The 288,358-nt window shown below is 38.3% G+C and overlaps 6 protein-coding genes, 1 long non-coding RNA gene and 15 other non-coding genes across 34 annotated transcripts; 18 read left to right on the top strand and 4 right to left on the bottom strand.

The window, feature by feature from the left end:
• The first annotated feature begins 38,126 nt into the window (after positions 1-38,126).
• adcyap1r1a (adenylate cyclase activating polypeptide 1a (pituitary) receptor type I) lies at positions 38,127-113,794 on the top strand. 4 transcript variants are annotated; one of them, XM_022678723.2, is made up of 15 exons: positions 38,127-38,322; positions 54,201-54,388; positions 67,455-67,560; positions 88,314-88,421; positions 89,154-89,254; positions 91,523-91,620; positions 91,952-92,084; positions 96,457-96,610; positions 99,246-99,306; positions 99,497-99,566; positions 100,793-100,884; positions 102,757-102,840; positions 105,022-105,151; positions 107,989-108,030; positions 112,407-113,794. In XM_022678723.2, the coding sequence occupies exons 2-15, from the start codon at positions 54,323-54,325 to the stop codon at positions 112,608-112,610; spliced, it is 1,449 nt and encodes a 482-aa protein (XP_022534444.2). In that variant the 5' UTR covers positions 38,127-38,322; positions 54,201-54,322; the 3' UTR covers positions 112,611-113,794. The 4 variants fall into 4 exon arrangements, with proteins under 4 accessions (XP_022534444.2, XP_022534443.2, XP_022534446.2 ...); XM_022678722.2 differs by having other exon boundaries at positions 112,394-113,794; XM_022678725.2 differs by lacking the exon at positions 102,757-102,840 and having other exon boundaries at positions 112,407-113,793.
• Positions 113,795-134,078: 20,284 nt separating this feature from the next.
• ghrhra (growth hormone releasing hormone receptor a) lies at positions 134,079-187,180 on the bottom strand. Its single transcript, XM_022678726.2, has 13 exons — positions 186,815-187,180; positions 184,432-184,540; positions 165,805-165,912; positions 152,046-152,146; positions 151,703-151,800; positions 150,488-150,620; positions 146,306-146,459; positions 146,050-146,110; positions 145,479-145,548; positions 144,770-144,861; positions 135,667-135,796; positions 134,537-134,578; positions 134,079-134,423 (listed from the first exon to the last, which is right to left on the bottom strand). Exons 1-13 carry the CDS (start codon positions 186,857-186,859, stop codon positions 134,268-134,270), a joined length of 1,299 nt encoding a protein of 432 aa, XP_022534447.2. The 5' UTR covers positions 186,860-187,180; the 3' UTR covers positions 134,079-134,267.
• A 7,842-nt stretch (positions 187,181-195,022) lies between these two features.
• Positions 195,023-195,105, top strand: trnal-uaa (transfer RNA leucine (anticodon UAA)). Its single transcript has one exon. It is a non-coding gene; the product is annotated as a tRNA-Leu (tRNA).
• Positions 195,106-195,213: 108 nt separating this feature from the next.
• trnal-uaa (transfer RNA leucine (anticodon UAA)) lies at positions 195,214-195,296 on the top strand. The gene has a single exon. It is a non-coding gene; the product is annotated as a tRNA-Leu (tRNA).
• Positions 195,297-195,404: 108 nt separating this feature from the next.
• On the top strand, positions 195,405-195,487 carry trnal-uaa (transfer RNA leucine (anticodon UAA)). The gene has a single exon. It is a non-coding gene; the product is annotated as a tRNA-Leu (tRNA).
• A 108-nt stretch (positions 195,488-195,595) lies between these two features.
• trnal-uaa (transfer RNA leucine (anticodon UAA)) lies at positions 195,596-195,678 on the top strand. Its single transcript has one exon. It is a non-coding gene; the product is annotated as a tRNA-Leu (tRNA).
• A 108-nt stretch (positions 195,679-195,786) lies between these two features.
• Positions 195,787-195,869, top strand: trnal-uaa (transfer RNA leucine (anticodon UAA)). The gene has a single exon. It is a non-coding gene; the product is annotated as a tRNA-Leu (tRNA).
• Positions 195,870-195,977: 108 nt separating this feature from the next.
• Positions 195,978-196,060, top strand: trnal-uaa (transfer RNA leucine (anticodon UAA)). The gene has a single exon. It is a non-coding gene; the product is annotated as a tRNA-Leu (tRNA).
• A 108-nt stretch (positions 196,061-196,168) lies between these two features.
• Positions 196,169-196,251, top strand: trnal-uaa (transfer RNA leucine (anticodon UAA)). Its single transcript has one exon. It is a non-coding gene; the product is annotated as a tRNA-Leu (tRNA).
• Positions 196,252-196,359: 108 nt separating this feature from the next.
• On the top strand, positions 196,360-196,442 carry trnal-uaa (transfer RNA leucine (anticodon UAA)). The gene has a single exon. It is a non-coding gene; the product is annotated as a tRNA-Leu (tRNA).
• Positions 196,443-196,550: 108 nt separating this feature from the next.
• Positions 196,551-196,633, top strand: trnal-uaa (transfer RNA leucine (anticodon UAA)). Its single transcript has one exon. It is a non-coding gene; the product is annotated as a tRNA-Leu (tRNA).
• A 108-nt stretch (positions 196,634-196,741) lies between these two features.
• On the top strand, positions 196,742-196,824 carry trnal-uaa (transfer RNA leucine (anticodon UAA)). Its single transcript has one exon. It is a non-coding gene; the product is annotated as a tRNA-Leu (tRNA).
• Positions 196,825-196,932: 108 nt separating this feature from the next.
• Positions 196,933-197,015, top strand: trnal-uaa (transfer RNA leucine (anticodon UAA)). Its single transcript has one exon. It is a non-coding gene; the product is annotated as a tRNA-Leu (tRNA).
• Positions 197,016-197,123: 108 nt separating this feature from the next.
• trnal-uaa (transfer RNA leucine (anticodon UAA)) lies at positions 197,124-197,206 on the top strand. Its single transcript has one exon. It is a non-coding gene; the product is annotated as a tRNA-Leu (tRNA).
• A 678-nt stretch (positions 197,207-197,884) lies between these two features.
• trnal-uaa (transfer RNA leucine (anticodon UAA)) lies at positions 197,885-197,967 on the top strand. The gene has a single exon. It is a non-coding gene; the product is annotated as a tRNA-Leu (tRNA).
• Positions 197,968-198,440: 473 nt separating this feature from the next.
• On the top strand, positions 198,441-198,523 carry trnal-uaa (transfer RNA leucine (anticodon UAA)). Its single transcript has one exon. It is a non-coding gene; the product is annotated as a tRNA-Leu (tRNA).
• Positions 198,524-198,631: 108 nt separating this feature from the next.
• trnal-uaa (transfer RNA leucine (anticodon UAA)) lies at positions 198,632-198,714 on the top strand. Its single transcript has one exon. It is a non-coding gene; the product is annotated as a tRNA-Leu (tRNA).
• Positions 198,715-200,514: 1,800 nt separating this feature from the next.
• eef1da (eukaryotic translation elongation factor 1 delta a (guanine nucleotide exchange protein)) lies at positions 200,515-227,111 on the top strand. Of its 8 annotated transcripts, XM_022678735.2 has the most exons (11): positions 200,571-200,624; positions 205,475-205,524; positions 207,982-208,514; positions 210,933-211,053; positions 213,217-213,288; positions 218,618-218,683; positions 221,765-221,852; positions 222,014-222,114; positions 223,956-224,153; positions 225,889-226,083; positions 226,982-227,111. In XM_022678735.2, the coding sequence occupies exons 3-11, from the start codon at positions 207,982-207,984 to the stop codon at positions 227,018-227,020; spliced, it is 1,413 nt and encodes a 470-aa protein (XP_022534456.2). In that variant the 5' UTR covers positions 200,571-200,624; positions 205,475-205,524; the 3' UTR covers positions 227,021-227,111. The 8 variants fall into 8 exon arrangements, with proteins under 8 accessions (XP_022534457.1, XP_022534459.1, XP_022534454.1 ...); XM_022678733.2 differs by lacking the exon at positions 207,982-208,514 and having other exon boundaries at positions 200,549-200,624; XM_022678730.2 differs by lacking the exon at positions 218,618-218,683 and having other exon boundaries at positions 200,572-200,624.
• On the bottom strand, positions 227,101-259,274 carry LOC103027575 (E3 ubiquitin/ISG15 ligase TRIM25). Its single transcript, XM_049479011.1, has 14 exons — positions 258,562-259,274; positions 256,774-256,869; positions 255,210-255,443; positions 253,709-253,862; positions 253,416-253,475; positions 251,611-251,727; positions 249,111-249,162; positions 244,906-245,668; positions 239,182-239,268; positions 235,617-235,850; positions 235,151-235,310; positions 232,088-232,150; positions 231,903-231,968; positions 227,101-229,876 (listed from the first exon to the last, which is right to left on the bottom strand). The coding sequence occupies exons 1-14, from the start codon at positions 259,180-259,182 to the stop codon at positions 229,326-229,328; spliced, it is 3,258 nt and encodes a 1,085-aa protein (XP_049334968.1). The 5' UTR covers positions 259,183-259,274; the 3' UTR covers positions 227,101-229,325.
• LOC125801061 (uncharacterized) lies at positions 236,165-237,582 on the top strand. 3 transcript variants are annotated; one of them, XR_007438549.1, is made up of 3 exons: positions 236,165-236,515; positions 236,993-237,076; positions 237,554-237,582. It is a non-coding gene; the product is annotated as an uncharacterized LOC125801061 (long non-coding RNA). The 3 variants fall into 3 exon arrangements; XR_007438548.1 differs by lacking the exon at positions 237,554-237,582 and adding an exon at positions 237,386-237,452; XR_007438547.1 differs by lacking the exon at positions 237,554-237,582 and adding an exon at positions 237,386-237,452 and having other exon boundaries at positions 236,993-237,160.
• Positions 259,275-260,497: 1,223 nt separating the features above from the next.
• si:ch73-52e5.2 (protein THEM6) lies at positions 260,498-269,745 on the bottom strand. The gene is made up of 3 exons (XM_022678739.2): positions 269,704-269,745; positions 267,693-268,197; positions 260,498-264,729 (listed from the first exon to the last, which is right to left on the bottom strand). The coding sequence occupies exons 2-3, from the start codon at positions 268,188-268,190 to the stop codon at positions 264,622-264,624; spliced, it is 606 nt and encodes a 201-aa protein (XP_022534460.1). The 5' UTR covers positions 268,191-268,197; positions 269,704-269,745; the 3' UTR covers positions 260,498-264,621.
• A 4,548-nt stretch (positions 269,746-274,293) lies between these two features.
• Positions 274,294-286,636, bottom strand: them6 (thioesterase superfamily member 6). Its single transcript, XM_022678740.2, has 3 exons — positions 286,542-286,636; positions 278,050-278,554; positions 274,294-275,708 (listed from the first exon to the last, which is right to left on the bottom strand). Coding segments are annotated over exons 1-3 (618 nt in total). The 5' UTR covers positions 286,544-286,636; the 3' UTR covers positions 274,294-275,597.
• Between the last annotated feature and the right edge of the window lie 1,722 nt (positions 286,637-288,358).

Genomic DNA, 288,358 nt, shown 5'->3' with positions numbered 1-288,358 from the left:
CAACATCACAGTAGAAATCATGAGGGGAACGTGGGAAAAAGCACGACCACAAATTAAAACAGTATTAAATGTACAAACGCTTAATTTAAGTAAAGTATATCAATCTTCTAGATGTGTATTAATGTGTTTTTTTTTTATAAATCCTGAAAAATGTATTATTATGCAGTGCTTGTCTGATTTAACTCATGTTTTTGGCAGTTTTGAGACACGAAAACACAGAGTTTTCTGATAATGACCCACAAATATTTTATGGGTTAATTACAATAGAAAGGTTTAGTTGTTAAATATGGCATTTAGTGAATATGGCATTTTTGATGAATATATTACAGAGAGAGAGAAAGAGAGAGAGAGAGAGAGAGAGAGAGAGAGAGAGAGAGCAGGCTAGAGAGAAAGAGAACGTCAAAGCATATGAGAGACAGAAAGCGATATACAGAGAGAAAAAATAGACAGAGATAGAAACTGTGAAAGAAAGAAGGCAAGAGAGAAAGCTTGTCATAGCGAGAAAGCGATATACAAAAAAAGAAAGAGAAGAAAGCAACAGAGAAAAAGAGAAAGCGGAGAGTGAGAAAGCGAGAAAGAGAGAAAAAGAAAGACAGAGTGATAGAAAGCAAAAGAGAGAGTGTGCCAGGGGCAGAAAGCTACATACAGAGAGAAAAGTGAGAGAGACAGCAAAAGAGAAAAGGTGTCAAGAGACCTATAACAATAAACAGAGAGAAAGAGAGAGAGAAAGAAAGTGAGGGAAATAAAACAAGAAAGGTTGAGAGAAAGCAAAAGAGAGTGAACGTACACGAGAGACAGAAAACAATAAACAGAGAGAGAGAGAGAAAGATAGTTAATGAGAGAGAGAAAGCAAATGTGGAAGATAAAATGAAAAAGATTGAGAGAAAGCTAAAGAGAGAAAAAGTGTAAAACAAGGAGGGAAAGAGTGAGAGAACACAAATGAGAGAAAAGGATATAGATTGAAAGAAAGCAAAAGAGAATGTGTACGAGGGACAAAAGCAATAAACAGAGAGGAAGAGTGAGGGAATGCAAGTGTGATAAAGCAAGAAAGATTGAAAGAAAGCAAAAGAGAAAGTACACGAGAGACAAAAAAGTGATAAACAGAGAGAAAGAGAGAGAAAACAAAAGAGAGAAAGCAAGAGAGAGAGATAAAAACATATAGATTGAGAGAAAGCAAAAGAGAGATAAAGTGTACAAGAGACAGAAAGTGATATATAGAGAGAAAGCAAGTGAGAGAAAGTGAGTGAAAGCAAGTAAGGAAGCAAAAGAGAGAAAGTGTACATAAGAGAAAACAATAAACAGAGAGAAAGAGTGAAAGAAAACAAAAGAGAAAGCAATCAAGAGAGATAAAAGGATACAGATTGAGAGAAAGCGAAAGAGAGAGACTTTTACTTTTGACTTTTAACAGCATTTTATTATAACCCATGTTATAACATGTAAAAGTCACTTTCTGGCCATGTCAGAATTTAAAAACAGGAGATCATGTCACAAGAGATAAATAAGTAAATAGCGTGGCATTAAACCTTTTTTTTTTCATTGAAATTGAGGTATAAAGCAGAGCCAAAGAGAAAAAGAAAGTGTATGAGAGACAGAAAGTTATAAACAGAGAGAAAGCAAATAAGAGAGATAGAAAGCAAGCAAGAGAGATAAAAGGGTACAGAGTGAAAGAAAGCAAAATCGATATACAAAAAAAGAAAGAGAAGAAAGCAACAGAGAAAAAGAGAAAGCGGAGAGTGAGAAAGCGAGAAAGAGAGAAAAAGAAAGACAGAGTGATAGAAAGCAAAAGAGAGAGTGTGCCAGGGGCAGAAAGCTACATACAGAGAGAAAAGTGAGAGAGACAGCAAAAGAGAAAAGGTGTCAAGAGACCTATAACAATAAACAGAGAGAAAGAGAGAGAGAAAGAAAGTGAGGGAAATAAAACAAGAAAGGTTGAGAGAAAGCAAAAGAGAGTGAACGTACACGAGAGACAGAAAACAATAAACAGAGAGAGAGAGAGAAAGATAGTTAATGAGAGAGAGAAAGCAAATGTGGAAGATAAAATGAAAAAGATTGAGAGAAAGCTAAAGAGAGAAAAAGTGTAAAACAAGGAGGGAAAGAGTGAGAGAACACAAATGAGAGAAAAGGATATAGATTGAAAGAAAGCAAAAGAGAATGTGTACGAGGGACAAAAGCAATAAACAGAGAGGAAGAGTGAGGGAATGCAAGTGTGATAAAGCAAGAAAGATTGAAAGAAAGCAAAAGAGAAAGTACACGAGAGACAAAAAAGTGATAAACAGAGAGAAAGAGAGAGAAAACAAAAGAGAGAAAGCAAGAGAGAGAGATAAAAACATATAGATTGAGAGAAAGCAAAAGAGAGATAAAGTGTACAAGAGACAGAAAGTGATATATAGAGAGAAAGCAAGTGAGAGAAAGTGAGTGAAAGCAAGTAAGGAAGCAAAAGAGAGAAAGTGTACATAAGAGAAAACAATAAACAGAGAGAAAGAGTGAAAGAAAACAAAAGAGAAAGCAATCAAGAGAGATAAAAGGATACAGATTGAGAGAAAGCGAAAGAGAGAGACTTTTACTTTTGACTTTTAACAGCATTTTATTATAACCCATGTTATAACATGTAAAAGTCACTTTCTGGCCATGTCAGAATTTAAAAACAGGAGATCATGTCACAAGAGATAAATAAGTAAATAGCGTGGCATTAAACCTTTTTTTTTTCATTGAAATTGAGGTATAAAGCAGAGCCAAAGAGAAAAAGAAAGTGTATGAGAGACAGAAAGTTATAAACAGAGAGAAAGCAAATAAGAGAGATAGAAAGCAAGCAAGAGAGATAAAAGGGTACAGAGTGAAAGAAAGCAAAATCGAGAGAGAGAGAGATTGTATGCGAGACAGAAAGTGACAGAGAGAAAGAGTGAGAGAAAACGGAAGAGAGAAAGAGAAAGCAAGCTAGATAAAGCAAGAAATATTGAGAGAAAGCAAAAAAGAAAAAGTGTAAAACAAGGAGGGAAAGAGTGAGGGGAAAACAAAAGAGAGAAAGCAAGCAGGAGAGATAAAAGGATATAGGAAAACCAGAGAGAGACGAAAGCAATAAACAGATAGAAAGAGTGAGAGAAAGCCAATGAGAGAGAGAAAGTGTTCGAGAAACAGAAAGCAATAAACAGAGAGAAAGAGTGAAAGAAAGCAAATGAGAGAGAAAGTGTTCGAGAAACAGAAAGCAATAAACAGAGAGAAAGAGTGAAAGAAAGCAAATGAGAGAGAAAGTGTTCGAGAAACAGAAAGCAATAAACAGAGAGAAAGAGTGAGAGAAAGCAAATGAGAGAGAGAGAAAACAAGCAAGCGAGATAAAACAAAAAAGATTGAGAAAAAAACAAGAGAGTGATAGTTTACAAGAGGCAAAAGCAATAAACAGAGAGAAAGAGTGAGAGAAAGCAAGCAAGAGAGATAAAAGGATACAGATTGAGAGAAAGCAAAAGAAAGTGTACAAGTGTACACATGCAGCAGTGCTGCTGGGGTTTTTAAACACCTCATTGTCTCTCTGCTGATCTGAAAATAGTCCACCAACAGCATCTTGAGATCAGTGATGAAGGATTAGAGGATGAGCATCACACACTCACACAGTCTCTGAAATAGATAGATAGATAGAGGGAGAGAAAGAGAGAGAGAGAGAGAGAGAGTATGTGTGTATTCTCTGTCACTTGCTGAAGTTATAAATGAGCTGTGATTGCGTGTAAGGCCTTTACCCTCTGTCTCGCTCTTCTCTGGTTCAGACTGACATCAGGCGAGGGCGTGACTGTACCCAGATCTGCAGCAGTGTGTTCTACACGCCTCAGTCACGCCTGAGGAACACCATTCCTCTCCAGCACACGTGTGTGTGTGTGTGTGTGTTTCTATATAACAGGCTGCATAATTACCATGTAGCGCTGCAGGCCAGGCCATTCACTCGCTCTCCTCCACAGGTTTCCATGGATACTCCAATCTCTTATAAAAGACGGCCGAACGTATGTCATTGGCGTCCATTAGCGAGCAGAACGCCGTCCAGTCAGAACGTACATGAGGCAGATGAATGAGAGACCACAATTATCATTGCTAGCTAACACCCTGTTAACAGTCTATTTTCACGTCTTGTGCCCGCATCGTTAAAACAGCATCAGAGTTTAGAAATAAATCTACATGGCGTGGTGGTCTGGAATTGAGGTGAGTTCAGATAAATTTCTGGTGTGTTTCTATATATTTTGGTGGTGGAAAACACTGGAGCTCCACTGACTGATTAAAACCCCGACAACAGTCAATCATCCATTCCTTGTTAAACACACGTTTTTAACTCTATAATAACTAGAATAAATAAGTGCTGTGAAGATCTGAAACGTGTCAAAGTCAGAGCTCACCTGGCTCTTAAAGGGAATGATAACTAAAACACTGATTGGTTTATTTCACGTTACACCCAAAACACACCCATGATTAATTAAGATTAAGTCATTTTTGCGCCCTCACGCGTAAAGACACCAATACGCCCTAAATCCAGCTGTTTGCAATTAACCGGTGTGCTATAAGTCACTTAAATATGGCAGAGAGACCCCTCAACATTTTGATATAACACTATAGGACTATAGGACCCTGTGGCACACTTGGGCAGCATGATGGCTTAGTGGCTTAATGGTCGCCTCCCAGCACTTGGGTTCAAGTCCCTATCTGGGTGGAGTTTCCATGTTCTCCCCGAATCTGTCTGGGTTTCCTCCGGGGACTCCGGTTTCCTCCCACAGTCCAAAAACATGGAGATCAGGTGAATTGGATACTCTAAATTGATCTGGTGTGTATGTGAAAGTGTGTGGTATGAACAATAAAGGCCAAAAGTTTGGACACACCTTCTCATTTAATGTGTTTCCTTTATTTTCATGACTTTTTACATAGTAGATTCTCACTTAAGGCATCAAAACTATGAATAAACACATGTGGAGTTTTATGTACTTAACAAAAAATGACCTGGCCTTCACAGTCACCGGACCTGAACCCAATCCAGATGGTTTGGGGTGAGCTGGAGCACAGAGTGAAGAAGACAAAGGAGCAACAAGTGCTAATAAACACCTCTGGGAACTCCTTCCTTCAAGACTGTTGGAAAACCTTTAATTTCAGGTAGCCACCTCTTGAAGCTCATTGAGAGAATGATGCCAAGAGTGTGCAAAGCAGTAATCAGAGCAAAGGGGGCTATTTTGAAGAAACTAGATTATATATATTTTTTTAGTTATTTCACCTTTTTTTGTTAAGTACATAAAACTCCAGGTTTGTCCAAGGAGTGTGCAAACCTTTGGCCTGTACTGTATGTACGTTTGTGTATGTGTAAGTGTGTGTGTGTGTGTGTAAATGTATGTATGACTGATATGGATTGGCACTCTCTCCTGGGTAAATGATGCAGCCCTCCAGATGGACGGTTGTTTCCGGTTGAGAGTATGCTGTGCGCTATTGGCTGCCGCTTCTCACCGGTGTGTGGATGAGTGTTGATGTTTAATGTGCATTTTTTCCCCTTACATTACTTTTACTTTTATACTAAAAGTAGTTTTGAAAGCAGTACTTTTACACTTTTACTAAAAGAGTAAAACGCTTGATATTAGAGTTGATACTTGAACTTCTACAAAAGTATTTTAAACCCTAGTGTCTACAATATACTTCTACCCACAGAGTAATGAATGTAAATACTTTTCACACCTTAATAACCTTAAGTCTTTATAGACTTCCTTTTCTTTTTAGCCTCTTAGCTCCAGAGCAGAACTAGCTAAAGAAGCTAATCTTCAGACTCCAGACGCGTCCCTGTAATGATCCTGTTTAACGCTGTAAAGATGGGTCACCTCTTGTCCCGTCACATGTTCCCGCAATTTCCCCGGCGATCCCCAGAGTGTGTTGGAGTGAGTTTTACTTTAATTTGATTCAACTCTGACAGCGCCCCCCTCATCGCCTCCCCCCTCCCCCGCACTCCATCTAACACTCAATTAGCGGAACAGGTGCACCACTCCGCCTGGTCCAAATGGAGTTAAAATATCTAATTGAGAAATTACAGTGCAGATTAACCCCGATAATTACTCCCCTTAAATCCTCGCGGCAGCGGAGCGCCGCTGACCGCACGCCGCCGCCTGAGCCGAGGACTCTGTCGGGAACATTTGTAATCGTTTTCAGAAAGCTGTCAGGTATTTAATGATGATTTCGTTCTCTCTTTTTGCGTTATTTATCAGCCAGGCTGTTGCTTTCTCTGTGCTTCTGCACTTCGCTTTGCATATTCTTGATTGGGGACAGATCATAAACTGCAGGCAGGTCAGTCCTGTATCCATACCGTCCTCTCGTAGCCTTTGGAGTGCATGCAGCGTGTGGTTTTGAGTTGACTTGAATAAAAATGCATCTTGGCACCATACGGTAGAGCTTAGATCGAACCCGGCCCGAGCCTGTGCACGTTCTGCCCGAGCCCGCCCCGCCCCATACACTGTAATTATGAACCCGAACCTGATTTAAACCTGACATTTTTTCAGTAAGTAGAGCATTAAAATTGAGCTTTTAAAAACATTTCGGGCTGTTAGAATAAGCAAAATCTGTTCAGAATGATGTTAATTAACATTGCATCACTGAAGAGACCTAGTATAGACCTATTATTTAATGAAAATGTTGATTAAGATCTCCGAAAGATTAAAACATGAAAAATGTTAACAATGATTCACAGGGCTCAACGTCAGTAAGTTAGGCTACAAAAATGATGTCTGAATGACTTTCCTCTAATCTAATATAATTTAACATGGTTTAAGAATAGAAAATACTTTCTAAACAAACACATTTTTTTATTGAGCTTATAGTCTATGTGCATTTACCAACAAAACACAGCTTTCAACTTTAAATAAACCAAACTAAAACACAACCAAACTCAAAACTGTCTGAACACCGCTCAGTGCTCTCTTTATGCTCTCTTTTGAGATCTTTCCTTTTCTTTTCTTTTCTTTTCTTATACCCTCTGTTACCGGTCACCCCTCTGTAAAGGTGCAACAGTGAGGTCTGGTTTGACGGAGGTTTATATAGGGTAGTGCACAGGTGCAGCTGGTTGCTGCTGATCACCGCCGGGGATTCTGGGAGTTGGAGATTTGGGATCCCACTTTACCATTTCCTCCCCTATGTCAACCAGTCCTCCTGCTGGCAGTCCGCAGCGCAGCACTGCCCATTACAATACTGTGATTATCACACCATAGATTTATATAAAATAAAAATGGCATTAAAAAACAGACGCCAACGTCTCAGATTATTTTCTTGAGCCTGCCCCAACCCAGCCCTATGAAAAGCACTGATAACAGTCTGGATGGTCCTTTTCTTCTTTGGTCTGGAGCACACAGCATCCTTCTTTGAAAAAAAATGTCTCCAAGATCTGAAATACTGATTCATCCGAGATGCGTCCAAACCCAGAGAAGTTGACACCACTTCTGGACATGGTTAACATAAGGCTTTCCCTTTTTTTCACCATTTATCATTCAGGCTGTTGCTTTGCTTCTCCACTTCCTGTATCCTTTATAAGGTTTGCAGTATGTGGTTTTAAATTGTCTTGTTGAAACATGCATGGACTTTGATTTTTTCTCCCATTTTTCTCCCAGTTTATCTGGCCAATTGTTCCACCCATTCAGCTGCTGGCCAGCTGTATATCCCAGATCACTAGTGATGCCTCAACACCAGGAGGGTGAAGACTAGCACATGTCTCCTCTGACACATGTGAAGTCAGACTCCGCCTCTTTTCTGTTACATAAGCTCACAGACGCCTTAGGTGTGATGAGGGGAAAGAGCGCCACCTACCCACCCAGAGAAAGAGAAAGGCCAATTGTGCTCTCCCAGGACTCTGGCAACTGATGGCAAGCTAAATGACCGGGATTCTAATCAGCAATTTTCCGATCATAGTGGCAGTGCTTCAGACCACTGGACCAACTGGTGCCCCCCGAAAAGATGTAATTTTAAAGGCAGAATTTACAGTTTTTCCACGGTGTGATGGTCCTACCCAGATACATACAACTACATGCAAATGTATTGCCAGGTGTTAAATTATTATTTTATTCTCTCCTTTTTGTCCTTTTTGTCATTTATCAAGTATACAGTTGCTTTTTTATGCTTCACAACTTTCTATACCCATTGTAATATGTGCAGCATATGGTTTTGCATTGTTTATGTAAAAAAAATTGTGGTCTTTATTTGAAAATATATCATTGTAAAAGCATCATATACTGTATTTCCACTGTGTGATGGTCTATTCCAGATGCATCCGAGCCCAGATAAGTCGATACCGCTTCTGGACACGGTTAACATACATCCTTTTTTCTTTTTTCACTGTTTATTAACCAGGCGGTTGCTTTTCTATGCTTTACCACTTTCTGTAGCCTTTGTAATGCATGCAGCATGTGGTTTTGCATTGTTTATTTGAAAAATGCATGATCTTTACTTGAATATATGTCATTTTAAAGGCAGCATATAGAGTATTTTCCACTGTGTGAGGGTCTATTCCAGATGCATCCGAGCCCAGATAAGTCGATATCGCTTCTGGACACGGTTAAAATAAAGCTTTCTCTCTTTTTTTCACTATTTATCAGGCAGGCTGTTGCTTTTCTGCGCTTCTCCACTTCCCATCATCCTCTCTGTGTGGCGGCTGGTGGGTGTTAGACGGCGCTGAAGGTTTGGACAATGGCGTTTCTACTGTGGAATGGGTTATTTTCCTCCTTCAGCCCAACCGGGGTAAGATCTCATTACAGCAAAGCCGAGGACTGGCACATACAGGCCTGTGATCTTTTATTCATTCATCAAACTCTGCCTTCTTCTTCTTCTTCTTCTTCTTCTTCCTCACTCTCTCTCTCTCGCTCTCTGGCTTTCTCTCTCGCTCTGGCTCTCTCGCTCTCAGCTCCACAAGGATTCATTGAGTTCTGCTTATGACATCCATCATGCCTCAACCAGCTGGAGTGTTACAACAGAGAGTGCAAAAAAAAAGGAAAAGAGAGAGAGAGGAAAATAGAGAGAGAGAGAGCGATGGAACACAATAGGATCACTCTTTCCCACTTTAGTTTAATTAAATCTCAATTGGCATCGCAATTAAAAGTACCTCTAATTCCACAAAATGGCAAATGCCAAGTACCATTGAATCTGAATCACTGCATTTCCCATTTTCTCTCGCTCTATTTTTAGTCTCTCTTAAACAGAGAGCAGCACAGAATTACAGCTTTGATCTCTAAGCAGATCAAACATTAAGTCGTAACGTAGGTGTCGTCTTGGTTGCATTATAAATATGAATACCTAATGCAGCTATAGTTATTGTAGTGTAATAAAGTCAAATGTTATGAATGAGGTGGATGATAATGCTTTAGTCGATGAACCAATCAGGTAATCAGCATTTCCAAGCTTTACAAATATTTACATGCCTTTATAGTAGTATAGGTATAGGAAAAGCGGTGTTTCCTAAGTGCAAAACAACCAGACTCAGAAACAGCTTCATTCCGGAAGCTGTAAGACTCTTAAACTCCACTTAAGAACACACTGCACTGACACCAAGGACAAAATACTGTTTACAAACACTGTCACTTTAGCTGCACTGAGACACTTTATCTCCACTGCTCTATTTCCATATCATGCTGCTATAGCACACTTGCACTCTGGACTTCATGTTGCTGAACCTTTCTACTCTCTCTTATTATTTATTCTTTTGGGTATTTATCTATCTATTTTGTATATTCTATTTTTTATTGTACTCTTTTTTTATCTATATATCTATTTTAATAACAGCTCTTTGGGTGTAAAACTGGATCGTGAGATCACAATTTCGTTCCACCTCATGTACCACATGTGATGCGAATGACAATAAAATCTCCTTGAATCATTGAATCCTTGAATTTCTGTTGACTTTTATTTAACCCTTTCAGACCCTGCATTGCAATGCAATGGACATGGTGTTTTCTTTTCTAATTTCCTGTGTATCCTTTCGCTTCACACAAATACAGACCTATTTTTCATCAGAATAGACATTTATCACCCAATGCACTAGAGAAATAAAACTTTGCACACTGTAACGTAAAGCATGGTAGCATGGCATTTGTCCACAAGTGCCCATCTCTACTCGTCTGCAATCCATGTATATAGACGCACATGCCATCAGATCAGTGTTTGACACATGGCATTGACAGATGAAGTGCAGTGTGGTGTGTGGGAGCTCGGCAGGTGTGTTTGGTGTTGTGTGGGCGAGATTGCGGGTGATAGATCTCTCCAAAGCTCTTCACACACCTCTTGTGTGAAGTCCTTTCCCACTTCATCCTCCTCTCACAATCCGAGAGAGCCCAGAGCAGCTCCTTCTGCCCTCAGCCCGACACCACCTTCAGCTCCTCTCTCTCCACCCAGCCCAGAGGAAGTTACACAAAATACACTAAAATATCATAAAAAAGGTACTTACACTATAACAATGAGGAAAAGTCAGGATATCTTAAAGAAAATGTTTGTTAAAAATACTATAAGGTACCATTGCTCACTTATACTACCCTGAACTATACATACCTTCCTATGTCACTCTATACTACTCTACACTCTCTATACTACCCTAAATTATTCTATACTACTCTGTATTACCTATACTACACTATATTAACTTTAGCTACTTGATAGTTCTTATACTCCCCTGTCCTATACTATCCTACCCTATAATACTCTTTACTATCCTATATCACTCTATACTACTATATACTACCCTATACTACTCTATACTTCCCTAAGTTACTTTACGGTACCCTATACTACCCTTTACTACTCTGTTATCCTATACTACTCTATACTACCCTATGCTACTCTATAGTACCCTAAACTACCCTTTACTACTCTGTTATCCTATACTACTCTATATTATCTATACTACTCTATATTAACTTTAGCTGCTTGATACTTCTTATACTACCCTATACCCTATATTCTTCTACCCTATAATACTTTATGCTGTCCTATTTTACTCTATACTACCCTATACTATCCTATATTACTCTATACTACTATATACTACCCCATACTACTCTATACTACCCTATGCTACTCTATAGTACCCTATACTACCCTTTACTACTCTGTTATCCTATACTACTCTATACTACCCTATGCTACTCTATAGTACCCTATACTACCCTTTACTACTCTGTTATCCTATACTACTCTACACTCTTTACCCTAAATTATTCTATACTACTCTATGTTACCTATACTACACTATATTAACTTTAGCTACTTGATACTTCTTATACTACCCTATACCCTATATTCGTCTACCCTATACTGCTCTATGCTGTCCTATGTTACTCTATACTACCCTATACTATCCTATATTACTCTATACTACTATATACTACCCCATACTACTCTATACTACCCTATGCTACTCTATAATATCCTAATCTACCCTTTACTACTCTGTTATCCTATACTACTCTATACTACCCTATGCTACTCTATAGTACCCTATACTACTCTGTTATCCTATACTACTCTATACTACCCTATGCTAATTAGCACAATCCTATGATACTCTAGACTATTCTTTACTACACTATACTCCCCTATGCTACTCTGCACAATCCTATGACACTCTATACTACCCTATACTACCCTTTACTTCTCTATGCTATCATGTGCTACACTATACTTCCCTATACAACTCTATACTACTCTATACAATCCTATACCTAAACTCAGTATAATATACTACCCTATTCCACTACACTACCCTATACTACTCTATCGTGCCATATACTACCCTGTACAACCCTATTGTCTCTATACCCCCCTATACTCACTTTACTAACTTATACTATATGTTTTCTATATTCTTCTGTACAGTATTCTATACTAGCCTATACTCCTTATAATACCATACACTGCATATACTAACCAATGTATTCTTTAAGTATTTAGAATTACCCTATATTACCTTATACTACCCTATAATCTCCAATACTCAATACCCAATAATCGCCATGCTACTGTCTACTCCTCATACTTTCCATACCACCCTATACTCCATATAATATCCTATACTACCCTATAGTACTATATATCATTGCATCCTTTATACTCCTCCCTACTTTCCTATACTCCCCTATGTTTGTACAGTCTACAGGTAAGGCGTAAGGTATATAACAGAACCCAGCAGCAGCAGAAGATGCTGGACGATGCAGTTCTGACCCAGAGCCAGGAGCTATTTCTGAACGTCTCAGCGCTGTGAAGACTACAGTAATGACTTGGTCAAAGTTGCCATGGAAATGGTAACTATGAGAGATTTGGGACGGAGCCGTGAGGATGTGTGGAGCGCGCTCTGTGGCTCAGGCTGTGCCCGATGCCAGGCGGAGGAGAGCCGGGACGCGATTGGCCTTTGGTCCGAGTGTAGTGTCGGACATTTGGAGAGGACACTCCAACGTTCAGCCGCAGCTCAGCAGAGTCTCATTAGATCACATGATCTTCAGAGTGAGATCAGACTGCACTCCTTCCTCAGAGGAGAGCAGCAGATGGAGGGAGATGAATATCTGGGCACTGGGGTTTAAGGGTCAGAGCTTTTACTCACGGCTGCTCCTGCCACAGCCTGAGCCATTTTGATTGGTGTTGTGTTTTAATGGTTTGCATTCATATTTGCAAATAACGTATAGGATTTATTATGATTAATTGCATTATTTTGTGCAGTCAGCAATTTGCAATAACAATGAATGGATTTAGTTTTTCTTCCTAAGATTAATCACATGAATTGGTGGGTCTAGTTACACTCAAAATGATGTGGTTATCACGATTAATTACATTAATTGTTTGTAGTTAATTATTTTTAATTAGTGTTTAATAATCACATCAAGTTATTTTCTGTCCTCAATTATTATCATTTTCTTTCCCTTCCATTCCTGTCTCATCTCGTCTCTTTTCAATTATACCCTATACTACTTTATACTACCCTACACTACTCTAAACTACCCTATATGGTCCTATACCTCCCTATACAGCCCTATACTACCCATTACTACTTTGCACTATCCTATGATACCCTATACTATTCTATACTTCCCTACACACCCCTATACTATCATATGCTATCCTATGCTACTCTGTACTATCCTATACTACCCTATATTACTCTCCACTATCCTAACATACTCTATAGTATACTATACTACTCTATACTATCCTATACTACTTTGCACTCTCATGTGATACACTACATTATGCTATTCTTCCCTGTACAGCCCAATACTACTCTATAATATCCTATACTACCCTATACTATCCTATGCTACTCTATACTATCCTATTATTTCCTATACAGCCCCATACTACTCTATACTACCCTATATTACCCTCCACTATCCTAACATACTCTATACTATCCTGTACTACTCTATACTATCCTGTACTATCCTATACTACTCTGCACTATCCTATGATACTTTATACTATCCTATTTTTTTCCTATACAGCCCCATACTCTTCTATAGTATCCTATGCTACCCTATACTATCCTGCACTATCCTATGCTACTCTATACTATCATATTCTTTCCTATACAGCCCATACTACTCTATATTACCCTGCACTATCCTATGATACTCTATACTATCCTGTACTATCCTATACTACTCTGCACTGTCCTATGATACTCTATATTATGCTATTCTTCCCTATACAGCCCAATACTACTCTATAATATCCTATACCACCCTATACTACCTTGCATTTTCCTATGATACTCTATATTATGCTAGCCTATACAGCCCTATACTACTCTATACTAACCTGCACTATGAACCTATGATACTCTACACTATCCTGTAGTAGCCTATACTGTTCTATACTACCCTATACTAGCCAATACTATGCTGCACTATCCTATGACGCTCTATACTGTCCTGTATGACCCTATACTTCTCTTAGTCTGTAATGTTGTCATGTGACCACTAGATAGTACGGCCAGTGTCTCCGTGTGAGGCTAAATGGTCTCAAGAGGATAATGGACAATCTATGTAAAGTCATACTAAAATAATGTAGTGTTTGGTAAAAAGTGTTGAATCATGCAACAGTGTAATGATGTCACAGATCATCACTGCAGGAAGGGGAGTGTTCATGCTACATAACGTTTCTCCTTCAGCTACAGTGATAGTGATGTGATGGTGAAGGTCACTCTGGGTTCATCGTGTCGTTCCTGTTCTTTGGTGGTTTGGACAGCAGTGTGAACACTGAACCTGCAGTCTGTCCGGTGGGACTGGTTCTCTGTCATAGTAAAACATCTCTGTGACGCTGAGCTCCAGAGAAGCTACGTTTACACATCTATCGCCAGAACGTCAGACTGAATCACACAGAATCCAGGAGGACTGTACACCATCCTGACAAGCTGCTATTCCAGACTGTGGATCCGTGTCTGAACCATGTCTGTCTGCAGTATTAGCACACGTTCAGATGATCTTAGGCCTAGTGGAGGACGACTAAGCAGAGAGGTAGGATGTCCTGGTCAGATTTTATTTTATTTTTATCCAAAATTATTTTGGATTATTTTGCTATTTGGAAGGAAGATACTGTTAATTTATTACAATAAACAATAAATGGGTACCACTATAAAATACAATAAGGCTCCTTCATAAAGGGTTCATAAATAGTTTGTAAATAAGTGTATTAATGTTAATAATTATGTTGTAAACACTTAATAAACCATTAATAGCAGTGGTGGTTGCCAAATAGTGATTCCACATACATTTATACTTTTAAACCTCAGATCTTTCTGGAAGCTTTATCTTACTTGGTCTGTTATTAACTTTAACTATACTCCTTATAATACCTTTCACTGAGTATACTAACCAATATATTCTTTATATATCCTTCCTATGTTCTCTATACTACTATATACTGTCCTATTCTATTATACTACTTTATACTCCCCTATACTACTCCACACCATCCTTTACATTTCTATACTACACTATACTACCATATACTTTCTATACTATTCTATACTACTTATACTACCCTATACATTTTATACTTTGCAATTTTACCCAATGTTACTCTATACCACCCTATACTCACCATGCTACTGTATACTCATTATACTTTCCATACCACCCTGTACTCCATATACTATACTATACCATCCGTTAGCACTATATAATACCATTACATTTTTCATACTCCCCTCCTACTACTCTGTACTACCCTATACTACTCTATAATACCCTATCCTACTCTGTTCTACCCTATACTACCCTATAGTACCATACACTACTTTATAATAGCCTATCCTACTCTGTGCTACCCTATACTACTCTATACTCCCATCCTACTACTCCATACTACCCAATACTACTCTATTATACCCTATCCTACTCAACTACTCCATGCTACCATATACTATTCTATATTCCCCTATACTACTCTATAATACCCTATACTATCCTATACTCCCCTATACTACTCTATAATACCCTATCCTACTCTGTGCTACCTTATACTACTCCATACTACTATATACTTCCCTATACTCCCCTATGTTTGTATATTCTACAGGTTTCTAGATGCTGCTTGTCTTTTCCATCAGTCAGCATTAACATATCTGCTATTAACTTTAACTACCCAGATTAATCAGATTTATCCAATAATCATAACATGGTGTAAATTAACATACATTAACCTATATATCCCATATCATCCTTTAGCACTATATAATACCGTTGCATTTTTATACTCCCCTCCTACTACTCCATACTACCCTATACTACTCTGTTCTACCCTATACTACTCTATAATACCCTATCCTACGCTGTACTACCCTTTACTCCCCTATACTCCTCTATAATACCCTATTCTACTCTATACTACCTTCTACTACTCCATAGTGCCATATACTCCCCTATGTTTGTACAGTCTATATCTTACTTGTCTTTTCCATCAGTCAATATTAACATATCTGTTATTAACTTTAACTTACCAGATTAATCAGATTTATCCAATAATCATAACGTGGTGTATCTTAACATGAAATAACCTTAAATAACTAAACTGACTTTCTATTTTATTTTATTAAATATGTTAATGCTGACTGATGGAAAAAACGTAGATATGTTTTATGTGTTCTAACTACTTATTAATGTTTTTTAAAGTCTTTACAACCTAATTATTTATCATTAATCTATTACTAAGAACAAGCAACCAGTGATTTTGCCGATCCTAAAAGACCAATCCTGGCACCACTACATCCCCATCAACCCCCATCAGAAGCCCCACCCACTAGATACGTTGAAGATCTGTCATTATGATCTGCTGTTTGTGAACCTCAGACATCTCAGAGTGTACAGCAGGATTAGCCAGCAGACTTTGTCTGAGGGAGGGATCTGTACCTAAGGTACACTGAAAATCCTTTAATTTTTTTTCCAAAAATCGTCAGTATAATAATCTGATGCGCCATATGTTTGAATTCTACCAGGTCAGGTATAAAGCAAAGTCACTCCACTGAATTAGATCTATATGATTATAAGGGTGAGTTTTTTTTTTTGTAAAGTTTCTCCAGCACTAAGGCTTGGTGCAGCAGCATTAGCATTAGCTGCTAACCACAGAGATCACATGACATTCATAGTGCTCTTTCAGTACTGTTTGAATATGGAGGAGCTATTGGATAAAGCAGCTATTGGCCAAAGGTTGGGACACACCGCATGTCCAAAGCAACCTAGCCTCCATAGGCATGCCATGTGTTTGTGCATTATCTTGATTTATGCAAATACGTTACGTTGAGTGAAGTTTCTCCAGTACTAAGGCTTGGTGCAGCAGCATTAGCATTAGCTGCTAACTACAGAGATCACATGGCATCCATAGACATTTTAAAATGAATGAAAAAACAATGGACTACAGCCTTTAAACAAGCCTTCGACACTAAATACTAACTACTAACTAAATTGAATTTATCCAGAAAAAAAGACATTGTTTTTCATACTTTCCCAGCATTCTTTGCTCGATCACCCTCTCTTTCCTTATTTTCCACACACTAGCCAACTGGGCTGCATCCTGTTCGTCTCTCAGGGCCGGCAGATGTGTGTGCATACATAAGCACGTAAGTGTGTGTGTGCATGTAATGAAGCACGTACACCACCGCCGATCCCCCGCCGCATTCACTCCAATCAGCAAACACAACACTCTGATTGGTCCACAATTAGCTATCAACTTCTTCTGCCAAAATCCTGAGGAGCATCGCAGAATTCCTCCGAGCGGCGCGGCGTTCGATTTGATGCGGCGCCGGCCCTGTTTATTGTGATATCAGCTCACCGAGGGGCTAAACGCTCACCAATTACTCCCTCCTGCTCTGCTTTATGTACATCAGCCACAGAGAAAACACACACAGCTGATCACCAGGAGCTCTACACGTCACCAAACACCGCACAGACCTGGATCTGATCCAGACCCAGACTCCACAACCCCCCATCAGATCTACATTAACTTCTGGATGACTAGCAGAGAGGAACGCTGCATGAACATATGGCCCTTGATAACAGAGAACGTTTAAAAAACATTTAGCCTGTAACATTACAAAAAATATATATTTAAGGCAGCAGGAAATTTTTGTAAACATGTGACATGATCACAATGTTATTAGATAATTTTTCACTTAACGTTCCCACCTAGACAAAAACTAACATTATGGAAACGTTAAAAGTAAGGTTAAAAGTGGCGTTTCAGCATTGCATCCAGAGTTTTAAAAAATGTTAAATAAAAACTTAACTCAAAGAACTTAAAGCAAGAGTTCCCTGTGTTGTACAGGATAGGTTCACCAGAGTTACCTCAGCTCCCCAGATAAGAGCAACTAAATGCAACTAAACAATTTTAAGTTACTACATGATTCATTGTGTGCTTTTTCATAGTCTTGATGTCTTCAGTATTCATTGAAAGAGAAAGTCTGTCCAAACTTTCTACTTACATCTCCGTCACCTGCTGACTTGCTGCTGGCAGTAGGTACAGATCCCTCCGTCAGACGAAGTCTGCTGACCATTCTATCACAATGATATGTGATATATGTGTGTAGGGTCACGATCATTACCACTCACTGCACTCTGCTGTCTGTTCACTGTGGGTGGTAATAATAGCCTTCGATGATGTATTCCTCATTTACACGATACTGTAGATTGTACAACTTCGGAAATGGACTCTCCTATCTTCTGGCGCTCACTATAAGACCTCTCCACATGTCTAAACTCTTCACTCTGGCTCTGATCCAGACTCCAGGGCCTGGGATCAGATCTACATTAGCCCCTGGCTGACTAGCAGAGGGGAACGCTGCCAGAACACACGGTAGCCGTGGCAAGAAGCCAGCCTCGGGTCTGGATCCAACACCCCGAGAAGGACTTGGCCAGCAGCTGAAGATCAGATTGGAAGTCTCAGTTCACTCAGTTCACTCCGTTTTTACCCAAACGGTTCAGCTCCTCCATTGATTGGCTGATTGGCTGCCCTATGAGATGGGTGGATGATAGAGTGATCTCCAGCAAAGAGCGTTGATCCTTCTAATATCATAGATGTTCAATCAAAAGCTTGTAATCTTGTTTTTTCCTGCCATATTTTGGCACCATTTGAAACTTCATCGATACCACTTTAAAATAAGACTGGCTTAATAAAGGATTTATAAATGGTTTGTAAATTAGATTATTACTTATTATTGATTAGGTTGTAAATGCCTTAAAAACCATTGATAAGCAGTTAAAACACATCAATTAAAAAAGCAACTTAATCATTTAATTTATGGTAAATAGTTATACATACTTAGAAATATATTATTTATGGCAGGTTTAATGATGCTGATTGATGGAAAACACAAAGTAAAATCAGTGTCTAGAAAGATCTGAGGTTTGACAGTATAAATGAGTGTGGAATTAATATTTTGCTCATTTTTAGCTCACTGTTGCCATTCCTATTTATGTGTTATATATTAATTAACTGCTTATTAATGAGTTTTAAAGTATTTGCATAAACTCCTTTATAAACTATTCATAAACTCTTTATAAAGGTAGTCTTATTTTAAAGTGTTACCCTATCATCAACCTGTGACGTATTGTTGCTGTCCGATGAAAAACGAGTATCTCCATTTCTGTAGATTTTTAGTTTACTACATAATTTGAACAGACAAACTGTCTCTTACACTGTGGCAAAATTTCTTAAGGAATGGACCAATAGAAACTCTTCAAATTGACCTGAAATTTTACTTTTTTTTTTTTACATTGACTTTCATTGAAAGTTTAGAAGTTTTCTCTCTCCTGTAAAGTTGCTGTTTTGGAGATACTTGTTTTTCATTGGACAGCAACGATATACAGAAATGCTCAAAGGTTTTAGAACATCCCCATTATTGTCACTTATTTAGTTTTTTTTTTAGGTCTAGTCAATAATCGGAAATGGTTAATTGTTATGTTGTTAAAGTATTGAAAGTTACTTTATTTCAGTAATTCAGTTTAAAATGTGAAACTCTACTATTATAGATGTAATACACACGGAGTGATCTATTTTAAGCATTTATTTCTTCTTTTATTGTTGATGATTTTGGCTTACAGCCAATGAAAACCCAAAAATCAGTGTCTCAGAAAATTAGAATATTATAAAACACCAATTGGTACTTTTAGCAGTGTGGGAAGTGTGCCAAGTCCTGCTGGAAAATGAAATCTGCATCTCCATAAAAGTTGAAGTATGAAGTATGAAGTGCTGTAAGATTTTGTGGGAAAACAAAATTGCACTGACTTTAGAGTTGATAATAAAACACAGTGGACCAACACCAGCAGATGACATGTCTCTTTATCCAAACCATCACTGATTGGTGGAAACTTCACACTAGACCTCAAGCAGTTTGAACTGTGTCTCTCCACTCTTCCTCTGTAAAATCTGTGAGAAAGCATTTTTTCTGGTAAGTAAAGACATTTACTCCAACAAAAGCAGGATCAATTCTTTTGCATACTCTTGATTTTGGTGTCCCAATATGTTTGACCATATAGTGAAAATAGAACATCAATACAAATAACGGTTGAAAATCGTTGAACTGCATTTACTAATCCCCTGAAGTCTGGCTCAGCGTCTTCAATCCTAGGAGAAAATATAGATTTTATAGATTTTTAAACATGCAACATGGTAAAGTGAGCTCAATAAAGGCTCAAACAGGAAGTTAATTATTTGTGAAAAATCTGTTTCCTCCCATACAAAGGTCAAAACGAGCAACAATTTTAGAAGGTATCTCCTTTTTATTGATTTGATAACCTGCTGCTAGTATTTATAGCTATAAAAATAGAGGTTGTTCTAAAAACCCCTGCTCATCATTTGTGCTTAACTGGCTTTATATTACCATATGAATCCGTCTGGTAGACAGAACCCAAGTGGAAACACAAAAGCAAACAAAAAGTAAGTTTTACATAATTACAGCTCTGAGACAAAATGAAGAGAGCACTTCAGTTTCTGAATCAGTTTCTCTGATTTTGCTATTTATCGGTTTATGTTTGAGTAAAATGAACATTGTTGTTTTATTCTATAAACTACAGACAACATTTCTCCCAAATTCCAAAAAAAAATATTGTTATTTAGAGCATTTATTTGCAGAAAATGAGAAATGTCTGAAATAACAAAAATATGCACACTGTAAACTCATATGTTGTTTGAACTCAATTGATTTAAGTCTGTTTTACATCAAATTAGATATTTTTAAACAATAATCAACTATTTTGAGTTAGTTAAACATTTGTGGGCACATATACTGTACTATTCAAACTGAGATCTTTGAGTTGAACCAACTTATAATAAATAACTGAGTTTAGTCTGTTTTGCCATTAACAGCTTCTTTTCCATTGGCTTCTGTCACAATCATTATATTTGCATACTGGGTGTGTCCAACAGTTTCTGACAGAGACCCACCATCAGTGTGTAGTGATTCCCCCCTGGGCTACCTTACAAATAAATCAACTTCCCTTTTAGTTGTAATAACTTGATGTTTTAGTTTATGCTAACTCAAGTTTTTATTCCCCATTACAAAATTGAGCAAACTGGCTGCCTTAAAAAAGTTAAGTAAACTCAACTTATCTGGTCTTACAGCATGAAAAAAGATAAAAAAAGTTAAACTTCCCCTTTAGTTGTAATAATTTGATGTTTTAAGTTATGCTAACTTAAGTGTTCATTACCCATTACTTAACTTTTTTAAGGCAACCGGTTTCCTCAAAACGTATCAGGGCTTATAGTGTAGAACTTTTCAGACCTCAAATAATGCAAAGAAAACAAGTTCATATTCATAAAGTTTTAAGAGTTCAGAAATCAATATTTGGTGGAAAAACCCTGGTGGTTTTTAATCACAGTTTTTTTCATGCATCTTGGCATCATGTTCTCCTCCACCAGTCTTACACACTGCTTTTGGATAACTTTATGCTGCTTTACTCCTGGTGCAAAAATTCAAGCAGTTCAGTTTGGCTTGATGGCTTCTGATCATCCATCTTTCTCTTGATTATATTCCAGAGGATTTCATATTGTTTTTTTTTTTTTCAGAACTGTATATTCCAATTAAAAGAGGGTAATTTTATTGGCAAGACTGTTTTACTCTTAGAAAAGGAATTGAATGTGAATTTTATTTCTAATATTTTGCCGCTTATTTATTATTTTTTTTGCATGAAAAATTCCAGCCAGAGGCCACCGGTCACAATCATCATTACCACGTATTACCATCATTGCACTGTGTTTTCACTGTGGGTGGTAATATTAGCCTTCTTTGATGTATTCCCATGTAATGGACATGTGATGCTGAGAACTGAGGAATTTAAATGATTTTTAACACACACAACTTCAGAAATGGAAACCCCACTCACAAGATATAACCTCACAACATATACAGGTGTAGGCATTCTCAGTGCATGTTTTGAGGTAACTCTTGGCGTGTCTAGTCCTCTACGTTCTGAATTGGTCATGGTGGTCTGTGGTGTAACGACAGCAGTGAAGAGTCCATAAACCACAGTCTCCAGTCTGTGGCCGTCATCATCATCATCTCAGCTGGGTGCTCTTATAGAAACACTCCTGGCTCCTGAACCCCCACCATCTCTAAACGGCTCTCCGTCGCTGAACGGATGCCTGCTGGAGATCTCAGAGCACTCTCTGCATCTCACTCAGCTACCTGCGGGTCTCCGGAGGACCTGAAGACTCCCGAAGACGACGCGTCAATCCAGCCCACCGTGCAGAAATGAGGGGCTGTTGGGCTGAGTTTATGTGAAAGAGAAAATTAGATCATGTCTGGATGAAGCAACACCCCCTCTGGTCCTGCCCTCAGCAGCTGAGGAGGGCAAACGCTTTCATTATCCACTTGGTCAGATGACACCATGCTTCCGTATCATGAGCAGAGAGAGAGAGATAAGAGTATATTACAGCAAATACACTGAAAAAAATGATGAGTAAATTTTACTTTACTAGTTTCGCAACTTTCTGCATTCGCTTTTTTTAAGTAAATTTAATTTCAGGTAAGTTTAAGTAACTTCAACTCGGTTTCAAGACTTAAATATTACATAGAGTAAATAAGTGAACTCAACTTCAGTCAATCCTTTCTTTAAGTAAACTTTACTTCATTTATTTTTACTGAATCAATCCTTTCTTTTAGTAAACTTTACTTACTTTCTGCATACAATGTTACCTAATTACACTTACTTATACAATATTACTCAAATAATGTATGATACATACTATATTATAATTCCTGAAATTTAAAAATTATTAGTTAAAACACGCATTCAAATATTTACATAATCTCAAAGATTTATTTTGTAAACAGACCAAGTCTTACTGTCTCAATGTCAGGTCTTTAGTCTGTCTGCTTCTTATGTCTGTGTTATTCTCAGGTCTGTGTTTCATTCCCAGTGTTTTTCCACTCACCTGTGTTCATTTGTAGCTCCGCCCCTTCGTCCCAGGTGTTTCCTGTTCCCTGTTTGTGTGCACCTCTATTTAAGGTCCGTGTTCCATTTCCCCGGTGTCGATCCTTGTACGTTTATCGTCTGTCAGTGCTCCATGTTTTCCCCAGTTCCCTCAGTCCTGTTTTCGGTAAATCCCTGTGTATTTTTGTATTTGTTTCGTTAATAAATCCCTTTTTGTTTGCATTTGCGTCCACCTCCGCGTCCTCCCTGCACCCGCACCTGGCAGAAGGATCGACCTCAATATGGACGCAGCAAACAAGTGGACCGGCTCCAGGTTGGCGATCCGCCATGCACCATGCGGGACCCCGGCGTTGGAATCCCCGAGGCCTAAAGGACGCCACAGGCCTCGGGGTAGACGTTCTAAGGGGTCCCGCCAGCATGAAGAGGATCCCTTTACGGGGGAGGATTTTCTTGGGGGGGCGCTAAGGGTTGGTGCGTTGTGCCTCGGGTCTCATCCCGTGTTTGGCAGTAGCCATGAGTACCCGAGGCAAGTGGCGCGCAGCCCGTGGGACTACCTGGGATGTGCGCCCAGTAGCTCCGAGGAGGAGGAGGAGCTCTACCCCGCACCAGCCCGTACTCCATTGCCGTTTCCCCCAGGGGCTGTACTCTACCCGCGCTCAGTGACTTTCGCGGCCGAGATGCCGCGCTCCGAGAATCCCGCGACCGAGACGCCACGCTCCGTGAAGCCAGCGGATGGGACGCCACGCTCTGTGACCCCAATGGCACATCCGCGCTCCGAGAATCCCGCGGCCGAGACGCCGCGCTCCGAGAATCCCGCGGCCGAGACGCCGCGCTCCGAGTATCTCGCGGCCGAGATGCCGCGCTCCGAGAATCACGCGACCAAGATGCCCGCGGCTCCGGCCGCCTCTGTATCAGCGCTGCCCGCGGCTCCGGCCGCCTCTGACCCTGTTCCCGCGGCTCCGGCCGCCTCTGACTCTGTGCCCGCGGCTCCGGCCGCCTCTGACTCTGTACCCGCGGCACCCGCCGCGCCTGCCCAAGCTGCACCCGCCGCGCCTGCCCAAGCTGCACCCGCCGCGCCTGCCCAAGCTGCACCCGCCGCGCCTGCCCAAGTTGCAGTGCCTGCCGCCCACGTGGTGCCCACTGCTTCGGCTCCAGTGCCAGCGGTGCCCGCCGCTCCTGTGTCTGCAGTTCCCTCAGTCCTGTTTTCGGTAAATCCCTGTGTATTTTTGTATTTGTTTCGTTAATAAATCCCTTTTTGTTTGCATTTGCGTCCACCTCCGCGTCCTCCCTGCACCCGCACCTGACACTCAACACATGTATGGCATGTAATACATTATTATACTAAAAAGAATATATTACATGCCATCCATGTACATCCGTGTGTTGAGACAGTGTAATATGTGTGTTTCAACTAAAAATATTTACATTTCACGAATTATAATATATTATGTATCATAAATTATTTGAGTAATATTGTATAAATTAAGTAATTGTAATTAGGTAATATTGTATGCAGAAATGAAGTAAAGTTTACTAAAAGAAAGGATCGACTGAAGTTCAGTTCACTTATTTACTCTATGTAACATTTAAGTCTTAAAACTGAGTTGAAAATACTTAAATTTATCTAAAATTAAATTTACTTAAATAAAGCAAATGCAGAAAGTTCTTTAAGTAAATTTTACTCAGCATTTTTCAGTGTGTGATAAGATGCTAATAATATATACAATTAGATCCAAAATATTTGGAAACACAGCGATGCTATCTTCATGCGTTGGGTTCTGCATGCCGCCATATTAGTGGTCTAAAGTGCTGCTGCTATGATCCGGAGATTCGATCGCCAGTTCGAATCCTGTTCATGCAGCTTGCCATCAGCTGCAGCCAGAGCCCTAAGAGAACACAATTGGCTTTGCCTTCACTGGGTGGGTACAGTAGGTGCTGCTCTTTTCCCTCATTACCCCCAAAGGGTGATGTCGATCAGCACAAGACTGCGTCTGTGAGCTGATGTATCGGAATCGAGTCGCTGCACTTTAATCCGAGTGCACTGTGATGCTACTCAGCAATGCTGCATCAGCAGCAGTTCAAAAAGAGGCGGAGTCTGACTTCACATGTATCGGAGGAGGCATGTGCTAGTCTTAACCCTCCTCCTGGTGTTGGGGCATCACTAGTGATAGGTTAGAGTCATAATGAGTGGGTTGGGTAACTGACCTTGCAAACTGGGGGGAAAATGGGCAAATTATCTCTAAAGCTATTTCATGGACTTGATGGGCTTTCCCCTCGTTAATACATCATCAGTTAGGCAGATAAAAGGTCTGCTTGCATTTTGAGGAAAGATGGTTGCAATTCTAAAACATTTTATAGCATATTATGGTTCACATATGTTTTGTCCATCGCTATCTCTGCATACTCAAACTTTTAACAGTGTATTTATTATATCTTGCACTATTTTGCTCATGCAACTTTGCACCACCAATCTAGTATTGTTGCTATTATTTTTATTATACTTAAGAGCTGCTATATACAGTATCTATGTTTTATCTAAAATTATATTATTATTATTTTTTATATGGTTTTAAAAATTTGTTGATTTTTCTATGGATATACAGCTCTGAAGAAAATTAAGAGACCATTTAGAGCATTTATTTGCAGAAAATGAGAAATGGCTGAAACAACAAAAAAGACGCAGAGCTTTCAGACCTCAAATAATGCAAAGAAAACAAGTTTTTCTCCACCACTCTTACACACTGCTTTTGGATAACTTTATGCCGCTCACTTCTGGTGCACAAATTCAAGCAGTTCAGTTTGGTTTGATGGCTTGTGATCATTCATCTTCCTCTTGATTATATTCCAGAGGTTTGAAACATGAAATGGTGAAAAACAGATATTGGCTGTGCTATTACTGTGCTAGCATAGTTGGAAAGAACCTATAGCCAGCGTGCTAACACTGCAGAAGTGATGTGGCTTGAAGCTGATAGCCACCATGCTAATGCCACATTAACAATCTTGTACAAGGCCAGTAGTGATGAGAAATGAGGACCATGGCTGACATGCTAATGCCAGAGTAGCAAGTGAAATCATTTGTGTGTCACAGTGAAGAAGAGCTAAAAGCAGACTGACACATGTCACTCCCATGCCTGTGTCTTGTCCCTGCGCTCAGACGCTCTGTAATTACACAGGAACAGTGGCGTTTAACACAGTCATCCTCAGAGAGCGTTTCCCTCCATCAGACAGCTCCTGAATGAGCTCTTCAGAAAGAAATGGAAAGAAATGAAAATGACAAATTGCAGTGGGAGTGGATGGAGGTCTGATTCTGATTCTGATTTTCAGACTGTTAATAACCATTTCTAAGAATTGACTGGACCACGCTTTGTCCAAAAATGTGTTTGTTTGTAGAACTTTGTTGCGAGGTTGGAATAGACACATCTAAATTCAATGTTTTTTTCATTATAATAAAATGTTCTGGATTGTAGATTAATACTAAACTCATCCAAACTATGAAGAAAAACATATGGAATTATTTAATAAACATAAAAAGTGTCAAACAAACCAGAATATGTTTTATAATATTTTAGATTTGATATTATAGAGCTATTTTAGAGCATAGATAGAGACAGTTTCACACATCTTGGCTGGATTTTCCATTGGCTGGAGCTTTATGAGTCACCTGGAATTCAGGCTTTCAGTTAACAGCTGTGCTGAACTCATCAAGAGTTAATTACTTGAATTTTTTGTCTCTTAATAAAGTGTTTGAGAGCATCAGTTGTAAAGTAGTGAAGAGGTAGAGTTACAGGTATACAGTGAATAGTGAATATTTGAGTCAAATCGAAACCGAATCAGTCAAACCGAAGCATTTCAAGAATGTTGAAAGTATCCTCAAGTACAGTCACAAAGACCATCAAAATCTTTATGATGGAACTGGCACTCATCAGAACTGCCCCAAGAAAGGAAGAGCAAGAGTTCATCAGAGTTACCAGCATCAGAATTTGTTACACAATACTACATGCTACAATACTACACAGTACTGCATAGTATAATACTACACAATGCTACAATACTACACAATACTAAACAATACTACATACTACAATACTGCACAGTTCTGCATAGAATAATACTTCACAATACTGCACAATACTGCATACTACAAAATACAACACAATACTACATTCTTTAATACTACACAGTACTGCATAATATATTACTACACAATACTACACAGTACTGCATAGTATAATACTACACTATACTACACAGTACTGCATAATATAATACTACACAATACTACAATTCTACACAATACTGCAATACTACAAAATACTACAATCCTACACAATACTGCACAATAGTACATATTACAATACTACATACTACAATACTACATACTACAATATCACACAATACTACTTATTAGAATACTACACAATACTACATACTACAGTACTACACAATACAGCAATACTACAAAATACTACATACTACAATACTACACAATGATATGTACTCCAATACTACATACTACAGTAATACACTAGACCATGTATTACTCTACTACACAATACTGCATACTACAATACTACATACTACACAATACTACAATAGTACATACTACAATGCTACACAATACTACACAATGCTACACAATACTTTGAACTTTAATACTACACCATACTACACACTAGAATACTACAAACTACAATACTACACAATACTTCAAACTTCAATACTACACAATACTACACACTACAATACTATAAACCACAATACTACACACTACTGTACTACATAATACTACATATTACAACACAACACAATAGTTCAAACTTTAATACTACACCATACTACACACTACAATACTATAAACCACAATACTACACACCACAATACTACATACTACAATACTAAACAACACTACACAATACTGCACACTACAATACTACAATACTACACAATACTACATACTATAATTCTACACAATACTTCAATACTACACACTACAATACTATAAACCACAATACTTCACAACCCTACACTACATTGCTACAATACTACACAATACCACAATACTACACACTACAATACTACACAATACTACACACTACAATACTACAATACTACACAATACTACATACTATAATTCTACACAATACTTCAATACTACACACTACAATACTATAAACCACAATACTTCACAACCCTACACTACATTGCTACAATACTACACAATACCACAATACTACACACTACAATACTACACAATACTACACACTACAATACTACACACTACAATACTACACAAGGCTGCATATGTAAGTTATATAAAATAACACCAGGTTTTTATTATAAATACAGCTCATTTGTAAAGGGCTCTACAAGCTGACTGACTCATATTGACGTTCACTCATATCGGGGATGGATGATGCTCGACGCTTGGCTGACCACCCCCACCCCCACCCCTCCTGCTTTAATGAGGGTGGGGGTTAATGGGCTGTTGCGAGAGCCCCCCACGACTCGTTCCAGGCGGGGGCCGCCGGCTCCTGCTCTACAACACTTCAAGACTCCGCCCCCGCCTGCACGGCAGCCTCATCTCCATGGCGATGCCGGCCGCTCGGGGCCCTAATTGAAGCGCTCGCTCAGCTGGACGCGTCTGAGGAGCTGAGGGGCCGCCGATCATCTGCAGACCGAGGGGGCTGCGGAGTAACAGCCAGACATTAAAGCAGCATCATCTGCATTTCAATTTAGATTTGCTTTATTTGTTTTGTAGCTTTATGCAATGAACATAGTCATATTTACATGTTTATGAAGTTTTTATACACTGTTATAAGCCTTTATAGACTGTTATAAGCCTTTTAACCATGCTCTACCTTTATCTTCAGGATCAACTCGCCAACCAATCAGCTCACAGTAGCAGTAATGCTAATGTGTTTACAGTGTAGAGATATGAAATATACTGAAATATAAACTGAAATATACAGGCACACTTTCACTTCTTTTATAGTAAAATACATGATTCTACTTTCTAAAATTAAAGAAATATTCAATTCATAATTATTTTTGTTTAATTTAATTTTTTTAACTTTTATCTCCATGCACCCCATTCATAGAGCACTCATTCATTGGGCTCCTTCTAGAGTTTAATAGTCGTTTCATGAGCAGGGGGAACGTAAACTGCTCAAACTCTCCAAAAACAGCTCTGGTAAATCAGTTGATGTGTTTTGGACCGGTGGTTCTCTTTCTACGGTATCTAGTTGGCTGTAGGTAGCTGCTGCTCCTGACTCCCAGTCGACGACTGGGTCAGATATCTAGCATGCCAAATATTGCCAGGCATCTGTTGACTGGTCGGCAATCAGTCGGTGATGGCTCGGCGAGCGTCTTTCAGTAGTTCACAGTACACGACTCTTCGAGCAGCAAGAGATCCCCGATTTGCTTCAGAGTAGAGTTCTTATCAGTGGTCAACGAAAAACTGTTGGCAACTGAAAAACTGTGCTAAAATAATGTAGTTTGAACTTTCGGGTAGTGCACCTCTTGGTGAGAGATCTCTTGAATGCTTGACAAGCTCCTATGATGCTCTTGAAGAAATTTAGCTTCTGAGTTGACAGACTTTGAGAGGTGGTGCATCAATGGACTAAGTGTAACTGCCCATTATCTAGGTTGTCCATCAGCCAGCTACTTAATCTTACCTTCATTTCGAGTGATATCATCTTTAGGGTAATAAATACAGGATTTGTTTGTTTGGGAGCAACACACTTATCCAAACTGCTGGTGTGATGATCTAGGAAGCCATCATCTACAACAATCAGTCACCCCTAGTAGTAAAACGACACTAACAGCTCACTGTTCACACATGTGCTTCCAATTGTCTTCCAACTTTTTAACAGGATAATGCTCGCCCACAATGAGAAAGAGTTTACCATACATCCTTCGCAAGGTACCTCACAATGCTCATTGCTATCTTACATCCTGCCAACACTCTATTTTCACACCTTACATCTTCATCGTTAAATAGCAACTGTGCTTATATATATATATATATATATATATATATATATATATATCTACACTAATGGGTGTGGTGGTCTGGAAGTGAGGTGTGTTCAGGTACATTTCTGGCAAATTGCTATCTTGGCAGCGGAAAAAACAGGTGCTGCACTGAATGAACAGACAACTGCTTACCTAGACAACAGTCAACAGTCAGACAATCATTGCATTCATGGCAATGCAGGTGCGCCATGTATGCTTAACATATGCACAACCCTGCTAATGACACATATATGGACCCGCAGCAGTGCACAAACCCTGGCTCTTAAAGAGAATGGCAAGCGACACGCTGATTGGTTTATTTTGTTATGCCCAAAACATACCCATTATTAATTAAGAGAATTAGTACCTGCCTTTTATGCCTGTTTCGAGGCAAGAAAGTTGTACTTTTCCCGTCGTTATGATAGCAAAGATGATAGCACTGACACGCTCTAATCAAGCTGCACAGTTTGTGGTTGATGGTTAATTAAGAGAATTAGTACATGCAGAGGCAAGCAAGTTGTACTTTTCCCGTTGTTACGATAGCAAAGACGATAGCATTGACACGTTCTAAATCAAGTTGCACAGTGTGTGGTTAATGGTTAATTAAGAGAATTAGTACATGGCTTTTATGCTTGTTTCGAGCTGAACAAGGTGTACTTTTCATGTGGTTACGATAGCAAAGACACCCCGGCATGCCCTAAATCAAGCTGCACAGTTTGTGGTTGATGGTTAATTAAGAGAATTAGTACATGGCTTTTATGCTTGTTTCGAGCTTAACAAGGTGTACTTTTCTCGTTGTTTTGATAGCAAAGTCGATAGCACTGACACGCCCTAAATCAAGCTGCACAGTTTGAGGTTGATGGTTAATTAAGAGAATTAGTACATGCCTTTTATGCCTTTCGAGCCGAGCAAGATGTACTTTTCCTGTCATTAGGATAGCAAAGACGATAGCACTGACACGCTCTAAATCAAGCTGCACAGTTTGTGGATGATGGTTAATTATGAGAATTAGTACATGCCTTTTATGCCTTTCGAGCCGAGCAAGATGTACTTTTCCTGTCATTAGGATAGCAAAGACGATAGCACTGACACGCCCTAAATCAAGCTGCACAGTTTGTGGTTGATGGTTAATTAAGATAATTAGTCCATGCCTTTTATGCCTGTTTCGAGGTGAGAAATTTGTACTTTTCCCATTGTTACGATAGCAAAGATGATAGCACTGACATGCTCTAAATCAAGCTGCACAGTGTGCGGTTAATGGCTCACCTTATCTTTTAAAATGTTATGATATAGGCCCTTTAAAATGTAACTTCAGCCCCGGTCCTCATCGTGAATTCAGGGCTGATCTGGATCTGACGTGTGTTTGTGTATTTTCTCCGGACGGCTCGACTCGGAGTGCTCTTTACTGCGCTGTGATAGGCTCTGGCTCTTTGATAGAGTGTGAGGACGCTGTGCTCGGTGGTCCGGGCTGGTTATTAGTGAGGAGTGGTCCGCTCTCCTGCGGTTTGAGGGCTGCCGGCTGCTCCGGCTGCTCTGCGGAAAAGGCTAGAAATAGCCGCGGAATTGTTTTTTCCATGGAAACAATTCAGCAGCTATTGATTTGAGTTTTTTTTTTTTCTTTTTTATCATGAGTGCACATCACACGCTCTGATCATCAAGTGTTTGGACACTTCAAGCTTTCCAATCAGTTTTTGATATAAATTAGCCTGTTTAATTATTCATCAGTTTACGTACTGATGAAGAGTAAACAGGTTTATTTTGAGTAAATGCTGTATAATATTGAGCGTGTAAAATAAAATTAAAGACAACAATACTGTGGGAATATACCTTATTTTTCACACTATTAGGCTGTAAGGAATACCAGGACCAGGGGAGACAAACGCTGGTTAGAAAACACAGGTTTATTAACAGGGTTTGGCAAACAGTGTTGCCAACTTAGCGACGTTGTCGCTATATTTAGCGACGTTTCAGACCCTTTAGCGACTTTTTTTGTAAAAAAAAAAAGCGACTAGCGACAAATGTAGCGAGTTTTTGTGGTGTTATTGGAGACTTTTGGCGACTCTGAGATAAACACACACACTCTTCAGTCACTGTCCGCAGTGAGCAGCGGGTGCTGCCGTGAGCCCCGCCCACAACACTCATAGTGACCCCGCCCCATATTTACAAAGCAGGATATAAATATAACTGTGACTTCAGTGTGACAAGAAAAAAATCACTGAATTTAACTCAGTCAGTCAGTCACCTCCTCCACAGTGTCTGACTCTTTGTAAAAAGCTAAATATCTATTGAAGCATTGAACAATTTGTCTATAATAGGTTTAAAAATAAAGAAAACTTAAGAAAAAAAGCTAAAATAAAATAAAACAAACAAACAAACAAAAAAAACTAAAAAAAAATGTGGTTAATGAAGTTATTGTAAAAAGACGACTGCCTGTTTAAAAAGGAACAGAAGTTGTTCATTTGTTAGAGTTCATTTGTAACATTTCTAACATATTTAGGATGTTTTTTACTCACTTTTTTCTCTCCCACAACCTTAACATGTATTATGCAAATTGGGTGATGATGTCATTTAGCGATTTCTAGCGACTTTTAGAACAGCCAATAGCTACTTTACTTACTGAGGAGTTGGCAACACTATTGGCAAATAAGGATAGTCAAAAACAGGCAGAGTAAATACCAGAAGAGCAGCAGTGAATAATAACATAACTAAGAGTAGTCAAACAGCAAGCAGAGTCTGGTACATAGAATATTCAGATAGCAGGTAGCAGACAAGAGAGTAGTCAAAGAGAAAAAAAATAGGTCGATAACAGTAAATCCAACAAACTAGAGGGATAATGTTAAAGAGTAAATGAAGCAAATGAGGCAAAACAAGGTAAAAAAAAAGGAGGATCAAAGACAGGAAAGAACGCTTTGTACAGAGCTAGAAATCTAGGTGTATTTATACTAGCCAGACCAGGTGGAATCAGTCAGTAGCTGGGTGATGTAGAACGCTTGAGAGTCACGTAATCCTCACTGTAGTTCTGAGAGCCTGAGGCTGCTGGGAAACTGAGTCAGGCGTGACGTTATATGGCTCACAGGATTATAAGGCGCACTATTAATAAATGTCAATTTACAAATGTATTTACATACACAGGGAGACCTACCTGCATTATAAGCTGCATTTAAGTGACACTAGTAAGGAACAGGGGTGTCGCCATGTTTCCCTTCTACTGTAATTCAGCAGGTCTCGCTGCTTGGTGGTAACTTTCTTTTAAATTTAAACGAGTGCTGGATGTTAATCTACACAGATTTCTCTTCTGAAAACTGTTTATTTGGGAGAGCAAAGCACTTCCATTTATTTACAGTAAGCTTAGATTTCCGAATTTCTCCAGCACTGTTAGCATGTTAGCAGTTAGCAGATAATGCCACCCAATAGCACTACACTGAGGAACCCTGAGTGTTCCTGTAGGCCAGGGCGATATTAGCTAGCAGTTCATCCCATGGAGGTTGTTTTAACACGGCAAACATGCAGACTACAGTCCGATAATACTCACCTCTGAACAGGGAAAGAGCTAACTAGCGCTTAGCACGATTATTGGTTAATGCTAATGCTGAAAACCACAGGTGTTATGCCATGGTCGATCACATCGCCAGACCTATCCCTGCATCATAAGGTAGATACAGCTCTGGAAAAAATGAAGAGACCACTTCAGTTTCTGAATCAGTTTCTCTGATTTTGCTATTTATAGGTTTATGTTTGAGTAAAATGAACATTGTTGTTTTATTCTATAAACTACAGACAACATTTCTCCCAAATTCCAAAAAAATATATATTGTCATTCAGAGCATTTATTTAGAGCAGAAAATGAGAAATGGCTGAAATAACAAAAAAGATGCAGAGCTTTCAGACCTCAAACAATTCAAAGAAAAATGAAGTTCGAATATAAATTTCAATAGAAGTTTTATATTCATAACGTTTTAGTTCAGAAATCAATATTTGGTGGAATAACCCTGGTTTTTAATCACAGTTTTATTCATCTTGGCATCATGTTCTCCTCCACCAGTCTTACACACTGCTTTTGGATAACTTTATACTACTCACTCCTGGTGCAGAAATTAAAAAAGTTCAGTTTGGTTTGATGGCTTGTGATCATCCATCTTCCTCTTGATAATATTCCAGAGGTTTTAAATTTGGTCAAATCAAAGAAAAACACCATCATTAAGTGGTCTCTTATTTTTTTTCAGAGCTGTATGTAAATGATCACACTGTAGTCTGATCACAAAGAGCACAAAGTAAAATAAAGTAAAGTAAATTTAGCTTCAGAGTTGACAGACTTTGCTTGTTACTTACTCTTGGTGTAGGTGTACGCTTCTAGTCTCCAGATGTTCTGCTTGTTGCTGGATCTCCTGGATGCTGGACGCTGTAAATAGGTAAGCTGGGGGCAACTAACAGCCCCCCGTGATCCCAGCAGCCCCGGGGGGGTAAACACTGCACCCTCTCAGCTTGTTGAGGATGTGAAGTAAAAAGGCGCCAAATGCAGCTCATCTCTCTCTGTGTTTAATGGCCTGCGGGCCGAGCGGCTGTAGTAAAGCTATTAGTTTTATGTATTATGTATTCTACACAGTACAGGAGTGATTTATCATTCACCTATTCTCTCTCTCTTTCTTTCTCTCTCTCTCTCTCTCTCTCTCTCTCTCTCTCTCTCCGTACCTTTCTCTCTATCTCCTTTTATCTATAACCCTACCTCTCTCTCTCTCTCCATACCTCTCCTTCTCTACTTCTACCTGTCTTTCTCTCTTTCTGCCTCTCTACCTCTCTTTCTTACTTACCTTCTTTCTTTCTCTACCTCTCTTTCGTTACTTCTTTCTTTCTTCTTCCTTTTTCTACCTCTCTTTTCACTTCTCTTTTTCTCGTTCTCTAACTCTCCCTATCTCTCTACTTTCTTTCTCTCTTTATCTCTCTCTTTCTACCTCTCTAACTCTCTTTCTATCTCTTCACAATCCTTTTCTCTCTTTCTACCTCTTTACATCTTTCTTTCTTTCTTTCTTTCTTTCTTTCTTTCTCTACCTCTCTTTCTAACTCTCTTTTTCTCATTCTCTACCTCTCTCTACCTCTCTTTCTCTCTTTCTACCTCTCTCTCTATCTTTCTTACTCTTTGTCTTTTTCTCTCTTACTCTCTCTCTCATTCTTTTATTGTCTTTTCTTTATTTTGTCTACTTAAATCTCTTGTCTCTCATTCATTTATTTATTCTTTCATTCATGAATTCATTCATTCTCTCTCTTTCTACCTCTCTTTCTCTTTTTCTAGCTCTATTTACCTTTCTCTCTCTTAATGTTTGTTTCTTGTCTGTTCTTCTATCCTTCTCTTTCTCTCTCATTCCTTTCATCATGCTTCATTTGTCTCTATGTAAATATCTTGTCTCGCTTTCTTTCCCTCTCTCATTCATTCATTAATTAATTCATTCATTCATTCATTCTCTCTCTCTCTCTCTCCCTCTCCCTCCCTCTCTCCTCTACCTGCTGCAGTGGGGATTTCTCTGTCCGTGGTGCTGAATGATCTCTGTACAAATAAACCACATTACAGCTACAGGTGGATTTCACACACACACACACACACACAGCTCATTCACAAGATAACACCTCACAACCTATAAATGTATGGGTATTTCCAAATGACATATATGTCCAGATATATATTTGCAAATAGCAAATACAATTTTAATCCTTTTGTATTGTATATTTTCAGTGTTGCCTTAGTCCTCAATTAGTATTTACTCTAAAAGTTTCATTCATCAGAAGTGAACCGTTTCTTTTATTTTCAGTTTTAGACATTTAGACATAATATGGATCAATAGAAATGTTCTGAAATGACTGAAATAAATGGATTTAACCATTATAATAAAATCATCATATGTAATCCTTGGAGTCCTCATGTGATGTGAAAATCATAGTTTTTGCCTTGGGTAGAAATGAGATCCTTACTGAAGTATACATATAGGTTTTGTGAATGATCAGACATGCAGATGGGTGGCATTTTCTTTTTGTCAAAAACTTTACCTGACAATTTTTTTTTTTCACTGTGTCAAAAAGGTGTGATTCTAAAATGACTTTTTACATTGTTTTTGGTTAAAAGCTAAAATGTTTTTGCTGCTCATGTTTCAAAATGGTACACATTAAAATTAAAAAGCCAATAATCCATCAATATTTCATTCAGTCTTTTTAATCAATCCAATCTCTGACTCAAAAGACATATTCTCATTAAACTGTTTACTCAACTCTGATATGTACTGATTGTATTACTTAAAATAACACCATTCCTTAGGGTACAATAAAAGCTAGCATGCACACATTAATACGAAATTAGGTTTTAACTCAAATTTCAGTTTTGTGGTTTACAGTGCTCTAGAATTCTTTCTAGACATTTAGGAACAGTTTTATTGAAAAATGCACAATAAACTGTGTATTTTCTCTTTGATCTTGAGATTAAAAGAAAAAAATAGTTAAGATCCCAAAATAATAATAATTAAAAATGCTGGACTCCCATAATTATTATCATTAGCAGTAATAGTATTATTTGTAGGTTCTAATCATTTTATTTCTTTAAATATGTATTTGTGATTAATTTTATTTTTACACATGATTAAATGTAAAGAAAAATAAAAAAAATGATTAAAGAAATTAGTCAATGTAAGTGTTATTTAATTGTAGTGACTAATAGTTGTTTACAAAATGTTAACAAATGTTTTTTTGGGGGGATCAGGAAATATTTTTTCTTGTGGTCTGGGGAAAACAAGTTGTTTTGTAGAGATAAATGTTTGTTTTTGCAAGGAAACTACATATTTATCATACAAAAAAAAATACTCTTGCTTTGCTGAATTATTATTACTGAATTATCTTAAACAGTACCTGTAAAATGGTGTAACCCTTTCACGTATTTTTGTAACACCTTTTGTTATTTTATTCATAAAAAACATTATTTGTTTTTGCTTAAAGTAACAGCATCTTAAGCAGTAATGGTGTAACTGTGTAACAGTGTTGATGCTTTCATTTCACATATTTTTTTTGTAACATTTCTTATTGTAACACTTACATTATTACATTATTATTACTTAAGCAGTTACGATGTAACTGTGTAACAGTGTTGATGTTGTTTATGTATTTTTGTAAAACGTCTTATTGTAACACTTATTATTATGTTGTTCATTATAAAAACACTATTTTGTTGTTTAAAGTATCAACATCTTAAGCTGTAATGGTGTAAAGTGATGTGTAAAGGGTAGCTATGTTTATGTTTACAGTGTACCACTTTCTTGCATTTTTGTAACACTTATTTTATTAATTATAAAAACACTATTTTGTTGCTTAGTAACAGCATCTTAAGCAGGAATGGTGTAACGTTGTAATGGTGTTGATATTCTCAGTGTAACAATTGCATGTATGTTTGTAACACATTGTATCATTTTATTAATTATAAATACACTATTTTTACTTATAGTAAAAGCATTTTAAGCAGTAATGGTGTAACGTTGTAATAATGTTGATATTCTTTTTGTATACACTTTTATGTATGTTTGAAACACATTTTATAATTTTAATCATTATAAATACACTATTTTTGCATGAAGTAACAGCATCTTAAGCAGTAATGGTGTAACGGTAACACTTCTTATTGTAACACTAAATCACATTACACTACATTTGGCAGACGCTTTTGTCCAAAGCGACTTACAACAATAAATAAATGCGTAACATTTATTATTACTACTTCTTTTTATCATATCAAGCAGTAAAGCGTAACTGTATTGATGTTTTTACTGTAAAACTTTCACCTATTATTTGTAATGTTTCTTATTATTTCATGCATTTTAATTCCTCTATTTTCTTGCTTTTAGTAGCGTCATCTTAAGCAGTAACGCAGTAAAGATGTAAGGCTGTTAATGTTTTTATTGTAACACTTTGACCGGGGTGCAGCGGCAGCAGCAGCGTTACCCCGCTCGCGCATCATCACTCTCTGCAGTGTGATCTGATTGGCTGCTGGGCGGGAGGTGAAGCGTTACTGTGCGGTCGTGTGCTGCTGCTGTTGTTACTTGGCCGCGCGATCTTACCTACCTACCTACTCCCCGTTACAGTAACGCTGGTGGCTCGCGCGCGGTAATACCGTTGAGCTCGTGCTTGGATTTCTTTTTTTTTTTTCTTTTTCTAGAAAGAAGTTAAAATCGTAGGAGGAACATCCACTTTACACCCCCCCCCCCCTCATAGTCTCTCTTTCTCTCTCTCTCTCTCTCTCTCTCCCGCGCTCTCTCCGGTCCGCTCGAGCCTCCCACGTCCAGTGCGCACGCGGCGGCGCGTTGCGGAGACGTTTCCAGTCCAGTCCGCGTTCATGAGTCCCGGAGACGCGCGAGCGGCGCGGGGATTGTAGCAGCGCGTGCGGGTCGGAAGCATGGTGAGTACCGCACTCAACCTTTTTATCTCTCCGCTCGGGTCTATATTGAAGAGGTTCAGAGCGCGCGCATACCGGTATGTGTATGTGGGGAGTGCACGCACGCGCGCTCGCTCGCGCGGCGATGCACGGCGCTACTGCATTCATGCAAAATCATAAAGCATGCTTTTGCATTCAGAACAAAACACACTGAGTCAAACAAATAGAGGGGCGCGTGCACTGGCTGGGGGTTCATATGGTTGCAATCAATTCAATCACTGATAAGCGCTAGTGCTGCCGATTGGGATGTAGCCCACGTCTGTGGTGGAGCAGCCCGTCTGTGCACGAGCTGGTGGAGCTCGAGGTCTGTGTATATGTACAGTATATGTTAGATAGTGTATTAGTGTAGATATGCATATCTATCTATCTATCTATCTATCTATCTATCTATCTATCTATCTATCTATCTATCTATCTATAAATATTAACATCTGTTTCTGAATCAGTTTCTCTGATTTTGCTATTTATAGGTTTATGTTTGAGTAAAATGATCTTTGTTGTTTTATTCAATAAACTACAGACAACATTTCTCCCAAATTCCAAATAAAAATATTGTCTATTAGCTTTCAGACCTCAAATCATGCTAAGAAAACAAATTTATATTAATTTAGTTTTAAGAGTTCAGAAATCAATATTTGGTGCAGTAACCCTGTTTTTTAATTACAGTTTTCATGTATCTTGACTCCTCCACCAGTCTTACACACTGCTTTTGTATAACTTTATGCCTTTACTCCTGGTGCAAAAATACAAGCAGTTCAGTTTGGTTTGATGGCTTGTGATCATCCATCTTCCTCTTAATTATATTTTCAATTTGGTAAAATCAAAGAAACTCATAATTTATAAGTACTTTCTGAGATTAGAATAGAATTAGTTTAGACACTGTAATGCCGAAGACATAACACAATTACAACACAATATCCAAAAACTACACCTAACTAATTGATCTAAAGTGTAACTATTGTGACAGGCCTGTTTATATGTATACAGTGTATAAAGTGTGTTATATTGTATGTTTGTGATGGTGCTGCATTATATGAAAGCATAAGAATTCAATTACACTGTATTATAAAACAACAACCATTTATTATTATTAAGAGACTTAAGACAGATTATTATTAAATATACTAAATAAAAGCACTGTTTTTAAACAGTAAACTAAATAAAATGGGTTGTTAAAGTAAATGGCCTTTCCTGGCTTAGAAAAACAGAATGGACAAAATTAAGATTATGAAAAATTATTGGAATCATGTTCATGTATTAAATGATAAATCAATAATACAATTATCTTGACAGGCCTGTATATGTACATAAGTATAAATGAAATGCATCCACAGCATACTGAGTACATTACCATCAAAATCAGTGTATACATACACTTCATACACAATATACTGTATATATAAGACACTACATACAAACATACATTTCATATATGCGATTACGATAACAATTTTTGTTTGGAGGATATATTGTCTATTTACAGGCCATTTTATAAAACTGATATAATGCTAAGATAAAAAGTTAATACTGTAATTACACCCTTTACAAGAGCAGTACACATTTATTTTTTTATTGATTAAATAAAATCATTCAAACATTGTATTTGAAAAATACATATATATATTTTTAATACCCTAAATAATGCATCAAAATGTAAATAGAATTACATCACTGTTGTTTGCTACAGGCTTGTTTATGTAAATGTTAAAAGTTTTGATTAAAATTATGTTAATGTATTTTTAGTATGATAAATTTATAATAAAATGATAAATGATCATGACGAGCCTATGTATGTACAGTATATGCTTTGAGGGAGGGATCTGTACCTAATGTCTGTGGCAAGTCAAGCAGAGATGTCATTCTTCTTGTGTCATTTTTATATTTTTCTACCATTTTTTATAAGCTTTTCTCACAACCTCAGTTATCAGATTGTCCTGTGGTGTGAAATTACATTATAGTACATTCCATTACATTACATTACATTACATTACATACAAGCATCTTATTAATAGGCATCCGATCATTTGCCCACCCTCTAGTAAACAGCAGGATCAGCCAGCAGACTTTGTCTGAGGGAGGGATCTGTACCTAATTTCTGGGGCAAGTCAGCAGATGAGGGAGATGTAATTGTTTTTGTGTTATTCTTATATTTTTCTACCATTTTATAAGCTTTTTAATTGTTCACAATCTCAGATTTTAGATTGTTCTGTGGCGTGACATTAGATTACATTATGTTACATTGCATTACATACAAGCATCTTCTTAATAGGCATGCAATCATTTGCCCACCCACTAGATCAGTTCAAGAAACACTACTGAGTACACAGTAGACAGCAGGTTTAGCCAGCAGACTTTGTCTGAGGGAGGGATCTGTACCTAATGTCTGTGGCACTTGAGAAGATGAGGGGATGTCATTTTTCTTGTGTCATTCTTTTATTTTTCTACCATTTTCTAAGCTTTTCTCACAATCTCGGATATCATATTGTCATGTGGTGTGACATTACATTATGTACAAGCATCTTATTAATAGACATCCAATCATTTGCCCACTCACTAGATCAGTTGAAGAAACACTATTAACACACGGTCATTTTGCTTGAGAACCTCAGTACACAGTAGACAGCAGGATCAGCCAGTAGACTTTGTTTGAGGGAGGGATCTGTACCTTATGTCTGTGGCAAGTCAAGCAAATGAGAGAGATGTCATTCTTCTTGTGTCATTTTTTTTATTTTTCAACCATTTTATAAGCTTTTCCTCACAATCTTAGATATCAGATTGTCCTGTGGTATAACGTTACATTATTTTACATCTAAGCATCTTGCTAATAGGCAGCCAATCATAGATTCTTGTCTTGTTGCTGTCTTCCCATTTGCTTCCATCCTACACATGATGTGTTCCCAGCCTACACGCTGTATCTCCAGCAGCAGACGGGATTAAAGCTGTCTCACAGCAGAATATGGCAGCATAAGCCGGGATAAAAACAGAGCCATTGATCAGAATACGTGATTATCTGTTTTTTAAAAGAGAGAGAAGAGCCTCGGCTGTGAGAGAAAAATAGAGAGAGAGAGAGAGATAGAGCGTTTATATTCGTCTCTTTTAGCTGTGAGGTTTTTTAGAAATAAAATTAGCTAATATACAGTGCTATACTGGCTGTGTTTACTGTGCTATTGATCAGTGAGGAATATATTCTTAATTATTTTAGCTGTAGATCAGATTATTAGCTATTAGCTTTTGCTAAATATAGTCTCGGTTCTGACATATTTGCAGTTACACAAAAGGTAATAAATCTCAAATAAAGCATTTGCATATATGTTTTAGAAGGTGTGAGATGTTCCATAACCATCAGCATGACCATTATCATCATAATCATCATCATAATCATTATCATCATTATTATCACTACTGTATGGTCCCTGTCTAGACCAGACGCTGCACTAGTGCATTGATGCAACAGTGAGTCACCACACCAGCTTCATGCTACAGCGCTACAAAAACATTATACTGAATGGAGAAAAAAAAGTCTTCATTAAATATTCTTTTATTATTCATTTAAGGTCTCAGATTTTTAATTTACCCTATATTAAACATATTAAACCCAAACAGGGGTTGTTTGATGATGTTTGATAGTGATCTGATCAATGCTAAGGCTACAAATTCTCTTATTTCTCTGAAATTGTAATTTTGTTGCATGTGTTGCTCTTGATAAAGCTTGGAAACCTGTATAAATATATTCTTTTAAAGGGAATATATTGTGTGGAATTCTTTTTTTTTTTTTTTTTACTTTTTTTGCATTTCCTATAAACACCTATAAACACTCCAAACAATTTCTATTAATCAGTTGAAAGTACACAGCAGGATTAGCAAGCAGACTTCGTCGGAGGGAGGGATCTGTACCTAAAAGTAAATCACAAAAGAATCATGTGCTTCTATGAGCTGTTTTTGATTAATACACTGTCTAAACAAAGATAATGAGTTTTTCAAGGGTTCTTTAAAATAAAGCAGCATTTGCGTTTAAAACTGCAATAAAATGCAATAACTATAACTACACTGGATTGTCCATTTGCGTGCATAACATCTGTGTTCACTTTACTAGACCGAAGGGACTCAAATAATAATCATTTTTTGGCTTAATTTGACACAGATCAGATTTTTTTCATGGCTATGTGGATGTAAACAGTCAATACACAGTATTGATTTGGTGATTATTGATTATATATTTGTTCTTTCTGGCAGGATCCATACATATTGCTTGTTACACATAGCTATTAAGTTTTAACAGCTTCTTGCTAGGATAATTGCTAGGTTGGAGGTAGTGATATATGATATTGCTCAGCCAATCACATCGCAATGTTGGACCAAACTGTGGTGTAAAACCTAAGAATAATGTTCAATTAAAATATCTAATTAAATATCTTTCTTACTCAAGGATGCTATAGTTCTAAAGCCCAGATTTAGCGTTGTTCCAGTGTTGGGCTGTGGACGCATCCAAATGGAAATGTACAGTAGAGTCACTGTGGTGGTGGACAGTGGAAACATTTAAGCTATGATGCGGATTCACTGTCTATGTTGGAAATCTGGTTGCAGATCACAGAAACATTTAAACATTTTCACGGTACGGCAATTGGAAATCATTTAGACTGGAAATTCAGTTGGTAGGGCAAATCAGGCTAAAAATTACATTACGTTTACAGATAGATCCTTGCCTTGTATAGTTAGCCTTATATATTTTCTATTCTTCTGTGTTTTGATTTGTCTGAGTATGTTTCTTATTGTATTGTGTTGTTGCTGCTGGATGCCTAAATTTCCTTCGGGATAAATAAAGTATCCATCCATCCATCCATCCATCCATCCATCCATCTATCTATCTATAAGCCAGCACCAGTTCTATAGCTGGAATCATCCATCCTCCATCTTTAAAATCGTGCAGTTTACCATGTGTACAGTCCCCTCTAAAATGATTGGAACAGTGAGGTCAACCCCATTATTTCTACTGCAGACTGGAAACATTTGACATTGACATTAAAAGACGAATATTAGACAAAAGATCAACATTTTAGGTTTTATTTCCCAGTAGTCACATCTGGATCTGATACACAGTTCAGAAGATAGAACCTTCTGTCTGAACCCACCCAATTCTCTTATGAGTAGGGGTGTGACGAGACACTAATCTCATGAGACGAGACGAGACACGATATTGGGTTCACGAGAACGAGATGAGACGAGATTTAAAAATAAAGTTTTAAAGAAAACGTCACAAATGAAAAATGGCTTGAAAACTAGAGTTTTATTTGACAAAATCATATAACGCAAACTTAACAGACTGGTTTCTCTCCCACATTGATTTTTATAAGAAAAAGAAAAATTAAAAAAACGTTTCTAGGTCTTATATAGTGCAAACAACAAGTGCAAACCACAACCAGTCATATTAAGCCCATGGTTTGTGTTATTTACTCCTAAATCTCTTGTAATTTATCTATGCATAACCATAGCCAGTCATATTAAGACTATGCTTGAAGTGAAACAGAGACAGAACATGTTTTAAATACAGTACAGAGCTTAAGGGATTAGTACAGCTGCCTATGAAACAGTCACGTGTAGGATTTACTTATTGTATTTATATATGGTTTGTGTCTTGTTGGTCACTCTGTTACCGTTTATTGTTTCCACTGGAGCCAAAATGCAGCCAGACATACAACTTAAAAGTAGCAGAAGCATCTTCTATACAAATACCTGAATTTTCCTCTGCTGCTGAGAGCTGCTCTCCACCATACTCTATCACTATCGCAACTGGGTTGCCAGATCCCTCTTAAAAAGTCCACACTTAACTGTTTTTTTTGCCCCGCGAGACGAGAAATATCGTCCATTTTAATCTCTTTTAGTCACACCCCTACTTATGAGCAAATTTCTGTGACCTACTGACATCACTAAACTTCTCTATTCTTCTTCTGTGATGCTTTTCCAGGCTGCAGTGGGTTTTGGGTCATTATGTTGCTGCATGATAAAGGACCTCCTGATTGGTTTGGGTTCATCTTTATTTAAATTCTGTAAACTTAAATTGTTTCTGTAGACTTTGCATCCATTAACCCATCCCAGAATAAAAGATATGCACGCTTAAGCCATAGTACTACATCCAATGTGTTTCACAGATGAGCTGGTACACACTAAGAAAAGTAAGTACAGATTTGTACTTAGTACAAAGCTTGTCGCTGGGGCTGTACCTTATATTGAGGTACAAAAAAGTACCTTTCAGTAAAAGTCCTTTTTTTGTACCCATGGTTTTTGTGCCAGTAAAGATTATAAACATTATCATCAACTAAATATGTGTCAAAAACTTGATGATCGAAAATTGTCTGGCTTTCAAATTAAAATTGTGCAATTAAAATATATATTGTTTGTTAGTACAGTGATACAGAATACTGAATGTACCTTTTGGCTGCAGGTTAAATGGTACAAATTTGTACTTATTGCTGTTAGAAATTACTTTGTGCTTCAAAGGGAACAAATCTGACCCTGTAAAGACCAGTATTGTACTTTTGAGGGTACAATTATGAAGAGTGTACCTTTGAGTAAAAAAAAAAGTCCTCATATCGTACCTCTGTTTTTTAGAGTGTATGATTGGGATCATGAGCAGATCCTTACTTTCTCCAAACTTTTGCCTTTCGTCTCATTGGTAAATCTTTATCCGTGTCTTTATCTTTATCACTCTCGAATCAGCAATAAAACACACCTGACAGTCCACATGTTTCATCACTTTTGCTCATAAATATCTGGAAATAAAAGCTGAAATGTTGATCTTTTGACTCATATTTGTCATTTGAAATCAAAGCCATGTGTTTTCAGTCTACAGTAGAAATAATGGATTGACCTCACTGTGTCAATACTTTTTGGAGGGGACTGTATTTTTGGTTGGACAGAGTAGGAAACACACGTACATGGGGACAACACCAATCTCCTCATAGAATTGAACCCACAACCCCAGGCCCCTGAAGCTGTAAACCCCCCCATAAATGGAACTATGTAGGATTTGGGTCCTTTAAGGAAGCTGTTTTTTGTGTGGATAATAGCTTGGAAGATTTTTTTAAAGATTTACTTTGCATCTAGAAAAAAAGGAAAATGTTTTGACATTGGTGTGTCAGTTTACAGAGTCGCGCTAAATGGTGCGAGAAGCAGAATTCGGCAGAGGTGAAAACAGCTCAGCAATCAGCAAAATAGCGGCGAATGGAAGCGACAGTAACAACTGGTGCTTTCAGACGTGCCTGGTTGTTGACCTTGCTGCAGTTTCCAGGGAAAGCTGGCACAGTGAGGAACACTGCTGAACCAACGCCAGAGCTCTGCACAATGTATCGCTTCAGCTTCCTCATCAATTTCATTACAAAAACATGACAAACTGTCATGAAATGACAATTCGATGCCTCGCTTCACATCTTCAAATGATAAGGTTTGATTCAGTGTCTTAATTACAGTTAATATTACAGCCCAACCTTACTTTAATGAAGGTCCTGCAACCAGTGGTCCTACTTATTTGTACAGGACAATGCTTGTCCACATACTGCTGTCAGGATGCACTGCCAGATCACCTTTGCTTTTCATTAACGCACCTAATTAAATGAAAGAGGTCCTGCAACCAGTGTAACTTGTGTCACAATGCTATAATAGCGTTTTCACACCTGTAGGTGGTTTCTATGGTCCAGATCAGTCCTCGCCACAATTGAACCGTGGGTAATGCGTATGCTGCTCCAGCAGTGCTAGCCGAGATTAGCAGAAGGCTACAGTCAGATATACTCTGACACCTCTGATAGATAGATAGATAGATAGATAGATAGATAGATAGATAGATAGATAGATAGATAGATAGATAGATAGATAGATAGATAGATAGATAAACTATAGAACAAAACCCTAGCGCTGTACTTCAGCGGAGTAGCTTTACTGCTCCTTACAACCTGACTGGTAAAATTTTCATACTTAAGGCGCATTGATGATTTTTAGGAAAATTAAAGGAGAACTCTGGTATAAAATGGTGTACTTTTTGGTCTTTTGGTGTACTTCAACATGATAGTGTAAGAAAGTAGCATGTGCCGCCGACCACCACCACAGGGCCTGGACACTGCAGTGGAAGATCTGGTGGATCTGGGGCAAAAAACTCCAAGTCCCAGAATCCCCAGCAGTAATAAGTGCAAATCAAGCTCAGCTGTGAACACAGCTTAAAAACCCCAGCCAAACCTCAGTTCAGCATCACACCTTTGTGGGTAAAGAAGAAAGAGATTAGAAACAAAAAAAAAGAGAGCTTAAAGATGCCACAACAAAAAAGGGAGAGAAAAGATCAGTGTTTTTCTCAGTTTCGGTTTTCAAGAAGCCTTTCCTAAGTTTCTTTAAGTTTGATTTCATTTCCTTTGTTTGGGCCATGCCATGTGGCAGCAGATTCTTTTCCCGTCCTTTTTTTTTACACTGACACACAAGTAATATCAAGTATATTGATAAATAATAAAACTAATAAATAAATAAATACATAAATAAAACAACTCTGCATTTGAGTCCCCCCCCCCCTCACTAGTTCTTACATTTGATGAAAAGCACACCTCCGTTCTCCCACAGCGTTCTGAGATCCAGAAATTTTAACAGTTTGTCGAAACACCCTTCAGACTGGGTGATACAGGGAAAATTATAATTTTCCCCAATAAATCGCTTCTTCCACTGTTACCCAGCCTCAAAGTAGCTCCACTGCTAGAATCCAGAGAGCTCTGACATTTAAAGCGAGGCATTGACATAGACATATATATATACAGTATATACATTGACTTCATAGAATCTATATATATGTCTGTCATTATCAGTACAGTGATGGCGGTGCTCAGAGCTGAAGCTAGCCTTATAGGATGTAAACAGTGGTTTTTAATAAGCTTCTTGTGCACTTTTTTAACAAGTTATTAATGCCTTGTTTTAAATGTCAGGGCTCTCCGGATTGGCGGATTCTAGCAAGAAGGTGTAGAGAAGCTTTGAGCTGGATAACGGTGGAAAAAGCGTTAAATTTATCAGGGAAAATTATGCCCCGTATCACCCAGTCTGAAGTGGTGTTTGGACAAACTGTTAAAATTTCTGGATCTCTTAACACTGTGGGAGAACGGAGGTGTGCTATTCATCAAATATAAGAACTTTTTATCATGTTTTACTACAACTAGTAAAAGTCCATTTTATACCAGAGTTCTCCTTTAAATGATTTTAAGTGTTCTTTATAGGATATATAAAGGATTTTGAGCTGGAGTAGCAACTCTATGAGCGTCTTAGCTTCTTTTTACGGGGCTGTTTGTGAAGTTTACTGAGATTTTCCTCCCGGTTTGTTATGAGAAATGAAGGTAAAGTAGGCGAGCCTGACGTGAGGTGATTGTGGGTAATGTGCTCAGGCTGTGCTGGTTGTGCTCGGGGCTGTAGCAGAGAGAGAACACAGTCTGCTCTGAAGCCGAGCTGCAGTGTGAAACACATTGCGCATCATCTCCGTCCTGTTGCTCCTGATTTAGATTGTTATCAGGGGGGCGGCGAGCGCTCGGCTTCCAGAAAAAGCTCGACTGCTGTTTGAGTGACAGCTGCTGTCGGAGAACTGCTGACGACTTCGGAACCGCTCACTAAAAGCAGCACACACACACTCACATACACACACACACACACACACACACTGCTGCATTCACTTTATCTGATTCCCTGCCGACTCTCTCTCTCTGGGTGTTTACCTGTCTACACAATATGACTCTCACACCCCGTGTCAGAAGTCATGGGACAGTGTTATTATGTAAGTTGTTCATTAATTAGAGTAATTAAGAGTTTTCTCTGGAGATGGCTGACTTGGGACAGCCCACGCCTGTATACGTTGTGAGGTGTTATCTTGTGTGTAAGTGAGGTTGAACACTTTTGGCCAGCATGCTCATAGCAAGGCAAGGCAAGAGGAATTATGGGAGTTGGAGTCTAATAGCCTGAGAGTGGGTGTCAGATCAACAGATGAATAATGGGATATTCCATTTGCAATGTTCACAATGGACAGCAGAGCAGTGGATGTAATGATTGTAACCAGTGGCATCTGGCTAGAACTGTCCATACCAACAGGCAAGCACCAATTCCTAATTCTTGCATAATGCTGATTTGCATTAAAGCCTACATGTGATTAGGATTGTAGATACAGTACCAGTCAAAAGTTGGGAGATGCCTTAAATTCTTTGTGTTTTTTCATTATTTTATTTAAAATGTCCTGCATTGAAAAGTAATTCTAAAGATATGTAATTATTTAGTAAATTAAAAGTGTTAAACAAATCAGAATATGTTTTATATGTTAGATTCTTCAAACTAGCATCTCTTGGGTTACTCTTGGATGACAGCTTTGCACATCTCTGCTGGATTTTCTCAGTCCGTTTTATGAAGTAGAGTCACCTGTAATTTCAGGCTTTCAGTTAACAGCTGTGCGGAACTCATCAAGAGTTAATTACTTGAATTTCTTGTCTCTTAATAAAGTGTTTGAGAGCATCAGTTGTAAAGTAGTGAAGAGGTAGAGTTACAGGTATACAGTGAATAGTGAATATTTAAATAATGTTCTAATCCAGATGTGGATGACTTCATCATAAATTGAATAAAAAGTGTGTCCAAATTTTAACTTACATCTCCCTCACCTGCTAACTTGTTACTGACAATAGGCACGGATCCCTCCTTCAGACGAGGTCTGCTGGCTGATCCTGTTATGTACTGCTTGAGGTTTTTAAACCAAACCCTCATGAAATTATATTTCTTCAGGTAATAAAGTTGGTGGGGCTTGGTTAGAAGTGAGAAGGGGAGAACAGGAGAGATTTTCTTATGATTGTCTAAGACCCATGTTGTATTTGGATTCCACATAAACTGTATTTGTTAAATTACTTTTATATGTTTTTTTTATTAATACATTTTTTTTATTAATTAATACTTAAACAAGATTTTAGACAAGATTTCTATATCTGCACCCTCACACCACTGTTAGGTGAATTTAAAATGTAATTCTGTATTAAATTACGGCTTTTAGCTCTGCAATAACTGTATAGCTGTATAACACTGGATAGATCTGCATCTGTAGACAGTGATGATGTATCTGCTCTTCAGTCTGCAGAAGAAAAGGACCTGAAGGGAAACAGTGAAAAACACTGCTGTCATTTCCTGATATCTTCTTCTTTTTCTTCTTCTTCCATTTCCTGTTGATTGTGGAAGTGGTGGGGTGTGTGTGGTAGAGACACCCAGCTCACTCTGAGGGTCTGTATCATTATTTGATAGAGTGTACGAGTGCTGGGCTGGATGTAATTGGATTTAGGACCACAGGGTTAAGATGAAAGGATAGCAGAGTGTGTGGATGTTCGATTCATACACTATCTGTCCAAATGTTTGGAGAGATAATGGACTGGACACTCCTTCAAATAAATTTGTAAAAATTAATTAATTAATTAATTAATAAATACTGTAACTGTACCCATTGCTGACACAAATGTGCAAATGCACATCAGAATAGAACTGGACACAGTCTATGTGCTGCCACTATGGTCGGGATATCGCTGATTTCAATCCCTGTCATGCAGCTTGCCATCAGCTGCCGGAGCCCCGAGAGAGCACAGTTGGTCTTGCTTCTCTGGGTGGGTAGATGGCGCTCTTTCACCTCATCATTTCTAGGGTGGTGTGATGATACAATTTAGGAGCTTTAGTAGGCTACATGTGTTTTGCAGGATCTACAGGTCCAGCTGCAGCAACATCTGTATGTAAATGTGCTGCAGGATGCTATATGGAACCTGTATACCTCCATACCCACATGTATCTCATCTTGTATCCAGACTAGAGACTCCATCAGGGTCTAAACTAGAGCTTCCTTGGAAATGAAGAGAGCACTTCAGTTTCTGAATCAGTTTCTCGGATTTTGCTATTTATAGGTTTATGTTTCATTAAAATTAACTGTGTTGTTTTATCCTATAAACTACAGACAACATTTCTCCCAAATTCCAAATACAAATATCATCATTTAGAGCATTTATTTGCAGAAAATGAGAAATGGCTGAATTAACAAAAAAGATGCAGAGCTTTCAGACCTCAAATAATGCAAAGAAAACAAGTTTATATTCATAAAGTTTTAAGAGTTCAGAAACCAATATTTGGTGGAATAACCCTGGTTTTTAATCGCAGTTTTCTTGCATATTGGCATCATGTTCTCCTCCACCAGTCTTACACACTGCTTTTGGATAACTTTATGCTGCTTTACTCCTGGTGCAAAAATTCAAGCAGTTCAGTTTGGTTTGATGGCTTGTGATCATCAATATTTCTCTTGATTATATTACAGAGGTTTTCAATTTGGTTTCTCATTTTTTTCCAGAGCTGTGTATATATATATATATATATATATATATATATATATATATATATATATATATATGTGTGTTTTTGCGTAGTGTTATGTACATTTGCGTTCATTCTGTATGCCCATCTGTATATCAGGCAGATGTCCTATTCTGCGATTCGTTTCCCTGCAGCCTCTGTTTTTACGGGAAATAGCGTGAATGAGTCAAGAAGGAGTGACGACAGGAGGTGGTATAAATCCTCTGCTTTGTTTTGTCCTACACTCGTTACTGACGAAGGTCTTTACAGCCTCCTCAGATCATTAAATCTTCCCTTCTTCACAGATTCCAGTAAACACACTCTCCCTGCAGCTTCTCTACACACTCTGCTGATTGCGTCACTCCAGCTGTTCCGAAATGATTGGAATGCGTTTTTTCCTCGCAGCGCTCCGAACCAAATATTAAAATCCTCAAAAATAACGAAAAACAGCTTCGAATTTAGATGAGGGCACAATGTCATGGAGAAGGTCATGGGAATGTAGTGTAGTACATGCATTACATTGCATATGTATTGAAAGTTTGAGGATGATATGTATATGACATATACTATACACACCCAGCCATAACATTAGCACCGCTAACAGGTTATTTTATATTCTAGTTTATATTCTAGTTTCTTTAAAATATCCACCCTTTGCTCTGATTACTGATTTGCACACTCTTGTCATTATTCTCTCAATGAGCTTCAAGAGGTGGCCACCTGAAATGGCTTTCCAACAGTCTTGAAGGAAGGAGTTCCCAGAGGTGTTTATTAGCACTTGTTGGCTCTTTGCCTTCTTCACTCTGTGCTCCAGCTCACCCCAAACCATCTGGATTGGGTTCAGGTCCGGTGACTGTGGAGGTCGGGTCATTTTTGTTAAGTACATTAAACTCCACATGTGTTCATTCATAGTTTTGATGCCTTCAGTGAGAATCTACAATGTAAATAGTCATGAAAATAAAGAAAATGCATTGAAAAAGAGAAGGTGTGTCCAAACTTTTGGCCTGTACTATATATCGTTTAAGCATCGTCATGGAGATGTGCGCTTGCGCAATAGTCACATCGCAGGACGTGTGATGTCACATGTTGCAATGTTTCGATTCTTGGCACAAGAAGCAGATACACAGCGCTGTCTCTGTGTCTGTGTGAGTGACAGGCTGCAGCTGCCTGAGAAGCATGAGGGGGAGGGGGAGGAGTAAACACGAGGTAACTACACACATGCCCTCCATCCACATGGTTGGGCACGTGCTTGTAAACGTGGACACGTGTGGAAAGCTGTGCACCTCAGTCCAGCACAGTTTTTCAGTGCGAATATTTCCAGTTACAGCTGAATTCACGCATTTAATCCCAGAAATACAAACGCTCTTATTAACCTTTTAAAAAATCATTTAAATGCCATATTAAAGGCCGATTACTGTTGTTTTGCTGTTTTACTCAGGTTTTGAGAGCTTGGAACTGACTCAGCTCTTGATTGGTCCGGATGCGAGACAGCAAGCGGGTGGGGACAGGGCTGGTGACGTCAAGAGTCTGCATTGTTTAATATTGCAATATGAATATTGTAGAAAAAAGTACATTTGCAATGTAATTTTTTTTTTATATTGTGCAGCCCTAGTATAAAACATTAAATATATTTATCTACAGTAGCATCTGTCAAAAGGTGGGATCTACATATTAGGCAGTGAGTGAACAGTCTTATTGTTTAATAAATTTATATCAAAGTTTTCCCATTTTCTCCCAATTTAGCTATAGGCCAACTGTCCCACCCATTCAGCTGCTACTCAGCTGTATATCCCCAATCATTAGTGATGCCACAACACAAGGAGGGTGAAGACTAGCACATGCCTCCTCCGATAAATGTGAAGTCAGACTCCGCCTCTTTTTGATGCAACATTGCTGAGTGGCATCATCACAGCGCACTCGGAGGAAAGCCCAGCGACTCGGTTCGGATACATCAGCTCACAGATGCAGCCTTGTGCTGATCAACATCACCCTAGGAGTGATGAGGGAAGAGAGAGCGCCATCTACTGCACCCAGAGAGAGCAAGGCCAGTTGTGCTCTCTCGGGGATCTGGCAGCTGATGGCAAGCCGTATGACCTGGATTCGGGTCATGAGCATCTAAGGCTTACTGCCGCACAGCTTTAACTTATCTGCCACTTATATTAGATCATATGGCTCAAATCTAGACAAAGCTGGGACCTAGCCCATGTAATACTTGGCAAGTAGTACTAATATTATATATACACACTATTTATACACTATATGTGTGCAACTGTATATTGTATCATACACACTATGCACTACAGGTGCATCTCAAAATATTTAGAATATCATTGAAAAGTTACTTTATGTCAGTAATTCAGTTCAAAATGTGAAACGCATATATTATATAGATGTATTAAAAACAGAGTGATCTATTTTAAGTGTTTATTTCTTTACTGTTGATGATTATGGCTTACAGCCAATGAAAACTGCCAAAAAACAGTGTCTCAGAAAAGACAAATTGGTACTTTTGGCAGTGTGGGCAGTGTGCCAAGTCCTGCTGGAAAATGAAATCTGCATCTCCATAAAAGTTGTCAGTAGCAGAGGGAAGCATGAAGTGCTGTAAGATTTTGTGGGAAAACAAAACTGCACTGACTTTAGACTTGATAATAAAACACAGTGGATCAACACCAGCAGATGACATGTCTCTCCAAACCATCACTGATTGGTGGAAACTTCACTCCAGACCTCAAGCAGTTTGGACTGTGTGTCTCTCCAGTCTTCCTCCAGACTCTGCTCCCTAGATTTACACATGAAATGTAAAATTTACTGATGATCAGTGATGGTTTGAAGAGACATGTCATCTGCTGGTGTTGATCCACTGTGTTTTATCAAGTATGTAAGTATCATTTTTTTACAAGGTGATCCTGAAACCCCATTAAGAGTGTATAACTCAGCCTAGTATGAATGGTAGAACACTAACTGGATACCCCTCTTGAGAGTTCATCACTCCACACCCAGTACAGCAAGTGTTACACCCATAAATTTGCCCTTATTTATATGTAGATGTGTTTGGACTGATATTGGAACATAGCCCAGCCTGAGTGTGTTGGCTGATGAATAATATTGTAATCAATTATAATTAATTGTAACATAATACAAGGATTGGAAACTTTAATGTGCAGTAAGAGATGTACTCATTAAGCTAAAGTAATATGGTTAACTGGATTCCCCTCTTGAGAGTTCATCACCCAGCCCAGTACAGCAAGTGTTACACCCATAAATGTCACCTTATTTATATGTAGATGTGTTTGGACTGATATTGGAACGTAGCCCATCTTTTTTTTTTATTGTGGCCAGAAATTGAGTGCGTAGGCTGATAAATAATATTGCAATCAATTATGATTAATTGTAACATAATATATTTATTGAAAAATTGAATGTTCATTAATCGATGAGCTTATTAAACTTAAGTTAATATGTATATGTTTTTTTTCCAGGTTGTTTTAGGCTGAGTGAGCGGAGAGCGGAGGCAGTGCCGAGGCCCTGACCGCTCTGTCCACTTCTTCTGAGACCACTCAGCTCTCTGTGACTGATCGCTCCCCACGGCACAGGCAGCAGAATGAAGCGTCCGGCGGCCATCTTCCTCCCCGTCCTCCCCTTCCTCACCCTCCTCTTCATCTCTCTGGTGAGGGCACGCACAGTACACCATCACCCCGCAGTCCAGATATTGTGTGTGTGTGTTTTCGGACTGATTTAACTTCATTAATCAGAAGAAAATTCACTTTTCCCCAAACTTTTCACCTCTAGTGCATCTGTACAGACATGAGTGTTAGTGTGCTAGCGTTCAGTGGCTTGCAAAAGTATTCATACCCTTTGAACACACAAAGTGGTCCCCTTTTCTCTGAGTGCAACCAGTTGCATTCAGAAGTTGCCTGATGACTGCTAATGACTAAAAAGAGTCCACCCGTGTGTAATCTAATCTCAGTACAAACACAGCTGCTCCGGACTCAGAGGTTGGTTATTAAGTGAATATTGGGGAGTAATCATGAAGCATCATGAAGTCCAAAGAACAAAGAACACACCAGACAAGTCAGGAATAAGCAGAGGTGGAAAGTAATGAATTACATTTACTCAAGTTACTGTAATTGAGTAGATTTTATGAGTAATTTGTAATTGTTAAAGTAGCTTTTAAAATAGGTATAGCATAGCAATTGCAAGTTAAAAAATAACAATGAACTGTAAAACTGTAAAAATACAGTTTATAGTCACATATATGACCATAAGAAAAGTTATGGTCATATAGGTGACTATAAACCATATTTTTTCAAGGTAAAAAAAATTGGATCATTGGATCAAAAAATTGGAAAAAATATCATGTGAGATAATAGTTCATTAAAAGCCATTTAACTTATGATTTGTTGTAATTTTTACATCAAATAACTATGTAACTTTTACTCAAAGTACATTTTAAATTGAGTACTTTTTTACTTTTACTGGAGTAGATTTTTAGATGAGTACTTTTACTTTTACTTGAGTAGAATTTTAGCAAAGTAAAGGTACTTTTACTTTATTACAATTTTTCTGTACTTTTTGTAAACCTACCAAGACAAGGCGGTCTACCTAAAAACGTACAGACCGAACAAGGAGAGCACTGATCAGAGATGCAGCCAAGAGGCCCATGGTGACTCTGGACGAAATGCAGAGATCCACAGCTCAGTTGGGGAATCTGTCCACAGGACAACTATTAGTCGTGCACTGCATAAGTTAGGTCTTTATGAAAGAATGCCATTGTTAAAAGAAAACCATTAAAGTCCCATTTACAGTTTGCCAAAAGCCATGTTGGGGATACAGCTAATATGTGGAATAAATATGCTTTGGTCAGATGAGACCAAAATTGAACTTTTTGGCCAAAAATGCAAAATGTGGCTATGTGCGGCAGAGACTTAAAACCGCACACCACTCTGAACACACCATCCCCACTGTGAAATATGGTGGTGGTGGCATCATGCTCTGAGGATGCTTCTCTTCAGCAGGGACAGGGCAGTTGGTCAGATACAGGTCAATCTTAGAAGAAAACCAGTTGGAATCTGCAAACAACCTGAGAATGGGGCGGAGGTTCACCTTCCAGCAGGACAATGACCCTAAACATAAAGCCAGGGCTACAATGGAATGGTTTAAATCAAGACATACAGTATTCATGTTTTAGAATGACCCAGTCAAAGTCTAGACCTAAACCCAATCGAGAATTTGTGGTAAGATCTGAAAACGGCTCTCTTTCAAATCTGACTGAGCTTGAGCTGTTTTGCAAAGAAGAATGGGCAAACATTTCAGTCACTAGATGTGCAAAGCTGGTGGAGACATACCCTGTAATCGCAGCAAAAGGTGGTTCCACAAAGTATTGACTCAGGGGGCATAAATACCTTTGCACATTAAATTCCAGTGAAATATATTTATTTTAATTGTTGTAATGTGACAAAATATGGAAAAGTTCAAGGGGTATGAATACTTGACACTGACAATTTGCCTTAGCGCTGATGTTCTCCAGGGTCTCCAGAGTCAATGCAGATGTGGATATGTAGAGTGTGTGTGTGTGTGTGTGTGTGGGCGGACAGAGCTCCGTATGCAGCAGTACAGCAGAGGAGAGCAGGGGCTGCTGGGAGATGGAGCCGGTCCTCACACAGCAGATGGCTCTGCTGACAGCCCATCTGCAGGGACCCTGCAGGCCCACCGGTGCCAGTTTCAGATCCACACAGGCTTTGGATGATAAACGTTAAGCAGGATGGTCTCAGAGCTTCCCTCTGGGGAATGAAAGCAGTATAGTGATAGTATAGCGATAGTTTAGTGATAGTATAGCGATAGTTTAGTGATAGTATAGCGATAGTTTAGTGATAGTATTGTCTGGATTTAAAAATCTCTGCTGCTGTTTTTAACAGGCACATGTCACCCCGCTGCTCATTGAGCTCCATTGGCTACCATTTGCTGCTTGTATCAAATTCAAAGCTCTTACAATCGCCTACAAGGTGATGACAGAACAGGCTCCTTCCTACCTGCACTCACTCCTGAAGACAGAGCTCTTCAAAGAGCACTTACTCTCCTAACACCTCTAACTAACTAACTACCTTCTACTACCAGATCAGGAGAATCTCTCACTATCTTTAATAAACTCCTGAAGACTGAGCTCTTCAAAGAGTACTTACTCTCCTAACACCTCTAACTAACTACCTTCTACTACCAGATCAGGAGAATCTCTCACTATCTTTAATAAACTCCTGAAGACTGAGCTCTTCAAAGAGCTCTTACTCTCCTAACACCTCTAACTAACTACCTTCTACTACCAGATCAGGAGAATCTCTCATTATCTTTAATAGACTCCTGAAGACTGAGCTCTTCAAAGAGCACTTACTCTCCTAACACCTCTAACTAACTACCTTCTACTACCAGATCAGGAGAATCTCTCACTATCTTTAATAAACTCCTGAAGACTGAGCTCTTCAAAGAGCTCTTACTCTCCTAACACCTCTAACTAACTACCTTCTACTACCAGATCAGGAGAATCTCTCATTATCTTTAATAGACTCCTGAAGACTGAGCTCTTCAAAGAGCACTTACTCTCCTAACACCTCTAACTAACTACCTTCTACTACCAGATCAGGAGAATCTCTCATTATCTTTAATAAACTCCTGAAGACTGAGCTCTTCAAAGAGCTCTTACTCTCCTAACACCTCCAACACACTAACTACTTCTAACCTCATTTCCTTCTTCCCCTCCTTCACTCCTCTATCCCATTATTTCCCTTTGTCTTCCTTTAGGCCCTGTCTAAAGATGTTTTTACCTTTAACTTCTATTACTTTTGTACCAAATGTAACGTAATGTAATGGTCTTAATGATAAGACCTAAACATCAAGAAGGAGGACGGTTTTGGGGTTTTTGGAGCTTGGAGGTTGGAGATGTTTAGTGTGCTGGTGAAATGTGTGAAAAGTAAAGATGCGTCAGATATTCGGAAACTGAAATTATTCATCTGAAAATGACAAAAATGTACTTTTGTGTTTTGCTGTAAATGGTAAAAAGACTAAGGACCCTATGCAGCTAGATTTAGGGCATGTCGATCGGTGTGTCTTTGGTATCATGAGGGATACCAAAGCTCGAAACATGCAAAATGCATATAGTACTAATTTTCTTAATTAATCATGGGTGTTTTGGGCATAATGTGAAATAAACCAATCAGTGTGTTACTTTTCACTCCTATTAAGTACCAGGTGAGCTCTGACCTTGGCACATTCGTATTTTAACAGCCCGGCGCTTTTGCCTCTCTCAGCAGAGGATACTGATCTGCTCGTTCACACTGTGAAGATACACCAGCAGCTCATTTAAGGGAACAGCAATGTTATTTTATTCTTTATTCTGTTTATTGTTGAGTTAAAAGTTGGGTTTGTGCTGAGATGGACTCTGGGATGGACTCTGTTGATTGACTGTTGTCAGGGTTTTAATCAGTCAGTGGCGTACCTGTGTTTTCGCTGCCAAGATAGAAACATGCTAGAAATTTACCTGAACACACCTCACTTCTAGATCACCACTCCCATCAGTCTAGATTTATTCCTAAACTCTGACGCTATTTTAACAGTACGGGCGCAAGGCGTGAAAATAGACTGTTGATGGGTGTATGATAGGGCCCTATGTTTAATTCTGTTCAATGTAAGTTTCAGGCAAACTTTCATTATATTGCATCCCTAGTAAAAATTCAATAAAAACCCAGAACTTTTACAGTTTTTAAAGAAATTTCTCACAATCTCTAAATGTTTCCTATTCTTAAAAGTAAAGGTTCCTTCTTTGATTGCATAAAATACCATGATTTTGATGAAGGTTTTAAGCTTTCATTTATTTTTTTTAGGAAAAATTAAATAAAAAAATCCAACGATTTTCACATTTGGTAAATTTAATAAATTAGGTCAGATTTGAGAAGCATTGCTTTTGAGTTTTATTTATTGCCCAAGTGGTTTAACTGTAAAATGTTGCACGCTTACACTATTTTACAAAACAATATTTGTCTTTAAACAGCCATATATTTATTGATTTATGTATTTCTATATGTATTTATTCATTTATACATTAATTAAATTTTTGAGGAAAAAAAAATAAAAAAACGGTTTAACTGTAAAATGTTGCACTCTTACACTATTTTAAAAAGTAGATAAAATGTAAACAGCCATATACAGTATTTATTGTTTGATTTATTTCTACATGCATTTATTTATTTCTGCATTTATTTATTCATTCATTTTTTTATTTCAACATTTCCACATTTCTTCATGTATTTATTTATTTCTTTATTTCCATGATTCTTCATTTATTTATTTCTGTATTTCTGCATTTGTATGTTAATTAGGGAGGTGGTCCTTTCCTAGTTTTAAACCAATAAATATATAAGCTATTTCAAACTAGAGCTAAACTTACAAACCTAAAAGGAAACACAGGCTTGTTTTCTGAATAGTAAAGCTTGAGAAAACCAAACTAGAGATGCATGTGAGGGTTAAGCTAAATGCTAACCTGGCTACAATCAACACACTGCACATTATTTTCTTTAGTTCTTCCTGTTTTTCTGTGGGTTTTCTGTGTTTTTTTTGTGGTTTTTCTGTGGTTTGACTTCAAAGTGAGGACATTTTTAGCTTAGAAATGTATGAAAACACACACACACACACACACATGCTCAAACACACACTCTCTCACACACACACACTCATGCACACACACACAATCAGTCATGCTTAATTTGCTTTCCTGGAAGCCTGATTGCACTTGTGTAATCCGAGGCAATATGTGCATATTTAGCTGGTGAGACACGCTCTGTACGGGATTGAAGTGTAACAGTCTGAGCTATGAATAGTTCTCCAGCTTCTGGATTAAGCTAATATCATGCCGGCTTGTCCGCACGAACGCCGGGCGGCCATCAATCATCTGCGTTAAGTTATTGCCGTGTGAACGATCACTGGGAAAGTTCCCCGTCTTCTCCGAGACGCTGCTGGACTCCTTCATGCTGGAACACAGCGCTCGATATCAGCTCAGAGCATCAGCAGAAGCTGTGCGCGGATCCCAGCATAAGAATCACATTTACTTTTAATATATTCCTGATATGCTGCAGCTAAAGACGCGGCCTAAGGAAGCATTCGCATGTCTTTTTTGGCATCTAATTTGTTTCTGGTTATAGAACCAGGCTGTGTTCTGATCTGAAATAGCTAGCATGGTTTTTCTTTGCTGTTCTACACAGCCAATAAAACGCAGTTGTGTTATACTGCCTGCATTTATTTTTTTACAGTATTTTTTTTACAGTATTTTATGTTTTTTTATTAGCACAAACCAATGCACAGCGATATAATTATTAAAATATAATCTGTTTTGCTTTAAAAAAATACATTGGTACCACATTGAAACCACTTGGCAACACCTTAGCAACAGTTTGCCAACACCATAGAAGCTGCTGTTTTACAGCTTTAGGTGGTCCTGAAATAGAACTTAGTGACTCTCAAGAGTGATGGTAATTAAGGCAGTTTCAGTTTTGGATATCTCACAGATTCGTCCTTTCAGTCTCCTAACAATCCCTTTAAAGAAAGAAAACTGAAGACTTCTGACGCCACTAACCGGATACCCCCTTGAGAGTCTATAACTCAGCTGATTACAGAAGAGTATCAATGTTAGAACACTAACTGGATTCCCCTCTTAAGAGTTCGTCACTCAGCCCAGTACAGCCGAGTACAAATATTAGAACAGTAACTGGATTCCCTTCCTGAGAGTTCGTCGCTCAGCCCAATACAACAAGGGTTAGAACAAAGAAGAGTAAAGACTTCTGACACCGCTAACCAGATTCCCCTTCTTGAGAGTCTATAACTTGGCCAAGTACAGCGGAGTACACATTTTATAGGATTCCCCTCTAACAATCCCTGTAAAGAAAGAAGACTGAAGACTTCTGACGCCACTAACCGGATACCCCCTTGAGAGTCTATAACTCAGCTGAGTACAGACAAGTATCAATGTTAGAACACTAACTGGATGCCCCTCTTAAGAGTTCGTCACTCAGCCGAGTACAAATGTTAGAACACTACCTGGATTCCCCTCTCGAAAAGCTCGTCACTCAGCCCAATACAACAAGTGTTAGAACAAAGAAGAGTAAAGACCTCTGACACCACTAACCAGATACCCCTTCTTGAGAGTCTATAACTTGGCCAAGTACAGCGGAGTTCCCCTCTCGAAAAGTTCATCACTCAGCCCAGTACAACAAGGGTTAGAACACTAACTGGATTCCCATCTTGAGAGTGCATCACTTAGCCCAGTACAGTGACTGTCAGAACATTAAAGGGTTTCCTCTTTTGAGAATCCATAACTCAGCCAAGTACATCAAGAGTTAGAACACTAACTGGATTGCCCTCTTGAGAGTACATCACTTGGCCCAGTACAGTGAGTATCAGAACATTAAAAGGCTTTCTCTTTTTAAAGAGTCCATAACTCAGCCCAGTACAGTGAGTGTTAGAATACTAACTGGATACCCATCTTGAGAGTGCATCACTTAGCCCAGTACAGTGAGTATTAGAACATTAAAGGGTTTCCTCTTTTGAGAATCCATAACTCAGCCAAGTACATCAAGAGTTAGAACACTAACTGGATACCCCTCTCGAGTGTCCATCACATAGTCCCTAATGGGTTTGCCAGTGTGATGGTATGTACGAATGTTTCTGGAACCCCCCAAAAAGTTAAGTTAATATGCAGATATATTTAGTTCAAATCCCAATCAAGTTTAATTTAGGAATTCCATTGCAATGGAATTCCATTCCATTGGGACATTATGTGATAGATATGGACTGGTGCAACTGTCTAACTGCAAACCTGTCAAAAGGAAGGAGGTCGTTAGTTTGAATCCCATTTAACACCACAGTCCTCCATGTTTAGAAGTGTAAGAAAGGGAAGGCCATAACTCCAGGTTATAGAGGGATTTTTAGTTTGCTCATGGGGATAATCAATAAACAAACCAAGGGGGAGGAGCTTAAACATTGTTTTTTTTTACATTTTAGGTACAGCTAATTCGTTTTTAAGACTCAGCTCACTAAGAATTGTTCCTGTTGACCAAAAAAGAAAAAGATTTAGTAGAACTTCTGACAAAAGAGTTTAAAAAACGTACTGAAATAAATCTCAAACCCAATTTGGAAAGGTCAATTTACGTTCACGCCCCGTCAAACTGGGTGAGTGACCTGGAAACAAACTCCTACAGTATATACCAACTGTCCAATCGTAGCGCAGCAGCTACAAGTAGGCATGGGCACATCTGACAAGCTTTCAGAACGATGGGTGATCAACCATGGAGAAAGACATTTGTAGTGTCCAAACTGGTCGTGTTGGGCAGAAAAAAGGTCAACTGCCCATTATTTTATTCATTTCAAAGTTTGACAGAACAGTGCAGTTCCTTTTTTCACTTTTCTACAGTAGTGTGTGAAGCTCTCTGTGAGACACCAGTGTCTGTTGTAACCATAGCTGGACAGAGCATTGTCTCTCTAAAGTGAAGCCACCACAGGTCGGGCGCCCCCTGCTGTTCGGTTTCAGAAAGCTGTGTAACCCCACCCATCCCCATAGGTTTTAAAGGCAAAACAGACAACTTTCGATCACGTTTTTTTCTAATATACTGTAATTCTACCTCTATTATTTAAATACAGCAGCTAGTGTACCCTCTGCTTATATTGTCAATTTTTTATATCTTTACAGAATTCATTTTTTAAAACGTTATTCAGCTCTGTTCAAAAAAGGTGCGGTTATTGTAAAAGGGCGGGGTTGACCAATGACTGTATGAGTGAGCTCTGTGGAGGCAGCCCTCAGGGGCGGGGTTATTTAAATGAGTAGGCAGTCTCTCCACAGTCTTTCTCCCTCCTCTGGTCTCTACTGCGCAGACTCTACTGGCGGTTTCAGGATCGCCAACATGGTGGAACATTTTGGCTTCATTTTTATTGAACGAAAGGGAACGGCGACACGTCGTCCATTTTTGTTACAGTCTCTGGTTGTAACTAAGTTTGCATATTTAATTAAACATTAATATTTCCAATACAAATTAAACTATAGTATACACAGTGGTGTAAAAAAAGTATTTTCTCCCTACATATTTCTTTAGTTTTTGCTTTTTTGTCATACAGATATTTTTCCGATTATCAAACAAACTTTAATATCGGACAACCTGAGTAAACTGCCAACAAGTCTTTCACATCCCTGTGGAGGAATTTTGTTCCACTCTTCTTTACAGAATTGATTTAAGCCAGGGGTAAGATAGGACCACTAGTGTTTAATCAGACCACAACAAAAATACAGAGAAACAGAAATACCGAGAGTATATCCTCGCTGTCCAGTGAAAAACACTTATCTGCATTTTTGTCGATTTTTAGTTTACTACATAATTTGAACAGACAAACCGTCCCTTACACTGTGCCAAAATTTCTTGATAAACGGACCAATAGAAACTCCTCAAAATAACCTAAAATATACTCTTTTTACATTGAATTCTTCTGAAAGTATACAAGGTTTTTTTCTCTCTCCTGTAAAGTTGCTGTTTTGGAGATGCAACCATCATATCATTCATATACAACTCTGGAAAAAAATAAGAGACCACTTAAAAATGATGAGCTTCTTTCATTTTACCAATTTGAAAACCTCTTGAATTTTTGCACCAGGAGTAAAGCAGCATAAAGTTATCCAAAAGCAGTGTGTAAGACTGGTGGAGGAGAACATGATGCCAAGATGCATGAAAACTGTGATTAAAAACCAGGGTTATTCCACCAAATATTGATTTCTGGACTCTTAAAACTTAACATTAATTAATTAATATTAATTAACATTAATATGAACTTGTATTCTTTGCATTGTTTGAGGTCTGAAAGCTCTGCATCTTTTTTTGTTATTTCAGCCATTTCTCATTTTCTTCAAATAAATGCTCTAAAAATGACAATATTTTTATTTGGAATTTGGGAGAGATGTTGTCTGTAGTTTATAGAATAAAACAACAATGCTCATTTTATTAAAACATATAACTATAAATAGCAAAATCAGAGAAACTTAACAAGCATAGAAATGTATGGAATATTGACCGGATACATATTCTTAGATGTAAAATCCTGGGAAAAATAATGAAAAAAAAAAAACACTGCATTTAAGGTACTGTACTGGTACTGTAACTTGCCTATTCCATATTAATAAAGCATTGATTGTTGATTAGCTAATGATGGTGGCAGCCGGATGGTGGAAGACCGTGGGTTAACTGGCCGTCTACCAGTTGACTCCCTTCTTGTCCTGCTTCTTTAGTTTTGCTGGGTTTCTTGGAGGACGTTTTTGGGAGGATGAATGACCCAAAGTCTACTGTGCTTGTTGGCCACGTTAATATTAATAATAAATAGAAATATTTATAGCATAAAACAACAATGTTCAATTTTACTCAAATATATACCTATAAATAGCAAAATCAGAGAAACTGATTCAGAAACTGAAGTATTCTCTTCATTTTTTCCAGAGCTGTATATATTTATATGTATATGTATATATTTTTTGACATGCCCCAATGGGAATCTCCATGAACTGTCAGGGGATGTGGGGGAAGTCTTGAGAAAAGCTCTCAGAGGCATGTTACAGATGATTTGGCTCAGCTGAGACTTTTTGGAGTTCCTCTTCTCAGTATACATATAACTGAGTCACTGCTGGCCCAGGCTCAGTGTGTGCAGGCTCTATGCCAAGACCCACAGCATATGTGGTATTAGAAGTTAATGGGTCAAATCCGGCAGCGAGAGAGAGAGAGAGAGAGAGAGGGAGCAGATATGTTGACTTTGTGTTGGAAGGCTGAGGGCCGGCTGCCTCCGTGCCCTTGGGAAAGACATTAAAGCCATTAAACGGTTTGGACAAAATGGTCACTTTACCCCCGAATGAAGCAAAGACATGTTTATATGTGTTATAGGTTTGCTTTTGCAGCTCTGTGCAGAAGATACAAGGCTAATGGACAATCCCAAATCAATGCAAAAACCAGAGGTGGAAAGTAATGAATTACATTTACTCAAGTTACTGTAATTGAGTAGATTTTAAAGTAGTTTTTAAAATAGGTAATTTTACCTTTACTCAAGTACATTTTGACACAAGTTATTTACTTTGATACATTGGAGAACTCCCCATTACTGAGTAAAAAATACTATGCTGGGGAAAAAAAAAACAATTGTCTAAATTAAAAAAACAAAAAAAACAGTAAAAAAGTGGCAAGGATGCTCACGCATGGAATAACGAGGCAATAACCTCCTCATGCAATACAAAATGTGCAAAATGGATGATAGAAACCTATGCCACTTGTTCTTGAAAATGTTTCCTGGGGTGGTCTGAACAAATACTGCCTGAAAGAACCAAATTATTATGGGAAATAATAGTTCGTTAAAAACAATTTAATTTATGATTTGTTTTTACTTTTTTACATCAAATAATTAAAAGTAACTATGTAACTTTTACTCAAAGTACATTTTAAATTGAGTACTTTTTTACGTTTACTCGAGTTGATATTTAGATGGGTACTTTTACTTTTACTTGAGTAGAATTTTAGCAAATTTAAGGTACTTTTACTTAATTACAATTTTTCAGTACTTTTTCCAGTTACATTCACAGAAACCACTTTAAACTATACTGTTAAAAAAACATACAATCCTTATTTTAACCATGTCCAGAAGCAGCGTCGACTTTTCTGAGCTGTAGCAACAGAGCTATTTTAGCTCAAATTAAGAGGCCACTTCAGTTTCTGAATCAGTTTCTCTGATTTTGCTATTTATAGGTTTATGTTTGAGTAAATTGAACAAATCTGAACATTTTAAGAGCTCAGAAACCTATATTTGGTGGAATAACCCTGTTGGTTTTTAATTACAGTTTTTTGATGCATCATGGCATCATGTTCTCCTCCACTAGTCTTACACACTGCTTTTGGATAACTTCATGCTACTCAATCCTGGTGCAAAAAAATCCAGCAGTTCAGTTTGGTGGTTTGATGGCTTGTGATCATCCATCTTCCTCTTACTTATATTCCAGAGGTTTTCAATTTGGTAAAATCAAAGGAATTTATCATTTTTAAAGCTCCACTAGGTAGGATTGAGATTTTGTGCTCGTGGGCTCCCCCTACAGTTGCAGAGTGTAATAAAGGTTTCAGGCGGATTAGTTTCACTTTCTCGTTTTCTGGCTTTCACAGACATATTCGGTCTCTTTCCAGCTTCTGCCAGAGTGTCTGTATGTTAGTTTGTGCAGAATGAACCAGTAGTCCTTGTAGAACTGTTAGAACTAAAGGTCGGAAAGCAGGTCGCAGTTCTCGCGAGCGTTGGTCGCAGCCGCCTCGGAAAACTTACAGAGTCTGGTTTGAGCTCAGAGGAGCTCCGGCACAGACACGAGAGCACCGCTATTCCTCCTATTACACCTCAATGCAGCGCTGCAGTGAGTTTCAAGCTGTAATTTTACTTCTCTAAAAAAATCAAAAATCAAGAAAATTCTAATTAGTGCTGCTTTAAGTGGTCTCATTTTTTTCAATGAGCGTAGTGGTCTTGAAAAAAGGTGTGTTCAGGTTAATTTTGGGTCTATTGATATTTTGCTATCTTCTGTGGTATAGTGCATTACAACACTACATTGTACAATGTTCGGTAACACTTTCTATGAATGTCATCTTTATTAGACTCTATAACTACATTCATAATATATTATAATGCATTCATAAGGCATTATAAACATGGCTATAAATATTTATAAAAATGCGTAACCCACTATAGCCATGTTTATTAAGCATTATGACTTGTGATCATAATACATTATAAGCTATGCTTATGATATACATGTTAAAATAGTATATCTCTATCGTTAAAGTTAATAGTCCCACAATGAAAGTCTGTCACTTTACTTAGAGCGCACAAAGACCTGTTATAATACATTATAATTGACTTTAACTAATATTATATTTAAGACAAGTATAATTCATGAGTGGTTAAAAATATATTTATATGATTATTGAGGGTGTGTTTATAAGTTGGAAGCTGTTTTAGTCATGATACAAGTCTACAAGCTGGGACTGAGTTTCTTGGCATTGACGTATAACATGTTATAAACACAGCTATTAATGCATTATAATCACAGTTCATGATGCATAATAAACATGGCTATGATGAATTATAGAGTTTTATAAATATGTATAGCCATGTTTATAATGCCTTATGAATGCATTATAATGTGTTATGAATATGTTTATAGAGTCTTATAGAGATGACATTCATAGAAAGTGTTACCCAATGTTCTTATGAACAGATATTATGAGGCATTATACGCCATTTCTTTGTAAACCATTATACTTGTAGTTTAAAATGTGTTATGAATGTTGCTATAAGTGCTTATGAGTTATTACACAGGCTAATTATAGTCATTATAAGGTATTATGCATGTCATATAATGCATTATGAATAAATTTTAAATTCTAAAATTAAATAAATGTCCAAGTATTTTGTATTTTGTTTCATACAGTTCCAATCTTTTCTAGCTTGGTGTTTTTGATGGTGAATAATCATCACAAGTAAGATCTATTAGGTATGTACACTATATTACAGTCTGTAGCTGAAGCATCATCTGAATTGAATGTGTCTCTGCTGAGCCCGAGCTCCGGAGCTTTTTATGGAGATGAAGTCTGAGTGATTCCATGCTGTGATGCTGTTGTTTATTGTCCTCTGTGCTGTTCCAGATGCAGCCCACACATTCTGAGATTTCCAACTGCGTCATCAAGAGAGAGCAGGAGAGATGCATGGAGAGGATCGCACTGCATGACCCCACACAGGACCAGGAGTTTGGTGAGTTTGAGATAATGAGATAGATCTGTTTTATCTGTTTTGTTGACCAGTGTCCCACACACTGGTCCAAAGCCCTTACACTCCATTGTTAGTACACAAATTTCAAGTTGTTTAAACTCAGAAACATAAGTTCCCCTGGTGCCTTACAAAGCTGAGTTAACTCAACTTGATAAAAACCTTTGTATCAACTCAATATGTTAAGTTAAACAAGTTGTTCAAATACTCCTTACTCATTGTTTCAACTTGATGCACTGAGTTAAAACAACTTAAGTGTTTAATTTGTCCTTTTAAAAAATGATCTGTTTAAAAACACAGAATTACTTTTTAGAGTGTTGGTGACTCACGCATAGCTGGATTACTGACCGGGCCAGTGGGGCCAGCGTCCAGGGGCCCTTAAGGTCAGGGGGGGCCCAGGGGGGCCTTGGCCCAAAACATTTTGCGATGCCTATCAATATTTATAATATCCGAGGCCCTCCATTTTAAGGATCCTTTGACTATTATGGACTATGACCCCAGGGCCTTTTGGGGGCCTTAGCCATGCTTTTGGAAGCCCTAGCAATGCTTTTGGGCCCCTTATGAAAATGGATAAGGCATTGACGCACTGCTTCCGTTGACTTCGACTTCTGGCTATTAGGGGTCCTAGGAATGAGGGGGGCATATTTTTAGAGGGCCCTGGTTATAAGAGCCCCTACCAGGGCACCCTAGGTAACTCTTTGCCCAGGGGCCCAGATTATCCTTAATCCATCCTTGGATTCACGCCGCACTCAAGGAGTCCGGAGATAGGCGTGTCCCTCCGCAGCTGAAAGTAATCCCCTTTAGTTTTTTGCTCCTTGTTATTATTAATTGCTATGCGTCAGTTAAAAAGTGTTGAGCCCAATGTGCCCACGGTTTTAAAGTTGTAAAAAGTACTCCAGTCTTTTCTAACTTGCTGTCTATCACTCTACCTCTCTGCATTTTCAGATCTTCTCACTTTCCTTTTTTTAACCAATAACTTAAAAACGTAAGTTGAATAAACTTGGGCAAATTTGAATAACTCACAGGAAGTTAAGACAATATGTTATTTTAAGTTATTTTTATTTAAAACGAAGGAACTTGAGTTCAATATACTAAACTTGTCATGGCAATTGGAATTGAAAAGAACAAATGAGTTCACATAACTTAATGTGGCTGTAATGTTTTACAGTGTAGAAAACATAAAAAAAGTCAATATATGTGATCAGCAATTTGTAATTTTTGGGTACATTACAAAAATAACCTGTTATAGGCCAAGAAGGTGTAGTCAATACCTTAAATTTAGTTCCCACTTTCACTTTACGTCTGATTTCCATCCAATTTTTTTTCCCATTTATTTACCCTTTCCCCCAAACAAACCTACCGATTGGTCAATATGGTTGTGACATCACATGACTGCGCCAGGACAATAAAACCACAAAGCAAACTCTATTTTTATAGAGACATTTTCAAACTTGCAAAAATATGCCTGATTAGTATGAAAAAAATACAAAGTAAAAATCCAGAGTGACTCTGTTATAAATTGACTGAAATGTTTAAATTAGCTGATCCTGAGGACCAATCAGAAGATCTACAGGATTTAACACAGTTAAGAACTGAATTTCAGAGATGTGTGCACATTAGCAGATGTTCTTTAAATGCACTTTTCCACATTTTTTGTTTGTATCCAAATCAAACTTATATAGTCGAAAAATGTGTAAAGCTAACAATAGCTGTGAAGAAGGACGAGTAAAGACTCCTGATGCTAACAAAGTGATACCCTCTTGAGAGTCCATCACTCAGCTCAAAATACCCCTCTCAATAGTCCATCACTTGGCTCAGTACAATGAGTATAAGAACACTAACTGGATACCCCTCTCAAAAGTCTATCACTTAGCCTTGAATACCCCTCCGAAGAGCCTATCATTTAGCCTACTACAGTAAGTATAAGAGCAGTAACTAGATTCCCCTCTTAAGAGTCCATCACATATTCAATACAGTAAGTATTACAATATTCATTGAATAACCCTCTCAAGAGTCCATAACTCAGCTGAATACAGTGAGTATTAGAACACTAACTAGAGACCCTTCTCAAGAGTTTATCACTCTGGCCACTCCACCGAATATTAGAACACTAACTGGATAACCCACTTGAGAGTCCATCACTTAGCCAATCTACAGTGTGTATCAGAACACTAACCAGATACACCTCCTAATAGTCCATCAGTTAGCCCAGTACAGTGAGTATTAGAATACTAACTGGAATCCACTCTCAAGAGTCCATCACATATTCAATACAGTGAGTATTACAATATTATTTGGATAGCGCTCTGAAGAGTCCATAATTTGTCTGAGTACAGTGAGTGTTAGAACACTTACAGGATACCCATCTCAAGAGGTCACACTTTGCCCAGTACAGTGAGTATAAGAATACTAACCAAATACCCCTCTTAAGAGTCAATCACTCATCCCAATACAGTGAGTATTATAATACTAACTGGAATCCCCTCTCAAGAGTCCATCACTCATCCCAATACAGTGAGTATTAGAATACTCACTGGATATCCCTCTCAAGAGCCCATCACTTTACTCAGTACAGTGATAATCAGAACACTAACTGGAAACCCCTTTCAAGAGTCCATCACTCATTCCAATACAGTGAGTATTAGAATACTAACTGGATATCCCTCTCAAGAGCCCATCACTTTATCCAGTACAGTGCTTATCAGAACACTAACTGAATACCCCTCTCAAGAGTCTATCACTTAGCCCAGTACAGTGAATATAACAATAATAAAATGGATACCCCTCTCTAGAGTCCATCACTTAGCCCAGTACAGTGAGTATCAGAACACTAATCAGATACCCCTCTTAATCACACTGAAAGTTGATTGGCATTAATTACTCACCCAAAAAAACAACTGATCACTAAAAGAAAATTAGTTCTTTTATGATTTGAGCTGTTTCATATTAATAACAGCATTAAATTAAATCAGCAAATAAACCAGCACTTTTTCCTCCCCCGAGTTCACTGAGTGCATTTCAGTCAATATGTATCTTTTATATCATTCCCACACTTACACACATGTGTACACACAGACACACACACACACACACACACACACACAGACACACACACACACACACACACACTCAAGTTTTCTTGTCTGAGTTTTATATTTATCGTCAGTAAACAGGAAGTGAAAGCTGTGACACCTGGCAGCAATTAGAGTGATGGAGACGTGGCTTCATTTCAACCAGCCTGAGAGAGAGAGAGAGAGAGAGAGAGACTTTTAAACCCCTTTTATTCAAACAACCAGTTCACATGCTAAGATTTAGAATTTAAAGAGTAACTTTCAAAAAATACCCCCCCCTCATAAAACCCCAAAACAAAAACCCAAAACAGAAACAGAACACTTATACACCAGCACACACACACACATATAGTTCACCAGTGAAATTGTAACACGCCTGTATCCTCAACAGATGCTATGCTGCCATTTATACACCATTTCTCCAGAACCATTATAAGAGTCTTTATAAAACACATACTCCATCCTGATACGTGACTCCACTAAAGCCTGGAACAGCTGAACCACCTGCACAGACCGACCCTCAGACTTCAGCCTGAAAGATTTCCACACAGCTAGAAAATTAGCCAGTGTACATTTAGCCCTGTTAGCCTTTGAGTACCTGCACCCAAATATAAACAGCGTGCAGGTAAACAAAGAGAGAGAGAGAGAGAGAGAGAGAGAGAGAGAGAGAGATGATTGTGATAAAGAGTTACAGAGATATATTAATAGACAGAGAAGTAGTGAAAGAAAGAGAATTAAAGAAAAAAATATGTAGAGAACAATTGAAAAATAGAGAACGTGTTTGGTAGAGGAGTGAGAGAATAATAGAAATAAGAGAGAGAGAGAGAGAGAGAGAGAGATGATTGTCATAAAGAGACAGATATATATTAATAGAGGTAGTGAGATAGATAGATAGATAGACAGACAGACAGACAGACAGACAGACAGACAGACAGACAGATAGATAGATAGATAGATAGATAGATAGATAGATAGATAGATAGATAGATAGAGGTAGGATAGAGAGATTATTAGAGGGTAAGATAGAGAGATATATAGAGAAAGTGATGGGTAGAGAAAAGAGAAGTAAAAAATAGAGATAGTGGGATAGAGGGTGAAAGAGACACAGAGAGATAGTAAAATAGATAGTTATAGAAAAGGAGAGAGAGAGAGAGACACTGAGAGAGAAAGAGAGAGAGAGAGAGAGAGAGGGAAACAGACAGGGAGAAAAATACAGTAGAGAAATAAAGATGAAGAGAGACAAGTAGTAGGAAGAGAAGGAACAAATCGAACAAGAATAAGAGAAAGAAAACATTAAAAAACTGAAATAGAAGAGGGTGTAAAAAAAGACAGGGAGAGAGAAGTAGAGGTAAAGATATAAAGAAAAAAAGAAAAAGAGAGAAGGATTGTGATAAAGAGATACAGAGAAATATAAATAGAGATAGAGGTAGTGATAAAGAAAGAATTAGATAGAAATGAATAGCGATGTGTGGAGAAAAAGAGAATAATAAGGAAAGTGATGAGTAGAGAGAGAGAAAAAAGAGAAATAAGTGATCGAGAGAAAGAAAAAGAGAGAGAGAGATGATTGTAATAAGGAGACACAGAGATATATTAATAGAGATAGATAGATAGATAGATAGATAGATAGATAGATAGATAGATAGATAGATAGATAGATAGATAGAGGTAGGGTAGAGAGATTATTAGAGGGAAAGATAGAGAGATATATAGAGAAAGTGATGGATAGAGAAAAGAGAAATAAGAAATAGAGATAGTGGGATAGAGGGTGAAAGAGACACAGAGAGATAGTAAAATAGATAGTTATTGAAAGAGAGAGAGAAAGAGACTGAGAGAGAGAGAGTGACACTAAGAGAGAGAAAGAGAGAGAGAAAGAGAGAGAGAGATAGAGAGAAAGAAAACAGACAGGGAGTAAAATAGAGATGAAGAGAGACAAGTAGTAGGAAGAGAAGGAACAAATCGAACAAGAATGAGAGAAAGAAAACATTGAAATAGTAGAGAGAGAAAAATAAAGAGGGGGAGAGAGAAATAGAGATATAAAGAAAGAGAAGGATTGTGATAAAGAGATACAGAGAAATATTAATAGTGGTAGAAGTAGTGATAAAGAAAGAATTAGAGAGAAAAGGATAGAGATATGTAGAGAAAAAAAGAATAATAAGGAAAATGATGGGTAGAGAGAGAGAGAGTAAAAAGAAGAATAAGAGATCAAGAGATAGAAAAAAGAAAGAGAGAGATGATTGTAATAAAGAGACACATATAGATTATAGATTATTAGATATTAATAGAGATAGAGATAGGATAGAGAGATATATAGAGAAAGTGATGGGTAGAGAAAAGAGAGATAAGAAATAGAGATAGTGGGATAGAGGTTGAAAGAGACACGGAGAGATAGTAAAATAGATAGTTATAGAAAGCGAGAGAGAGAAAAAGAGAGAGAGAGAGAGAGAGAGAGAGTGTGTGACTCATGGCTCTGGCAGCCTGAAGGCCACTCTGGCTAATTCAGACTGTTTAGAGCAGAAAATAATAGATTTTAAAGGGGGTAAAACAGCTTGAGCTCTTACCAATTAATATGTGTGTGTGTGTGTGTGTGTGTGTGTGTGTGTGTGTGTGTGTGTGTGTGTGTGTGTGTGTGTGTGTGTGTTTTATAAAGGGCATGCTTATGCTGCTGGGAAAGAACACTGAAGTTTTCAGGAAGCCGGATTGCCTACAGGCTTTAGCGCTTTAGCGTCGCTTTTTCTAAACCTGAGTTGTTGTTGTTTTTTTTAAGTTATTCATTTATTGGGTTTGCCCAACAGCTGCATTCTTTACTCCACCTGGAATAAATTCAGTTACTAAACATGAATCTGACTGTGCCATGCTAAAACCAGAGTACACTACTCAATATATTCACACACACAGTATAACAGCCTCACGCTTACTGAATTCTTAATGCATGTGGCAAACATACTTAGTATATTAGAATCTAATCTAATGAATAATTAAAATAAAACATAAAAATCCTTCCAGTAAATTCCAAATTAGGGCATTTGGAGGTGGAACTGGAATAACGCATTTGAAGTAACACAGTCAGAATAGCGCATTCGGAACAGAACAGAGGTGGAAAGTAATAAATTACATTTACTCACACTACTGTAATTGAGTAGATTTTATGAGTAATTCGTAATTTTTTATGTAGTTTTTAAAATGAGTAATTTTACTTTCACTCAGGTTCATTTTGACACAAGTAATTTACTTCACTACATTGAAAAACTCCCCGTTACTAAGTAACAAATGAAATGCTGGTGAATAAAAAAAAATGAATTTTGTTCTCCATGGCAGCGCAGCTGAACTTCTCCCAGCAGTGTTTATTACGGTTAGCGGGAGAGACACTGTGTGAATCAGCTGTGTATCCTGGGGTCTGTGCGCACGGCTCGGGGGAACCGGTGTTCTGTTGAGTTACTCTACTCATCGATATGTGCTTCTTTACAGCACTGAGCATGCGCCCACCAACAGCTTTTTGTATGATTTCATGTTTTTAATGATAATTCCTTAAGTTTTTATTGGGAACATTAAACAATCTGCTTGGATGTAAAAAAAACAAAAAAAAACAACAAAAAAACATGTAAATAGCAGTTAAAGCATAGCAATGGCAAGTTAAAAAAAATAATAATGACCTGTAAAACAATGAAAATACAGTTTATAGTCACCTATATTACCAAACATTTTAACTTTTTAACAGTAAAGAAAAAAATAGATCATAGAAATCTATGCCACTTGTTCTTGAAAATGTTTTATGGGGTGGTCTGAACAAATACTGCCTGAAAGGTCCAAATTATTATCTTGAATAATAGTTAATTAAAAATGATTAAATTTATGATTTGCATATTTTTTTTTACATTAAATAAATAAAAGTAACTATGTAACTTTTACTTAAAGTACATTTTAAATTGAGTACTTTTTTACTTTTACTTGAGTAGAATTTTAGCAAAGGAAAGGTACTTTTTCCACCTCGGGTGTCAATGGTAAAAATGAGTGAATTTTCCTAATTTAATGATTACCTGTTAGAGGTGAGGAACACTATTGCACTAAATATTGATTATATTGACAATACTTAGGAATTGAGTTCAATTGCATATTGTATTCACACTGCTTCTTAGGATTTTTTCAAATATCCTTTGGATAATTAAACATACAACGTGTCAATATGACCCAGGAACACCATTGCTGGTTACTTCTTCATTAAACGGGCAAAGGGGGGCAGTTGACCCCCTGTCAACCCCTCAAAACCACCCCACACTCAGAGTTCACCAGTGTTTAAATGCAGTGGAGCAGTTAAAAAATTGAAGAGCTTTGCGAGATCATCCACGCTGCAGCTTTAATTTAAAGCTGTAATGTATTTTTCTTCTGAGCTTCTTCTGAGCTCCTCTAAAACAGGCTCTATACAGCATGTCCTCTCTATTGATTCTCATTGCCTTATTTCCTTAAACTAGAACAGACTGCTCTGCCTCAGACAGGAAATCTTTCAGCTAGAAATAAAGCAGCCACATTAGCTACAGAAACCGAGAGAGAGAGAGAGATGCTCCCTCTTTCATTAAAGGATAAACAGGATGGACTCCCGTAACACTCCATTATGCATCCCAGTATAGACCAGCAGCAATAATAGACCACTGCCAGGCCTCATTACTGGGTTGCATCACACACTGCCATAAGTGGCTGCTGTCCTGGAGAGCGGAGCAGGGAAGCAGGCCAAGATAATATTAGAGTGTCCATTTTACACACGCTAAAACCAACTTCACCTCGTTTTGCCAAGTAATGGGACAGGAACTAGTATCCATGTGTCCCATCACTTTTATCACATCTATGGACCCTAAGCCAAAAACACTGTACTGGCCTGTGGGACATGTGTGTTTAACTCATATAGGTTAGTATATATAAAGTGTACTGAGTATAGATTAGTCTAGGATAGTATAGGTAGGATAAGGGTAATACATACAGATACAGGTAGGGTAGTAGTAGTATGGGGTAATATAGGATGAAAAGGGTAGTATAGGTTAGTAAAGGTATCCAGTAATATAGAAAATGTAGGATAGTATAGAGAGACGTTAATAGCTGCTGTCTACATCCCACCCAGCGCTAGCATTGGTGCTAATGCTAAAGAGGCTCTGTGTGAACTCTATTGGACTACCAGCGATCTGCAGAACAAACACCCAGACGGACTGTTTATTATCGCCGGAGATTTCAACCACGCAAATCTCAAGTCAGTGCTCCCTAAATTCCATCAACATGTGGACTTTGCAATGAGAGGAGCGAGCGCGCTGGATCTTGTTTACACAAACATCCCCAGTGCGTACCGGGCGGAGCCCCGCCCCCACCTCGCTTTCTCGGACCACATGTGTGTTTGGCTGACTCCAACATACACACCACTCATCAGACGCTCCAGACCAGTTCAGAAGCAGGTGAAAACCTGGCCGGCAGGCTCCATCTCTGCCCTTCAGGACTGTTTTGAGTGCACTGCATGGGACATGTTTAGGGAGGCTGCTACTGAAGGCGATTCTGTTGATTTGGAGGAGTATGCAGCATCAGTCACTGGCTACATCAGCAAGGGTATTGATGATGTCACTGTCTCCAAGACCATCACTACACGCCCAAAACAGAAGCCTTGGATGACTGCTGAGATACGTGCGCTGCTGAGGACCCGTGACTCCGCCTTCAGAGTGGGTGACAAGGTGGCCCTGAGGAAAGCGAGAGCCGACCTGTCAAGAGCCATCAGAGAGGCAAAGCGCGCACACGCCCAGAGAATCCACAGCCACTTCAAGGACACGGGTGATGCGCGGCGTATGTGGCAGGGCATCCAGGCAATCACCAACTACAGGACAATGCCACCGTCCTGTGAACGTGATGCCTCCCTCCCTGATGCCCTGAACAACTTTTATGCACGGTTTGAGGCACAAAACAACACGATGGCGAGAAAGACCATGCCCAAGTGCAGTGGATGTGAGGAACACTCTGCGCAGAGTCAACCCACGAAAAGCTGCAGGACCAGACAACATCCCCGGCAGAGTGCTCAGGGAGTGCGCAGATCTCACGGACATCTTCAACATCTCCCTGTGCAGCGCCACTGTCCCAAGGTGCCTCAAGTCCACCACCATCGTTCCCGTGCCGAAGAAGTCCACAGTGTCCTGCCTCAATGACTACCGTCCCGTTGCACTTACACCCATCATCATGAAGTGCTTCGAGAGGCTAGTCATGAGGAACATCAAGACACGACTGCCCTCTTCACTGGACCCCCTGCAGTTTGCGTATCGTCCCAATCGCTCCACGGACGATGCCATCACCACCACCCTTCATCTCCCTTCATCTCACCCACCTGGAGAAGAAGGACACTTACGTCAGAATGCTGTTTATAGACTTCAGTTCAGCCCCCTCTGCAACTGGATCCTGGACTTTCTGACGGGGAGACCCCAGTCAGTCCGGTTCGGGGGCAGCACCTCCAGCACCATCACACTGAACACTGGGGCCCCCCCAGGGCAGTGTCCCGAGTCCTCTGCTGTTCACCCTGCTGACTCATGACTGTGCTGCAAAACACAGTTCTAACAGCTTTATCAAGTTCGCCGATGATACAACCGTGCTGTGTCTCATCACCAAAGGCGACGAGTCAGCATACAGAGAGGAGGTGCAGCGGCTGACAGACTGGTGTACGGTCAACAACCTTCACCTGAATGTGGACAAGACAAAGGGAATGGTTGTTGACTTCAGGAGAGCACAACACACCCACTCTCCACTCAACATCGACGGGTCCTCTGTGGAGATTAAGAGCACCAAGTTCCTTGTTGTCCACTTAGCAGATAACCTCACCTGGACCCTGAACACCAGCTCTACAGCCAAGAAAGCCCAGCAGCATCTCTACTTCCTCCGGAAGCTGAGAAAGGCCCGTCTCCCTCCACCCATCCTCATACTCTTCTATAGAGGGACCATTGAGAGCATCCTGAGCAGCTGCATCACTGCCTGGTTTGGGACCTGCACCGTCTCTGACCGGAAGACCCTCCAGCGTATTGTGAGGACAGCTGAGAGGATCATCGGCGTCTCTCTCCCCTCCATCACGGACATTTACACCACCCGCAGCATCCGCAAAGCAACCAGCATTGTGAATGACCCCACCCATCCCTCACACGAACTGTTCTCCCTCCTGCCTTCGGGAAGAGGGTACCGCAGCATCCGGTCCAGCACGACCAGATTCTGCAACAGCTTCTACCCCCAAGCCATCAGACTCCTCAACTGCAGAGACTGAACTGATGGTTTTTCTGTACATGCACACACACTCTTACCCCACTTACCCCAGAAAATGGAAAGCACTTAAACCCCTACTACCTCACTGGACTCTATTGCACACTGTGTAATAGAGGTAATTACTACCTCACTGGTCTTTTTTGCACACTGCATAATTTGCACACTGTTTTGATATTTATTATTCTTTGTCTGTATTGTGTTTTATTGTCTGTCTGCACTTTTGTACTGTTGCACTATTGTTCTGTCTACACTGTGTTTATGTGCACCATGGTCCCTGGAGGAACGTTGTTTCGTTTCACTGTGTACTCTGTATATAGCTGAAATGACAATAAAAACCACTTTGACTTTGACTTTGACTTTGAATAGTATAGAGAGTATGAGGTAGTATAGAGATTATCTGGTAGTATAGAGAGTATAGGGTAGTGCAGGGAGTATAAGTTAGGACAGGGAGTATAGGAATTATAAAGTATTATAGGTTAGTATAGGGCAGTATTGGATTGTATGGAGAATATAAGGTATTACAGGGAGAATAAGATAGTATGGTGTTGTATAGGGAGTATAAGGTGTAAGTTGTGAGGCTTTATCTTGTGAGTGAGGCGGTGGGAATTATGGGAGTAAATTATGGATGTGGCATTTCATTTCCATGAAGTTTTAAAGGCATTTCAGACTGGAAATACATCATAGATGGCTAATATTATTACACACAGTGGGCAGCAGAACAGAGAGTGGTAATGATTGTGACCAGCGGCTTCTGGCTTAAACTGTCCATGCTAGCAGACAAGCCAATGACAATGCAGAAAACTCTACACACGTGCATATGCTAAAAACCATGGGACACAATACTAGCTCTTGTCCATTTACTGTTGGCATGTCATTGTAATGTTTTAAAGAAACAGTAGCATTAGCATAGGTTTATTCCATTAGATATACAGTAGACAGGTTGGAAAATGTATTAATGTAAGTCATGTATTAAAAACATAACAGATTCCAGCTTGTTTTGCTTCATAAACCCACACAAATGCCATAAGTGGAGTTCAGGGAAATAAAAACTGCAAGAAAAGGACGTGCAGCCCGAGTCCCATTCATTATCTCCCGTGATTCATGAGTGGGCGACTCTTCCGGACCACAGTTCATCGATCCAGGATCATATTTATGCTCCATATTTATATACGAGGCCTGAGCTGTGTTTTCATATAGAGATTTACTCAGTGTTTGTGCTGTATGTGTGTGTGTGTGTGTGTGTGTGTAGGAGTTTGTGGGGGCACAGACATGCAGAAACATGGCATCAGCTCCAATCCCGTTAAATGTGGATAAATTAAGCATTTTAAGCTCTCAAATCTGGGACAGCACACCCCCGTGGATTCAGGCCCCCGAGCCTGTGAAGCTATTTTATTACCGGTCAACAGGAGATCAATCCAATCACAGCGGATCAATCTAATCTATCGAAACACCTTTCTTTTAAATAATGCAATTCATTCATTCACACACTGTATATAAATGTGTTAATCATCTTTAACAGCTTTAAAGTCGTAATTTTAGCACTGTGACTATGAAGTCGTCTAACATTACATACACAGTTAAGGCAATATAATTTTAGTCATTTTAGTGTGGGAGGCTAAATCATGGCTAAATTGGAGCAGCCTGGTGGCCAATCTTCATTAATTGCACATTATTGCACCAGTAAGAGCAGAGTGTGAAGCTTCAATTAGCAGGATAAGAGCACAGTTTTACTCAAAATATTGCAATGCACACAACATTATGGGATTATGACATACCAGAGTTCAAAAGAGGACAAATTGTTGGTGCACGTCTTGCTGGAGCATCTGTGACCAAGACAGCAAGTCTTTGTGATGTATCAAGAGCCACGGTATCCAGGGTAATGTCAGTATACCACCAAGAAGAACCAACCACATCCAACAGGATTAACTGTGGACGCTGTAAGAGGAAGCTGTCTGAAAGGGATGTTCGGGTGCTAACCCGGATTGTATCCAAAAAGCATAAAACCACGGCTGATCAAATCACGGCAGAATTCAGTGTGCACCTCAACTCTACTGTTTCCACCAGAACTGTCCGTCACCACAATAAATTATTGTTATCTATCTAAGATGACCCACTGCCATTCTCCCACACTCACTCCATGACAGTCTGACACGACTACAAAGCAAAGTTTTTATTTATTGTTGTCAGTTTAACTCCAAAAGATGAAGATACATGGATAAACGGTCAGAACTGATTCAGGGGTATTTGTCCACATTATCGTCAACAGGGAGCATCAGGACAGAAGAAAGAAGACGCTACAACAGAAGAAGAATGAGTGTGTGTAAAGGAAAGCGTGTAGCGGCGTGTTGTAGTATTAGTCTCTATCGGCTGTGGAACGGTCTGACAGTCGGGGCGTGTGCAGTCCGCGGTTTGTCTCTGTCCCCTCCATCTTCCCTCGGCTGGTTTGGGCTGCTCTTATTTGCCCTTTAAGAGGTAATTGGCTTTGTGTCCAGGCTGCCAGACAGAGCAAAAACAGATTAGAGTGAAGAGAGGAGGGGGTGGCGTGTGCCACAAGGCAGACAGAACCAATCTACAGCTTTCTGCCACCACCAGACAGAGAGAGAGAAATAGATAGAAAGAAAGCAAGAGAGAAAGAAAGAGAGCGAGAGAGAGAGAAAGACAGATTTTATATATATATATATATATATATATATATATATATATATATGCATGCTATAACACAGATTTGTTAATTGTATGTTTTCGGCAACACTTTACAATCAACAGGTCACAAATAACAGTACTTGCAGCAATAATATTAAATTAATATTAATGGGTTTAAAGGAGAAGTCTGGTGTAAAATTAACTTTTTCTGTAGTAAAACAAACAAATAAAAGTACCTTTCATAAATAGTACACCTTCGTTCTCCCACAGCGTTCTGAGATCCAGAAATTTTTTTTTTGTCCAAACACCCTTCAGACTGGGTGATACGGGGCATAATTTACTCTGATAAATCACTTTTTACACCGTTACTCAAAGTAGCTCCACACCTCCTTACTAGAATCTGGAGAGCCCTGACATTTAAAACGAGGCATTAATAACTTAAAAAGTGCACAAGAAGCTTATTAAAAACCTCTGTTTACATCCTATAATGCTAGCTTCAGCTCCGAGCGCCGCCATCACTGTACTGATAATGACATAGACATGTACGGTACAGGCCAAAAGTTTGGACACACCTTCTCATTCAATGCGCCTTCTTTACTTTCATGACCGTTCACATAGACTCCCACTGAAGGCATCAAAACTATTATTGAACACATGTGGAGTTATGTACTTAACAAAAAATGACCTGGCCTCCTCAGTCAAGCCTGGATAACAGGGGAAATGCGATTTATCGGGGTAAATTAGTACATTATGCCCCGTGTCACCCAGTCTGAAGGGTGTTTGGAGTAACTGTTAAAATAATTGATACTAGATAATAAATTGTTTATTACAAAGAAAAGAAAAGTAATGACAAAATAGAAAAAAACGAGATAAACAAGCCATAGGAACAATGAAAACACAGAGACTATAAAATGAAATGAAAAAACTTAAGGCGGAGACAGAGAAACACAGGCCAAGGCCTGTGATATAGGGTTGTATATGGAATATAGGGTAATATAGGGTAGTAAATGAAATATAAGGTAATATAGGGTAGTATAGGGAACATAAGGTAATATAGGGTAGTATATGAAATATAAGGTAATATAGGGTAGTATAGGTAATATAGGGTAGTATATGGAATATAAGGTAATATAGGGTAGTATATGAAATATAAGGTAATATAGGGTAGTATAGGTAATATAGGGTAGTATATGGAATATAGGGTAATATAGGGTAGTATATGGAATATAGGGTAATATAGGGTAGTAAATGGAATATAGGGTAGTATATGTAATATAGGGTAATACAGGGTAGTATAGGAAAAATAGGTTAATGTAGAGTAGTATATGGAATATAAGGTAATATAGGGTAGTATAGGGAATATAGGGTAGTATATGGAATATAGGGTAATACAGGGTAGTATATGGAATATAAGGTAATATAGGGTAGTATATGGAATATAGGGTAATATAGGGTAGTATATGGAATATAGGGTAATACAGGGTAGTATATGGAATATAAGGTAATATAGGGTAGTATATGGAATATAGGGTAATATAGGGTAGTATATGGAATATAGGGTAATATAGGGTAGTATATGGAATATAGGGTAATATAGGGTAGTAAATGGAATATAGGGTAGTATATGTAATATAGGGTAATACAGGGTAGTATAGGAAAAATAGGTTAATGTAGAGTAGTATATGGAATATAAGGTAATATAGGGTAGTATAGGGAATATAGGGTAGTATATGGAATATAGGGTAATACAGGGTAGTATATGGAATATAAGGTAATATAGGGTAGTATAGGGAATATAGGGTAGTATATGGAATATAGGGTAATACAGGGTAGTATATGGAATATAAGGTAATATAGGGTAGTATAGGGAACATAGGGTAGTATATGGAATATAGGGTAATATAGGGTAGTATATGAAATATAAGGTAATATAGGGTAGTATATGGAATATAGGGTAATATAGGGTAGTATAGGGAACATAGGATAGTATATGGAATATAGGGTAATATAGGGTAGTATATGGAATATGGGGTAATACAGGGTAGTATATGAAATATAAGGTAATATAGGGTAGTATATGGAATATAAGGTAATATAGGGTAGTATATGAAATATAAGGTAATATAGGGTAGTATATGGAATATAAGGTAATATAGGGTAGTATATGAAATATAAGGTAATATAGGGTAGTATATGAAATATAAGGTAATATAGGGTAGTATATGAAATATAAGGTAATATAGGGTAGTATATGAAATATAAGGTAATATAGGGTAGTATATGGAATATAAGGTTAATATAGGGTAGTATATGAAATATAAGGTATATAGGGTAGTATAGGTAATATAGGGTAGTATATGAAATATAAGGTAATATAGGGTAGTATATGAAATATAAGGTAATATAGGGTAGTATATGGAATATAAGGTTAATATAGGGTAGTATATGAAATATAAGGTAATATAGGGTAGTATAGGTAATATAGGGTAGTATATGGAATATAAGGTAATATAGGGTAGTATATGAAATATAAGGTAATATAGGGTAGTATAGGTAATATAGGGTAGTATATGGAATATAAGGTAATATAGGGTAGTATATGAAATATAAGGTAATATAGGGTAGTATATGAAATATAAGGTAATATAGGGTAGTATAGGTAATATAGGGTAGTATATGGAATATAAGGTAATATAGGGTAGTATATGAAATATAAGGTAATATAGGGTAGTATAGGTAATATAGGGTAGTATATGGAATATAAGGTAATATAGGGTAGTATATGAAATATAAGGTAATATAGGGTAGTATAGGTAATATAGGGTAGTATATGGAATATAAGGTAATATAGGGTAGTATATGAAATATAAGGTAATATAGGGTAGTATATGAAATATAAGGTATATAGGGTAGTATAGGTAATATAGGGTAGTATATGAAATATAAGGTAATATAGGGTAGTATATGAAATATAAGGTAATATAGGGTAGTATATGGAATATAAGGTTAATATAGGGTAGTATATGAAATATAAGGTAATATAGGGTAGTATAGGTAATATAGGGTAGTATATGGAATATAAGGTAATATAGGGTAGTATATGGAATATAAGGTAATATAGGGTAATATATGCAATATGGGGTGTAGCACAGCATTGTTTCCCAGACCTGGAATTGAACCCCAGCTTCCCACATTGTATCTCATTGGCAGGCAGTGGTGTTATCCACGGCACCACACCAACCATTAGTCTTTTTCTCATTTTAGTTTTAATAATATGTTAGTCATATTATAACTTTTCCACATTGTCCTCGTGTAAAAAGAAGGTTTTGTGATATTTTTTTTAGTGTTTTTCAGGTGTTTAAGCTTTATTTTTTTTAAATGCACATTTTCATAATTCTCTAAAACAACGTAGTTTTTGTCCCCTTACAATGGAAGCACAGACCTTAATTCACCCTCACTCTCTAGCTCTTACCTGACTCCATCACTTCTGTCTTTGTTTCTGGTCTGAAACGTGACGATCGCCGGGTATTAGAGTAAATCTCGTAAATCAGAGATTACACGCTCGGGTGCTTTCGCTCCTGACTCTCTCTAATACTGATGATGGTGAGATCCAGGAAGCACCGTTCACATCCTAAAGCGAGCGACTGCACCCAGAGACAGGCGGAGGAGAGGCTGCAGCTGCCTAAACGGAGCTGTCATCAGCTTTCTGACACTACGCCGAGGCTTTGCTGGAGCGAGGATAATCACTGCGAGGTGCCAGAGGACGGCGGAGGAGTGGAATTGAATTCCCCCATCAGGGAACGCCGGCGTTGAGAATGTGATGGATTTTTTCGCCATGATCACGTATTGATCAGCTTCACCTCCAGGGTCAGGATGAGTCATGAGCAGATTGGGCAATGGAGGGTTGAGTCACAGCACCCCCAACCCCCCCTTCGGGCGAAGCGACTCCGAGTCTCGCCTTAAATGGAATTAATCTCCTGTATGTGACGTCATTGCCGGTTTTATGACCGGAATAATCACGTTGCCTTTATATATGTGCAGTTCTGGTAGAATATCTACAGCAGCCAGAGTTTAACTAAAGCACCAAGAAACACTAAATATATGTTCACATTAGTTCATGATAAGAATGTCTTTTCAGTGGCTCTCGTGTAGAATGTAAATATTTTAAAGGTTATTCTAGAGTTAAAATAAATTAATTGTACTTAATTGTGTAGAGTGATGTAGAGCAGGGTAGACTGAGTTAGAATGAAGTAGAGTGAGAAGAAGTGAGGTAGATCAAGGTGGAGTGAGGTAGACCAATAGAGAGCAAGCTAGCGTAAAGTAGAGTAAGTAAGACAGAGCGAAGTAGATCGAGGTAAGGTGAGGTACACCAAGCTAAGACCAGGTAGAGTGAGGTATAGTGTAAAAGAAAGAGCTAGTGTAAGGCAGACCGAGGTGGAGTTAGATGGAGTGAGGCAGAACGAGGTAGAGCAAGGTAGAGTGATGCTGACCAAGGAACAGTGAGGTACAGCACGATAGAGTGAGGTAGAACAAAACTGAGTGAGTTAGAATGAAGTAGAATGAGATGAAGTAAGGCAGATTGAGATGAGTGAGTGAGACAGGGTGAGGTAGATCGAGGTAAGGTGAGGTAGATCGAGGTAAGGTGAGGTAGATCGAGGTAAGGTGAGGTAGATCGAGGTATGGTGAGATAGAGTGAGGTAAGGTGAGGTAGATCGAGGTAAGGTGAGGTGGATCGAGGTAAGGTGAGGTTGAAAGAGGTAAGGTGAGGTGGATCGAGGTAAGGTGAGGTGGATCGAGGTAAGGTGAGGTTGAAAGAGGTAAGGTGAGGTAGATCGAGGTACGGTGAGGTGGATCGAGGTAAGGTGAGGTGGATCGAGGTAAGGTGAGGTGGATTGAGGTAAGGTGAGGTGGATTGAGGTAAGGTGAGGTAGATCGAGGTGAGGTGAGGTGGATCGAGGTAAGGTGAGGTAGATCGAGGTAAGGTGAGGTAGACTGAGGTAGGGTGAGGTAGAGCAAGATAAGCCAATGTAAAGTAATCTAAAGTGAACTAGAGCAAGGTACAGTAAGGCAGACTGAGATGCAGTGAGATAAAGCAAGGTAGATCGAGGTAAGGTGAGGTAGATTGAGGTAAGGTGGGGTAAATTGAGGTAGATTGAGGTAGATCGAGGTAAGGTGAGGTAGATTGAGGTAAGGTGAGGTAAGGTGAGGTAGATCGAGGTAAGGTGAGGTAGATCGAGGTAAGGTGAGGTAGAGTGAAGGTGAGGTAGATTGAGGCAAGGTGAGGTAGATTGAGGTAAGGTGAGGTAGATCGAGGTAAGGTGAGGTAGAGTGAAGGTGAGGTAGATTGAGGTAAGGTGAGGTAGATTGAGGTAAGGTGAGGTAGGTCGAGGTAAGGTGAGGTAGACTGAGGTAAGGTGAGGTAGTGCAATATAAGCCAATGTAAAGTAATCTAAAATGAGCTAGAGCAAGATAGAGTAAGGCAGACTGAGATGCAGTGAGATAAAGCCAGGTAGATTGAGGTAAGGTGAAGTAGATTGACGTAAGGCGAGGTAGATCGAGGTAAAGTGAGGTAGATGAGGTAAGGTGAGGCAGATGGAGGAAAGGTGAGGTAGAATGAGGTAAGGTGAGGTGGATCGAGGTAAGGTGAGGTAGATCGAGGTAAGGTGAGGTAGACTGAGGTAAGGTGAGGTAGAGCAAGATAAGCCAATGTAAAGTAATCTAAAGTGAACTAGAGCATGGTACAGTAAGGCAGACTGAGATGCAGTGAGATAAAGCAAGGTAGATAGAGGTAAGGTGAGGTAGATCGAGGTAAGGTGGGGTAAATTGAGGTAGATTGAGGTAGATCGAGGTAAGGTGAGGTAGATTGAGGTAAGGTGAGGTAGATCGAGGTAAGGTGAGGTAGAGTGAAGGTGAGGTAGATTGAGGTAAGGTGAGGTAGATTGAGGTAAGGTGAGGTAGATCGAGGTAAGGTGAGGTAGAGTGAAGGTGAGGTAGATTGAGGTAAGGTGAGGTAGATTGAGGTCAGGTGAGGTAGATCAAGGTAAGGTGAGGTAGACTGAGGTAAGGTGAGGTAGTGCAATATAAGCCAATGTAAAGTAATCTAAAATGAGCTAGAGCAAGATAGAGTAAGGCAGACTGAGATGCAGTGAGATAAAGCGAGGTAGATTGAGGTAAGGTGAGGTAGCTTGAGGTATGGCGAGTTAGATCGAGGTAAGGTGAGGTAGATCGAGGTAAGGTGAGGTAGATTGAGGTAAGGTGAGGTAGAGTGAGGTAAGGTGAGGTAGATTGAGGTAAGGTGAGGTAGATAGAGGTAAGGTGAGGTAGATTGAGGTAAGGTGAGGTAGAGTGAGGTAAGGTGAGGTAGATTGAGGTAAGGTGAGGTAGATCGAGGTAAGGTGAGGAAGATTGAGGTAAGGTGAGGTAGAGTGAGGTAAGGTGAGGTAGATTGAGGTAAGGTGAGGTAGAACGAGGTAAGGTGAGGTGGATCGAGGTAAGGTGAGGTAGATCGAGGTAAGGTGAGGTAGACTGAGGTAAGGTGAGGTAGAGCAAGATAAGCCAATGTAAAGTAATCTAAAGTGAACTAGAGCAAGGTACAGTAAGGCAGACTGAGATGCAGTGAGATAAAGCAAGGTAGATCGAGGTAAGGTGAGGTAGATCGAGGTAAGGTGGGGTAAATTGAGGTAGATCGAGGTAAGGTGAGGTAGATTGAGGTAAAGTGAGGTAAGGTGAGGTAGATCGAGGTAAGGTGAGGTAGATCGAGGTAAGGTGAGGTAGAGTGAAGGTGAGGTAGATCGAGGTAAGGTGAGGTAGAGTGAAGGTGAGGTAGATTGAGGTAAGGTGAGGTAGATTGAGGTAAGGTGAGGTAGATCGAGGTAAGGTGAGGTAGACTGAGGTAAGGTGAGGTAGAGCAAGATAAGCCAATGTAAAGTAATCTAAAATGAGCTAGAGCAAGATAGAGTAAGGCAGACTGAGATGCAGTGAGATAAAGTGAGGTAGATTGAGGTAAGGTGAGGTAGATTGAGGTAAGGTGAGGTAGATCGAGGTAAGGTGAGGTAGATTGAGGTAAGGTGAGGTAAGGTGAGGTAGATCGAGGTAAGGTGAGGTAGATCGAGGTAAGGTGAGGTAGAGTGAAGGTGAGGTAGATTGAGGTAAGGTGAGGTAGATTGAGGTAAGGTGAGGTAGATCGAGGTAAGGTGAGGTAGAGTGAAGGTGAGGTAGATTGAGGTAAGGTGAGGTAGATTGAGGTAAGGTGAGGTAGATCGAGGTAAGGTGAGGTAGACTGAGGTAAGGTGAGGTAGAGCAAGATAAGCCAATGTAAAGTAATCTAAAATGAGCTAGAGCAAGATAGAGTAGGGCAGACTGAGATGCAGTGAGATAAAGCGAGGTAGATTGAGGTATACACCTTAAGTTGAGTAAAACAGAACTCAGTGTTGCTTTTTTATATATTTACTGATTAATAATCCTTAGGTTTAACGAAAAAGGTGTAGAATTAAAGTCTTCTTTTAAAGAAACCCATGAAATATGACGCTTTTATGTGAATTATTTATTTTTTTAGGCTTTGTGATGTGAAGAATCATGCTGTTCTTGGTGTCTCTTGAAAAGAAAGATGAAGGGACAGAACTCATGAAGATGCCTCTGTAGAAAATTGCTCCTGACAGCTTTAAAAGTGGTTGATAAATGAGGAGTATTAGGAGATGACTGGCCCTTGGCGTTGTGGTGTTCTGATATTCTCCAGTAAATGATTTGTGTTGTGTCCCACAGGCTGCGCTTGGGAGTGGGATAACCTGACATGCTGGCAGGCTGCCAGCGTGGGAGAGATAGTGGTGGTCAGCTGCCCTGAGCTCTTCGAGTTCACCAGCACTGAGGAAGGTGGGTCGCTTTTTAATTTGTGTTAATTTATTGTAACTTTTTAATGATGATTATGGCTTACAGCCAATGAAAACCCAAAAATCAGTGTTTTAGAAAATTAGAATATTATATAAGACCAGCTGGTATTTTTGGCAGTGTGGGCAGTGTGCCAAGTCCTGCTGGAAAATGAAATCCGCATTCGAAAACAACACTGCACTGACTTTAGAGTTGATAATAAAACACAGTGGATCAACACCAGCAGATGACATGATTCTTTATCCAAATCATCACTGATTGGTGGAAACTTCACACTAGACCTCGAGCAGCTTGGCCTGTGTGTCTCTCCACTCTTCCTCCAGACTCTGCTCCCTTGATTTTCTAAATGAAATGTAAAATGTACTGATGATCAGTGATGGTTTCGAGAGTCATGTCTGTCATCTGCTGGTGTTGATCCACTGTGTTTTATTATCAAGTCTAAAGTCAGTGCAGTTTTGTTTTCCCACAAAATCTTACAGCACTTCATGCTTCCCTCTGCTACTGACAACATTTATGAAGATGAGGATTTCATTTTCCAGCAGGACTTGGCACACTGCCCACACTGCCAAAAGTACCAATTGGTCTTATATTATATTACTTTTTTTTTTTAAACTGACTTTTGGGTTTTCATTGGGTTTTCATTGGCATCCAACAATCCAAAAATGGTTAGTAGAATGTTTTCTGTCCTTAAAACATTCCTAACTCTTTTTTTTTTAGGTCTTGGGAAGATCAGCAGGAACTGTACTGAGGACGGTTGGTCGGAACCGTATCCACATTATGTGGACGCCTGTCTCTCTGAAGAGAACGGAACCAAACCTGTAAGCAACCCGTGCAAACAAAAAAAATATATATATATATATACTGTATATTACTATCCTCTTTTCACCCTGTTCTTCAATACTCAGGACTCCACAGTAGGGAAATATTATTATTTAATATAATTATTATTTGGGTGGTGGATATTCGATACTCAGCAATGCAGTGATTAACGCTGATTAGCATAGTGGTGGTGTATGAGGTGTTAGTGAGTGGATCAGATACAGCAGTGCTGCTGGAGTTTTTAAACGCCTCATTTTCACAGCTGGACTGAACATATTTCACTGACAGCGTTCTGTAGTCAGCGTCCTGTAGGAAGCATCCTGTGATCTCTGATGAAGGGCTAGAGGATGACCAACACAAACTGTTGTGCAGCAACAAATACTTTATTTAGTATAAAAGCATATAGAAAAACAGGGAATGATTAGCTAGTTAGCCTGCATGCTAGCATAGACCATGTGTCGTAGCATTAGCAGTGCACAAACATGCATATAAAAGTTTTAATACTGGTTACTAGCAACATATTGTAATGCACAGTTGTTGTTAATAGATTTGGGGACATATATAGAGCAATTTAGAGTGTTATGATGTACAAAAGGGAAGAGGCAGGGCAGGGGGGAGGAAATATAATAGGGGGAATACAGGCAAACATAAGGATAAGAATTTTGGGGAACTCTGTTACACATGCTAATCAGTGCTAATCACTGCAGTGCTGAGAATCAAAGATGGAACAGGGTGGAAGGAGGATTGATTGCATGTATATGATTAAAGGGTAACACTTTACATTAAGTGTTGACGAACTAACATATATTAATGCTTTAGTTTCCATGAATAAGACATGAGGTAATACATTAACAATTTAACAATGCTTAGGTAATGTTAATTAAACACGGAACTAAAGCATTAATTAATATTATTTTCTGTAAACAAGTAACAACTGCTCTTCTTGTCATTTGCTAATGTGCTGCAGCTATGCATACAGTCATTGTTAAATATTTATTAATAAAATATTGGTTATAAATATATTTGGCTGTGATAACACTTATGCAGTGGTTGCCAGTTAACTAATAAAATATTATATATTTTACATTTTTACTTCTATTGGAAATTGGACATCTCTACCTAGTTTGAATTATTTCAATTTCACTTTACATCAGGCATATTGATTTTACTGAACAGAGCGGTCTGTATAAGTGCTTAGTAATGTTTAACAGATGTTAATAATGCTTAACAAAGCCATTATTGGTTAATCTCGGTTTATATTTACAATTTCTACATGTAAGCTTGAATTCCAACAAAAATGTCAGCGCACACTCACACACATATATGTGCATATATATGAACATATATATGCACATATATGTATGTCGCCTTGCTTTGCCAAACACTCACACAAAGCAATCCAGACTGTTTTCATACAGAGTTCCCCAATGGTGGAACAAACTACCTTCCACTACCAGATCAGGAGAATCTCTCGCTATCTTTAATAAACTCCTGAAGACAGAGCTCTTCAAAGAGCACTTACTCTCCTAACACCTCTAACTAACTACCTTCCACTACCAGATCAGGAGAATCTCTCGCTATCTTTAAGAAACTCCTGAAGACAGAGCTCTTCAAAGAGCTCTTACTCTCCTAACACCTCTAACACACTAACTACTTCTAACCCCATTTCCTTCTTCCCCTCCTTCACTTCTCTATCCCTTTATTTCCCTTCGACCTCCTTTAAGCCCATCTAAAATGGTTTATCTTAATTCCTATTACTTTTGTACTTGACTTTTGTAAGTCGCTTTGGACAAAAGCGTCTGCCAAATGTAATGTAATGTAATGTAATGTAATGCATAACTGCAGTACACAAGCAAATGACAAGCAAATCTAAAAAGAAGATGAACTAATGCAGCTGTTACTTGTTTACCCAACATTAGTAAAGTATATAATAATACAGCATTTTATTTATTGTCCATCTTAACAAATGATACACTTGTAATGTGAAAGTAACATTAATAAATGCTGTAATTCTATGTTTAACTAACATTACCTAAGCATTGTTAATGTATTACCTCATGTCTTATTCATGGTAACTAATGCATTAATTTATGTTAGTTAGTCAACACTTAATGTAAAGTGTTAACGATTAATGTTAATATATATATATATATATATATATATATATATATATATATATATATATATATATATATATATATATATATATATAAGATAAATGAAGAAGTGTATTTAGATATGTGTTGTATGTTTTCTCTCTCCTACAGGATATGTACTATGCGTCAGTGAAGGCTCTGTACACAGTGGGCTACAGCACCTCGCTGGTGTCCCTCACCACCGCTATGGCCATCCTCTGCAGGTTCAGGTCAGTCCTAACAGCCCAGTGTCCAGTAATCACACCTCATATACAGCAGATACAGGGGGCTACCGGCGCAGGGGTCCGCTCCATTTCAGCTCCCGTTTCCTGCTTTGGAAATTGAATTTGGTGCTGCCGTTTGGAGCAGGCCCGATTTTTCCCCGTGCTGATTTAATTCTGCTGGTTGTAGCTGGAGCTGCAATGAAATGGGCTCTGACCCCTGTGGAGAGTTCTTATGCTGCTGCTGATATTCCTCTGTACTCTTCTTAGATCCTCTCCACAGTGTGTGTAATCTAACACGTTAATTCCTGCTTCATTATCTCCTCCGTGGCTTTGACAGGAAGCTGCACTGCACCAGGAACTTCATCCACATGAACCTGTTTGTGTCGTTCATCCTGCGGGCCATCTCCGTCTTCATTAAAGACGGGGTGCTGTACGCCGAGGAGGACAGTGACCACTGCTTTGTGCACACTGTGAGTCCCCCCCCCCCACTTATACACAGATATATATGTGTTCACACATAAAACTGAGATTCTGCTCCCTTTTTAAAATATATTTCTGTCCACACAGAGACAAAACGGCATGCATGAGCTTTTTAAAGTCCTGTAGGGGGTAATAGAACCTCATAAATCAAAACATTGTGAATGCAATGGTACATTACATATACGTTAATTGGTAGCATAGAAACAGCATAGTATAGTATAGTATAGTATAGTATAGTATAGTATAGTAAAGAAAATAATAGTTTAACATGGCATAACTGCATAGTATAGCCTAGTACAGTGCAGTACAGAGTAGTATAGTATAGTACAGTATAGTAAGGAAAAGAATAGTATAGCATAGCATAACAGCATAGTATAGCATAGTTCAGTGCAGTACAGAATAGAATATTACAATATATAATAGTATATGTAGTAAAGAAAAGCGTAGAATTGCATAGCATAGTATTGTGTAGAATAGTAAAAAAAGAATAGTATAGTATAGTATAGCATAGGATAGAATAACATAGTGTAGTATGCAGTAGTATAGCATAGAGTAACAGCATAGTATAGTATACAATAGTATAGTATACAATAGTATAGTTATCATAGTATACACTAGTATAGTTTGTATAAAGTAGGGTAGTTTACAATAGTATAGTTAGTATAATATACACTAGTATAGTTTGAGCAGTATTGTATAGTTTACAATAGATCAGTTCAGTATTGATTATTATTTTATAGTTTAGTATAGTATTGTATACAATAGTAAAGTATACAATAGTATAGTTATTATAGTATACACTAGTATAGTTTGCATAGAGTAGGATAGTTTACAATAGTATGGTTAGTATAATATACACTAGTATAGGTTTGAGTAGTATTGTATAGTTTCCAATAGCATAGTATAGTTCAGTATAGATTATTAATTTGTAGTTCAGTATAGTATAGTATACAATAGTATAGTTATCATATTATACACTAGTATAGTTTGTAAAGAATAGGATAGTTTACAATAGTATAGTTAGTATAATATACACTAGTATAGTTTGAGCAGAATTGTATAATATGAAATAGATAGTATAGTATACAATAGTATAGTACAGTATAGTTTACAATAGCATAGTATAGTTCAGTATAGATTATTATTTTATAGTTCAGTATAGTATTGTATAGTATAGTTTACAATAGTATATTATAGTATAGTATAGTTCAGTATAGATTATTATTGTATAGTTCAGTATAGTATTGTATAGTATAGTTTACAATAGTATATTATAGTATAGGATAGTTCACTATAGTATAGTGTAGTATAGTTACAAGAGTATAGTATAGTGTAGTGTAGTGTAGTATAGTATACAATAGTATAGTTTGTATAGAGTAGGATAGTTTACAATAGTATAGTTGGTATAATATACACTAGTATAGTTTGAATAGTATTGTATAGTTTACAATAGATAGTATAGTATAGTATACAATAGTATAGTACAGTATAATTTACAATAGCATAGTATAGTTCAGTATAGATTATTATTTTATAGTTCAGTATAGTATTGTATAGTATAGTTTACAATAGTATATTATTGTATAGGATAGTTCACTATAGTATAGTGTAGTATAGTTACAAGAGTATAGTATAGTATAGTGTAGTGTAGTGTAGTATAGTATACAATAGTATAGTTGTCATAGTATACACTAGTATACTTTGTATAGAGTAGGATAGTTTACAATAGTATAGTTGGTATAATATACACTAGTATAGTTTGAATAGTATTGTATAGTTTACAATAGATAGTATAGTATAGTATACAATAGTATAGTACAGTATAATTTACAATAGCATAGTATAGTTCAGTATAGATTATTATTTTATAGTTCAGTATAGTATTGTATAGTATAGTTTACAATAGTATATTATTGTATAGGATAGTTCACTATAGTATAGTGTAGTATAGTTACAAGAGTATAGTATAGTATAGTGTAGTGTAGTGTAGTATAGTATACAATAGTATAGTTGTCATAGTATACACTAGTATACTTTGTATAGAGTAGGATAGTTTACAATAGTATAGTTGGTATAATATACACTAGTATAGTTTGAATAGTATTGTATAGTTTACAATAGATAGTATAGTATAGTATACAATAGTATAGTACAGTATAGTTTACAATAGCATAGTATAGTTCAGTATAGATTATTATTTTATAGTTCAGTATAGTATTGTTTAGTATAGTTTACAATAGTATATTATAGTATAGGATAGTTCACTATAGTATAGTGTAGTATAGTTACAAGAGTATAGTATAGTATAGTTCAGTATAGATTATTATTTTATAGTTCAGTATAGTATTGTATAGTATAGTTTACCATAGTATATTATAGTGTAGTATAGGATAGTTCACTATAGTATAGTGTAGTATAGTTTACAATAGTATAGTATAGTATAGTATAGTATAGTATAGTATAGTATGGTATATGCGTATGCATTAAGCACTACTCTCTAGGACAGACAGACAGTCTTTTAGCTCAAACTTGTTGAGTAAACCTGATGATTGGGTCAGATTTAAATGGAGCCAAATTCAATAGAACTCTTCATTATTTTGCTGTATGTTAAATTCTTTGTAAAACTGAGTTAAATTAAAACAGATTGTAACTAATGCTTCATTCAGAGTAGAAAATACTGTGTTCTGTATAAACTGAGAGCTGAATCTGAACATAACGGTTCTTTAGGTCCATTTACATCATAAAGTCGCAGAGCAGAGCTCTGGTCTGAGATCAGCGCCGGCCCCCGCCTGAGTCTGACAAACAGCTCTAATTAACATTACAGCGGTGGAGTTCAGCAGGCCAGGGAAATATTCCATTAGTGCTGCATTACCATGTCAATACCTGCTCAGCTCCGCACGTGCTCAGTATATACCTGATCCAGGGCTAAGAGTCCGGCCTGGAGACCAATCACAGAGCGTCCTGATGACATCACTTGGCCTCTAATTGGATCAGGGGGTAATTAATGTGCATTATAAATGATTACATTGTGGAGGCTATTATAGTGCGCTGTTACAGTGAATGGGGAGCTGGACTTGTGCATTTTGGGTTGTTGCGCTGGTGAATCTTGATTAGGGATGGGATTAGGGATGTCCAGTCTTGTCCATTAAGTCTTGTCCATGTAGCTGCATGATTTTCACAATCTTAAAAAGATGTTTTTGATCTTCAAGGATTTAAATATCATTGCTCTCCAATTGAATGGAAGTATCTCCAAAACAATAACTTTACAGGGGAGCGATAAAACATTCTTAACTTTCAATGGAATCAATGTAAAAAATAATTTTGGAAATTCATCAAGAAATATTGTCAGTGTAAGAGACAATTTGTATGTTCAAATTATGTAGTAAACTAAAAATCGACAAAAATGAAGATGCTTGGTTTTCATTAGACAGTGACAATATAGATTATGGGGCACAGATGGTTGTTCTTCAGAGGGTACCTATTAATAAAAGCTGAAGTGGAGGTGGATCATGGAACATGACAATGACCCAAAACATTTCAATAAATCCATCAAGGAATAATGGATATTCAGTTTGCCTGGCAAGCTCCTATCGTAAAATCATAGAAGCTAAGAAAGAATAGATTTCAGAAACATTTCAGTAAATCCATCAAGGAATAAGGAATAATCATTTTGCCTGGCAAGCTCACCATCATAGAATCATTGAAGCTGAAGTGGAGGTGGACCATGCCACATGACAATGACCCAAAAAATTTCAGTAAATCCCATAAAGAATGGAATTTAACTTGGAATTCTGCTTGAAGGATTGGGGAAAAGTTCTCCTAAAGTTCTCCTAAATTCTCCCCCTCGCTGGGGGTTCTGTATTCTGTATTTTCTATGTTTAATGTTTTGCCTGATTCTTTGTCCTGTGATCATGTTTCTATAAAGCTGCTTTGTGACAACATTAGTTGTAAAACACGTTATACAAATAAATTTGATTTGATTAATGTTTTTTAGGAATTATGGGATTGGGTGGTTTTTAGGGAAAGTGTCACTTTGATTTTTACTTTTAGAAGCCACACAAGGTAAATTTTATTTGTATCTCCTAAATTGTTTCATTGTCTGCATTGAACATCAGCATTGTGAGATGAGATTTCCAATTCAAAAGAGGAAACATTCACCAATATCTCTATGAAACTGATTTGGGGTTTTGGAGTTTTAGCTGGAGCTTAAGTGGAGGTGGATCATGCAACATGACAATGACCCAGAATATTTCAGTATATCCATAAAGAAATGGAATTCAGCTTGAAGGATTTGGTTTGATTGCTTTTTCAGTATTTATACTTTTTTTATTAATTTTACTTATTGTGAATTCCTACCTCTAGGTGGCTTGTAAAGCAGTGATGGTGTTCTTCCACTACTGCGTGATGTCCAATTACTTCTGGCTCTTCATCGAGGGCCTGTATCTCTTCACGCTGCTGGTGGAAACGTTCTTTCCAGAGAGGAGATACTTCTACTGGTACACCATTATCGGCTGGGGTAGGCTGTTCCATGTTAACTGATGGTTTTTGCAATAAAAATACACATGTATTATGGGGTTAATTTAAAAAAAGGTAGCATAATAGTCCCAGCAGGATATGGTATAGATAGTGGCTAGTGAAGGTCAGTATCCTCAGCTGAGATGCACAAAAGCGCCATGCTGTTAAGATATGAACGCACCAAAGTCAGAGCTCACCTGCCTCCTAAAGGGAATGACAACTGGCACACTGATTGGTTTATTTTACGTTACACCCATGATTAATTAACAGAATTAGTACATGACTTTTGTGTCATGTGACACAATACAAGTTTCTGGCATGTTCTTCAGACTGTTTGATGTTTTCATTCGGTAATACTGTAAAATGTTGTCGAAAACACAGCTTTTTTCACTGTTTAAACACCTTCAAAGGACGGACTCTTCATTCTTCATTTTGAAGATTGCACTGGCTGTGTCACTTCTGAAAACATCCCTTCATACATCTATAGAGTGGACTCACATGGTTGCCTGGCAACCACTTTCAAGCGCCCCATAAATCATAGATTGCAGCAGCCAGTTGTCTTCTCTGTGTGGCTTCTTCTTTTCTTGTATTCAATCAAAAAATAAAAAAAAAACATTAATAAAATTTTTTTATTAATAACAGTATTTACAACAGTCAAAAGCATAAAAAATAATTATGTTTAAAAACGTTTTAACTTGTGTCAGTGAATAATTAATTTAGACATTACTTAACCCCTTAACAAGCCCTTAACAAGCCAGGATTTTTGTTCATTTTCTGCCAGACATTACATCTTGAGGATTTCATTACATCATTACATAAAAAAACTGTCATGTATGATAAGGAACATTACTGAAAAGCATGATTGTAATTGTGATATAAAATATAAACTCATTTTTAAGTAAATGTGCAAATTTAAAAATATAATGAATAAAATCATTAAAGATGCTTTTTCCTGAACCTCATTCTATAAACAATATTCTCCGGAATACAATACTATTTTCAAATAGATCTGGAATTGTTAGGTGTAGTAGAGAGAAAACAGGCAGTTCTCCAAGTGTCCTGTAGGAGATTTCTAGTCCCTCAAATTTTAAGAGTGTAAATAAGTTATTTTACTGCAGAAAAAAAAGGTTTTGTGTCACCTACACCTGTAGCCCGTATAAGGGACAAGGCATTTTACGGGGTTAACCATTTAACAGTGTTTATTACTTTTGTAAGTACTGTTTATTGGTGGAGCCTTATTAATAAATTACTAAGTGTTACCAAAATAATAGTTGTGCATCATAATACTGTAATTATATTAGCTTAAAATTAAATATCAAATCTCATGGAACAGGAATTTTCCCATGTTTTTTTGCATAAAAGGCTAATATTACCACCCACAGTGGACAGCACAGTGCAGTGACTGGCCTAAAATACATTTTAATAAAGGGAAAGTTTCAAGTAGCCTATAAACATTAATATGTGGATGAGAAAAGAATGGACAGAAACTAAAACAGACAAACGGAAGGAACCAGTTAAGAAAAGGAAAGGAGCAGAAAGGGAGTGTATGCAGCTGCTCTTCTGTGAGGAAAACAACATGGGGTGTGACAAAAGTCATGGGACATGATAATACTTCCTGTCCCATGACATGTGGGAGTATATGAATTGTGATATGCATTAAAATAAGGGGCATAAAAAAGGGACCATTCATTGAAAAAGCCTGGTTTTTATCAACCACAATTGCTGATAAAAATATATATATGTATAATTTATATATATGCTACTTAAAAAAAAACAGCACATTACATTAAAAATACTATATTATTTTTTTATCGACACATAGTAAACACAACTGCTATAACTGATCATTTGTGTGTGCGTACATTCTGTTCTTAGTTCCAGATAACATTAGTGAATATCAGATTATGAAGAATAAGCACTAAGGCACTACCACTGGTTCGAATCCCGGTCATGCAGCATGCAGCTATCAGTTGCCGGAGCCCTGAGAGAGCACAGTTGGTCTTGCTCTTTCTGAGTGGGTACAACAGATAGCGCTCTTTCCGCTCATCACTCCTAGGGTGATGTGGATTAGCACAAGGTTGTCTCTGTGAGCTGATGTATCAGAACCGAGTCGCTGCGCTTTCCTCCGAGCGTTAGCGCTGTGATGCTACTCGGCAGTGTTGCTGACTTCTCATGTGTTGGAGGAGGCGTGTGCTAGTCTTTACCCTCACTAGTGATAGGGGGAGAGCAGCTGAGTGGGTGGGATTATAGGCATTCTTAAATTGGGCAGAAAATCTGATAAAAAAAATGTATTGCTCATTCGTTGTTTCTTCCAATTTTATTCAAAATTGTACTGAAATAATTAAAGCAAAGCAAGATTTTCATTCAGAATTACATAGCGCATACACTCTTACTGAAAGTCTTACTGAAAAGATAATAAATTATTATAAATTATATATAAACCATATGGACAAAAGTATTGGAATACTGCTCATTTAATGTTTCCATTTTTTTTTTCGGTCACACATCCACGGTCTTTGCGGTGCATTTACCCCTGTGTAACCTGCTGTAGAGTATATGTGGATAACACACATCAATATATGCATTATATATACAGATATAACCTTGATATAACCTGGACATCCTCTGTGTTACAGGAACCCCGACCATCTGCGTGACGATATGGGCCGTGCTGCGGCTGCATTTCGATGACTCTGGGTAAGTTCACCGGCGCAGTGTGAAGGCCGGCGCTCGGAGCGCTCCATTGGCCGGTTAATTGATTGTGTTTAAGGTGAAGTCAGAGCGCTGTGGTCAGTTCTGTCCTCTGGGGAAAAGCTGCTCAGACACAAGTGACAAAGATCAGCTCGGCTCTGCTTCAATTTGCATTGATTTTCCTGTGTTGCTGCAGCTGCTGGGATATGAACGACAACACTGCTCTCTGGTGGGTGATAAAGGGACCCGTCGTCGCCTCTATCATGGTGAGTCTAACAGTGTAACTCAGTGATCCACATTCACCAATATCCAATAGAATTTTCAGGAATATTTTATTAAGATTATAAATCCATTGCTGCAGTTTTCAAGATGTAGTTATCCAGCTACAACAGTTCTTCAAGAAGTGACAGAAATGCCATTTTAATAAGAAGAAGCTCGACCCACATGACATTAAGATCCACGAATAGCTCAATCTGTATATACTGATTATATATATATATATATATATATATATATATATATATATATATAATGTAACTGTTTTAGGAGAATTTTTCTGTTACCTTTTATTTTTTTTTATTTAATTTGTCTTTTTATTTATCTAATTCTCTGTTTGACCTTTTAGCCATTTGATTTATTTTATTAATTTCATCCTTTTATTTATTTTATTCCCTCTTTTATTTTTGGCTTTTTGCTTTTTTATTTAATTCATTTCATGTTTTTATTTATTTTATCTTCTGTTTTACCATTTATTTTTTTTCCGTCACCTACTTTCCTTATAATCTTGGTGTTATTTTAACTACTTCTTCATTTTTTTTAGTTAGTTTAGTTCACTCTTTATTTTTGTTTAGAATAATAAAATATAATTATTTATCTCTTTATTTTATTCATTTACATTTTAATTCTCATCTTTTAATTTTGAAAAATTTATTTCTTCTTAATTAAATTGTATATTGTTTGCTTGTTTTTCTAATGCTTTTAATGTTTAAATTTAGAAAGTTCCTTATTTTAGCTCACCTCATTAAATACTTCCAATACTCCCAAATTCTACATTTTAAAAAATTTCATTTAGAGCATTTATTTGCAGAAAATGAGAAATGGCTGAAATAACAAAACAAAGGCAGAGCTTTTAGACCTCAAATAATGCAAAGAAAACAAGTTCATATTCATAAAGTTTTAAGAGTTCAGAAATCAATATTTGGTGGAATAACCCAGGTTTTTAATCACAGTTTTTATGCATCTTGTCATCATGTTCTCCTCTCCTCCACCAGTCTTACACACTGCTTTTGGATAACTTTATGCTGCTTTACTCCTGGTGCAAAAATTCAAGCAGTTCAGTTTGGTTTGATGGTTTGTGATCATCCATCTTCCTCTTGATTATATTTCAGAGGATTTCAATTTGGTAAAATTTAAATAATTACTCTGGTTTTTGTTTTGTTTTTTCAGAGCTGTACTGTATATTCATGTTTGTTTTTATTCTTCATCCCATCAGATAAACTTCGTGCTCTTCATCGGGATCATCATCATCCTCGTCCAGAAGCTGCAGTCTCCAGACGTCGGCGGGAACGAGTCCAGCATTTACCTGTGAGTGAGCCTGTCTCAATCGCCATGGAAACAGAACTCTTTTCCTCACACACACACACACACACACACTCACACACTGGGAGCGAATAGCGCGTGCAGCTGTGAGGCGTGTGATTGGCTGATGGATAGCGTTGTGTGGGTTATTGGGTGCTGAGTCCCGCTGTGTGAGCTGTGATTACAGTATTATAGTGGATGAAAGGCCGTTCAGGCTGCAGTTACAGCGCGGCTCTCTGAGTGGCACTGTGATGTTTTGGGGGTCCGCCGTGTTTGATGATTATGCAGTGTTAAGAAGGACGCAATGTTCTGCTGATTCAGAGCCCCTGCGGCGGCGGCGATTTCTACAGAATGGCCGGATAAAAGCGGTTGTGAGGTTTAGAATAGTTTAGAATGGAGTGTGTTGTTCATATATTGTATGGTTCCTGCTTTTTTATATATATACAGCTCTAAAAAAAATAAGAGACCACTTAAAAATGAGTTTCTTTGATTTCACCAAATTGAAAACCTCTGGAAAAAAATCAAGAGGAAGATAAATAATCACAAGCCATCAAACCAAACTGAACTGCTTGGACTGAATTTTTGCACCAGGAGTAAAGCAGCATAAAGTTATCCAAAAGCAGTGTGTAAGACTGGTGGAGGAGAACATGATGACAAGATGCATGAATATAAACTTCTTTTCTATTTGAGGTCTGAAAGCGCTGCATCTTTTTTTTATTTCAGTTATTTAAGCTATTTCTCATTATTTGGAATTTGGGAGAAATGTTGTCTGTAGTTTATAGAGTAAAACAACAATGTTCATTTTACTCAAACATATACAGGACAATGAAACCGAATCCTGTCATTTTAGTGTGGGAGGTTTCATAGCTAAATTGGAGCAGCCTGGTGGCCAATCTTCATTAATTGCACATTATTGCACCAGTAAGAGCAGAGTGTGAAGGTTCAATTAGCAGGATAAGAGCACAGTTCTGCTCTAAATATTACAATGCACACAACATTATGGGTGAAATACCAGAGTTCAAAGAGGACAAATTGTTGGTGTTGGTGGTCTTTGTGATGCATCAAGAGCCACGGTATCCAGGGTAATGTCAGCATACCACCAAGAAGGAACAACCACATCCAACAGGATTAACTGTGGACGCTGTAAGAGGAAGCTGTCTGAAAGGGATGTTCAGTGCTAACCCCGGATTGTATCCAAAAAACATAAAACCACGGCTCATCAAATCACGGCAGAATTCAATGTGCACCTCAACTCTCCTGTTTCCACCAGAACTGTCCGTCACCACAGTAAATTATTGTGGTTTAAAACCAGGTGTTTCAGTTTCATTGTCCAACGGCTGTACCTAGAAATAGCTAAATTAGAGAAACTGATTTAGAGACTAAAGTGGTCTCTTGCCTTGGGAATGCTCATACCTGTATACAGTAAGTGGTGAGGTGCTATCTTGTGAGTGAACACAAACTGAACACTGGTCAGAGTGTTTATAACAAGAGGTCATCATTGTTAAATACTGTACGTCATAGAAGGCATTATATTATTAAGGCAGAGAGCAGTGGGTGTTAATGATGGTGACTGGCGGTGTCTGGCTAGAATTGCCCATGTGATACGAGCAGAAATCACATCCACATTCTATGTAGGAGGCAACACACTCACACACACACACACACACACACACACAGGTTTAGTATATTTTAGTAAATATAAATGTATGTTGTTTTTGGCATCAGAACAAGGCTGTACACTGTATTATTTTTAACTAAGCGCTGAATACTGCCCCCTTCTGTATACATTTGTGTGTTTAGGTGCGGTATGTGTGTGTGAGTGTGTGTTCTGTCCTAAAGAGGTGTCTGTCTTTGTTGTGTTGTCTTTGTCGTGTTTAGCAGCTGTGCTCAGAAATGCTTCAGTGAGCCGACACAGGCTGTCCAGCATTCATGCAGGATGTCAGAGCTTTCTGCCATCACCCTGTAAGTGTGTGTGTGTGTGTGCATGTCTACGTGTCCGTGTATTGTAATCACCTGGGTGTGTGTGTGTGTGTGTGCGGTGTGCACCATCACATTACACTAATGTAAGCGGTTGAGTGTGGAGGTCGTGTAATAACTCATCACCACGCATGCTCACCTTCAGTTCAGCTGGGATTTCAGATGTTGGAACGCCAACACAAGGGGGCGCAATTGCTCTGGAGAGTTTATACTTGAGGGTGCGCTGTATGATCTAAGAGCTTGCATTTAAAGGAGAACTCTGGTGTAAAATGGACTTTTGTTGTAGTAAAACATGATAAAAGTTCTTACCTTTGATGAATAGCACACCTCCGCTCTCCCACAGCGTTCCGAGATCCAGAAATTTTAACAGTTTGTCCAAACACCCTTCAGACTGGGTGATACGGGGCATAATTTACCCTGATAAATCACTTTTTCCCAAATAATTTAGGTTCAAAGTTTCTCCACACCTCCTTGCTAGAATCCGAAGAGCCCTGACATTTAAAACGAGGCATTAATAACTTTTAAAAAAGTGCAGAAGAAGCTCATTAAAAACCACTGTATACCACTGTATATATATATATATATATATATGTATATATATATATATATATACATAGACACCACATAGCCTGCCTCCTTGCGCTGGCTCCTACGATATGTGGAGTCTATGTACATATATATGTCTATGTCATTATCAGTACAGTGATGGCGGTGCTCTGAGCTAAAACTAGCGTTATAGGATGTAAACAGTGGTTTTTAAGAAGCTTCTTGTGCACTTTTTAAGTTATTATTGCCTCGTTTTAAATGTCAGGGCTCTCCGGATTCTAGCAAGGAGGTGTGGAGCTACTTTGAGCTGAATAACGGTGGAAAAAGTGATTTATCAGAGCAAATCATGCCCCGTATCACCCAGTCTGAAGGGTGTTTGGACAAACTGTTAAAATTTCTGGATCTCGGAACGCTGTGGGAGAACGGAGTTGTGCTATTCATCAAAGGTAAGAACTTTTTATCATGTTTTACTACACCAAAAGTCCATTTTACACCAGAGTTCTCTTTTAAGCAGATACTTTTCCACACCTATAGCTCAGTGTCTCAGAAAATTTTAATATTCTATAAGACCAATTGCTACTTTTCCTGCTGGAAAATGAAATCCTAAATTAAAGGATTTTGCGGAAAGTGTGCCTTATAGTGTGAAAAAAAAACTGTAATTTATTTATGGAGCCACAAAACAGACACATAAAATAAACATGTAATGGACTAAGGCAGAGGGGATGGATGTAAATTCAGATTTGAACTTTAATTCAATAAAACAGTAAACTACTGCAAATAATACAGAAAGAAAACACGAGTAAACACAAAAATAAACAATACTAAGCAAACTAAACTGACAAGACTAAAGATAGCAAAAATAGAATAATATAACAAAAACTAAGAAAACAAGAAACGAAAAAACTAAGACCAAACTGAGCAAAAAAAAAAAAAAACACAATTCTGACTAAGCGAACATAAGACATACAAAACGATCCACAGCATATAAGGCACACAAAAGACTCCACGTGAAACACTGTAACAAAGGAGCTTAAATACAGCAGGAGGATGAAGAACACCTGGGACCGGTAACGAGGGGGCGGGGTTACAAACAAGACACAGTGTGACAACACTAATAGCTAGGGCGGGGCTAGGGCAGAGATAGAGTGCACATAAAACCAAAAGAGGAAAAAACACAAAACAGACACAGGCTAAAGTGTAACAGTACGTCATTACGACATTAGAAGACATAGCATAGACAATTTACATAATTGAGCAGCATTTTTAACTTATTTGTAGAGGGTAGAGAGCCCCCTAGTGGCCAGGATCATTGAGCAACGTGTTCGCTTGGCCCTGTTGGTAATCAGTTACTGAATTCTGGCCTAAACAGGCTGGGTAACTATTATGGGATTGATATGAGGGACCTTGTACAAAGCTGGAATCCCACACTGTGTTGTCGTTTCTTTGGTGTCTGAGTGCGGTGTGATATGGCAGTGTATTTAGTGATCTCACTCCAGTGATGTTCTGTAACACCTCATTACAGTAACATTGTTTTTTCTTTTTTCATGCGGTTTATTGGATCTGTTGGAGTGTGGCAGTGGTCTGATGTGCTGGACGTTGTGCTGGTGTGTGTGTTTACAGGAGGCTTGCTCGCTCCACCCTGCTGCTCATCCCTCTTTTCGGCATCCATTACACTGTGTTCGCTTTTTCCCCCGAGGACGTGAGCAAGAGGGAGAGACTGGTGTTCGAACTGGGCCTCGGCTCCTTCCAGGTAAACCCAACTTTTTAACATATAGTAAGTACAAGTCAAGGTTTCCATTGATGTCCAACAAAAAGGCTCTCAGAGGCTAGTTTTTGGGTAGTGTACCTCCTGGTGAGAGACCATAGACTGGTGGACATGCCATTACGATGCACTCAAAGACCTCAAGATCTTTTTTTTGTCAGTTGACAAATATGAAAGGTGGCTCATCTTGGGATTGAAAGAAAAAGCAAAGAACCATGAATACCATTGGCCCTATTTTAGCAATCTATGGCGCACCAATCAATTGCACATTGCGCAGCTTGAATTAGGGCGTGTCCATGTGTGTTTGGTATCGTGAGGGCACAAAAAACTACACCTCGCGCAGTTTGAAATGCGCAGAAGGCATGTACTACTTCTCGTAACGTAAAATAAACAAATCAGTGTGTCAGTTGTCATTCCCTTTAAGAGCCAGGTGTACTCTGACTTTGGCATGTTGATATCTTAACAGTGCAAGAATTTACTGACTTTCACGTTAATGCTTGCCGAATAGCATTATCACAGCTCACTCGGAGGAAAGCGCAGAGACTCGGTTCTTATACATCAGCTCACAGATGCAGCCTTGTGCTGATCAACATCACCCTAGGAGTGATGAGGGGAAAAAGCGCCATCTACTCTACCCACCCAGAGAGAGCATGGGCAGTTGTGACTTCTCAGGGCTCCGGCAGCTGATGCCAAGCTGTATGACTTGGATTTGAACCAGTGATATACTGATCACAGTGGCAGGAACCATATAATATTGTAATTACTATAATAATCTAATACAGGGGTGTCAAAACTGCTGCCCGCGGGCCATTTGCGGCCCGTTTACTTTTTTGGAGCGGCCTGCGAGGTATTTTAGAAACGGAATGAAAGTTGGGCCGCTGTTAAGCAGGTTTTTATTATGTGAGATTCAAAGTTTGAACGTTAGGTGTCAGAAATGAAGCAAAGAGTCTAAAAGCGGAGAGAGTGCGCAGTTGTAGCGCAGAAAAATGGGCCAAAGAGTCTGAAAGCAGAGAGGGTGTGCAGTTGTAGCGCAGAAAAACGGGCCAAAGAGTCTAAAAGCAGAGAGGGTGTGCAGTTGAAGCGCAGAAAAACGTGCCAAAGAGTCTAAAAACGGAGAGAGTGCGCAGTTGTAGCGCAGAAAAATGGGCCAAAGAGTCTAAAAGCAGAGAGAGTGCTCAGTTGTAGCGCAGAAAAACAGGCCAAAGAGTCTAAAAGCGGAGAGAGTGTGCAGCTGTAGCGCAGAAAAACAGGCCAAAGAGTGTAAAAGCGGAGAGGGTGCGCAGTTATAGCGCAGAAAAATGGGCCAAAGAGTCTAAAAGCGGAGAGGGTGCGCAGTTATAGCGCAGAAAAATGGGCCAAAGAGTCTAAAAGCGGAGAGGGTGCGCAGTTATAGCGCAGAAAAATGGGCCAAAGAGTCTAAAAGCGGAGAGGGTGCGCAGTTTTAGCGCAGAAAAACGGGCCAAAGAGTCTAAAAACGGAGAGAGTGCGCAGTTGTAGCGCAGAAAAATGGGCCAAAGAGTCTAAAAGCGGAGAAGGTGCTCAGTTCTAGCGCAGAAAAATGGGCCAAAGAGTCTAAAAGCAGAGAGAGTGCTCAGTTGTAGCGCAGAAAAACAGGCCAAAGAGTCTAAAAGCGGAGAAAGTGCGCAGTTGTAGCGCAGAAAAATGGGCCAAAGAGTCTAAAAGCGGAGAGAGTGCTCAGTTCTAGCGCAGAAAAATGGGCCAAAGAGTCTAAAAGCAGAGAGGGTGCGCAGTTGTAGCGCAGAAAAACGGGCCAAAGAGTCTAAAAGCGGAGAGAGTGCTCAGTTCTAGCGCAGAAAAATGGGCCAAAGAGTCTAAAAGCGGAGAGGGTGCGCAGTTTTAGCGCAGAAAAACGGGCCAAAGAGTCTAAAAACGGAGAGAGTGCGCAGTTGTAGCGCAGAAAAATGGGCCAAAGAGTCTAAAAGCGGAGAAGGTGCTCAGTTCTAGCGCAGAAAAATGGGCCAAAGAGTCTAAAAGCAGAGAGAGTGCTCAGTTGTAGCGCAGAAAAACAGGCCAAAGAGTCTAAAAGCGGAGAAAGTGCGCAGTTGTAGCGCAGAAAAATGGGCCAAAGAGTCTAAAAGCGGAGAGAGTGCTCAGTTCTAGCGCAGAAAAATGGGCCAAAGAGTCTAAAAGCAGAGAGGGTGCACAGTTGTAGCGCAGAAAAACGGGCCAAAGAGTCTAAAAGCGGAGAGAGTGCTCAGTTCTAGCGCAGAAAAATGGGCCAAAGAGTCTAAAAGCGGAGAGGGTGCGCAGTTGTAGCGCAGAAAAACGGGCCAAAGAGTCTAAAAGCGGAGAGAGTGTTCAGTTGTAGCGCAGAAAAATGGGCCAAAGAGTCTAAAAGTGGAGAGGGTGCGCAGTTGTAGCGCAGAAAAACGGGCCAAAGAGTGTAAAAGTTGCCGTAATTAAGGAGTTTAATATTAGTAGAATTCATGAAATGAAACATTAATTTGAAAAATCTTAGTTTACACAACACTGTCAAAGATAGATAAAGATAGTAAGTCAAGTAAAATGGTGTGTAAATGAAAGTAATCAGGAAAATGTATTATTTAAAGTGGTATATTTCATTATTTGTTTTATTACAGAGTCTGTGGCCCGTGACTTCAAATATATTTCTCCTTCTGGCCCCCAACAAAAAAAGTTTGGACACCCCTGATCTAATATATATTATCATTAAACTTTCCATTCAATTCCATTCCAACAGTGAACATCTTGGTGCTTTGTTCTTATGTTTATTAAATGCTTTGAGACCAGCAGATCTATAATCGCTGACCACTGGCTGACCACACTCTCACTCTGTCTGTCTGCAGGGGTTTGTGGTGGCTGTGCTCTACTGTTTCCTGAATGGAGAGGTAAGCATCTTTAATGTCTTTATTATAGATAGTCCTGTCATCTGTTAACCTCAGCCTGGTTACGCTGCATGCAGAACTAATGTGACTTATGACTTATGTTATGATCTCTGTTAATACTGTATATTAAGACCGAAAATCTTTGGAGAAAATCAGCAATACAGAATTGTGCCGAAGTCTGTTATATAAATATTGCAGTGTTGTTCACTGTGACATATAAAGTGTGTTATTCAGAAAAAATGCTTTTCATTTATTGTTTCTTCTAAAATCAAGGGAATTCAATTTCTCACAGTCCACTAGAGGGCACTCTACCATTATAAATCAATTGGGCAACCCATTAATGAAACAATATGACTCAAACCAAGTTACAGCCTTTTCTATTCACTGTTTCTTCTGAAATAAAGAATATTTATTCTGCTTTTTTTGATGTAACTGGATCTACTGTCCATCAAAGGCTAGAGTACTAGAGTTATGTGGAACATTGCATTAAGGATTTGATTGCATTGAGTAATAAAACATTCTGAACAGTAGACACAGTTGTAAAAAAAACAATAAAGAATAAGAATAAACCGATTTTAATAACTTTATTTCAGAAGAAACTATTTATAAGTAAGTGGTCCAGTACTTGGTTCCATACAACAAGCAAAAATGTGTTAAATATGAGTATTTTGTTTCCATACATTAGAAGAAAAATAATAAAAATATTTACTCAGTAAATATTACTCTACTTTTACAGAAGTTATTTTAAGTTAGTTTGTTAAAGTAGCTGTAATGACTTAAATAAATGCAATAATTATTTTATTATATTAGTAAGAAATAAAAAAAATAGAATTCCCAAACGATTTAAGTATGTTAAAACTGCTTCTTCTCTTTGAGATCTTATAAAGTTCGCAGGTTTTTACCTGTTTTGAACTGTAAAAATGTCAAAATAAGCCTCACTTTGATTTATACTGGAATTATACAATATAATTATTAATATTATTTTATTATTATTAGTTTTGATCAATATCAAAATAGTATTTCTAAGCATGAAAAGCAATTTTTTTTTATTTTTTTACGGGTTTTTTTATTCCTTGTGTGGTGTTCATATTTTTGTTACTTGTTTACTTTGTTACTTGTATTAAATTCAGCAAAATTAAGCAATTCTACATTAAAATGCTTTACACATGCTCGCTTCACCTAAATTGCAAGCAATATAAACAGCTTACATGGTTAATATTTGCCCTTTACCTTTCTTATGTTACATTTCTTTCAAAAAGTGCTACTCTTTTTTTTATTAGTTTTTTAATAAAATGTAAAAGAAAATGAATTAAACTCAAGATATGAGTAGAAAATGTGTTTAGTTTCAAATTTACAAATGAAGCAATGTTTATTAGCCCTTGGCAAAACATACTGTATGTAATATAAATGTGTAGGGGGGGGGGGGGGGGGGGTGTACAGTGTGTGTTTATCGAACATGTGTTTTGATATGTTTTTCACAGCAAATGAGCCAATGCCAATGAGTTTGAGTTAGAACAAATATTTTTTTAGTATCATTTGATGAAAAATGAAAACGGGTCCCACAGACCCGAACACCACACAAGGGTTAAATACTGTATTTCAGTTCCAATTACTTCTTTAACAGTCATAAAATTGTCTTTAATTAACATTAATATCATTTATCACAATTATTTCTGGGACAATATATAAACCAATCAAAAACAGTTATTGTGACAGGCCTAGAAAAGTCAATTTCAACACATTGTGCTTTCAGAAACGAAACATGTGAAAAGAATAGCAAGACTAAAAAAGGGATAATAAGTGTATTAGTATTAAAGTGTCAGTATTAAAGTGTTTTTATCATTCCTCATCACTACAAATACAGATATAACTGTAATACGTGCCAAAATACAGTTATTTTAATATATTTAATGTCTTTCATTTGTTAATTTGTTATACCTCCTATATAGCTACACTATTTTGCTTTAAAGTGAGTATGTTAAAAGAAGTCATATATATATATATATATATATATATATATGAATGTCAGAAAGCCAAAAGTTTATAGTGCTATTCTTGATTTTGGAAGAAATAAAAAATAAGCAGGTGTCCCAATACTTTTGTCCCTATACAGTAGTGTTCCAATACAATACTTGTTTATTATAACTTGAAAATAAAATATGTCTATGAATACAGTGGCTTGCAAATGTATTCATACCCCTTGAACTTTCACCAAGATTTAAAAATGTCAGAATTGTTTCTCTAACTGAGATCTTACTTATTTTTTTATCAATTAATCAATCAATCAATCAATCAGAGCACAGCATTAAAAAAACAGGGATTGACACGACTAAGAATATAATAACTACATTTTATCATTTTAAAATAACAGTAAATAAAATATAAAAATAGCTAAACAATAAAAGTAGAATTAGAATTAAATAAATTAATAAAAATAATAATAATAATAATAACTTGGTTAAATTGGTAAGACATTAAGATCAAAAGAAGATAAGATTAATACAACACAAATTAGTTTAAATTAAGCTAAAACTAACTTTTACATAATACAATAAAACATACAAAAAAATAAAAGCAACAATAATAAAAATAATAGTAGTAATAATAATAACAGAAAATCAAGAAAAATAAGTTAAAAAGCAAAAATTCAAAACTATTAAAAAAATTATAATAAATTAAGGAAAGAAATAAAAAAGAAATAAAGAACTTAAAGTTAAGAATAAATATGATTAAGTAAAACAGGTAGAGGCACAGGGTGTCTGAAGGTTTTTTAACCTGTTAAAATGTCAGAAACCAAAGTTATGGAAAATTTCCTGGTAACACTTTACATGGATGGTGCATTTTATGTCCAGAATTTCCCTCTGGGATCAATAAAGTATGTATCTAATCATCCATCCATCCATCCATTTATCCATCCATTCATTCACTCATCCATCCATCCATTTATCCATCCATTCATTTATCCATCCATTCATTCACTCATCCATCCATCCATCCATTTATCCATCCATCCATCCATCCATCCATTTATCCATTCATCCATCTATCCATCCATTTATCCATCCATCCATCCATCCATCTATCCATCCATCCATCCATCCATCCATCTATCCATCCATTCATCCATCCATCCATCCATCCATTTATCCATCCATTTATCCATCCATCCATCCATCTATCCATCCATCCATCCATTCATTCACTCATCCATCCATCCATCCATCCATCCATTTATCCATCCATCCATCCATTCATCAATGTATCCATTCATCCATCTATCTATCTATCTATCTATCTATCTATCTATCTATCTATCTATCCATTTATCCATCCATCCATCCATCTATCCATTCATTCACTCATCCATCCATTTATCCATCCATCCATCCATCCATTCATTCATCCATCCATCCATTTATCCATCCATCCATCCATCCATTTATCCATTCATCCATCTATCCATCCATTTATCCATCAATCCATCCATCCATTCATCCATCCATCCATCCATCCATCCATTCATTCATCCATCCATCCATCCATTTATCCATCCATCCATCCATCCATTTCTCCATCCATCCATCCATTTATCCATCCATCCATCCATCTATCTATCTATCTATCTATCTATCTATCTATCTATCTATCTATCTATCTATCCATTTATCCTTCCATCCATCCATCCAGCCATTTATCCATCCATCCATTTATCCATCCATCCACCCATCCATTCATTCACTCATCCATCCATCCATCCATCCATTTATCCATCCATCCATCCATCCATCCATTTATCCATCTATCCATCCATTTATCCATTCATTTATCCATCCATTTATCCATCCATTCATTTATCCATCCATCCATCCATTTATCCATTCATTTATCCATCCATCCATTCATCCATCCATCCATCCATTTATCCATTCATCCATCTATCCATCCTTTTATCCATTCATTTATCCATCCATTTATCCATCCATTCATTTATCCATCCATCCATTTATCCATTCATTTATCCATCCATTCATCCATCCATCCATTTATCCATTCATTCATCCATCCATCCATCCATTTATCCATCTATTTATCTAAACCTAAACTAAGGTTAAGGTTATGGTTCAGTTCCACTGAATTTAATAGACATGCAGTTAAATGTTAGTTAAATGTCAGTTGAGCATCAATGAAGCCATAAAATGTCCCATCCAATTAAAGTGTTACCACTTCCCCTAACCCCCTGCAGTAAAAGCCCCCCTGTGTGATGTGTATTAGTGAGCAGGTGTGTGATTTTTAGTGTGGAATCAGGGCAGGTGGGAGAACGCGTGAACCCTGACAGCTGAGTCCATTAAAAAATGACCTTTTCAAGTTTCTGCCTGAAGGTGCAGTCGGAGATCAAGAGGAAATGGCGCAGTTGGACGGTGAACAGGTACTTTGCTGTGGACCTGAAGCAGCAGCGTCACCCTTCGCTAGCGAGCAGTGGGGTGAACGGGGGGACGCAGCTGTCCATCCTCAGCAAGAGCAGCTCGCAGATACGGATGTCCAGCCCGCAGGCCGAGAGCGTCAACCTCAACCTGCCCACCTGAGCGCCTGATTGGCTGGGCGCCCCACATGACTCCTCCCCCTTTGAGCTCGTCCCACCGAACCGACTACAAAAACCAAGAATCAAGAGTACGAACCAACTCCTGCCACCAGTCAGGACAAAGTAGGAGCGTAAAAGTGCTGCTTACTGATTTACGATTTTACCAATATATTCCAGCCATTTTCACCATTACTTATAGGTTTCTTATAGTTTAAAAAATGCAAATAAAATATTTTACGGGGAAAAAAGGAAATTTTTGAAGCCAAAAGCAGAACTTAATGATATTAAGCTCTAAAAGCTTTAAAACAACAGTGCTTTCTCTCTCAGTAGCTCAAACTGAATTACTAAATCATATTTCCAACATATTTCCAATATAATGTTTTTGTCATTCTCATTGGCGGCCAATCAGAAAGCACATTAATAGCAGTAATATAGCCTAATTAATACAATGTGTAGAGTAAACTGATGCATTTCAGTATTACAGTACAAAAGAAATGAAACCTGAAAATATATATATAAATATATATTTTATTTTATACCCTAAAAAACCTCCAAAATTATTTTTAGGCTTACTTTAAATTCATCTAGGCCTGTCATGATAATTGCTTATCATTGATTATCGTATTATGACTTATTGAATGAAGAATAAGCAGAATAAGCCTCACTTTGATTTATACTGGAATTAAATTATTACTAAAGTATTTTATTATTATTAGTTTTGATCAATATCAAAATATTATTTCTAAGCATTAAAAGCTATTTTATTTATTTATTTAGGTTTTTTTTAAATACTGTATTTCAGTTCCAATTACTTCTTTAACAGTCATAAAATTGTCTTTAATTAACATTAATATCATTTATCACAATTATTTCTGGGACAATATATAAACCAATCAAAAACAGTTATTGTGACAGGCCTAGAAAAGTCAATTTCAACACATTGTGCTTTCAGAAACGAAACATGTGAAAAGAATAGCAAGACTAAAAAAGGGATAATAAGTGTATTAGTATTAAAGTGTCAGTATTAAAGTGTTTTTATCATTCCTCATCACTGAAAAAATACAACTGTAATAAGTGCCAAAATACAGTTATTTTAATATATTTAATGTCTTTCATTTGTTAATTTGTTATACATACTATATAGCTACACTATTTTGCTTTAAAGTGAGTATGTTAAAAAGGTCATATATATATATATATATATATATATATATATATATATACATTTTTTTTTTTTTTTTTTTGCTCCGCTTGTATAATCGCCTGATGCCTAAACTGATCCCCACTGGAATCTCTAAAGAGGTTGTAAAATGTATTTTTTTACAATCAATCAGCCGCGAGTACACAGTATGTCAACAACATATGAGAACTTAGCAACGTGAATTAGCAAATCACAATTCATATCTATGTGGTTTATGTTTATATATGAACTATATTTATAATTATATATAATTTAGATATATAATTATACTGAAATATTGAATTTGTTCATTTTAATCGTCTCATGTTGGCAGATTTTTGTAGGCCAACACTGCAAAAAAACGCGCATAAACATGCATAAAGTGCTAGAAAAAAGCAAAACGCCATAATAAAAGTTCTTAATACAAAGATTTTTGTATGTCAAACAACATGAGGACTTAGCATTGTGAATTAGCCACTCACAATCCATATATACAGCTCTGAAAAAAATAAGAGACCACTTTAATTTCTGAATCAGTTTCTCTGATTTTGCTATTTATAGGTTTATGTTTGAGTAAAATGAACATTGTTGTTTTATTCTATAAACTACAGACAACATTTCTCCCAAATTCCAAATAAAAATATTGTCATTTAGAGCATTTATTTGCAAAAAATTGGAAGTTTATATTCATAAAGTTTTAAGAGTTCAGAAATCAATATTTGGTGGAATAACCCTGGTTTTTAATCACAGTTTTCATGCATCTTGGCATCATGTTCTCCTCCACCAGTCTTACACACTGCTTTTGGATAACTTTATGCTACTCACTCCTGGTGCAAAAATTCAAGCAGTTCAGTTTGGTTTGATGGCTTGTGATCATCCATCTTCCTCTTGATTATATTCCAGAGCTTTTTTTTTTTATTTGGTAAAATCAAAGTAACCCATCATTTTTAAGTGGTCTCTTATTATTTTCCAGATATATACACACACACACACACATATATATATATATATATATATATATATATATATATATATATATATATATATATATATATATATATATATATATATGTGTGTGTGTGTGTGTATATATAAATATGATATATTATAAAATGGTAGAAAAAAGCAAATTCCATAGTAAAAGTCCTTAAAATTGAAGGAGAGAGAAAAGAGAAGCTTATTTTTAATGGATACAAAATTCTCAAAAACAAAAAATAGCAACATTAATGTAAATGTATCGTTTGTCACGTTGCTGTTTTTGCTGTTTCTACTTTTTGCTGGTACTTGCCTTTTTTTAATGTGTACAAATAAGAATATGAATTATGAATATGTAAATTACTTTGCTGACATCATCGCTAAAAATCATGTCAGTTTGATGGAAATTGTGCTTAATTTCGTTTTGTATTTAAAAATGTAAAAAAAATCACATGTTAAATAGGTCCAACTCTTTTTGAAGTGCCTGTTGGTCAAAATGTTCGAGTATTAATTCTGGTATTATTCTAAGACTATTAATACTAAATTATAATTAAATTATGATAAATACAACTATGATTATTATTCTGTTCAGAATTTAATTATTATTGACTTCATTTTTGATAGTGAACTGCATCTCACAGGTGTACTTTTGATGTCTGACAGTATAAAATTACTAAACTAATAATTAACTAATTATGAGATATTAAACAGTATCAAATGTATAAAACGTTACGGATGTAGAATGGCGAGATAGAGATACAACAGACTGTGATAACGTTCAACTGCAAATAAAAAATTAGAGCTAAAATGTGATGAAGTGAATCATTTAAAAAGGGAAAATTAATTCTCATACCCTTTATATAAAATACGGTATGATGTCAAAATATTTTCACTCAACCAAAACTCTACTGACAATCATACTGGTATTTTTTTATTTAAATATTTTATTTTATTTTTATTTTATTTTTTTGCTTGTTTTTTTATTATATAATTGAGAGGAAGTTTAAAGTTACACTTATCAGGTTTAAACATTATGGATTATAAAGTGTTGAAAAGTTCAACTTGATGTATCTTTATTTTAAATTAATGTATTTTACTGTATTTTAAGTGTATTGTAATATTTTTATTTGTATTTTTTTTCCTCGTTCAGTTAGTATGATGTCATTTCCTCTGAGGTCAGAGGTGAAAAATGCATGTACAGTGAACATTAGCACATCTGTACCGGTCATTATTCTGTGAATTATGGAAACAATGGATAAAACGTCATGTGCAATATTAGTATGTGCTTTTAACTGCAGAGCGCTGGTGGATTCTGGGTAATTACTGGCCGAGGCGGCTGTGGTTCTGTCGTGGCTTGATACAGTATGTTGCAGTGATTGTCTCGTAACCGCTTTGTGTATTTCTCTGGTCTCTGGTTTAAGAGACAATTTTTTTTTTTTTTTTTTTTAGTAAATTTTTAGTGTGGTAAAATGTCCACATGAGTCGTTGAGGTGCACACAGTGGCAAAAGTGTAAAATATTCGCTGTTAAAGCTCTCTATCGTTTTTAAAATGTCATGAAAACGTCTTAAAACTACACGCAATTGAGACAAATATTGTACATTACTCAATAAATCCAGCAAAAAACACCAAACAATACGTTTTTAAGAAAAGTAAAAGATGTAAAAGTTTCCGAAAGTTGTGTTCTCTTTTAAAAATCTTTCATATTTATGTTTACAGACAGTTTTAAATGATTTAAATCTGTAAAAAAACTGAATATTACAGATTTTTTATCACCTAGTCTCTGTCCACTTTGTTGGTAGCATACAGTTAACACAACAAGAGATAATAATTGAAATAATAATTCAGAAAATGTTGAGACATGCTACATTGAGATTAATTTCAATGTTCGTGTGTTTGCCTGTTTGCCTTTTTCAGCTATTTTGAAGGGAAAAAAAAGAGAAACGAGAAACGATGATGTTTTAAAGAGAAATGAAGGAAACGGGTTCATTGGAAATAGCTGTTTATAACATTTGGGAATTCTACTATCTATCGAAATATAATCCAGCTGACAATTTTTGGGGAATCACTTTATTTGGATGATCCATTGATTTTGCCTCGAATAGTGCTAAATTCAGCACCCCCGCCAGGAAAAGCACCGCCTCTCGGGAGCATATTTCTAAGTAAAGTTAAAGCAGATTATCATTTATTAGCTTTTATCAAAAAGACAGTGCATACACAGTAGAGACATGTTACATTAAGATTAATTTCATTGTAGATAGTATGTACCAAATGTATTTTTTTCTTTTTTTTTGACTGGTCAAAAAATGTATTTTAGCAATAATATACACTCGAAGTTCGTACTATAACGTGTAATATTGGCACTGTGGCCTTGTGCCTATGACCGCATCGCAGCAGTGCCAATATTACACCTTATAGCACGAGCCACAAGTGTATTATTGCTTAATTAGTTAAAAAGGACGAGAAAATATGATCTGTTTGGTTATAAACACACTTCAGTATCATTCACTTAAGGACGGTCTAAAAGACCATCAAAAACTTTATGATGAAACTGGCCCTCATCAGGAAAGCACCAGGAAAAGAAGAACGAGAATCAGAAACTGTAATTTAACAGTGCAATTCTCAATATTTTGATTTATTTAACACTTGAAATGATAATGATCTGTTGATTACTACAGATAAAGTGGAGAGAAAAATACAAATACAATGACAAATACTTACGCAAATATAATAAAAATATTTGTACGAAGAGTGTATGTACAGAGAGGGTCATGAGGTCATGAGACATAATTTTTTTTATTTTAATTTTTTGGACTAGCTTCAGATTATTGAGTTTAGAGTAGAATGTATAATAAGTAGTACAGTGAGAGATACGGACGGGTGGCTATAGACGTCGTGTGCCTGCATGATATAAAAAAAATATATATTAAAAAAAAAAGGAAAATAAAGAAATCTGCTGCTTTCTATGTTCTTGACACCAGCTGTCATTCTGAGCCGTCCGAGCTCGGAAGGTAACGACCATGTCTCAAAGCTGTTATAAACCAGTGTCAGCTGTTGAACTGAGCTGTTCGTTGTGTGTACCTACGTATGTGTAATACATATATGCCTGCCACTAGGTGGAGTTGTTTCCTCTCTCTTTTCTCATTACTGTGCCAGCCGTGTAGAGACCGAGAGACTACAGAAAAGGGGATTATGGTTTTTTTTGGGGGGTGAAAATCTGAATTTGAGGTCTCTCACGGGTTTAAGCAGATTCATTGTAGAACAGACTCTAGTGGACTAGTTGTACTGTGGACTCTTTTGAACCCTGAATGTATTACATGAACTGAATTGTATTGTACTTTCCTGCTGAGCTAAGCTAAGCTAAGCTAAGCTAAGCTAAGCTGCTAAGCTTTCGTGTGTCATTGGCCTGCCTTCTTTTCTTCTGCTTTTGTGTACAGCGATTTAAAAAAAAAGGAAGAAAAAAAAAACTACAAAATTAACGTCTTTGTTGAACATCTGAACTTCTTCTTCTTTTTCTACATGTCGGATTCCACTGTTGACGAAAAGAGAAACGAAAAAAAGAAAAAAAAAGAAAAAAGTTTTTTTTTTCTGGTGTTCGTGGCAACTTTTGTATTTCACGTGAATTTTTATTCTTATCGTCTCCTGTGGAGTGTGTTAGCGTGTTCGCGTGTGTTTGCCTGTTTGCCTTTTTCAACATTTCTGAAGAAAAAAAAAAAAAGAGAAACGAGAAACGATGATGTTTTAAAGATGGAAACGAAGGAAACGGGTTCATTGGAAATAGCTGTTCATAACATTTGGGTAAAGCAGTGATTTAACGGGGAATTCTACTATTCTACTATCGAAATCTCATGCATCTGACAATTTTTGGGGAATCACCTTATTTGGATGATCCGTTGATTTTGCCTCGAATAGTGCTTTTTCACTTTTTCAACGTAGAACCAGTGTTGTGCCGAATTCAGCACCCCCGCCAGGAAAAGCACCCCCTCTTGGGAGCGTATTTCTAAGTAAAGTTAAAGTGGATTATCTTTTATTAGCTTTTCTCAAGAAGATGGTGCGTACACGGTCCCAAGAGGTGGTGCTTTTCATGGCAGGGGTGCAGATTTTGCAACGACCATAATGCCGAATTCAGTATCCCCACCAGGAAAAGCACCGCCTCTCGGGAGTGTATTTCTAAGTAAAGTTAAAGTGGATTATCTTTTAATAGCTTTTATCAAGAAGACAGTGCATGCACGGCCCCGAGATAGGGTGCTTTTCATGGTGGGGGTGCAGATTTCAGCACTACCATGGTGCCGAATTCAGCCCCCCTGCCAGGAAAAGCACCACCTCTCGGAAGCTTATTTCTAAAGTAAAGTTAAAGCAGATTATCTTTTAATAGCTTTTATCAAGAAGATAAGAAGCATTCAAGGTCCCAAGAGGTGGTGCTTTTCATGGCGGGGGTGCAGATTTTGGAACTACCATGGTGCCGAATTCAACCCCCGCCAGGAAAAGCACCCTCTCTCTGGAGTGTATTTCTAAGTAAAGTTAAAGCAGATTATCTTTTATTAGCTTATATCAAGAAGACGGTGCGTACACTGTACCGAGAGGTGGTGCTTTTCATGGCAGGGGTGCAGATTTTGCAACTACCATAATGCTGAATTCAGTATCCCCGCCAGGAAAAGCACCACCTCTCGGAAGCTTATTTCTAAAGTAGTTAAAAAAAGTTAAAGCAGATTATCTTTTAATAGCTTTTATCAAGAAGACCCAAGGTTCAAGGTCCCAAAAGGTGGTGCTTTTCATGGCGGGGGTGCAGATTTCGACACTACCATTGTACCGAATTCAATGATGATACCAGGAGAAGTTTTAATTATTCAGAAATGTTGGGAAAAAATAGGTGGAATTCCCCTTTAAATGTCTAATCAACTTACATTCAGAACAGAGACACTGATGGTATAACATTCTTTGAGAATATATATTTATTTCTTTGTAAAAGTGCCAAAATATTCAATAAATAGGTGAATCATTGATGGATGTCATGTCAATGTTTTTTGCTTTCTTTCATTTGAAAACTCATACAGTCACACACACACACACATCAATGGATTCAAATGACTGACAATTCATTTTGTTTATTCTATTTATTAAAAGCTAGAGATGCACTTGCTGATAACTAAGCATGATGGCTGCTTCACGTATCCTGCTTCTGTTTGGTGTGTTGGTTGTGCACATCCTCAAAACTCTTGGGGCCTTATCGTACACCCTGCGTAAGGCGTGTCGTGATGCTCTTTGCTATCTTACACCCCGTCAACAATTAACAGCCTATTTACACGCCTTGCATCAGCACCGTTAAAATATCGTCAGAGTTTAGAAATAAATCTACACTGATGGGCGTGGTGGTCTGGAAGTGAGGTGTGTTCAGGTAAATTTCTGGTGTATTGCTATTTTGGCGGCGGGAAACACAGGAGCGCCACTGACCGAAATTAACCTAGACAACAGTCAATCATCAGAGTCCATTCCTATAGGTGCTCCCAACATAAACCACAACATGAACTTTTACCTCAACAATAAACAGAATAAAGAATAAAATAACATTGCTGTTTCCTTAAATGAGCTGCTGGTGTATCTTCACAGCATGAATGCGCAGGTTAGTATCTGTGCAAAAGTGCCACACTGTTAAGATACAAACGCGCCAAAGTCAAAGCTCATCTTACTCTTAAAGAGAATGTGAGGTCTGTAAGACAATTGGTTTATTTCACGTTACGCCCAAAAAACATTCATTTTTTATTTAATTTTAAGTTTAAGCCAAGAAGACGTACGTGTGTGCTCCAGGGAGGTGGTGCTTTTCCTGGCGGGGGTTCTGAATTCGACACAACACCGGAACCAGCACTGGTTCACGAACCTAATTTTGAACCATTCGAAAAGTAGGTTCCAGAAAAAGGAACGTTTGTTCGCATCGCAAACTGAAGAATAGTAGGTTCTTCATCAGGAATCACGAATCGTACCTGTGCAGCGCCCTCTGTTGATGACGAAGGATGTTACGCTTTGACGGTTCCACAAAAGTGGCGGAAACAAGGGCTGGTTCGTTGAAAAGCACCACTGTTCTCATAAACCAAAATGAACTGGTTCAAGAACCAGAGTTCTTCTGGTGGAAAAGCGCTTATAGGTGCTCAACCAACCAAACCACTCAACCAAATGCCCATTAAATGCAACTGAATTCTTATTTAAAAGTCCGAAGATGATTTTCTATTGAATGTAACCCTATACCTACACCTAATCCTAACCCTAAGCTTTAAAAGTTAGTATAATATACTAATTAAAATAAGACTACCTTTATAAAGGGTTTATAAATGGTTTACAATTAGTTTATTAATGGTTACTAATTAGGTTGTAAATGCCTTAAAAATCATTAATAATCAGTTATAACGCATACGTAGAAAGGGCAACAATATAAGTGGATGTGGGTTCACTATTTGGCAAACAACAGGTTATTGTCGTCCTTTATTATTAACTGATTATTAATGCTTTTTAAGGCATTTACAACCTAATTAGTAACCATTAATAAACTGATTGTTAACCATTTATAAACCCTTTATAAAGGTAGTGTAGTTTTAAAGTGGTACCTAATATAGTATAAGGTATAAGGTATTTCCACTGGTTGAAGGACCTCATTAACATGTAACATAAAAGTAAAAGTGTCTGAAATGAAGACCAAAGTTGATCTTACACCCCTCACCATGACACCAGGCCATCAGCAAGTCTATCTCTAGCCTAAGATTTAATTTCTGCAAGATATCTATTTATATTTTTGCAGTGTGGCATTTATGAAGACACTCCAGGCCACTCCTGAGGCGGTCATGAAAAATGTAGGTGAGAAATGAGGGGAAATATCCCAAAATACATAATGTAAAGTGAATGATATTTTACAGTCATGTATATTTTACAGTCAGAGTGCTCCAGTTGTTGAGTTTTGCGCAGTTTCCTGCAGTACACACATCTGGAAACTTACACTCAACACACGACCACAGAATAAAAAATAAGAGAACAAGGCTACAGACTAGTCCTAGTCATACTATCCAGCTGTTAATATACACAGTACAACATACACACACACACATATAACATTATAAAATGTATATTAATATTCCAAACATATATGCTTAAAGGAACAATATGTTTTACTGTACATGTCAGCAGGCATGTAAAATGCTAACCGCTAAAACAATTTCAAAACAATGGCGGGAGAAAGAGAGATGTTCTGCCCCTTTCTCCGCAGATGCAAGCTCAAAAGCTCACACGGGTTGCCAGATTGAGAACGCTAAACTAACACAAACAAGTACAAGACAACTTTTACAAGAACTTTTGTTCTGTCAAGGCACGAGGAGTCATATTAAATATAAAAAGAGAATGCTGTTGGAATGTATACATGTGCAGTGTTTTTTTTATAGTGTCGTAACTGTAGAACTGTTAGCGCTAGCCAGACATGATGCATGTCTGGCTATGCTAGCTAACGCTAGCTAAGTATGATATAGCCCGAGAAAATAAAAAAATAAAAAATAAGAAAACATGAGCCCACTCTGAGCTCATGAAATGCACACTCTAACCTTAGCTCTTAACTCAATTCTGACCTTCACAGGTGATTATTAGCCAGCTTGGCATCCGTCTTGTAGTCCTTCTGGGGTCTGGTCACTGAGCTGCTACTGTGTTCCTTATGCCAGGTTCACACTACACGACTTTTTGAGTCCTTCAGTTGTTGAGACTTTCATACTACATGACAGATCGGCCACACGGGGTCACAAATTATACGATTTCTCATCGTGGGGAATCGACGTCTCACCTGGCTGCTCTCCAGAAACACGTTTATCACGAAAACACACCAGAACTAATGGCACACGAGAACTAGTGATGCCATGCCAGAGAATCTCTATAGAGGAGAATACGCACTTAAAGTGAGTCCAACATGAATTCATGAGTTCATATGAAGCAAAATAGAGTTTATAAATACCTAATCAGTTTTATACTGAAGTACTTCTATGTACTTATCTCCACAACATAGAACTTTATTAAATGTTTCAGCATCACAGAAATCATTTTTTTTAATCGTTTTTAACTCGTTATAAGCCTTTTAAACATGCTCTACCTGTATCTCCAGGATCAGCTCACCGACCAATCAGCTCACAGTAGCAGTAATGCTAGTGTGTTTACAGTGTAGATAAACTGAAATATACAGGCATCCTTTTTTTTTTTTTTTTGTAAAATACATAAATACATGATTCTACTTTCTCCAACAGAAATAGAAATAAAGAAATATTCAGAACAAGTAGTTAATTATTATTCTTATATAAAAATGTTAGCTTTTAGCTTCATATACTTATAAAGTGTCCAGACTCTCTGGTTCTCTTTCTGTGATCCCATTGGCTGTGTGTAGCCAGTGCTCCTGACTCCTAGTCACTGACTGAGTCAGATGTTAAACATGTTGAACATTTGCCGGGCAATCTGCGACTGGTCAGTAGTTCACAATATGCGAATGAACAAGTGCACAGTGATCCCTGATTTCCCTCCGAGCAGAGTTTTTGCCGGCGATCAACGAAAAACTGTAGTAAAAACCCTAAAATCGTGTAGTGTGAACCTAGCATTACCTGGCAACCTGGGGTGTGAAAATAGGGTTAGGGATTGGGCAGTGTATGGGATCAGAGAATGAATCACAAACAGAAAAAAAATTGAGCAAGTTTCCTTAATATCTGATGACCCATCCTGGTCATTTTATGAGTTTATACAAAAAATAAGATGCATATTTATCCCATGTCCTTTAAATAATTTTCTTTTAAACATATATAGCCTAAAATCTCTCTATTTGTCCCGTTTACACAGTGTAGAGCGAGTTGTTTGAACCTTCAAGCCCATCAAGTCCAAAACCCAAACCTTCAGGGCTTCCAAAAACAGATACGGCTACAAATCACAGCAGGAAAGTAGAGGTTCAATCCAGACCAGATGCAATTAGTAGAAATCCGTGTTTTTTTTTTTTCTTTCACAGGAATGAGACGCCTCAGAACTTTCTGAATATAAACTACACCACCACTTCAAAAGAACATTTGCAGCATTAATCATCGTGTGACTCTAACCCAACTGCTGCATCTGGATCTCCAGCTTTCTCCAGCTAGCCTCGGGTGGTGTAGCACGGGTCATTTAATGAAGCTAACTGGCTATAGCTTCAGGCTCTCATCTCTCAGCTGAAGCTACTGTACGTGCCTCTGAAAGGGTCAAAGATTTTGTATTTTGATTCTCAGAATTGTTTTTGCTTAATTTCAGCAGTTGAACAGCCTACTGGAGATAATAGCAATTAGCATTTAGCTTTAAGGGCACAAGTCTGGCAGAGTTTGATGTCTAGCAGAGTATTTGCTAGCTTATATTTGGGTTAGCTTCATTTAAACACTGGGGAAGAACATTTAAAGCAGTTCTCGTGCCTGAAGTGGTTTTATTTTAGCTTCTTTAGCTTCTGTAATCTTGCAATGAAGCTATGATGCTAACAATGCTAAAAAAAAAAGCTAACTGTCTATAGCTTCAGGCTCTCATCTCCAGGACTGAACTGAAGCCCACGAGCTGAAGCTGCTGTAGTCAAGAGTCAAGTCAAGAGGCTTTTATTGTCATTACATCTGAGTACAGGTACACAGTGTGATGAAATTACGTTCCTCCGGAACCATGGTGCAACATAGAACAACAAGCAATAGACAACATAAAGTGCAGGAGTGACGACAGTGCAACATAAAATTATAAAATTATAACACTAAATAACAATAAATACAATAAATACAAAGGACGAGACAATTTAAAGACAGGACAGTGCAGTACCGATACGGTATAATAAGTGTATAGTGGGGATAAGGTGCAGAGATGTGTGACATACTGTAACATATAGAACATATATAATCACAGCAGTTACTGAGGTTATAGTTTTTAAGAGTGCAGCAAATAAAGTCATGTCAGTCTCTGTGTGCTGACTGGGTGTGTGTGTGGGTGAAGTTCAGTTCTTGTGAGTGTAAAGGGGGGGGGGGGTGTACAGTTTAGTTTTGTGTGAGTGTGTTGGGTGAGTGGTGGGTGGGGTGGTGGTTCAGTTCTGTCTCTGTGCGTTGAGAAGTCTGACTGCCTGGTGGATGAAGCTGTTGCAGAGTCTAGTAGTGGAGGCTCGGATGCTCCTGTATCTTTTGCCGGACGGCATCAGACCGAAGAGTCCGTGTGAGGGATGGGTGGGGTCGTCCACAATGCTGGTGGCTTTGCGGATGCAGCGTGTGGTGTAGATCTCGGTGATGGAGGGAAGAGAGACTCCGATGATTTTCTCAGCTGTCCGCACTATCCGCTGTAGGGTCTTGCGGGCTGAGGTTTTGCAATTCCCAAACCAGACGGTAATGCAGGGGCTCAGGATGCTTTCTACAGTCCCTCTGTAGAACATGGTGAGGATGGGGGGGTGGGAGATGTGCTTTCTTCAGTCTCCGCAGGAAGTAGAGGCGCTGCTGGGCTTTCTTGGTTATGGAGCTGGTGTTGAGGGACCAGGTGAGGTTCTCTGCAATGTGAACACCGAGGAACTTGGTGTTATCCACAATTTCCACAGCAGAGCCGTTGATGTTCAGCGGGTGGTGGACACCTGGAGCTCTCCTGAAGTCAACAACCATCTCCTTGGTTTTATCCACGTTAAGAGATAGGTTGTTGGTTCTGCACCAGTCCGTCAGCCACTGCACCTCCTCTCTGTATACTGACTCGTCGTTCTTGCTGATGAGGCCAACTACAGTTGTGTCATCAGCGAACTTGATGATGTGGTTTGAGCTGTACTTTGCAGTACAGTCATGAGTCAGCAGAGTGAACAGCAGTGGGCTGAGCACACAGCCCTGGGGGGCGCCAGTGCTCAGTATGGTGGTGCTGGAGGTGTTGTTTCCAATCCTGACTGATGGTCTCTCAGTCAGGAAGTCTAAAACCCAGTTGCAGAGGGAGGAGTTCAGGCCCAGCAAGCTCAGTTTTCCGATCAGATGCTGAGGGATGATGGTGTTGAATGCTGAACTGAAGTCGATGAACAGCATTCGAACATAGCAGTCTTTGTTGTCCAGGTGGGTGAGAGCCAGGTGGAGCGCAGTAGAGATGGCATCGTCTGTTGATCTGTTTGGACGATACGCAAACTGCAGAGGGTCCAGTGAGGACGGGAGCTGGTTTTTGATGTGCCTCATGACCAGCTTCTCAAAGCACTTCATGATGATGGGAGTAAGTGCAATGGGACGGTATTCATTAAGGCAGGACACTTGAGACTTCTTCGGCACAGGGACGATGGTGGTCGTCTTGAAGCACGTCGGCACGATTGCAGTACTCAGAGAGATGTTGAAAATGTCCGTGAGAACATCCGTGAGTTGTTCTGCACATCCTCTGAGCACTCTGCCAGGTATGCTGTCTGGTCCTGGGGCTTTCCGTGGGTTGACTCTGAGTAGAGTTTTCCGCACATCAGCTGAGGACAGGCACAGTACCTGATCGTTTGGAGGAGGTGTAGTCTTCCATGCTGTCGTGTAGTTCTGTGCTTCGAACCTTGCGTAGAAGGAGTTCAGTGCATCTGGAAGGGAGGCATCACTGTTACAAGCAGGGGGGGTGACTTGTAGTTGGTGATGGTCTGGATGCCCTGCCACATGCGCCGAGTGTCAGTAGTGTCCTGGAAGTGGGCGTGGATTTTCTTTGCGTAGGTGCGCTTTGCCTCTCTGATCTCCCGGGAGAGCTTGGCTCTAGCTGTTCGGAGGCCAGCCCTGTCCCCTGACTTAAAGGCCTTGTCTCGGGATCTCAGCAGCGCACGCACCTCTGCAGTCATCCACGGCTTCTGGTTGGGGCGGGTTGTGATGGTTTTGGAGACAGTAACATCCTCAATGCACTTGCTGATGTAGCCAGTCACTGAGTCTGTGTACTCCTCCAGGTTGATGGAGTCAGCAGAGGTAGCAGCTTCTCTGAACATGTCCCAGTCAGTGTGCTCAAAACAGTCCTGAAGAGCAGAGATGGCTCCTGGAGGCCAGGTTGTAACTTGCTTCTTCTCTGAATTGGCACGTCTGATGAGCTGTCTGTATGCTGGGATGAGCATGACAGTGATATGATCAGAGTAGCCGTAGTGGGGGCGGGGCTCTGCTCTGTACGAACCGGGAATGTTAGTATACACACAATCGAGCAGGTTAGCTCCACGGGTTGGAAAATCCACATGTTGGTGAAAGCTGGGCAGCAGAGCCTTCAGATTACTGTGATTGAAATCACCAGCAACAATAAACAGTCCGTCGGGGTGTGAGTTCTGGAGTTTGGAGATAACAGTGTACAGTTCTTGCAGAGCGTTAGCATTAGCACCGTTAGCATTAGCATTAGCACTGGGTGCTACATACACTGCTATTATGTACAGGCTGCTAAGCTCTCTGGGCAGGTAGAATGGCCTGGCTCTGACTACAGCAAACTCCACCAGCGGCAAGCAGTAGCTGGAGATCAGCGCAGCGTTGTTACACCATGCTGTGTTGATGTAAACACACACCCCACCTCCACGTACCTTGCCCGAGAGGCCGGCGTCGCGGTCCACGCGGTAGCATAGCATGCCGCTCACCTCAATCGTGGAGTCCGGGATGGAGTTCGTTAACCACGTCTCCTTGAAAACGAACACACAGCAGTCTCTGAACTCGCGCTGGGATGTCCGCTGGAGCCGGAGATAGTCAATCTTGTTCGGCAGGGAGCAAACATTGGAGAGAAGGAGAGATGGAACCGCTGGCCGGCTGGAGTTAGCCATTAGCTTAGCGCGGACACCGGCTCTCTTACCGCGCTTTCGGCTCCTCGCGCAACGCTTGCGGAGAGACCGCTTCCGGATAGCAGGCTCAGGAAACGCCGCGGATCTTAGCAGGCCTAGCGCGCGTAGCTCCGCTTGTAGACCGTCTGTAAGTACAGATTTTTGTTGATTTTGCAGGTCTAGCAGGGTCTGTCGGTCGTAAGTTGTTCCCATAGCGAACTTTTGCATGATTGCGAGTTCAGATCGGATTATTTACACAGAAACAAACAAAAGCACCGTGTTTTGCTTCCGGAGTAGCCGCTGCGACTGCTCGCGCCGCCGACAGGAAGTACGTGCCTCTGAAAGGGTCAAAGATTTTGTATTGTGTTTCTCAGAATTGTTTTTGCTTAATTTCAGCAGTTGAATAGCCTACTGGAGATAATAGCAATTAGCATTTAGCTTTTAAAGCAGTTCTCGTGCCTGAAGTGGTTTTATTTTAGCTTCTTTAGCTTCTGTAATCTTGCAATGAAGCTATTAAGCTAATGATGCTATAAAAAACACCAATTCCTAACAAATCCTGAGAATAAGAAAGACTTTACTGTAGAGTAGAGACAGTTACTCCAACAAAAGAAGGGAAAAAACCTTTAGATACCCTTGATTTTATAAGAAACAATGAAATATGTATGAGCAGTTTAGCTAGGATGTCATGTCCACACTATGGCCAGGAAACAAACAATTGGCTAAATTGACTAAATTCTGAGTTAGGAACGTATTCTGTTTGTGTTTATTATATTTACCTTTGCTATAATTATTTAACTGCAGACAGAATGAACCCAGATATTTCAGGTCTTGTCTGATCATCTTAATTCCTACATTTCAGGCTGACAAAATATAAAAAATAATTGGGACAGTAAAGCATTTTATCATTTTAAAATGTGTTCATTCCTTCAAACAACACTTAAAGGGTGCTTAAGCAATAATGATGATTAGTGTTAACCAGCTGCACCTGTGCTGCACCCTATATAAACCCTCAAGTCAAACCAGACTTCTCTGTCGCACCTTTGTAGAGGGGTAACTGGTAACAGAGGGTATGAGAAACGAAACGAAGAGCTCAAAAGAAATATCTCAAAAGAAAGCAAAAGGCTCACAAAAGAAGCAAAGATATCAGCAAAGAAAGGCACAAAAAAAAGAAAAGATAAGATGCGGATTTCATTTTCCAGCAGAACTTGACACACTGCCCACACTGCCAAAAGTACCAGTTGGTCTTATATACTGTAATAAAAAAAAATGGATTTCCATTGGCTGTAAGCCATAGTCAATAAATAAACTCATAAAATAGACCACTCTGTGTTTAATACATCTATATAATATATGAGTTTTACATTCTGAAATGAATTACTGAAATAACGTCACTTTTCAATGATAATCAATTTTTTTTTTGATGCACTAGATGCAATGTTCAATATCTCCCAATGTGCAATCTAAGCAATTTCCACTGCTACAGCGAAATATCCAACATTTTGTACTTACTTTTCTTATTTCTGTATGTTTATTTATTATTTTTACAGCATGTACATTACTTTTCGTTGTACTTGTTACAATAACAATAAAAAAGTTGAATCTGAATCTCATGAATATTAAAAAATTGAATGTAGTTGGCCAAACATAACATTAAAAATCTTGAGTTCATACTGTCTGCAATCAAACCAAAGCCAAAATTAATGTAATATACACTGTTTTTTTGTTTGTTTGTCTGTTTTTGCATTTTCATTACTGTCCCAAAAATGTAGAGCTAGAGGTTAAAAAATGAGAATGGACAGTTGGGAACCATCTAAGATAAAGTGGGTAAATCGGACTAAATTTACACTGATTACAATACTGGAAGAATTACAGCACATTCAGGAGTTTGAGATCCAAAACTAATGATCCAACATCAATACCTGACCTCACTAATGATTATTAATTTTATTTTTATTTTGGCATTTGTTTATGGCCAAATGCAATCAAATCCTCATCTCCTCATCTAAACATCGTCTGTAAAGCTTTCCCAGAAGAGCAGAGACTGTTCCGGCTAGACACATCGCTGGACACACACTGTATTAATACTCTTGATTTCCAGAGGGGAGCCCGGGGGCCGTCTAAGCCTTCAGAGAAGGCCTAAGGATTTCCTGGAACAAAAATAAGTGGTTGAAATTGTAATATTTTTAAGGGTTTAGCAGTTAAGTACAGTAACTACAGTCATTTCAGTCAGTCCATTGAGTCAGGCCTGTGAATTTGTCACACTGGTGTGCCAAAAGTCATGGGACAGGGACTGTTATCATAGAACTATCATCATGTCCAATTATTTTTGCCATGGCCTGCTGCATTTGATGTGGATGTAGTGATTTCTGATCGGGATTGAGAAATGTTAAATACAGTGGCTTGCAAGTATTCAGACCCACCTTATAACCACAATCTTGTGGATTTCTGCAGCTCCTCCAGAGTGACCATGGGCCTCTTGGCGGCTTCCCTGGCCAGTGCTCTTCTTCCTCGATCTGTCAATTTGCGTAAACCCTATGGTTTAGTAGGTTTGCAGTTGTAGAAATACTTCAATACTTTTTTCCATTTTTGGAAGTTGGAGTGAACAGTGCGCCTTAAAATGCTCAAAGTTTGGGATATGTTTTTATAACCTAACCCAAGCTTTTAAATTCTTCTCCACAACTTTATCTCTGGTTCCAAGTTCCTTGGTCTTTATGATCCTTTTTGTTCAATAGTTTTCTATAAAAAACACTGAGATCTTCACAGAACAGCTGTATTTATACTGAGACTAATTTACACACAGCTACAGAGCCGCACTGTATTTTATTTAGGGAGTTTTAGAGTAAAGGGGGATGAATACTTTTGTCACACTTTTTTATTTAATTTTGTATTTAATACAAACTTTGAAAACCATTGTTACGTGCAGGCACTTTCTTTCTCTCTCTCTCTCTCTCTCTCTCTCTCTTTCTCTCTCTCTCAGGTGTCATGGGAGAGAATTGTGGGTGGAGACTACAAAAAGACCTGAACCAAGATGGCCGACAGAGAGAGAGAGGACCATGCGGCATGCTTAATGGCCAACACGCTTTTGTAGCCTATTTTTATTGTACCGTATTTTTCGGACTATAAGGCGCACTTAAAAACTTTTAATTTTCACAAAAATTGACAGTGCGTCTTATAATACGGTGCGCCTTTTGTATGGATTTTACTTGTCAGGTTGTAAGGAGCAGTAAACACACACTCCGTGCAGCGTTATAGAGAGTTTCAGTGCTATACAGAGTCCAGAGCCGTGCAGCTCCGAGGCTGAGCAGCAATAGCATTAGCTAGATGCTAACCGCTAAGCTAGCTAGCTTATTCACTGAGATCAGTATTATCTAAATTTTACTCGTCAGGTTGTAAGGAGCAGTAAACACACACTCCGTGCAGCGTTATACAGAGTTTCAGTGCTATACAGAGTCCAGAGCCGTGCAGCTCCGAGGCTGGAGCAGCAAATAGCATTAGCTAGCTTATTCACTGTTCAGAGATCAGTATTATCTAAATTTTACCCGTCAGGTGTAAGGAGCAGTAAACACACACTCCGTGCAGAGCAGCAATAGCATTAGCTAGATGCTAACCGCTTAGCTAGCTAGCTTTTTCACTGTTCAGAGATCAGTATTTTCTAAATTTAGCACTTTTAATACTGCTGGAGCAGTATTATTAGAGTTAGATGCTAATCGCTAAGCGTTCACCGTTCAGAGGTGAGTTATCAGCCTGTAAGTCTGTGCTGCTTTGCCTGGCTAGCATTAGCTAGATGCTAAGCGCTAACTCTCTCAGAGGTGAGTTTTATCAGCCTGTAATCTGCTTGTTTACAGTGTTAAAACAAGCTACGGGGGACGAATCGCTAGCTAATATCTCACTGTCTTACCAGAACACGCAGGATTACTCAGTGTAACGCTGTCGTTTAAGTTTGGGTTAACTTTACTAGTTTAGGTGACTAGCTAGCGTGCTAGCGGATAGCTATGCTAACGCTGGTGCAGCAAGCCTTAGTGGACATCTGGAAATCTAAGCTTACTGTAAATAAACTGAAGCACGTTACTCACCCAAATAAACAGTTTTCAGGAGAGGAATCTGTGTAGATTAATATCCAGCACTCGTTTGACTTTGAAAGAGCTAACGTTAGATTTGTATACTGAGACGCTCCACCGGCAAGCGACCACCCCCGGTGGGGGAAGGGAAACATGGCGCCACCCCTGTTCACTTTGATATAGGCACCCTTTCTAGTGTCACTTAACGCGCCTTATAATGCGATGCGCCCTATGTATGGAAAAATAGCAGAAAATAGGCGTTCTTTGATAGTGCGTCTTATAATACGGTGCGCCTTATAGTCCGAAAAATACGGTATTATTCTCTGATGTGGTTAACTTAACCCCTCTTTTTGGGCTAAAAGACAACTCACTGTCTTACCTGTTTGCATACCCAGGTGGTACAGCCAAGACAGTGAGTTGTCTTTTAGCCCAAAAAGAGAAGTTAAGTTAACCACATCAGAGAATAATACAATAAAAATAGGCTACAAAAGCATGTTGGCCATTAAGCATGCCGCATGGTCCTCTCTCTCTCTGTCGGCCATCTTGGTTCAGGTCCTTTTGTAGTCTCCACCCACAGTTCTCTCCCATGACATCTGAGAGAGAGAGAGAGAGAGAGAGAAAGAAAGAAAGTGCCTGCACGTAACAACCAAGCATTATTTTTGTTCCACTTTACAATGATGTGCTACTTTGTGTTGGTCTATCACTGTCAATAGTATTTTAATAAAATACATTTACATTTGTGATTGTAGCGTAAAGAAATGCAAAAAAAGTTCAAGGGGTATGAATACTTATGCAAGCCACTCTATCTGCACAACTTTATAGAAATGGAACTAGAAGGTCTGTCCCTTCCATCTAACACTCACAATCAGGACTCACTCTATAACCCTAATAATTCACGTCATCTTGCCATGAGCATGTTGGCCAGGGTTCACCCACACTCACTAGATAGCACCTCACAATTTATACAGGTGTGGGCATTCCCACAGCATTCCCAAAACTGTCCCCTGAGGTAAACGCTTCACAGGTTTTATGTAACACCAATTTACATACTAATATTCAATATATTTACAATGCACTGTAGCCTAAAATCACACTTAGGCAACAGTGCCCCTAGTGGTCTGGAGCCTCCAGTCAAAACACTAATATATTCTCACCAGCCCTGAGGTTATACAGTATATCAGAGGTTTCTTTGAAGCTTTGAAGAGTAGCTTTCAATTCCAGCTCTTCCAAATCCGGACTTCCTTCTTTCACTTCCTTCGATAACTGCTTATACTATGTTGGAGTCTTTGGAGGTTCTGAAATAGACATAGGGCCCTATCGTACATCCTGATGCTTGTTGCTATCTTATAGCTTTCATGCCTTGCACACGCAACACTAAAATAGCGTTGAGTTTAGAGTTTAGGAATATATATACGCTGATGGGCATGGTTGTCTGGAATTGAGGTGTGTTCAGGTAAATTTCTGGTGTATTTCTATCTTGGCGATGGGAAATACAGGTGCGCAACTGTCTGATTTAAACCCTGACAACAGTCAGCAGTCAGCTGTCCAAACTTATTTTAGCCATGCAGGAACTCTGCAGTGCGCAAATCCAGCTTTTACACCAACATAAACAGAATAAAGAATAAAATAACATTACTGTTCCCTTAAATGAGCTGCTGGCTTATCTTGACAGCGTGAACAAGCAGGTCAGTATCCTCTGCTGAGACCTGCAAAAGCGTTGCGCTGTTAAAATACGAACGCGCCAAAGTCAGAGCTCACCTGGCTCTTGGAAATCGCAACCCAGACAGCAGGCGACTCCGATCCGGATCCATTTTTCCCCCGGCAGATCCGCATAACAGTCATTTCCGTTTAGTTGATGTGGCTCGGCTACAGTCCGGGTCCGGTTTGTGATAAGATTCCAATAAGATTCCAAATTTTGCTATCTGGGAACTGCCACACTGATTGGTTCATTTCATTTCATGCTATGCCCAAAACACCCCCATGATTAATTAAGAGAATTAGTACCATATTTTTCGCACTAGATAAGCAGTAGTGATTAGCTGCTAATGCCCCTGACACCCTTGTTCCTTGCTAGTGTAATATGCAATAATGTGCCTTATAATCCAGTGCACTTGAATGAAATGAATGAAAATAGACCATATAATAGATTTATTGATAATGCGCCTTTAAATTCGGTGCGCACCTAATATAGTGTGAAAAATACGGTACATGCCTTTTGCAGCACAAGGTGCATTTTTTGCATCCTCACTTTACCAAAGACGCACCGACACGCCCTAAATCCAGCTGTGTGATACAAATTAACAAATTAACAGTGCACTATACACTATTTTACGTTTTTGTACTCAAAGGTACACTCTTCATAATTATTAAACCGGCTAGACGTCTAGCCAGACACCTTCTTTATCACTTTGTTCCGCAGGCTGGGTTTTGATGCGACTCCTGAAGCCGAGAATCTGTCTCCGTCCCACCGCCACCCCCCCAACCCCCCCCCCCCCCCCCCCCCCCGTTGATCCACTTCAGGGTTTCACACTCTCGTTTAATGCCACTCGATCCGAGTTCCAGCCCTCCTTCGCTTCCAGGCGTACAAACCCAGCTGTGCCGAAACTCCTCAATCCCAGAGAACGACACAGCAGCTTCCCACGCTCTAACGTCTCACGCGTAGAGGCGGCAACGGCGGCGGCGGCGCCAGGCCTGCTCGTTCACACCGACGAGACGTTACCGGAGCACACGGCTGCCTGGGGGTCGCCTCTCTCCAGCACGGTGATCTGGGTGACAGTGATGCGCCGCTTTTTGCCCGGGCTCAGATGACTCTGGGTCTGCCACTTCCGCAGTCTCCTCTTTAGCTCGGCTTGCACCTGAGGGGACAATTCAAGTCCAAAACAATAACATTAGCGCTCGCATATCTGCGAGTTGCAGTGCAGTGAGAGGAGGGTATCATGAGCGGAGGCTGCGGCAGCGCCGGGCTTACCTCTCCATTAAGGAAACAGTACAGTAGAGCCACCACGAAACCCTGGAAACAGGAGAGAAATGCCTTTTTTATTTGTGGTTTTCTGTACAAAAACTCCAAACTTAGCTTATTTTATCAGTGAAACTAATTATATAAGCTGCTGTTTCTCAACCCTGGCATTGGACAAGAACATTTACACTCTTGGTCCTGCACATTTTAGTGTGTTTTTTTTTTTTTTGTACAAAAACTCACAATTTAGCTTGTTTTTAACAGGGATACCAGTTGTACAAGCTGCTATTTCTCAACCCTGGCCTTGGATGCACCCTGTCCTGCACATTTTAGTGGGTCTCCTGCTTTAACAAGTAAAGCCATAACAAAACCCTGGAAACAGCAGAGAAATCCATTCTCAGTTGGGTTTTTTTCATACAAAAACTCACAATTTAGCTTGTTTTTAACAGGGATACCAATTGTACAAGTTGCTATTTCTCAACTCTGGCATTGGACATGCACATTTACACTCTTAGTCCTGCACATTTTAGTGAGTTTCCTGCTTTAACAAGTAGAGCCACCACAAAACCCTGGAAACAGGAGAGAAATGCGTTTTCAGTTTTTTTTTTTTCATACAAAAAAATCTAAATAAAAAGCTTTCTTTAACAGTGACACCAATTGTATAAGCTGCTATTTCTCAACCCTGGCCTTGCATATGCACATTTAGACTCTTGGTCCTGCACATTTTAGTGGGTTCCCTGCTTTAACAAACCCTATGCATTTCTGAAAGAACTTGATAATTGACTGATTCAACTTTAAGCTGAGTTAAAGACAGAGCAGTGCTGCTGGAGTTCTTAACCCTTAGAAGAGTTTTACGTCCAAAACCGCACCATATATGGTTAACCCTTGTGCGACCATAACATTCTGATTACTCCTCTTGTCCTACGGGTCAAAAATGACCCGCCCTACCAAAAACAAAAGCCCCAAAATAAAGCAGCTTAATTAAATTTTCGCCAATATTATTTACTTCTAGGTAAAAAGTATGATGGTCGGACAACATCCTTTGAAAACAACTGTGTCTACTTATTTTTACAAATAGAAAATGAATGCAAGACGTGCGCACACACACACACACACACACACACACACACACACAAAGATACCTGAAAGGATCCGAGGCCGAGCTCGATGTAGAGCCGTGCTGTCTCTCCAGTGTTCTCTGGCAGAAAAGCGAAGACAGTGTAATGCATCCCAAACAGAGGGATCAAAAACAGGGTAGATTTGGCCAACCTCCTGCAAAAACATGTGGACACGGTTAAGATATACAGCTCTGGAATCAGTTTCTCTGAATCAGTTTATTTGATGTTGCTATTCATAGCTATATGTTTGAGTAAAATGAGCATTGTTGTTTTATTCTATAAACTACAGACAACATTTCCCCCAAATTCCAAATTAAAATATTGTCATTTAGAGCATTTATTTGCAGAAAATGAGAAATGTCTGAAATAACAAAAAAGATGCAGAGCTTTCCAACCTCAAATAACGCAAAGAAAACAAAAAATCATATTCATAAAGTTTTAAGAGATCAGAAATTAATTTTTGGTAGAATAACCCTGTTTTTTAATCGCAGTTTTCATGTATCTCAGGATCATGTTCTCCTCCACCAGTCTTACACACTGCTTTTGGATAACTTTATCCCAGTTCTATCTTACACTCATGATGCTCATTGCTATCTTACACCCTGCCAACAGTCTATTTTCACGCCTTCCACCTGTGTCGTTTAAATAGCAACAGCGCTTCTGAATATATCTTCGATGATAGGCGTGGTGGTCAGGAAATGAGGTCTGTTGAGGTAAATTTCTGGTGTATTGCTATCTTGGCAACTAAAAACAGTCAGTGCTCCACTGACTAAAATAAACACACAGTCAGATGTTCATTGCTATCTTGGCAGTAAATTGGATATATGGATGCGCAGCAGTGCATAAACCCATAGCGTGTGACTGTTGGCAGCTATGCAAACTTTTTTTATCAACAATAGCCAGAATGAACAAGCATGAACCAGCAGGTCAGTTTCCTCTGCTGAGAAGCATCAAACATTAAATATGTACAGGTAGCTGCACCCCTGAAATTGCAATCCGCCAAAGTCAGAGCTCAACTGGCTCTTTAAAGGAAAGGATGAGCAAGTGACACACTGATAATTGTTTATTGAATGATACACCCAGAACACACCCATGATTAATTAAAAAATAAAGAATTATTACATGCCTTTTGCTCATTTTGAGCCACACAAGGTTGTATGTACTTTTCCCGTCGTTACGATAGGAAAGACACACAGAAAAACTTCCTAAATCATCCTGCATTGCATCCTGAAATACAGTAGATTGCTAAAATTGGGCCCTAACTATTATAGTGGCATGTATTTACTGGATAATGTTTCAGAAAATGTATTTTTTCACAATTTATATACTTTATTATATACTTTTTTAAGTTTAACAAGAACTGAACTTTGCTGAGCATAACTTTCGGGGCACGATCTGCACTCCGGGCCCCAGCCCAGGGACCGGCGCTGCTAAAGTCAGGACTGCATAACCTCTCGCTCGCTAATAATCCATTCTAAATGCAAATGCAAATGCGTGACTACATAAACACTGGGTGATATCGGGTTATATAATGAGTTCTGGCTTCAGATTTAAATATCTCTAAGTATGTCTAACCCCCTGGCCCGAAACGGCTGGATCTAGGCTTCACTGCTGCAGTGTTAGCGTGTTAGCATTCGGCCTTCAACATAATGTGACATGGAAACCTGCTGGGCTGAATGAGTTTTGACAGTCTGCATGGGTGATATACTTATAAAAACTAAAAAACACACTTTCCCAGCATCTAAAGCAAGCTGTGGCTATTTAGCTCAAGCGATGGCCATCGAAACGCGTTTGATTTAATCTAAAAATAAAGTTCCCTCAACTATAATTACATCAGGGGCTTAAACCCAGCTGCCTGGGGCTAATTGTCATTTCCATGCTAATTGCCGTTAGCGCACTTCACATCACGCTTCCCAATACGCCTTGATTACACCAGAGGCAGGCAGACAGTATTACTTTCTGATTGTGTAACGCACTATTTCTGGGATCGGAGGTCAGCCTCGAGTATTAGCCGGGTCACTGCTCGCATTACGCTTAGCTTAGCCCGAGCGCTAACGATGTGCGCGTGTGTTATTATGAGCTAATTGAGGAAGCGGTGTTTAGACGCAGCGCTGCGTTCCATTGGCGCTCGCTCTCAGCGCCTCGCTCTGTAGACTGTAGTCTGGGTTATCTTCATCAGCGTGGAAAAAAAAAAAACAAGTTCACTAATCAACGTGTAATTGCGAGCTAAGCTGCTTCACTACTTCACACTACTTTACACTATTTCACACTATTTCATTGAAGAAGTGTGTTCTTTTTCTTTTTATGATTTTTTTTTTTTTTTACATTGAAGACTATACAGTATTAAAGCTAAAAAAGGAACACGTGCTGAATTATTATATTATTAAACCAGAATTGTTTTATATATACTTTAGAGCAGGGGTATTTAATTAGAATTCAGTTTGGTCCAGTTAGAGAAAATTTCGCCAGGCCAAAGTCTGGACCATCGTTTTTTTTAACTTGTGTTATAATTCAGTGTTATATTCTGTTTACTAAAGAAGCCTATAGTACTTCTGTCAGTGTTTTATTTCATCAACAACTGAAAGAAAAAAACAAATTACACATACTAGTATATTTCAACAATATGTATTGTTTTAAATAGGCCTGTCACAATAATTACATTATCAACCCATCATCAAATAAATGGAAACACCCTCAATAATTTAACTTATCGAGTCTAATAATGTGAATCTGTATGTTCACTTTGTTTTTAAAATGCTATATTTATTCTATTTAATTTTATTTATATTAGATTTAGGCCTGTCTGTCATAAAATAATTACATGAATGATAAATCGTATAATATATGGAGAAATGTTTGCTGAACTCGGCCAAAATATCAGCTTTTTTTTTTTTTAAACTGTAGTTTTATTTTATTTAATATTATTACTGTATCAGACTTTATTATGTTGTGAGTAAAACTGATGGGGGAGTTGCCAATGCTTTTTGTCCCCTGGGGGTTGCCTTAGTTTTGTTTTGGGAGTAGAGTTTTTTGTTCTTGCTGAGGAGTTCTGATCAGGAGGAGTAAAGTGGAATATTTTGCTCTCTTGTCTAACAGTGCTCAGTTACATTACTGTTAGTATGTTTTATAACTGTAGTATTTTAATTAATGTTTTTTTTCTGGTGCGCACCATCTGTATTAGCTTTTCTCGCTTTATTTTCCAACTGCTTCTCCTGTGTGGCTCCGCGCTCTCGCATCTGCACAGATCTGATAGGCTGAGGAGAGCGCTTGGTGATCTTACAGCACACGTGATTGGTCTGTGAGTTTTGCAGACTCTTGGTATTTGTATTTTAATCTCAGTGTCTTCATGAGGGAGAGTCACCTGGAATAGTTTTCTCAGCGTCTTGAAAAAAGGAGTTCCTGGAGGTGCTGAACAATAGTTGTTGCTTTTCCTTCAAGCTGTGAAGCTCCAGCTCATAATATCAATAATTCACCCAATTATTTGCATGTCTCTAATATTAATCTACAATGTAGAAAATCAATTAAATAAAGAACAAAAAAACACCGAATGAGAAGACGAGCCCTATTTTAGCGATCTGTTGTGTCTTTGCTATCATAACGACGGGAAAAGTAAGCCTTGCATAAATAGAATTTTCATAAATTGAATTGGTTTAATTCATAATTAATTTATAATACTGCTGCGAGGTGCATTCTGGTATATTAGGCTGTAAAAAGTCCACACAAGTCACCTTTTATGCGGCGTTGATAATGAGGGAGGAGTCAGAACACATCCTTGGCTAACTGCAGACTTCTAGATGGAACAGTACTTCCAACCTGAGGGGCTGCGAGGACCAATCCCCCTCAGGGTGACAATACAAACAAATAAAAGGAAAAATAAAACAACAGTACTGAGAGATAATGTGGAGCAATAGCTAAACAGGCATGCAATAAATCAATTAAGAGCCAGGTGTGCTCTGATTTTTGCAGATTGCTATTTTAACAGTGCAACTAGCTGGTCATGTCCAACACTTCTCAGCAGAAGAAACCTACTGTAACAAGTGTGGGTTACTGTGCGTCTGTGTTGAGAATTCACTACCAAGATAGCAATGAACGTCTGATTGTTGACTGTTGTCAGGGTTTTAACTAGACAGTGGCGCACCTGGGTTTTCCGTTGCCAAGATAGCAATATGCCAGAAATTTTCCTTAACACATTTATCTCATGTTTAGACCGCTAAGAACATTGGCGTAGATATATATATTTAGAAGCATCGTTGCTTTTTTAAATAGTTTTTTTTTAGCTTCCATGGTACAAGGCAAAAGTCACGGGACACAATACCTGTTCCTGTCACGTGACTTTTTCCAGGAAAGCAATTTAAATAGTAGGTTTGTGTTTTCCAGACCATCACAAACCAAATAATACCAGTATGAACAAGAATATATTGGGTTTTGAGCCCCAGTATGCTGGTAACCAAGTACCAAACCAGCACCAAACCAATATAAAGCAGTATATATTGCATTTTCAGAACAAGTATGTCAAACAACCATCAAAACACCAACATCAGACCAACATCAGAAGCATTGTTGCTTTTTAAATAGTGTTTTTCAGCTTCCATGGTAGAAGGCAAAAGTCACGGGACACAGTACCTGTTCCTGTCACGTGACTTTTTTCAAGAAAGTGATTTAAATAGTAGGTTTGTGTTTTCCAGACCATCACAAACCAAATAATACCAATATAAACCAGAATATATTGGGTTTTGAGCCCCAGTATGCTGGTAACCAAGTACCAAACCAACACCAAACCAACACCAAACCAATATAAAGCAGTATATATTGCATTTTCAGAACAAGTATGTCAAACAACCATCAAAACACCAACATCAGACCAACATCAGAAGCATTGTTACTTTTTTAAATAGTGTTTTTCAGCTTCCATGGTAGAAGGCAAACGTCACGGGACATAATAACTGTTCCTGTCATATGACTTTTTTCAAGAAAGCGATTTAAATAGTAGGTTTGTGTTTTCCAGACCATCATAAACCAAATAATATCAATATGAACCACAATATATTGGGTTTTGAGCCCCAGTATGCTGGTAACCAAGAACCAAACCAACACCAAACCAGCACCAAACCAATATAAAGCAGTATATATTGCATTTTCAGAACAAGTATGTCAAACAACCATCAAAACACCAACATCAGACCAACTAAATAGTGTTTTTCAGCTTCCATGGTAGAAGGCAAAAGTCACGGGACACAATACCTGTTCCTGTCACATGACTTTTTCCAGGAAAGCGATTTAAATAGTAGGTATGTGTTTTCACACACTGTGATAAATGAGATTTGAGAGCTTTGTGAGGATGTTGAGGATTTTCACTCATGCATAAAGGATGCTGTAACAGCAGGGACATTAGCCATTCTCAGCCATGTCCTAATTGGTATGAACAGAATCTCCTGCTGGAAGCTGAGGAACACTGTTCCCCTTCATCTTCTTCAGCACACATACACACAACACACACACACACACACAACACACGCACACAATAGCTGCCTCCACAGTGCCAGTATGAGTAGAATTCAGCAGAAAAATCAAGGATACAGGGAGTCGTGCTGCATGAACGCATGTGTTTGTCAGTATAAAAGGCGTTTGGTTTGAAGACAGTTCTGAAACGCTGCTGCTGGTAAATATTTAAAGATGGCTGTGGCAGTGCAGTTACAGAGGGAGTTATTATACAATAATATCAGTTTTTCCTCTTACAAAAACACAGTCCTCTCCAGTTAGTAATACTCTATAGCCAGACAGTTCTAGACAGCTGGTTTCTCTTTTTATTACAATCTCATAGACCCATATTTCACTCACAATAAAACATTGAACACATTATCTTTTCATGAAAAACTAATTTAGAACCATCATAAACCACGTTATACTGGTATAAACCAAATTAAACCAGTATAAACCAGCATATGTTGTGTTTTGAGTGCTAGGTAACCAGCGGTACACCAGGACCGGACCATTATAAAATCCTCATTAGACAAGCATAAACCAAATGATAGTAATATAAATCAAATGAAATCAATACAAAGTCCAAATTAGACCAGCATAAACCAAATTAACCCAATATAAACCAATATATGTTTGGTTTTGAGAAGAAGTATGCCATTCAACCATCAACACACCAGCACCAGACCATAATAAACCCCAGATTAGACCAGCATAAACCAAATTTAACTGGTATAAATGAAATGAAATCAATAAAAAGTCCAACTTAGACCAGTATAAACCAAATTAAACTGGTAAAAATCAAATTAAATCAATATAAAGTTGAAATTGGACCAGCATAAACCAAATTAAACTGGTATAAATCAAAGTAAATCAATAAATGTCCAAATTAGACCAGCATAAACCAAATTAAACTGGTATAAATCAAAGTAAATCAATAAAAGTCCAAGTTAGACCAGCATAAACCAAATTAAACTGGTATAAATCAAAGGAAATCAATAAATGTCCAAATTAGACCAGCATAAACCAAATTAAACTGGTATAAATCAAAGTAAATCAATAAAAGTCCAAATTAGACCAGCATAAACCAAAATAAATCAATATATGTTTGGTTTTGGGAAGAGGTATGCCATTCAACCATCAACACACCAGCACCAGACCATAATAAACCCCAAATTAGACTAGCATAAACTAAATTTAACTGGTATAAATGAAATGAAATCAATAAAAAGTCCAAATTAGACCAGCATAAACCAAATTAGACTGGTATAAACCAAATTAAACCAATATCAACCAGCATATGTTGTGTTTTAAGTTCTGTTATGCTAGTTAACCAGAATCACACCAGCACCAGATCAATATAAACCACAAATTAGACCAGCATAAACCAGTAAATGTTGTGTTTTGAACAAGTATGCCACTTCACCATCATACCAACCCCAGACCATCATAAACCAAACAAGACCAGTATAAAACTATCATATGTTGTGTTTTGAGTGCTGCTATGCTAGTTAACCAGAATGACACCAGCACCAGATTCATATAAAACCCAAATTAGACCACCATAAGCCAACAAAAGTGAGGATAAACCAAATTAAACCAGCATAAACCAGCATATGTTGTGATTTGAGAATAGGCATGCCTGTCAACCATCCTGACACTAACCCCAGACCATCATAAAGCAAATAAGACCAGTATAAAACTATCAGTTATCAGAGTTCTGGTATGCTTTGCAACCATTGTCATAAAAACACCACACCAGCATAAACTAAATTAAACCAGTATGAACCAAATGAAACCAGTATAAACCAAAATTAGACCAGCATAAACCAAATTAAACCAGTAAAAAAACAAATCAAACCAGTAAAAAAACAAATCAAACCAGTAAAAAAACAAATCAAATCAGTATAAATCAAATTAAACCAGCATCATACCAACACCAAACAACCTTAAACTAAATATGACAACAATAAACCACCATATATTGTGTTTTAAGCCTCCGTATGCTGGTAACCAATTGTCAAAACAGCACCAAACCAGCATAAACCAGTCTATGTTGTGTTTTAAGCACTGCTATGCTGGTCAACCAGCATTAAACCAGCATCAGACTGTCATAAACCAGCTTAGACCGTCTGTTTGCAGTTTGTGCAGTTAGTCAGTGGGCCAGAAAAGCCCAAAAGCCTATATACTCATCAGAAGTGGCTCATAACTGCATGCTATCTGAAATTGAGGGCGAAATAAACAAGAAATTGGTCTTTTATGTAATTTGATAGGATGAAATGTGCTTAATTTGGCTGAAGGCATTGAGCAAATGTAGTTATAAAAAGGTCAATTTAATTTTAGCCTGTTTTAATGTTACAGAGTTAACACTAGGCCCTGTTTCACATTTTCACATTAATACTCTTCATGCAGTCTTTTCCTACCTGAGGCTTTTGACTTACAACTCACTTTCTTATCTCAGAAACACATGCTAATTTACCACTAGCTCCTAGCTCCAGAACAGAGAAGCAGGCCACGAAGTTCCTCAGATGGACCATAACTGTCAGCTCTGTTAATTTGAGGAATATTAATACCACATATTAAAGATTAATGTGGAAAATTCACTTACATCACCCTTCAAAATTACAGAGATACCGCAGGGAAATTCTCACAGCAGCGGTTGATTGGTCTGAGCGCTGACTACTGCTGACATTACAACCAGGGGCATGCATGGCCTTTGGCTTTATTCCAAGGGCAGTAGAGACTAGAAATGTAGATTCAGTGTGTTGAATTGTACTGTAACAGCTCATTTCTGGAGTTGGAGAAAAATGTGTAAATGTGTTCGATTTTATGTTTTTTTTATGTTCATGAGTTTATGGGGAAACGACTACACACTGACGGTGAGTGGTTAAAAAAAGAGGATACATCCAATATGCAAATATTTGGTGCCTGACGTCAATGCAGACATCTTAAATTAAAAGCAAAAAATATTAAAGCTCTGGAAAAAAAATAAGAGACCACTCAAAAATGATGAGTTTCTTTGATTTTACCAAATTAAAAAGCTCTGGAATATAATCAAGAGGAAGATGGAAGATCACAAGCCATCAAACCAAACTGAACTGCTCGAATTTTTGCATCAGGAGTAAAGCAGCATAAAGTTATCCAAAAGCAGTGTGTAAGACTGGTGGAGGAGAACATGATGCCAAGATGCATGCCAGAAAACTGTGATTAAAAACCAGGGTTATTCCACCAAATATTGATTTCTGAACTCTTAAAAAAACAGTTATGTGCTTAATTGTCAAGTGCCCTCCAACCTTCACGCTCCATCAGTGTGTAGTCTTTTCCTCTAGAGCTGCCTTCCTTTTGCTATTCAGTTATACTGTATCTCATATAATGATGTATTGCCTGGTCATGGTGTTGTAGGCTATAAGAACAAGTTACGAATGTCTTTTAATGCAATGTGTGACTTCATGCTGGCTGAATGTAATTCCTCAATTCCTCAATTTACTCAATAAATAAAATTGTAAGCATGTTTCTGCTATAGTAAAACCTATAAGGAGGTTTTTAATAAAATGTGATTACTTGATAAAACATGAACACAAATTAAGAGTTGTTTTTTAGCAGCACTGCATCTGCTTTCCCAAAAAGCTGAAACACATTTAAGACTCACATGAAGTGGCCAGTGTCATTGCCTCCTACACCCGGGGACTTCAGCTTCTGAACCAGGATCCTGATCACATTCAGGAAAATGATGATGTTGGCCTGATAGGAAAGAGAATGCAGATTTTATTGCATTTGATAACGACATTCTTACATAAGAATAAGTGTGTAACACTTGGAGAAACAGTGATATTACAATATATATATAAGAGACCATTTCAGTTTCTAAATCAGTTTCTCTGATTTTGCAATTTTCAGAAATGGCTGAAATAAGAAAAAAGATGCAGAGCTTTTAGAACTTAAATAATGCAAAGAAAACAATTACATATTCATAAAGTTTTAAGAGTTCAGAAATCAATATTTGGTGGAATAACCCTGGTGGTTTTTAATCACAGTTTTTTGTATGCATCTTGGCATCATGTTCTCCTCCACCAGTCTTACACACTGCTTTTGGATAACTTTATTTCACTCCTGCTTGTGATCATCCATCTTCCTCTTGATTATATTCCAGAGGTTTTCAATTTGGTAAAATCAAAGAAACTCATCATTTTTAAGTGGTCTCTTATTTTGTTTTCCAGAGCTGTAAATATAAAAAGCACTTTTTAAATTACGATTTATTTTATTAAAGGAAAAAAAATATCCAATCCAATGTAGCCCTTTGTGAAAAAGTGTTTGTGTGACATGATCAAAATAACATCATATTTAGCATTTTTACGCACAAACAAAGACGCTGTTATCGGTCCTTTGATGATCCACCAAACGCCAATGTTGTCGGTGTCATCCCAGCAACTGTAAAAGGAAAAAAAACAAAGAGGAAAAATTAAAATATGCATTGGTTGATTTTGACTTGTGTAAGTACACATGTGTACCAGGGTGAGTGTACTTACACAAGTAATAGAGCAAGTGTACTTACACGTATGTAACAATGTGTGTGTACTTACACATGTGTAATAGTGTGTGTAATAAGTTGAGTATAAACTTATCTAACAGCTATTGTCTAGTATGTAATTAGGGCTGATTGAGTACATACACATTGTTACACATGTGTAAGTACACTCACCCTGGTACACATGTGTACTTACAAAAGTCAAAATTAACCTTAATACACATGTGTAATTACATAACCTGTTCCTCTGTAGTTAATCTGTAACAATGTGTACTTCATCAGTAGTTACACTGTAGTTACATGGATTGTTACCGTGTAACTACATAGTACTTAGGGACACTTATTATAAAGTGGGACCAAAAAATATATTTAAATACTTAAATTGAAGCCTGAACTTAGCTTACCCTCTGTCATCATAGAAGTTCCTGGTCAAAACCCAAACAATAAGGACAAGCGATGGAACACCTGCAATAAAGGAGACAGAGCTCAACTTACTGACAGCTTAACTCCAGTAATGAAATTCACAGAGAAAAACAACACGCTCTCAGGAAAATGAAATTTACGACTTTGATCGCCTTCCAAAAAGGGTGCGCTAGCTTTGAAGCTAATGAGGCGCTGGCCTTCCTGTGGGCTAGGACCTAATTTCCATGATGCACTGACCCCATCCAATCAGGATGTACCACCAGAAGTACTTCCTCTGGGAGACGAAGGTGAGCGCGAGCAGCGTCTGCAGGTACATGCCCTCCACCAGCAGCCAGAAGTAATTAGCCAGGATGCTGAACTGGAAGAAGGCTACGGCGCTCTTACACGCCATCTGGAGAAAAGATAACAAACAAACAAACAGAGAGAAGATGAAGACAGATCAGTCAACATGCATTAACGCTAAGCTACAATACAGAGCTGCAGACAGGAAGTGTCTGTCTCAGTAATTTTGTCTTTTAGTCAGATGACCTTGCATTAACATGTGGAGGGAACTTACCCACCCATACAACTTTAAAGGTGCTTAATCAGATATTTAAGACAACATACAGAGGTTGCACAATGAAACTGAAAGGAGGTTTCATGGCTAAATTGGAGCAGCGGAGTGTGAAAGTTCAATTAGCATGGTAAGAGCACAGTTCTGCTCAAAATATTGCAATACACACAACTTTATGGGTGACATATCAGAGATCAAAAGAGGACAAATTGTTGGTGCACGTCTTGCTGGTGCATCTGTGACCAAGACAGCAAGACTTTGTGATGCACCAAGAGCCACGGTATCCAGGGTAATGTCAGCATACTATCAAGAAGGACCAACCGCATCCAACAGGATTAACTGTGGACGCTGTAAGAGGAAGCTGTCTGAAAGGGATGTTCGGGTGCTAACCCTGATTGTATCCAAAAAACATTCAAAACCACGGCTGATCAAATCACGGCAGAATTCGATGTGCACCTCAACTCTCCTGTTTCCACCAGAACTGTCCGTCACCACAATAAATTATTGTGCTCTAAAACCAGGTGTTTCAGTTTCATTGTCCAACCCCTGTTGCAGCATACTGTAGGTTAGTCACAATGCTACAAGTCAGCATGGTTGGAGCCACGATGCTAACAGACACAGCAGACAGGTTTAGAAGGTTGGGTGCAGGTTAGCCGTGATGCTAACAGCCAGTCCTGGCATAGTTAGAGTCACAATCAGTGATGGTTTGGAGAGACATGTCATCTGCTGGTGTTGATCCACTGTGTTTTATTATCAAGTCTAAAGTCAGTGCAGTTTTGTTTTCCCACAAAATCTTACAGCGCTTCATGCTTCCCTCTGCTGAAAACAACTTTTATGGAGATGCAGATTTCATTTTCCAGCAGGACTTGGCACACTGCCCACACTGCAGAAAGTACCAATTGGTCTTATATAATATTCTAATTTTCTGAGACACTGATTTTTGGGTTTTCATTGGCTGTATATGTTTTTTTTAATCAGTTTTACTGAAATAAAGTAACTTTTTAATGATATTCTAATTTTATGAGATGTACTGGTAGTGGGTTATGACGCTTTCCAGCATTGAGTTGTGGAGTTTTTTGAAATGATGGTGCTCCATCCAATACTAGTATCCAACATCCAACAACCACTCACTAATACTCTTGTAGCTGACTGCAATCAAATCCTTACAACAATTTTCCACTAAAATCTTATAGAACGCACTCTCTGGAGAGTAGAGACAGTTCCTAAAAACAACAGATGATTATGTGTTATGTGTCCCAATCCTTTTTTTTTTTTTGCCCATATAGTGTATTTTCTCTGGAATTACACACACAAGCAATTCTCTTTTGCCAGCCAGCTGTTTTCCTTTTACTGTAAGCCTGTCTTAATGTTTCTCAGTCAAATAAAAAACGTGACCCACTTCCCTACAGAGAGCTCAGTTCCTTGCTGACGGGTTGTGTTTCCGCCTCTCTGCGTAGATTAATACGCCTGAGGAAGAGCAAACGCACTACAGCCTCAATAAAACCAGGTTCTGCACTCATTCATCCTTACAGCTCACTCCTATAATCTTACTACTGTTCATCAACTGTAAACTATATACAGATAGTTCAAATAATAATTTATAAATACAATAAACATAAATAAAAGCTAGTTTAAATATCTATTTAGATCATACTCATCCTTACTAAACAATGATCTCAAGATTGAGATTTGAATTTTCATATATCTAGTAAACTAAATTCAATAATTAATTTATATCTGTGTATATAACGATGGTATGTGTAAAAAATTTAAATATCATTGAAAAGTTACTTTATTTCAGTAATTCATTTCAAAATGTGAAACTAATATATTATATAGATGCATTAAACACAGAGTGATCTATTTTAAGCTTTTATTTCTTTCAATGAAAACCCAAAAATAAGTATCTCAGAAAATTAGAATATTACAAAAGACCAATTCCTGAATTCCAAAATCTTACAGCACAGTGCTTCCCGCTGCTGACAACTTTTATAGAGATGTGGATTTCATTTTCCAGCAGGAATTGGCACACTGCCCACACTGCCAAAAGTACCAATTGTTCTTTTATATTATTCAAATGATCTGAGACAACTGATCTTTTGGGTTTTCATTGGCTGTAAACCATAATAATCATTAACAATAAAATAAATAAATGTTTACAATACATCACTTTGTGGGTAATTCATCATTCATTAGATGACCAGGAGTACAGAGAACTGACGCAGGACTTTGTGAAATGGTGCCAGAGGAACTGCCTGCAGATCAACGCAGGAAAAACCAAAGAGCTGGTGGTGGACTTCCGCAGGACCAAACACTCTCCTCCGGTGCCTTTGAACATCCAGGGTACGGATATTGAGATAGTGAGGTCCTACAAGTACCTGGGTGTCCACCTCCACAACAAGCTGGACTGGACCGACAACACGGCTGCTCTCTACAGGAAAGGTCAGAGCAGACTGCATCTCCTGAGGAGACTCCGGTCCTTTGGCGTGCAGGGGAAACTCCTGATGACCTTCTTTGATGCTGTGGTGGCATCAGCCATCTTTTATGGAGTGGTCTGCTGGGGCAGCAGCATCTCCACCACCGACAGGAAGAGACTGAACAGAATCATCAGGAAGTCCAGCTCTGTCCTGGGGTGTCCTCTGGACCCAGTGGAGGTGGTGGGAGACAGGAGAATGAGGACTAAGCTTAAGAACATGCTGAAGAACCTGTCTCACCCCATGCACCACTCTCTGAAAGCACTGAACAGCTCCTTCAGTGTCCGGCTGCTGCACCCGCGCTGTGTGAAGGAGAGATACCGCAGGTCCTTCCTTCCACACGCCATCAGACTTTACAACACACCACACTCAAACTAAACACTAGTTTTTTATCTCAGTACTTCATACAAACTTACATACTACTCAGTATAGCTGTAATGCTTACCGTGTGCAATATCTACCTCACTACATGTCACCTTATCTACCTTCACCATCTGTGCAATATGTTTAACGTGCAATATTTCTCTCACCTTTTTATCTACTATTTATTTGATATTTATTTACTGCTACTCTTTGTGCAATAATACTGGTCACACCCTACCATAATTATATCTCTATGCACTAGATGTATATATATATATATATATATATATATATATATATATATATATATATTTCCTTTACTATATATAATTTTTTTTAAAGTAGCTTTTATATATTTCCTGTAATTGTTTTTGTATATATAGATTTATCATTATTTGTTTTTATATATCTTTTTTTCCTGGCCTGTTTCTCTGTCCTTTCCTCTGTACTGCTGTAACATTGTAAATTTCCCCATTGCGGGATTAATAAAGGATTATCTTATCTTATCTTATCTTAATAGATCACTTTGTGGGTAATTCATCTATGTAACATACGAGTTTCACATTTTGAACTGAATTACTGAAATAAAGTAACTTTTCAATGATTATCATTTTTTTATATGCACTAGTACATGATTATACATACAGCAAATACTATATTGGTAAAAAACAAGGTGATAAAATAAAAAATAAAATACAAATTAAAAACCTCTGGTTAATGTGCAGACCTGAGTTTACAGTACCAGTAAGTTTTTTCAAGAATTTTAAAAGTATCCTCAAGTGTAGTCACAAAGACCATAAAAACCATTAGAATGATGGAACTGGCACTCATCAGGACCGCCCTTGGAAAGAAAAAAGTTCCCTCTGTTGTACAGGATAAGTTCATCAGACTTACCAGCCTCAAAAACCACAAGTTAACAGCTCCCCAGATAAGAGCCATCCTTTAAGTTGCTATATGATTCCTTATGTGACTTCAGTGGTCTGTTAACAATGTAGGGAAAAAATACTTTACTTTACTTTACTTTCTTACCGTGGACATGAAGCAGTGGTCCAGGGACTCGTCGGAGAAGAGCACAGCATCTTTGGTGAAGACAGCACTCGCCCGCAGGATGAAGGAGGTGAAGAGGTTGATGTGTATGTAGTTTCTGGTACAGTGGAACTTCCTGTAGTGAAGGTTAATTATATTACAGTAATGAACACAAATGATGTACAATGATGTTCAACCTACACAGAATAAAGGAGCATGCTGACATGGAGGAACATCAATCTGTAAAAGTGAAGGTGGGCGCTGAAGATAATGATCATCATGCAGCTTGTGTCAGTGTGTCTTTGCTATTATAACGTCAGGAAAAGTATGCCTTGCGCAGCTCGAAACACATAAAAGGCATGATCTAAGTCTTTTAGTTAATCATGGGTATGTTTTGGGCATTGTTTGGTCAGTGTTTTTTGCCTTGGAACTCTTTCATGGAGACCATTTCTGACTGGTCTCTGACCTTAACTGAGGCGAGTGAGACCTGCAGATCTTTAAATGTTATTCTGGGTTCTTTCGGTGACCTCCTGGATGAGTTGTTCATGCCCTTTTGGAGTAATTTCGGTCGGCCGGTCACTCCTGGGAAGGTTCACCAGTGTTCCATGTTTTTTTTTTTTCCATTTGTTTATAATGAAGCTCTCACTGTGGTTCTCTGGAGTCCCAAAGCTTTAGAAATGACTATGTATCCTTTTCAAGACTGATAGATAATCAATGACTTTGTTAGATCTTTAGATCTCGGCTTAGTGTGTTGCTTTTTGAGATCTTTTATCTGCTTTATGTTGTCAGACAGGTTCTCTTTATTCTTGATTCTTGATTTCTTGACTCTACAGGTCTGGCAGTAATAAGGCCTGAGTGATTTTTGTGGAATTGAACTCAGCTTTCCCTTAATAAATGAAATCATTGTTTAAAAAGTGCTTTTTATATTTACTCAGGTTGTATTTGTCTGATATTACAGTTTGTTTAATGATCTGAAAAATGTAAAACAAAAGAAATCTGTAAGGGGAAAATGCATTTTCATGCCAATATAAATTAATCTGGTATAAGTTTAATTTTAGTCTATAAATACAGATGGGAAAACAAATGACGTCTGCTTTTAAGTGCTTCATAATCAGATCTTACAGAGAAAAATGTAGAATATGGGTCATTTAAAATAAAAAAAGAAACATATCCATTAACTAATGGCTGCTAATGGACTGAAGAGCACGGCCGGCATACCTGAAGGAGGTGAAGACGATGATGGCGGTAATGAGCGAGATCAGCGAGGTGGCGTAACCTGCGGTGTACACCTGCTTGAAGGTGGAGAAGTAGGTTGTCTGTGGGAACAGAAAGACGGTGGAAATGTCGGTTAGAGTTTGAGGCGACAGTTATACCGGCTCAGCTGCATCCGACTCAGATCACACACTGCTCCACAACATCTCCCCTGTTCCTCTGATGAAGGAGACAGTGACGTCTATGGGCTTCACCCATCAAAGCCGAGGTGGTATCGGGGATGACAGTCTAGACGTTAAGGTCACGGGGGGTTGGGCAGAAGAACGACTTCAAATAGAAGCTCATTCACCTCGGATTCGGGCTCTGCGTCATCTCCGAAATCACAGGCTTCCTCGTAAGGTGGATACAGGTCACTCCAGCCTGCTGCCGTGCAGTTCCTGTAGATGTAACCTGCGAAAGATACATCAAAGAGATCAGTGATAAGTACAGTTACTATACAAAATATACAGTATCTCACAAAAGTAAGTAGACGCCTTACTTTTTTCTAAATATTCTACTAATAGGGGTGTGCCATATCATATTGTTGTGTTTTCCTTCCAAGCAACTCAATTTTGGTTTCATCTGTCCACAGTATATTTAACCAGTAGTGCTGTGAAACAGCTGACACTCTAGGATTCTTCCTCACCTCATTGATCATTCTGCGTCTGCGTCTGTCTTACCGTGGACACACGGATAAAAATCAAGGCTATTAGAGATACTTTTGTAACGCTTTCCAGATTCATGCAAGTCAACAGTTCTTGAACGTAGGTCCTCTGAGAGCTTGATCTTTTGTGCAAGGCATTATTTACATCAAGCAATGCTTCTCAAGAACAGCAAACTCAAACTGGTGTGTTTTTTTTTTTTTTAGGGCAGAGCAGTTTTAACCAACACATCCAGTCTCATCATATCCTGGCTTCAATTAGCTCTTAGAAAAGTCATTAGCCTAGGGGTTCACATACTTTTTCCCCTTCCTCACTGTGAATATTAACATGTTGTGTTCAATAAAACCATGCAAAAATATATATATATATATATATATATATTTGTTTGTGTGGTATTATTTTAAGCAGACTGTGTTTGTCTATTGTTGTGACAAATTTGTGAAAAATTTATGCAGAAATCCAAGTAATCCCAAAGAGTTCACATACATTTTTCTTGCAACTGTACATAAAGGAAAATGATGACAATTATCAGGGGTGCCCAAACTTTTACATACCACTGTACTTAAGTTGGAAATAAGCATTATAACAGTATTCGTATCTATTTAAGTGAAGCCAGGGTCGGCCCAAAACTGGACATCTGTGGATGTGTCATGTCAGATCATGCTCAGTGGGTAATGAGGTCAGATACTGCCAGTCACATACATGTGGTGAACGAGCAGCTGGGGTAAGCGGCCAGGGTGAAGTACTGACTCCATTGCATAACAGGACGACCCCAGTGGCTGAAACTCTGGCTGGAGGTGGATCCACAGCCTCAGATTAAAGATATATTCTATTAAAATCTCCCAAAATCAACATTTACATCAGTGTTCCAAGAGTTTAAGGGTTTAGCTCCCCTGAAAGAGACTGGAATTCTACTGAAAACGATGATATCTAAGGTTATTACTGCCACAGATACTAAAAATGAACCACTGTCTAATTAATAACAGTGTAGTTATACTAGTTATAACACATTGCTTTTCACTGCTAGTTATACAGTGTTTTTTCTACATTATAAATTAATTCTGAAGTGATCCAGATTATGAAGGAACATATAAGGAATTATGTAGTAACTTAAAAGTGTTAAACAAACCAAAAACACTTATCCTGTGCAATAGAGGAAACTCTCGGTCTTCCTCTCCTGGGGCGGTCCTGATGAGTGCCAGTTCCATCATGACATTTTTGATGGTCTTTGTGACTGCACTTGAGTATACTTTCATATATATATATATTTTTTTTTGCATATTGACTGATCTTTTTTTCTTTATTCAGTTGAGTAGTTCTTGTTTGTCATAATATGGATTAGAACATTACTTAAATATTCACTATTCACTGTATACCTGTAACTCTACCTCTTCACTACTTTACAACTGATGCTCTCAAACACTTTATTAAGAGACAAGAAATTCAAGTAATTAACTCTTGATGAGTTCAGCACAGCTGTTAACTGAAAGCCTGAAATTCCAGGTGATTCTACCTCATAAAACTGACTGAGAAAATTCTTAATAGTTTGGATGAGTTTTTTATTAATCTACAAGTGCAGCACATTTAAAAATATAGAACTTTTTTGGTGTTTTTAACCCTCTATAGCATGAAGTTTGTTGAAATTAGTTGAGAGTAGAAATCAGAGCACTTGAGAACTGAACTTCAACCTGATTGCTTTGTGATCTAACCTCATAATGTTGCCCTCAGGAACAAATAAAAAATACCAGATTTATGATGTAAATGGAAACAAAATAGGCTTTCACAACATACTTTTTTTATTAAAGCATTTAGAACACAGTGTAATAATCAAAAAGTAGTTTGTTGCCCAAAGGCACACTATGCCATAGAGGGTTAATTTTTTAGCTGGAGCTCCGAATGGTCCAGCGGGTTAAGAGCTGTCACTATGATCAGGAGATTGCCAGTTCGAATCCTGTTTATGTAGCTGGCTCTCTCTGGGTGAGTAGATGGCACTTTTTCCCCTTATCATTTCAAAGGGTGATGTCGCTCAGCACAAGACATCTGTGAGCTGATGTATCAGAACTGAGTCGCTGCGCTTTCCTCCAAACACACTGTGATAGTACACGGTAATGCTTGAAAAGAGGTGGCGGCTGACTTCACATGCATCAGAGGAGGCATGTGCTAGTCTTTACCCTCCTGGTGTTGGAGCATCACTAGTAATAGGGGGGGGGGGTCCTAAAGAGTGGGTTTGGTAATTGTCCTTGCAAAATTGGGGAGAAAATGGGAAAAAAAATTTTGACTTGCAAAGTATCAGAAGAGGCCCGTTTTATTATAAAGTATGAAGAGAGAATGACCATGTTTTGAACATTTTTTCATATCATATGAGTCATATTTATGGTACATCAAACCATAGAAATGTCAAATATAGACCCCAGGCCTCCCAACGTCCACTTATATAACAACACTTCACTCCACGTTTCAGTTAGTCCACTGGTCATATGACAGCAAGTGTTGTCAAACGGGTTTATAAGAATTGATATGACCGTGATTTATTCCTAAACCCTCAGTGCCAAGATAATCATCTCTAAGTAGCATGCATAATATCTGCCCCTGCCTCTCTGCCAAAATCTCAGGGAATTAGTTTTGCCCCGGTTTGAGATTTGAAGCGCTTAAGTCAGAAGTGCTCAGTCCAGAACAGTAAATCATACAGTGAATAGAATCCTAATGGGAACATCCACAAAACTCACTTCTGAAACTACACTTCAGCACTTAAAAAGTACTTTAAAGCCCAAACGGAAGAGCGTAAAGTCTTAATCTGTGTAATGGACATCCATTAGCATCGTTTATCTTTTTATCTATGTCATAAATCGTATGGCTATTGGCTCCCATAGACTAATCAAACTTATTTCTGAACAGATTAAATTTATTTAAGTAAAGTTTGCAGGTTTTTAATCATTTTTGCCACTTTTAACAAGTGACATTATCTCATTTTAAGGCAATAATTCTTCTTAAAGTGTTTCTCTGATCTTTTTAAGTATTGTAAGTGTAAGATTATTTTGCTTCTTTTTCTCAACCTTGAAACTTTTGTGAAACTCATATATTTTATAGATGTATTTATCGCACACAGGGTGATCTATTTTAAGCTTTTATTTCTTTTATTGTTGATGATTATGGCTTACAGACAATGAAAACCCAAAAATCAGTGTCTCAGAAAAAAATAATATTCTAAAAGAAGACCAAGTTGAACTTTTGGCAGTGTGGGCAGTGTGCCAAGTCCTGCTGGAAAATGAAATCCACATCTTCATTAAAGATGTTGGGAAAACACAACTGCACTGACTTTAGACTTGATAATAAAACAGAGTGGATCAACACCAGCAGATGATTAGCATGTCTCTCCAAACCATCACTGATCATCAGTAAATTATACATTTCATTCAGAAACCAAGGGACCAATCAATATTCAATCAGTATTCTAATTTTCTGAGATACTGATTTTTGAGTTGTCATTGGCTGTAAGCCAAGTAACTTTTCAATGATATTCAATTTTTTTGAGATGCACTAGCTCTAGTACTAGTACTTAAAATAACTAGTATCAGTATTGAGTATTAGTTATTAGTATTAGTAATTTGAACTCAGTAAGTCTTATTAAATCCGTGTATCATTCGTTCATTTGATATTCAATTGAGAATCAAAATCGGAAAATTAAAAAACCAATTCGTTTTTTCGTTTTTTCGTTTTTGAATATAATACCAAAAAACGAATAACGGCTTGTATTTTGTATTTTTATTTGGTTATCCAAACAAAAATTGGAAATTTAAAAAACGGACCAGGAGCCGAATTTGATTTTGATTTTGAACTTGACCCATTTGTGTGCCCCGGAAGTTACTGATTTGTTTATTCTTGGTGGGTTTCTGTTGCGCGGGAGTTCACTGCAGTGTTATCTACACAGTCTGTATTGCTGTAGGCTTTGGATGGAGTTGAGGATGGAGAGTTTTATCTTGTTCAGAGGAACTAAACGCGTTGCAGTGAAAGAAGACGATATGACAACAGAAAAAATCGGCAGGATCTTTCAGGTGTTTGTCTAACGTTCCGTAGCTAAATGTCATATTTAGTTAATGTTATTCTGTGAATTGCCGCCTACTAAATATGACATTTAGCTACGGAACGTTAGACAAACACCTGAAAGATCCTGCCGATTTTTTCTGTTGTCATATCGTCTTCTTTCACTGCAACGCGTTTAGTTCCTCTGAACAAGATAAAACTCTCCATCCTCAACGGCCCTCTCCAATTCTGTGTTCGATACATGTCTTTTCCGCTTAAGGTCGTGTTGAACACAGAACCTTCTAACACTCATTGCAGAACATCGCTGGATCCCCATTTGCTGCAACGTGCACGAAATCTCTTCATGCGTCTTACCACCTTCAAAAAGATCTTTAATTAGGCCAGAATGTGGTTCCAGTCCGGCCATGCTGCCTACAGCAATACAGACTGTGTAGATAACACTGCAGTGAACTCCCGCGCAACAGAAACCCACCAAGAATAAACAAATCAGTAACTTCCGGGGCACACAAATGGGTCAAGTTCAAAATCAAAATCAAATTCGGCTCCTGGTCCGTTTTTTAAATTTCCAATTTTTGTTTGGATAACCAAATAAAAATACAAAATACAAGCCGTTATTCGTTTTTTGGTATTATATTCAAAAACGAAAAAACGAAAAAACGAATTGGTTTTTTAATTTTCCGATTTTGATTCTCAATTGAATATCAAATGAACGAATGATACACGGATTTTATTAATATCTCTTTCCCTTTAGTTGTGCTTAGTGTATCCCTCCATTGTTTCAAATTAAAAACCCTCTGCAGAGTTTGAATTGCATTCATGCTGTTTTATAAAATGTATAAATAAAAACACATACAGCTCTAGAAAAAAATAAGAGACTTTCTTCGATTTTACCAAACTGAAAACCTCTGGAATATAATCAAGAGGAAGATGGATGATCACAAGCCGTTAAACCAAACTGAACTGCTTGACTTTTTGCACCAGGAGTCTAAAGCATAAAATTATCTAAAAGCAGTGTGTAAGACTGGTGGAGGAGAACATGACAAGATGCATGATTTTTAACAGCGATTAAAAACCAGGATTATTCCACCAAATATTGATTTCTGAACTCTTAAAACTTTATAAATATGAACTTGTTTTCTTTGCATCATTTGAGGTTATTTTAGCCATTTCTCATTGTCTGCAAATAAATGCTCTAAATGCGAAAATTTTTATTTGGAATTTGGGAGAAATGTTGTCTGTAGTTTATAGAATAAAACAACAAAGATCATTTTACTCAAACATAAACCTATAAATAGCAAAATCAGAGAAACTGATTCAGAAACTGAAGAGGTCGCTTAATTTTTTTAAAGAGCTAGGGGTTGGACAATGAAACTGAAGCACCTGGTTTTAGAGCACAATAATTTATTGTGGTGATGGACAGTTCTGGTGGAAACAGGAGAGTTGAGGTGCACATTGAATTCTGTCGTGATTTGATCAGCCGTGGTTTTATGTTTTTTGGATACAATCCGGGTTAGCACCCGAACATCCCTTTCAGACAGCTTCCTCTTAAAGCGTCCACAGTTAATCCTGTTGGATGTGGTTGGTCCTTCTTGGTGGTATGCTGATATTACCCTGGATACCGTGGCTCTTGATGCATCACAAAGACTTGCTGTCTTGGTCACAGATGCTCCAGCAAGACGTGCACCAACAATTTGTCCTCTTTTGAACTCTGGTATGTCACCCATAATGTTGTGTGCATTGCAATATTTTGAGCAGAACTGTGCTCTTACCCTGCTAATTGAACCTTCACACTCTGCTCTTACTGGTGCAATAATGTGCAATTAATGAAGATTGGCCACCAGGCTGCTCCAATTTAGCCATAAAACCTCCCACACTAAAATGACAGGAGTTTCAGTTTCATTATCCAACCCCTGTAGGTATCTGTGGAGACCGGACATTTAATGTAAGATTCTGATTTCTAAACTGTCAGGAGTTTTAAAATCCTGCCGCGTATACCAGGCTCTGAATACTGTATTCCACAGTAATCTTATTAAAATCCTCGAAAACCCTGGTGTACACTCGTCCCACCTGTCCAGCAACAGGCAGGAAGTAGGACAGATCTGCACAGACAATCGAAAAGGGCTATATTCTCTCTGCTCAATCCCAGAAGTACCTGATGTCTGTGATTAAGACTCTGGGTGGGTTTAGCAGAGAGCAGCGCTCCACACCGAGAGCTGAGCATGCTAAGCTCTGAGCGCTAACACTGGATTTACCAATATCCACACGAACAGACAGATTAGAGAGAGGCGTAATCCCATGTCTCCTGTGGCATTAAGAGAAGAAAGTAATCAAAGAATCACAATTTACAGACAGAGAATTGGAGGATGTGACGTCATTCAAACCTCCAGCCCTGGACTAGATGAGATGATTCATCTGTGATTTACCCTTAAAAAAAAAAAAAATATATATATATATATATATATATATAGAAAGTAAGGGTTAGGGTAAGGGTTAGGTGTAGGGTTAGATTTTGGCAAAATGGGAAAAATCATATATTACGATATGGAATTTTTTTATATCACGATAACGATATATATATCATGATACACCACATCTGAGTATGTTTTCAGCTATTCTTCAAAAATATGACGAAATAATATAATTGCTTACTTTTTTCCAACTTTATTTCAAAATGACATTAAACCAAACTTTCACAAATGAGAATTACTACCTTTTAGTGCAGGCGTATATATGTATCAAGTAAAAACACATGAGGTAGATTTTTTCAAAATTATACAGGTATTTTCAAATTACGTTATCAAAATAAACTCAGTTAACATTTTTTGTAGTCTTCGGCGAATAACGTAAAGCAGTGTCATGACGCAAAACCACATTATGAAGCTTTATTTGTGAAGATTACTTTATTATCACTTATATAAATCAAGTTTATGCAAAGTGACCACGCCAATACATTTCATCGTAGCCTAATTTATGTATTTGCATGAATAATTAATAAAATTACTGTGGAAGCGATAGGGGTATTTATCGTCATATCGCACAGCACTAATGTATACTTAATTGTACTTAAAACATATTTAGAAATGTCTGTATGCTGTAAATATACTGACAGATTTATGTACTTATCTAAAATATATTAAAAGTATATTAATGTTATGCTTTATGAAATATTTGAAAGTAAACTTTGATCATACTTTTTATTTTTAGAAAATAGGCTACTAATAGGATACAGTGCTAAATAACACATTCAAATGCCAAATAAAAAAAATTAAGTAAATTTGTAAAACTGTAGTACAGTATATTAAAATATATATTTTTTTACCCGACAAAGTATATTAGACGTGTGCTACTTACTGTACAAAAGACAGGAACAAGAAGAAGCATATTTGTACTCTTATGTAAATAGATCACATATATTTAACATCAATTCTTAGTACATTCCTAGTGTAATACACCTGGTGTATAATAAATAGTGATACAGTAGTAATACTTCTTAAATATATTATTATTTTACTGTAAGCATTTTTAAAATATTGGGTTACATACATGAAGTGGTTAAAATGTATTTAAAATAGTTCCATTTTAGTACTGTTAAGTGCACTTAGCACAATTTAAGTAAGACTTTTGTACTATTTTTATACAATAAAAAAATTAAATATAATTATTAAAGTATAAAAAAAGTAGTTCCATTTTAGCTCTCTTTAAATATACTGATTAATAATGTGGCTACAAGAACACGGTACCACCTTAAAATAAGACTACCTTTATAAAGGGTTTATAAATGGTTTACAATTACAAGTTTTTGATGGTTACTAATTAGGTTGTAAATGCCTTAAAAATCATTAATAATCAGTTATAACACATACACAGAAAGGGCAACAATAACATGTTGTTTGCCAAATAGTGAACCCACAGCCATCTATATTGTTGCCCTTTCTACCTATGTGTTATAACTGATTATTAATGATTTTTAAGGCATTTACAACCTAATTAGTAACCATTAACAAACTAATTGTAAACCATTTATAAACCCTTTATAAAGGTAGTCTTATTTTAAAGTGGTACCAAGAACACTTTAGAGCAATATAACATAGTAATGCTTAGAATACTTTATCTACTAACTCTATAATCTACTTTTTTGACATTTCCATGTGAAAAGTTCCTGTGCATGGCGCCATTTCCCCCGCTTCGACTGATAAAATATTAAATATTCGACTGATTATTATTATTTTTATTATTATTATCTTCTAGTAACCGCGGGTTACGCAACGCCCGGTCAATGCTCAGTTCACTTAAAACCACATTCACTATTAATAATCTGTCCGTGTCTTCATCCCAGCCTTTATCATTTTTTAAAGGGCTTTTCATAAATTCAGATAAGTCTGGTTGTTCCTCCAAACAATTCACTCCTGATCTGGAATCGCAGCATCATATCCGGTCTGAAAAAGCTTCAAAGGATTGGTTAGAAAGAGGAGGCTTACAGAAGTGGCGTGACCCCCTGACATTAAATCCACAAATCCGTGAAGGACAGTCTGGCAGCACCACAATGAACACATCATCACTTCAGCCGATAAACTGAAAAGTGAAAAATATATTGCAGCAAAGGGTCAAATGCATAGGGGCAGATTTGACATTGGGGGAGGACACAATTGCTAAAATGAATCAAACTCCACCCTATATTGACTTAGAACAACATTTACAGTTAAATACAGTTAATCACAACAATGCAAAATATATATTTATTCTGTACTACTGTTTATAATTAGTTAAATCCAAAACAGTTGTCTTTACAACCAAAACATAAAAAACACGTTATATTTACTGTTTTTAGAAAAAAATATGTGTGCAATGTCTGAGCTATATACATTATATACAGTATATGACAAAAACTGATCAGTTATCATGTAATATTTAAAATAATATAACAACATATTTGGTTATTATTATTATTATTATTATTATTATTATTATTATTATTATTATTACTGTTGTTGTTGTTATTGTTATTGTTGTTATTATTATTATTATTATTATTATTATTATTATTACTATTATGTATTGGCATGTCAATTCTGTTGTATATTTATATTTTTTCCATTTTTTTTTTATCTTAGTAGCATTGTGTAATCTTAGTAGCATAACCCAAACCCTCCCAGTCTGTTAGCAGAACAAGACATTACCCAGAAGTCATTTTATATTGCAGTATATTCTTATTGATGTGATTCATTCTCACCACTGACCTCGCATTTAAAGCCAGTGTTGTGCAGAATTCAGCACCCCTGCCAGAAAAAGCACCCTCTCTCAGAAGTGTGCTCCCACATCTTCTTGGCTTTAACTTTACTTAGAAAATGGAAAAACCCAAGATACTTTTCTGTGCTACGCCGACTCATAAAGAAATAAGGAAAAAGAAACGTCACCTGCAGCCTTTCCTGAGAGAGGGTGTTTTTCCTGGATGGGGTGCTGCTGAATTCGGCACCATAGTAGTGTCTAAATCTGCACCCCTGCCATGAAAAGCACTCTCTCTCGGCAGCGTGTACGCATTGTCTCCTTCATAAAGTGGACATAATTGCTAACATAAACTAACTTTACTCTTAAACTTTACTACTTTGCTCTTAAAGCCTATAGCAGCTGTATGACGATGTAGAAAGAGTGTAGTATAACTAAAAGTTGGTTGAAATCAAATTGTTTTTTATTTTATTTTATTTCTTTTTTTTTTAAGTTTTCAGGTTGAAGTTCTCTAACTAACTAATTTTATTGAGCTGTAATGTAAATATTTCCGATATAGTGGATATAGTGGTGATTACCATTGTTTTATATGTAGTTTCAATGTTTTATGACCAATTTCTTCATAAAAAGATTGCTAGTAGTAGTAGTAGTAGTTTGAAGGTCTATGCTACCTCCCAGTTGCTAAAATAAAATAAAATAAAATAAAAGCTAATCAAAGCTAATTTTAGCTCCCATTCACAGAGGAAGTAAGGAATAGACAGTAATAATTAATTCCTGCATCATCTCCCCCCTTTCTTAAGTCATCCAATAAAGCCCTAAAATTAACTAGTTTACCAGCAGCAGCTAGTTTACTGAACTTTCCAAAGACAGTAGTTAGAGGCAGTTACTCCAACAAAACAGGATAAACTCTTTTAAATACCCTTTATTTAACAAAAAAAATTAAAGCGCAAGTGTCCAAATACTTTGGTTCTTATAGTGTGATTTAAAGCGTGATTAAGCCTCTAACATGAATTACAGGCAACACATTATTTGGCATTTTATATGCCACATTAAATTCCTAAAAAAAAAATACCTCAGTGGTAGCTGAGCACCATTCAATCAGAAATAATAGAAATTAAGTGGCTAAGCATTCCAGACAGTCTCAGTGATTATTTATGATGGTTTGTTTAATTATCTTTTCACAGCATGTCGCATTTCAATCTTTTAGAGGCGTTAAAAATACATCAATCACCAAAATGCATGATTAGCATGTTAATCGCGGTTCAACACGGCTAATAAACAGCTTCTGTGATTTTTAAAAGACTCTCTGTTATCATATTATATGTTTTTAGCTCTGCTGGGATGTTTTTTAATTGTCATAATTCTTATTTTGCTTCCTAAAATGTATTATTATCTGCTTTTTAACTATTAGTGCTAATTAGATTTAGCATATATCGCTCTTTTGCTAAATCCTAGTCATGAAATTACTGTTACCCTGCAGATTTCCCCTATTACCATCCAAAGTGATGCAACTATATATAATCCTCATGTTTCAGGTTTACAGGCTCTAATGAGTGTCTAACGAGCTGATAACAATTAATGTTCTTTTTCTTTTACTTTAATAGTTTAGTTATCCCTCTCATGCACTTGATGTTTTATTGCACATGTCACCAGTTGAGATATGGGCCCTATTTTTAGTGATCAACCGTGAACAGTGCAGATTGATTTAGGGTGTGTCAGTGTATCTTTGCTATCATAACGACAGGAAAAGTACATCTTGGAATGTACTAATTCTTTAAATTGCCAGTATTGAATACTGCCTCGTATTCACACTAAAGACTCCACTTCCCAGAATGCACCTGCGCCCAACCTCCCACACATGCCGGCTCACCCAACTTCTGACATTGCTCACACCTGGGCCCCCTAGTATTTATACCCCCTGTTTTCATTTAACCCTGGCCCAGTATTGAACCTAGTTTACTAGCTCTTCTACCCAACATTTCTTGTGTGTTTTTGATCTTTTGTTATCAGTACATTTTGTTTCTTTGACTACTCTTTTGCCTAGTCCTTTATTGTTTGTTTGTTTTCTCGTTGCCAACCCTATTTATGTATTTTTGACTATCCTTTTTGCCTTGTGCCTCTTCTGTTTTTGGATATCCTGTGTATGACTTCTTTGCCTGCCCACTCTGGTATGTTGCTTTCTGCTCCTCTGTTGTCCTTTTGTTACTGACCTTGCCTGTCCCAGACCATTCCTATGAGTTCATCCCTGTATTTAATACATTTTGTGTGTGCCACTGTGACAGTGTGTTTTAGGCGTAACATAACATGAAAAAAAAGAACTATCAGTTCGTCACTTGCCATTCCCTTTAAGAGCGAGGTGTGCTCTGACTTTGGCGGAATGCCATTTTAACAGCGTAGCGCTTCTGAGCTTCTCACCAAAGGAAACTGATCTGCTCATTTATGCTGTAAAGGCGCAACCTTAACACGTTTTACTTCCAGACCACCACGCCCATCAGTGTAGATTTATACATAAACTTAGTTGTATACTTAACATGGAAAAGTGCATACTTTTAGCAATTAAAATTAATATGTACCTAAATACATACTAAATGTACTACTTTGAAACAACTTACAGCAATTTAAGTATATTTCAATTGTAATTAAGCTATATTTAAACACAACAAAAAAGCATTAGGTTGTGCTTTTAAATGCTTTTTTGTATAAGATTTAAGTATGTTTTTCTTTTAAAACATCATTTTAATACACTTGAAGTGTATTGATAAACATATTGTGTACACCTTAATGCTACTATAAAAAACTATATCTACTACGGTTGGTGTGTGCAGTGGATAACACCTGCTTAAAAAGACATTTTATTGAAATACAGAGAAAGTATATTTAATGTGTATTTCTTTTCATCAAGTATATTAAATAAAAAATACTTTTAGTATTATTTACCTAATTTAAACACTCTTATAATTGCTCTTAAGTATTCTTTCTTTTTTTTACAAGGGTTGAAAGGGTGCATAATAGAATAGCAATGAGCACCGCAACGCATCCTGGATAGGGTGTAATATAAAGTTCATAGTTTCAGTTTTACACAAAACCTAGACACATAAATCCACCAATTACAGATGGGAGGCACACGGCCGACGCCCAAATCCACCAGTTAGAAAAGGCAAAAGGCAGAAAATACGTTTCTCCACTGCACTGTATTATTGCAAAGCTAGAAATATTCGTAGAAATATTGATAAACATTGATTTTGATGCATCGACACGTTCACCAACTACAGTACAGAGCATTAATAACTGCTTCAACTACTCCAGTGAACGGCTGCTTATCTGCTGCCAGGCGAAAGGAGGGCAGAACAAATCCCCGCAAAATATTTTTAGCGCTAGCTTACTCCACCACGGTTCCTCCAGGGCCCTGTGCAACAAACACTGCAGCCGGCCCAGATCACATAGTCCTGTAGAGTCCTGTAGGCCGCTGACCTGTAAAATGCCTCGACCTCAACGCCGTCCGCCAGGAGGATCACCTGAAGTCTCACAGCTCTGAAGTTCATCCATCATTTCCCTCCTCCAGCTGGAAGATTCCATCATTTTCCATTTAGAAAAGCCAGTTTTTTTCCATGTAGGTCAGAGAGAATGTGCTGGAAGAGCTTTCAGAAATATGCTAGAGCTTGGCGTGTCAACGAGACAATGAGAAAACGAGTATCTGCACCACCGTTGAACGCCAGTGACATGTGCAGACAACTGTTTTCCAGCATCAAAGGGAAGGATATGATGCTCTGAATGGAATTTTACAGAGGTTACTGACCCAATTTAGCATCCCTCCAACGTGCCAGAGGGCCGTCCTCAAGCTATAAGCAAGCGCTCGAAAAAAAAGTAAAGTAGTAAAATAAGGCTTTGGTGTAGAAGCCTGATTTAAATGAATGTGACAAACCACAAAAGCTCAAACCCCAACTGCACTTTATTCCAAACCACACAGTTTTCCTCCTTCTTTTCTTTGTGTGGAAATGTAATCTGTAAAAAAAAGACTAATCCTTTTGTTAGCATGCCCTGCCCTGACTCCACACTGTGCTTCTGTCCTCACACGATAATAAAGAACCAACAACAGCACCTTTTCTCTTTAGTCACTGAATTCGTCTGTAAAAAAAGGCTGACCTGGCTTGCTGGAGAAGTGCTGGAAAACTTCGGAACAGGACACGTTAACCACCTGACCGACATCTGCTCTGAGCCAGCAGCGTATCTCGTCCCACTCCGTCCTGCAGCCTAAAAAAATGATAAAAATACAGAAATTTTGGGGTTAAAAGTTATTCAACACACACTAGAACCTCATATCAGATACCTTGAATGGTTTAATAATAATATGAGCTGTAGAAGGGGAGATATATCAATCTAATGCTATCGTAACGACAGGAAAAGTACACATTGGAATGTCTTAATTCTCCTAATTAATCATAGGTGTTTGTGTCATTCCTGATACTGGGTCTGCCTGGACTCTTATATTCACACACTAAAGACTCCAGTTCCCATAATGCACCTGCCCCTAAACTCCCGCACATGCCAGATGACATGAGGCTTCGGCGTACCGGCTCACCTGACTTCTGAGATTGCTCACACCTGTGCCCCCTAGTATATATATACCCCCTGTTTCCTGGTAACCCTGGCCCTGTATTGAACCTAGTTTACTAGCTCTTCTACCCAGCGTCTCTTGTGTGTTAATCCTAGTGTAAAGCAGCTTTACAGGACAGAGAATCAGCCAAAACACTGAACATGCAATACAGAAACCCCAGTGAAGAAGCTTTGTGAGGACCAAGGCTCACATATAAGGGGGGCCCATCCTACCACTAGTCATATAGCTTTTCAATGAAGTATACAAATGAGTAATTTTTTTTTTAAACATTTAAATTTTAGTTTTTGTCCATTTGTCTATCTCAGACGTTTGGTGATGCTGCTTTTGTACCAACACATGGTTATTATCACCTATTGACATCACCTGGATATCAGCTGGACTTGTTGCACAGGTGCTGCATCCTATGATGGTACCATATGGAAATTATCTGAACAACCTATTTTCTCACTAATGTTTTTAGAAGCTGTAGCCATGAAAGTGATTGGAACCTAAGTTCAAATTATTGCCAAATGCTTTTGGCAATTTAGTTTATATTAACCATAGACTGTGTATAGCTGGACAGAGCATCGTCTCTCAAAAGTGAAGCCACCACAGGTCGGGCGCCCCCTGCTGTTCGGTTTCAGAAAGCTGTGTAACTCCACCCATCCCCATAGGTTTCAATGGCAAAACAGACAACTTTCTATCACGTTTTTTTCTAATATACTGTAATTCTACCTCCTTTATTTAAATGTAACAGCTAGTGTAACCTCTGCTTATATTGTTCCATTTTATATCCCCACAGAATTCGGTTTTTAAAACGTTATTCAGCTCTATTAAAAAAGGTGTGGTTATTGTAAAAGGGCTGGTTATGGGCGGGACCAATAACAGACCGTCAGCTCCGCTCCGCCCCGCTCTGCAGCCTGTGACCGCGAGGCAGCCCTCAGGGGCGGGGTTATTCAAATGAATAGGTGGTCTCTCCACAGTCTTTCTCCCTCCTCTGGTCTCTACTGCGCAGACTCAGGTATCAGGATCGCCAACATGGCGGAAGATTTTGGCTTCATTTTTATTGAATGAATGAGAACGGCGACACGGCGTCCATCTTTTTTTTACAGTCTCTGATATTAACCAATTAAAATAATAAATATAATTTTATGAAAACATGAAATATATTGGGTTCATACTGTCTGTAATCAAATAAAACTCATAGAAAATGTACAACTTTTATCATATAAGATTAGAATTTTCAGTAATCATTTCAAAGAAAGTAAAAAGTCAGAAGCCTTTTCTGTTTCTCACCACACATTTCCTTTTAAACCCATTCAATGATGTTGAGGCCTGGACTCTGGGATTTATCAGTACATCATTCTGAAAACACCAGCAGTTCCAGTCGTTTGATTTGATTAAATATTTTAGACATTTTTACGCAAGAGTTTCTTGAGTCATTTTCTCAGCAGAGGTGTCAAGTAACAAAGTAAAAATACATTGTTGTCTTATTTAAGTAGAAACATTGTTTATCTATACTTTACTGGAGTAATTTTTATTTTTCAGGTGACTTTTGGCTTCTACTTCTTACATTGTCACACAGTTATGTGAACTTTCTACTCATTTTAATAAAAAAAGCCTCGTTACTCCTATTTCATTTCAGCTCGTTTTCATTCCGGCTTCTCATCGTTCAATAAAACCCCTATCCAGATAAATCTCTCCTTTATCCAGATAGAGTGAATCTGATGGTGATTGGATGTAGAGAAGTATAAACATATACCATTCTGACTCCCTATTGGTTTATACTGTGATACATCACACCTGCACATGACCCCCCCCCCCCCCCCCCCACACACTCCAGCAAGAACATAGCAGATGTATGTAGTCTAGTATGAAGATGATTCGTGCAGAGACTCAAGAGAACTCCAGACAAACCCCAGTCCAACTAAACTTTAATAGCTTTTATATATTTACATTCTACTAAAATACATTCATTTACAATCAGCATATATGCAGCTGAAACACTAGGGAACAGCCTAGTGCAAAATCCAAAATTATATTACCAACATTAACATTTTAATAAACGAACATTATAGTCATTATGACTACATTTTTAGAAAAAATGTGTTTTTGGAGAGGGGGGTAGTACACTATAGGACCCTAAAGTGATGCGGTCTAAGCTTTTGTTCTTAATGGCATTTTTTCTCCGTACATTACTTTTACTTTTATACTTTAAGTAGTTTTAAAACCACTACTTTTACACTTTTACTTAAAGAGTAAGCTTAATTTGATACTTCACCTTCTACAGAAGTATTTAAAACACTAGTATCTACATTTTAGAACAATGGTCACAAGCACCTGTGAACTTCCAAAAGACAAGGGAGGTCTTGTCAGGGATTCCTAGTATTTCTGCTCATCAGTACCTACTGAAAGTGCTCTAAGGAAAGATAACCAGTGAACTGGCAAGAGAGTCATTAGTGCCCAGGGCTCACTGATGCACCAGGGGAGCGAAGGCCAGCCTGTCTGCTTTGATTTGGGTAGAGGAACTACTGAAGGACAAACCGCTGGAGAAGAAGTTCATGCTGGAAATGTTATATCCTTTGGAGGACCTACACAATATTAGAGAGTTGGAGAGCTGGTTTTAATGTTTTGGCCAAGCATTACAAGCTTCTCTTCCACTGTTTGCCCACTCTGGTGAACAGTATAGAGCTTAGATCGAGCTCCAAAAAAAACAGCCCGACCTGGCCCAAGCCCGTGCACTTTCCGACACGACCCGACCCATACACCCATGTCATTTACAGCCCGAGCCTGAATTAAACCTGACATTTTTTTAGTAAGTAGAGCTAAAAAATATGAGCTTTTAAAAACATATTCGGGCTGTTTAAATGAGCGAAATCCTTTCAGAATAATGTTGATTAACATTGCAACACTGAAAAATTATTCAATAATTTTTTCTATTAAGAACCGACCACCCCGTCTACTCTAATATAATTAACGATGTTTAAGACTATGAAATACTTTCTGAACAAACAAATTTTTAAAGCATATAGCCTATAGCAAAACACAAAAAACTAAAATAAGGATACGCACTGCACACTTATTAAACCAAAAAGACCAAGAACAATAACAAAATGTACAATTACTTTTGTCTACTGTAAATAATTATAAATGTTTAGGAATATAAAATACTTTCTGAACAAACTATATATATATATATATATATATATATATATATATATATATTTTTTTTTTTTTTTTTTTTTTGGCCCAACCACCACCCCCCCTCTTCGGAGGACAATTAATACTTTATTTTTATTTATTTATTTTATTTTTTATTATTATTATTATTATTATTATTATTTTTTTTTTTTTTTTTTTTTTTTATATTATTTTTTATATATATATATATATATATATATATATATATATATATATATATATATATATATATATATATATTTTGTGTGGATATAGTTGTGGGAGTTCAGGGTTGGAAGGATCGGAGTGTGAGGTACAGGAGGGGGTACAAGAAAAAGAAAAAGAAAAGAGAAAAAAAAAAAAAAAAAAAAAAACTAAACAAACAAACAAACAAAAAAAATAATAATAAAATAAAATAAACAGAAAATAAACAAACATACATATATACACATACTCACATATCTAACTATACATATGCTTATACATATACACACATACATAAATATACATACATATTAATACATACACATAAATACATACACACACACGCACAGTTACTTCTATTCTATTGTTTTTTGCAAAAATATGTCATGTGTTACGGATTATGTCATGAAATGCCTACCACAATGGAGGCAAGAAACCGCCACCATGCCCCTGCGATCCAGAGGCAGATAGGGAAGAACCCAGTGGACCCAGACCATCCACAGCCCATTAGGAGCCCAGAAGACCCGCGGCCACACATCCCGATGGTAACCATGTGCACACCCCAGATGAGGACAGGGGAGACTCCAGACGAAGCCCCCATGGCAAAGAGCAAGAGTCCAGAGAGCCAAAGGAAGCGAGCAGCCCACCCCTCCGGCAGGCCAGCACCCCTTGCACGAGCCGAGCATGCGGCCCCCGAGATCCCAAGCACCCGGGAACAGCCCGACACCCGGCAGGCCCCCCCTCCCACGCCAAGGGGGCCCAAGCCACCCCCAGGCCACGGCCACCTAGGGGGCGGGCCAGAGACCATATTAGGGCATCCGGCCACGCACCCATGGACCCACGGACGCCCACCCCCGCAGGAACGGCAGTGACGATCGGCGGAAAGCAGCGTGGAGCGGTAGGGAGGGCAAAAACCCGCCCTACGCACCCATGTCCCACAGGTGTCCATGCTCAGTCAGCCCCAAACCCAGGACCAACTGTTCACGCACACATGCACATTCACACACCCGTCACACACACATCCGTCACACATACACCCGTCGCACACGTGCACATTCACTCACAGACCAGTCACACACACCAGTCACGCACACCAGTCACACACACCAGTCACACACACAGAACATACATAGACACCTAATGCGGGCATGCGGGCACCAGTACCGAGCCAGCGGCAACCTAGGGAAGCAGCCAGCCCGGCCCCGAACAACCACCCGACCCACACCCCAGGCAGGGTGCACGAAACCAGGGTGTGAGAAGACCTGACCCCCCTCCTTCCCCCACCCAGCATGTTGCAGTGATATGAATGTGTATAATGAGAAGAGTGAATGAAAGCTACAGTGCTATTAAAATTGGAGGGACAGCTGTAATATGAGAACTGAATAACAGCACCCAACCACACTGCCCCCCCAAAGGCCCTCAATGTCTAAAATGCAAAAATAAAATTGAGGAGCAGGGAGCACCTGCCCCCCAAAACCCTATGTGTAATATGATGTGTGTAAGCTGTATGATGAGTTTGTATGTGTAATGCGATGTTAGACTGAGTAGGAGTCGGGGAAGGGCCAGGAAAGGACCGAGGGGCAGAGGACTACCCCCCGGAGGAAGAGAGCCAACTACTGCTGGCTCACTAGGCACCCAGTTCCATACACCCAACCGCAGTACAGGGAAGGCAAGTCCAGGGTGTAGAGCGGCTACGGCCCCAGGACACCGCCGTTCTGCAAGACAGCGCCCCCATCCCCACACTGCAATACAACATAAATACACACCCCACTCACATACAAAAGACAACAGATATTACACACACGCACACACACACGCACACACACACACACACACACACACACACACACACACATTTACACTCAACATCCCACTCTTTCTCATACACACACAGTGGTCCTGAGCCCAGGACCAACTGGTCTTAAGTGGGAGACTGCCGCTTCCCCACCTGAGTGCCCCTACCTCCCCACAGGGAGGGCACCCAGAATCCCGGAATGCCAACCAGACACCCCAACACGGACCAAACCACCACCCCCCACGACGGCGCGCCCAAGAGAGGCATAGACCCTCCCCAGCGCAGGGAGGGACCCAAACAGGCGACAGACGCCCACGGGCACCAGGGCCCCGGACTCCGCACCCCGACCGCCACAGGGGAACCCAGCCAACCGGACAGGGCCAGCACCCACCACCATGGGCCCCCCAGACCCACACCCCAAGACCACAAGAGCATACATCCAGCCCCCCCCACCAACAACCAGGGCCCGCACACAGAAATCACCAAGCGGCAGCCACCGTCCCCAGTCCAAGGGCCATCAGACACCCGAATCCCCCGATTCCCCCCCAGCCACCTGCCGGACGCACCAGGAGACACGACTACAGCCGCCCACCCCCATCATGTGATGGAGCTGATCAGTGGGAACCAGAGAGATTCAAATGTAGCCAATTGTTTTTTTGAGGTTGCAGACATTCTTTCCAGACTAATGTGGTCTAAAAGTAAATTTCTATAGTGATTTATGCATAAATCATTTTTTGATTTCCACTTCATGAGGATAGTTTTCTTAGCGATGCATAAGACAGTGAGAACTATGTGCAATATATTTGTTTCCATGTTTAGTTCACTTACATCACCTAAAATGCATAGTTTGGGTGAAGCTGGGATATTGCAATTAAACCAGGTAGATAAGTCTTCACATATCATCTTCCAGAATCTCTGAACAGGCATGCAAAACCATATAGCATGTATATAATTCTCAATATGATTGCCCGAACAGTTAGTGCATATATTTGTTTCTCTAAGGCCCATATATATTTTTTTAAGCATACAGCCTAAGCATAGAACACAAAAACAGCAATAAGGTTACTCGCCGCTGTCATGATGAGCACAGAATTGCAGACACGTGCAGATACTGATAAAAATATATGTTTATTATAAAAGTAATATGTGGTTGATACAGAAAACAGTTAATCACCAGAAACCAGAGCAATGTAGACAAAACCATACCATAAACGAGAGACAGTCCAGAGTTCATACACGAGAGATCCAATGTCAGAGGTAATCCAAGAGGCAGTAGTGAAAACACAGTCCAGGTAATACACAAGCAATCCAATATCAGAGGCAAAGGCAATAATCGGCGTCGAGAAAACAAAGGCAAGGTCATACACAAGATAGACAAGAGATATAGAAACGCTTTGTAATGAGGAGAACCTACAATACGCGGCGTGGGTGTTTGTGTGTGTGGAGTGCTCTTTTATAGTGCCAGTAATCAGTATTCGGGACTTCCTGGAGGAAGCAGGTGAGGTGTCACGTGATCAGGTGAGTGCGTGATGTCAGCGGGTGGTGCATTCTGGGTAATGTAGTTGTTGACCTGAGAACCTCCGTTAGAGCTGGGTGTGGAAGGGACAGAGGAGCTAACAGCACCAGACGTGACAGCCGCCTTTTAGCTGTGGATGATGGAAAATCTCGACCAACCCAGCCCAGAGAATCTAAACTCTAGTGTACAGTACAACCCTTCACACACTCGCCTGAAGACTTTAGAGACAAGATAAGCTCGGCTTTGGCCTGTCATGACTTGTGGTGTGTGTCAAGTAGTTCATGATGTCACTGACCATTAATCAGATGGTCACTAATTTTAGGACGTTTCCTTAAAGGTCAGAGAGCTCTTGTTTATAAGCCTCCTGGCATGTGTTGAGAGTCATACTGACTGACAGAAGAAGAAGAAGAAGAAGAAGAAGAAGAAGAAGAAGAAGGCAGCTATTAGATGGGCAGTGCTGTATAGAGTAGATGATACATGCATCCTCAAAAAATGGCTGCACTCTTGAAGTGACAGGCTGTCACAGGCTGCTTCCAGAACCTTTTGCTACTCCTCCTTTCCTACTCCTTCTTTTCTACGTCTCCTCTTCTACCCCACAATAAGGTGAAGGAATGGAGGAGAGGAGAAGGAGCAGACGTAATTAGGGAAATGGGGAAATAAGACAGCTGATGCCTTTTAAAAGCATGTTGACTACTGATAAATTAAGCCAATCACAATTCTCGTTTTTAAGCTCCCCTTACACTTCCCAGCCAGTGAAAAAGTATATAGACATCCTGTTAAATGTGGATGTTTAAACTCCTGTTCATTGCAGAGAGCAGTCTATTTTTTTATACAGCTCTGGAAGAAATTAAGAGACCACTTCAGTTTCTGAATCAGTTTCTCTGATTTTGCTATTTATTGGTTTAGTCTCCCAAATTCCAAATAAAAGATATTGTCATTTAGAGCATTTATTTGCAGAAAATGAGAAATGGCTGAAATAACAAATAAGATGCAGAGCTTTCAGACCTCAAATAATTGCAAAGAAAACAAGTTCATATTCATAAAGTTTTAAGAGTTAAGAAATCAATATTTGGTGGAATAACCCTGTTTTTTAATCACAGTTTTTTTTATGCACCTTGGCATCATGTTCTCCTCCACCAGTCTTACACACTGCTTTTGGATAAATTTATGCTGCTTTACTCCTGGTGCAAAAATTCAAGCAGTTCAGTTTGGTTTGATGGTTTGTCATCATCCATCTTCCTCTTGATTATATTTCAGAGGTTTCTGGTTTAGTAAAATCAAAGAAACTCATCATTTTTAAGTGGTCTCTTATTTTTTTTCTAGAGCTGTACCTTAAAATACACCTTTGTCCTTAAGCTTAAGACTAACTACTGAAGTCCACAAACATTTGTCTAAGTGTTTAGGACTCCAAAAACATTTACCTACTGCAGTCACACTGATGACACACAGTTTTAGGAAAAGATGCTGCGGGATGCCCTTGAAGGGCTTAAAACGAATGTCTCTTGAGGACAGTGGGGCTTAAAGCAGGTTGACCTAGATTGCAAATTTAGAGGCATGACATTTATTTTAGGTGGCCAGTTTTGGAGAAATAGGGCATCAGTTTATCAGTTTACTAGTTTACTTATTTATTTTGAAAGATCTACCTGATTAAATGGGTCCCTGTTGATCAGGATGGCCAAGTGGTTTGGTATTGGGCTTGGGCCCAATAGGTCAATGCCCATGTGGGTTTAGCAGAATCCACTTCTGCTACTTTTATAAAGTTTATGTACGACATAGAAGAACAAAACTGAAAATACTAACTGGTTTCAGATGGTCAAAATGGTTAGAAAAAGTGTAAAATCATTGAAAAGTTACTTTATTTCAGTAATTCAGTTCAAAATGAGAAACTCATATATATATATATATATATCATATAGATGTATTAAACACAGAGTGATCTATTTTAAGTGTTTATTTATTTTATTGTTGATTATTATGGCTTACAGCCAATGAAAACCAAAAAATAAAAAAATCAGTGTCTCAGAAAATTAGAATATTATATAAGACCAATTGGTACTTTTAGCAGTGTGGGCAATGTGCCAAGTCCTGCTGGAAAATGAAATCCGCATGATGAAATCCATCACTGATCATCAGTAAATTTTACATTTTATTTGTAAATCAAGAGAGCAGAGTCTGGAGGAAGAGTGGAGAGACACACAGTCCAAACTGCTTGAGGTCTAGTGTGAAGTTTCCACCAATCAGTGATGGTTTGAAGAGACATGTCTGTCATCTGCTGGTGTTGATCCACTGTGTTTTATTATCAAGTCTAAAGTCAGTGCAGTTTTGTTTTCCCGCAAAATCTTACAGCACTTCATGCTTCCCTCTGCTACTGACAACTTTTATGGAGATGCGGATTTCATTTTCCAGCAGGACTTGGCACACTGCCCACACTGACAAAAGTACCAATTGGTCTTACAGTATATAATATACTAATTTTCATTCTAAGAGACACATAAGCCATAATAAACATCAACAATAAAAGAAATAAACGCTTTAAATAGATCACTCTGTGTGTAATACATCTATATAATATATATATATATATAATATATTCACTGAAATAAAGTAACTTTTCAATAATATTGCATTTTTTTTAGATGCACCTTCACCATATACTAGTAGAAAAGTTACACTGAGCCGAATGTGATGCATGACTGCAGCTTTATAATGAAGAAAACATGATGGGAAAATGTTCGGGTCTTTAGAGACATGCCTCCACTTTAGAGTGTTTTCGGTGCTTTTAGAGGCCGGGAGGCAGTCTGCAGTACACAGACGCGTGTCTGTCCCGCTGAAGGGAACTGGTGTTATTTCTAAAGCCTGCAGTTAAACAGGGTCACGCTCTGCCGGGGGGAGACGTTTCTCTGGCGGATTTTTGTGATGGAGCGATTGGCATGTTCTGAAGAGCTACAGGGAGTCAGCGAACAAAATGCCAACGACAAAAAGGCACCAACCTAAAAGCTGTGTAGTGATGTCCTTTAGATAGATAGTAGAGGCCTCACCCAGACATAAAGCCACAAAGCTGAACTTGAACATATACAGATGCAACTCAAGAAATAAGAATATCATTGAAAAGTTACTTTATAGATGTATCACACCAGTGGCGTGCAGTTAATATAGTGGGTATTCATTTATGTTAAAACTACACATTCTCTGTCTTGAGCTATTTGAGCTTACTGCACATTAACAGCCCAAAAATACAACAGCTTCAAACGACAAAATCAATGCTTCATTTTCCTACAAGTACAGCTGTTCAGCAAATATCACTCACTCATTTGTATGCCTACGAGATGCCAGGTTAGCCGAAACTTTAAGTAAACACAAAAACTCACCAGTCAGACGGCCTATTATTGTGAATTTGTTTCACACTGAAAGACCTTTAAAAAGGCTTTTTAATATGATGTGACACAATATCTGTCTCATTTACCATTGCAGTTCCATTATAGTTAGCTGTTTAACTGTTTAACTAATCCAGCATGAGCTCCGTTTTACTTTAATCAACGTGTAACACCTTCAACACAGCGCTGAGAAGGGGTTAGACAGCCATGGCCCCGCCCCGGGAGTGAAAATCATGAATCTGATTGGTTAGATATTCCTGCGACTTTGCTAATATACTCATTACTACACCCTTCTCAAAATCAGGAGAAGGGCCACACAAACACGTGTAGGCAGAAGCCTTTTTTAAAAGCTTTGATTGGTTAAAACCGCTGTCAGTCAGATAAGAGTCCTGTAGCAACTGAAAAACACAGACTAATGCTTTGAATTAGTTGCTGTTTTTTAATTTTACAAAATATATGCTTATAGTTTACAATAGCTATGATATATATATATATATATATATATATATATATACTGATTAAATATGATGTAATGATTTACATGCACTTATTGTCATCTCTTTTGTGTAATATATATATACAGACAGTTTTGCACATCATGGCTTTAATTTTCTCACTCAGCTTTATGAGGTAGAGTCACCTGGAATTTTAGGCTTTCAGTTAACAGCTGTGCTGAACTCATCAAGAGTTAACTACCTAATTTTTTTTGTATCTTAATGTGTTTGAGAGCATCAGTTTTGGTATACAGTGACTAGCTCTATTTGAGTAATGTTCTAATCCATATTATGGCAAGAACTACCCAACTTTCAAGAACTTTGAAAGTATTCTCAAATAAAGTCAATGCAAAGTCCATTAAAAACATTGTAATGGTGGAACTGGCACTCATCAGGAAAGGAAGAGCAAGTGTTTCCTCTGTTGCACAGGATAAGTTCATCAGAGTTACCAGCCTTAGAAACCACAAGTTAATAAGAATAAGAAAACTTTGTATTTAAATTATAAAATTCTGACAACGCAAAAAGGAGAAATTACAGATGTTTAAAATGTAATTTTTTGCAGTTTACAGCAAGCATTCAGTACCTCTATGATAACACTGACTGTTCTTCTTCTATCCATTCTAGTCTTTTCATCTTCTAGTTCTAGATAAACACCCCAGAGTCTCTACCTGCCTCCTAATACAATTAACATCTGCCATCTGGGTCAATTAGCCCCGCCCCCGTCTCTCTCTCTCTCTCTCTCTCTCTCAGCCCGGACGTCCACGCCCACAGACTCACTTCTATTCATAGCGCCTTAATTCATACAGCCAGTCCACCGGGAGAGATGAAATCGGCACGAGTCGCAACTCATTTCAGATGAACAATGCCTGTGTAAATCAGCGTGGAGATTAGGCCTGGCGGTTAAGACCCTCTCACCGGGAGAATTTCCCACCGGCCCCTCCCGCCTGCCTGTCTTTCACCTCAGAGGAGACGTTCTCCGAGCTTCAGTCCTCTGAATGAGCCCAGCATCAAACACAGCGGCTGCTCAGACATTCACGCCGTCGTGTAATGCAAATTCCTACACAATCTATTTTCCGTCCGGAGCCACGAAATAAAGGGAAGAAGTGGAGAAATCCTCTGTGCTGAGATTGCGTCAACTCGCTGGAGTCAGAGCCAGATCTGAAAAACCTCTTTATGATGTCTGCTGTCACTTTTCACTATCAAAACTCACTTTCAGACTTAAGCTTTACGTAATATTCAAGACAATTCCACTGCAGAACATTGTGACCACCTCCATTTCTCAGCTCCAATGACAAATAATATAGAAAAGTGATTCGTGGTTCTCAAGCTCCACAGGAGAAGAACAAAAAAATTGCATTTTTGTCATACTCACATTTTTCTGATTATCAAACAAACTTTAATATTAAACAAATAAAACCTGAGTTAAAAAACACAAAAGGAACTTTTTAAATGATGATTTCATTTATTAAGGTAAAACCAATCTACCCAAACCAATCTAGCCTTTTGTAAAAAAAAAAAAAAGTTTGCCTCCCACAAATTAACTGTGATTAATTACACTTTTTGGAAAGCTCCAAACCAGGCCTGATTATGGCCAGACCTGTAGAATCAAGAAATCACTTGAAAAAAGAAGCTGTCTGACAATCTGAAGCAGATAAAAGATCTCAAATAGCAACACATTTAAAAGGTCACAATGTCATTTCTGGGGCTCTAAGTGGTCCAGCGGGCTAAGCGCTGCCACTATGATCAGGATATCGCCAATTCGAATCCTGGTTATGTAGCTTGCCATTAGCTACCACAGCCCTGAGAGATGGCGGTAGATGGCGTCATCTACCCACGCAGAGAGAGCAAGGCCAATTGTGCTCTCTCAGGGCTCTGGTAGCAAGTTGTCCAGCACAGCAACTCGGTTCTGATACATCAGCTCACAGATGCCTCTCTTTGGAGTAATGTGGGGAGTGAACCGAGTTTCTGTAAAAGATGGAACCAGGAATTCTGCTGTTTACCAGAAAATCCTGAAGAAGAATTTCTGGCCATCTGTTCGCGACCTCAAGCTCAGGCGGCTTAAAAAAAACTAAATCAAGGGTTGAAATCTACTAGTTAAAGGCTGATTGAGATGCTGTGAATGATCTTAAACAGGATGTTTATGCTGGAAAAAACTTCAATGTGTCTAAATTAAAACAATTTTGTAAAGAAGAGTGGAGACAAAATTCCTCCACAGAGATTTGCATGACTAACTTTACCAGTTATCACTAAAGCTTGAGTGCAGTTGTTGCTGCCAAGGGTGGCACAACCCTTTTTTCACACAGAGCTAGATTGGTTTGGATTTTTTGCCTTTTCACGCCACTTTATATATATATATATATATATATATATATATATATATATATATATATATATATATATAATTTTTTTTCTCATTTGAAGACGTTTTACAACTGTTCAAGTTTCCAAATGAATCACTTAATTTAATGCAATTATTTTAATATAATGTATAATATACAAGGGTTGGACAATGAAACTGAAACACCTGGTTTTAGAGCACAATAATTTACTGTGGTGACGGACAGTTCTGGTGGAAACAGGAGAGTTGAGGTGCACATTGAATTCTGCCGCGATTTGATCAGCCGTGGTTTTATGTTTTTTGGATACAATCCGGGTTAGCACCCGAACATCCCTTTCAGACAGCTTCCTCTTACAGCGTCCACAGTTAATCCTGTTGGATGTGGTTGGTCCTTCTTGGTGGTATGCTGACATTACCCTGGATACCGTGGCTCTTGATGCATCACAAAGACTTGCTGTCTTGGTCACAGATGCTCCAGCAAGATGTGCACCAACAATTTGTCCTCTTTTGAACTCTGGTATGTCATAATCCCATAATGTTGTCTGCATTGCAATATTTTGAGCAGAACTGTGCTCTTACCCTGCTAATTGAACCTTCACACTCTGCTCTTACTGGTGCAATAATGTGCAAATAATGAAGATTGGCCACCAGGCTGCTCCAATTTAGCCACGCAACCTCCCACACTAAAATGACAGGTGTTTCAGTTTCATTGTCCAACCAATATTTTTTAAACGGCTGTACTGCAAATGACTCAGATGGAGTTTAGAAAGTGCTGATTTGCAGGATATTCCTTTCACCAGCTGCTGAAAGCTGAGTCTTACTGAAGGGAAAACACAGCCTGGTTCAACCTGATTCAGACTTCATCCTGAGAATGCAGCTTCCTGTCATGTTCAATTAAACCAACACGGGTAAGACCCTCTCATCACACCCAAATGTACATAATCGGGTGGAGTGAACTGGGGCAGAGCTCTTGCCTGATAGTGAAGCGTATCTGTTACACTGGCGCACCAAAACCCACAGCTTCATTCTGCATCAGCAGCAGCTTTCACCAAAAATCACGTAAACGCTTTCACAATTGTTGTGCCACAAAACGTCAAACAAAGCAAAGAAGGTCAAATGATTACAGCCTTGTGTAGACCGGTGATTACCATTTACGTGAATCAGAAATCTTAGCTCGTTTTTCTTCCATCTGTGATGCATTTCCATCATTACATCATTTCCTGTTTTAATATTAGAGAGAGTTTATTCGGTTCCTTCAGTAATGATGATGATGACGTGATAGAAAAGAACGTCTTAAGTCATTATCTTTTGATACAATATTGATATAAAACCATTGTTGTCACACAATAAAAGCACGAAAGAACACAAAAGAATTGGGACATCTGTTCATTTGTTGATTCTTCTGGGTATTAAATTAAATAAAGGTCATTACAAAAGAGTTTATCCTGCTTTTGTTGGATTAGTAAGTGTCTCAACTGTTCAGGCAAGACTTTCTATTAGATTTTGATCATTTTTATCCTGTGCAAAAGAGGTAACTCTTGATCTTCCTTTTTACTGTTAAGGTCCTGATGAGAGCCAGTTCCATCATTTTGTTTTTGATGGTCTTTGATGGCCACTGCAATTGAGGATACTTTCAAAGTTATTTCAATTTTCTTGGATTGACTGACCTTTGTTTCTTAAAGTACTTTTTTTACTTTCTTTACTTTCTTTACACATTAAAATTCTTAGCTCGTTTTTCTTCCATCTGTGATGCATTTCCATCATTACATCATTTCCTGTTTTAATATTAGAGAGAGTTTATTCGGTTCCTTCAGTAATGATGATGATGACGTGATAGAAAAGAAAGTCTTAAGTCGTTATCTTTTGATACAATATTGATATAAAACCATTGTTGTGACACAATAAAAGCACGAAAGAACACAAAAGAATTGGGACATCTGTTCATTTGTTGATTCTTTTGGGTTTTAAATTGAATAAAGGTCTTTTAAAAAGAGTTTATCCTGCTTTTGTTGGATTAGTAACTGTTTCTACTGTTCAGGCAAGACTTTCTATTAGATTTTGATCATTCTTATTCTGTGCAAAAGAGGTAACTCTTGATCTTCCTTTCCTGTTAAGGTCCTGATGAGAGCCAATTCCATCATTTTGTTTTTGATGGTCTTTGTGGTGACTGCAATTGAGGATACCTTTTTAAAATTTTAATTTCTTAAAGTATTTTTTTACTGTTGGATTAGTAACTATCTCTACTATTCAAGGAAGACTTTCTACTAGATTTTGGTCATTAAGTTTGGTTGCATTCAGGAACGTTTGAACATTTGTTAGTGAGTTTGATATGTTGAAGCTCTCTGAGGCCTTCAGAAAGAAGGTTCTAGATGCAGATGGATCTGGAAAGTGATTTACTATCTAAGTACTATTAGAAATAAGCTGTTCCACTGTATGCTCAAGAGGACGCTTGAAGAAATGTAAAACCATCTGTCCAAAAACTGAAGCTAAAGTGGAGGTGGACCATGCAACATGACAACGACCCAAGACATTACAGTAAGTCTGCCAAAGAAAAGGCTCAAAAGAGATGTTAATCCTATTGGGATGCTGTGAGGTGATTTGAAATATACAGCTATAATATTTAAGACCACTTAAAAATGATGAGTTTCTTTGATTTGACCAAAATTGAAAACCTCTGGAATATAATCAAGAGGAAGATGGACGATCACAAGCCATCAAACCAAGCTAAACTGCTTGAATTTTTACACCAGGAGTAAAGCAGCATAAAGTTATCCAAAAGCAGTGTGTAAGACTGGTGGAGGAGAACATGATGCCAAGATGCATGAAAACTGTGATTAAAAAAACAGGTTTATTCCACCAAATATTGATTTCTGAACTCTTAAAACTTTATAAATATGAACTTTTTCTTTGCATTATTTGAGGTCTGAAAGTTCTGCATCTTTTTTGATATTTCAGACATTTCTCATTTTCTACGAATAAATGCTGATGAGAGCCAGTTTCATCCTAACATTTTTGATGGTCTTTGCTACTGCACTTGAGGATACTTTGAAACTTCTTAAAAGAGGTTCTTGCTTCTCATAATATAGATTAGAACTCAAATATTCACTATTCACTGTATACCTGTAACTCTATCAGCACAGCTGTTAACTGAAAGCCTGCTGTCTCTATCTAAGCAAGAGGTGCCTAATTGTCTTAGTTCTAAGACAAACTGTCCTCAAAAGCCACAAGCAGAACTATTAAATCTAGACCCCTACTGCGGCTACATGAAGATGATTCACTGTAATGTCGCTATCTTGTCTACTACATCCTGCAGATCCGAGCAGACAGGAACATGCTCCACTGATGGGGGTCTCTACAGGGGCTTCAAATATTAAACACCCTGAAAATAAAGAATTAGGTACAACCTGTTCCAGTAATAAAGAGCTAAATGAGACTTCGACTAAATCCAGTTTCACCCCTTGCTCTTACTTCTTATCCAGCAAACTGGGTTGTTCAGAGCATATTTATGATTAAATTCCTTCAATAAAATGATTTCGATCAACATTCTGCAGGGACAAACTGCTATTTTACAGTTTTTCTGAGCATATTTACAATTAAATTCCTTTAATAAAATGATTTCAATCGATGTTCTGCAGGGACAAACTGTTATTATACATTTTTTTGAGCATATTTACGATTAAATTCCTTCAATAAAGTGATTTTGATCTACATTCTGTAGGGAAAAACTGTTATTATACAGTTTTTCTGAGCATATTTACAATTAAATTCCTTTAATAAAGTGATTTCAATTGACGTTCTGCAGGAAAAACTGTTATTTTACAGTTTTTCTGACCGTATTTACGATTAAATTCCTTCAATAAAGTGATTTCGATCGACGTTCTGCAGGGAAAAACTGTTATTTTACTATTTTATTTTACTATAACTAACATTATAAAAGCCTTTTTTGTTGTCTTTTAGCTGATGAGCTTTATGACCCACACAATTAATGTGTATTTGACTCAATATACACTGAAACAGCCATCAAGAAAATGCTGTGATAAAGTGAATGATCTTTTTTCAGAATCTCGTTATTAACAGACTCACTGCTCACTTACAGCAACCCGCCGCATGCATGCCGCGACGCATGCTGGGTTACGTTGAACGCAGCCCCTCCCTCCAGCAAAAAAGCAGCTCAGCTCAACTTCATTCAAATGAATCCGGCGACCGCGCTGCATCCAGCCAATCAGGAAACAGCAGGCTGCGACGTCACACACAGACGAGCCTTACAAACACAGAACAGCCCCCTTTTAACCACAGAAGAGAAGCTGAAAATGGTGGAACATGGATTTACAGAACTACAGATTGCAATGAGATATTAAACTTACAATACACTACTTCTGTTGGTTCATTTGAATTAAAAAACGTCACAGACGCCCACATGGACATGCCCACATGCGGCGAGCCGAGAGATCCTGCACAGCAACTTGCATTGAAGAAAAGCACCAGTGGAAGCGTACCGTTATAAAAGAAGCCACGACACCCATAAAATCACACAGATACACTTCCGCACCATCACAATACACTCCAGCCAAGAGGAATAAATGCTTGTGAACATAACAGTGTTTAAATAAATAATATTTTTTACGGTAAAGCAGCCCTGAAACTTAATTAAACAGTGAAACTGAAGAATATATCTGCGTTCCATTTAGTTTTGTAATGTGTGTTACTTCTCATTTACAGCAAAATGTAAAAAATATAAAACCACTTTACTGCTCTGTATTTTTACACCAAAGACTGTGTTTATACATTAGTGAGACCCCATAAATTAACATTCAAACCCCTTTAAAAAAATTGTAGAGTTGAGTTAAAAAACAGAGTTTTTTTGTCATTTAAATGTACAGATTTCGACTGTTCTTTTACAGAAGATTTATTGAAACAGATGTCTTTACTGTGATTTTCAGGTATATATTTTTTTTACATTAAAAGACAGAAAAAAAAACGTTTTTTTATTTCTGCTGTTATTTTCTGTAAAAAAAAAAAATGTTTTTTTCACAGTATACATTGTGTACTACTGTTCCAGGAATGTTCTGGAATCATGTGATTTAATAATAGCTTGCATTACAACATTATTAGAATGTAGAAGTTTGCATCTTGTGATTAAGATAAGGAGATCTGCCCAAGTGCAGTAACCAAGGGAAGGGTAACATTCAAAATCAAGGGGTAGTGATACAAACAAGAAATGGGATTAGGCCTTCATCTGCAGAATTAGGACATGGACTGAGGACTGAGGACGTACCCTGTGGTTCAGACAGGTTCCTGCTCTCTCTCCATCTGGTCTGATTGCAGAGCTCCTGGGCCCTCATGTGCTGGGAGATGATGGCGCAGTCCGGGTGGATGGCCTGCACCTAAAGGCACAATCAAAAGATCAAATCAAGACGTCCGCAGTCCTTCTGAAGCCCTGCTGAAAGGTGGCCCACTTCTGAGAGGCTTTGATAGCTGTCTAAAATTAGTCGCTGGCTCGCAGATCTCTGCTCCGTCTGATCTGGAGCCTGTGTTTAATGTTTAACTGCTAGAAGAAAGAGTTCCTAAACTGCTCATCGCTTAGTGAGGTGTGGTTCTAGGAACATCAGGCTGTTTCTACACCTGAAGTTCTACAGTCTAATCAGTGTCTCAAAAAATTTGAATATTATATAAAACCAATTGGTACTTTTGGCAGTGTGCCAAGTCCTGCTGGAAAATGAAATCCGTACCTCCATGAAGTGCTGTAAGATTTTGTGGGAAAACAAAACTGCACTGACTTTAGACTTGATAATAAAACACAGTGGATCAACACCAGCCGATGACAGACATGACTCTCCAAACCATCACTGATTGGTGGAAACTTCACCCTAGAGCAGTTTGGACTGTGTGTCTCTCCACTCTTCCTCCAGACTCTGCTCCCTTGATTTACAAAAAATGAAATGTAAAATTTACTGATGATCAGTGATGGTTTGAAGAGACATCAGGACATTGTAGATGCTAGCAGAAGTAGTAGCTGGAGCAGTTTAAAAAAGCGAATATCACCAAAAACAGCAGCATTCATCATTTAGAGATACCATCATCTGCACAAACCATGACTGATGAGAAAGGATCATAGGATCTGAATCAATTGATATCATCAAATATTTCCTTTTAGGCTACAGTATAAAAAGAAGGCATCAATTATCAGTTTCTTAAGCTCTGATGGAAGAGTCTGGATCACGTCTGAAGACTGAAATATTGGCTCTGTGGTTTGTGATCGTGGAGACAATGCAATAAAATCTATCATAATAGGACTAAAAAGCCCAAACCATATATGTACCAATGATTATCATTACACTGCAAACCAGATATAGTGTAACACAGCCTACATAACAGCTATTACAGTTCCTAAACTGATTAAACAGCAAAGATCATTAATTTTATAATAATAATACAGTATCCAGTACATTTACTTTGAGCAAAATTGAGAGTACAATTCAAATACAGTACCTTTAATAATTCCTAATAGCTAGATAGATAGATAGATAGATAGATAGATAGATAGATAGATAGATAGATAGATAGATAGATAGATAGATAGATAGATAGATAGATAGATAGATAGATAGATGTGTTGAATCTATGTAGTGCACTATGCAATATAGTGTGATTATACAAAGATGTTTTTAGTACATATTATTAGTATTATATTATATAATATTATATATATATTATATTATTTTGTTATTTTTTATTTCAAAATAACTTGATAATTTTAAATTATTTGATCAAACACTATCTAAATATGTTATTATGTATTTAATACTTTAGTGCTATTTATTCATATGTTTAAGCTCAATTAATGGTAGTCTATTTGAATTGTAGTATAATTTGTGATCTATCTATCTATCTATCTATCTATCTATCTATCTATCTATCTATCTATCTATCTATCTATCTATCTATCTATCTATCTATCTATCTATCTATCTGCCTGACTGTCTGTCTGTCTGTCTGTCTGTCCGTCTATCTATTTAATGTACTGCACTATAATGATAAAAACACAGTAGATGCACAGGAACTATGTTTAAAAGAAAATATGCTTGACTGTATGATCTATCTATCTATCTATCTATCTATCTATCTAGAGAAAGGTTTTTTTTCTATGTGTTGATTTTTCTATTTATTGCGCTATTACCATTTTAGTGTTTTAAACAAACACTATCTAACAATATGTTATTATATATTTATTACTTTATTACTATTTAGTCATATGTTTTAGCACTATTAACGGTAGTCTATCTATCTATCTATCTATCTATCTATCTATCTAAAAGATGAAATTATTTAAAAGCTATTGTTATGTATTCATATGTATATTCAGTGTGTAGTTTACAGTATATTGTGCATGAGCTCAGATAGATTATATTTTCATTTTTGTATTTTGTTGTTTTTTTCTTTTCAGATAACTTTGTATTATTTAATTAAACACCATCTAAATATGATCTTATAGATTTATTACTGTATTTATAAAAAGTAGTATCTCATGCTAGACATACTGTATGGTATACAGGAAAAAAGTCATTTTTAAGTCATTTACATTTTTGAAACTGGATAAAATTGGATTATTAACGAATTAAAAGTTGTTAAGTTAATAAAGAAATGCTGAAGTAACTCACAGCTGTCCAGAAAGAGGCGAGTATCCACAGATAAAGCTTGTCCATCTTCAGTACTCCGGTGATGTCCGTTTATTTAACACTCTTCTGTTGAACTGTTATGTTTTAATCTATTATGGGATGTCTGCGGGAATAAATCCAAAACGCCAAAACGGAGCGCAGAGCCTCGCGCGGACGGCCGGGCGCGCGCGGAACCGCGGAGCATCTTCACGAGCGAGTTCCCAACTGAAGAGGGATCACACAGCGAGGCACGAGCCGTGCTGATGCATCTCGCGCGCGCGTGTAATGAGGGAGAGGGCTGGGTGCCCGCGTGAAGCTACTGTATATATAGAGAGGGTTCTGGCCACCACTCGCGCGCGCGCGCACACACACACAAACAAGTGCGCGCGCTCAGACAGATCTTGCATTGCTCCACATTGCTCCAATATGGTTTAATATTGAACTAATCATCATTTTGTTTATCAGGAGACTAGACGAACATGGTACCACCAACACCACATGGAAGACCTTCCATTTCACAGGTTTACAAGCTGTGGAGAACCCATTACACCCAGCTGAACTAGACTCGAAGTCATGTTTGATGGCTTAAGCATTGTAATAACAAGGGCTGAGGATGTCTTTGAAGGTCTTTGATGTTCGTGACAAAACCTTCTCCTTCCCAACGCCATGATAAGCCCACCAACTGGAAACAGCCGGACCACCACTGTACTTTGATCTTCACAAGCTCTTCAGTTGTGAGTAATGTGAGTAAACTTAAAAGGCGCCAAATAATATCCATAAAAATGGGCTGGTAATATTCAGGTCGATTCAAAGATGACGGTTACAACACCAGGCCTTCACTGTAGGGACAAAAGTATTGGGACACCTCATTCATTGCCATGGTTTCGCATCTAATCTAGGCTATTAAAAAAGAGTAGTGGTGTCACTACTCCGTTAAAAAACTGAATCAGATTAATTATATCAATATGACTTAATAAGAGGATTTTTATAGTGGGTATTTAAATAAATGTAATAAATGTAAAATGCAATTATATTTATATTAATGGTGTCAATTAAAATACTAGTATATACTTGTATGTTTGCGGGGAGATAAAGCCAATATGCGGCACTGGAATAAAGAATGCATGATGAAATTGAATAAAGGAAACTATTTTTATCTCAGCTTATTTGTAAGGATTTCTGAATTACAACTTAATTTTCTGAGTATAAAACAGTGTTTTCACACCTGTAGTTTTTAGGTTTCTATGGTCCTTTAATGGATTAGTTGATGAGTTCATTTATTTGGGGCGTTTCTCCCTCTGTTTGGTTTGGTTTCACAAAGACATAAGATACTTTTTTTTATTGTCATTGCACAGTGTACAACGAAATTTAGCAGCAATCCTTATGGTGCCTGAACAAAAAATAAAATAAAATAAAATAATAACAGCTCTATGTACAAATACACAAATTTACACACATTTACAGTGGATGTATGAAAATATAGACAATATATTAACAAATTTGCCCAATAATAAATACAGAAAGTGCACAGTGAATTGTAAGTCCAGCTATTAAGGTTTGTACGTTTTATTTTTAGTTCCTTGGTAGTGGTCTGAGAGTGGGCGTGCGTTTTGCAGTGTTCAGTTCTCGTACAGTACTGGGGTAAAAATTGTTTTTCATTCTGTTTGTCCTGGAAGTGATGGACCTGAAGCGTTTTCCAGAGGGCAGCTGTTGGAAAAGATGATGTCCGGGGTGGGAGGAGTCTTTCAGGATGTTTGCTGCTCTGCTGAGACAGCGAGAGCTGAACAGGTCCTCCAGACTGGGTAGAGGGCAGCAAGTGATCTTCTGGGCCACGTTGATCACTCTCTGTAGTGCTCTCCTTTCTGCCACTGTGCAGCTACTGTACCAGGTTGAGATGCAGTAGGTTAGCACACTCTCAATGGCACAGCGATAGTAGGACACCAGCAGCTTCTCTTGAATGTTGTTTTTCTTGAGAATTCTCAGGAAATAGAGTCTCTGCTGTGCCTTCTTGACTGCAGCTGTGGTGTTTGTGGTCCAGGAGAGATCTTCAGAGATGTACGTACCCAGGAATCTGAAGAAGGGGACTCTTTCCACACAGTTGCCGTTGATGAAGAGTGGTGTGGGGTCTGTGGGTTTCCTCCGGAAATCTATAATTAGTTCTTTTGTTTTGGAGGAGTTCAGAGAGAGATTGTTCTCTGCACACCACTTGGCCAGTCCCTGAACTTCATCCCTATATGCAGTCTCGTCTCCACCAGATATGAGTCCCACCACGGTCGTGTCATCCGCAAACTTGATGATGGTGTTGCTGGAGTAGGTGGGGGTACAGTCGTGTGTGTAGAGCGCATAGAGGAGAGGACTCAGCACGCAACCCTGTGGAGCTCCAGTGCTGACTGTAACGCTGGAGGAATGGTGCCAGCCTAACTTAACAGACTGGGTGCGGTTTGTTAAAAAGTCCCTAATCCAGATGCAGGTGGATTGGGAAAGTCCAAGGTCTGCGAGTTTGGTCACCAGTCTGCTGGGGATGACCGTGTTAAATGCAGAGCTAAAGTCTATAAACAGCATCCTCACATAGTTCCCCTGGTGTTCCAGGTGTGTGAGTGCTGTGTGAAGAGCAGTTGTGATGGCATCTTCAGTGGACCTGTTTGCTTTGTAGGCAAACTGATGTGGATCGAAGCTGGGTGGGAGAATAGCTCTGATGTGCTGTAGAACCAATCTCTCAAAGCACTTCATTATGACCGGTGTGAGTGCAACTGGGCGGTAGTCGTTGAGGTCGCTGACGGTGTTCTTTTTTGGCAGCGGGATGATGGTGGCAGACTTCAGACATGGTGGTATGATGGATTTTGACAGGGACAGGTTGAAGATTTTGGTGAAAATGCCACAGAGTTGGTCTGCGCATATTTTCAGCACCTTTCCTGTCACACCATCCGGACCTGCAGCTTTCCTGGGGTTTACTGCCTTGAGTATGCGTCTCACATCATGTTCTTGCACTGTGAGGATGTGGTTATTGGAGATTGTTGGATGGTTTATGTTTGTCTCCACTGCACCCACTTCGTAGCGAGCAAAGAAAAAGTTCAGTTCCTCTGCCAGTGAGGCATCACCCTCAACAGTCGTGCTGTTTCTCGATTTGTGGTTGGTGATGTGTTCAATGCCCTGCCACACCTGACGTAGGTCGTTCCTGGTGAAGTGATCCTCAATTTTTCTCTTGTAGGCAGTCTTGGCCTCCTTGATGCCTCTCCTCAGATTTGCTCTTGCCATGCTGTATAAAGCTTTGTCCCCAGACCTGAAGGCAGTATTACAGGCAGTTTTTTGAGGAGAATTCGTACCTCTCTTGTCATCCAGGGTTTTTGGTTTGGGTAAACTCTGATTTTTTTTTCCACTGTAACATTGTCCACACAGTTCTTAATGTAGCAGAGTACAGTTGAGGTGTACTCCTCCAGGTCCTGATCCTCAAAGATGTCCCAGTTGGTCCTTTCAAAGCAGTCCTGCAGCTGTGAGGAAGCTCCTTCAGGCCATGTCTGGACAGCCTTTGTGATAGGTTGAGATCTTCTTTTGAGGGGGGTGTAGGCCGGGGTTAGAAATATAGAACAGTGGTCTGATTGACCCAGGTGTGGTAGCAGAGTAGTTTTGAAACTGTTCTTTACATTTGAGTACACCTTATCCAGTGTATTGCTCCCCCTGGTAGCACATTTGATGTGCTGATGAAATTTAGGGAGGACTGATTTTAAACCTAAACGCACCAAAATGTGCACCAATAAACCACGTGAGCACATCGTCTCCTCTGATTGGTCAGAGCTGTCTTGCATTGTAGCAGAAAAGTAAATATAGTGAGAAGATTCTGTTTTCCAGCTGGTATATCTGTGCAGTGTGAAGTGTGCTGTGCTTTCAAACACAGTGTTTTCAATGAGACATGCAGCACAGATGTGAGCAGTGAATGCTGCACATTACTGCATGTGTAAGCAGCATGGAGCAGCAGCCGAGACAGCGTTTGTTCATAGCAGTATATTATCAGGATGTTTGATGAATTGGGAATGCCCACACCTGTATATGATGTAGGTGATATATTTTGTGAGTGTGATTGAACACTGCTCAGCATGCTCATGGCAAGGCCACAAATTGAGAAAGTGAATTAAGTGAATTGGAACGAGGCCTGAAGGTGGGAATTTAACATTCCTCAAACCACAGTGTCATATATGTACCAAGAATACATCATAGAAGGCTAATATTACCACCCACAGTGGACAGCACAACGCAGTGGGTGGTAATGATTGTGACCGGCATCTGGCTAGAATTGTCCATGCAAACAGACGCTGTGCAACTGTGGCAGAAATCGCTACATCGACATTCAATGCACACACATATTCCACAGCTCCTATATATTCCACAGTGTCCTATATCTTCCATTAAACATGGCAAAAGTCATGGGACACTATGACATACTAGCTCCCATCCCAGTACATAAGCTCCCACTCATTTCCCTCACACCACTCCACAGGATAAATAATGAGCATTGTTTCCTCTGTGAATAAACATATATAAAATGTAAAAAACTAGCACAATTAGGGTTCTAGCACCTTTCCTCAGCCTGGAACAGGCCAGGCGTTCATTAGAGCTGTCTAATGAGACCGCATAGGCCGAGATCAATAATGTATGAGAGCTAGTTTAGCCTGTCAGAAGTGAACGCTCTCTGTGCAGATGCACACAGTGGCCTCGCAACTAATTGTTGCTCTAAAATCACAGCAAAGTCTTTGAGATGGTAGGAGAAAGTAGAAAAGGGTTCTTCAGTAGAGCACTAGCAAGTTCTGTTTCTGATTCTCACCCAATTCTGTTTCACATTTGGTCAGAGTGCCCAAGCAGCTTGTGCCGATACCCCGGTTGCTGAGTATAATATAAGGGTCGGTCCCAACTCTTTTGTGCCAACACCCCAGTTTGAAAGCCACACGTGCCATCACTCAACTGCAAAATATAATATGAGAATTGGCCCAAACAACAAGATAATATTGGGACAGAAGTAGAAATAAGGAGGAGGGGAGCAGGGAATGAGGTTAGAAGTAGTTAGTTTGTTAGAGGTGTTAGGAAAGTAAGTGCACTTAGGAGTAAGTGCTTTATTTCTGAGGTTGCCCTTTAAGGTGTTCACCTTTATGTTCTCTGTGGCATGTACCAACACCAGTTGCAGTGCAATGTAAGTCCAGTCCATAGACTGTGTATAGCTGGAAAGAGCATCGTCTCTCAAAAGTGAAGCCACCACAGTTTGGGCGCCCCCTGCTGTTCGGTTTCAGAAAGCTGTGTAACCCCACCCATCCCCATAGGTTTCAATGGCAAAACAGACCATTTTCAATCACGTTTTTTTCTAATATACTGTAATTCTACCTCCTTTATTTACATGCAGCAGCTAGTGTAACCTCTGCTTATATTGTCAAATTTTTATATCCCCACATAATTAGTTTTTTAAAAGGTTATTCAGCTCTATTCAAAAAAGGTGTGGTTATTGTAAAAGGGCTGGTTATGGGCGGGACCAAGAACAGACCGTCAGACTGTGCAGAATCGGGTTTCAGGATCGCCAACATGGAGGAAGATTTTGGCTTCATTTTCATTGAATGAATGGGAACAAGAACACGGCGTCCATTTTTTTTTACAGTCTCTGTTCCAGTCCTACTACTCTGGTCATCCACTGCCCTGCACAGTTCACCTCCCAGCATAATCAAACGCACTTAATCCAGATAATTAAGGAGTGCTTGGATATACCTTTTACGGGTTATTGAGACACCAGGATGGTGGAGTGGTTAAGATCTTTACCTCTGAAGGAACAGAGAAAAGGGAGAGTGCATGTCCTTTGGGAAACTACAAAATCGCAGCCATTTACTCTGTGTACCAACACACAGTGCTTGTGCTAACACCCCGGTTGACGAGTATAGTATTGCAGTCTGCCCGACCAACTTGTGCCAACACCTCAGTTATGGAGTATAATACAACAATCATCTTGAGCTGCATGTGCCAAAACCCAGAGAACCCCAAGTTTCAGAGAATGACACAACAATTGGCCCAAGCCACATGTGTTTAATATAATATGGGAATCGGCCGGAGCCACTTGTCACAGAGTATACAGTAATACATCAGTTGGTCTAAATAAGTCCTATGCGTGGGAAACGGCTTGAACCATGTCCTCAAACAATTTTAACAGACAAATATCAAACAAAAATGTTTATTTAGAGCTACTGTCTTTTATGAAAAGAACCCTTAAGAACCCCGCTTTGGGATAAAAAATAACTATTAGGAAAACTCCTACAATTCATCAGGCCAGTGTTTTCATAGGTTTAATTCCTTTTTTTTAGGGTAAATGTTGTGTTTCAGCTTTGTGAACGACTGTGTTAATGAATGTGCAATACCCACACTGAGCATCAGCTCTAATTTATCACAATGAACATAATGTATACATTATATTTCAATCTAAATGACTCTGGAATTAATGTGTTTTGCTTTCTTTATCTTCAGCTGATATAATTACACATAAATGATGGCCACTGACACAAGCAAACACCCACATACACTTGCTGGAATGATTAGTTTTAAGCTATGGCATGGCATGTGTTTTTAGTATTATTGTAATGTATTATCCATGTACTACTTAGAGTACAGTATTGACCCAGCAAGTTTCAAATTGGATTCCACATGGGTATTAGTTGCAGGCCAATAGATGGATCATGACTTAAATTTCTGGTTCTGTTACAGCCTTGTCCACACCACTGGACTGGTAATTAGAACTCATTAGAATTGCCGGAAGCTCGTAATTGCAGTGATTCTGAGATGAGTCCCACATGTGCTGGGAATGCGAAGAGGATAAGCCAGAGAAGGAATATACATATATGCTTTCAATAGCAAATATGACATAAAGTCAATTGTGACTTTAATGCAGGTAATTTACTTTTTTAAGTAGTGAATTTAGAAGAAGCTCCAAGATGCACAGATAACAGCTTCTTCACTCCTTCACATGGCTTCTAATCTCTGGTGAATATCGTATCTTGAGATGCCCAGTTATTCCCACCCCTAATGTTCAGACTGGGATAGAGGTAGAAAGAAGGAAAGGGAGCAGGGAATGAGGTTAGAAGTAGTTCATTTGTTAGAGTTGTTAGGAGAGTAAGTGCACTTTGAGTAAGTGCTCTATTTCTGAAGTTGCCCTTTAAGGTGTCCATCACTATGGCCTCTTTGGCATGTACCAACACCAGTTGTAGTCCAAGTTGTAGTCCTTCTACCCTGGTCACGTACCGCCCTGCAGAGTTCAGTTCCAAGCCTAATCTAACGCACCTGATCCAGGTACCTAAGGGCCGTTTGGATGTTTCTTACCTTTATTGATGAGACTGACTGGTACAGGCATTGGACTTCAGATCCAATGCATCGAAATCCATGTGGAGAGAGCTTTACCTCTGTGTATTTTCTGTTTGTCTCAAGACTAATAACATAGATGCAAAGGGTGCTGATCCAACAACCTTATCCACATACTGAATAACCCATTTTCATGTGACCAGGATGGCCGAGTGGTTAAGGCATTGGACTTAATAGCCAATAGATCAAAATTCAAGTGGGAAAAGTTTTACCTTTGGGTGTTTTCTGTTTGTCTCAAGACTAATAACATGGATGCAAAGGGTGCTGATCCAACAACCTTATCCACATACTGAAGAAGCCACTTCTATGTCACCAGGATGGCAGAGTGGTTAGGGTGTTGGACTTAAGATCCACTGGATGTAAATCCACGTGGGTTCAAACCCCACTCCAGGTAGAGCTTTACCTCTAGATGGTTTCTGTTTGTCTCTGGATTAATAACAAAAAGGCAAAGGGTTCTGATCCAACAACCTTATCCAGATACTGAAGGACCGTTCTGTGTGCAACCAGGATGGCAGAGTGGTTAAGATCTGCTGGATCAAAATCCATGTGGGGAGAGCTTTACCTTTGGGTGTTTTCTGTTTGTCTCAAGACTAGTTACATAGGTGCAAAGAGTGCTGATCCAACAACCTTATCCAGGCACTAAAGAACCTGTGTTCACGTCACCAGGCGTTGGACTTAAGATCCAATGGATATAAATCCACGTGGGTTCAAACCCCACTTCTGGTGGAGCTTTACCTGCCAGTGTTTTATCTTTGTCTCAAGACCAACAATATGAAGGCAAAGGATGCTGATCCAACAACCTTATCCAGAAACTGAAAGCTTCATCTGCATGCAACCAGGATGGCCGAGTGGTTAAGGCGTTGGACTTAAGATCCAATGGATGTAAATCCACGTGGGTTCGAACCCCACTCCTGGTAGGCCTTTACATGCTGTTGTTTTATCTTTGTTTCGAGACCGACAACATGAAGGCAAAGGATGCTGATCCAACAACCTTATCCAGAAACTGAAAGCTTCATCCGCATGCAACCAGGATGGCCGAGTGGTTAAGGCGTTGGACTTAAGATCCAATGGATGGAAATCCACGTGGGTTCGAATCCCACTCCTGGTTGGCCTTTACATGCTGTTGTTTTATCTTTGTTTTGAGACCGACAACATCAAGGCAAAGGATGCTGATCCAACAACCTTATCCAGAAACTGAAAGCTTTATCAGAATGCAACCTGGATGGCCGAGTGGTTAAGGCGTTGGACTTAAGATCCAATGGATGTAAATCCACGTGGGTTCGAACCCCACTCCTGGTAGGCCTTTACATGCTGTTGTTTTATCTTTGTTTCGAGACCGACAACATGAAGGCAAAGGATGCTGATCCAACAACCTTATCCAGAAACTGAAAGCTTCATCAGCATGCAACCAGGATGGCCGAGTGGTTAAGGCGTTGGACTTAAGATCCAATGGATGTAAATCCACGTGGGTTCGAACCCCACTCCTGGTAGGCCTTTACAGGCTGTTGTTTTATCTTTGTTTCGAGACCGACAACATCAAGGCAAAGGATGCTGATCCAACAACCTTATCCAGAAACTGAAAGCTTTATCAGAATGCAACCTGGATGGCCGAGTGGTTAAGGCGTTGGACTTAATATCCAATGGATGTAAATCCACGTGGGTTCGAACCCCACTCCTGGTAGGCCTTTACATGCTGTTGTTTTATCTTTGTTTCGAGACCGACAACATGAAGGCAAAGGATGCTGATCCAACAACCTTATCCAGAAACTGAAAGCTTCATCAGCATGCAACCAGGATGGCCGAGTGGTTAAGGCGTTGGACTTAAGATCCAATGGATGTAAATCCACGTGGGTTCGAACCCCACTCCTGGTAGCCCTTTACAGGCTGTTGTTTTATCTTTGTTTCGAGACCGACAACATCAAGGCAAAGGATGCTGATCCAACAACCTTATCAAGAAACTGAAAGCATCATCAGAATGCAACCAGGATGGCCGAGTGGTTAAGGCGTTGGACTTAAGATCCAATGGATGTAAATCCACGTGGGTTCGAACCCCACTCCTGGTAGGCCTTTACAGGCTGTTGTATTATCTTTGTTTCGAGACTGACAACATGAAGGCAATGGATGCTGATCCAACAACCTTATCCAGAAACTGAAAGCTTCATCAGAATGCAACCTGGATGGCCGAGTGGTTAAGGCGTTGGACTTAAGTTCCAATGGATGTAAATCCACGTGGGTTCGAACCCCACTCCTGGTAGGCCTTTACAGGCTGTTGTATTATCTTTGTTTCGAGACCGACAACATCAAGGCAAAGGATGCTGATCCAACAACCTTATCCAGAAACTGAAAGCTTCATCAGCATGCAACCAGGATGGCCGAGTGGTTAAGGCGTTGGACTTAAGATCCAATGGATGTAAATCCACGTGGGTTCGAACCCCACTCCTGGTAGGCCTTTACAGGCTGTTGTATTATCTTTGTTTCGAGACTGACAACATGAAGGCAATGGATGCTGATCCAACAACCTTATCCAGAAACTGAAAGCTTCATCAGAATGCAACCTGGATGGCCGAGTGGTTAAGGCGTTGGACTTAAGTTCCAATGGATGTAAATCCACGTGGGTTCGAACCCCACTCCTGGTAGGCCTTTACAGGCTGTTGTATTATCTTTGTTTCGAGACCGACAACATCAAGGCAAAGGATGCTGATCCAACAACCTTATCAAGAAACTGAAAGCATCATCAGAATGCAACCAGGATGGCCGAGTGGTTAAGGCGTTGGACTTAAGATCCAATGGATGTAAATCCGCGTGGGTTCGAACCCCACTCCTGGTAGGCCTTTACAGGCTGTTGTATTATCTTTGTTTCGAGACTGACAACATGAAGGCAAAGGATGCTGATCCAACAACCATATCCAGAAACTGAAAGCTTCATCAGCACGCAAGCAGGATGGCCGAGTGGTTAAGGCGTTGGACTTAAGATCCAATGGATGTAAATTCACGTGGGTTCGAACCACACTCCTGGTAGACCTTTACCTGCTGTTGTTTTATCTTTGTCTCCAGACCGACAATATGAAGGCAAAGGATGCTGATCCAACAACCTTATCCAGAAACTGAAAGCTTCATCAGCATGCAATCCGGAAGGCAGAGTGGTTAAGGCGTTGGACTTAAGATCCAATGGATGTAAATCCACGTGGGTTCGAACCCAACTCCTGGTAGAGCTTTATCTGCTGTTTTTTTTATTTTTGTCTCAAGACCAACAATAAGAAGACAAAGGGTGCTGATCCAACAACCTTATCCAGATACTAAAGATTTTGTCTACACCAGACTAGGATGGCTGAGTGGTTAAGGCGTTGGGCTTAATATCCATTGGATGTAAATCCACGTGGGTTCGAACCCCGCTTCTGGTAGAGCTTTACCTGCTGTTGTTTTATCTTTGTTTCAAGACCAACAATATGTTGGCAAAGGGTGCTGTTCCAACAACCTTATCCAGATACTGAAAGCTTCAACAGCACGCATCCAAGGTGGCCGTGTGGTTAATGTGTTGTACTTAAGATCCAATGGATATAAATCTACGTGGGTTTGAACCCCTCTTCTGGTAGAGCTTTACCTGCCAGTGTTTTATCTTTGTCTCAAGACCAACAATATGAAGGCAAAGGATGCTGATCCAACAACATTATACAGATACTGAAAGTTCAGAACGCCACCAGGGTGGCCGAGTGGTTATGGCGTTGGACTTAAGATCCAATGGATTTAAATCCACGTGGGTTCGAACCCCACTCCTAGTACATCTTTACCTGCTGTTGTTTTCTCTTTGTCTCAAGACCAACAATATGAAGGCAAAGGGTGCTGATCCAACAACCTTATCCAGTTACTAAAGGTTCTGTCGGCACGGAACCAGGATATCAGCGTGGTTAAGGCATTGGACTCATGAACCAATGGATGTAAATCCACGTGGGTTCAAACCCCACTCCTAGTCGAGCTATACATGCTGTTGTTTTATCTTTGTCTCAAGACTAACAATATGAAGGCAAAGGGTGCTGATCCAACAACCTTATCCAGATACTGAAAGTTCAGAACGCAACCAGGGTGTCTGAGTGGTTAATGATCCAATGGATTTAAGTCCATGTGGGTTCGAACCCCACTCCTGGTAGATCTTTACCTGCTGTTGTTTTCTCTTTGTCTCAAGACCAACAATATGAAGGCAAAGGGTGCTGATCCAACAACCTTATCCAGATACTAAAGGTTCACTCTGCACTTAACCAGGATGGCAGAGTGGTTAAGGCGTTGGACTTAAGCTCCAATGGATGTAAATCCACGTGGGTTCAAACCCCACTCCTGGTAGAGCTTTATCTGTTGGTATTTTCTGATTGTCTCAAGAATGACAGTATGAAGGCAAAGGGTGCTGATCCAACAACCTTATCCAGATACTGAAAGATTCATCAGTCCGCAACCAGGATGGCCGAGTGGTTAAGGCGTTGGACTTAAGCTCCAATGGATGGAAATCCACGTGGGTTCGAGCCCTACTCCTAGTAGAGCTTTATTTGCTGGTATTTTCTGATTGTCTCAAGACAAACAACATGAAGGCAAGGGGTACTGAATCAACAACCTTATCCAGACACTTCTGGCAGCAACCAGCATGGCCTAGCAGTTAAGGCATTGTGCTTGGGCGATGGATGTTATTCCACACGGGTTCGAATGCCCCGCCTGCACTCTAAAAAACAGAGGTACGATATGAGTAAATTTTTGTACTCAAACATACACTCTTCATAATTGTACCCTCAAAGGTACAATATTGGTCTTTACAGGGTCAGATTTGTTCCCTCTGAAGTACAAAGTCATTTCTAACAGCAATAAGTACAGATTTGTACCATTTAACCAGCCAAAGGGTATTCAGTATTCTGTATCACTGTACTAATAAACAATATATATTTTAATTGCACATTTTTTATTTGAAAGCCAGACCATTTTGGATCATCAAGTTTTTTAGCCATATTTAGTTGAGGATAATGTTTATAATCTTTATAATCTTTACTGGCACAAAAACCATGGGTACAAAAAAATGACTTTTACTGAAAGGTACATTTTTGTACCTCAATATAAGGTACAGCCCCAGCGACAAGCTTTGTACTCTTTTAGGTACAAATCTGTACTTACTTTTCTTAGTGTGTGGTAGAATTTTATCTCTTGGTGTTTTCTCTTTGTCTCAAGAAGAATAACGTTAAGGCAAAGGGTGCTGATCCAACAACCTTATCCAGATACTAAAGGACATGTCTGTATGCAACCAAGATGGCAGAGCGGTTAAGGGCTTGGGCTTAAGATCCAATGGATGTAACTCCATGTGGGTTTGAACCCCACTCCGGGTAGAGCTTTACCTCTGGGTTTTTAGTCTCACTCCAGTGCTTTCAGCTTGTAAACGCAGGATGGTTGTGCAGCGAAAATGGCTTCCACCGTTCACTATGGTGGTTACTATGGTGTCCGTGGTGGTTGATAGGTGATTGCTAAGGAGTTGCTATGGTGTCCATGGTGGTTGCTAAAGTGTTGTCATGGTGGTGCTAGGTGGTTGCTAAGGTGAACATAAGGTAAAACATTTAATTTAAAAGGTAAAAGTAAAAAAATACAATAATAAACTTGTAGGCTAAACTAGCTTAGGCTATGCAAAGCTAAGCTAAGCTATCCTACGCTAAGATAAGGTAGGCTAGTCTAAGCTAAGGTGATTACTAAGGTGTTGCTATGGAATCAGTGGTGGTTGCTATGGTGTCAGTGGTGGTTGCTAGGCGATTGCTAAGGTGTTGCTAATGGTATCAGTGGTGGTTGCTATGGTGTTGCTATGGTGTCCATGGTGGTTGCTAAAGTGTTGTCATGGTGTTACTAGGCGGATGCTAAGGTGTTACTAGGTGGTTTCTAAAGTGTATTAAAATAAATGTAGCATTAAAAATAATGTAAAACATTTAATTTAAAAGGTAAAAGTAAAAAAATACAATAATAAATGTGTAGGCTAAACTAGCTTAGGCTATGCAAAGCTAAGCTAAGCTAGGCTATGCTAAAACAAGCTAAGCTAAGCTAAAATGAGCTAGGCTAGGCTAGTTTTTAACCGTCACTCTGTTTGAGGGGAAGTTTGACAGGCAGCAGCAGCGCACTGAACAAAGTTAGTGGAACATACCAACCTACAAAGGGGGGGGTGCAGTAGTTAATTCCAGTACTCTGCAAAATTACTCCTCAAGTTTAAATATTAAATAATAAATTAAGTAGTAAAATCAGTAGTAAAAGTATTTAAGATATAAATAATGCTAGAGTTTTGGTCGGTAGTATGTGTAATAAGAGTTGGTGCCCCCCTTTTTCAGGATTAAGTTGGAGAGTTCCTGCTCAGCCGGCCCTTTCTGATCAACACGGTGCTCCGGAGCCGCTCACTCAGTCCTCCAGCCGTCAAACACACAAACCCACAGTAAGTCTGACTAGTTTTCTGGCTAAAACTGTAGATATTCGGGGTTTAAGGTGCAGTTTGTGGAACAGTTCTTCTGGAATTAATGAAGTATTAGCGCTGTAGTCTCGCCACGTGGCCACGAGTTACAGTGAGGGAGGGAAGTCTATCTATAGCCGCGTTCAGAGCAGCAGCTCAGCAACTGCAGCTAAAGCTGTGCTCAACTACTTTACTGAGTCCTATTTAACACAGATAGCTGTTTCAGCTCTGAATTACCTTATTATAGCTCTAAAACTCTCTAAAATACAGTTTAGTACAGTTTAATGCAGTTTACCATACAGTAAAAAAGTTTAAAGACTTCAGTATGTGTGAGCTATCTGTGTTTCAGCTCTGTCTTACCCTAATATAGCTCTAAAAGTCTCTAAATACACAGTTTAATACAGTTTAACACAGTTTAATACTGTGTAACCTGCAGGAAAAATACAGTAAAATAGTTTAAAACCTTAACATGTGAGTTAGCTGTGTTTTATCTCTGTCTTACTTTAATATATCTCTAAAAGTCTCTAACAGCACAGTTTAATACAGTTTAACACAGTTTAGAACAGTATAAAATGCAGCACATACAACGGTTTTGCACCTTAGTTTGAGTTAAGTTTGCTGTGTTTCAGTGCTGTTTTTACCTTTAAAAACACTGTGTTTAATACAGTTCAGTACAGTTAGCTGTGTACCTGAGCTACTTTTTCGTTAATATAGCTTTAAATATTTAAAACATAGTTGAATACAGTTTAACACAGTTTAATACAGTTTAACACACTTTAATACAGTTAAAAGTGCAGTAAAATAAAGTAAACAAGTGTTAAACCTTAGTATGTGTGAGTTAGCTGTTTCAGTGCTATTTTTACCTTTTAATGAGACTGTTTAATACAGTTTAACACAGTTAGCTTTGTACCTGGGCTGTTTTTACCTTAATTAATCTTTAAAGTCTTCAAAACATAGTTAAATACAGTTTAACACAGTTCAGTACAGTTTGAAATGCAGTAAAATACAGTAAACAAGTTTTAAACCTCAGTATTTGTGAGTTACCACAGTCAGCTGTGTTCCTGGGCTGTTTTTACCTTAATATATCTCTAAAAAGATAAAACGAGTTATATATATATATATATATATATATATATATATATATATATATATATATATATATATATATATATATAAATACAGGACAGAATAGAAAAAACATTGTTTAATGCAGCTAGCTCTGTTTCAGTGCTGTGTTTTCCTTTAAAAAACAGTTTAATATACTTAGATAGCTGTGTTTCAGTGCTGTTTTTTACCTTTAAAAGCACTGTTTAATACAGTTTAACATAGTTAGCTGCGTTTCAGTGGTGCTTTTGCATTTGAAGCGCTGTTTAATACAGTAACATTTAGTAAAAGTAAAACAGTTTTAAACCTCAGTATGTGTTAGCTGTTAGCTGTGTTCCAGTGCTGTTTGTACCTTTCAAAACACACTTTAATACAGTTTAACATGCAGTAAAAAAATCAATCATCATTTTAAACATCCATATGTATTTTTAATACCTTTTTAAAAACACAGTTTACCACAGTTTGAGTAACTTAAATAGTGTGTGGTACTGTTAGTATATGTTGTGGCTAGGTGTGGTATTATTGTCAAGCATATGGGTCTGTCTCAAGCCTTGTCCACAAATATGATTATCATAAAATGTCATTATAGTAATGACCGTTATAGCAGTTTATATAAGCAATGTTATACATATACATTTTTGCATGTTTATATTTTTTTATTCTTTTCTTGGTTTAAGGGTTTTTCTGGTTTACTGTGATGGGGAAACCTGTTGCCTCATGGGAGATATTTATAATATGTCTATATATAAAACAGCAAATATATATGTTGGCTTTTTATAATAGCTGTTTTTTTTTATAAGGGATATGCAAATGGTTCATTAATCACAAGTAGGTGGGGAAAACCTGTTGCCTTTTGGGAGATCTTTACGATATTATATAGGTATAAAAGTGTTTTTATTTTATTTTGCAACTTTTACCATATGTATTCATAATTGTACATGCTTCTTATCAGTATTATGTAAGTAATATATTTTTAAAATCACAAAAATGTAAAAACAGTATTTGTAAAAATATACATTAAAATATAGGCCCACATATGTGTACTCAGTTCGTTTAAGTTGATCTGACCTCGATATGTCCTAAACAGCTTTCTGAGCCAGGTGTTAATCTGGCTTATTACCCAGACAAGATAATTATTACAGCTATGAACCAATGCCATCTCCACTGCTGCCTAATTTTAAATTGGACAGAAATTCACACTAGTCCTAAGCACAGAGAGTGTTGTTTTTTGTTGTTGTTTTTTTTTTACTTTCCTGCTACCGCCCCCAAAGACTGGTCTGACCAATGAGTATAGAACGTTTTCAGATGGCGTGTCATGACACATTTTAGTAAACTTTGGTATTGTTTGGTATTGTTCTTGTCGGTACTTGCGTTACAGCCATACAGCTCTGGAAAAAATTAAGAGACCACTTCATCTTCTGAATCAGTTTTTCAGATTTTGCTATTTATAGCTATATGATTGAGTAAAATGAACATTGTTGTTTTATTCTATAAACTACAGACATCCTTTCTCCCAAATTCCAAATAAAAATATTGTCATTTAGAGCATTTATTTGCAGAAAATGAGAAATGACTGAAATAACAAAAAAAAGATGCAGAGCTTTCAGACCTCAAATAATGCAAAAAAAACAAGTTCATATTCATAAAGTTTTAAGAGTTCAGAAATCAATATTTGGTGGAATAACCCTGGTTTTTAATCACAGTTTTCATGCATCTTGGCATCATGTTCTCCTCCACCAGTCTTACACCCTCTTTTGGCTAACTTTATTTTACCTTTACTCCTGGTGCAAAAATTCCAGCAGTTCAGCTTGGTTATATGGTTTATGATAATCCATCTTCCTCTTGATTATATTCCAGAGCTTTTCAATTTGGTAAAATTAAAGAAAATCATCATTTTGAAGTGATGTCTTATTTTTTTTTCCCAAGAGCTTTTTTTTCAAGTCTCATTCCTATCATCACCAATGTAAAGCATTTTAAACAAGCAGTGGAATTCCTTTTATCCTTAAAGTATTCCCACTGTCTCAGGAATGTACGGATTTAAACCTGACCCCTTTTCTTAGCCGCTGCAGGGTTGTGAGCTGTAATTTTATCCTGTAGAGGCATTGCTGTGTGTTAACTAGCTGTACTGGTGGGATTCTGTGCTATTTTTACATAGAAAATTGTAAATAAAAGCATTAACAGCATTAAAGTGAGTACTGCTAAGAGGAAATATAGTACACAAATCACAGTATTCTCCAAAAGCTGAATTTGTAGCTCAGTATCAGGTGCTATTAAATATCAGCATGTGTTAATACAGTTAATGAGCTCATGCTTCCTTCTCTGAGTACTGAATGTCCTGAGTGCTGAATGTTATGAACCTTTTGACATGGCTTCTTCAGATTACACTAAAGGGAATCTTTAAAAGACTGTAAGTACAAAATCGAAATCCAAAACTATGTTTAGATATATTTAAACTTTTCTTTTTAATCCAGTTTAAGTAGAATTTAATGAAATATGTTTCACCTTGCATATCAAATACATTGGAAGAAAGTGTGTATATATATATTTGCAAATCACAAAGACCACCACCAAATGTTATGATGAAACTGGCACTCATCAGGACTGCCTCAGGAAAGGAAGAGCAAGTTATAACATTTTGGTTTGTTTTAAGTTACTATACAATGCCTTATGAGATTTTTTCATAGATACTTTCATTATTCATTTTAACACACACACACACTGACATATCAGTAATGATGGGATAGCGGTTTGTAAACTGAAGTGTGAAAGTGATGAGGTATTATCTTGTGAGGGAGACTAAACTGGCCAATGTGTTCATGGCAAGGCAATGCGAATTATCACAGTTTGAGTAAGGTCTGATAGTTGGTGCCAGATGAATTATTGGTAGGTGTGTGAATTACAAGGCATCGCAGGATACGATATAATCACGGTACGATAATAGATAATAGACAGTAAAGATAGCACGATACTGTGATTCTGTGATACTCAATATATTGCAGGACAATTCTGTGTTTTTTCGTTATTTAAAAATGTTCTGCAAATATCCAAACTATGAAGAAAGAAATATGGATTTATTTAGTTAACAAAAAAAACTGTATCAAACCAGAAAAAATTTATAGTTTACATTCTTCAAAGTAGGCACCCCTTTCTTTATGAGGTAGAGTTACCTAAATTGGCTTTCAGTTAACAGCTGTGCTGAACTCGTCAAGAGTTAATTACTTGAATTTCTTGTCTCTTAATAAAGTGTTTGAGAGCATCAGTTGTAAAGTAGTGAAGAGGTAGAGTTACAGGTATACAGTGAAAAGCCCTATTTGAACAATGAAAAGAACAACTTAACTAAGTAAGTAACAAAATACTGTACTTAAGGAAATGACAATCAGTCAATCTGAAACATTTCAAAACTTTGAATGCATCCTTAAGTGCAGTCATGGAAGAGCAAAAATGAACTCTGTTGCACAGGATAACTTCAGAAACCACAAGTTAACAGCTCCCCAGATAAGGGCAGATTTGAGAGTGTTTTGGTTTGTTTAACATTTTTTAAGTTACTACATGATTCCTTATGTGTTCCTTCATAGTTTGGATGACTTCACTGACTGTTAAGGACACATATCATTAGGCAGCAAGTAAATTGGAAAATGAAAGTTTTTGGGCCAGATTAGATCAAAACATTTAACTTTTTTCTTGAATATTTCACGTCTAACGGTCACACTGCTTACTGTCTACTGTTCAAGAAACCCTGCGACATCCTGTCCTCACTTTTTATCTCCGAACACATTGGAAGGTGAGTGTTTGAACAGAGAGTGAATGGAAAGCAGGTGTGTCATGTGACCGCATGCTGTCTAAGAAGTGTTGTCTGTGCTAACATTTTTCCTGATTAAAATTCGATCCAGTTAATTTATTCATGGGACAATTTTATGTTCGGAGACTATGTGGACAAAAGTGACAGAGTAACCCTACTGTCTCTACTGTCCAGATAAGGCTTTTTGCTGTAGCATTTTTGTATTTAAGCATTGCTATGAGGATTTGATTGCATTCAGCAGCGACAAGAGTGTAAGTGTCATCCTCAACTCATCTAAAAAACTATTTATTCCACATAATTCCAGAAAACAGAGTTTCACTGCATCAAATGAATGATGGCAGTAGGTTCATGTTGATGTGATCCTATTCTACAGTCCTATAGCAGTACTAGACAGGCTGTGTTTGTGCGTTTGCACATCTCCCATCTGTGTTAGCAGAGGATACAACTTACCTGTTCAAAAGTAGCTGAATGCTGTCATTAGTGTTAGGGCTGGATATTGTTTTAAAATTTTCGAGACCGGTACTGATACCCAAACAATACTTTTTTCAGCCTAGAGCTTTTTTTACTGTATTATAGGGCTGGGCGATATGGAAAAAAAATCTTATCACGATATAGTTTTCCATATCAGCCAATATCGATACGTATCACGATATAAATCAAATCACTTTCTGTTACATTTAAAGGTTTCTTTTTACTCATAAGTGACAGAATAAGGGAGTTATGGCCAAGCTCACTAGCAGGCTCAGAGCCTTTTGGACAGACACTAGGATGTTCACAACTTGCCAGGTGGGTACAAGGTGCTCAGACAGCTTTTAATTTAATTTACTTGGTTAAGCATGCAGTTCAGGAAATAGAAAATAAAGTTTAGCGAATCCTATCGTCCAGCTTATCATTTTTATCGCGATATATAATTTCCTCGATAACTATCGATATCGTTTTATCGTTTTAAACAGAACATTTTTTTTATTTATTTATTTATTTATTTTTTTTTTATTAAGACCTTTCACTTCTAGGTAGTATGGAGACATTTTGGTCAGTGCCTTTTTGGTATCGAATTTCAATACCCAGCACTAATTAGAATGGGTGTCCACATTGGGAAGTTGGGATTTTCTGACACATAATGTGTGTGTGTGTGTGTGTGTGTGTGTGTATGTATGTATGTATGTAACGTAAGTTTACGTAAGTCATGCATGGTATAAAAGCATGGCTTCTGGCCCTTGGTTAAAAGCTCTGTTGCTTCAGAATAAGCACGATCTGGTCACGATCTGTTGGCACCGATAATTGTGAATGTGCTGCATTTTATTTTTTAATTTTTAAGTTTTGTTTTTATTTTTTATTTGTTTAACATTGTACCTGTCTGGCTGTTATGGATGCTATGACTGGACATTATATCATGAGCATCTTTAGCATTTCATATTTTGTGGTGGATTAATTTATTTTCAAACCTTCTTTGTGTATCTTGGATTGTGAGAAGGAGAAAAATCCTTAGTATAAATTCTTTTTGGAAACAAAGATGAGATATTGTGTGAGCTCATGAGTAATGATGCCCTTTCTGTGAGATTTATTAAATCTACTTTCTGACTTATGTGTCTGGCTGCTGCTGACTTTTGTTCTGTTCATATTGAAGCATTTGTTGCTAACCGTCCTCAGTTGCGGTCTACAAATCTGATACATTAAAAATGAGTAATTATTAAGTAGGGATGGGCTTTTAACTTTCTTTTTTTAACTAATGAAATGTCCTAATTTTTACAACAAAAAAATAAGAGACCATATTCTGGCCAAATCAAATCAAGATATTTTTATTTAGCTGAGCTGATGCAGCATTACCGAGTAGCATCACAGCGCACTTGGAGGAAAGCGCAGCGACTTGCTTCTGATACATCAGCTCACAGATGCAGCCTTGTGCTGATCGCCATCACCCTAGGAGTGATGAGAGAAAAGAGTGCCATCTACTGTACCCAACCAGAGAGAGCAAAGCCAATTGCGCTCTCTCAGGGCTCCGGCAGCTGATGGCAAGCTACATAACCCGGATTAAACCAGCGATCTCCCGATCATAGTGGCATAGTGGCTTTAGCCCGCTGAATCACCCCGAGCCCCTTATTTTATTTATTTTATTTTTTTTATTTATTTATTTTTTATTTTTTTTGCTTTAACTGAATCTATGACACTTAGATTTATACTACATCTATAAAGACAGTACTATATTCTCCAAGCCCATTTTTTGTCATCGCCAAGAATATCGTCATCTCAAAAAAAATACTCTAAAAATATTGTGATATTATTTAGGGACCATACCGTACACCCCCGTTTTAAACACCCAAAATAATTTCAGAATTATAGTCAATAGCCATAAAATTAAAACCACGCCCATCCCTACTTTTTAGCTTCTTCCTTTTCACCTGCCGCTTCCCTTTTGTCTCTGCTGTGATGCGTCACAAGATGGAGAATCAGAGGGGCGATCAGGCCCGGCCAAGAGGTGCAGGGCGCCCCCAGCGGGACTCGGGGAACGGTCCCAACCTGCCCAGCGCTGTCCTGAATGGGGACGACCTCCACGGAGCTCCACGGAGGAGAAGAACCAACCGCTCCTCCCGCTCTGAGAGTCAGGGCCTGGAGGAGGAAGGCGGCTTGATGGAGGGGTTCGGACCCATGCAGGGGGCCAGGGGGGAGATCGTGTGGTTCAACAGCAGCATGTACCAAGAGGCCGAAAGCTACTTTCAGAGCCCTGCGGCAGCGGCGGCGACGCCCAGACCCGCCCCGCTGTCCTCCTCGCCCAGAGACCGAGCCCACCGGCCCCTTGTGTTCAGAGCTAAACGCAACACCAGCCGGCAAAGTCAGGAGGAAGGCAGCCCTCGCCCGCCCAGCCACCAGCGCTCGTCCTCCGAGCCGCACAGGGGACGGCCGGCGCCGAGGGGAGGCGGCAGGAAGAGGGTGTTCTCGGAGACGGAGCGCGCCCCTCAGAAAAAACGGGACAAGTATGGCAACATTCAGGGCATGGGACAGATTCTGCTTTTCTTATTTTTGCTTGATTAAAAACAGTTTTGACACATTTAACATTTTATATGTGTGTGGTTTTTATTTTTACGTTTGTTTATTTGCTCTATTTTTGTGTTGTTTTGTAGTTGCCTAACCCTCCTATTAGCTTTGAGGTCCATTCAATGTTTAAAGTCTCTAAAGAAAATGGTTAACATTCATATTTATTGTCGTTTCTTAATTTGATAAATACAATACGTAAAAAAAATCAATCTGTTTTATTAAGGCTTTTATTTATGTATATATATATATATATACACACACACGTTTTTGTTTGGTAATATAGTAAAAAATACAGTACAGGCCAAAAGTTTCGACACTCCTCTTTTTCAATGTGTTTTCTTTATTTTCACGACTATTTACATTGTAGATTCTCACTGAAGAATCAAAACTATGAATGAACACGTGGAGTTTTATGTACTTAACAAAAAAAGGTAAAATAACAAAAAAAACAAGTTTTATATTCTAGTTTCTTCAAAATAGCCCCCCTTTGCTCTGATTACTGCTTTACACACTCTCAGCATCATTCTCTCAATGAGCTTCAAGAGGTGGTCACCTGAAATCAAAAATGTTTTCCAACAGTCTTGAAGGAAGGAGTTCCCAGAGGTGTTTATTAGCACTTGTTGGCTCTTTGCCTTCTTCACTCTGTGCTCCAGCTCACCCCAAACCATCTGGATTGGGTTCAGGTCCGGTGACTGTGGAGGACAGATCATTTGATGCCTATAGTGAGAATCTACAATGTAAATAGTTTATTTAAATGTAATTATAATAGTTTTCTGTAGGTTTAAATTGCCTGGATATGGATCCAGAGAATAAGGGGTGTTACTTTTTAAAAAAAATGTAAATTTGAGTATAGTAGGAGGGTTAATTGTATTGGATGCTAACAGTATGGAAGGAATGCTGTCGTCCAAAATCTCACAAAACTTCTACAGACACAGATCCCCATATCGTTCTCAGTTTTTTTTTTTTTTTTTTTTGTGGGGGGTGGGGTGAGCTGTAGTCCCTGCATGGAAGAGCAAATGAAAGCCAGTGAGCCCAGTGAGTAGACAGGAAGGACTGTGTAGGCTTAGTCAGCGAAAGCAACAAATGGGTTTAACTGAGAGAAAGACATGTGGTGGCCCCCACAAATCCCAGAAAAGACTTTCACCGGTCACGTCATGCTGCTTTCACAGTTTAGAGCAGTGTTCCTCAACCCTGGTCCAGCCCTAGATGTTTTAGTGCTTTTTTTCCTGCTTCCAACAGCTCCTAAATAAGCACTTTTATAGTAGCAAGCAGTGGCATCAAGCAGAGAACCTGCAAAAAAATAAAAAATAAAAAATAAAATTGCAGGGCAGGGTGCCTCCATGAGCAACTGTTACGTCTCAGATTTATTGTATTATTTATCCATATAGAAAACCATCAAGGAGAGCTAATAAATGGCAAGTTTAAGTTCATTTTTACACTCTGTTTTGTAACAGTTTATTCACTTTACTACCTCCTCACAAACTAGCTGTAAAAGCTATGACTGACTGAAAGCAGTGAGCTGTACAGGACTAGGAAATTTACAGTGAGGTTGATTTTTAAAATTAAAAATCGTAAACTTATGATTGCCGACTTCTGTTGCTTCATTGGAATTAAAAAAAGAAGTCACGGACACGCCCACATGCGGCGAGCGGTGATCTACTGTGGCTTTCTGTGGGCTTTAATTTAATGAAATACTGTTAAAATACTGATTGGTGCGCTGTGGCTGTCTAAAAAAACGCTGACCAGAGTTGAGAAACACTAGTTCAGACTTGGGTTTACACATCATTGAAACCATATTAATTCTACTGTAGCCCCATAATAATCCACTAGTTTGTTGCTGAAATTATTTTTTTAAAAAGATGTTTAAAATAAAATTAATTTTTATTCCATTACGTTATATGTCCGTCATCACTAATATACAATTGTATCGCTCTAAATAGATGTTTAAGATTTAAAAAGAAATATAGTAAATTGAAACTTCTGTTTAAAATTTGGAATATAAATTTTATTAAGATGGGATTTTGAAGTCATGTTTTAAAATAAGAAGTTTTGAAATTACTTATTTTCATATGGGATTCTGAAATCACACATTTTGAATTATGAAATATTTGATATTTTTACCATACAGGTCTGGAATCTTGCTTTAGAATAAGAATGTTTTAGAATTTCTTGAAAATATTACATTTTAAGTACAGAATTTACTTAAAAAAAATTTAAATAAGGATTTTTTTTATTTATTTATAATTTTTTTTGAATTAGTTTGAATTAGTTTATTCTCTCGCTCTGTATTTCTAAATAACTTTAATACTAACCTGTCTCTTTCTCTCTTCTCTCTCTATCTCTCTCTCTTCCTGCAGTACCAAAATGAGTGACCTGCAGTGCCTTGCCCAGGAAAATATCTGGTTTGATAAGTCCAGATACGACGAGGCGGAGCGGCGCTTCTACGAGGGAGCGAACGGCATCCCCCAGGCTCCTCAGGTACAGCTGTTTTTGTGGGCTGCAGGAAATGAGTGAAGCCGAGGCGTGTGCCTGTACTCTCTCATTGATATTAATCACAGCAGCGTCTCATTTAAATCCTGGCTGATCCTCGTCTGCGGTTATGACAGGACGTAATGAGCTATATTAATATTTCAGTTAGAGGAGCACGGGGCTCCGGGGGACTTGATTGGCTGTTTGCTCAGCTGCTGTTTGTCCATCCGTGGCCAGCGGGGAGTGAAGCAAGCATCCTTTTCCAGAGCTTTTTCTTACCTGCCTGTCTCCTGCATGCTGCACGGCTGCGCTGCACATCTGCACATCTGCACTGTCCTGCCCGTCTCTGCTTGGGTGATTGGTTGGTATATATGTTTGTGTATGTGTGTGTGTGTGTGTGTGTGTGTGTGTGTGTGTGTGTGTGTGTGATAAGGGTGGGAAGTTTTCTCTCCAATATAGCTGAGCCAATTAACTCACCCAGCCAGTCACCAGGACCAGCACTTCCACCCAGCATCATTGCAATGATCCCGACACTGGGAAGGCAATCTGCCACCAGTGCAGCATCACTGGACTGAGTTGGTCCAGGAGCTGAAGCTTGATGATGGCAGATTCTAGCAGAATTTCTCCTCTAACTCTAGTGTGCCAAAAGTCATGGGACATGAACTTGCATCAAGGTTGTTGTATGCTAACCAGTTGCCGGAGTGTTAGCTTCTTCCGTATACAAAAAAATAAAAATAAAAATGTTGTCGTAGCAACAGGTAAGCGATGGAGCAGTGACATAAACCTAGCACAGCATAAAAGTAAGGAGATTTGTGTTTGGTAAATTTGGTATTTCTTTGTAGTAACAATGTTTCTTACCCCCATTGCAATGTCTCTTTCTCTTTTAAATGGAGCCACATTTGTAAGGCTAGTAGCAGAGCTGACTATGTGTTGCTCATTGACTATGTGTTGCTCATAAATAAATGGCCAATATTCTCTGCCATTGACTCGTGTGATCTTTTTAGGGTGCTGATTCCTTCCTAGGACGCCGAAAGTCTGTCTCTGACATCCCTTGTCGTGTAACCTCACCTTTAGTATGAAGAGATACTGATACCAGGGCTCACTCCAAGTAAACCCCAGCTTAAAGTTGCCTTATTACACGGGCCCTCTCCAGATCAGCCAGATATGGCATGATGCCCTTTCTAAGAGCAGACACCTACTCACCACTGTAGCCGGACCCATGCTTACAGGTGTTGCACCAGGGTTCTCTGCTACTGTCATCATGAGGCTCCAACTTGCATTACTGGATGCATTTTAGTGTTTGAGTTATGTTTAAGAAATATCAGCATTAGATTGTTTAAATTAAATTATATTAGTGGTGTCAATCACAGCGACAGGCAACCATTCATTTCCTAGGGACGGTGAATGATCTGTGTTTCTGTGTTCTCGGTTTGTGTGCTCCAGCTTCCAGTCAGAGCTAAACTTCCCAGCGCAGGCTATGGGCTAGATCAGTAGCGAGTTGCTAATAGCAACAGTGCTACAGCTACATTTTCCGCGATGCAACACGGTGAGCATTATTTCCGCTGACTGCTGCAACTGTGTGTTCTGCCTGCATTTGTGCGAACCGAACCGTGACCCCCGAACCATGGCGGTTCGTAAAGAATAGATGGAGCGTTACACACCCAGTCAATAGTAACGGCAGAATAGGCTGTTTGGCATTGGTAGAGAAAATTTGGCAAATTTTATATGGGCGCAACTCATATACTCAGCTCTGCTGCTCGTTTCAAAATGCATGTTTTTTACAAATGGTGTCTTATTTAAAAGGGAAATTAACATTCTTCCCGATGGTATTAGATTTATTGCAGAGAAGCATTGTTACAACAAAGAAATACCAAATCTACCAAACATAAATTTCCTTACTTTTTGTACTATGGTTATTTAACCAGCAGATGCTGCAAATGTTGCTGACTTGTTGTCAAGGCAGGCACCCTAACTATAAAACGTTGTAAGAATCCCTGCAGTAATAGTATGCTAGTTCCTGTCCCATGTATTTTGGCCAGTTGTTGTGATCCTCCCTTATATATGTGTGTATAAGTGTGTGTATGTGTGTGTCTGCCTGCCTGCCTTCTCTCTACATCTGCCTCCTGCTTGCTCGTTTGACTGGGCCCTCTCTACCCCGCTGTACCCTTTCAGGAGAAAGACGCTAGTGCCATCCTGCAGGACATTGTAAACGCCCGCCAGACTATCCAGCAGTCCCTAGATGAAGTGAGTAACCCCCCACCCCCTGCCCCTTCCCCACCCTTTTGCCAGATTCTGCCCCAAATCCATTAGAATGCATTCTGCATCCAGAAAGATGAAGCATTACTCTGTAATGTTTTGAACTGGACCCGAACTGTTTTTGCCTTTCTGACTGAGAGTGCACTTTTAACTGTCACTCAAACCCCGTCCTGCCGTCCTGCTCCCGAAACTGCCTGGCCTTGATGTGCTCATGATTTGAATGGGCAATTCGTCTGGGAAAAGCCAGCTCTCTCTCCTGCGCCTGTACCGGTCTGTGGGTCCGGCTTTTAATTCTCACTCTTGCCTGCAGCAGTAGCAGCAGCAGCAGCCATTACCTGTGCATGAACCGACTCCCACACTGCGCTGAAGTGGATGTCACCTGGTTGGACAGCCGGAAACGCTGTGTGCATTCTGAGGGGCTTTGATCCAACAGCCGAGTTTTGGACCCAGCTTAAAGGAGAACTCTGGTGTAAAATGGACTTTTGCTGTTGTAGTAAAACATGATAAAAAGTTCTTACCTTTGTTGAATAGCCCACCTCCGCTCCCCTACAGCTTTCTGAGATCCAGTAATTTTGTGTTTTTTGCCCAGCATTCTGTACAACGACCATATATTTCCACTGTTATCCAGCACAAATAGCTCCACACCTCCTTGCTAGAATCCGGAGAGCCCTGACATTTAAAACGAGGCATTAATAACTTAAAAAGTGCACAAAAAAAGTTTTTTAAAAACACTGATTACATCCTGTGCCACTATTACTCCGAGTGCCACCATCACTGTACTGATAATGGCAGACATATAGTCAGATGAAAAAGTTTGGGCACCCCTATTAATCTTAATGATTTTTAGTTCTAAATATTTGGGTGTTTGCAACAGCCATTTCAGTTTGATATATCTAATAACTGATGGACACAGTAATATTTCAGGAATGAAATGAGGTTAATTGTACTAACAGAAAATGTGCAATATGCATTAAACCCAAATTTGACCAGTGCAAAAGTATGGGCACCCTAATCATTTTATTGATTTAAATACTCTTAACTACTTTTTACTGACTTACTGAAGCACAAAATTGTTTTGGTAACCTTACTGAGCTTTGAACTTCATATCCAGGTGTAAAGGTTTGAAAAGGTTTTTATGGTGGCCAATTGCAAGTTGTTCTCCTATTTGAATCTCCTCTGAAGAGTGGCATCATGGGCTCATCAAAACAACTCTCAAATGATCTAAAAACAAAGATAACAACATAGTTGTTCAGTGGAAGGATACAAAAAGTTGTCTCAGAGATTTAACCTGTCAGTTTCCACTGTGAGGAACATAGTAAGGAAGGAAGAGCACAGGGACAGTTCTTGTTAAGCCCAGAAGTGGCAGGCCAAGAAAAATATCCGAAAGGCAGAGAAGAAGAATGGTGAGAACAGTCAAGGACAATCCACAGACCACCTCCAAAGAGCTGCAGCATCATCTTGCTGCAGATGGTGTCACTGTGCATCGGTCAACAATACAGTGCACTTTGCACAAGGAGAAGCTGTATGGGAGAGTGATGCGAAAGAAGCCATTTCTGCATAGTTGCTTGAGGTATGCAAAAGCACAAAGCACACCTCAGGCGACTCTGTTTGTGGCGTGCTTGCAGAAATGGCTTCTTTCGCATCACTCTTCCATACAGCTTCTCCTTGTCTAAAGTGCGGAAGGGGGTGTGGAGCTACTTTGAGTTGGATAAAGGTGAAAAAATCCGATTTTAAACAGATTTTAAAAAAGCGAACTTTACACTGATATGTATGACAGTATGGAAATAGATTGTTAAGTTCGACCACAACATTCGGCACAACAGTGTTACGTAGTATGTTTAATTTTTGTAACATCTTTTTGTGTAAATATGTCATGTTATAAGAGACAATTGCAGTTTATAGTCAGTTACGAACTTTATATGTACAGATTTTTTTTTTTTCCCCAATGGGTGTGGCTTACATTCAGGTGCACTGAATAGCCTGAAAGTTACAGTAAACATGACTGACTGGCTGATTAACTGAATCTAGTGCTAGCAAATATCCAAGAAATTTCCCCCAACCATACCAGAAACACACATTCAGTATCAGTAATCTGCAATTAAGGGGAGAAAGCACCATATCTCCACTTTTCTTGCAGCTAATCTGCGTTTCTTGAGCATGTGCAGAATGTTGCTTGTGCAAATTGTGACTGTATCTACATTTCCCATTACGAGCTGTTTCCCTGTATTCTGTAACACATTGTGAGTGTGTGTGTGTGTGTGTGTGTGTGTGTGTGTGTGTACCGTATTTTTCGGACTATAAGGCGCACCGTATTATAAGGCGCACGATGAGTGAACGGTCTATTTTTAGTGTTAGTCCATACACAAGGCGCACTGGATTATAAGGCGCACTAAATGAAACTTTATTTATATCAGTAACAATAACTCTGAGCAATAAATCCTTCACAATATCTGTGAAAAATAACAACATCTCTGAGCAATAAATCAACAAGCACAGCAAGTAACTTACGTATTACTCCGCGACGCTCCTGACAACGGTAGCCGCAACGCTCCGACAGACCATAATATTATGTTGAAGCACAGCAAGTACGTATTACTCCGCGACGCTCCTGACAACGGTAGACGCAACGCTCCGACAGACCATAATATTGTGTTGAAGCACAGCAAGTACGTATTACTCCGCGAGGCTCCTGACAACGGTAGCCGCAACGCTCCGACAGACCATAATATTATGTTGAAGCACAGCAAGTACGTATTACTCCGCGACGCTCCTGACAACGGTAGCCGCAACGCTCCGACAGACCATAATATTATGTTGAAGCACAGCAAGTACGTATTACTCCGCGAGGCTCCTGACAACGGTAGCCGCAACGCTCCGACAGACCATAATACTACTTGAAGCACAGCAAGTACCGCATTACTCCGCGAGGCTTCTGACTATAATAGCGTGTTGTGCCGAATTCGGTGAATAAAACGGTTTTAAAACAGAGATAAAGATTGGATAAGTTTCATTTATGGATGAAGTGATTTCCAGCGCTGTTTGGATATAACTGTGGATTACAGGAGACTGGATTGATGGATTCTCTTTAGTCTGGACGCGTTTTGAAGGTAGGACCTGTGGCTGAGCGCGGGTGTGTGTTCGGGGGGTGGCGGCAGTGACCGGAGGTTAACCCCGGACAAAAGGAGAGCCTTTTATTACTGGAAACATGCGCTCTGACGCAGCTCTAATTCATGAAACATACATCCTACAGTAAAAGCACAGTTCTGGAATCCGGAGAGCCAGACGGTTCGAATGGTGTATGACATGACCGCATTCGATGAAATATGGACGAACGATAAACGCAAATATGAGAGTTATGAATTATTAAAATCATAACCAAGGCATATTTCGCCCTAAATGTTTATTTTCTGAAAGGATATTCCGCTAAATAGGCTAAATAGCTCAAAAGCAGAGATTCTAAGCTTTAAAATGGTATATTGGATGTCTATATTGAACCTGTAACTGTTCATAACTATTCAGAAACACAGCCAGTTATGAAATATTAAATATTTCTGGCCCGCCGGTGGGCCAGCGCGTGTTAAGAGGTTAACTTTACTTAGAAGTGGGCGCTAAAAAGAAACGGTTTGTGCTATTACCCCAGAACGGGTGGAAAGGAAAGTTTACCGGCACCTTGTTCTGGCCACGGAGCTACAGTGGAAACTAGCTACCCTGAACCACAGCCGAGAGGCAGTACGGCAGTCAAAGGTAACCGCGCGCTAGCCCAAGAGGGGGATCTTTTTCTGGCGTGGGTGAGGAATTCTGCACAACAGAGCGCCGTGTACCACATAAAAATCGAGGTCAGTAAACACAAGCAAAATCCATACACAAGGCGCACTGCATTATAAGGCGCAATGACGATTTTTGGGAAAAAATAAGTATTTTAAGTGCGCCTTATAGCCCGAAAAATACGGTATATGAGTGTGTATGTGCTGTATATATGTGTGTGTGCTGTGTTGTCCCGCTCTCTCAGTAATCTTCATGTCTGCTGGTGTTGATGGTGTCAGGGGGAGCTTGTTGCCCCGCAACGTGCCTGAGGGTATTTTTGTGTGGGTTGCTGGTGGTTTCATTGACCTAACATGCCGTGAGTGCTGGAGTCGGATGAACAAACTCTGTTTTTACTCTGTTTACCTTGGAGAGGCTGTTTAGCTGTGTACATGTGGTGGGATTTAACTGTTAATAAAGACACTTGTGGATCGTTTATTGCAGTGTTTTGTGATTTAAAGATAAGTTCTGGGGAAGAAAAATAATTTGCACATGAAGCAGCAGCTTGATTTGAAGTTGAAAATGTTTCTATTCATTTTATTCTGCATGATGACAAGGAGGGGGCCATGTTTAGTGGGACAGTGGATATCATTTAATGTGTTAATAAAGTGAGCTAGCTCCACACAGCACTACTATCTGTTTGTGTGCAATGTGTGAAAGCTGGTTAGATATGCTGTAAATAAGGATAAAGATAATAGGGCTGCAACTAACTATTATTTTAATAATCGATTAATCAGATAAAAATTGGAAACAAATTTAATTTTCAGCATTTTATTTCTTCCACCACTCTCTATTTGTATAAAAGTTGTTCCAACAACTCATAAAAAATTAATGTATGTTACATTGAATTCAAAGTAAATAATGAAAATATAAATTTTGCAGCAGCTGCATCGATGAAGTTTTATGAAGTGCAAAAATCTTAAAATGCAGTTGAAGTATTATTTAAGTCTACCAGGCTTAAGTAATACTGAGTGAGAGAAAGTAGAACGTGAAACTGCTTTCCGGCTGCACATATCGCCCACCCCTAGTGTAAGTTGTGAGGTGTTATCTTGTGAGTGAGGGTAAACACTGGCCACACTTATGATGACGCAGTGTGAATTATGTGGGATATGTAGCCAGTCTTAAGTAGTCAGACCTATTCAGTTTTTGGTATTATAGGTAGTGTTAATGTTCTGGCTAATCAAGGTATACCATTCCTCTTACTAAAAAACACTAAAAATCTCCAAAATGGCCCCAAAATGTTAAAATGACACTTTTAACAAAACTGCTTTTAATAGAACTCAGTGTGTAAAGATCTTTATTCCAGATTGTTTTGAAGCATTTTTATTGGTCCGTTCATTTAAAAAATCCTTTATATATTTTTTTTTTTTGGATATTAAAATATATTTAGTCTGTGTTTACTTTCTTGGTACGAATGGAACTGACTTCACTGTGCTTTTCTATCTTTGTTCTATCTCTGTGTGTGTGTGTGTGTGTGTGTACACATGGGGGCGGGGTTACTGTGAACTCCTTTCAGGTGAAGGCAGCTCTACAGCCGGGTAAAGGGCACTCGCGTCCTCAAAAACCCCGCGAGCGCAAGACCGTAAGTGGCAGAGCACTGCGGCCATCTCTGCACTGTGGGACTGAATGAGAGAGAGAGAGAGAGAGAAACTGATACTCTCTTTCTCTGTCTCTTTCTCTCTCTCTCTCTCCATGTCCCTGTACTGCCTCACACTCCTCACTGCCTGCTCTAAAAAAAAAAAAAAAAGTACACAAGTGTGTGTGTGTGTGTGTTTTGTACCACAGGACATTTAGTACAGTGTATATTGATTAAAGCTTGACGTGCATGCTCACTGTTGTTTGGAGTGTGAATGCTCCATTGTCGTGGAGGGGCGTGATTATCATTTGATGGGCACTTTTCTGTTCTTTAACAGCAGGGCTTTATTCTGACTGGATCGATGTGTTTTGCCTCTATATCTTGGCTTGGTTTTAAAGTTGTGTTTTTTTATTTTTGTGGATAACATGCTATCACATTAAAATGCACAGTCCAGACAGAATAATTCACCTTCCATTTGTATCTCTGCATACGTTATGATTCTCTTGTTCTTCAGTGCTCAGGACCCCAGACGAGAGACCACCACAGAGCAGATATTATTATTATTATGATTATTATAATTAATATTATTTGGGTGGTGGGTCTGCAACAGTTAGCCGATATTATCAAAAAAATCTGTCCACTAACGTTATTTATTGATATTATACCCTAAAATATTATGCCATATCACCCACCTCTAATTATCACATCAGGGTACTACTCTAATTAAATTATTGTATTTTTTAATATCTCAGTTAGTAGTGTGCCATATCATATCATATTGTATGCAATAATACAATGTAAGTTTCATTTTGTTGCAGTAGTGTATTTTCATAATGCATATATATATATTTTATTTTAATTCAGTGTTTTGTCATATGGCCAAGAGTGTCGTTATCGTGAAAATACCATAAAATACTGTGATACTATTTTAGGGTCAAATCCCCCACCCTTACTGAGAGTCAGTGGTCCTGTGAGGTCCTGAGCATTTGAAGAACAGGCTGAAAGAAGGATGACATCCCTGACATTGTATTGAGGCACAATGATTTCTGACTCGTATTGGTATTTTGCATGGAGAAAATAAATGGTACACTCTATTAGAGTACTGCCAGTCAGAAAACTTAAACCATAAAAGGTTTGATTTGCATGGGATTGTGGGAGCTGTAGTGGTTTAGAAGTATTGCTATGCCAAACATAGTTTTTGTGGATTGTTCCGTTTTGTTTCTGTCGGTTATATTATACTCTTACCAAACTGTGAAGTCCAAAATGTGCTGCAAACTGAATTGTGATTTTTGTTTTATACTGTTTTATCATTACAAATACCCTTATTTTTGTTGCGTGTGTTTTGTTTTATTAGGTTTGCATGGAGTGTGCATCATGAGTGCATTGCCATATCTACTAGGCCTGTTAAGATAATTATGTGGATAATATATAACCATATACAGTATCTCACAAAAAGTGTAGAGTGCACTCCTTTTGTAAATTTGTTATTAGACTTAGACTTTTAATACACTCCTGTACGCAGAACAAAATTTTGTTGCATTGACTCACAAAAAAACAGAGAAAAATAAATAAATATAGCATGTAAGTAAAATACAAAAATATATAAAAAATTAGCAGCATAAATATTAAGTATAGATGTATCACATACATACACAATGTACATCTGCAAAAATATACACACCTATGATAGAATCATAAATATCTATTAATAAAGTGACTTGTGCAGAAATATGTAAAGTGTGAAAAAGTAAATAACTAGTACTTAGTTTGGCATATGACTCAGAGTTTCCTTAAATTGACCAAGGTTTTAGGAGTTTAACAGTCTAATAGCTTGGGGGAAAAAACTGTTACAGAACCTGGTGGTCCTGCACCGCATACTCCTGTATCTTTTTCCAGAAGCCAGCAGGGAAAACCTTTTCAAGAGACAACACTGAAGATATGACACTTACATACAATGTAAAGTAGTATAAATTTACTGTGCCCTCAAATTAACTCAACACACAGCCATTCATGGCTAAACCACTGGCAACAAATGTCTGTACACCCCTAAGTGAAAATGGCCAAATTGTGCCCAATTAGCCATTTCCCTCCCTGGTGTCATGTGACTTGTTAGAGTTACAAGGTTTCAGGTGTGGATGGGGAGCAGTGGTGTTTTGGGTTCAGTTCTCTCATACTGGCTACTAGACATTCAACATGGCACATCATAGCAAAGAACTCTCTGAGGATTTTGTAAGATATTGTATATAAATATATAGACATGACATCAATCATTTTTGCAAACTTTAATGTTGCCCATTGTTTTTGCTTAGCAAGGAAAGCGTGTTATTTAATCTCACCTTATTTACTTAATTTATGAGTGCTTTAGAGTTAATGCTGAAGATAAAACTAAACTAGCTCCTTTAAAAGTGTATTTTATCTTCTACAACTCTGTTTCAACCATTTTACTGTATTTTTCTATAAAGCACACTTAAAGCCACTCCACTGAAATACAGCGTAAATGTTTTATTTTTTAAGAATTACAGTTTTGTTTACTTAGGCGCTTCCCCATTAGAAGGGAAACATGGCAACACCTTGTTCACTTTAATGTAGGCATCCTTACTAGTGTTGTATAATCTGATGAGCCTTATGTAATGAAATTGTCCAAAAAATAGACATTTATTTATAGTATGCCTTATAATCTGGTGCTCCTTACAGTTGGAAAGGCTTTTCATTCTATATAACAACTTCTAAAATTATTTCTAGAACAAAATGTTAAAATACAGGTTGTAAAATTGTTAAAATAATGGTTTTAAACTTAAACAACAATCATGTTCCCACAGTAAGAAATAAACACAAATAAGCTGCTCACTGAATTTATTAGATTTAGAATTTATTAGATTTTGAATTTAGTATCAATATTCAGAAGTGGGTCTTTGCTCTTATGCTTTAAAATAATATTTTTAAGGCAGTATATCGTCCACAAACATAGTTATTGTTACAGGCCTTCACTTTAGATCTTGGTCTTGCATGTTTGTATCGCGGCCGGTGTGATGCTCTTCACAGTTTGTCTCTTAATTAATTATTCTTTGTTTTTCTCCATGACTGTAGAGTCAGAATGCCAGCAGATCAGAAGATCACGGTGAGCTGGTATCACGCATGAAGAGCCTAGAACTGGACAACAAGAACTTGCACAAAGGTATGTGTGTGTGTGTGTGTGTGTGTGTGTTTGGGGATGTAACACTCATGTAAATACTGTGTACATAATAATAATAATAATAATAATAGAGCTGAACGTTCATTTTTCTCTATAGTTGTTTATAGATGTTTTGTTTCTGTGTGATTTTTCCATCCTCTCAGTGGTGGATGACCTGAAGGCCATGCTGTCCAAACTAGAGTCCAGAATGTCAGAACTGGAGAAAAGCCAGGGTAAGCCAACCAGACCAGCTCCAGGCCTCCAGGTGAGAAATACACGGTGTACACACTCTGTCTGTCAGTAGTTCTTCTTTACTTAGTCACTCACACTCAAATTTAGAAATTATGTAAAACCATGTATAGTAAATGATCCAGAATTGAATTCCTTTTGTGTGAGAACTAAAATACCCAGGAGATCCACAAACCAAGTTAAAAGGAGGCTAACGGAGGATAGTTAAATTAGCACTGTGAAACAAATCACAACAAAAATGCCAGTTTAGTCAATTTTCATGCTAGAGTTTATTTTATTTAAAAAAAACCTTTCCTGACCCAAGAGCACTTGCTCTGATAGTTTTATGGTCCTTCTCAATCAGTGGTCTGGGGTTCCCTTCAAACTAAATTCTAGTTCAGTCTATTATGTATATAGAAGCTATCCTCTCCTGTTGCAGTGTGTGGGGTTGCGTGATTGGCTACATAGCTTTAAAACTAGCTGGAAGGTTTTTGTCCATGGCTCTTGCAAGGAAAATTATGAAAAGCAATAATCTGATTTTAATGTAGAGGCAGTCTTTGCATTTTCAATCCAAACAAACAATTAAAGGACGAAGGATTTTGTTTGAAAGCAGATTAAACAATAAAATACCTCTTCCCCCAAACAAGCTCAAAATTGGGCCTGGGTGCAGATTTGTATTTAGGAACAGTGTCCGTTTATTAGACAACATAGTAGTGTCCACCAATATCTGTCCATATCCTGTTGTATTCTGTAGGGGCGCATGATTGGCTAGTTTTGTTATATGACTTCCTGGACAGGTGCAATATTTGTTTAAAGGTTTTCTAAGATTATTTAGTCATATAAGAACAGTCATTAAATATTGTCAAATATAAATTGGAATTTGAGGTTTTAGTTATTTTTTTTCCCCTTATCATCATTTAAAAACAAAACTTGCAGCTTTGATGACTGTCCGTTTTTGAACCCCAAAAAGGGACCAAACTAAAAAAAAGATTTAATTTAGTAAATTATTCTATTGTACTGCTTTTAGTTCTTTTAGCTTCTCTGTAATGAGGACCTGTTTTGGTCTTTCTTTTTTAAACAGACTCTGTTCTGGTTCAGTTCTACTGGGCATGTAAATGCTGTCCTCTCCTGTTGCAGTGTGTAGGGTCGCATGATTGGCTAATTTTGTCATGTGACTTCTTTGACTGATTGCCTACACAGCTGCTATACTTGTTTGAAGGTGCTTATGCATGGTTATATAATCATGTAAAAGTTATTAAATATTGTCAAATTTAATATAGTTTGTTTTTTTCTCCCCATCATTTAAAAACAAAACTGCAGTTTTGATTATTGTTTCTTGAGCCCTTTAAAGGGGCCACACTAAAAAGAAAGATTTAATCTAGTAAATTCTTATATTGTACTGCGTTTAGTTCTTTTAGCTTCTCTGTGATGAGGATGTGTTTTGGTCTTTCTTTCAAACAAATTTTGATTTGGTATTCTGGGTATGTGGAGACTGTCCTCTCCTGTTGCAGTGTGTAGGGTCAAGTGACTGATCGGCTCATTTTGTTATATATGACTGTTCTACTTATTGACTTCACAGCTGCAAAACTTGTTTATTATTATTTATTAATTTAAACAAACTCCTTTACTTGAAAGCAAACCAAACGACAAGCTCAGAATTGACTCTGGATGCAGACTCATATTAAGGACCAGCATTAAAACTATTGGAATGGTTGTAGAACTTCAGCTCCAGCTTGATTCTGTTATATTCAGTATAATATGAGAGAATCTGCAGCAGGCTATACATTATGTAGTCAGCCTGACTGTGACAGACTTTAAAAAATGACTTGCTACAAATAGAATAATCATTTTTTTTTTTATCTTTCCTCCCGTCTTCAGGCTGCTCCAGCTCCTAATCCCAAGGTAGTGGTTAAAGAGGAGAACGAGGAAGACGACGACATCGACCTGTTCGGCAGCGATGAGGAGGATGAAGAGGCAGAGCGCATTAAAGCACAGAGAGTGCAGGAGTACGCTGCCAGGAAATCAGCCAAACCCGTCCTCATCGCAAAGTCCTCCATCCTGCTCGACGTCAAGCCTGTGAGCATTTTTGTTCTTCTAGTATATAGGGGTTTTTAACCTTTTGGGGCGGGGTCACGAGAGTCAAACTAGTCCTTTACACTAGGACTGAAAGATATTACCAAAAACAGGCATAGCAATAGTGTTTTTGGCTGTAATCTTTGTTAAAAATAGACATTTACACCAGATTTTAACAGAAGTCAATGATCCAACATGATGATCAGATACTAAAAGTGCACTTCATACAGTATATGTTAAAGATTGAAGTGAACCAGATGATTTTTTCCGTATATTACCGTATTTCTTAGACTATATGGTGCATATAGTTTTCGAAATATAAGGCGCACTATCAATAAACGTCCATTTTCGGCTCTATTTTTATACATATACATGGGGGAAGCGTGCAAGTAAACAAAACAGTAATTCTTAAACAAAATAATTTTGTTACAAAGTCAAACAAGTTCTGGATGTTAATCTACACAGATTTCTCTCCTGACAACTTTTTATTTAGGTGAGTAAAACACTTCCGTTTATCTACAGTGAGCTTAGATTCCCAATATTTTCTTTAAGTGCGAATTTTAGTGAAGTTTCTCCAGCACTAAGGCTAGGTGCAGCAGCATTAGCATTAGCTGCTAACCTCAGAACTAGCTGGATGTAAATGCTGATGCTTATAATGCTTATAACTCTGTACTTCAGTGGAGTGACTTTGCTGCTCCTTAATACCTGACTGGTAGAATTCATCAGATTAAAAGGCGCACAGCCGATTTTAGGGAAAATTAAAGGATTTTAAATGCACCTTATAGTGTGAAAAATACAGTAACTGTTTTTTTGTAGATATTTCATGGGAAATTAAAGCAGTGTTTTATTCCAAAAGGCAAAAAAATGAAAAATGATAATTTGATAAATAATGATAAATGATAATAGTGATAATTTAACCCTTTTCAGAATATTGATACCATTTTCAAAACTGGATCAGATAAATTCAGTGAGCAGCTCATTCATGTTTTTTTTTTGTCTTATTGTGATAAAAAAATATTTTCTAAATATTTTAAAGTTAAAATCCCAATGTAAAATAAATAATTTCATAACTATTATAAACATTTCTAAAAGTTCTAGAAATTAAGTCAGAATTAAAGCTGTTAAAATGTGACCTAGTGATGTCAAACCTACAGTATGTGTTCATGTTATTGTATTTTACTGATGGTTTGACATCAAGCGGTCACATTTTGACAGAAGTTAAATATATTTATTCATTAATCATCTTGTTCGGTACTTTTCCTATGGTCCCTAAAGTGTCGCTTGATGCTGGAGAAAAAAAAGTGAGCTATTGTGCCTCAATCTTGGTCACATATAATTATATTAAAGACAAAATCATGATAATTGAAAGCTAAACTTGCAGCTGCATTGACTGACTGACTACATTTCTTAACCCAAAACAGGGGCCTCAAAGTTTTATTTAGTATATTATTCTATTTTACTGCCTTCTTTCAGTTCTTTCAGCTGCTCTGTGATAAGGACCTGTTTATTTTAAAAGTATTGCTAATTGCTAATTACATTTCCTTCTTTTTTTCTTTTTTTCTCTTTTTCTGTCCTTTCTTATCTGCTACCCACTCACCCACCCATCCACTCACCCACCCATCCACTCACCCACCCATCCACTCACCCATCCATCCACTCACCCATCCACTCACCCATCCATCCATCCCCCCCATCCATCCATCCCATACATCCATCCCCCCATCCGTCTCTCTCTCAGTGGGATGATGAGACGGACATGGCCAAGCTGGAGGAGTGTGTGCGCTCTGTGCAGGCGGACGGGTTGCTCTGGGGTGCCTCAAAGCTTGTTCCTGTTGGTTACGGCATCAAAAAGCTGCAGATCAACTGTGTGGTTGAAGACGACAAAGTTGGAACAGACATGCTTGAGGAGGAGATTACCAAATTTGAGGACTTTGTAAGTATTTTAGCATTAGCTGGGCTTTTAATCACCATGTGGGCAGAGCTGCTGTAGGTCTGCAAAGCACCATTATGGTTTTAAGTTCTATAAACTACAGACAACATTTCTCCCAAATTCCAAAAAAAATTTGTAATTTAGAGCATTTATTTGCAGAAAATGTGAAATGGCTGAATGTCTGAAAAAAATTGCAGAGCTTTCAGACCTCAAATAATGCAAAGAAAACTTATGCAAAGTTCATATTCATAAAGTTTTAAGAGTTCAGAAATCAATATTTGGTGGAATAACCCTGGTGGTTTTTAATCACAGTTTTCATGCATCTTGGCATCATGTTCTCCTCCACCAGTCTTACACACTGCTTTTGGATAACTTTATGCTGCTTTACTCCTGGTGCAAAAATTCAAGCAGTTCAGTTTGGTTTTATGGATTGTGATCATCCATCTTCATCTTGATTATATTCCAGAGGTTTTTGAATTTGTTAAAATCAAAGAAACACATAATTTTCAAGTGGTCTCTTATTTTTTTCAGAGCTGTATATCCACAGTTTCAGTATCTTTCTTCATTCCACCTTAAATTGTGTAACAGATGGCTGCATTTAAGGTGGAATGGAGAAATAAAAGTTAACAAAATCTGCCCCCTTACTGAAGATGTACGATAAAACCCTAAAGTTAACTAGTTAACCAGCAGCAGCAGTTAGGTTGCTGAACTTTAGCTAGAGCTCCACAGCTATAAATGAACCTGTATACACACACATATATATATATTTATTTATTTATTTATTTATTTATTTATTTATTTATTTATTTATTTATTTATTTATGCTTAATTTAAATGTGTTTAATTGTCTTTAAGCAAGTGTGATTTAATCTTTTCCTCTGTATATGTTTTTTCTCTTCAGGTCCAGAGTGTTGACGTTGCTGCCTTCAATAAGATCTGAGCCGATGCTTGACAATCAACCCATCACCTCGGAGTTACTGCTGCTTTTGTATTGCACGGTTACAAATAAACAGTTTGAGCTTACAATTAAAGACTTTATTATTGATTTTTTTTGTACAAAATTACATAATTTATTTTATTAATATCTTATCTTGTATATATTTACAGAGAAATGTACAATACAGTTAGGAAGCTGGTAAATCCTTTAGAATGATCTTCTTCTTGATTGATTTTCTTCTTGAAGTCACTTTGATCACTGTCTATGCACTGGAGAGAGCACACATTTTACAGAGCCTGTTCTAAAGCAAACAGCTTACACAGCACACAGTGTCACTGACGGAAAAGTAGGAAAACGTATGTAAAGTATGTGAACCTGCAGGGATGTAAAACGAAGGTCATTCAAATCAGCCAGGATTTCAGATCAGAAGCTTTACAATGGGATTTTTAAAGGCTTGGGCTTCAATCTGTCCAATCAGTCAGTGAGGCAGATTCAGGAAAGAAAGATGAGTATATGAGCCGTGAGTATAACCTAGTAGAGGTAGGAGAAAATATTAATATTCCGATATATTGTGTTGTTTTTTTTGCGATACATTATTGATACGTAATTAAAACATAGGAGCTCTAAACTCCAAAAGCAATGCATCTCATGGATTGCATTTACATTTTAGCACAGTAGGCTTTGCTTTTTTTAATTTGGCACTAATTCCTCTCCGGCTGTGTCTACAAATACTATAGTGCATTTCCAAAAATTAAAATATCATTAAAAAGTAACTTTATTTCAGTAATTCAGTTCAAAATGTGAAACGCATATATTATATAGATGTATTAAACACAGAGTGATCTATTTTAGGCGTTTATTTATTTTATTGTTGTTGATTATGGCTTACAGCCAATGACCATGATCTCTAACCCAAAAATCAGTGTCTCTGGAAATTAGAATATTATGAAAGACCAGTTGGTACTTTTGGCAGTGTGCCAAGTCCTGCTGGAAAATGAAATCTGCATCTGCAACACAGTGGATCAACACCAGCAGATGACATGTCTCTCCAAACCATCACTGATTGGTGGAAACTTCACACTAGACCTCAAGCAGTTTGGACTGTGTGTCTCTCCACTCTTCCTCCAGACTCTGATTTCTCCCTTAATTTACAAATGAAATGTAAAATGTACTGATGATCAGTGATGGTTTGGAGAGTCATGTCTGTCATCTGCTGGTGTTGATCCACTGTGTTTTATTATCAAGTCTAAAGTCAGTGCAGTTTTGTTTTCCCACAAAATCTTACAGCACTTCATGCTTCCCTCTGCTGACAACTTTTATGGAGATGAGGATTTCATTTTCCAGCAGGACTTGGCACACTGCCCACACTGCCAAAAGTACCAATTGGTCTTATTATATAATATTCTAATTTTCTGAGACAATTAAAATAGATCACTGTGTGAAATACATCTATATAATATGAGTTTCAAATTTTAATCTGAATTACTGAAATAAAATAACTTTTCAATGATATTCTATTTTTTATTTTTTTTTTGGAATGCTCTATTACATATACTGCCTTGTGATCTGTTTCTCTGAATCTAGTCTTAGTTTGTGCAGTGACACATGAATTATACTGGTTATAATGCATTTATTCAATATGTTGACAATGTAAATGCTTTTTTTGAAGAAATCCAGATCATCCCAAAGGAATTACAAACTTTCTTGCCAACGGAATATACAGCAGATATATACGGGGTTGGACAATGAAACTGAAACACCTGGTTTTAGAGCACAATAATTGATTGTGGTGACGGACAGTTCTGGTGGAAACAGGAGAGTTGAGGTGCACATTGAATTCTGCCCTGATTTGATCAGCCGTGGTTTTATGTTTTTGGATACAATCCGGGTTAGCACCCGAACATCCCTTTCAGACAGCTTTCTCTTACAGCGTCCACAGTTAATCCTGTTGGATGTGGTTGGTCCTTCTTGGTGGTGTGCTGACATTACCCTGGATACCGTGGCTCTTGATGCATCACAAAGACTTGCTGTCTTGGTCACAGATGCTCCAGCAAGACGTGCACCAACAATTTGTCCTCTTTTGAACTCTGGTATGTCGCCCATAATGTTGTGTGTATTGCAATATTTTGAGCAGAACTGTGCTCTTATCCTGCTAATTGAACCTTCACACTCTTACTGCTCTTACTGGTGCAATAATGTGCAATTAATGAAGATTGGCCACCAGGCTGCTCCAATTAAGCCATAAATGAAACCTCCCACACTAAAATGACAGGTGTTTCAGTTTCATTGTCCAACCCCTGTAGATCTTCTAGGCTGTGAAGTTAAAAATGGGGCACACCTTCAGTGTGGAGCCCAGCCCTACCCAGAATCCAGGATAGAGTGGTTGGGAGAATGTGGTTTGTACCCTGTGGAGGAGCGTCATGGTGTCTCCTCTTGGAGAGACGCAGTAGAAGGCTAAAGTCCCGGTCTTGTGGTCCAGGTACACTCCTATCCTCGGTGAAATGGGAGTCGGTATCTCCAGCTTGGTTTTATTGTGCTGGAATGTGCAAAGTCCATCAGCGAGGTCCAGACTCCAGGACTTGGAGTTGCAGCCCAGTTTGCTGTCTGTTCCTCCGCTGTTCCTGACGATTCCTTTATAAGCAACTCCAATGGTGATCCCTCCGTTTCCGGACCATTCCACTTCCCAGTAGGAGCGTCCGGAGAGGCCCTCTTTTCCGAGCACCTGAGCCAAGCTGGTGAACCTCTCCGGATGATCCGGGTAATTCTGGGACTCGTGACCCGTGCTGACCCTCCGGTTGCCCTCAGACAGGGAGAGGTAGGAGTTGGCGGTGTTTGGGTCGAGCGTCACCTCGCAGCAGTCTGCAGTCGGAGGAAAGAAACCCAACGCTGGTGTTAATTATAGAAGAAGAGGAGGAGGCAGCAGCAGTGTTGTTTTGGCTCTTCTAGCCCTGAAGTCACAAGCTAAGCTCATGGGAGGAGCTCTGCTGATTGATTTATTGAGTGTGAACATAACAGCACTGGCAAGTTACGACTTGGAAAAGAGCACCACTTTACCTCTAATGTACAATATATTGCCAATAGTATTTACTTTTACTTTTTACCCATCTAAATAAATACATTCAGGCACGCAAGACTGCTTCTACAAACATTAGTGAAAGAATGTGTCTCCAGTGTGCAACAAGTCCAGTTGCGAAATTTCCTTACTCACTGCTAAATATTCCACATCCAACTGTCAGTGATATTATAACACAGTGGAACTGATTAGAAACAACAGCCAAGTAGTAGTAGACCCTGTAAAATAAAATATCAATTTTGAGCTAACAAATACATCAGCTCCGAGTTGATTCAATTATTTATCCCTACACAATGGAGCTCTCAGGATCTGACACGCATTTTATTATTGAAGATTGTGTGTCAGATTCATTTTAGGCCTACTATAATCAATTTTAACTATAGTTTTAGTTGCTTTTTGTTTTTATTGTCGATGCCTGCTCTGATGTTTTGGTCATGAAAAATCGCATGATCATGAAAATTTGCTTTGAAGGCATGGAAACGTCATGAAAAAAATCATAAAAATGTATTGGTTAAAAGTGCATGAACCAGGGGCGTCGTCTGGCCTGGGCTTCCGAGACTTTAGCCCCGAATCATTTCACTTAGCTCAGCTGTATTAATAGTGAGAAGACAGGCCGCTGTCCGCTGTGAATGGAAAATCTCTTGATGCAAATCACGGAGCCAGTTCAAGGATAAAGTTCCGCCTTTCATGTGAAAAAGCCAATCAGCTCGCTGGTTTTGCGGAGCGCGGTGGACTAGTAGGGAAGCCCCAGCCCCCTCCCCCACCTCCTCGCTGGGGAGGATTTTTTAAAGTTTTTTGAGTTCTTGCAGCGGGTTTCAGCGCTGATTTTAAAACATATCTGGATATACGGCGATTTTTCTAAAAGAAAGGTAACTAAACTAACCATGTAAACTGTGATGATATGTTCCTGATAGCTGGTTAAAAAAAAGACTCGTCTCTGAAACAAAACACACAGCTCAAGGTTTGAGAAAATAAAACTATATATGTTTAACTTGCTCTGATGTACCTGATCAGCCAATAACTATTTCATTTTCAAATTGATTTTATTATTTTAGGATTGCAGGGTTATTGTAAGCTAAAATTAATGAATATTAATTTAGCTAACCAGTTAGCTAGAAGCTGAATGTTGTGGATAGCCAGAATTTAGTACTATACTTAGCTTAAATGAGTTTCTTAACCCTGATCTTTGCCCTAAAATTGTATGTTTTCCATCAGATCCAACTAATCTGCTAATAAAGTAATATAATTAACTGGGCTGAGCCCCGGATTTTTTTACATACCCAGGCAACGCCCCTGGTATGAACCCTGCTAGAGATTGTGGACAATTTCATGCTCCCAATTATGTGGCAACAGTTGAATATCCTCTCCTTGTTCCAACATGACTGCACACCAGTGCAAAAATCAAGGTCCATAAAGTCATGGATGACCGGGTTTGGTTTTGTGGAAGAACTTGACTGGCCTGCTCGGAGTTCCTCAACCAAAAAGGGCATCTTTAAGATAAATTAGTGCAGAGACTATGAGCCAGACCTTCTCATCCAACATCAGTGTCTGACCTCACAAATGTGCTTCTGGAAGAATGGTCAAAAATTCCCATAAACATGCTACTAAACCTTGTAGAAAGCCTTCCAAAAAGAGTTGAAGTTGTTCTAGCTGCAGAGCGTGCCAACATCATATAAAACCCTACTGATTAAGAACGGGATGTCATGTCGCTCGTACATGCAAAAGCAGACGAGTGAATACTTTTAGCAATATAATGTACCTTTTAATAAATATATCTTGTGAAGAAGAGCAGTGATCTGAGAATATGCTTACACTGCAGGAAGTCCGCCCTGGCTTTCGGCTCTCCTTGTGATTGGTCCGCACTCTTTGCAGGAGGAGCTGAAAAGCATTGAAGACAGTAATTAGCTGACATTAGTCAGTCTGCATGTCTTACATAAAGAGAGCCAGGATTGGGTTTCGGGGCTGAGCAGCCGGAAGGTATGTGTGGCGTGCAGTACCTATTTCAGGATGTACAGCAGGACACGGGGGAGGTTCATCTGAGTCGCTCTGCTCATCTCTAACTGTAAGCAAACGAGAATTAGAGGACAAGATGATCAGCAGAGTTTACACTATAAACTATACATGCTTATAGCTCTTCTGTTTCAAAATAGGTGACATCACTGTTGTCCGCTGTTAGTGACTGATCAGTTTTCCAAGTTTTTACATTTGCAATTTAGTATACACCTTTAGGTGTGCTTAGAGCAGGGACACACTAATATTATATACAGCTATAAAAAAATTGAGACCATCAGTTGGCCTGATTTTGCTATGTATAGGTAAACGTTAGTAAAATGAAAATGATTGTTGTATTCCTTAAACAGATAGTGACCCCTGATTAAAAATCAGCTTTTTTTTTTTTTAAATCCAAACACTGATTTCAGAACTGTTCCTCAGTTAAAACATTAATATTATTGTTTCTAAATGAATATGAACTCATTTTCTTTGCATTATTTGAGCCCTTTTTAATTTTCTGCAAATAAATGCTCTAAATGACAATATTTTTATTTGGAATTTGGGAAAAATATTGTCCGAAGTTTATAGACAAAAACACTAATATTCATTTTACTCAAACATAAACCTATAAATGGCAAAATCAGAGAAACTGATCATTTTAAAGTGGTCTCAATGTTTTTTCCAGAGCTGTATATAACATAAAAATATAAAAATGTTTTAAATGGCCAAGAAAACCCTTTGTTTAACCTAATTCAAGACGTCAGGCAGTTGGAATAAAATCCTGGAAAGGATTATGCTTTCTAAACAAAAATTCCCACCCAGTCACTGGCTACGTTTACATGCGGCCTAATAATCCGGTAATATGCGGACTAATAGCTCGATCAGAATAGAGCTCCTCCATGTTAACACCTCAATCAGAATAGTGTAGTCCGATTGAGGCAGTTCCGAATACAATTTCTATCCAATCAAATGAGGTGGATAATCCTTAAAAGACTAATAAGACTAATAGCCTGCGCATCATTTTGATCAGATTACTTGTAGCATTAATATAAACAGAGTCTCTTTTAGACCCCTTCAGTTTCTGAATCAGTTTCTCTGATTTTGCTATTTATAGGTTTATGTTTGAGTAAAATGAACATTGTTGCTTTATTCTATAAACTACAGACAACATTTCTCCCAAATTCCTTACAAAAAATATAGTCATTTAAAGCATTTATTTACAGAAAATGAGAAATGGCTGAAATAACAAAAAAGATGCAGAGCTTTCAGACCTCAAATAATGCAAAGAAAACAAGTTCATATTCATTTAGAATCAAAAATTGATAGAATAACCCAGATTTTTAATCACAGCTATCATGTGTCTTGGCATGCTCTCCACCAATCTTTCACACTGCTTTTGGGTGATCATCGATCGATCTTTCACTAAATTTCACAGTGAGTGCCAGTCCACCTCTGCAGGTCTCCATCTAAACATTTAAAGGAGAAAATTATCTTACTCCAGTCATCTATAATCCAATTCTTTTGTGACAGGAGAGGAATAAAGTCACCCAAAAGCAGTGTGTAAGACTGGTGGAGGAGAATGTGCCAAGATTAAAAACTAGGGTTATTCCACCAAATATTGATTTCTGAACTCTTAAAACTTTATGAATATGAACTTGTTTTATTTGCATTATTTGAGGTCTGAGAGCTCTGTACCTTTTTCATTACTTTGACCATTTCTTAATTTTCTGCAAATAAATGCTCTGAATGACAATATTTTTATTTGGAATTTGGGAGAAATGTTGTCTGTAGTTTATAGAATAAAACAACAGTGTTCATTTTACTCAAACATACAGTATACCTATAAATAGTTAAAAAAAAATAGAGAGAGACACTGATCATTTCATTTTAAAGTGGTCTCTTAATGTTTTCCCAGAGCTGTATATAACATAAAAATGAGAAAATGTATTCAATGTCCAAGCAAACCCTTTGTTTAACCTAATTCAAGACGTCAGGCAGTTGGAATAAAATCCTGGAAAGGATTATGCTTCCTAAACAGAAACTCCCACCCAGTCACTGGCTACAATACTCTGTTAATAATCAGACTAATAGCTTAATTGGAATATAGAGCACCTCCATGTTAACATCTCAATCGGAATAGTGTAGTCCGATTGAGACCATTCCGAATACAATTTCTATCCAGTCAAATGAGGTGGATAATCCTTTAAATAATCAGTTAAATAGACAACTAATAGCCTTAAATACAAGGCGGCACACATCATGTTTGATCGGATTACTTGTAGCATGAACATAAACAGAGTTTTTACTCAGACTATTGGGGAACATGTACATTTACAGCTCTGGAAAAATTAAAAGAGCACTTCAGTTTCTGAATCAGTTTATCTGATTTTGCTATTTATAGGTTTATGTTTGAGTAAAATGAACATTGTTGTTTTATTCTATAAACTACAGACAACATTTCTCCCAAATTCCAAATAAAAATATTGTCATTTAGAGAATTTATTTGCAGAAAATGAGAAATGGCTGAAATAACAAAAAAGATGCAGAGATTTCAGATCTCAAATAATGCAAATAAAACAAGTTCATATTCATAAAGTTTTAAGAGTTCAGGAATAAATATTTGGTGGAATAATCCTGTTGGTTTATTCATGCATCTTGGCATCATGTTCTCCTCCACCAGTCTTACACACTGCTTTTGGATAACTTTATGCTATTCATTCCTGATGCAAGAATTTAAGCAGTTCAGTTTGGTGGTTTGATGGCTTGTGATCATCCATCTTCCTCTTGATTATATTCCAGAGGTTTTCAATTTGGTAAAATCAAATGTTTCCACAGCTGTATATCGGAATTTTTTTTTTTTTTTTTTTTTTTTTAGCTTTACTGATAGAACATATAGAACATATAGAACCCGATGACCCACCACCCAAATAATACACGCTCTGTAATGATCTATCCTATGGGTTACTTAATGCTGAAGAACATGGTGAAAGGACAGTCATAAAGTATGCAGAGAAACAGAAGCAAAAGAAGCATCTCATATGTTGAATGTAAAGAATTGCAACACCCACTTAAATCAGAGATCCTGGATAACTCCCTCTGGCAGACGTCATTCATTCGCTCCCTCAGCTCAGTGAGGGCTCTCCTCAGAATCATCAAGGAGAAGTATGGATGGACGTCAACACAGGGCAGATCCTCAGGCTCAGCAGCTGCGTACAAGGCCTTGCATTTCTACAGGAGAAAAGGAAGCAGTTGTTGAGACAGTTGAGTTCAAGCAAGACTCCAAAACTCCAACAGTGGCCTTCTGGTCCACCTCCGAGAGGTCCACCACCACCTGAATCCAGAAGCTTAATAGAAAATAATGAATATGAGGAGATGTTTCATCCTCTATTACTAGAGATCTCTCTCCTCAGCCCTTCATCCTTTCAGTATCCGACTACATCTTCATCCTCTGTGACGTGGCCTCCACTATGTGGAACTAACAGCCCCAGTCGAGCTTCATGCTCAGAAGCTTTGAAGTAAGTGTACTGCAGCTACCTGTAGGAAATGGATATGATCCTCCGTCTGCGAGAGCTGCTCCAGTTCGCTCTCCCTCCTCCTGTGATCTTCTATCTGCTGCTCCAGGCGCTCCAGCAGCCCCTCCGCCTGGACCAGCGCCGCCCTCCCCTCGGCTCGGACCAGCTCCTTCAGCTCGCCGTGCCTCCTCTCGATGGAGCGGATCAGTTTAGTGCAGATCCTCTCGCTGTCGTCCTCCACAGCCTGCGCTGAACGCTGATCACAGAAAGGGGGGATGAGGAACGAGTGCTATGAAATAGAACTTTAAAATAGAGCTGTTCTTCTCTAATTAAGTTGTTTTGGCCTAACCCAAAATCCACTATATGGACTATAGCATTAGCCCAACCTGTGGTTGTAGGGTAGTATGGGAGTATAGTGTAGTATAGGCTGTATAGGGTAGTTTATGGGAGTTCAGGATAGTATATTTTAGTATAGGATAGTATAGTGTGTGTATAGTATAGGTGAGTACAGGAAAGTATAGGGTAGTATAGGATTGTATAGGATAGTATATTGTGTATAAGCTAGTGTAGACTAGTACAGTATAGGTGAGTAAAGGGGAGTAAAGGGTAGTATAGGATTGTATAGGATAGTATATTGTGTATAAGCTAGTGTATATTAGTATAGTATAGGTGAGTACAGGGGAGTAAAGGGTAGTATAAGATTGTATAGGATAGTATATTGTGTATAAGCTAGTGTATATTAGTATAGTATAGGTGAGTACAGGGGAGTAAAGGGTAGTATAGGATTGTATAGGATAGTATATTGTGTATAAGCTAGTGTAGACTAGTATAGTATAGGTGAGTAAAGGGGAGTAAAGGGTAGTATAGGATTGTATAGGATAGTATATTGTGTATAAGCTAGTGTAGACTAGTATAGTATAGGTGAGTACAGGGTTGTATAGGGTAGTATAGGATTATATAGGATAGTATAGTGAGTATAAGCTAGTGTAGACTAGTATAGTATAGGTAAGTACAGGATAGTAAAAGGTAGTATAGGAGATAATATAGAAGATATATATCTAATATAGAAGATAATATAATAAGTATAAACTAGTGAGTAAAGGATAGTATAGTGAGTATAAGCTAGTGTATATTAGTATAGTATAGGTGAGTACAGGGGAGTAACAGGTAGTATAGGATTGTATAGGATAGTATATTGTGTATAAGCTAGTGTATATTAGTATAGTATAGGTGAGTACAGGGGAGTAAAGGGTAGTATAAGATTGTATAGGATAGTATATTGTGTATAAGCTAGTGTATATTAGTATAGTATAGGTGAGTACAGGGGAGTATAGGGTAGTATAGGATTGTATAGGATAGTATATTGTGTATAAGCTAGTGTATATTAGTATAGTATAGGTGAGTACAGGGGAGTAAAGGGTAGTATAGGATTGTATAGGATAGTATATTGTGTATAAGCTAGTGTAGACTAGTATAGTATAGGTGAGTAAAGGGGAGTAAAGGGTAGTATAGGATTGTATAGGATAGTATATTGTGTATAAGCTAGTGTAGACTAGTATAGTATAGGTAAGTACAGGATAGTAAAAGGTAGTATAGGAGATAATATAGAAGATATATATCTAATATAGAAGATAATATAATAAGTATAAACTAGTGAGTAAAGGATAGTATAGTGAGTATAAGCTAGTGTATACTAGTATAGTATAGGTGAGTACAGGGGAGTAACAGGTAGTATAGGATTGTATAGGATAGTATATTGTGTATAAGCTAGTTTAGACTAGTATAGTATAGGTAAGTACAGGGGAGTAAAGGGTAGTATAGGATTGTATAGGATAGTATATTGTGTATAAGCTAGTGTATATTAGTATAGTATAGGTGAGTACAGGGGAGTAACAGGTAGTATAGGATTGTATAGGATAGTATATTGTGTATAAGCTAGTGTATATTAGTATAGTATAGGTGAGTACAGGGGAGTAAAGGGAAGTATAGGATTGTATAGGATAGTATATTGTGTATAAGCTAGTGTAGACTAGTATAGTATAGGTGATTACAGAGTTGTATAAGGTAGTACAGAAAAGTAAAGGGGGGTAGTATGGGAGTATAGTGTAGTATAGGGTGTATATGATTTTTTTGTTTATGGGAGTCCAGGATAGTATATTTTAGTATAGGATAGTATAGTGAGTATAAGCAAGTGTAGACTAGGGTAGTATAGGTGAGTACCGGGTTGTATAGGGTAGTATAGGATTGTATAGTAAGTATAAGCTAGTGTACATTAGTATATTATAGGTGAGTACAGGGTTGTATAGGGTAGTGCAGGAAAGTAAAGTGAGTTTAGAATAGTATAGTAAGTATAAGCTAGTGTAGACTAGTATAGTATAGGTGAGTACACGGTTGTTTAGGGTTGTACAGGGGAGTTAAGGGTAGTATAGGATTGTATAAGATAATATAGTAAGTATAAGATGGTGTGGACTAGTACACTATAGGTGAGTACAGGGTTGTATAGGATTGTATAAGATAGTGTAGTGAGTGAAATCTAGTGTAGACTAGTAGAGTACAGGATAAGAAAAGGGTACTATAGGACAGTATAGGATGGTATAGGGTTGTTTATGGTAGTACAGGAAAGCAAAGGGGAGTATAGGATAGTATAGTGAGAATAAGCTAATGTAGAGGAGTATAGTATAGGTGAAGGCAGGGTTGTTTAGGGTAGTACAGGGGAGTTAAGGGTAGTATAGGATTGTATAAGATAATAGAGTAAGTATAAGCTGGTCTGGACTAGTATAGTGTAGGTAAGTACAGGGTTGTATATGGTAAGTAAGTAAGGTGTTGTATATGGTTGTATAGGGGAGTAATGTTTAGTTTTTGGAGTATAAGCCAGTGTAGGCTAGAACACTGTAGTATAGGGTAGTACAGGGCTGTCTAAGGTAGTATGGGGATTATAGTGTATAGGATAGTATAGTTAGTATAGGGAAATATAGGGAGTATAGGGGTGTAAAGGATAATATAGTAAGTATAAGGTAGTATAGGGATGTATAGTACAGTAGAGTGAGTATAAGGTAGTATAGGGCAGTATAGGGTAGCCTATGGGAGTATAGGGATGTATAGTACAGTAGAGTGAGTATAAGGTAGTATAGGGCAGTATAGGATAGCCTATGGGAGTATAGGGATGTATAGTATAGTATAGTGTAGGCTAGTATAGGGTAATATAGTGTAGTATATTGTGGTATATGGTGTAGAGGGTAGTATAGACAATATTTTTTTCCCTTTTTTGCATTCTGTTTTTAGGTGTAGTTTCTAATAAAAAAAAAAATACTGTAGATCAATAGCACAGTGGTATGTTACTCAGCTTAGTAAATACCAACTCATTGTTTTTTTAATAAAGCAGTTAAGTTTTTTAATTGTGATTACGCTCTTTTACATGTACAGGGAATCAGATAAGTGCAGTTTCTATAAATATACTTTTTTAATATGAGTGATGCACTTTTCCAGGGTCAGAGGTTTTATTAATAACCACAGGTTTGAGGAAATACGCCTGATTTCAGTGTGTAATATCCTGTAGACCTGCCCTCTCAGGCTTTCAGAGCTCTTACCTTTAGATACTTCATAATGCTTCTGAGCTCCTTCTCTTTCTCCTTGCTCTTCTGTTTTGATCTTCTGAAGGCCTCTTCTAACTGCCTCTGTTTTGGGAGTAACATGAACAATGAACATTAGGTTGCCACAACATCACCGGGCTTGCGGGCAGCTTTCCAAACACAGATCAGGTTGTTCACTGTGCCGCAGTGACACAGTGTTCTTTAAAAAAAATAAAATAAAATATATGACCAATTGCAATTCTAAGACAAGTAGAGTACCAATAAAAACTTAGGACACAGCTTAAATCAGAATGTAGGAAATGTAAAATGCAGTTATTTTTATATTAGTGGCGTCAATTAAAATACTAGTATATACTTGTGTATATTTGAGGAGAGATAAAGCCAATGTGGGGTGTTGAAATAAATAATGCATGATAAATTGAATAGAAGAAACTTTTTTTTTTTTTTTTTTTAATTTTAGCTTGTCTGTAAGCATTTCCGCATTAGATCTTAATTTATAATATAAAATGTATAGTATAAAAGAGCGTTTTTTTTTTACACCTGTAGTTGTGTTATAGTTTCTATGGTCCTGATCAGTTGATGAGTTTGTTTATTTGGAGCGTTTCTCCCTCTGTTTGGTTTGGTTTCACACAGGCATAAAAACCTAAACGAACCAAATTGCGCACCAATAAACCACACGAGCAAATCGTCTCCTCTGATTGGTCAGAGCTGTCTGGTGCAGGAGCGAGAAGGTAAATATATAAGAAGATTTTGTGTTCCAGCGCGTATATCTGTATATCTGTGCCGTGTGAAGCTGCTTTAACACAGAACATGAAAAATATGAGCAGTGTGAGCAGTGAACGCTGCACTTACCACACTCAGTGTGTAAACAGCATGGAGCAGCAGCAGAGACAGCGTTTGATCGTAGCAGTAAATTATCTGGCAAATATATCAGATTAAATTTAGCTTTGTCAGCAATTTAGCTTAATTAAAAAGAAGTATATTTAATAGCTGGGTCAGATGAACCACAGTGAACCACTTCAGAAAAAAAAAAATGTGCACGTGGGCGGGGCAGATTACAATGGAAGATGGGGTCAAACATGGTGGCGTAATTATTTTTGCTTAAAAAAATAATAGTAATGCGTTACTGATTACAAATTAATTGCGTGCATTAACGCTTTAATGTTGACAGCCCTAATAACAAATTTTTAACTGAGAAAAACAGATTAAAACATTAAAATCTGGGCGTTTATGAATGCGCAAAGCGACCAACCATAGAATTTCATTTAAAAAAAAAAGCAGATTTCTGATGTTGTTGCTAATGCTATTTTTTTTAAATACATAGGCAGCCATTAACTATAGCTTTGTTAGCATCTAGCCTTGTAGCTCCAGTACAAAACCTACCAAGCAGCTCTCCCTCTTACCTGAAGAATAAAAGGGAAAATGCATCTTTTTCCATCAAATAATTCCTTTAATCAAACATCAGCTCTATAAATGTTTGACAGTTCCTTGAATAAAATATATTATTATTATATTAGTATATATTCTAAATATATTCTTCCTGCAAACAGCAGAACGATGAAAGTCCCACAGCTTTCAACCCCACGACCCCAATTTTTGTTCCTGAGCCGATGGCATTTCTTAAGCCTACACTGTCATTTGTCTGGAGCCCTTTTCACCCTGATCTGCTGCTTTTCCCTGCTGTTTTTTTGGTATTAGAAGAGGATTTGTGCGGTTAACCATCGCCGTGCAGAGCGAGTAAAGTCACCCAGGTCAAACTGAACACGATACGAAATGATGACATTCATTCATTCATTCATTCATTTTTTCTTTTTTCTTCTTTCCTTTCCTACTCTTTTCCTCAGCTGCTGATTCTGCTTTAATGCTGGTATAATATAAATATCTCATAAACTAGTGCATCTCAAAAAAATAGAATGTCATTGAAAAGGGTCTTTATTTCACTAATTCACTTCAAAATGTGAAACTCATATTATATATACCAGCATATGTTTGGTATATATATATAAAGTATGGTATATATAAAGTTTGGGCACCCCTATTAATCTCAATCATTTTTAGTTCTGAATATTTGGGTGTTTACAACAGCCATTTCAGTTTGATATATCTAATAACTGATGGACACAGTAATATTTCAGGATTAAAATGAGGTTTATTGTACTAACAGAAAATGTGCAATATGCATTAAACCAAAATTTGACCGGTGCAAAAGTATGGGCACCCTTATCATTTTATTGATTTGAATACTCCTAACTACTTTTTACTGACTTACCGAAGCACAAAATTGGTTTGGTAACCTCATTGAGCTTTGAACTTCATAGCCATTTCATGCGAAAGAAGCCATTTCTGCAAGCACGCCACAAACAGAGTCGCCTGAGGTATGCAAAAGCACAAAGCACACCTCAGGTGACTCTGTTTTTGGCGTGCTTACAGAAATGGCTTATATATTACACACAGAGTGATCTATTTCCTGCATTTATTTATTTTATTGAAGATGATTATGGCTTACATAAGTGAAGGTAGGTATACGAATCAAATGGACTTAAAGGAACATAAATCTATTTCTACATTCATTACTCTGTAGGTAGAAGGATATTATACATACTAGTGCTTAAAATACTTCTGTAGAAGTTGAAGAAGAATCAACTCAAGCCTTTTTTACTCTTTAAGTAAAAGTGGAAAAGTAGTGGTTTCAAAACTGCTTAAAGTATATAACTAAAAGTAATATTAAGAGAAAAAATGGCATTAAGAACAAAAGCTTAGACCACACCACTATAGGGTCCTATAGTGCACTACCCCCCCAAAAAACAAATTTTTCTAAAAGCCATAATGACTTATTATTAACATTATTAAAATGTTAATGTTGGTAATATAATTTGGGATTTTGCACTAGGCTCCTCCCAAGTGTTTCAGCTGCATATATGCCCAATTGAAATTGAATGTATTTTAGTAGAATGTAAATATATAAAAGCTATTAAAGTTTAGTTGGACTGGAGTTTGTCTGGAGTTCTCTTGAGTCTCTGCACGGATCATCTTCATACTAGGCTACATACGTCTGAAAGTACTGTGATGGATCACAGTATAAACCAATAGGGAGTCAAAATGGTATATGTTTATACTTCTCTACATCCAATCACAATCAGATTCACTCTATCTGGATGGAGAGATTTATCTGGATAGGGGTTTTATTGAACGATGAGAAGCCGGAATGAAAACGAGCTGAACTGAAACAGGAGTAACGAGGCTATTTTTATTCAAATGTAAGGAGTAGAAAGTTCAGAATCAAAGGACCCTTGAGGTAAATAGCAAATGCTAACAGTTGCACCATCATGCCACCCTTATACTCTATCGTTTCACAGCAAAAGTAGACCACACCTAATCTTTATCAAACATTTATTCAACCATCCATCACACATTATCTACCTCTTCCTGATAAGAGCTGCAGTGGGTCCTAACCCTACCTGGAATCACTAAACACAAGGCAGGAATTATTTTCTAGACAGGAAATCCAATCCATCAATAAATATCAGACATGTTTTAATTACAGACAGTGACCAAGGCAAGCATCGAACCCACATTCCAAATCTCCTGGAACTTCCTGTCAAACTACTGAACACCCTCAATCATTCAACCATCACTTCCCAGCAAGTTAGACCACACCCACTATTAGCCATACATTTATTCAACCATCCATCTCCTTATCTGAGTTCAGAAGCCTCCTGGAATCATTTAATTCTTTTATTGTTGATGATTATGGCTTACAGTCAATGAAAACCCTAAAATGAGTGTCTCAGAAAATTTGAATATTAATTAATTATATCAAGACCAAGTACTGCTGGAAAATGAAATCCGCATCTCCATAAAAGTTGTCAGCAGAGGGAAGCATGAAGTGCTGTAAGATTTTGTGGGAAAACAAAACTGCACTGATTTTAGACTTAATAATAAAACACAGTGGATCAACACCAGCAGATGACATGTCTCTCCAAACCATCACTGATTGGTAGAAACTTCACACTAGACCTCAAGCAGTTTGGACTGTGTGTCTCTCCACTCTTCCTCCAGACTCTGATCCCTTCATTTCCAAATTAAATGTAAAATTTACTGATGATCAGTGCTGGTTTGGAGAGTCATGTCATCTGCTGGTGTTGATCCACAAGATATTAGTCTTAAGAATTAGTAGATGTAGTCTTAGGTCTCTCAATGGCTCAGAGAAGGTTCAAGACCACTAAATTTGAGTGTGATGGACTGGTACCCTGTCATGGGGGATATTATTGATTGCCTTGCGCCCAATGATTCTAGGGCAGGTTCTGGACCAAACACAACCTTGTTCTGGCAGAAACAGTAAAAGAAGTTTGATGTATGGAGGGGTGTAAATCAGAAACAGGTCATTTGACCCAGGTGCCTGATTACAACACTGTATTTCCCTGTCGTTAGAAGCAACCCCTCATAAACCTGTTTTTTTTTTTTTTTGTCCTACAGCCCAGTCTGTATACCCTTCACTCAAATCACCTTTGACTGTAGGCTACATAATTATGCTGCGTCATTCTAAGGTTTACAGCAACCGACAGAGCAGGGCAAGTTCTGCAACTGAAGCAGGAAAGGAAATGAATGCAAGCTTAAGCTTGAATGAACAAGGACAGGATTAAATTTAATAATAACACCCGGAAAAGTGCCGTCAACTGCTTTCAGCTCAGATAAATGACTCTCTTGGTTGAATGATTGCTTAATATTTATACAGAAGCCTCTAACTGATTAGATATCTTGAATAGCTTTGCACTATTTCCTCAAGAAGACTTTCCAAGTTGCCTCTTTTATCCTGAGGATCTAGGATCTAGGTCTGGTAGGATTTCAGGTATAGTTCTATAGAAGGAACTGCAGGATCTTAGGAATATTAACATTTGTTACTCAATTGTCCCTTTTTTGAGTTTTTAGCAATCAAAAAGGGATGATAACAGTAGCTACCAAATTATTTCGCATTCTCCAGTGAACTTTACTAAACCACGTTTTGACTGTGCTCTCTCACAACACTGCAAGAAAACTTATAGACCATAACACAACACAGGTTTTAAAAGAACTCTTCAACATTGTCATGCAATTGCTCTTTTTCACAAGAGAGATTTCTAAATATCCCTAAACATACAGACTGCTGCTTTAACGATAAATTAAACTATTTTAACCTTTGAGGTAGATACCTTCAAAAAACTTCTAAAGCAGGAGTCGGCAATAGGCGGCTAGGAAACATCTGGCCCATGAGGTTGTTTGAACTATAATGAACGATAATGAAAAATAAAATACCCTGACGACACGGGTTCGATCCCGCGTGAGGAGTGTTGTGTTTATTATTTTATTTTTCCTTTCTTCTTCTTCACCTCTAACAAACTAACTACTTTAAACCTCTAATTGGAGGGTTAGAGGTTTTTAAATCTCCAATTTTCTTAAATGTATAGACTGTTCCTTTAATGACAAACTATTTGAACACTTTCAAGAACCTCCTAAAGACAGAGCTCTTCAGAGTACTAACTCTCCTAAAACCTCTAACCTGCTAACTACTTCAAACCTCATTCTTTGATTACCTCTTACTTTCTTCCTCTATCCCAATATTACTACCCTTTTGCCTCCTTTTAGGCTCTGCTAAATGTTTCGCCCTGGACTTTTATGTCCTCTGTTGCTAATGTACCTCATCTTTTGTAAGTAGTTTTGAATAAAAGAGAATTGAAAGGTAACCTGCTTTTCCACCCTCTCGTCCGGAGCTGCTACCATTTGATGTCCACTGTGTCCATCTGTGGTACAAAGGCTGCAAATGAACTGCTGGTCGGTGCGACAGTAGAGCTCGAACAGCCGGTTGTGTTGGGAACACACCCTTCTCTGCAGTTGTCTGGTGGGCTCGGTCAGTTTGTGGGTCTTGGAGCGATCACGGTCGTTGTGTTGCTTGAGGTGTTCCACACAGTAGGACGCCATGCACTTAATGCAGGACTTGACGGCTTTCCTTCTTCTTCCAGAGCAGATGTCGCACTCCACCATATCTACCGCCCTGAGTGGCCCTGGATGAGGGCCTTCCTGGACCCCGGCCTCCCTGAGTTTGTTGACCAGCTCAGCCAGCATGGTGTTCCTGGCGAGAACAGGCCTCGGGTTGAAGCCTCTTCTGCACTGCGGGCAGCTGTAACCCGTCTTGTGCTCGGTTTTCCTCCAGTAGCCTTTGATGCATTCCATACAATAGCTGTGACCACAGGGAATGGTCACCGGATCCCTCAGTATCTCCAGACACACGGAGCAGCAGAACTGGTCTTCGTCTACAGAGATGGTGGCGGCAGCAGTTGTGACAGCAACTGTGGCGGCAGTAGCTGCTGCCATTTTCGACAAGTGTACCTTGGCGTGTGGCAAGGGCGAGAGTGATAAGGGCAGAAAGGTAAAGCGAGGGAGGGAGGGAGGAAGGGAGAGAAAAAGAGAGAGAGAGAGAGAGCGAGGGAGGGAGGGACACAAAAGGGTTTATGTACACACTGGGCGTGGGAAACAGCTGTACAGGCGAAAGGTGATCCAGGTTGTGCTTGAAATAGCCCGCAGCAGCCAATCGCACGCAAGATAAGCACGCAGCGAGGACGCTTGACTGCCGCGGGCGTGGAACTGCAGCAGGTGGAGGAGTCTGCTTTGCATGGACGATAGCTAGGAAGTCATTAACCGGTGCAAGGGCTTGGAGCGCTTGTTTGGACACATTATACTCTTACAAAGAGGATTCTTCTGTGGTTCTTTAGTAAAGGCATTGGATGTACAATGTGAGGTGGTTTCCCAGACAATCTAGGAGCCTAGTAGTGGATTATTCAAAGGAAAACATAGGCCTAGTACCTGTCCTTATACACTGCCTGGATGTAAGTAAGTAAATGATGTGGTGTTGATGCTGCAGTTGGTCTGCAGGTTTAGGTTCAGCAACAGTATGTGCTGAAAAAGAATGAGGTCAGCTGACTACCTGAATTTACTGAATATAGACCAGGTTATTCCATCAATGGATGGAAAAAGATAACAATACCAGGATTCATGGGGCTGGAATTGTGAAAGAGTGATTCAGGGAGCATGAGATCATCAGTTTCACACATGCACTGCAAAAAAAACTAAAAACTATCTTGGCAAGTGAAATTTTCTACATTTATAGACTTAATAAGACGTTTTGTCTTACTAAGCATTGTGTAAGTGTTCGATTATTTTGCTTATTTTAGGGATAATTATCTTAATCATTCTTACTTAGAATTTGTACCTTATTTTCAGTAATTTGAACTCAAATAAGCACAATCAATCAGCAATCAAGTTATTCTGATTCTTGTGTCCAAAAACAGTCTTTTTTTGCTTGATTTAGGTGTTACTTCACTCATTTTGAGACTTTTCCATTGCTTTTTGTAAGAAATCTTACTAAGAAAATTGTGCTTACCCTATTGGCAGATTCTTTTGGTTATTATACATATATTTATCTTAATTTGCATATATTTTGTCTAGTTTTTGCCAATGGATTTTTTGCAGTGTGGATTGTTCACCACGGAGTCCAGACCTTAACCTCACTGAGAATCTTTGGGATGTGCTGGAGAAGGCGTTGTGCAGCGGTCTATTTTAGTACTTTTGTGCAGCAGTCTATTTTGGCTTCTTTAACTCCACCAAAATTCACGTCTTTGTTACATTGTGTTATGAACATTTATTCCGGTTAGATTTGTTAGGTTTCACACTGCAGTTTAGTAAGTGGACTAAAGAGTACTTCTTAAAACTGCATCTCGTCATCCTCAGCTACGTGGGCGGAGTCTCTCTATACTTCATATTAACTGATTGGTTTGTAGAATGAGTTTGACTTTGAGGGTGCTTTCACACCTGAAAGTCCGGACCGTGGTCCAAACCAAGGTTCATGTGTTTGCTACATTGTATATATTTGGTGCGCTTATTTTTGTTTTCACACTGCAGTTTAGGGAGCGCACCAAAGACCTTTGTGTGATACTCCTACATCCATTCATCATCACTTACGTATCGATGTGTTTACCTTAACTTGGCGCTGATTGGTTTTAGAAGCATCCGATGTTGGTGTGTTGACAATTAAAATTAATTAATAATAATAATAATTAATAAAATGAATGAACAGATTCATTTCGTCTCCATAGTAGTGCTGCTATTGTGGCTTTTATACCAGCAGCAGCAACTTAGGTACACAGTACCCTATGTTAGTTCAGATTCGCCAAACGAACGTGCTTGTCCTGAAGCAACTGTATCCACGGCTCATTTTTCCTGCTTTTCCGGTTATTTTGAGAGGGTACTAACTGCAGCCTTTTGGACAAAGTGGGTGGGACTGGACGTGCTGGACGTCCAACTCCGCCCTTCCGCAGGCTGCAGTCAGTAGTAGATGGTTCTTTTTCTTCTTCTGCTGCCGTTGCTGAGGAATGCCTGCGCAGCTTCCTGTAATTGGTCAGAAAGTTGGAATCCTTCCAGGAAAGCGCTTTCACACTGCAGGCGAACCGGACCATGGTTCAGAAGATCCGGACCGAGACCACCTCTCTTGGTCGGACCAAAATCTGGTCCTTTGTTCCGGGCCGTGGTTCGTGGCCCCTTTCACACCTGCTACTTTGGTTCGGACCAAACTAAAAAGTCAGAAAGTCCGGACCAAACGAGGCAGGTGTGAAAGCACCCTGAGTCTCTTTGCCAGGTGTTATGCTGAATTCTTGCTCTCTGTCAGAATCCAATTCCCCTTTACATACAAGCTTTCACACATCAGTAGAATGAGTGTAAAAGGTTCTACTTTGTTCATCAATAAGGGCTACTTTTACAGAATATCCGGATCAAGAACCAAACTCTGCTCCTTCACGCATCCTTTTCACCAAAGCTTGTTCCAACCAAAAGAGGCATTTACGTTCCGGATCTACTGAACCATGTTCTGGTTCGTTTGCACTTCAGTGGTTCAGTATATCCGGACCGAGAACACCTCCTTTGGTCAGACCAAACTCTGGTGCTTTGGTCCCGACAGTGGTTCACTCCCTCTTTTCACACCTGCTTTCAAACATGTTGCTGATTGGTTTATTTCACGTTACACCAAAAAAACAAAACAAAAAAAAAAAACACACACAAATGATCTAAAGGAGAATTAGTACGTCTTTTGCGTGTTTTGAGCCAAAGAAGGCATACTTTTCCCGTTGTTATGATAGCAAAGATACACTGACACACCCTAAATCAAGCTGCACGGTTGACGGCTCACCTATTGATCGCTAAAATAGGGCCCATTGTCTGTGTGTGTGATCACTGCTAATAACAACTAGATTCAACATATATATGTATTTTTAAAATGCAAAATCACAAAGTCACTTGGAAAAACACTTTATTTTCCATGTTCTGAAAAATAAGCATTTTGTCACTGCAGTTGTAGAAATGCCGTACACGTAAGACATTATCTCACAACTTCTCAGGTGTTTCACACGTACTTCAATAACGAATATCAATTAACAGATTTTTAAAAGCTAGTTCAGTCTGCATTAAACTGTTCATTATTTTTTACTGTGCACATCAGTCAAATAATTACACCGCGAGTGAATTCTTATACTGAAATACTGAATCTTATACTGTACATTATATTTTGAGTCGTATGTTCGTAATGCTCAAATTAATGGATTAATGCTCATTTAATACGGTAACAGAATACGAGTCACTGATGAGGTCATGCTACATAACGAGTGTGAGCTGCTCATGTGAAGCGTTGTCCTGGGAAAATAAAACTTGCTACAACTTTCAATAGAATTTTAAAATTTAAAAACACAAATAATCTCAGCAATATATCTGTCTCACACAGTTAAACGTGTGTGTCTTAAATTAAATAAAAAATAATAATTGGAGAATCATGCATGAATAAATGCAAAATAAAACAAATGATGAAAAGTGGTCAGTAGGTTCTTGGTCCAGGTCTTAGGTGAGGCTACCTCCGTCTCCTCCGCTGCTGTGTTCTCAATCGAGCTCCCGGAGGTCTGCAACCTGAAGCAGAAGAAAGAGAATTTAAAAAGGGATTTAAAGCTTTACAGTAAGTACATTCACTTTCATGGGCATTATCAGTATTCATATAAACAGCATATTCCAATTTCTTAGACTTTCTTAGACTTACTTTACAAAGATTAGATGTCTTTTAGGGCTGAGCAATTAATAATAAATTAAAAAAATAAATAAATAAAAAAAAATAAAACCAACATTCAGATTCTCTAAGGCTACGTTCACACTACAAACCACATTGCTCAAATCTGATTTTTTGCTCAGATCACATTTGACTATCTTTACGGTTCACATTCACAAATGTAAGTGATCTGTATCTGTGTGTAATGTGAATGAATCTGTCCCTGAAACGCCTCACATTGATGCGCACATTGATACCTGTATAAACATCGCCTTCTTCACAAACAACAAAAACCCTCATATTTAAGAGACGACTCGTAGCTTTATAAAGGGAAATGGATGAGTTAGCAGCTCATATGTGGAGCATCTTTTGCTGGAGTGGAGAAACAGTAAACAGCTGGTCTGAAGTTCATGCTCAGGTCGAGGAGGAGAAAAAAGGGCAGGCGGTTTGCTTTTGCTGTTTTTTTTGCGGCTATAGCTGCACAGCTGCACCAAGAGATGCAGTGTGGGTACGAGAGAGAAGCACGTAGCGCTAATGCTAATGCGTAAAAAGCAAAAAAAAAACGCATTCATTCTGATTCGACCATTTACATTCATGTCGCATGTCCATTGAGCGGATACGTATCCGATTTAGGACCACATATAAAAGTGACTCAAAAAAATTATCGGATTGGATTTCCTTTCACACAGCCATGAAAAAATCTGATCTGAGCCATATTGGACAAAAAAAAATCTGATATAAGTCACTTCAGCCTGGTAATGTGAACATAGCCTATTACTGTGTGTTCATGTACTGTCCCCTTAAAAAACATAATACTGCATGTGTAGCCATATGACTTCACACCATCCATCTGCAACAATGTTGAGGAGATGACTTCAGATATCTGCCTGAATAATAACAGAGTCATCTAGCAAAATATATTCTATTGTATTTCATACTAAGAGGTAGTAAACTTGGTTTTCATGGCCTTCCAGATCTCATCATGACTTCCACAGTTCCCCTGAATTGCCATATCTTTTTAATAACAATCTTCACTAACCTAATAACAATCTGTATGAACGGGGAGAGACTAAAATAGAAAAAAAAAAAACTGAAGGTCAAAACAGTGTTTTAAAAATATATTTTACATATTATTAATCTTAGAAAAAAAGCATTTGAATCAATAATGCACAAACGCACAAAATGATGGCTTTCTCTGGCTACTGCACTTACGCAGATCTCAACAGTGAGGGGCTCTTTACCCACCAGCATATCAACTCTTTTTGTTGATGACTCGGACTGTATTAGGGCTGCGTGATATATCTTTAATCGTCATCATCATGATGTGCGCATGCGCAATAGTGACATCGCAGGACTTGCAATGTTATTTAAAGCAATTAAATCAAACACGTCATGTTGCAATGTTTTGATTCTTGATTTACAAGAAGTAGATACACAGCGCCGTCTCTGTGTCTCTGTGTCTTTGTGAGTGACAGGCTGCTGCTGCCTGAGAAGCACAAGGGGGAGGGGGGGCATGGCCTCCATCCACATGGTTGGGCACGTGCTTGTAAACGTGAGCATGTGAGCATGTGTTGAAAGCAGTACTCCTCAGTCCAGCACAGTTTTGCTGCGCAGATATTTCCAGTTACAGCTGAATTCACGCTTTTAATCCCAGAAAAACACTCTTATTTACCGTTTAAAAAGTCATTGAAATGCCTGATTAAAAGGTAGATTACTGTTGTTTTGCTGTTTTCCTCGGGTTTTGAGTTGAGCTCGGCGGTCCGACACGAGACGGCGTGCGGGTGGGGACAGGGCTGGTGATGTCATGAGCCCTGCATTGTTTAATATTGCGATATATATTGCTGGAAAAAGGACCAAGAGCACTGCCTTAACCTGTGGGATATGTGTGGGGTATCCTGCAGTAAATATGGATGAGATTTTGGCCAGATTCGTTAGTCTAACAGTTCGTGCGGACAATTCTAGACAGACACCGCCAGCCACAATAATTACCACCAACTGCACTGTCCACTGCTGACTTCACAGATGCCATGCTGACTAAAACTCCCAAACACATGAATTAATTAAGGAGGCTCATAACATGAACACACCCTTACAGCCTATTCCAGATTCAGGTTAATGTCAGATCATATGCCATATCCTCATGTTTTACAGACAGTACCTGGTTTGACTTCCGAAGCCTAAACTAACCCTTTACACAGAGTCATCAGAGCAGCATTTCAAAGGGCTTTATGCACAGCATGCATAATTTCAATTAAATTAGGTAAATTCATTCTTATTTGTAGTGCAAATTACGAGAGATCAGCGGCTGCACTCACCAAACGACGTGAACGTAAACCCGCTAAACATGGGCGCCGGAACTCCGAAAACGTTTTGGCTGCCAAAGCTCTGTAATGTGGGAACTGCTGGCAGAGCAACTTGGGCCACCAGAAGAGCTGCAAGAGAATGAGTTCATTATTAAAATCACTTTTAATCCGCCGAGTGTGTACAAATCCCCTCCGCCGAGCCGAGCACACAAACAGGATTTGCCGTAATCTGGAAAAACGACAAAATTAGAAGCTGCTCAACCCTGCGCTTTCACTGCCTCCCAAAATAACGTCTGAATCATTTATTACTTACATATTATTAGTTTTAATTGATTAACTCAATAAATAAATAACTAAATAACTAAATAAATCTATATACAGCATAGAAGTATATACTATATAATCAGATATCAAAGGGGGAATTTTAGGGGTTTTATTAGGCATTACAAGAATTCTAAGGAACAACAGGATTCAATAAAATATTATCCTATAATTTTACCAACATTGTATAACATTCTTTGAACAAACTAAATTTTACAGCTTTTGCAACAAATTACTTAAGACTTTTGAGGTTGCATATTATGGGCATAATTTTTGAATCATAATATATAAATGCATATATTAATCTACACCATCTATTACACAAACATACAACTTCAGAACTGTAGTACAGGGGTTGAACAATGAAACTGAAGCACCTGGTTTTAGACTGCAATAATTTATTGTGGTGACGGACAGTTCTGGTGGAAACAGGAGAGTTGAGGTGCACATTGAGTTCTGAATTCTTTGATCAGCCGTGGTTTTATGTTTTTCTGATACAATCCGGGTTAGCACCCGAACATCCCTTTCAGACAGCTTCCTCTTACAGCGTCCACAGTTAATCCTGTTGGATGTGGTTGGTCCTTCATGGTGGTATGCTGACATTACCCTGGATACTGTGGCTCTTGATACATCACAAAGACTTGCTGTCTTGGTCACAGATGCGCCAGCAAGACGTGCACCAACAATTTGTTCTCTTTTGAACTCTGGTATGTCACCCATAATGTTGTGTGCATTGCAGTATTTAGAGCAGAACTGTGCTCTTACCCTGCTAATTGAACCTTCACACTCTGCTCTTACTGGTGCAATAATGTGCAATTAATGAAGATTGGCCACCAGGCTGCTCCAATTTAGCCACGCAACCTCCCACACTAAAATGATAGGTGTTTCAGTTTCATTGTCCAACCCCTGTATATCTTCCATACATTACTAATTAGCAATGTGTTAATACTTCAGTTTCTAAATCAGTTTCTCTGATTTTGCTATTTATAGCTATATGATTGAGTAAAATGAACATTGTTGTTTTATTCTATAAACTACAGACAACATTTCTCCCAAATTCCAAATAAAAATATTTTGTCATTTAGAGCATTAATTTGCAGAAAATGAGAAATGGCTGAAATAACAAAAAAGATGCAGAGCTTTCAGACCTCAAATAATGCAAAGAAAAAAAGTTCATATTCATAAAGTTTTAAGAGTTCAGGAATAAATATTTGGTGGAATAATCCTGGTTTTTAATCACAGTTTAAATTCATGCATCTTGGCATCATGTTCTCCTCCACCAGTCTTACACACTAAAATTCAACCAGTTCAGTTTGGTTTGATGGCTTGTAATCATCCATCTTCATCTTGATTATATTCCAGAGGTTTTCAATAATTTTTGTTTTTTCGAATATCAGGGAAATATCTAATCGTGAAACAAGAGTCGTGAATTGAATCGTGAGCAGAATCTTGCACTGTTACACCCCCCTAAATTAGTAAGTTGTTTGAACTCTTACCTGTGTTTTGCTCTGCGTCCACCTTTACCAGCGTATTCTGAATAATGGTAACTTCACTCACTGTCAATGAGAGATTAAGAGGTGAATATAACAGGTAATATAACAATAACTATATTAATAATAAATAATAATTTCATGAAGCTTGAGTTGTTTTTATAGTTTAGAAAAGCCTTTTATTATTGTTGTTGCTGTTGTTATTATCATTATTATAATCTATCCTGTGCTGAATGAGGGCTATGAGGTGTGCCTGAAGTCTCTAAACTGGATTCACAGCTACTCATATTTCTACTCACCTTTCTCTGAAATATTTACAAATCCACCCTGACAGACGTCCTCAAGCAGAGCCTGGAACTCAGACACTGCGCTCATCATACACGCAAAGCTCGGGTCCACGGTGATGATGGGGACGTCTGTGGTCGCAGGCTGAGTACAGACTGACCTGTAGTTCTTAATATGAGAGGAAAAGAGGAAGAAGCTGGAGATTAGTACTAATATTGAAGTAAAAGATAATATGCAACATTAAGGGCGCAATTTTTATTAAAGACTTACATGCAACAAAACTTATGAAGCACAAAAGCCACCAAATAACTAAACAAACAATTTTACATGTTTAAAAGGCAAGGCAAAATGTCAATATTTAAATTTTGTCATTATTCTACACAATTAATACATGTTTATATGTATATATTGGACATCATTAATGAGCAAATATCATTACAGAGAGTGTAATCAGTTCTGTGTAATTAGAACTAGTGCATCTCCATAAAAGTTGTCAGCAGAGGGAAGCATGAAGTGCTGTAAGATTTTCCAGGAAAACGCTATTGGCTACAGGCTGATAATACTCAATTCTGAACAGCAAAATTCTGAGATAGCACTTAGCATGGTTAGCAGCTAATGCTAATGCTGCTCCAGCACTGGTAGCCGGGGTTAACAGCAGGCTACAGTCTGATGATGCTCACCTCTGAATGGCAAAAGAGCTAGCGCTTAGTGAAGTTAATGCTAATGTTGCTCCAGCAGTGCTAGCCAGGGTTAGCAGCAGGCTACAGGCCGATAATAATCACCTCTGAATGGCAAAAGTGCTAGCGCTTAGTGCGGTTAGCGGTTAATGCTAATACTGCTCCAGTCTTGGTACTGGAGAACTAAACTAAACACTGAGTGGCTTTACTGCTACTTACAACCTGACTGGTAAAAATTTATACATAAGGTGCACCGGATTATAAGGCGCATTTACAATTTTTGGGAACAAATAAAATAAAAAAGGCACATTATAGTAGGAAAAATACAGTACAAATTTATTATGGAATGGGAATTTCTAACATACAGCTCTTGAAAATTAAGAGACCACTTCAGTTTCTCTGATTTAGCTATTTATAGATATATGTTTGAGTAAAATTAATATTGTATTATTTTATAAACTACAGACATTTATCCCAAATATTATTTAGAGCATTTATTTGCAGAAAATGATAAATAACTGAAAAAAAAACAAAAAGATGTAGAGCTTTCAGACCTCAAATAAATTAATATTTAGTGGAATAACCCTGGGTTTTAATCACAGTTTTCATGCATCTTGGCATCATGTTCTCCTCCACCAGTCTTACACACTGCTTTTGGATAACTTTATGCTGCTTTACTCCTGTTGCAAAAATTCAAGCAGTTCAGTTTGGTTTGATGGCTTGTGACCATCCATCTTCCTCTTGATTATATTCTAGGAGTTTTAAACTTGGTAAAATCAAAGAAACTTATTTTTTCCAGAGTTGTAAGTTTCCTGTTCCTGTTGTTTAATGATGGTACCTGGAGGAAGGAGATATGGTCCTCAGCCTGGACCAGCTGGCACAACTCAGCGTCTCGTTTCTTCAGCTCAGCGATCTCCAGCTCCAGCTGTCGGACAAGCTCCTCAGCCTGGGTTATAGCTGTTCTTTCCTGGGTCATAATCAGCTCCTTCACCTCGGTGCGCCGCCGCTCTATGGAGCACACCAGCTCTGTGAAGATCCGCTCGCTCTCCTCCAGAGCCGCCTGCGCTGAGAGCTAACAACAAGAACAAATGGATCAGAATATGGAGGACTTGAAGAGTAAAGACCTTGTGGAATCACTTATGTGCTTATGTGGAGATACCTCTGGTTTATATGGCTCAGGTTACGAGGTGAGAATGCAGTTTCACAGCAGTACATAAATTGGATCAAAAATCCAATGGTTTTCTTGGTGACTGTGGTCCCAGCTGCCTTGGGATCATTAATCAAATTGCCCCCATGTAATTTTACTGTTCTCTCTGATGTTCTCTCACCTTCCTTGTAATCAATGATACCCCACAAGGTGAGATTTTGCATGGAGCCCCAGATTAAGGTGGTTTGACAGTCACTTTAAATTTTTTCCATTCTCTTACTATTGCACCAACAGCAACAGCATTTCAGCCTTGTGCAGGTCACACTTTTAAAATTACCTTAAAGCCTAAAACTTTAATTTTAATAAAATTATAGACTGTTTATGCCTTTGTAAATTGGCAAACTCACAAAATCAGCAAGGGATCAAATAATGATTTTCTTCACTGTACAAATATTACAGCATCTACTCGATGTCACTAACTGGAATTAGAAAATAAAAATGAATTCTTTAGGTGTTTTAGGTACAGACATATTTTATATAGTTTCTATAGTATCATCCATAAATAAAACATATATATTTCATATTAGTTTCGGTCTTAACATCCAGCCTTATTTCAAATTATTCTTTTTTTTTGCATTGGAAAATGTATTTTTGTAGTTTTTGGAACCACATACATTTTAATAACGCCTCAATTGTTTAAATATATATATGTTTTATTCTGTTTATTCTTCTTCTCCAACTCTCTTTCTTCTTAACATTGACTGTAAACTGAAGCTCCATCTTCCTCACCACAGACTTTCCTCACTGCTTTAACTGGAGTAATAAATACATTTTTAAAAGCTTGGTTTAATCCCGTTCTCTCGTTATGTGATGCCTGGGTGTAAAATTTACTAAAAATTACTATTCATGAAAAATCCTGTGTTAGATTCCAGGTTGCATCAGAAAAAAACTACAGTATTAGAAGCTGGACTTCAGTTATTGGACACATTAGGAATATTGTGTAATGCATCATATTCTCCCTCCTTTTTCCTCTATTTTCGTAATCACCTTGTACTGTTCACTATTTAAGGCTGCAATGATCAGCTGGTAAATCTGATAATATTCCAGATTACAGAGCCTGAATTCTAATCCAAGTAAACCCAAAGACAAAGTGACCAAGAATGTGATGAAGATTAAAGATGATTAAAGATGATTAAAGGAACCCTGAGCTCATTAATCAACATAATAGAGGAAAGTATTAAAACCTTTTACTCACAGTGAGGGACTGAGTGGCCTGCCTCAGATCCTGCAGCTCCTTCTCTCTCTCCTGAATCCTCTGCTGGGAGGTTCTCTGCATCTCAGCCAGGGCGTTCTGTAAACACAACATCAATATTAAAGAGTAAATCATATTTATTTATTTGCTGTAGGGATTCATTAATGATCTTTTTTTCCAACCGAGTACATGTATGTGTCTTTTTATATTCGCCAATATTGATACCTTCTTAAAATGAAGCAATCAGGAGCATTATGTAACAGTGTAGTTTTAGCGGAGTTTCAGCAGTTCATTTTTGTTGTAGTTTTATGATTGAAATATGAATTATGATTAGATTAAAAAACATAGAGATTAGTTTAACTTTATGGACAGAACCATGTGGCATCATTCCGAACACTTTTAAAGCAACTACTCCAACCACTACATTACTAGTAGTTACTTTATAGTTATATTATTAGTACTACATTACCAATATACACTTTATAGCTATATTAGTACTACTAGTATTTTTTATAACTAATACTACTACTACTACTACTACTTCTATTACATTATAAGTTACAGTTATATTACTACTGCTAGTTACTCTATAGTCATATTAATACTACTAGCAGAAACTAGTTATACTTCTAATACATCACTAACAGTCACTCTTTAGTTATATGACTACTACTACATTACTACTAATTACTCTATGGCTATGTTCTATAGTTATATGACTACTGTTAGTTTATAGTATATAGAATACTGCTACTACATTACTAGTAGTTACTAGTAGCTACTACATTACTAACAATCACTGTTTATAGTTAGTATAGTAACTGTTTATAGTAGTTATACTACTACTAATACATTGCTTCTAGTTAGTTTATAGCTATATTACTACTGCTATACTTCTACAACTACTACAACAGTTACATGCCTACTGCTAGTTATATTACTACTACTACTACTACTACTACATTACTAGTAGATACTTTATGGTTATAATGCTACATTACTAACAATCACTCTATACACTGCTGGTTACTCTATATCTATATTACCACTGCTAGTTATACTTCTACTACTACAGTTACTTGCCTTCTGCTAATTACTACCACTACTACATTACTAGTAAGTACTTTATGGTTTCACCATCACTCTATGGTTATACTACTACTACTACTATGGTTTATGGTTATACTGCAACATTACTAACAATCACTTTATAGTTTTACTACTACTACTACTACTACTACTACTACTACTACATTGCTTCTAGTTACTCTATAGCTATACCACCACTGTTGGTAATACTTCTACTACTAGTTACTTGCTTTCTGCTAATTACTACTACTACTACTACTACTACTACTACTACTACTACTACAACAACAACATTACTACTAGTTACTCTATAGCTATATTCTAAAATGACAACTATTGCTAGTTATACCACTACTACTACATTACCAGTAGTGACTCTATAGTTATTAAGTAACTAGTAGTAACGAATTAGTAGTAGTCATATTCTAGAGTTAAACTACTACTACTATTTTACTAATTGTAGCTTGAATGTATAGTGTAAGCTGGTACAATGCTGTCAGTGCTTTGATATGTTACCAGTACTCTCGGTCTTTATGGTATTTTCTACACACTGATGCTGCTTCCAGACTGTTCAAACACAACAACAACAACAACAACAACACCCCCACCACCACCACCACCACCACCAGCAGCAGCAGCTGTCAGTCAGTCAGTCAGTCAGTCAGTCAGTCAGAGGAAGATCCAGAAGCTGTTAAAAGTTACCTTTTTCTCGGTCATCTCCAGCGAGGCGAGCACCGTGTCGTGGGCCTTGTGCTCGTCTGTGAGGCAAAGGTAGCAGATGCAGTGCTGGTCGGTCCTGCAGAAGACCTCCAGCAGCTTGTCGTGCCGGGGGCAGAGGCTGTCCTGCAGCCCGCGGGCCGGGGGCACCAGCCTGTGCTTCTGGAAGGCCTGGGACTCGTAGTGCGGCTTCAGGTGGGTCTCGCAGTACGAGGCCAGGCACACCAGGCACGACCTGCAGGCCCTGTTCCGCCGGCCCGTGCACACGTCGCACGCCACGTCCCCGGGCTCGGCCGCCGTGGGCTCGGCCAGCGGGGCCGGGGGAGCGGCGGGAACCGCCGGGGAGCCGAGCCCCGTCTTTTTCAGCCGGTCCACCACGTCCGCCAGCATAGTGTTCCTGCCCAGCACGGGCCGCGGGGCGAAGCTCTGCCGGCACTGCGGGCAGCCGTAGATCCCCAGGTAGTCGTCCTGGTCCCAGTAGCCCTTCAGGCAGACCCGGCAGTAGCTGTGTCCGCACGGCACCGTCACCGGGTCCTTCAGCACGTCCAGGCAGATGGAGCAGTTAAACTGGTCCTGCTCCAGAAACACAGCACCAGCCTGCGCCATCTTTAAATCCTCACTAATAAACACAAACACACAGAGCGCAGCGCCGCACTGCGCAGACTCAGTGCGGGCCCTGCTGTTACAGGAAGAGAAGGCGGACGGGCGGGTCACGTGACCGCGGACGGGGAGCGCGAGGGAGAGAGAGGGGCGGGGCTTGTGTCAGGAAAACAACAACAACAACAATAATAATATTATTAATACAAAATATAAATCCAATATATATATTTATTAATTTATACTTTTTAAACGCGCGGGTTACACAACAAAACACAGTACACACAAATCCAGTACATTTTTATTATTATTAAGTAAACTACTATCCCATTATTTTGAGATACTAATTCATTATTTTGAAATAGAAAGTCATTATGTTAAGATAGTAAGATAATAAGATAGTATCTCAAAATAATTAATCTCAAAATGAGATAGTGTCTCTAAATAACAACTTACCATCTCAAAATAATTACTTACTATTTTAAAATAATGAGATAGTATCTCAAAATAATTAAATAGTATCTGAAAATAATGAATTAGTATCTCAAAACAATGACTTACTATCTCAAAATAATGACTTACTATCCCAAAAGAAAGAAGACTTGCTATCTCAAAATAATAACGTACTATCTCAGCATAATGAGATCATATCTCAAAATTAAATATTATTATAATAATTATTATTACCAAATAATATTATTCAACTATATTTATTTATAATAAAAATGACTGGGCTTAAAGTACTTTTTACATGTCTAAAATACCTACATAATTCTCTACTGCAATTGCTTCAAATATATTTTGAAATAAAATAAAATAATAATGTCACATAGAAAGAAATATATGGTCGTATATTTCCAAATTGTGAAATAATTAGACAGTAAAGGCTTAAAAAAAAGCCATTCAGACTGGTTTGGATGCCTGCCTGTAATTTACACCTCTGATTGGGTGTTTAGGGGCGGGATTTAGGATTTGCACACTGCGATATGAATATATATTTTTTTTTATCTGTTTGAGCACCAAAGAGCTTAGAAATGCAGGGTAATTAAAACTATTTAAGTAAAACTATTACTGTATTTTTATATTACAAGCTATATTTAAACCTAAAGTAAAACAACTATTAATAAAGTGTGGCTTTTGGTGTTTTTAAGTCTTAAATATATATATATATATATATATATATATATATATATATATATATATATAGTAACAGAAATAGCCTGTTTAACTCTAAGCTATAAATAGAGAGCACTTATCCCTTTTGACCATTTGTGGTGCATATGATATAACCATATAGAAAACCTGCTCTCCACAAACCTACACTGACAAGCATAGCCTAGATACCTGCAGACACTAGATGGCAGCATGAAAGAAGAAGAAAGAGCTTAATACCATACTTTATATTATACAGTACATTAGATTCAGTGCTTTCAGGTTCTGTTAAATATGTTAAATTAGCACAATCACACAATTCTTTATTAAAAACAACTTTATTTCCAAATGCAGCCTTTTGTTCTTTTGCTTGAATCCATCGCAAATACTTTACATTAAATTAAAAACATGCAAACTGTGCATTTCAGTGCATTTGACCTCAAACAAGATAAATAAATGAAATAAACATGATGTTCTTTGTATAAATAACAAGCACTTTCTTGGGCAGATTCATAATCCACAGATCCATAATCAATACATTAGTTTAACAGAATCAGAGCAGAGTCAACAATCAATAAATATTAATAAATAACTGATAAATGCGGAACAGTATATAGGCCTGCCACAATAATTATAGAATTAAATAATTATGACACAATATATAGACATAATATAATTTCCATCATTTTTGCTACACTTAGTATTGTCCATTATTGATGCGAATGTGCCAGTATATCGACTTTTTATTTTGTTTATGACACATCTGTAAGGCATTTAATCATATTTAATTATTTGTTACTTTTTTTTTTTTACAATTCCAATTTTTAAATATTTGTAATAATTTAATACGTTTATTTCTCTTTAATGGTAATGAGTAAGGTTATTGTATTTTTATGCTACTGTATTCAATCATATCATTATATCAATGGAATAAATTGGTCCTAATATGGTCTTAAGACAGTAACATTGTTCATTTTGTTAAGATATATATTGTCCAAAAATATTAGTTATTATGACAGGCCTAACAATTACTTAATAGAATCAATAACATTGTAAATATTCACTTTTCTTCACTTTTCTTCAGTAGTCAGTGCACATTTAAATTAAAGCTATTTTTTCCAAGTTCACAACAGCAGAGACCAGTTTGAGCTAACGTGGTCAGATATACTGTATTGGTTCCTTTTATGTTTGGTCAAATATTAATATACTATTTATACAGTGTATAGTATTAAGTAGGGCTGCACGATATTGGAAAAAAATTACACTGCAAATGTCTTTTTTCGACGATATTTAACACGAAATTAAACAATGCAAGGTCCATGACATTACCAGCCCAAGCCCCACTCCCACCCGCTCGCTGTCTTGCATCCGGACCAATCAAGAGTTGAGTCAGCGCTGAGCTCAACTCAAAACCCGAGGAAAACAGCAAAACAACAGTAATCGGCTCTTTAATCAGGCATTTAAATGGCTTTTTAAAAGGTAAATAAGAGCGGGAATTTTCTGGGATTAAAAGCGTGAATTCTGCTGTAACTGGAAATATCTGCACCAAAAACTGTGCTGGACTGAGGTGCACAGCTTTCAACACGTGCCCACGTTTACAAGCACGTGGCCAACCATGTGGATGGAGGCCATGCTGCAGTTACCTCGTGTTTACTCCTGCCACCCCTCGTGCTTCTCAGGCAGCAGCAGCTTGTCACTCACACAGACACAGAGACAGCGCTGTGTATCTATTGCTTGTGTCAAGAATCAAAACGTTGCAACATGACGTGTTTGATTTAATTGCCTTAAGTGAAATCGCACGTCCTGCGATGTGACTATTGCGCATGCGCACATCGCCATGACGATGCTTAAAAGATATATCGTGCAGCCCTAGTATTAAGGTCCCGGTACATGCAGTCACCTCCTTTAATAAATAATTACTCTAATAAAGGCTTTTACACTCATGTTCCCTTTTCATCAACAATAATAGGAAAAAAAGATTACGAAAATAAAGACATTCTCGGTGTCGAGTCAGCATCAACTACAGCAGCAGTTCTCAAACTGAGGCTGTTACCAGGTCACTACACCAGAAAACTGTTTCTAAGATAGTTTCTAATGTGTCCAAAACAAGCAAATACTGTAGTTTTTTAGGGTGCAGGGGATCATGTTTAATTCTTAAGATTATAAGAATTTACAATTTAACAGTTGTAGTCAAAGGTTGGACCCCCATTTTCATTTAAAGTTTTTTTTTCTTTATTTGTATTATTTTCTAGTTATAGATTAATATTAAAGAAATCAAAACTATGAAGGAATACTGTTTCCTTACTTTTGAGACATTCTGTGCTGACCACTAAGTAGGGCTGCAACAATTCTAGTCAACATAATCTACAATGTTTTTTTTTTGTAATTTATTTTTGTTTTTTCTTTTCAATTTACCTAGGCCAATTGCCTCGCCCATTCAGCTGCTACTTAGCTGTATATCCCGCATCACTGGTGATACCATAACACAAGGAGGGTGAAGACAAGCACATGCCTAATACAGCACTGCCGAGTAGCATCATCACAGCGCACTCAGAGGAAAGCGCAGTGACTCGATTCCGATACATCAGCTCACAGATGCAATCTTGTGCTGATCTACATCACCCTTAGGAGTGATGAGGGGAAAGAGCACCATCTACTGTACCCACCCAGAGACAGCAAGGCCAACTGTGCTCTCTCAGGGCTCCGGCAGCTGATGGCAAGCTACATGACCGGGATTTAAACCAGCAATCTCCCGATCATAGTGACAGCGCTTTAGACCACTGGACCACTCTGCGCCCTTTAATCTACAATGTTAATCTACAATAAATTTCAATGATATTTTCATGACTTTTTCATGATTTTTAAAACAGTGAAGACATGGACAATAAAACTGAAAATAAACTAAAACTATAATCGAAATTGATTATAGTAAGCCCAAAATAAATCCGATACACAATTTTTAGTAATAAAATGTGTGTCAGGTCCTGAGAGCTCCATTGTGTAGGGATAAATCACTAAATTAAATCTGAGCTGATGTATTTGTTAGCTTAAAATGGATTTTCTCCATCGATAAGCGGAAAAATAAAAATTTGTAGACCAAATTTACATGACTTTTTCAAAACTTTGTGGGTATTTTTTATTTTAATTTTTTTATCCAGGCCTAGAAATTGCTATTTTCAAATTTCAAGAATTTTTCAGGTTTTTCATGACCGGAAAAACCTTGGTATGGCAAATCTGTAAGGTGACAAATACTTTTTCACGCCACTGTAAACATCTTCTGGTTAATTAAGGGACATTTAAATTCAACATTCTGCTGTTTCTGTATTTTTTAAATGATTCAGAAAGCTAGGAACTGGAGCCGTACCCACAAGAAGCAGAAAAAAACATTGAGTAAGCGAATAATTGACAGATTAATAATTGACAGATTAGTCAACTACCAAAATAATCATTAGTTGCAGCCCTACCACTAATCCTGGAACCACTGGGCGGATTGACATGATAGTCTAAAAGGTTTAAGAACCACTGAACTACAGTAATAGTACAGTACAAGAAACAATAATCTTAAAGTAAAGACCTCAAAGTGCTTTAACATTTCACTAGTGATGCCACAACACAAGCAGGGTGAAGACTAGCACATGCCTAGTCCTCACAAACTGCTGCTGATGATGCAACATTGCCGAGTAGCATCACAGCGCAATGATTTGGTTCCGATACATCAGCTCAGAGACGCAGCCTTGTGCTGATCGACATCACCCTAGAAGTAATGAAAGAAAAGGGCACCATCTACTGTACCCAGCCAGAAAGAACAAGGCCAATTGTGCTCTCTCGGGGCTCCGGCAGCTGATGACTAGCTGCATAACCGGGATTCAAACCAGCAATCTCCCGGTCTAAAAGGGTTGAGAACGACTGAACTACAGTAATAGTACAGTACGAGAAATGATAATCAAGTAGAATCAAGTAAAGACCTCAAAGTGCTTTAACCGTTTCATCTTTTCTACGTCAATTCATTCATTTTAAATAATCAAAATTAAATTATCTGTACTCTACAAACAAAAAAAGATATACACAATATATGCTTTAGATATACAGTACGTGTGAATGGATAGGCTTCACATTTTAAGTAAATCTCTACACAAAAAAAATCCTTTTCAGATTCACGATTTCCTTACCTTTCTTAAGGTAGGTAAAATAAGTACCGTTGTGGGCGGGATCTGAGGGTGGGGGAGAGGCGGGGTTTTAGGGGTGGGGGAGGAGCAGGAACAGGTGGCTCGGTAAAGAAAATACGATCTCCAGTCATCACTTGGTCTTCTCGTCCAATCCGCTCTCTGCTCTGAGCGCCTGGCTGCTGGCGGAGATGAACTTGATCCACTGCTGAAGATGTTCTGGGATGTCGGGGCATTCCACCTGGAATAGATAGAGAGAAGACAATGCATCAGGTTGAGGTAGATAGAAATTCAAAAAAAAAGTCTCCACCTGGATTTAAGTAAGTAAATGATGTGGGGTTGGTTGATGCTGCAGTTGGTCTGCAGGTTTAGGTTCAGCAACAGTATGTGCTGAAAGAATGAGGTCAGCTGACTGTACCTGAATATACTGAATATAGACCAGGTGATTTCATCAATGGATCAATTCTTTCTTCCCTGATGAACACGGCCATATTCCAAGATGACAATACCAGGATTCATGGGGCTGGAATTGTGAAAGAGTTCAGGGTTCAGGGAGCATGAGATCATCATTTTCACACATGGATTGAGAGAGATTTCACCACAGAGTCCAGATCTTAACCTCATTGAGAATCTTTGGGATGTGCTGGATGGAGAAGTGCTGCTTTGTGCAGTGGTCAGAGTCTACCATCATGAATGCTGCTGCAAGACCTTGGTGAAAAATTGCGCATGCTCACATCGCAACGACGATGCTTAAACGAGATATCGTGCAGCCCTAGTCCATACCAGATGTCTCTGAGCCCAGAAGAGAAGCTGACACCTCTTCTTGACATGGTTAACATAAGGCTTCTGTTTTGCTAACTAAAGTTTTAAATTCTATGTTTGAATAAACCTTGTATTGTAGAGCTTGACATAGATCATATATTTGTCCTTGCCCATGTGGTTCTTTCAGTCATTAGTCAACACTTCAACATTTTTCTCATGATTTTGTTACAGATCTTCTTCTGGAGACCTTTTAACAAGCTTTTCTCTTCAAAGCCTTTTGTGCATACTGCTTTCGTAACAAATCATGAATAGAATCACCTGCTGACATACCTTAAGCAGACAAAACATGAAAAATCTTAGCTTCATTCTGTCTGCTATCACATAAAACTCAAAGTAAATGTAAGAAACACAGAAGTTTTATTTTATTTACTTTTTTTTTATCCGTACAGTCATTGCTTTGTGGAAGGGGGGCACTGTCTTATACTTAAGAGTCTCAGCCAATAAGGATAAATACTGTTTCATCATTGTAAACAGCTCTGGAAAAAAAAGAGCCCACTTTTTTTGAATCAGTTTCTCTGACTTTGCTATTTATAGGTATATGTTTGATGAAAATAAACATTGTTGTTTTATTCTATAAAATACAGACAACATTTCCCAAATTCCAAATACAAATATTGTCATTTAGAGCATTTATTTACAGAAAATGAGAAATGGCTGAAATAACAAAAAAGATGCAGAGCTTTCAGACCCTAAATTATGCAAAGAAAACAAGTTCAAGAGTTGAGAAATCAGTATTTGATGGAATATCCCTGAATTTTAATCACAGTTTTCATGCATCTTGGCATGTTCTTCTCCACCAGTCTTACACACTGCTTTTGGATAACTTTATGCCTTTACTCCTGAAGTTCAGTTCAGTTTGGTTTGATGGCTTGTGATCATCCACATTCCTATTGATTATATTCCAGAGGTTTTTAATTTGGTAAAATCAAAGAAACTCTCTTATTTTTTTCCAGAACTGAATAAAGGTCAGATTGGTCGGTCTGTTGATTAACAGTGACCCATCTCTTAAGGGGGCCACAAATTGTGCCCAGAAAAGCCCCCCACAGCAAAACAGAGCCACAAGACCCCACCCCCACAGATGGAACCAAGCATTCAGGCTTGTACAATTCTTTTAGTGAACACCAGGTTCCTCAAATCCACTCCTGGAGGGACAGTTTTTAGCACAGTTTGGCAATTTCCCTGGTAATTATCAGACAATTAGGTCCAGCTGTGCTTAAATGGGGAAACTGACGAACGGAGGAAGTGCTGAACACTGGCCCACCATCACCGGATCTGAAGATCCCTGGTGTAATCCAAAAATGCACAACGCCTACGTGTGGGAAGAATATGGTGAGGAATGACTCTCCCAACCAGATTGATTCTTTTCCACACGTCTCTGTAGACCTGTAGACCGTAGAGTGTATTTTATAGTACTGAGCTTCAAATTTGTATTGCTCTTTATAACTGAGGGGTTTACATACATACATTCATACACACACACACACACACACACTTTTTTGTATGGCTGTTTGCCTATTTTTCTTTTTTTGGGGGGAGGAAGAGGGGGAGGTTTTATTTCCCTTTCCTTTTTGATTTCTGCATTTGTATCTGTACATAATTGCTAAAAACTCAATAAACAGAATTATTACAATAAACGATATTGTTGACAATTTTAGACCACTAATTTGGCACTGATAAAATGATAACATAATATCATAACAATGGAATTAACCCCAAGTTTAAGACAATAAACTTTCCATTCCTGTTCACACACTAATTTTGGAACCGCACCTAATTTTGCGAAGTGAGGAGGCAGGGGAACCACGCCCCACACCATGATGTGCAGCCCCGGTCTGTCCCAGCTGGCCCACGTTGAACCGACATAACGACCCTCTCTGGTGATGGTGAATGGAAAGCTGAGGCAACACGAACCTAAGAGACACTAAAGTTAAGCAACTAGAGCCGCACTGGGCCGTTACTATACTTCTTTAATGTAGTTTTGGGTGTGGAGGGCATTTTTCCTAATAAAGGTATGTTTTGAGTTAATTCACTCCCTGGCTCTGTGTCTCTCTGTGTGGCACTACCAGCCATGCCCACAGTCACAAAATATGTAAGTGTGTTTTTTAAGAGCCGACTCACTGGACAATATCACGATTATTAAAAAAATGTTGAAGTCATGTCAATTTATTGAACAATAAGTCGATAATGTAGTTATTGTGACAGGCCTACTGGTGATGCCCCAACATCATAAGGGTGAAGACTAAAACATGATTCTTTTGTGGAGAATAAGATTTTAAGAAGAAAAATGTACCAATGCAAAACAATGACTCTGTTGCACTGTTGCACACCTCATTCTTTAGGTGTTTGCCAAAAGAATAGGACACATTAACAGCCAAATAATACCTTTCTCTTGCAGAGATGCTCCAGAATCTTGTCCGGAGTGCTCCGGATGACGTTCTGCCGGCACAGCATCACAGCGGAGATGAAGCCATCAGATTTGGACACAAAGCGTTGCTCCACGTAGAAGGACTTTTCGTCCCAGCTGACGATTCGAGTGCGCAGCTGGAAGGCCTCCCCGAAAGCAAGCGAGCGCCGGTAGCGCACGGTCGAGGCCCCGATGACCATAGTGGCCTTCAGCGCACGACCGGCCATGAAGATCCCGTTGCGAGCGAAGAGGTCGAAGCGGCCCATGTCGCACTCCCTCAGGTAGCGGGCGTTGTTCATGTGGCCCATGAAGTCCAGATCCTGGGGAAGAACCCGGCTGTCGATCACCTGCTCGGCCAGGATATCCCTCACCGGCTCCTGGAGGGCAGCGTTGAGTATCACCCAGAGCCCCCTCAGGAAGTACCACACGTCAAAGCTGCCAAACAGCACCAGCAGAGCTGAGAGGGCCCACAGCATGTTGTCTCTGGAGGAGACGGAAGGAGATGGTATCAGATGGATTAACACACATCCACATGCAAACATGGATCACTACTCAAATTACTGAGCTGAGTAACTGGAAGCAGCTATTTCAGAAGCCATTAACCCTTTAGTGTCCATGATTGGAAGTTGAAGTTGTTGTCAAGGTCAAAATGCATAAATCTAGAGGGATCATGTGCAGTGAAACCAGTGTAATAGTGGTTTTGCATTTCATTTTTGCATGTACTGGACAAGCCATTTATCTTTAATACATCTCATTTGATCAGGTTTAGACCAGGGGATTGTGGAGTCCAAACACTTTTTTACTACGTAATACCTTACTATGTACCTAGTTTTCATAACAAAACAATAAACATGAAAAGACAGAATAAGAAGGTGTGTCACACTAGTCACACCTTCAGACTAGAGCATCTAAAAAAATAGAATATCATTAAAAAGTTATTTTATTTCAGTAATCCAGTACAAAATGTGAAACTCATATATTATATAGATGTATTAAACACAGAGTGATCTATTTTAGCCATATATTTCATTTATTGTTGATGATTATGGTTTACAGCCAATAAAACCCAAAAATCTGTGTCTCATAGAATTAGAACATTATATAGTATAAGACCAATTGGTTCTTTTAGCAGTGGGGGCAGTGTGCCAAGTCCTGCTGGAAAATGAAATCTGCATCTCCATAAAAGTTGTCAGTAGCAGAGGGAAGCATGAAGTGCTGTAAGATTTTGTGGGAAAACAAAACTGACTTTAGACTTGATAATAAAACACAGTGGATCAACACCAGCAGATGACATGTCTCTCCAAACCATCACTGATTGGTGGAAACTTCACACTAGACCTCGAGCAGTTTGGACTGTGTGTCTCTCCTCTCTTCCTCCAGACTCTGCTCCCCTGATTTACAAATAAAATTTTAAAAAATGTAAAATGTACTGATGATCAGTGATGGTTTGGAGAGACATGTCATCTGCTGGTGTTGATCCACTGTGTTTTATTATCAAGTCTAAAGTCAAAAGTGCAGTGTTGTTTTCCCACAAAATCTTACTGCACTTCATGCTTCCCTCTGCTACTGACAACTTTTATGGAGATGCAGATTTCATTTTCCAGCAGGACTTGGCACACTGCCCACACTGCCAAAAGTACCAATTGGTCTTAATATTCTTAAAATTTAAATTTTCTAAGACACTGATTTCTGGGTTTTCATTTATCATACCATATATATATATATATATATAGTCTGGCTGCAGTATCAGTGTATCAGTGGGAGGAAGGCTATAGGCTGCTACTGTGTGTGAATGCGGGTAAACAGTGCAGGTGATAAACTGCAGCTGCAGGGTTAAAGACCCCATTTTTAACACTGTTATACTATATAATCAACACACAGCTCTAGACAGTAAAGGGGAAACAACGGTATCGACCATAAACAGAGTTATATAGGGTTAAATGGGTATCTATAGGTGTATATATAGATTTATATAGCTACAGTACTCACTCAGTCTGGAAGACGCCGGGTGCAGAATGAACGGACTTCCGCGTGTGCTCGGATTGGCGGGCTCTGCGGTCACGTGATCAACGATGATTCTGCCCTTTTTTAAGTATTATTGTTAAAAACGCGATTTTACTCTTTATTTTAGAACCAGAATAATTTAAATACAGGTCTGTAATGAAAATATTGGATGGAAAATAGTAAAACAATAAAAAAATTGCAAAAATAAAAAAAATCCTTAAAAATACTGCTGTATATAAAATAGATGATTTTCTTTGATTTCACCAAATTAAAAACCTCTGGAATATAATCAAGAGGAAGATGGATGATCACAAGCCATCAAACCAAACTGAACTGGTTGAAACTTTGCACCAGGAGTAAAGGCATAAATTATCTAAAAGCAGTGTGTAAGACTGGTGGAGGAGAACATGATGCCAAGATGCATGAAAACTGTGATTAAAAACCAGGGTTATTCCACCAAATATTGATTTCTGAACTCTTAATACTTTATGAATATGAACTTGTTTTCTTTGCATTATTTGAGGTCTGCAAATACTTGTAACTTGTTACATGTACAAATATACATAGCAGTTTTTAAATGATAATTTCATTTATTTAAAAAAAATCAATCCCATTTAACCTGGCCCTGTGTAATTTTTCCCCCTGAACCTAATAAATTGTTTTTGCCACCATCAAGCATTGAAAAATAACTTTCGAATCTTTTTCATCACTGTGGAAAACACAATAAATAGATTTATTAGAGTAAATAGATTTATTATGCGTGGTTAGGCTTTGAATAGGACACTCCAAGACTTAGTTTTTTGAGCCGTTCATAGGTGGACATGCTGATGTGCTTTAGGTCACTGTCCTGCTGCAAAACCCAAGTACACCTGAGCTTAAGTCCCGTATAAAGGCTACAGGTGCAGGTGATACAAAACCCCTATTTTCTGCAGTAAAATAACTTATTTACATTCAGAAAAATTGTTACTTGGAGAAGCTGCCTGTTTTCTCCCTACTCCACTTAATAATTCCAGAGCAAATTCTGCAGGTTTGAAAATAGACTTTTTGAAATGAAATGTTTGGAGGATATGAACTATTTGATTTGTATTCAAGATTTGTATTGATTTCAAAATTAAGTTCAGGAAAGAGCCAGTTTTATTCACTATATTTGACACTATTTTTTAATACCATGTTTCTATTCCAGTTCCAATTATGATTTTCAGTTATCTTCCTTATCAAACATGAAACCTTTTTTAAGTAATGCTTGAATAGAAATCCTCAAGATTTAGGGGTGTAATGTCAGGCAGACAAAAAGGCAGAGAAAAAAAATCCTGGCCTGTTAAAGGGTTCATTTCAATCTGTGCAGGCAAAATCCTTATACTATCTTGTGAGTTGGATGTGCTGTAGTTTAAGAAATCCCCAATTAAACCTACATCTACATTAACATTCTGGCCCTAACTCAACCTGCAGATATCTCCACTCTCCACAATTTTGATTAGACTATCTGAAATCTTCAGTTCCTCAGTCTTTATAGATACAGAACTCTTCTGAAGACGATACCGCTTCTAAAAAGACAATTTCAGGTGCCTTGAACTGAAGTTCTGACTGAGCAAAGCTTAAAAAACACAGGCAGAAAGCAGCTCTGTATCGACTGATCTGCAGCGGAGAGCTTTGAAAGTGTTCGAGCAGACAGCTCTTATCATCTCCACTAATCAGACCACAGCTGCAGATTCACAGACTCACAGGAACTGTTAATGCCATGTTGAGAATTGAGCCGGCGCTCTCTCTCTGAACCGCTCCTGCTGAAAGTGCTCTGGCTGTGATTGCAGATATCATGCAGGATGGGGTCCTTCTAGTTTGATTGTAATTGTAGATTTCCTGAATTATCTTTTTTTTTTTTTTTTTTTTTTTGATGACCCCTTATAAAATCCCTGGCTTGTGAAGCCGCTGTTAAGAGGAAAATCACAGGTTTGTGTTATTCCTAAATTACAGAAGTGCATAATATAAGAACAGCGCCAGTCAAAAGTTTGGAAACACCTTCGAATACAGTGTTTTTCTTTACTTATTCATTTTACCTTTTACCTTAATGCACTACTGTTATACGGGTCCTATTTATACTGTCATTCCATCACAATAACCATCAATACTGCACTATTGTCTTTCGTCTTACGTATGTTTATTGTGTCTTGTTGTTTTGTACATATAGTGTCTCCCACTCTTTTAGATTATATATCTTATTTCTTTTTACTTATATTTATATATCTATTTCTCCCCCACACCACTGCACCTCGTTTCTGTCTCATGTATGTCTATTTGTGTCCCTGCTGTATTGTACACATAGTGTCTCCCATTCTTTCTTTTATTATATCTATTATCTGTACCTGCTGTAAAATTGGGAAGGACAGTAACGTAATTTCAATTCTCTGTACGTATGCAGTATTGACAATAAAACTACTTTGACTACGACTTGACTTGATTTTTCTTGATTTTCTACATTGTAGATTAAAATTTAAAGGCATGAAAACTACTAAGGGGCACATATAGAATTACCTAGTTTAAAAAAAAAAAACCCTGATGAACTGAGATGGTGATTTGAGGTGATTTAATTGGGATGAGCTGGAGCTTAGTTCACAATGTAAAGGAAAAGCAGCAACTATTGTTCAGCACCTCCAGGAACTCCTTCCTTCAAGAAGTTGAGAAACCTATTCCAGGTGACTCTCCCTCATGAAGACACTGAGATTAAAATACCAAGAGTGTGCAGATCTGTCCTCAAAGATAAATATACTACTTATTTAAAATAATATAATATATAAAACATATTCTGGTTTAATAATATAATAATATTTCTGCATGTGTTCTTGTATAGCTTTAATATAGTCTTCAGTATTAAATTTCTAACGTAAAAAAATCATGAGAATGAGAAGAGGTGTGTCCAAACTTTTGACTGGTACTGTATATGTAAGTACAGGAATATACTGTATAATATATGGACAAAGGTATTGGGATAACTACTCTTTCTTAATTTCTCCCAATAAAAACGGTAACTTTTTATGTTTTATGATGTTCTATTTTTTTTTTTTATTGCACCTCTAGCTTACCATTACCATACACTTACAGTATGTACCTAGATAATATGGAAGGTGTCAGACCTGCAAGATTATAGCAATCAGTGTTATAATCTAAGTAGGCGGGTCTAAAAGCCATAAATGCAACAAGTGCACCTTCACTAGTCGGAATCACACTTCTGGGAATGTGATCAGATCTCTGTACTTTCATGCCTCACTCTCAGATCTGATTGGACGGTGGAAGAGAACGTCAAGAAAGTACTAAAACACACAAATTGCATAGTGAGACTGTGTCACTGTGACATACAGCCTGTAAGGCAGGGGTGTCCAAACTACGGCCCGCGGGCCATTTGCGGTCCGTTTCCTTTTTTGGAGCGGCCCGCGAGGTATTTTAGAAATAGAATGAAAGTTGGCCCGCTGTTAAGCAGGTTTTTATAATGTGAGATTCAAAGTTGGAACGCTAGGTGTCAGAAACGGGCCAAAGAGTCTAAAAGGGGAGGGAGTGCGCAGTTATAGCGCAGAAAAACGGGCCAAAGAGTCTAAAAGCGGAGAGGGTGCGCATTTCTAGCGAAGAAAAACGGGCCAAAGAGTCTAAAAGCGGAGAGAGTGCGCAGTTCTAGCGCAGAAAAACGGGGCAAAGAGTCTAAAAGCGGAGAGAGTGCGCACTTCTAGCGCAGAAAAACGGGCCAAAGAGTCTAAAAGCGGAGAGAATGCGCAGTTCTAGTGCAGAAAAACAGGCCAAAGAGTCTAAAAGCGGAGAGAGTGCGCAGTTCTAGCGCAAAAACGGGCCAAAGAGTCTAAAAGTTGCCGTAATTAAGGAGTTTAATATTAAGAGACATCATGAAATTAAACATCAATTTGAAAAATCTTAGTTTACACAACACTGTCAAAGATAAAGACAGTAAGTCAAGTAAAATGATCTGTAAATGAAATAATCAGGAAAATGTATTATTTAAAGTGGTATATTTCATTATTTGTTTTATTACAGAGTGTGGCCCGTGACTTCAAATATATTGCTCCTTCTGGCCCCCAACAAAAAAAGTTTGGACACCCGTGCTGTAAGCTGTAATGTAAATTAGTTTATATATTTTTCACTGAATTTTTTAAAGTAAATGATCTTGTTTTACACAATTTTACACTTTACACCGAACACGCATCCACACACACCGTGAAAGGAGCAGCAGACAATCATGCACAGCATAATTTCCCTCTTTTTGGACCCCCTGAAAGAAACCCACACAGACACAAAGAGAATGTAGAAACCCCACCCAGATAGGGACTTGAACCCTAGACCCCAGCACCGGGAGAGGAGTGTACTAAACACTTAGCCTGTCACCACGGTCACAGGATTCCACGTTTGTCACAAGAGTATGTCATTGACAAATCGAGAAATTTACAAGTATAATTTAGACTATAAGAGGAATACGAGTGATCCTGAGATCCAAAACTTTTGTCCATACAGTGCATCACTGAATAGGTTACACTGGTGAACTGCATTTTTCTATATAAGGAATAAATTAATCAATCAAACTTGCCCAAAATATTATTTCTTTTTTATTTATCCCTTCCATTTCTTTTCCCCATTTCCCAATTGACTGACATCAGTTTAATAACAGCAGCTCATCAGTGCATAGATAAATGCATTACAAAAAAAAGAAATGCATAAAAAGGGATGTTAATAAGTTGGCACACAGGAATTTTATGTACAGCATCATCATGTACTTACTGCTCCCTGGGTATAATTTATGTAAACCACATTAAAGTATTCCATTAGGATCTACAGTGCAATGTAGTGAATTTACACCATACACTTACCGATTTGAGGACTTATGGAAGTAGAAACATTTTCCCCTAATAAACATATCCTTTTACATTAATACTGCGCTCACTTTATTTCAGTAATTCAGTTCAAAATGTGAAACTTGCATAATATCTATATATTACAAGCATTTATTTCTTTCAGTGTTGATGATTATGACTTAAAGCTGATAAAAACCTAAAAATCAGTGTCTCAAAAAATTTGAATATTATATAAGACCAATTGGTGCTTTTGGCAGAGTGGGCAGTGTGCCAAATCCTGCTGGAAAATGAAATCCGTATCTACATAAAGTTTGTCAGCCAAACCATCACTGATCATCAGTAAATTTTACATTTCATTTGTAAATCAAGGGAGCAGAGTCTGGAGGAAGAGTGGAGAGACACACAGTCCAAACTGCTTGAGGTCTAGTGTGAAGTTTCCACCAATCAGTGATGGTTTGGAGAGACATGTCTGTCATCTGCTGGTGTTGATCCACTGTGTTTTATTATCAAGTCTAAAGTCAGTGCAGTTTTGTTTTCCCGCAAAATCTTACAGCACTTCATGCTTCCCTCTGCTACTGACAACTTTTATAGAGATGTGGATTTCATTTTCCAGCGGGACTTGGCACAGTGCCCACACTGCCAAAAGAACCAACTGGTCTTACAGTATATAATATTCTAATTTTCTGAGACACTGTTTTTTGGGGTTTTTAATGGCTGTCAGCCATAATCATCATCAATAATAAAAAATAAACACTTAAAATAGATCACTCTGTGTTTAATACATCTATATAATATATGAGTTTCACATTTTGAACTGAATTACAGAAATAAAGTAACTTTCAATGATATTCTATTTTTTTAAGATGCACCTGTATATAATCATCATTACATTCACACACCATTCCATTCCAACTCCACTGTAATGTATTATTTTTTATCAATAAGTGTATGTTCTGTATTGCATGTCCGATCAATCGTTCATCATGTAAACATGTACATTAGTGTCTCATAAAGACGGCAGGCTCGTTTCTGTCCTCATTCGCACTTCTTCTCCTCAGATCCACTCTCAGCCTTGAGAGCCTGACTGCTGGCGCTCATAAAGTTGATCCAGTGCTGCAGTTCCTCAGGAAACTCAGGAACTTCCACCTGAAAAAAACATGAAAAGCTGTTGGTAAGCAGCAGACATAAGTCTTCAGCATACAGTACGTTCAGTGCAGTGTAGGGGTGGCGATTCAGCTCTATTGATCTTGGAACAGGAAAGTGGGCGTTTGCTTTTTGGCAAAAGTTCAAGGTATTTATTTTAAATGCAAAGATCCCCCCAAAAACCTTGAGGTGTCGATTTTATTGCTTATTAACTCCACCACTGGGAAAACTACAGACCCATATCAGGAAAAACTGAGATAGAAAGAAATGCAGTTTTCATGATATATTTAGGAATATGAAAAGGTCCTGACTAGGGTGTGCCATATTGTATTGCTTGCCAATTTTTAAAAAATGCTATATATCAATTCTCTACGATACACGACATCTGAACAGGCTCTTTCCTACCTGCACTCGCTCCTGAAGGCTTACGCTACCTCCCGGCCGCTGCGCTCCTCCAATGAACGTCGCCTCGCTTTGCCAAACATTCACACAAAGCAATCCAGACTGTTCTCATACAGAGTTCCCCAATGGTGGAACAAACTACCTTCTACTACCAGATCAGGAGAATCTCTCACTATCTTTAAGAAACTCCTGAAGACAGAGCTCTTCAAAGAACACTTACTCTCCTAACACCTCTAACTAACTACCTTCTACTACCAGATCAGGAGAATCTCTCACTATCTTTAATAAACTCCTGAAGACAGAGCTCTTCAAAGAACACTTACTCTCCTAACACCTCTAACTAACTACCCTCCACTACCAGATCAGGAGAATCTCTCACTATCTTTAATAATCTCCTGAAGACAGAGCTCTTCAAAGAGCACTTACTCTCCTAACACCTCTAACTAACTACCTTCTACTACCAGATCAGGAGAATCTCTCGCTATCTTTAAGAGACTCCTGAAGACAGAGCTCTTCAAAGAGCACTTACTCTCCTTACACCTCTAACAAACTACCTTCTACTACCAGATCAGTAGAATCTCTCACTATCTTTAATAAACTCCTGAAGACAGAGCTCTTCAAAGAGCACTTACTCTCCTAACACCTCTAACTAACTACCTTCTACTACCAGATCAGTAGAATCTCTCACTATCTTTAATAAACTCCTGAAGACAGAGCTCTTCAAAGAGCACTTACTCTCCTAACACCTCTAACTAACTACCTTCTACTACCAGATCAGTAGAATCTCTCACTATCTTTAATAAACTCCTGAAGACAGAGCTCTTCAAAGAGCACTTACTCTCCTAACACCTCTAACAAACTAACTACTTCTAACCTCATTTCCTTCTTCCTCTCCTTCACTCCTCTATCCTATTATTCCCCTTTGTCCTCCTTTTATCCCTATCCAAAGATGTTTTACCTTTAAACTTATTTTACATTGTACTTGACTATTGTAAGTCGCTTTGGACAAAAGCGTCTGCCAAATGTAATGTAATGTAATGTAATCTGTATTACTAAAGAAGATAAAATGCTCCTAAATTAGTAAATAAATACCAGGAATTAGGGAATTATTGGTGTCAGTTTCACAGAATTTAACAACCAATATTCTTCACCGCAAGTTTACCCTATTCATATTTATATTTTTTTAGATTATAGCGCCATCATGTGGAGTTAGTGCTGAGCGATATGACGATAAATATCGTGGGGATGATAGAAAAGTGTCTATCGTGCTACTTCCCTTCTATCGTCCCTATCGTTTCTACAGTAATTACATCAATTATTTATGCAAATACATAAAGTAGACTACGATGAAATGTATAGGTATATAACCATAATGTGTTTTTGCGAAATGACGCTGCTTTACGTTATTTGACGCACACTTTAAAAAATGTTAATTGAGTTTATTTTGATATCTCAATTTAAATACCTGTATAATTTTGAAAAAAAAAATAGCTACTGCATCTACCTCACCTGTTTTCATTTGATACATATATATATATTGCTGCACTAAAGATAGTAATTCTCATTTGTGAAAGTTGGGTTTAATGTCACTTTGAAATAAAGTTGGGAAAAAAAGTAAGCAATGATATTATTTTGTTATATTTTTTGAAGAATTACTGAAAACATACTTAAATGTGGTATATCATGATATATATCGTTATCGTGATATTAAAGAAATCCATATCGTGATATATGATATATTTTTCCCATATCACCCAGCACTACGTGGAGTAATGAAGCAGTAACTTTACTAAGTCAGATTAATGCACAAGTCTTGGGAAGTATAGAGTGCCTTATCTTCCAATAAAAAAAAAATAAAAAAAACATATTTGACACAATCGATAATGTATACAATTTATCGTGATATCGATATTCTCTCCCACCCCTATTATTATAAACCCACCTTCCTCTGGCAGAGGTGCTGCAGGATTTTGGCGGGGCTGCTCCTCAGTACGCTCTGTTTACAGAACATTATGGCCGCCACCATCCCGTCTTTACAGGAAACGAAGCGCTGCTCCAGATAAAAAGCCTTCTCGTCCCACGTGATGATCCGAGTCCGTAACTTGAACGCTTCTCCGACGCACAGGGGTCTCCTGTAGCGGATGGTGGTTGCTGCGACCACCGCACTGGATCCCAAGGCCCTCATGGTTTTGAGAACTCCGTTACGGGCGTAAAGGGAGATGCGGGCGAAGTCGCACTCGCGCAGATAGCGCCCGTTGTTCATGTGGCACAGGTCGATGTCGTGGAGGACGACTCGGCCCCCCAGAGTCTGCTCACCCGTCACGTCAAACACTGGAGAGAGCCACCAGGCCCGGATCAGCAAGACCACCATCCGCAGGTAGTACCAAACGTCCAGGCTGCAGAAGAGCAGCAGCAAACCAGCCAGTACCCACAGCAGCACGTCCTCCCTGTAACAGAAATCACAGAATGACTAAAGCATGTTCACACCTGTAGTTTTTAGGTTTCTATGATCCGGATCAGTTGATGAGTTTGTTTATTTGGAGCGTTTCTCCCTCTGTTTGGTTTGTTTTCACACAGGCATATAAACCTAAACACACTAAAATGCTCACCAATAAACCACACGAGCACATCGTCTCTTCTGATTGGTCAGAGCTGTCTAATGCAGGAGCAAGAAAGTAAATAAAATGAGAAGATTCTGTGTTTTTGCATATGCAATTTTAAACACAGTGTTTTTTTTAAAGGAACGTGAAGAGCAGATGTACAGGTAGTAGATAGTGAGTCACGCAGCTGCGAGCAGTGAGCGCAGCACAGACCGAGCTTGTAAACGCATTTGTTCATAGCTGTGGAAATTAGTGTTATCTGGATACTATCAAATAATCAATTAATAAATCAATCAATCAACCTTTATTTCCACTTGGAATACATTGAGGGTACCCCTTATTTTCAATGCATTTAGAAAATTTAAGGGACTGAAAAATAAGTTTAAAATATAAAAACAAGCAAACAATATTTGAATAGATTTAATTAACAAGAAATAAAATAATTCAGAATAAAAGAATACGCAGACAGGTTAAAATGTAAAGCAATAAATAATCAGAATAATAATTTTTTTTTGTAAATAGAGGACTAAAATAAAACCAAAATTATAACAAAAAGGTTATTGATGGAACTAAAATGAATAAATAATAATATTAAGCTAAGAAAGTATAAAAAAAAAAAAACTAAAAGGAAGAAATAAATCAAATAAAAAGGTAAAAGGCCAAAAATCAAGACAGTAATAAAATAAAAGGCAAAATATAAAATTAGATAAATAAAAAGATAAAATAAATAAATCAATAAAAAAAAACTCAACTAAAACAGTTACAGGCTGTCTGAAGGTGGTTAGATATTAATAGTTTAAAATGATTAAGTCACACCAGAGAGCTGAGTTTTAGTGTTTCCTGTAGTGAATTCCAGCTCACTGGTGCTGTTCTGTAGCTAAAAGCAGATTTTCCCAGTTCAGTAAAAACTCTAGGAACTTGACAGGTGATTCAGTCACTAATGCATGTCTGATAATTACTGGTGTTTATAGAAATCATTAGGGATGTCATGGTCTCGAGCCTCGAAGTCAAAAAGAGGATCGACGATCCCTCCCTCTAAGCTACGCAAACGGAGCAGCGCGCTGTAGCCGACGCCGCGGACATTGTGACTGCTCAAAGAGCAGCCCTTTCTCCAGAGAATGTGGACATTCTCATCTTCTTAAAGAAAAACTTGAAAATATAAAAATAACAGTTGTTTTGTCTAGCCTCAAATATGTTAATAGTTCTGGTACCTTAAGGAGCATCTTTCTCTCAGATAAAGTTAATAATATATCTTTATTAAAGAAAAAAACTTCTCATTCTCAGGGACTGAAAAAGTCTTAAAGTCTTATTTTTCATGTTTAACTGTTATAATAGGATAGAGTTCAGTTTGTTAAGGCTCTAATTATTCTATTATTTTGTACATGAATGTTCCTGTATTTTTATACTATATATTTTGTTATGTTGCACATTGCTGTTTTAATAGTGCACACTGCTGCTACCAAAAAAGCCACTAGATGGCATTACATATATATCTTAATTAAATAATTTAAATTTGACCATTAGTGCCTAATGTGGTGTATTAAAGATCACTTGTATCACTTTGCATCACTTATATCGAGCCCACCTTTTAAAATAAGATATTGTAAATTTGATGAATCAAACCAATGACTGACCATAGACTAATCTAAAACTGCCATAGGCCTCTCTGCTGTAAAGAAAAGAAAAAAGAAAATCAAGAATTGAATCGAATCGTGACCCTAAAATCGGAAATAAAATCGAAGCGAGGATTTAGAGAATCGTGACACCTCTAGAAATCATGGATGAGATATAAGATGGCATAATAATATTAAATATATCAGATTAAACTGCATCTTATGAGCAGTTTAGCTCAAATAAAAGCAGTATATTTGATAGCTCATCACAATTGAAAACCTCCAGAGTTTGTTAGGAGGTCCACTAGCTTTGGTAAAAATCTAAGAAACAATATTCCTTGCATAATAATTTTGAACACGATGTACATATGGGTTTAAGTAACAGACACACCTGAATATTTGTATTCCCGCTGATTCCAGGACTTCCTCACATAACATCATTTCAATTATTCCAATAAGATTAGAGTCTTCCAGAACCGGCCATTTAATGTCAAAGAGGGGATATGGGCATGCTTCCAATAAGTGAAATCTGAAGTCTCTGAACAGGCAGAGGGTAATGATAAAAGCACACAGCAGCGGCTCAGGATTTAAATGTGAGACAGGCACGGGATTCAATTTGATTAAATTTGCAGCAGGACAAATTCAAAATACGCTTCATTTCATCCAAAATATTACGCTGCAACAGTAGTGACCCCAGCCGACTCACTCGACTGAGTACTTTCACACGTCTAACCTGAAAGCCAGGTAACACTTATACTTAACACTTAACAGAGCATCACAGAGAGGACTGGTTCTGCTGGGATCAGCTACAGCCTAGCAACTACTTATGAAAACCACAGCAACCACCTAGCAACTAGTTAGGAAAACCACCTTAACCGCTTAGCAAATACTAAGAGAAACTGCAGCAACTACCCAGTAACTACTTAAGAAAACCACAGCAACCGACTAGCAACTACTTAAGAAAACCACAGCAACCACCTAGCAACTACTTAAGAAAACCACAGCAACCACATAGCAACTACTTAAGAAAACCACAGCAACCACCTAGCAACTACTTAAGAAAACCACAGCAACCGACTAGCAACTACTTAAGAAAACCACAGCAACCACCTAGCAACTACTTAAGAAAACCACAGCAACCACCTAGCAACTACTTAAGAAAACCACAGCAACCACCTAGCAACTACTTAAGAAAACCACAGCAACCACCTAGCAACTACTTAAGAAAACCACAGCAACCACCTAGCAGCTACTTAAGAAAACCACAGCAACCGGCTAGCAACTACTTAAGAAAACAACAGCAATCACCTAGCAACTACTTAAGAAAATCACAGCAACCGGCTAGCAATTATTCAAGAAAACCAAAGCAACCACCTACCAACTCTTTCAGGAAAACTGCAGCAACTGTCTAGCAACTACTTAGGAAAACCTACTAGCAACTACTTAAGAAAACCACAGCAACCACCCAGAAACTATTTATGAAAACCACAGCAACCGCTCAGCAACTATTTAGAAAAAACACAGCAACCGCCTAGCAACTGTCTAGGAACTTTTTAGGAAAATCATAGCAACCTGCTAGCAACTAATTAGGAAAACCACCTTATACGCTTAGCAAATACTTAGGGAAACCGCAGCAATTGTCTAAGTATCTACTTAAGAAAACCGCAGCAACCACCTAGCAACTACCTAGGAAAACCACAGCAACTGCCTAGCAACTACTCAGAAAAAAAACCCTTAACCGCTTAGCAACTACTTAGGGAAACTGCAGGAACTACCAAGTAACTACCTAAGAAATCCAAAGCAACTGGCTAGCAACTATTTAAAAAAACACAGCAATTGCCTAGTAACTGCTTAAGAAAACCACCTTAACCACTTAGCAACTACTTAGGTAAACCGTAGCAACTACCTAGTAACTATTTAAGAAAACCACAGCAACCGTCTAGCAACTATTTTAGAAAACCAGAGCAACTGTCTAGGAACTTTTTAGGAAAGTCACAGCAACCTGCTAGCAACTAATTAGGAAACCCAACTTAACCGCTTAGCAACTAGTTAGGGAAACCACAGCAACTACCTAAGAATGTACTTAAGAAAACCGCAGCAACCTCCTAGCAACTTCTTATGAAAACCACAGAGCAGCAACCTGCTTGCGACTAATTAGGAAAACCAAATTAACCGCTTAGCAACTACTTAGGTAATCTGCAACAACTACCTAGTAACTACTTATGAAAAACACAGCAACCATTTACCAACTACTTAGGAAAACAACAGCAGCGGCGCAGGATTTAAATGCGAGCCTTTAATTCAATTTGATTGAAGGGATTGAATTTGCAGGACAAATTCTAAATATGCTTCTTTTCATCTGCAACAGCAACCTTAGCTGCCTCGACTGCATACTTTCACACGTCTAACCTGAAGACCAGGTGACACTTATACTTAACAGAGCATCACAGGAAGAACTGGTTCTGCTGGGATGAGCTACAGGAGAACCGTTGGGCCTGAAGTTGCTCAATGTTGCTGCAACAAAAGCTGCACAAACTCTTTTAATACCCCCTTAATTTCAGAAGAAATAAGAAATAAGAAACACAGCTGCCCCAATACTTTTGTCAATAGAGTATAATTGATTTTAAAGTGTAGAAATGAATTAGACATGCATTGCCAGAGCAGAGCTACAGTAGGTTCTGAACCACAGCAACCACCAAGCAACTATTTATGAAAAACACAGCAACCGCCTAGCAACTACTTAAGAAAACGACCTCACTGCTTAGCAACTATTTAGGGAAACTGTAGCAACTATATAGTAACTACTTAAGAAAACCACAGCAATCGGCTAGCAACTATTTAAAAAAAACCACAGCAACCACCTAGCACCTAATTAGGAAAATCACAGCAAGCGTCTAGCAACTATTTTGGAAAATCACCTTAACCCCTTAGCAGCTTATTAGGAAAACCAAAGCAAACATCTAGCAACTTGTTAGGAAAACCACCTAGCAACTACTTAAGAAAACCACAGCAACCGCCTAGCAAGTACCTTAGAAACCCACAGCAACCGCCTAGCAACTACTTAGGAAAACCACAAAAAATCGCCTAGCAACTACTTAGGAAAACCACCTTAACCACAGCAAACCACAGGAAAACCACAGCAACTATTTAGGAACTTGTTTATGAAAAACACAGCAACCACCTAGCAACTATTTAGAAAAACCACAGCAACCACTTAGCAACTATTTATGAAAACCACAGCAACCACTAAGCAACTATTTGTAAAAAACACAGCAACCAGCTAGCAACTAATTATGAAAACCACAGCAACTGCCTAGCAACTATTTATGAAAACCACAGCAACCATGACAAATTCAAAATGCACAACAGTAACCCCAACTAACTCGCTTGACTGGATACTTTCACATGTCTAACCTGAAAAGCAGGTGACACTTACACTTATACTTAACAGAGCATCACAGAAAGTTGCTCAAAAAACTCTTTTAATACCCCCTTAATTTCAGAAGAAATAAGAAACGCAGCTGTCCCAATACTTTTGTCAATATAGTTTAATTGACTTTTAAAGTGTAGAAATGAATTAGACATGCATTGCCAGAGCAGAGCTACAGTAGGTTCTGACTTGGCAAACTATACAGAGTAAATTGGGGCAAAAGTTGCCTGTTTGAAGTTAAATTAATTAATCCATTCAGAGCTTGCTTTTCTAATTAATTTCTGAAACTTTCCTAATTAATTCTTCACGTTCATTCGGCCGGGAGAGAGATATGATGCCTGTGGGCGAAATTTTAGCGCTGCGGTAAAGCCGTAAGCCGAGCGCTGCGTTTACCAGCGTGTGAACAAGCCCTGTGATTGGATTCATTTATTTGGTGTGGAGGTTTTGATAGGCAGAGCGGCGTTATTTCTGCTGAAGCTCACAGCCGAGGTCTGAGGATTAGCTGTAGACTATTCACCAGCACAGAGCCAGTTCTAGTGAGTCTGAAGCGCATTCATCTCCACGCATTCATTCAGCACGCTGCTGCGAAAATGAAGGTTATAAGCTTGACTTGTGCTGAATGGGCCTCCAAAATCGACGCAATTTTCAACCTATTATGCTTTTCGCCCACCAAAAAGAAAAATGTTCTTCTTTCAGCGCACTTTCCCCCCCCCCCCCCCACAGTCCTCGCAAAGAGAACTGCGGGAGCATAATGCAAACCGGCGATTTCGATCGATCAGCTATAGCAGAATATAGTAGAAGATTACGTGCTGCAAGCGGGAAAAAATGACGCACTTTCACAAAGAATCAAACGTGTGGTGGCTGGCTCGAAAACTGCATGAGAACATCTCCAACACTCCATTAGGTGTTCTCAGGAAGAGTATATTCAAGATCACGCACAAGCTTTAGAACTGGAGCATGATGCAATGAAAAGAGAGAGCAGTCTGAAAAACTGTAGCACTATGCAACTGTCTAAGATACCACAGCAACCGCCTACCACTTATTTAGGGAACCCACAGCAACCGCTTAGCAATTTCTTAGGAAAATCACAGCAACCGTCTAGCACTTATTTAGGAAACCCGCAACTTCTCAAGAAAACCACAGCAACTGCCTAGCAACTTCTTAGGAAAACCATAGCAACCATCTAGCAACTTTTTAGGAAAATAACAGCAACCGCCTAGCAACTATTTAGGAAAACCACAGCAACCACCTAGCAACTACTTAGGAAAACCACAGCAACTGCCTAGCAACTACTTAGGAAAACCACAGCAACTGCCTAGCAACTACTTAGGAAAACCACAGCAACCACCTAGCAACTACTTAGGAAAACCACAGCAACCACCTAGCAACTACTTAGGAAAACCTCCTAGAAACCATTTAAGAAAACTACAGCAACCGCTAAGCTACTATTTAGGCAAAACCACCTGAAAAACACTTAGCAACTTCTCAAAAAAAACACAGCAACCATCTAGCACCTTTTTAGGAAAATAACAGCAACCGCCTATCAACTATTTAGGAAAACCACAGCAACCATCTAACAACTATTTATGTACACTACAGCAACCATCTAGGAACTTTTTAGGAAAATCACAGCAACCGCCTATCAACTATTTAGGAAAACCACAGCAACCATCAAGCAACTACTTATGAAAACAACTTAAGAACTATTTAAGAAAACCACAGCAACTGCCTAGCAACTACTTAAGAAACCCACAGGAACCACCTAACAACTACTTACGTAAACTACAGCAACCATCTAAGAACTTTTTAGGAAAATCACTTAGCAACCGCCTATCAACAATTTAGGAAAACCACAGCAACTACCTAGGAAAACCAACTAGGAACTATTTAAGAAAACCACAGCAATGACCTAGCAACTACTTAGAAAAACTACCTAACAACTATTTTAGAAAACCACAGCAACTGCCTGCAACTACTTAAGAAACCCACAGGAACCACCTAACAACTACTTAGGAAAACCACAGCAACTGTCTGCAACTACTTAAGAAACCCATAGGAACCACCTAACAACTACTTAGGAAAACCACAGCAACCGCCTAGAAACTTTATGAAAAACACAGCAACTGCCTTGCAACTAGTTTCAGTTAGTTGCCATGGGACTTTTATTATGAAGCTTTTCTGAGTTAAATGAATAGCTAATTTTATTTTTGAACACATTTACTTTTTGCATTTTTTTTCTGTGGTAATTTTATAGAAATAAACATTAAAAAGTTAATTTCTCTCTAAAACAATCACAGAAAAAGAGGTGTTTATAAAAATATGATTGAAGCAGAAGGCAGGTGAGCTGAATTAGGTGTGAATTGCCCTGATCCACCCCAAATCTAACATTAAAATATTGGTATTACTGATTAGAGCAGATTAACCAATCCATAATCGTCTAAATATATGTTTTAAATATATTTTTTATTCACTCTACAATTCAATATTTCAGTTTGTTAGTTTAAACTATGTAGCTGATTTTACTGTGGGCTTGTTACTCGCTAAGTTATTTGGAACTTTCCGTTCCACCTTAAATCCTGCAGAAGCTGCATTCTGAAGCCACAAAGCGCCCCAAAGCAACTGCTGTACGATTTAAGGTGGAACGGAGAGTTCCAATAACCAGTCAAAAAAGTCACTAGAACAGAGTGACCAGCGTGTGTTTATCATGTTACGCTCTGTTTAACGATTCAGTGAAGCTGTGGAAACACTAAAATCAGCTTTCAGATCAAATCCAGAACTTATTTAAACTTACATTGTAAGAAGTTTGTCCTCCCAGCGCGCGCGCTCTCTGCGTCAGCACTGCTCGACAGCTGAACTCCTGGCCCTGTCCCAAACCTACACACCTGGCTCGGTCCCAATCCCACACTCCTCCCTTACTGCCTTTACTGACACTCCCTAACTCTTATCAAGTCTCCCTACAGAACGTTTTAATAAAATAATCTGTATAAGTCAGGAAAAACTGAGCATGTACTTTTATTATTTAAATGAAAATGATGTATTATATACTAAAAGCTCAATAGAAAAAAAATCTGCAATAAGAAAAAAATAAAAAAAAGAAGAAAAGAAAATAATAGACCACTTAAAAATGAAGAGTTTCTTTGATTTTACCAAATTGAAAACAGCTGAAATATAATCAAGAGGAAGATGGATGATCACAAGCCATCAGACCAAGCTGAACTGCTTGAATTTTTGCACCAGGAGTAAAGGCATAAAGTTATCCAAAAGCAGTGTGTAAGACTGGTGGAGGAGAACATGCCAAGATGCATTAAAAACTGTGATTAAAAACTCTTAAAACTTTATAAAAATATGAACTTTTTTTTTGCAATACTTGAGGTCTGAAAGCTCTGCATCTTTTTTGTTATTTCAGTTATTTTTGTTATTTCTCATTTTCTGCAAGTAAATGCTCTAAATGGCAATATTTTTATTTGGAATTTGGAAGAAATGTTGTCTTTAGTTTAAAGAATAAAACAACAATGTTCATTTTACTTAAACATAAACCTATAAATAGCAATATCAGATAAACTGATTCAGAAACTGAAGTGGTCTCTTAATATTTTCCAGAGCTGTATGCTTTAAATAAAAAAATAAATTAAAAAAACATTTTGCTGTAAATAGGCAGAGGGAGAAAAAAAAGAAAGAAAGATAGAAAGAAAGAGGAAGGGATGAAGAAATGTGTAGGAGAGAGTGTGAGACTTAGTTATGATATTTAATCCATATTTAAAAATATATATATATATATTAAAAAGTAATCTACCTTCTAGGCTCTGCAAAATGACTTGAATCGAATAAATTAATTGCAGGGGGATGTTTGGCCAAAATTGTTAATATGAATGACTAAATGATTAAAACCTTTTTTATATTAATTGTGTGCATTATCGCATTTACACTTACAGCACTACGATAAACACATTAAATCAGAATCTGACACTGTAAAACTGTGAAATATTAATACAACACAGCACAGAACAGTACAGAAACAAAACACGGCACAGACAGCAGAGAAAATAGCTTTTTAAAGCTGCCTGGTAAGGAAGGAGAATCCTGTTTGTCGAGGATTTAATTTTTTATCTGTTTTGTTGCAAAATATGCTGTAAAAACGACCTGCAGGCGCTTTGAGAAGATCTGTACAGCTTTTCCCACAGCTTTGCCAAATCCCATTCACCGCTGTTTACAAAATTCTTTATCTTTATTGTGTTGGCGGGAACAAGCCGCATCGTGCCAGCCAGTGGCGAGCCCCATCCCCCGTTATCGCACCCAGCGACGTGCCCTACAGGGCTTTAGACGTCTTCCCCCGCATACGTCTGCGCAGTGTTCCGGCCTCGCAGGACGAGTGACTTCCCGTTAGTCTTTATCTTCATCTCTTCACTGCCTCCTCTGAAAGTCTCTAGAGCATGTCTGCTTGAGACAAAGCACAGCAACAGTCTGATATGCAATAGGAAAGGAATTAGCTTTGGTTATCTCGCTTCTGTTTTTGGTGATGCTGAGATATTAAGAAGAAACAAAGAGCCTTTTGTAAAAGGAAAAGTATGTGCTAAAGGACAGCAAGAGCGCATAATGGCTACTGCAGTC

This window comes from Astyanax mexicanus, chromosome 4 (genome assembly GCF_023375975.1).
Source record: "Astyanax mexicanus isolate ESR-SI-001 chromosome 4, AstMex3_surface, whole genome shotgun sequence".
NCBI classification, from domain to species: Eukaryota; Metazoa; Chordata; class Actinopteri; order Characiformes; family Acestrorhamphidae; genus Astyanax; species Astyanax mexicanus.
This window is presented reverse-complemented; position numbering and strand designations above follow the sequence as displayed.

Coding starts and splice junctions, on each gene's coding strand:
- adcyap1r1a (XM_022678722.2), top strand. CDS start 54,323: ATGAAGCGTCCGGCGGCCATCTTCCTCCCCGTCCTCCCCTTCCTCACC. Junction 88,422..89,153: donor GTTCACCAGCACTGAGGAAG/GTGGGTCGCTTT, acceptor TTTTTTTTTTAG/GTCTTGGGAAGATCAGCAGG. Junction 96,611..99,245: donor GTACACCATTATCGGCTGGG/GTAGGCTGTTCC, acceptor TCTGTGTTACAG/GAACCCCGACCATCTGCGTG.
- ghrhra (XM_022678726.2), bottom strand. CDS start 186,859: ATGGACAAGCTTTATCTGTGGATACTCGCCTCTTTCTGGACAGCT. Junction 151,801..152,045: donor ACGCAGAGCCCGAATCCGAG/GTGAATGAGCTT, acceptor CTGTTCCCACAG/ACAACCTACTTCTCCACCTT. Junction 145,549..146,049: donor AACTTCTATGATGACAGAGG/GTAAGCTAAGTT, acceptor TTCCTTTTACAG/TTGCTGGGATGACACCGACA.
- eef1da (XM_022678735.2), top strand. CDS start 207,982: ATGGAGAATCAGAGGGGCGATCAGGCCCGGCCAAGAGGTGCAGGGCGC. Junction 208,515..210,932: donor CCTCAGAAAAAACGGGACAA/GTATGGCAACAT, acceptor CTCTTCCTGCAG/TACCAAAATGAGTGACCTGC. Junction 213,289..218,617: donor TCCAGCAGTCCCTAGATGAA/GTGAGTAACCCC, acceptor AACTCCTTTCAG/GTGAAGGCAGCTCTACAGCC.
- LOC103027575 (XM_049479011.1), bottom strand. CDS start 259,182: ATGGCGCAGGCTGGTGCTGTGTTTCTGGAGCAGGACCAGTTTAACTGC. Junction 245,669..249,110: donor CAGCAGCGGAGGAGACGGAG/GTAGCCTCACCT, acceptor AGTGTGTACATA/AACCCTTTTGTGTCCCTCCC. Junction 231,969..232,087: donor TGCTGTACATCCTGAAATAG/GTACTGCACGCC, acceptor AATGCTTTTCAG/CTCCTCCTGCAAAGAGTGCG.
- si:ch73-52e5.2 (XM_022678739.2), bottom strand. CDS start 268,190: ATGCTGTGGGCCCTCTCAGCTCTGCTGGTGCTGTTTGGCAGCTTTGAC. Junction 264,730..267,692: donor AGCATCTCTGCAAGAGAAAG/GTATTATTTGGC, acceptor TATCTATTCCAG/GTGGAATGCCCCGACATCCC.
- them6 (XM_022678740.2), bottom strand. Junction 275,709..278,049: donor AGCACCTCTGCCAGAGGAAG/GTGGGTTTATAA, acceptor TGTTTTTTTCAG/GTGGAAGTTCCTGAGTTTCC.